This window comes from Candoia aspera, chromosome 14 (assembly GCF_035149785.1).
Source record: "Candoia aspera isolate rCanAsp1 chromosome 14, rCanAsp1.hap2, whole genome shotgun sequence".
NCBI lineage: Eukaryota > Metazoa > Chordata > Lepidosauria > Squamata > Boidae > Candoia > Candoia aspera.
Genome location: NC_086166.1, coordinates 7,756,372 through 8,016,346, shown reverse-complemented (window position 1 = coordinate 8,016,346; position 259,975 = coordinate 7,756,372). Strand labels below are relative to the sequence as shown.

The window sequence follows — 259,975 nt, the reverse complement described above, 5'->3', positions numbered from 1 at the left end:
TGTCAAAAATTCTCAGGGTTAGCTGTCATTAACATAGAATCATAGGAATGGAAGGGACCTTGTAGGCCAACCAATTGTTCCTTCTGGTTTAGTGGTGGTTTAGTAGTAGTATGAGAGCCAGTTTGGTGTAGTGGTGAAGGCATAAGGCTAGAAACCGGGCAACTGTGAGTTCTAGTTCCACCTTAGGCACAAAGCCAGCTGGGTGACCTTGGGCCAGTCCCTCTCTCTCAGCCCTAGGAAGGAGACAATGGCAAACCATTTCTGAAAAACCTCCAAGAAAATTGCAGGTTTTGAGATCCAGTGTGGTGCAGAGATCAAGGCATCAGGCTAGAAACAGGGAGACCGTGAGACCAGGTGTGGTCCTTAGCCTATAAATGATTACATACTTCTGCATTAAAGATTAAGCAAGCAGTAGATCAATACTGAGGTGTAGTGGTTAAGGGACCAGGCTAGGAACTGGGAGACATGAGTTCTAGTCCCGCCTTGGGCACAAAGCCCGCTGGGTGACCTTGGGCCAGTCCCTCTCTCTCAGCCCTAGGAAGAAGGCAATGGCAAACCACTTCCGAAAAACCTTGCCAAGAAAACTGCAGGGACTAGTCCAGGCAGTCTCCAAGAATGGGACAAGATTGAATGGATAAAAAAAAGGAAGTAGTAGCATAGGGCTGGGAGCATTTGGATGCCCCACAGAGACTTCTAAAGCACCATCAAGTTGTAATACTAAAAGTGAACAAAGGTAGAAATGATAAAATGGCATGGGACCGGGTTACCTAAGGGACCGCCTCTTCCCCGTTTCATCAGCCCGTCCCACTCGATCGTGCAGAGAGGGCATGCTATGGACCCCGTCAATAAGAGAATTCCATCTGGCAGGGTCCAGGAAGCGGGCCTTCTCTGCAGTAGCTCCCGCCCTCTGGAACATCTTGCCCCCGGAGGTGAGATTAGCCCCATCACTCCTAGCCTTCCAGAGGAAGTTGAAGACCTGGCTCTGCCACCAGACTTGGGGCAGGGAGAAGAATAGTTATACTTGGGGCTGGCTAGTACCTTGAAGTGCCCCTCCTATACAACTGAATGAGACCATAACCATCTGGATTTTATTATATTTGGTAGCTCTGCGGAATTGTTTTATAATGTGTTTTAAATTGAAATTTTATTGTGTATTTATTGTTTTATATTGTAAACCGCCCAGAGTTCCTCCACTCGGAGGAGATGGGCGGTGACAAATTTGTTTGTTGTTTATTCATTTAGTCGCTTCCGACTCTTCGTGACCTCATGGACCAGCCCACGCCAGAGCTTCCTGTCGGTCGTCAACACCCCCAGTTCCCCCAGGGACGAGTCCATCACCTCTAGAATATCATCCGTCCACCTTGCCCTTGGTCGGCCCCTCTTCCTTTTGCCCTCCACTCTCCCTAGCATCAGCATCTTCTCCAGGGTGTCCTGTCTTCTCATTATGTGGCCAAAGTATTTCAGTTTTGCCTTTAATATCATTCCCTCAAGTGAGCAGTCTGGCTTTATTTCCTGGAGGATGGACTGGTTTGATCTTCTTGCAGTCCAAGGCACTCTCAGAATTTTCCTCCAACACCACAGTTCAAAAGCATCTATCTTCCTTCTCTCAGCCTTCCTTATGGTCCAGCTCTCGCAGCCATATGTTACTACGGGGAACACCATTGCTTTAACTATGCGGACCTTTGTTGTCAGTGTGATGTCTCTGACAAATTTGACAAACAAACAAATAAATAAAATGCTTGGTTGTAGAACGATTGATCCCAACAGTTGGCTGAACCTGGCTGACCTTCTTTGGGTTCAGAATCTAAACAGGATCAGATCTAATTAGCCCTCGGATAGGAATCCACTAGGAAATCATCTTACCTTTAATGTTAATGAAACATAAACCTTAATGAAATCCAACTACAGCTCACCTCTTGAATTTCTGAAGGACAGCCCCCAGCATCTTTCTTAAAAGCAATTTCAGCTGTTTATTTCTCTGTCTGGATACATTTGTACCCACATATCAACCCTGTATGGTTAATCCTGCTTTTCCTTTCCATTATTTGGCATTGTTTGCAGAGCCACTGAAGCAGTAAGCAAGCCTTTGAGGATAGTACAAGTGGCCAAGGGGATCACCAATTGCACCCCTTGGGTCTGGCTTCATTGCAAAGTTTCTTGGGGAAAGTGCAGACCAGAAGGCCACAGGCCTACAAAAGCAATATGTTGGAAATGGAAGGTAGGGCAGGGTGAGGAGAGATATTCAATTGGAGCTAATAAAAAAATGAAAAGGCAATTGTTGTCCCTGGGGGGACTTAGCTATGATATTGCATCCCCCTCCCCAGTTCTTTATGACAGCAAAAGCTATTTTCGTTTATTTTAAACAAGTTCATTTTCTTCTGCTTTTTCAATTTCCCTTTCGTTGGTGGCGGCAAGGAAGGTCTGTTTATTCTCTGCCTAGAAAGGCAGATTTGCCTGTTAAAAAAAGGTAAAAGTTGAGCGAATGGGAACTATTATCCAGTCCCTCCGAATACATTCAGATTTAAGGAATCTTGCCCTTAGGGGATTCTTTTAAAATGAGATGCCTTCTTCATCCAAAGCTCAGCTTGTATTAGCTAAGAATAATCTCAAATTTTCTACACACACACACCCCCCGCCATCCACATAACCCACTTTTATTCCCAAGCTGATCAGAAAATTCTGGAGGCAAGGGACCTTTTGCTGTCTTGAGTATTTTCAAAATTTATTCCTACCAAGTCCTCAACCCCTCTCTTTGTGAGAGATAATGGAGTTCTTCAGAAGCTTAATATAAGCAGTAGGCAACTAGTCGCATCTAAATTTTCCTTTTCAAGTGTAATGTGGGAATGACCTCGGGAGATGGGGGAAAGAGACACTGCCTACAGAACAATCAGATAAGAGAGGGCCTAGCCCACAGCTGGATAGTGGGAAGAGCAAGAGGCCCAGAAGGGACCCTCTCTAGTTTCTCAGGCTGTAAAGGAGATGGCAGGAGATTTGTACTTTCAGACTTGCAAGATTCTGTTTATGTAGCATTACAATAAAGTAGAATTAGCTCATCTGGTCGTGTTTCCTGTCTGGTTTACCTGGGAGGGCTGACAGACCCAGAACTTATCACCTCTGCTAGATCTTGTGGATTTGCATGCTGAACTAGATGTCAGGAGGGAACCTGTCTAAGGAACATCTTTCCCTGATGGATCCCTGTCTCCTCAGAATGCCTTCCCCAACCTACCAATGCTTTCTTGGAAAGTCTTCCACTAATTTATGTTTGATTTTCATTTGAATTTCTACCCCCTTCCATTTTATTAGAAACAGTCGTGTGGGCTAGCACCTGATCTTCTTGTTCTGTCCTTTAAGGTTCCCAAAATACATCAGATCTTTACTATGTCATCACATCGTCAGGCTATGATCTAATCATCCTATTTCCCTATCTTCTGTTCTTTATAGCTTCATCTAGACCAGCATTTCTCAACCTTGGCAACTTGAAAAAGTGTGGACTTCAACTCCCAGAAGGCTGGCTGGGGAATTCTGGGAATTGAAGTCCACACATCTTCAAGCTGCCAAGGTTGAGAAACACTGGTCTAGATACACATGACAAAATAACAGTGATTTGCAAAGATGGGCAAGGGTGCGTCAAAACGGCAGAGAGAGAGAGGCACCATTTGGTGTCCAACATGTTGAAAGCCACATAAGAAATCCTTGCAACAGGGAGGAGGGGGGTGGGAAGGAAGGGGTAGAGCACTCAAAATCGCTATGCACCAGCAAGCTCATTATCGGCTTTGGCCAATTAAGGAGAAAGAAACTGACACATTTCTTTCCTTCTGGGCAAAGGTTTTGCATGAGAAACCTTGGAGACAATAATTTGTTGGATGGGGGTGCTGAAGGGCAGTCACACATGAGTGAAAGAGACAGAAAAAAACAAAGGCGTAAGAACAGAGTCTGTCCATCAAACCCAACAAGCAGGCCTCCGGTAAATCAGATCCTCATTATGGTTTCTTGGGTCCATAATTTGTTAGAGCAGGATCCAGATGCTTCAGAAGGCTGCCCTCCACTTAGAACATTTCTGGAGTTGTTCTTTTTCTCAACTCTTTCCCCCCCTCAAAAAAGGCCGTTTAATGGATTTTTCCCTAAATGTTCCTTCCCTCTTTTTTCCCACTGTCATCTTCCAGTCCTGATCAGTTGAGATGAAGAGGGCATGAAAGATGGAAAGTGGAGATCCAATTTGGAATATCGGACAGGATGCAAAATAGAGAGCAAGCTGCTGTAAAGTATTAACTAAATCCCAAATTTCTTAGAGGAAAGAAAATCCAGGCTATTTTCACTGCTCATTGTGGGCGCCACCTATTTCCCCTGGCAGTTGAGCCCCATTCTTGGAAATCAAAACAATGTTAGAGGCTGCCCCCTGCCCACTTTCCATGTAATTCTAATTAATTAACTAATGTAGCAATTTATAACCCCCACTTGGTCATCGAGGCAACTCTGGGCAACACAGATATATTATAAACATTAGAATGAGGCAAGAGGAAGCAAGCAATTATAACACCAATATTAAAGTACCATATTGGGGAAGGAAAGGGCCATAAATACCAAGAGAATAATGTCCCCAAATCAGTGTGGATCCTAAATCACCCAGCCCCAGGAGTTTCTGAAGAAGTCATGTTTTAAGGCTTTCCTAAATGACAGCGGGGTTGGGGCTGGGTGAACCTGGGCAGGACGGGGGCGGGGATGCTATTTGAAAAGGCAGAGCCAACACAAAAGAGGCGTATCTCTGAGATCTCACAAGTTGGGACTTGGAGCTAGCAAGCCTTACTCAATCTAATGGAATGGACAGACGTACGTGGAGAAGCTGCAGATACGAAGGGGTTTATAGGTGACAACTCAGCCAGATTGCACCCAGAAGCTAATGGGTAGCTAGTGTCAAATCTCTTAAAATTGGATTGGTAAGGAACATGGTAGAGGGACGCGGTGGCGCTGCGGGTTAAACCGCTGAGCTGCCGATCGGAAGGTCGGCGGTTCGAAACCGCGCGGCGGGGTGAGCTCCCGTTGCTAGTCCCAGCTCCTGCCAACCTAGCAGTTCGAAAACATGCAAATGTGAGTAGATCAATAGGTACCGCTTCGGCGGGAAGGTAACGGCGTTCCGAGTCGTCATGCTGGCCACATGACCCGGAAGTGTCTATGACAACGCCGGCTCCAAGGCTTAGAAACGGAGATGAGCACCGCCCCCTAGAGTCGGACACGACTGGACTTTACGTCAAGGGAAACCTTTACCTTTACCTTAAGGAACATGGTAAGCACCAAAACAAGCTTAGATCCATAGCTTAGGGGCGCTATGGTACCAGTCCCTTGAGGTATCAAAAAATTGTACTGGCACTACAAGTGCTGAACATGTTTAGAAGCCAGGTAATGCTACCTGTTGGGAAAGATGAAGCTGAACGGTGCATCTTAGAAGAGGTGATGATGTCAGATGTACTTCAAATGTCGGTTGATCTTCCTGGTTTCTTACTGACAATATTTTCATTTATTTATTTTTTGTATAGAACGATATTATTTTTCAGAGTATAATTAAGATACAAAAAATATAGAATAGATAGAAAGCAGGACTAAAGACAAAAGGAAAAAACTATAAAAGTGTTAATAGAAAGAAAACAGAAACGGAAAGTGACTTCTGACTTTCTCCAATACAGAAATAGATAAATTTACAGATCTCATCTCTTACCATTAATTAACCTATCATAACATTATTTCTCTTAAAGCAAACCACTTAATCACTAAAACCCAAAATCAAAACATCATTTTTTTCTTTTACAAGCAAGTAATCCAAAAGTGCTTGCCAAGTAGACATAAATCCAGAAACAGAGTGTTCTCTTATTAAAATTGTTAATTTAGCCATTTGAGCCAAACCCATTAATTTAACAATCCAATCTTCAACTGTAGGTATTTGTGGATCTTTCCATCATTGTGCATATAAAAAGTCTTTGAGGTGTAATCATGTATAACAGCAAAACTCCATGTTGTTTCTCTCTAACTCCTTTTCCATCAATCCCAGAAGAAACAGTTCTGGGGTTTTTTGGTTTGTTTTTTTTGGTTTGGTATATTTACTCCAAGAATTTTTGAATAGTAATACATATTTGGTCCCAGAACTTTTTAGCCTTCTCACAAGTCCTTACGGACAATATTTTCAGAAGATGCTTCTAAATGATCCTCCCTCCCTCTCTCCATCTAAAAAAAAAATACCCCAAACAAAATTGGGACTAGAACAAGGCACTGGGACATAGGCCTCACTGGAACCTTTGAAGCTTAGAAGCAGATTCAAAGAATTGTGTCCTAAACTCAGGATGATTTTATACAGGATGATTTTGTTATAAGTTCAGTTCTGGCAATCTGCCAGTTTGCTAGGCTCATCAGAGCAGCTGTTGTCACAAGCCAGGGGGTTTTCAAAAGCATTTTGTGATAGGGCACATGGATATCTGGCATTCAGTGCAATAGACTTAAATATCTCTTGGGTACAACCTACATCCTTGAGGATGCCTGGAACCATATTTGGACTCCAGCCTGGGAATACAAAAGCTACATCTCTGAAGCCAACACAATGTGAATTCTTATCTCATTATGCACAAAAGTCTGTTATTTTTCTAGTTCCAGAAAGAATTCGTTGCCTAGAAACTATCAGTCATGTTTTTCCAACTATATCTTGTATCATGGCCAGCTCTGTGTGTGTGTATGTGTGTGTGTGTTGCTGGCATATACATTTAATCCAAATTATTTTTGCCTAGCACGGCTTTCCTCAAGCTAAGCTGCTTTCCAGATGTGAAGACCTCCATTTCCAGTCTTCTCAGCAATGGGCGTGCTGGCTGGGGAATTCTGGGAATTGAAGTCCAAACATCTGGAGGTTACTCCAGTTGAAGAAGGCTGACCTAGCATTTGCTTAGCTTAGAGACCATGTTCAGAGCTAGATCTCACATGGCAGACTTAGGGCCACTTTCTCTTCAAAGTGATTGAGGAGAGAAATCTCTGACTTCTGATTTTGTCACACATAAACTAAAGTTAGATTATAGTGTTGAGCTTTTCCTGGGTGTGCCCTCAACCACTGTCAGCCTTCCCAGGTAGACCAGACAGGAAACACGACCACATGAGCTCATTCTACTTTATTGTAAGGCTACATTAACACAGAAGAAATGGAGGAGTCTTCATAATTAATAGCGAAGAAAAATAGATACTTTTGAATTCTGGTGTTGGAGGAAAATTCTGAGAGTGCCTTGGACTGCAAGGAGATCAAACCAGTCCATCCTCCAGGAAATAAAGCCAGACTGCTCACTGAGGGAATGATATTAAAGGCAAAACTGAAATACTTTGGCCACACAATGAGAAGACAGGACACCCTGGAGAAGATGCTGATGCTGGGGAGAGTGGAGGGCAAAAGGAAGAGGGGCCGACCAAGGGCAAGGTGGATGGATGATATTCTAGAGGTGACGGACTCATCCCTGGGGGAGCTGAGGGTGTTGACGACCGACAGGAAGCTCTGGCGTGGGCTGGTCCATGAAGTCACGAAGAGTCGGAAGCGACTGAACAAATAAACAACAAAAACATTAACAGAACCTTGCAAGTCTGAAAGGACAACTCTCCTGCCATCTCCTTTACAACCCAATAACTTAGGGAGGGTCCCTCCTAAGCCTCTTTCTCTGCCCATTGTGCAGCTGTGGGCTAAGCCCTCTCTTATCTGACCATTCCCTAGGCAGTACCTCTTTGCCCAGTCTCCCAAGGTCTCCCACATACAATTACAGCTTCTATGTTAAACCAGGGGGTAGACAACCCAATGTCCTCCAAATGTTTTGAAGTATAACTTCAAAACAGTACTTTTTCATTTCAGTAACTGGGACCTGAAAAGCGAAACCATCTGCAAGACAACAGATTACCTATCTCTGTTATAAGCAGTGCCCCACGCAATAATTTACTCTTTACTGTATACTGATATCTATAGATTTACTCCCTATTCCAGATCTCCCAACCTGGATACCTGCAAGATGTGTGGATTTCAGTTCCCAGAATTCCCCAGCCAGCATGGCTATCACAAAGAATTCTGGAAGCCCACATAAGTGGGGGTCATCCAGATTGGGGGAAAATGCCATTTTCTTTGTTCATTTGCATTTTTTCCAATGCTCAACAAGATCCTTTAACCAAAGGTGAAGTAGTACTTGAGGATTGCATCAACTGCCATTGATTGTTGTCCTTTAGTTCATTCCTATCTGCCCCTTGGTGACATGCAAAAACCTTGTGTGATTAATGGACAAGTATTTCTTTAAATTGTTTAGGAACTGGGCTGAGTCTGAGATAAATAAAAAATCTGTTTGCATCATGGTGACTGGATGATGGATGATTGCCAGGCATAAGCCACAGCCCTGTTTGTAGCCATGACGTGGTGCATAAGGATGTCTAAGATAAGTGTGTTCAAGCTCACCAGAGTCAGTTGCTTCTAATTGCACAGATTAGATATCCTGCGAGTAGCTTTGCCATTACAAAAGCTGAACACCTCTGCCCCATCTGTAAAAACAATCCATAAGAGAAACTCCTCTATAGGTCTGAATGGAAGATGGAGAATTTGAAAGTTACAGATCCAACCCAGCTGGAATCTGGAGAGAAGTTAAAGGCTGGAGAAGGTTGAACTGGGCAATGCATATGGCCAGAAATCACACGTTTTTCCCATCTGAGGCCCACATTCCAAATAGTCTAGGATGAGGCCAGGACAAAAATGAAGTTTGGTTAAGTGTAGCTATTATTATGCCTCTCCACTTCTGTGTTTAATTACTTCTCCTTTCTGGTACATTAAAAATATACAATTTGGTAAATATTGAAGTTTTCTGGAGACCACCCCCAAGGCTTTCAAGGAAAAAAAAGTTGTGAACATTGGGCATAGGGGGTAATTAACCATTTCAGGAGGAGGAATTCTGTTAGCTATGGAAAAGAATATCAAGTGATAACCCAGCAAATGGCAGTCTGCATCAGAGATTTCCAAACATTTGACCAAAGTCTGTTGGACTTGGAAAATAGGGCCAAATGAACTCGGGCGAGGCCATTCTTAACTTCTGGTTTCAGTTATTAAAAGGAGCATCCCACTGCAATGAAAGAGTGGCACCTCTCTTGGGCAGTGTCAAATTCATCACAAGAAGCTTGTACCTCTGGTGCATAATGGAAACAACGAATGAGGGCAATCAGCCCTTAAGCTCAGTATATAAGGTAGGGAAGGGCATTAAAACTGGAGTCAATTGCTCCATTTCACTTGCAACAGCTCAGACCAGTGTTTCTCGACCTTGACAACTTTAAGATGCATGCACTTCAACTCCCAGTATTCCCTAGTTAGCATGCTGGCTAGGGAATTCTGGGAGTTGAAGTCCACGCATCTTCAAGTTGCCAAAGTTGAGAAACACTGGCTCATAGGCTGGAGGTCTTTGTTGTCTCCACAGCATTGCCTCACACAGGGCAGCAACTAGGGGTGGGGGGGCAACCGGGGCATGTGCCCTGGGCATCGCACTGTTGGGGAGCCAAAATGAGTGTTGGGGGGGGCACCAAAATGGGCGTGGAATCCACGTTTGCCCCGTGTGACAAAGACCCTAGTTGCGGCCCTGGCCTCACATCTCAAACTTGTTCTGATCATCAGGGGAACATTATGATCTGCCTTGATGCAGCACTTCACCTTGTGAAGGCGAGTCACTCCACATCCACATTTCTAACCAAAGCAGCACAGGGAAGTAGACCCCATCTCAGTCAATTGCTTGGATTTAACAGGAGAGCTTCTCAGCGTGTGCAGAAGTTCATGTGATCCATGAGGTCAAAGTGGCCTACTGATTTGAGGTTTAGGGGTGACGCTCTGCTAAAATGAAGCACCCCTTCCATCCTGCACAGTCTTTCCATCTGAACGTAGAGATTCAAAAGACCATTATGTAAATGACCAGCTGCAAGCTTTTCCATTATCAGTGAAGAGACCCACCTCCCTGGCTGGTAGGAAGGCTGTTAGAAGAAAATCAGAAACTCTACCTTAATGTACTTTGGGATAGATTGGTTTTAAATGGGAGGTTGTTCCAATGATGAAATCCCTTTAACACTATTGCTTTCAACTCAATAAATCTTGCTAAAGAAAACTGAGAATCGTGCTCGGACAAGAATTACTTTGGGTTTCAGACAGCTACCAAACAGGCTGAAAGTGAAAATGGAGAGCCGTTGATATTTCACAATTTTCCAAACTTTTTTTTTCGTCTGCCTTGGGGACAAACTTCCCCAAAACGTCCTCATTGGAACATTAAGCAGAAACAGAACCAGGAAGAACAGTCTCTGTGCACAGATGACAGAGCCTTGGTTCATGCATCTGCTAATGTGTTGTTTGCCTAATCATGGGTAGTTGAATAAGCTAGAGTGGGCTGAATTTACACAACATGATAAACCATAAACAATCATTTGTGGGCTTTAGTGCCTGGGTTTACATGGCACACTCAGCCCAAACCAATCAGATGATGCTTTAACAAGAAATGGATAGACCATGTAGGAAGAATAGGAATTCTAACTCAAAATTTCATATAGCATCAAGAGAAGCATTTTAAGAGAATTGCATGCCCAGAGTTAAGGCCGCTTCATAGGTCCCAACGCTTTTATCATAAGGCAAACTCTTATGTATTCTTTAAAAAATTAACTTATTATATAATTACTTGTAATTGCTAGTTTTCAGCTGGCCTTTAATATTTTTTTAAAGAAACACCCAATTAAAATTCAGTAAATAATAGTTAGTTAACTACATATTGCTTGGAATCTGTAATTAAGTATTTTTATTACTCTCTGTAATGTGAATAGTTTTCAAAGACTGGATCAAAGATGCATCTAGACTAAGCTATGCCATCATCCAGAATAGGAACAAGGGTGTCAAAGGATTACACGTGCATCATGATGACGTCAAGCAAAGGTGACGTACCTGCTTGCATCAGGTGTCACGATACCCTTATATAAGTGCATCATTTGTCTGATGGCATCATGACACCTAGGTAGTCATTGTGATTGAAAAAAATACCTATACTTGGGTTTCAGGAAACCCATTAGTTATAGTCTACTATTTATTTGTTTATCAAACTTTATCACCGCCCAGAGTCCCTCCTTGGGGGGGAGACAGGCAGTGATAAAGTTTGATAAATAAATAAATAGTAGATGTAATAACAGTATAAGGAACGTGGTGGCGCTGCAGGTTAAACCGCTGAGCTGCTGAGCTTGCCGATCGGAAGGTCGGCGGTTCAAATCCGCATGACGGGGTGAGCTCCCGTGGCTAGTCCCAGCTCCTGCCAACCTAGCAGTTCGAAAACATGCAAATGTGAGTAGATTAATAGGTACCGCTTCGGCGGGCAGGTAACAGCGTTCCGTGTAGTCATGCCGGCCACATGACCACGGAAGTGTCTACGGACAAATGCCGGCTCTTCGGCTTTGAAACAGAGATGAGCACCACCCCCTAGAGTCGGACACGACTGGACAATGTCAAGGGAAACCTTTACCTTTACCTTAATAACAGCATACCTACTAAAACCTATACCTACAAAGATCCAAATCATGCAAGCTATGGCATTCCCTGTGACACTCTATGAAAGTGAAAGTTGGACTTTAAAGAAGCAGGTGAGGAAGCGTATGACACCTTTGAACTTTGCTATTGGAGAAGACTCCTGAGTACACTGGGGACAACCAAGAAAACAAACCAGTCAATCATCAAACAAATCAACTCAGTGTTTTCACTTAATCCCTGCAGTTTTCTTGGTAAGATTTCAGAAGTGGTTTGCCATTGCCTGCTTCTTAAGGCTGAGTGACAGTGACTGGCCCAAGGTCACCCAGCCAGGCCGGCAACTAGGGTCTGTGTCACCTGGGGCAAACATGGATTCCACGCCCATTTTGGCACACACACCCCCAGTGCTCATTTTGGCATCCCCCCAGCACGGCGCCCATTGCATATGCCCTGCTTGCCCCCCCCCCCAGTTGCAGCCCTGCACCCAGCTTACTTCATGCCTAAGACAGGACTAGAACTCACAATCTCCCGGTTTCTAGCCTGTTGCTTTAACCATGACACCAAACTGGCTCTCATGCCCTTGCATGTTTCAGCGAAAATGGAAGATCAGCAGGTGTGAAATTTATTTCCCATGCTGGACTCACTGAATAGGTTTAACAACCATCCCTGGTTTGTTTTCTGTTGCCAACAGATGTTTGTATACATTTCAGCTCATTCTTCACAATATACTTGCAGCTGTACGGAAGTTCATATGGCCCTGGGAAATGTTGCTTGCAACGCAACTTTCTTTGGAAATGCTTAAGTTTATTTTGACACGGTATTTCCGCTACTATTTTTTTCTGTCCCTGCTTTAATTCATCTTGGCTATTGTCTCCATGCCTTGGGTCACATTGGAGTCTACGGTAATATCCCAATTAAAGCTCAAAGGCATGAGAAGAATTCCTCATTTACAAGAGCTGTCTCAGCCTACACAGACTGGAAAGCAAAGGATGTCCAACCTGAGCACTGTCAAGGTTGAATGCATCACTGGCTGCTTTACTGGGTTTGTTCTATAGCTAAGCCAACTTCAGGATCTCAGATGGAAACTAAAATACCCTAAACAATGAAAAATCGAAGGATGCCTTGGTACAACAAAGCAACAACTGGTCACGTTTTAGAAGCTAAAATCTAACTGGTTCAATAAACTAGTAAAAAAAAAATTGTAACCAGCTAAGATACCAACTAAAGACAACAATCAACATAACACACATAACTCAATTTGAAATGATTCAGCTCTACTGTTGTTATTTATTCATCCAGTCGCTTCCGACTCTTTGTGACCTCATGGACCAGCCCACGCCAGAGCTTCCTCTCAATCGTCAACACCCCCAGCTCCCCCAGGGACGAGTCCGTCACCTCTAGAATATCATCCATCCATCTTGCCCTTGGTCAGCCCCTCTTCCTTTTGCCCTCCACTCTCCCTAGCATCAGCATCTTCTCCAGGGTGTCCTGTCTTCTCATGATGTGGCCAAAGTATTTCAGTTTTGCCTTGAATATCATTCCCTCCAGTGAGCAGTCTGGCTTTATTTCCTGGAGGATGGACTGGTTTGATCTCCTTGCAGTCCAAGGCACTCTCAGAATGTTCCTCCAACACCACAGTTCAAAAGCATCGATCTTCCTTCGCTCGGCCTTCCTTATGGCCAGCTCTACTAGCTTCCACAAAATAAATTTGTCAGGATGTTCCTTCCAGTCCCTTCCCAAATACATTAACCAATTGTAATCTTAATAGACATAGGGAAATATATTGAATACCTTCTATGGGCTGGATAAATTAATTTAACTTGGCCCCACACACTTTTGATTCCTGTTTGAGGAGTTGATTGCATGTAAAAAAAGTCTGTCTGCATCTGAGGGGTATCCTGTTCCAGACAACTTTTTAAAGTCCTCTCTTGATGTGGGACAGATGAAGTGGAACAAAACTATAAATGTTCTCCTAGATCTTTCACTGCTGTAAGGCAGCCATCCTTCAAAGTGAACAATGACCCTCCTTGGGACATGTAGGGAGAATTTTTCAGCAAACTGGAATAGCAACATGTAGGTAGGAGCAATCAAGCCATGACCTTTGAGAGAAGAAAAGGAATCTGACATGAAGACCTCTGTTTCCATGTCCCATGCAGATATTGTTTGGTAGTGTTCATATAAATGTCTCACCAGCTGAGGTAATGATGCAGTGATTGGAATCACAGAGCAAATTAAGCATAGCTAGGCTTGAGGGAGGAGAGGGGCTTATTGCGTTGTCCAATCTCTGGTTGGTTGGTTGGTTGGTTGGTTGGTTGATTTATTGTTCTATGTTGTGTGCAAACCAATGAAAGGAGTTTGGTATCTGCTGCTTATGAAGAAGCCCGCTGGTTCCAGGGAAGTTTCAGCTTTGGCACTGCAATGAATGGCCTGTAGGTTGAGTCTTGGCAACTGGATTTCTTTCTTTTTGGTAGAAATGTTTCACTGCTTGTCAAAGCAGCTTCTTCAGTCTGGGCAAAGTTTGGTGAGGGGACCCCATATATGTCTTCCAGGGTGGCTGCATTGTCCCTGCACCTGAATGGCTTGTTAATTGTGCCACAGAGGTGTGGATTGTCCTTGGGATGACTTACTTGGTTTCAACCAAAAAGAAAGAAATCCAGTTGCCAAGACTCAACCTACAGACAATTCCACCTGGATGACTGAGAATCTTCATCGACATACTGCATTGAATGGCATTCCCCTGAAGGACAGGATGCCACAAACGGGGAGTTCTTTGGGGTTCATAGTTCCTGCTAGATCATCAGGTGGAGGCCATGGACAGGATAGCCTTGGTTCAACTTCAGTTGGTGTATCAACTGCAAACCTTCCTGGATCTGGGGCTTTAGCAATGGCAACTCATGCCCTTATCCCCTCAAGGTTGGACTACCACAATGCACTATACACAGGCCAACCCTTGAAGATGACTTGGAAGCTTCAGCTGATGGAAAAGCAGTTACCTGCATGTTAGCAGGTGTGAGCCACTACAGAACAGTGACACCAAGGTTGTGGGAGGTGCACTGGTACAATTCAAAGTGCAGGTTACATAAGTCTCAGATCCTTGTCACCTGCAGGATCACTTTCCCAGGTAGGATCACCTGCCCAATACATATGGGCTGCAGACCACGAATTCCTCTCCGTGATGTTAAGGCAGTGAAAGATCTTCTGTTATATCCCCCTTGCTCTAGAATAGCTTGTCTTCTGAGATTAGGAAGGCCACAGAGACGATATTCTTCCTTTGGGAGAAATTTTTAGAGCAGGGAGTGTCACCTGGTCAGAAGTGGCCAGGGTTGGTTAAATAGAGCCCGGTGAAGGTTTTGAGATTTTTTTTTAGGTTTTATAGATGCAATCCACCTAAAGTCAATATAAATAGGTGGCATACAAATGATGTCAATCAATCAATCAATCAATCAGCACAGACGGTTGAGTGTAAAAGCCTTCAAACGATGGGGGGAGATAGGGGTCTGAGACAATAAAAGTGCATTAAAGGGGTTTTTTAATCTACTGGACTGAGGAAAGTTGAGTGTTTTAAATAAGGAGATAGCCGGGAAAAATCCAGGCTGGGTCTATAGGAATCCATGAAAGTGAAGGGAGGTCACATGTGTAATGACATCATAATACAAATACATGATGGTGTCGTCGTGTGTGATGTCATCCTGGGTACTGTCAGGCACCTATGCCAGGGTCTGCCCGTTATTGTTTGGGGCGCCTGCCAAAGAAGGGGCCTTTCTCTTTCTTTAGCCATCTTTTTAGAACATCTTACTGCGGCTGCTTTATATAATCAGCCCCGTTAGCTATAAATTATATCAACTGCAGCTTGTCTTCAGTGTGTTCATTGCCTGATCGAATCCAGGAACCTGTCGCGTTAATTCTGGCACTACATCGGTTTGGCCAAAATTGTCATATATATTTAAGACCAGGATATTTGACGGATAGCATTCAGCCATGTAAAGCTGCCTACACATTGAGAGCTTAACTGCATTTTTGATCAATTGTATCTTACTGCCATTAATCTTCACGGAACCAACCCAAAGAAAGTCATATAATTGGTTTTTGGGGGAGGGGGGATATATTACTATGCCAAGCTACAGTCAAAGGTTTCTTGGTATAATAAAAAGTCTTCAAACCGAAGCTCATAGGTGGGGTTATGGATGAAGGGTGTTTAATTCTGTTTATTTGTATTATGGTGAATTCTTGAGGAAGCAGGATTCCTTCAAGTGAATGGCTTCACCCGCCATTCACGAATGAAAACAGTAAGGGACAGGCAATGGAGAAGTGATGGGATGGCAGGCTCCATGCTGGAGTACTGCTATGTTCTTCCAAGAGAATAAAGCTCCAGGGAGGAAGTCAGCCTTCTGAACTATGCAGTGATTCTAGTCTCAGCATCCAACATTGCTCCCAGGGAGATGTCCATATTGTTGAATTGCTGCTTTTGGCACTCAGTTGGTTCTTGGCCTTTGAAAAGTTGTTTTGCCTGTCATTCGCCTTCTCTGGCTACCTTCTCCAGAGGTGGGCATTGGGTGACCCTATAGCCCAAGGACTCCCAATATTATGCAGCCTATGATTTCAAAACTGAGAGCTTCTGAGAACCATCACATAGATGTCGCAGTTGGCAACATGGTGCTTTGGCCACCATGGCATGAGTGCCTCTCTCCAGATGGGACAAGCAACATCAAATTATTATTTTTTTTATGTCCAAGCTTTCACAAGACTGCCAATGATTTGGCTTTCCCAGCCAAATCCTTGAGAAATTGTGGTTGAGAGTACCAACATCTTGTGCAATATTCTTAGCCTAACACAGTTTGGATGAAACATAAGCAAATTGGGCCTTCAGTCTTAGAGCTGCTCAGAGATGTGATTGCTTGGCAAATCGTAAATCAAGTTGTGTCTTCAGTTGTAGAGGGTCAAGCCATCGTCATGTGTTGATTGGAGCTGGCAATGCACAAGCTGCCCAGGTTTTTGGGGTAAGACAGAGAGCCAGCATGGGGTAACAGATTAGCAATAGGGAGCTTCTGATTCAAGTCCTCCCTCATTGGGTGATTTAAGGCCACTTGCTCACTTTCAGCCTAACTTACTTCACAGGGTAGTTGCTGTAAGGAAGATGTGAGGAAGGAGTGAGATACAAATCTCTATAAATACAGATATGAATAGGCAAGAAGGTTAATTATTGTGGAAAGCTGGTGTGATATACAGGTAGTCCTCGCTAAATGACCATTTGTTTAGCAATGGTTCAGACTTACAACAGTGCTGGAAAACGCAGCTTACAACTGGTCCTCACACCTACAACCATTGCAGCATCCCCGCAGACATGCAATCACCATTTTTTACCTTCCCAGCCAGCTTTTGGCAATCAAAATCAATGGGGAACCACATGATTCGCTTAATGACAACTGGTTTGCTTAACGACCTCTGCAAAAATGGTCATAAAATTGGTTCAAATTCACTTAATGACCGTATCATTTAGCAATCGAAATTCTGGTCCCAATTGTGGTCATTAAGCGAGGACTACCTGTAACGTGGAAGATGCTGAACTAGGAATGGGAAGACCCTGGTCCATCCACCCTCAGCCACGGACGCTCGCTGGCAGAGTTTGGGCCAGCCTCTCTCTGCCCAACTATCTCGTAGGGTTGTTGTGGGAAAAGATAGAAGGAAGGACTGTATGTGCTCCCAGATGAAAAGTAGAATACAACTCTAACAAATAAGACAGCAGCGAACGCCAAGTCCAGTCCAAGGGCCAGGAATTCAACCCACAGTTAATGTCCAAAGCATTGCAATAAGCCCTGTTAGATATCTAAATCAGAACAGAGTTTTAGTAATATGGATTGAATTTACTGCAGTGAATAATTTCTTTCAATTTATATTGTGTTGACCATGGTCTTTGTTGCTCAATTTTTGTTTAAGTTTAATAGCGATTTTTAGTCTCTTAACATGACATATATAATTTATCTAAATATTCAGAACTACTTACTAATATTTTAGGGAGCTGTAACTTCCATGGCGTTCTTAAATTCCTAGCTAACTTATCTCTATTACAGTCTTTTACTCTTTTTTTTAATGTTTCATCTTATATTTGTTTAGGCACTTTTCTTTACTTGTTGGGTATTTTAAGGGTATGACCCAGAAAGTCACAATGGCAGCCTCAACAGTGTGATCACAGCTCCACCCATCCTTTATGTGTGTCGATTTATTTATTTTTATTTAGTTATTCAATTTCTATAGCCACCCATCTCAGCAAGTGACTCTGAGCAGCTTACAACAATAAAAACTATAAAACAATTAAAACAACTTCAATTAAAACAATTATCTCTGTTGTAAACCACCCAGAGTCCCCCCTTTGGGGGGAGATGGGCGATGGCTAAATTTAATAAATAAAATAAAATACAAAATAAATATACATGGCCACCAAGTAAGCAATGCATGGATGTTAATATAACCAAGAAATGGGACCATTCACACGCTCAGGGTCCCAGACCCAGGCACATAACCAGGTCTTCAAGGCCTTACGAAAGGCCAACAGGGTTGGGGACATCCTAATCACTGTTATGGCCGCATCTTGACATTTTTGACCACACCCTGCAGACCCCCTTAACTGGCTATCTGTTTCTAGCAAACATGGTCAGTGTGTTCTCCAGGAGTTGGAAAAATAGAATTGTCATATGTCACAGGTTGCCAACGTATGCTATAGATACTGTGGGACAACAGTTCCCATCATTCATCAGCATTGGTCATGTCTATTGCTGGTGGGAGCTGGAGTTAGAATCTGGATGGCTACATATTGCCCATTGTAATTCCAGAATATTTATTACCTCTTGACTCATACAGGCCTATCCTTGCCAGACTGGATTCCACACAGAGGAAGGAGAAGAATTTTGCTAGACAACTTACCCTGAATTTCCAGAAAGATATTCTGCATAACCAGGATTTAGTTAACTTATATGCAGTGGAGCACATTTGTCTCACTGAGTTCCAGACTTCCTTTCTCTTCTTTGCAGTGTTTTATGAAAAACTTATAAAATGCAAGCTTCCTTTTGGATTTCAAAGAATAGAAATAAATGATTACGACAGCAAAGTCATTGTTCACTCCACTCTTAGCATTTGTTCCAAGAATCCTGCCTTGTAAACAGCAGCTTGACAGGATGGCAAAGGATACCTCCCCCCCCCAATGGAAAAATTAATGCCTCTCAAACTCCTTCAGACAGACTCAGAGAATGCAATCAATTCTAAAATCAATGTAAGCCACAAAACACAGGTGGATAACTTTAAGGTTCCACTGATCTTGTGCTATCAGACAGATTTACCTTGTTGATCTTCATTGGAATCAGGGCACCCTCAAGATTCTGATCTTTACTCTTAAGATATATGAGCTTCTGACCATGTGCAAATTATTGGCTACCATATTTAAATAAAATTGAAGAAGACTCCTCCGATGAGGAAGATAGGTCATCTCAACCAATCTTATGCATCAGATGAGCCCTTCCTAATCTAACATTTGGGGTGAAATCAGTCTCCACCAGTCAAGGACCTCTAACCAGTGTCTAGGCTAACTAGCTCATGTGAGTGGTGAGTCACTGGCTTGCCCCAAATAGGTTGTTTACAAGTGAGGGTGTTTTAGGAATAAAAATCTACTCAGCAGTGACTCAAGCAGCCAGGCCCAGCTTGATGATCACCAGCAGATTAAGGGTAGGGGAGCTGAAGCTGCACCAGATCATATCCAAAGACTCCTATTTCTCTGGGATTCCATTTCTGGAATGACAGCATCAGCATTTTAGGGATTTTGAAGACAAACTTAGAAATTTAACTTATGTTAGGGTTACTATCTGGAGGCTGTGAAAATCCAGAAGACTATTAAAAAGCATCAAAGACTTGGATGTTCTGTAACTCTCTGCTGCCCATTTAATTACCATATTGGTTATGTAGTCTATGCATGATAGTTTGAAACCTTGCATTCATATTTTTTAATGAATAATACTGCAGCCCCTTCTGAATCCCCTGAGAGAAGGATAAATCTGATTTTTAAGTGAAGGTTCTGGATATAATAACCAGGCTGAAAAATGTCCTGTGATTTGTCAGTTGACCTTAAAGCAGCCTGGTCACCATGTTCTCCACTAGAGCAAAGTGCCCGCTGGCTATATTTTGTGCTTTTAAGTACTCCGTATGTAAATCCCAGCATTTGACATTCTCCAAATTAAGGGAGTTAATGAGTATGTCAGGAGAATCACCGGTAAGAAAGTATTGCACTGTTTGGATTTGGGGGGAACCCAGGTTGGCAGAAGCTGTTTGGGATAATGCCTGGTCATGGGGCTGATGCCAATGATGCAACAATGCAAGTGGATGACAACATGGGTCACCTTGAGGGAGCAGCAATCCAAAACTCTCAAGTCACAGGAATGGAGTTGGTCTGCTCATGTTTCTAATAAGGCATGATGGAGCAGAACTAGTATTATCTGGACTGCCAGCTTGATTTGTTAAATTAGACCATGGCTAGCTGAACCCTGCAAGGAAGCTACAGTTTGCCACATCCAGATGCTTTGCATCCCTTCAGTGGCTTCCAGCACTTTTGATGGAAGGGGCAGAGAAGGCTACCTGAACATTGCAAATTGAAGTAGCATGGTAGCTTGGCTTTGTTCTTTAGAATTAGCTTCAAAGGGATGTTTGCTCAAAGCTTTCTTGGAGACGAGCATCCCATTCAAAGCTTTGCATGACACTAATGGTAGCAAGCACCTGAGTTTATTTGCAGCCAGATCTGCAATGAATCAAAGTGCCTGGGAGAAGAGAGAGTAAGAAAGATGACTTTAATAGAGGTAGGCCAAATCTGTTATCAAAGCAATGAGAGAAATGTATCTGAAGCCCAAAACAAGCAAAAAGTATGCATAAGGATACTCAGACACTTCCCTAATCCACATGAGTATAAAAAGGGAAGGAGGCACAGTACAACCAGACTTGTAAGATTCTGTGATTATAGCCAGTCTCCATAAAAGTAGTCTTAGCCTTCCTATGATGTTGATTCTTGGTCTGGTCTACCTGGTGGGGCTGACAGATGTGCTAGTACATACTCCCAGGCAGAGGCTTGAAGTCAGCCAGAAGAGGACAAGAAGAAACTTACCTTAACACCTGTGGATCTCTCAACCATTTTCTTCCACCTCAGACTGAGAATAGGCAGTCTGGTGCCTTCCAGATGTTTTGGACATCCTTCAGAATCCTTGACGAATGGCTGATTTGGCCGGAGCTCTTGTGAGCTAGTCTAAAACATCTGGAGATCAGGTTGTCTGCTTGATTTAGAGCATCCTTTCACAATCTGGACTGCGAACCAACTAATGATCCCCTGAATCTGTCTGTTTTCTTAGCCCTGTGTCTGCCACATTTCCCAATCCTTTGTCATCTTTCTCTGCTTTGGAATTCCTCCTCCTCCTCCTCCTCCTCCTCCTCCTCCTCCTCCTCTTCTCTCCCATCCTCAACCTTCTCTGCTGCCTGAAAAATGTCCTGCTCATCCCAACACCTCTTGCTTTCATCCTTAACCAACCTACTTGTCCTTAATTCTAAATGGGTAGGGAACTGAACTGTATCTTACATCCTCTTTCAAACTCATTATCATGAATTAGGCTAGGATGATAGTTCCTTTCATGCCAAGGAGAGTGGCATTCATTCTGGTGTCCCCCTGCCCCTTTTACTATGTGTCTTCAATGTGATGGAAAAGAAGCTGATTCCCCAATGATTTTGAGAGGAGAAGGGGGCTCTTGTGTTTATTTTAGGTATGAGTTCTCCAAGCTTGTTTCTGGATGTTGAATGTGTCACTGGGAGAGTGGACCCTTTTCCCCACTACTTGGCTTGCAAGTGTCAAAAAACCTGTCCCGGCATAGGGTTTTTTTGCTAACACTTTGCTAACAGCAGTTTTCTCCCTGTTGCTCTACTGATCTGCACTCTGAATTAGCTCTCACTACCTTTTGTTAGCTCCTCAGTACTTTCCAATCATCGCTGGATGTTAATAACCTGAACAGGGCAGAATGTGTACCCTGTTCATCTGATAATTTAACTTACAGTGATATTTGCATCACTTATGAGCATTCATCCTTGGGAGAAGAGCAATGACAAATCTCGATAAAATAGTTAAGAGCAGAGACATCACACTGACAACAAAGGCCCGCATAGTTAAAGCAATGGTGTTCCCCGTAGTAAATATGGCTGCGAGAGCTGGACCATAAGGAAGGCTGAGAGAAGGAAGATCGATGCTTTTGAACTGTGGTGTTGGAGGAAAATTCTGAGAGTGCCTTGGACTGCAAGAAGATCAAACCAGTCCATCCTCCAGGAAATAAAGCCAGACTGCTCACTTGAGGGAATGATATTAAAGGCAAAACTGAAATACTTTGGCCACATCATGAGAAGACAGGACACCCTGGAGAAGATGCTGATGCTAGGGAGAGTGGAGGGCAAAAGGAAGAGGGGCCGACCAAGGGCAAGGTGGATGGATGATATTCTAGAGGTGATGGACTCAACCTTGGGGGAGCTGGGGGTGTTGACGACCGACAGGAAGCTCTGGTGTGGGCTGGTCCATGAGGTCACGAAGAGTCAGAAGCGACTAAACAAATAAACAACAAAAATGAGCATTCATAGCAGTCCGTTAATCATAGCAGGACACTTTCCTTGGACCATGACTTGAAAGAACTCTAGGTCCTCATCTGTGTAGGAACTGAGGACCTGTTTCCATCTGACGGGCCTTATAAGAACATCCTTCACTGAGATTGATGCCACCATCCTTAGTTCAATGCAGCCGCCCAGACTCCCTCTTTTGGGGAGATGTGTGGTAACAAATTTTTAATAAAGAAAGAAAGAAAGAAAGAAAGAAAGAAAGAAAGAAAGAAAGAAAGAAAGGCCACATCCACCCAGGACTTCAGCAACAAGCAAGTGAAACAGAGAAGCTTCTATGTTAAGCAAGGTTTTGTGGAAAACACCGTTAAGAGATTTGTCCAGCGAATTCTCACTAGATATAGCAAATCCCAGCCAGCTGCATTTTGGAAGCCCTCTTCGCTTTTCTTCACTGTCCTCCCGAACAGTAATTTTTATGCTTATTTCGTAAAACAAGATTAAGGTTGTAACCGGTGTGGACAGTGTGGGGGGGAAACTAATACTATCTTTGGCCTTGGGGGGTTGAAAAATAACCCCCTGCATGCCTATGGAACTGGAAAGTCAGCTGGGAACAGAACAGATGCTGTCACTGGAACAGTTCCACTGTCTATTCATTCCTCTTCCTTGTTTTCCTGGACAAGTAACAACGAATGGTTTCCCTGAAGAATAAATTAGCAATTCATCCAGGTTCAGATGAAATGACGTACCAGACCATGGATAAGGAAAGCTAGTGTACAAAATGCAACGGTTACACACTGTCATGAAGCACTCTTCCTGAACCACAATCTAAACTATGTTCTGTATACAGACCAACTGGTAAGCCAGATCACGACATGGCTTAGTGTGTCTTTGAGAACATACCACTGACACTCTTGGAGATCTCCATTCCAGGAGCTCTCCTAGTTCAGGCTGAGCCAGCCTTAGCTCCTCCTGTTCCTTGGCCTTTGAAACTATTTCAAAATAAGTGCGGCTGAATTCTTCTGTGAATACTAACACGGTTTTGATCCACAGATGTTCGATCCAACCTATGCCTTGTGATTAATTAGGAAGGAAGATATTTATGGAGAAAGGCATAAAGCATGCTGTTCTTGAATAGTCCACCATGGTTGAAATTTCACACCCAGTAAATCACTAATGAAAATGTCATTCCCCTGCTGAGTTTACCTGAGCCTCTATTAATCTTGCCGTTTCCATTAGAAACGGAATTACTGTCAGATTTACAACAAAAGAAAAAGCTGCGTGTATGTGTACTTAAATAATTATACTGTAAGGCAAAGAAACTTTTCACAGCCTTCAGATTGGCAAAACATGTGCACCCCTGTTGTGGGATTTTGGGAAGGAACAGCAGACCCTGAGCACAGCTAGGTTTTTGAGAAGGGAGAACAAGCATTTTGGGAGGTGGCCCCAGATATATGAGCTATCCAGGATGAAGTGGTGGAGTTGGTTCATGGAGCAGAAGACTTTCAAATGGCTGATGGTGGTAGATCTGGTGGGTGACTATTGTAGGTAGACTGCTACTGGCTTATATGCTTGATACATCCTCTCACTCCAAACTTACCATGGTATCTCCACACTCTCAGGAACAAACACAATGTATGCTCAACAAGAGGCATGCAGCATCTCAGATACATACAGTATGTGAGTCCTTATTTCAACCATATATGTGAGTTCCATGATCCAGAATATGTTTTCTTCTCAGGAGAAAACATATTCTGGATCATGGTTGAAATAAGAACCTAGGGAGAGGTATGGTAGGAACTTCAACTGGTCAACTGATCAGTTGAACTGGTCAACTGATCAGCCCTTGCTGAAACAACATCTTTATTGGCAATGCTCCTCTATTAACTTGGGCATCTCTCTTTGACCTACAGGAGCTAGCCTGAGTGTTATAGCTTTTGATTTAGCTACATGAATGGTAAAAACAAGGCAAGAGGGTGGACAATGTTGAGACTTTTTTGTGTGCCTAGCTGTATTTTCCGATGCTATCATCTGAGGGGTTAAGGGAAGAATGCAACAATAGGTGTAGAAATGTGGTTTGAAATTAAGGGTTGTTAGCAACACAAAAATGGAACAGCTTGTTTTCTGTTTGTACTGACATGGGTCACTTCCTTCAAATGCCAATCGTCTTGTTTTCAGTTCTCACCAAATGTCCCTGAATCAGGTTGGCTAACCCGTTGATGGTGTTGCTATGGAAGCAATTATAGGAAGATAGATTATAGTGTTTAGAAGCATAATAAATTTCCTTTACCTGATTTATAGGCTGCATCCTTCTTTTTTTCTCTCCCCCCTCTCCTTTTTTCCCCATTGTACAATTTATAATGTTGCCATCTAGCTACCTCAAGCATAAAGAATAACAGAAAAACAAGATTTCCCCAGACTCAGTGGTTTCCCTGCCCCACCCCCACAAAGTGTCAAAAATTGTCAGGCCTAGCCCAAGAACTATGAAGAGTCAGTCCATTCAAACTCCAGTTCTTTATTTGCCCACACCATATAGACAGAATCTTGCCGGACTCAGGCTACTCTACCTATCCTAAGGGGAAATAACCTGGGAGACTCTAGGGTGGGGCTATCCTGAACCTCTTTGTTTTCCCACCAATGCCTCCTGGTCTGTGCCTCCACTTATCTCCTCCACCTCCTTGGAATGTGCTCCCTCCTTCCTGAGAACCAGCGGCACTGCCGAAATCCACCCAAAAATACATTCCCACCTTCTCCAGGTAGCCATTGTGGTACTGAATTAGTGACTCTTTGGAAGCAAAGCCCCAGGCCAGGGGGAGGTCAGAGCTTAAAAGGAATTGCACGACATCCTCAGTATTATCTAATTAACTACAGGTTTGAGCATCTTTTTAAGACTTTTGAGATGCAAACGAAAGCCTTTGCTCTATGCAACCAAAATGTTCTATTCTGGAGCCTCCTTTTTTCATACCACTCTTCTGTTTTGCCCTCTTTGAAGTCTATGCTGTTTTGATTTGGCAAATCTTGGATTTGGGAATCCAGAAGCCATCGTTGTCTGTAATGGTAGGTGGGAAAAACCTTGGGAGACAGGGTGAGGAGACACTGCCAAGGGAATGGTCAGATAAGAGAGGGCTGACATCTGGATAGTGGGCGGGGCAAGAGGCTCAGAAGGGACCATCCCTAGTTTCTCGGGCTGTAAATATGATGTGGGGCGGGGGGAGAGATTTGTACTTTCAGATTTGCAAGATTCTGTCAATGTAGTTTAACAATAAAGTAGAATTAGCTTATCTGGTTGTGTTTCCTGCCTGGTCTGTGTTCTAAGGCTGACATTGTCTCCTCCATCTCTTTCCTCTCTGGTTTCTGTGTTTCCAACCTACTCATTCATAGGGACATGCAATGCTTTGGATTCAAAGGCACAGAGGTGCTTTGCAGTGCACAGACCATCAGTGTGGTCCCTCTCTGCACCTCCTTGAATAAAATGCCTCTTTTCTGGGATCACTGGGAAGGCATCTGTGAGGGCATCAGAGAAAGCATTACAGAGGGCATCTGTGTGGCCCCAGGAAAAGATTCAGCTGCTTTAATGAGTTGCAGACAGGGACCATGTGAATGCCCCCATGTGCTCCAAGGTACCTTTGTGCCTTGAAATCCAGTGTGCTGTATAGTCTTATTTAACAATTAAAATTCACTGTTTATTGTACAGGCAGTCCTCACTTAACAACCATTTGTTTAGTGATGGTTTGGACTTACGACAGTGCTGAAAAAACCAACTTATGACCAGTCCTCACACTTATGACCATTGCAGCATCCCATGGTCATGTGATCACCATTTTTTTACCTTCCTGGCTGGCTTGCTGGCCATGGGGCTGGCCAGCTTGCTGGCCATGTTGGCTGGGGAATTCTGGGAGTTGATGTCCACCCATCTTAAAGTTGCCAAGGTGGAGAAACACTGTTCTAGAGAATACTTTGTTTACATCTCTGGACTTTGCTCTTCTGCCATACATGAGCCCTCTCCTACGATTTTTTTTTCTTCCCAGTACTTTTAATGTTAGTAGATCAATTTCTATCTATCAGATGTGGGTGTTCACCTTTGTATCCATGCAATGTCTCTCCTTGTACTCAAATGTTCACCTGTGGTGGTTTTGTATTCCTGACCTTTCCTTCAGGTCTGAATCCCCCCTCCTTTTCTTTTGTTACGTTTCTCAGACATGATGCTCTAAAAGAACTTTACATTACCCTCAAAGGCACAAACTTGATGGGAATGTTAAGAATTGCCTGCTAGATCAAACCCAGCCCCTTCGACTCCCCAATTCTCCGCAGACTACAAAAAAGAGTGTTCGGATACAACGGATATAGAAAGGACTAAAACAGCACTAGCTCTCTCTGTTAAATATGCTCCAACATCTGCTACTCAACAGAAAATTGCTTCCTATTGAAATCTTGACCTTGAGAGATGGAGAGAAGAGATGCTGCCTAGGGAATGGTCAGATAAGAGACGGCTTAGCCCACAGCTGTATAATGGGTGGGACAAGAGGCTCAGAAGGGACCCTCCCTAGTTTCTCAGGCTGTAAAGGGGACGGTGGGAGATTTGTACTTTCAGACTTGCAAGGTTCCGTCAATGTAGCCTTACAATAAAATAGAATTAGCTCATCTGGTCATGTTTCCTGTCTGGTCCACTTGGGAAGAATTGTACATTTTCCTCTTGCTTGCTTGCTGTTTCTTAAATACACTCTCAGCTTATAGTGCAAGTCACATCCCTGATTCTGCCACCAATTTTAAGATGAGATTGGAGAAAGCCGGTTCCTATAAGCAGTGTCTCAAGTTAAACTAAAGAAAGTATTCAGTCCTCAAGCTAATACCTTGCAGATAGACAATGCAAGATGCTCAACCAGACTGAAATAAAAGGAGAGGTATTGTTTTAATTGAAATGGAAATTTTATCTCCATCATAAGGAGTAAAAAGAATGATATAAATGGACAATCAACGTGGAGAAGGAGAGGAATAACCTTGTTCTGGTCAAACTGGTTTAGCTAATCCTACTAAAGGCAATCCAGAATAATATATACTTCTGGTTATTTAGGGGAAAAAAGTGCTCTCAGCATTTTTATTTTGCTTCTTGAAGCCTGGATGTTTTTAACAAGAAGGGGGCTAATATATGTATGTATATATGTATATGTAAGATTTGGGATTTGTGTGTGAGTTTTTAATATTGCTCAATTCCAGTTTTCATCTAAAGGGCAGAGCAATCCTAATGTTTGGGTAGAGGGTTCTGATTTCCAAACATTTCATTATGGGCAGAAGTTGGAAGAGCAACTGAGTGTTTACTGCCATTCCCACTTTTGGTTTCTGATTTATGCATTATATTGATTTTTTACAATCATGCAATAAATGGGATAAATTCAGGGCTGCTTTAAAGCTGATTTAAATTTACTTGGCGTTTGAGGTACTCTAGATCTTGAGCCCAGGAAGGTGTTTCTAATCAGCTAGTAGACTTACTGATTTGGTCTACCTACCATGCTAAGCTGTCATAGGATTGGTGTGTTCCCCTGTGCTAACTCTGGCTTGTAAATTAAGGTTGATTCAAATCTGGACAACTGTGGCTCAACCAGTTTAAGTAAACCATAGCTTAGCATGATAGATGATCCTAGGCATGCAGCAAATGCCACCATTTTATGTCCTTGAATCCCAACATCAGATGCAAAAAAATAAGCCATAACATTGGTGTGATGTCACCATTTTCACCCCTTGTACCACCACCATCCACATGCTCATCAGGATTGTGATGGGCTTATCTGGTTTCAGGTTCTTCTAACCCACACAGACAGCAACCTCCACTTCCTATCTGGGTTCATACAGTATGTGAGAACTGGGTCAACAAGAGATCATTGCTGGGTTGAAATGACATGGTTGCTCAGGCTAGTGAACCGTATTATAATTTCACATGATAACCTGGTTCCACAGCAAACTGATAGAATGGGTGCTTCTTACAACATGCTAAGCCAAAATTAGGTAAAGGTAAAGGTTTCCCTTGACATTAAGTCCAGCCATGTCCAACTCTAGGGAGCGGTGCTCATCTCCATTTCAAAGCTGAAGAGTTTGTCTGTAGACACTTCCGTGGTCACGTGGCTGGCATGACTACATGGAACGCCATTACCTGCCCGCCGAAGCGGTACCTATTAATCTACTCACATTCGCATGTTTTCGAACTGCTAGGTTGGCAGGAGCTGGGACTAGCAACGGGAGCTCACCCCATCACGCGGATTCGAACCACTGACCTTCTGATCAGCAAGCTCAGCAACTCAGCAGTTTAACCCACAAATTACCCAACTGTATTTTTAACCTAGTCTGGCATGATGTTCAGATCACCTTCTGAAGAAAGCAGAGGCCATAAACTTTTTAAAAGGCAAAACAGAAGTTTGTGAAATCTGATTTGCATAACTTGCTTTCAAGGGTCAGTGTGTTTGGTTTGTTTTCATAGAAAAGAAAAATTCAGGTAATGGGTGGTGTGTTTTTCTAAATGAGCAACACTGCAACAAAAGCTGGTAATCTCACCCAGGGTATGAATTTCATTTTAAAAGATTAGGAGTGCGCTCTGTCCTTGATTTCTGGTCATTCTTAGAAGAAGTGATGAAGGCTTATGAAGTCTTCAGTTCTGGCATACATACATGCCACTGCCCTCTGCTGATAATAAAGACACCTACAGTTAATGTATCAAAAGTGGGTGTGCATACACCCACACTTAGGTGTGCACATGTTTCCGTCACTTAGACATCACTTGACATTATGAAATAAACCTGTAAGTGGGGTACCATTCCCTTGGTTACCTTGAAATACACAGAGGACTCACAAGTAACTTTCTCATGCAGTTGGCAGAGACTCTGCTTCTACCCAGGCTTGTCGAAGACATGAAGGCCACAAGAATGGATGGAAGTGAAACCGCTTTGTCTGAGCCTTATGTGTGAGCCCATCACGGTAGACCAGATGAGGAAACCAAATCATGTAGGTGAGTATTACTTCGAATGTCAAGTTATAGTAACAGAATCTTGCAAGTCTGAATATGCCTGCCTTCTCTATTCCTTTATCATCATGAGTAGACCCCTTGGGAGGGTCATGTCTGAGATGCTTTCTCAAATTACATTCCTGCCCTGGACTCAGTCTTCTTTTATCTGACCACTGTCTTGGTAGCAGCAATTCCTTCTTCCTTCCTCAAAACCATTCCCTCTTCCCTCGCCATCAGTGTTTCTTAAACTTTTTTCTTTCAGGACCTCTTCCCACTTTTAAAAATTATGGAGGACCCCCAAAGAGCATTTGTTTTATGGGTTATATTTACGGATATTTATCATATTAAAAATTAAAATTGACACATTCGTTGCACTACCACTTCTCCCAGTTGTTTGATGGGATTTTAATATTGTATTATTTTTAAACATAGGCTGGCAAATAATTTTGATTTTGCAGGCCCCCGAACAGGTCTTCAGGGACCCCCAGGGGTCCTAGGACCACACTTTAAGAAACGTAGCTCTACATCATGATAGAAATTGATGTTGCAGCTTCATCTGGAATCCCACACAGATCCCAACAAGGAGGTTTCAGTGTTGGGAAATGTAGAATTATGCTCCAGATCAATAATGGACACGACCAAGGAGACACGATGCTTTTCCTATCAAGAAAGGCTGCAAGTGAATGAGCTTTTGGAGTTTAAAAAAAAAAGGCAGGCAAAAGGGAAGGCTAAGCTTTAGAATGTTAAAGATTCTGAACAGTGGACAGGAAAATAGAATTTGGGCATCTCTGGGTGAAGTTTCTGAATTGGAGACAGCTTCTCCAGATCTCGGGTTAGTTTGCTTAACTATGTTTATTTTATTTTATTTTATTATTTTATTATTTTTCTAGGGCTTATACGCCACTCTAATCCTTGAAAACAAAGTGGCTTACAAAATCCCTCTCTGTTAAGAGGATTAAAAGCAATGCATCCAAAGAATTTTTAAAAAACCCCTCCCCAGAACAAACAGATGATAATAAATGTTGTGCCAAAGGAGCAGTTAAACATCAAATGTACACCATAGTACTTCCACATGCAAGGTCCATGGGAATAGCCAAGCACATGTTCTAATTGTGTACATATGTCTAGGCCGTCTGATTTGCCAACGGGAGCTTTCCGAAGTCTGAGAAATGGTTGCAGAGTGCAAAGTGAGACAGGGACAGATCAGCCACCGAGGTTTCACATTTATGGTACAGAAAATACAGCAGGGGAGATCCGGATTCAAGAGTGTATGCTCAGCCATGGCAATTCAACTCTTGCAGGTGATGATGATAAAATGAAGGCCGGCTTCTAGTCCTCAAGAAATAAGTCCAAGCCTAGCAAAACGGTTGTTTTTAAAGAACCAAATGCATGATCAGTAGGCTAGAGTGGCAATCTCACTTTGGCAAAAGTTGCTTTTTTGAACATAGCAGCTGAATAGAGGCAAGGGGTGGAGTAGGGCAGCCTCTATTCATGGGTCTCAAAGTGGGGGGAACTGATTGAAACTTCAGTGCAGCAAAGTGCCCCTTTAAACTCTGCACAGCTCTAATACATGAGGATGGTTAGAGGACTTGCTGAATATTTCCTGCTAAATATTTGTATTGTGCGTGTTTATTTAAAAAAATAGACTGGAACCTACTTACATAAGAATAGAGAGTGTAGTGTTTCCTGTCTTAAACATTGGACTTGATGAAAAAAGGGTTTTTTTCCTTTCTTGTGCCAGAATGGATATAATGATCATGTAATTCACAAAATATATGAGCCATTAAAATCCCATGACATCTCTTCTCTGTGCTAAAGACTGTAAGCGGATTAATGGGCCCAATAAATCTATTCCCATAAGGAAGACTGTAACAACAACACACACACACATGTGCATACAAACTGGGAGGAAATATAGCCCACCTGGTAGGTTTACAGCCTTCCAGAACCCAGGAATCATTTTAAAGAGCTGCTGATAAAAGCATCAGCCACTCCATTTGAGCAGGCATCCTCCACAGCACCATTTCAGTAGGAAAATCGCGGGATCAGGAAGATCCTCCTCTGTAGCTTAGATGGAGCTCTTTCTTCCCAGCGTTAAAAGCTGCTTGTGCGCATCCAGAACTGGATTGAAATTTCTTGCTCAAATGAACCACCAGCCAACATTTTAAAACTCCGAGTAAATGATAGGGATGGGGATGTGTGTGTGTGGAATTCATTCCACTCATATCTTGACTAAAGTTCGCCCCAATTGCACTACTAAAATCTACCCTTTCCCCCTCTTTGCAATACAAGTCAAAACTCAGAAAAGTGTGCCCAGATACAGAATGTCTCACAATATGTTGGAGAACTGTATGAATGTTTGTGCTGATTTTCTTTTTATGCCATTTTGGAAAAGGGGGGTGTCTTTGAGTCAGTGTTGACTCCTGGCAACTGCCTGGACCAGTCTCTGCAGTTTTCTTGGCAAGATTTTCAGAAGTGGTTTGCCATTGCCTGCTTCCTAGGGCTGAGAGACAGTGACTGGCCCAAGGTCACCCAGCTGGCTTTGTGCCCAAGGCAGGACTAGAACTCATGGCCTCCTGGTTTCCAGCCTGGTGCTTTAACCACTATACCAAACTGGCTGTTTTACACCACAGTCCAGAGTAAAAACAGAACAGAACTACGCTTAGAATGAGAAAATGTGAATGGACACATTTCTGTATACTCTACAAACAACAAAACCATATAATATTACATACAGAGAAAGTCAATCCGCTCAAGTTTTAAACATACCATTAAATCCTGACTACACAGTACAATATTGATTAACCTTTATATTGCATTGGTAGAGAACCGGTTCATAAACAGAAAGTGAGCACATCATTGATCCAAGATTGGATTTTTTTAAAGATTTTTTTATTTTTTAGGGTTTTTTTCTCTTTTTCCTCCCACCCCCACCTTTTTTTAAAATATTAATGCTATTTAAAAAATAAAAAGGGGAGAGAACATGTTCCATTTTAAATCTATAAAATGGACATTGTTTGGCAATGATTGAAAAAGAAGCTTAATGTGATGCACATGCCCAGCCATGGTGGTTTATTCAGAAATCATGGCTTAGTGTGACAGGTGATACCAAACTAAATACATTGATTGTAGAACATCCATGTTCAGAGAGTGGAATATAAAAACTTGCACTATGCCAAAATATTCATCTAAAAGGCATCATAAGTTTGAGAGAGGTATGTCCATCCAGCAACCCATCCATGTTTCTGGGGGGACAAAATCTTCAGTGGGAAAGATGGTTTAGTCTGTGAAGGAATGCAGAGCTGACTTTGGGGATAGGGAAGGAATGAGTGAGCAGCTCAGGGGAAGAAAAGAGGAAAATGTGAGAAAGAAACTCAAAATAACCCCACCTTGGTTTTATTTAGTATACGATGGGACAGGAAAAACGTGGATGGGCTTTCAAGATTCTATTTTTCTGCCTTTCTACAAGAGAAAGCATTGCTACATCCCTGCTATGCTTCTTTCTTCATATGACCCACCATGAAGGCCTGACCAGTACCACGATGCTGAATAGTTCCCTGAGGCTTTTTTGGGGTGGGAGAGGAAGAAGGCCACCCGTGTTTGCCAGTGGGAATCATGAGTTCAGGGCCAGGGCCTGCAAGACTGCCTCCTCATATAACATCTGTTCCACCAAGCCAGGAAGGTTAGATTGCTGTCATAGCCTTTCAGTTGTCAGAATGGATTCCTTTATTACTGTTAACGTTTCCCTGGTTCCATAGGGATAGTTCTAGCTGTTATCTTTTAACTGACTGCATGATTTTAATCCCACTTATATATATCAGGGACTTGTATGCCTCTTAGAATCAGAAAATTATTGAGGATTAAAGGTGATGATAGATTAGAGATAGAGATAGAGATAGAGATAATAGTAACTGAGAGCCAGTTTGGTCTACTGGTTAAGGCACCAGGCTAGAAACCAGGAGACTGAGAGTTCTAGTCCCGCCTTAGGCATGAAAGCCGGCTGGGTGACCTTGGGCCAGTCCCTCTCTCTCATCCCAAGAGCCAATCAGGCATGGTATGAGAGTTCTAGTCCCGCCTTAGGCATGAAAGCCAGCTGGGTGACCTTGGGCCAGTCCCTCTCTCTCATCCCAAGAGCCAATCAGGCATGGTATGAGAGTTCTAGTCCCGCCTTAGGCATGAAAGCCAGCTGGGTGACCTTGGGCCGGTCCCTCTCTCTCAGCCCAAGAGCCAATCAGGCGTGGTAGGAGAGTTCTAGTCCCGCCTTAGGCATGAAAGCCAGCTGGGTGACCTTGGGCCAGTCCCTCTCTCTCATCCCAAGAGCCAATCAGGCATGGTATGAGAGTTCTAGTCCCGCCTTAGGCATGAAAGCCAGCTTGGTGACCTTGGGCCGGTCCCTCTCTCTCAGCCCAAGAGCCAATCAGGTGTGGTATGAGAGTTCTAGTCCTGCCTTAGGCATGAAAGCTGGCTGGGTGACCTTGGGCCAGTCCATCCCTGTCAGCCCTAGGAAGGAGTTAATGGCAAACCACTTCTGAAATCCTGCCAAGAAAACTGCAGGGACTAGTCCAGGCAGTCACTGAGGATTGGACACAACTGAATGGCAAAAAAAATAAATAAATAATAGTAACTAGCTCCATGCCAATCTGCAAATATTTAAAACATCAGGTGATCCTGCAAGAAGAAATGGTAAAACAGTGAGGGGAGAAACTAGCGTTTGGATGGCTCTGGGATCATGTTTATTGCAGATTTGAAGATCTGCAAGAGTGTAAGTTATCTGACTCAGAAAAATAGTATGCCTGTTTTAAAGGTGAAGGTAAAGGTTTCCCTTGACATTAAGTCCAGTCATGTCCAACTCTAGGGGGCAGTGCTTATCTCCATTTCAAAGCCGAAGATTTGTCCGTAGACACTTCCATGGTCATGTGGCCAGCATGACTAAATGGACGCTGTTACCTGCCCGCCGAAGCGGTACCTATTAATCTACTCACATTTGCATGTTTTTGAACTGCTAGGTTGGCAGTTTTCCTTATGTATTATTTGTTGATTAGAAGTGTTTTACTTATGTATTATTTGTTGATTAGAAGTGTTTTATCCTGAATTTTAGTTGGAAAGATTCCTGCTGCGGCTTCCTGGTCAATCAAAAGAAAGAGTCCCCCACCTTCAGGTTCTCCATCTGAAAAGGGATGTCAGAAAAGGAAAAAAATGAGGAGGAAAAAGGAAAATATTCAGGTACCAACATTTTATGCTATAAGGCTCTTTAATTCTTCCTTTGTCACAGCCATGGTGGAAGCAGACAAAGTTTTTTCAGATGGGGAAGCACGAGCAGCCAAAGAGGCTGCAGATTGATGGATAAAAATGCTGGGCAATTTTGAAATGCTGCTGGGGAGAAAAAAAACCATGCACCCTTGAACCAATATGGGGACAGGTGTTTTTAAAAAAATTCTGCCTTGAAATGGTTATTTATACACTCTATATACACTGTTGAGGGTTGATATGGCTGTCAGTTATTGATCATCCAGAAGGAAATTCTGGTCATTATTGACCTAACGTAGATGATGGTTTTATAGATCCCCTCTGCTACCGTATGTTCATATTTGCCAGTCTATCTCTTTCTTATATGGCTTCTATTACATTATTATAATTTCCCTCCCTCTCTTTCTCCGACGAGGCTCACTTCTCTTTAAGACACTATCATTAATGCGCTGTTCTAATTTCCATTCAGGCAACGTTGCTAAATGCTGTCCTCTCTTGTAACGTTGAAGCATCCCTGCTGACTGATACATTTCAGGGCTCCGTTCTAGCACTTTTATTATGTGTTCAGTCAATAAGGCGGGCCAAGCAACCCCTTCCTCTTTTCAAACGAGAGCTACTGTTTTTTGAGGAAAAGAGAGAAGGCGGCAGATACTTAATGGAGATCAAACACTGCTGTTCCATTCTACTGCAAGCCTTACCGCAAGGGTTCAGGACCCTGGTCAGCTCCCTTTGCAGCTGATGGATAGCCGGGCTGGGCCGACGGCGCTTTCAAGCCAGTTGCAAGGAAATTCAGCGGCGCCCGCGTTGCAAAACTCGGAATACCGCTACAGATATTCAGGCCTCACTTCATTCCAGTCCCCATACTGGATTGGCTCAGAAAATGCAGAAGCATTAGTTATGATGAACTCTGGGAGAGACTGGTTTGATTAGAATTGTATGTATAACTGCTGAGAAGTAGATTGGAAGCCACTTCTTTATATATATACATGGAGAGAGGGAGGGAGGGAGAGAGGGAGGGAGAAAGTACACAAACAGCGATCACGTGACTGCAGGGTGCTGCAATGGTCCTAAAGGTGAGGCTTGGTTGCAAAGCTATTTCTTTTTCCACTGTCATAACTTTGCCCACTAAACCGGCGGTCGGTAAGTGAAGACTACCTGCATGTGAAAACCTGTGCAGTTGTGAGGCTCTGGGTGGTGTACAACAAAGCAAGCAAATAAAATAATAAAATGAAACAGAATGAGCAAAGGCAATGGCAACATAAAAGTGCCAACACAAAGATGGAACATCCAATCCATCTCAATTAGGGCCAAGTGCATGTGGAACAAGGATGTTCTCATTGCCTTGTGGAACGCAAGAAGGTAGGGTGATATATGTATCTTTGGGGAAAGCATGTTCCAAAGCATGAGTGGCACTTTTGGCAGGGCCTGTCATCTTGCCCTGGTCCAATAGATAGTTTCTGAAGGGTTTGCTAAAGGGAACTACAGTAGGTGCCGAGAACTTTCCCCAGAGTCATGGTGGCCACTGTAGCTCAGATGGAATCCTTCCAAAATTCTATGTTTGTTGCAGTACATCCAGTCCAGAAGAACTCATTGCAGACTCATGCAACGTGAGCACCTTCCAAATATAGGGACCTTAACTTCCAGATTCTTAAACCAGCTTGGTCATTGCTGAACTGAACATTCTAGAACTTGAGAAACATCAATTGAGCTGGACCTCAAGGGGAGATGGGGTGTCTTAATGGCTTGCTGAGCAGGGCTGGTAGTCAGCTTGGGAATATTTCACAGCCTGGAAGATATATCCAGATGCATTTTCAATAGCCACTATGAGGCATTTGCACAGAGAATTGATGGTTTTAATTCTGCCAATTTCTGACATCTATCAGGAGTTACGTCTTAAGAAGTTCTATTTTCTGACCTTGGGGGGTGGTTGAATTCCTAGGTTTCAGTCTCATCTTGGGGAAACGAACATCTATCTATCTATCTATCTATCTATCTATCTATCTATCTATCTATCTGTCTGATTTTTCAATTTTTTCCTACCTTGGCAGATTGCAAAAACGAAGTGTGTTTGCACAAGGTAGCATTGATGTTCATTTAAAAAAATAATGTAGTTAAAGCAAATGCAACATTAATTGAATGCAAGCCACCACCACTACCCAAAACATGCAAGTCCCAAACTGAATTTTCTCAATCAAAAAATCTTGACCAGAGATGAACAGAAAAGTGTTTTTCCCCTTCGGTGTACCTTACTTCATTTAGATAAACAATGGCAATTAAGTAGTACCAAAAAAAAGCCCCAGTCCTTTTTCTCCTAATTAAGGTGATTAATCAGCTAATTAAGGAACAGCTTAAAGGGCTAATTCATTAAAAAAAATTACCTTGGCAGCATAAACTGTTTTCACAGATTCCAACTGCCCAAATTTCTATTGATTACATATGTGGTTTAAGAATAAAGAATGATGACCCACCTGTGTGAAGACAAATAGAAGTCTAGAATACAACCAAGCAGCAAAGCAAAATTCTAACACAACAGATTTCCTCCTTGAGGCCAAAGCTGGTGAGATTTCAGGCACACAGGACTAACCTCATAGCTGAATGAGAAAAACTACAAGGGTTTGCAGCAGAAGAGTTTTGAGAACTGAACTGAGCTTGTAGTCCTTCCCCATAAACACTTATATTAGTATCTACCCCTGTATTAGCTGATGGGATGGGTGAATGCAGAGAATGTATTTTGTTGTTTGAAGATGGAGCTTCACATGGATCTGGATGACCTAGTCCAGGCTGGAAACTAAGCAGGTTTGGGTCTCATTAGTTCTTGGATGGGAGACTCTTCCCTCAACTTTATATAGAGAGGATTCATGAAAAAGTGAGGATTGGTACAGGGAATGCTGGAGTTTATGGCCTGGAAGGAAGAGGATGAGAGCCAAAACCTGCTTAGCTTCCTAGCCTGGACTAGGTCATCGAGATCCATGTGAAGCTCCTTCTTCAAACAACTAAATACATTCTCTGCATCCAACCTTCCCATCAGCTAATATAGGAGCAGATAAGTTGGAGACTACCCATGGCTCCAAGGATTGTACCACCATCCACTCATTGGATGAAAGTGATAGGGCCATTTTAAAGGCTTTTTTTTTTAAAAAAAGAGTGGGGATTAAGCTGGTTTGTGTTTGTAGTTTTCAAGGTTTGGTGTGCCATGGTCATTTTGATTTCCACTAGGAGACAATGGAGAAATCATACCATTTTCAGCTCTTTGCTGCCAAATTTTGGTAGTACAATCCTTGAAGCCATGGGTAGTCCGCAATGTATCTACTCCTGTATTAGCTGATGGGATGGGTGAATGCAGAGAATGTGTTTTGTTGTTTGAAGAAGGAGCTTCAGATGGATCTGGATGACCTAGTCCAGGCTGGAAGCTAAGCAGGTTTGGGTCTCATTAGTTCTTGGCTGGGAGACTTTGACATAATTCCAGAAGACAATAGTGAATAATTTAGTACTGTTGCCAAGAAAACTACATAGGTATGTTTATGAATACACCAGCCATTGAGCTCAAGCCAAAGAAAGATTTACATCCTTTACCAAAACCTGAGGCCCAAGCCTCTTCCTTTCCAATTAACAATGATGGTTTATTAGGTTAAATAACCAAATAAAAAAATTATCATTGTTAGATAAGGTGAGGCTAGAATGGACTTGCTCTAAAGCTTTCTCACAAACAACAACAAAAATTGGGAAATAGGGTCGCCTCCTGTTTCCTGAGATGTGGTGCACAACCTGAGGGCCAAAGAAGAACTTCCTAAAACCATCAGTGCATCCCCTCGGAGCCTCTTCAACAGCTATTTTCAGAGCAAAATTGTAAAATCCATGGGGAGCAACCCCATTTGACTGCATTAAATGAAGTTCAGTGAAATGAGATGAAATCAATGTAAAGTTTTGCCTTGCGTCCCTCACCTCCTAGACTTTCATAGTGTGGCCCCAGCATGTGTTACAGCCAAGTGTCAACCTTGGTCCATAAAATATTATGCTCTACTAATTTAGAAGATGTCTGGACAAAGTTTATGCAATGTTCTTCAGCAGATCAGAGCAAGGCCTAGCATCTGTGTTTGCACACCTGGCAAAGTTTGTTCTATGCTAAATTTAGTTAATTCATTCTTTTAAGGGAATGGATGTTCCATAAGCCTAACCTTTTTCAGCAGCTTATGATTCAACCTACTGTGTGAATCCAAATATGCTTTAACTTGATAAATACAGCCAAACACTTAGTGTGAATGCCATATGTCTTTAATCCAGAAAGCTAAGGGTAGTTTATTATAAGGAGTCTGTATAAAGAGTTTGGTCAAGGAACCTAGATGCAATAATAGGAGAAACATCCATGACACAGAAGGGGAGAGACTAAGAGAGTGATACCCTACTGAGATTTGTAAATAAGCAACATAACCTTACTCTGGAAGAATAAAGGAAGCCAATGAGCTAAGGCAGGGTTCCTCAACCTTGGCAACTCTGAAGTCCACACAGCTTTGCTGGCTGGGGAATTCTGGGAGTTGATGTTTGCACAACTTAGAGTTGCCAAGGTTGAGGAACCCTGAGCTAAGGGATATGGAGGAAAAATGGGATTATATTCACTGCATGCCAAGCAAGATAAATCAAATGATCAACGTGTTCAAGACAGAAGCAAGTGGAGCGAGATGAGAAACAGCCCAACAATATTGCAGGAATCAATAAGAGATAAAACGAAAATTCAGACCCAGGTTTTTTGAGGTTCACTAAGTAGGAAAGCATGGATCTGGGCAATTATTGCCAAGTGGAAGATGACAAGACTCAACCAAGGAATTAATACAATCCAAACATGAGAGCTATGAATCAAAAGCAACACCCAAGTGAGTTGCTTGAGGATAGGCTAGAGAAACAACTTCATTAAACTCATGAAAAAAGGAGAGTGGGAATAAACTGGGCCACAATTCCATAGAGCTTTCTGCATCACAGTGAGAATTTCTTCTTGGTTCTGATGGAGATGTGCTTAGAATCTGAAATAGCTGACTCTCTCTAGTCATGCAAAATCTCTGTGATTTCTAAGGGAGTGTGTGGTACAGTAGTTAGACCCTGAGATGGAGGTCCACATTCAAGTCCCACTCAGTCAGAGAGTTTATTGATCACACTGGATGAGTCTCTCTCTCTCTCTTTTTTCCCCAACCTAACACACAGATCTGTTGCTGTGAAGTAAAATGAGGGGAGATCCTCACGAAAGCCACCTTGAGCACTCAGAAAAAAGGCAGAATCTGCATCCGAGAACTAAAAGTATAAATACATTTAGGTTATGAAAATAGATTTAAAACAAGTCGACACCCCTCTAGCATTGACAGTGTGGCAGTAGACTGAGGAAGAATAAAGAATGAAAGAGGTGTTTAGTTGTTCAAAAAGTAAATCCAGGCACAGTGCCCTGTGGAAAAATATTGATAAATAGACAGTAGACAGGATGGTGGAAGGAAGCAAGGAAGCAAGGAAGGAAGGAAGCAAGGAAGGAAGGAAGGGTCTTTCTGTCTTCCCATTAAGTGGAAATATAGGCAAGTTGAGAAGTTCTTATCAACAACAAATCAAGTGAAATGTTCATGCACTGCACCAGCCAAATTGAATAGAGTAAGTTATAACTGCCCACAGTTGGAACCTAGTTTGCAGTTTGCAATTTGACCAATATATCTCTGCAACATTTTCAAAATTCCAAGTGCAGATGAAAATGAAACTGGCAGATTTGTCTGCCCCTATAGGAATACAATTATCTTGCAGATTGTATCCTAAGGGATCTTGGCTTTTTGAAGAAAAAAATCAAAAGGAATGTTTTTTTAGGTAAAAATGCAAATCTTGTAGGAAAAAATGCATTCATAAATAATTTGTTCTCCATCCTTCAGTAGGCCCAGCGGTGCAACTGGGCCTCATCAAATGCCAAAAAGCAGATCCTGTAGAGTAATATCTCCATTCTAAATCAGCATCTCTCCATCTAGGAATCTTCCATTTGTGGATTTCAAATCCCAGAATTCCCCAGCCAGTATGGCCCCTGCACTGATAATGTTGGGAGTTCAAGTTCAGCCATCTAGAAGTTTTCAAGGTTAGGAAACACTATTCTAAATGTTTTCCAAACTTATCTTTCTTGCCGGCTCCAGATTTTGAAAGCCACTTGGCCACGATTCCTACCTGTAATGTGGGAATGACCTTGGGAGACAGGGGGAAGAGCCACAGCCAGGGGAATGGTCAGATAAGAGAGGGCATAGCCCACAGCTGCATAACGGGTGGAGAAAGAGGCTCAGAAGGGATCATCCCTAGTTTCTCAGGCTGTAAAGTGGGGGAATTGTGCTTTCAGACTTGCAAGAGTCTGTTAATGTAACCTTACAATAAATTAGAAGAAGTTCATCTGGGTCTGCTGCTTGTCTGGACGACCTCATAAGGCTGACACTACCACCACTGCTCTTCCTCCTCCTCTTCCTCATCCCTAACAACACTATCCCCTCCTTCTTGCAATGAACAAACAGGGCAGGAAATTGTTCTCAGCACTGTGTTGATCAAAGCAAGGAATGATTGACAAAACTAGTTGGAATGGTGATAAGGAGCAACAGATCTAGGGATCAGTTGACAGCAGATCTCCAACTAGGAATTAAACTGTTAGCAGGTCCCCAGAATTGCCATCCCTTGGGGTCAGTCCAGCCAGATAACAACTACGAGGACATTCAATACTCTCTCCTGGCAATGGGGAACTTTTTGATGGACTTTTCCTTTGTCTGGGAAGACAGGAAGGGAAGTTGTGGTGGGTGGGGAAGGAAGCTGACTCACAGTTTTATACTCAGCTCTATCCACGCTTTCCTCATTCTTAACAATCTGGCAGTTCCACAGCAGGGCTGGTGGGTGGTTGAGAGGACTGAGGGAACACCCAAATAATGGTAATGAAAAATAAAACCCAGACAATATTCCAGAGCACGGCAGCTGTGAAGGAGGAGAGCAATAAGCAAGATGAGAGAAGATGAACGAGGAGGCAACGTTTGCTTATTGATGCCAGTTGGCCGTCTCATGTAAACCCTGAAGAATTGTTGGGCAGTCTTGGGCAGCTGTACAGTTTCCTCTTGGAGGGGAGGGCTCAAAAGACAAAGGGGGAAAAAAAAGACAAAAATGGGTGGTCTGTTTCGGTAGGTCTTGAAACTGGGTCTGACCTGAAAGTGGAACATGTCTGCTCTTGTGAGACAATTCTTAAGATGTTTATTTCTCTCCCCTCCCCACCCTCCATCCCCATTTGAAAATGATCACTGTACAGAATGTTCCCAAACCTATTCTACCCTCTTTGGAGACGGGGTGCTAGACAGTCACATTTTTCCCCCAAAACCGGCCCTAATGTTAGGCAAAGTGAAGAACTGCTTCACGTGGCAGACACTGGAGTGATGCTGGTCACTTCTTAGCACTTCCCCGGAAGGTGGTAGATGAAGCTCTACTGACAACAATATTGTATACAAGTAGTCCTTGCTTAACAACCACAATTGGGACCAGAATTTTGGTTGTTAAGCGAAGCAGCTATTAAGTGAATGGACCTGATTTTATTACCTTTTTTGTGCTGGTCATTAAGCGAATCACCATGGGCATTAAGTGAACCACATGGTCGTTAAGCAAATCACGCAGTATCCCATTAATTTTGCTTGCCAGAAGCCACCGAGAAGGTCGAAAATGGCAATCACGTGACCATGGGATGAAGCAATGGTCATAAATGCAAACTAGCTGCCAAACACCCAAATCGTGATCATGTGACTGTGGGGATGCTGCGACATCATAAGTGTGAGGATTGGCCACAAGTCATTTTTTCCAGCACCGTTGTAAGTACGAACTGTCACTAAATATATGGTTGTTAAGCGAGGACTACCTGTACTGAAAAAATAGCCAAGCACCTGTCTTCTTTGTGTTGAAAAGGTTGGGAAATGATATCTTAGACAGATCTTGATTTTATTGCAGAATAGCTTAAGACCTATCTCATTCTGGATGATGCAATGAGATGGTTAGGATGCTAGAATCAAAGGAGGAAGGAAAGAGTGTGCTGCTTTCACACTTCCTTCAGAAATGTGGCACAGTGGTCCCTCCCTTGAAAGCCTCTTTCCATAAATTGAGGGGAGAATTTGGAGGAAACACTTGCATCCAGGTCTGTCCTGGGATGGGGAATCAGAGACACTACTCACTGATATTTCCCTTATTTTTTCCAAGTCCCTGCCCAGAAGTCTTTAGTGGGATAAATACTGGCTTAACATGCAGTGTTGGTGTTGTGTTGCGTTGTTGTTTTAGCAAACTGCATGCCATGCATTTTTTCATGAAATGATGACATCCATTCTGGCTAAACAAAGCCTCCTTGAGCATGGAAGAACTCTGTGTTTCTACCTACCTCCCATCCTCTCCATCATAAGGGTCATCCCATGAGCTTCTTAGTTTTATTTCTCTACAGTTGGCAGGTAAAAGGTTTGTGAAATTTTGGATTAGCTTGAAATATGTCAGTAGTGGCACTGGTGAGCTATATGGGGCAATGGAGATAAGCCAGATGATGTAACCATGCATTCAAGTTAACCGTAACAGATGATATGATATGACCCCTGGTTATGGTCAAATTGAAAATTTAAAGAAAGGAAGAGTTGGTTGAGGAATGTAAGGTATACCCTCCTTTCCTTCCTTGCAAACATGACATCGAGTTTACTTACTTACTTACTTACTTACTTACTTACTAGATTTCTAGGCCAAGTGACTCCATCATGATTCTGGGCCATGTACAACATAAAACAATGACATGCAACCCCCACCCCCAGAAGAGATGTCCAGAAAAAGCAACAGGATGATTAAACCAATCATCTCACAAATGGTCCACCCCCACCTAGACCAAGACTTGGTAGAAGAGCCAGGTTTTAAGGGCTCCCTTAACTAGTGTCAGGGTGGGGGCCAAATGGATCTATTTTTTGTTGAGTAGGCTCTCTTGAGTCTACTCAAGAAAAGGTAGGCTTTGTACTACTTTTAGATATCAGTACATACCAAATACCAATACTATACTAATACTTATCTTAGTAATGTGGAAAGCCAACCCAATATTGTGTAGGACATCTGCTCTGAGGGGGAATCGAGTAAATCTGGTGAATATTCCATCACTGTCTAAAATCAAGGCCAGGAGTGTTGCTTTGCACCACTTTCTGAAGATGGCCTGAAGATGAATGAACGTTCCAGGCACCTTTGGGAAGCAGAAAGTGCTAACTGTTATTAAGAGAAATCAGACCTGACAAGAAGAACGGCTCACACAAAATTTCTTTGAAAGCTGGCAAAGCAGCAATTGTCAACACATAATACGGCAAACAATGCCACTACATTGAATGTCCATTGTCTGGTGGTAGAGTTCTATTAAAGTTGCTTTTTCTCCCTCGCCTTTGTCTATGCTGCCACTGCTTCTTTTGAGCAAACACTTTACTCTAACCTGTCCATTCAGTTCTTGCTCTCCCTTTTTCCTCTTCTCGAACAGCGTCATAATAAGGCCGTGCAACTTTTAATTGAGCTGGGAGTCGAATGTGTTTACCGGATCATTGTAATGGACTGTGGGAATGACCTTGGGAGACAGGAGGAAGAGAGACAGACTGGACAATTGGCAATGTAAAAGATATCTCAGTCCACAGGAGAAGCGGTGTGGGAAGCACTTCAGAAGGGACCCTCCCTAGTTTTCTGGAGAGTAAAGGGAGAGGAGGGGAGAAATAATTTCAGTCTTGCAAGACTCTGTTAATGTAAGCTTATAATAAAGACAGAGCTAGTGTTCACTGTTGTGCTTCTTGTTTGGACTACCTCGAAGGGCTAACATCACTCTTACAAGGCTGAAAGTCTTTCTCCCCTCCTCTCCTTTTACTCTCTGGAAAACTAGGGAGGGTCCCTTCAATACAATTCTTTTCTGGGAAAGCTCACATTTTCCATGCAGTAAATGCACTTTATTATTTTTCTACCTTCCGGCACTAAGCTTTGGTGAAGAAAACAAATTCTGGGACGGAAGCAAGGACCTAGATAGTCCTGACTTCGAAATCAAACCTTCTTCCTAGGATTAGAAAGCTGTGCTGATGGTGTAATCTGCTAGAGGCTATATATAGTCTATTGGAATAAGTGAAGGGCCTAGCTGGTACATCCAGGAATATCTGTCAGATCTAACTAAATACATTGGCCCAGTGTTGAAGGAGAGCTTGTTCAGAATCTATGGAGGCAATAGGTTTCTTTGACTAACAGAAGTTTTACAAAGTCATTGCAAGTTTTCAAGATTCCAAGCATATTTTGGGCATGTCCACCCTGAAGCCAATTCAGTGGCCTGCTAGAACCACTGAAATGCAGCAGAGCTTATAACACAGCTGAGAAGCTGGCACAGGAAAAGAAAATTATCTTAGATAGCTTCAGTGAGCATGCCAGAGAAATGCAGGTTATTGATCTTAAACATTCAGCCCTCCCAAGCATAAAGAATCACACGCTTAGACAGATTAGATTAAAATAAGTAAAAGAATTCTTACTGACTTTATTGTTGCTTCTGTAACATCCATCTTGGTGGAAAAGATGAAGTTCCTTTGTTCTTCTGTTCTTTCTAAATACTTAGTCTGCCTTAAACTCTCAGCCCTCCAGCTGCCAAGAGCTGCGTGGAAGAAAGGGGCAGAATTCTTCATCAAGGCCCAAGCACATGGCCCTGATGAATGGAGAGCAGAGCAGCATCCTTGCTTCTCCCTGGGTGGAAGAAGAAGGAAGAGAGAAAGAGGAAGTGGGAGTGGCAACAAACAGCTTCCTCAGAGTTGCATTGCGGGACAACTCAATTTACATGCTAATTCACATGCTAATGAGGCATGCTGGATTTGCCAGGACTTCCAACACACCCCAAGTCTTTGTCCTGCTCCAGATGGTTCTAAAGATGTGGAGATCCTGAGTAGGATCCTTCCACTGGAGTTACCAGTGGTCATATTCTGGGTCCTCCTTTCAGATGCTGAACTCTTTTTGGTGCTTGAACCTCCTTTTAGTTCATGACAGCCAATCTGTTATTGGATTCTTTAATTCAAGGTATAGTGAGTTATTGGTACTTGGCACTTGTCAAGTCTCTAGCCATGACTCTGAGCCAAGAAAACTAAATTCTCAGTCTTTTATTTGCCAAATTTACTGAAGGGGGGAGGGAGTTAGGTTGCAGAAATCTTGGCAAGATGATACATCTACATTGGCACCTCATTTATCTCTATGTTACTTGGGGCAAGGATTCCTTGATCTTCTTGCTAACTGCTTGCTGATTCTGCAGGGAGGTGACTATTCATTTTTCCTGATAAAGAAGAAATGTGCAGACCTTTTGAACCTGCAGTCATTTTCAAACAGCCAGCTTATTTTCCAGCCTGTGAGAAGTCCACTGCCCTCGGATGTCAACAGGATCCACCCACGTCCATGATAGCACATCTATAAACACATCACACTTGAATTATACATTTTGGGGTCATCGACTGTTTTTCTCTGTTGGTAATTTCAACTAGCTAGCTTTCATCAACATTTTCCTACAGGGAAAGTACGAAATGGACTTTAACAGGGTTTGGTTTGCCAGGAAAAAAAAAACTCATTTGAATACTGTGTTGTTCTGATACCCATATGTGGAAATGCTGCTCAAACCAGTTGGCCATTTAAAAAGAAAAGTAATAGTTTCATCCAATTTAATTTTCAGGTATGTTCCCAAAACGCACAGGCATTCTAATGGAAAATAGCATAATTAAAGTGAGTTGAAATATAAATGAGAAGATTGTGCATTGTGCTATGACTGGAATATCATCTTGCCACAGAATGGCATATTACACGAAACAGATTATTAATTCATGGTTTTGTCCTCTGGAATACCAAAAAGAAGACAGTTTTGTATTTCCCATGCATAATTATCTGCTAAGCAAGAGTAGCCTAACAGTAGCAAACTCTTCACTCTAGAGCAGTTTCCCAACCTTAGCAACTTTAAGGTACGTGGACTTCAACTCCCAGAATTCCCCAGACAGCATGTTGTTTCCTTTAACCTCAAGCTGACAGAAAAACTATTATGCCATTGGGAAAGGAGGAACTTTCTCAAGCCAAGCCCACTGCTTTTTCAACTTTGTGGAAAGGAAGATGGAGAATGTAGAGGCCCTACGGCCCCCAAGGGGGAGTGGAATAAAATTTAAAGCTTGAATTGGATCCATAGGAGACAAACGCAGGAAGCCTGATAGATGGGTTTGAACCTCTGAAGGTGTGTGAGATTTCTTCACTGTTGGTTAGAGTCAATTACTTAAATTGGTCACTAAGTCTGTGCACAATTAAAACAAAATCTTTAGCCAAGTTGTATGATTCTTTGGGGAGGCTGCAGCACCCAATGAGCCAGAGAAAAATACTAATGGGGGGGGAGATATCTCTTAAGGAGTCCTTACACTCTTCCAGGGGTCTCAGATTTTCCAGACCAGAAGTGGTTTTTGGCCAGATTTCTCACTCAGAAGATGCTGTGAAGTCCTCATTGTTTCATGCTGCAGGAACCGGTGGTTGCATTCCTAAAACATGATTTACCTGGACAAATTACAGTGAGTATACTGTAATGAGGCTACTGATAGCACTTGGGCTGCTATAGATAGTTAAGTTTTGCTCTGATTGATGATTTCGATACCTGTGTTATTGTATTGTTTCAAGCCTTTCAGGATGAGAGCGGTCTATAAAGAAAGAGGACAGAGTGAAATACCTAGGAGCTTCATTTATATCAAATAGTAAGCTTCGTTAATGTTAACCCTGTTTAGGTATTTATGACTTAACGTACTGTGCAAAAGTAGAGGATACTGTAAGTGTAGCTCAGGACTGGTGGGTTGCGTTTTTGCACAAGTTTTTTTAGTTGCAGAGATTTTATTACTGCCTAGGTAACATCATCAATACAGAAAATGTAGGAAAATGGGATTCATTGGTTGCCGAGAGTTAGATAGTTAGTTAGTTAGTTCTCTCTCTCTCTCTCTGTCTCTCATATATATAAGTTGAAGTCTTTGGTTATACCTTTTGATAGGTCTATAGCTCAGATTTACATTTATATGCCTGCTATGCAAACTCAGGCCATTTTAGTTACAGAAAAGGTTTCATAGACTGTACACATCCAGAAACTTAGATATTTCAATAATCAGATTAAGCATGTCCTTACTCATGACAAAGCATGTGTGAACTCAGCCAATATTTCTTTAGGAACACAGACAGCTTCTCAGCCAGGAAGCCCATAGAAGACTACACCAGCCTTCGCAAGGCCTTTGCATCCTGCTGAGACAACAGGTCTCCAGCCTGCCTCTTCCACAGCGCTCTGTCCAGATGCTGGAAAAGTTGCCCAAGATGACTCTGCGGTATCAAAAAGTGCCTTTGCTTTGGTCAGCCTCTCTTGTGATCATCAAACTAGAGAAAGACAGAAGCTGTCCCACGGGCCATTTACTTCCACCAACTTTTAGATGCAGGAAATACATCGCTTGGAGCATCTCTAGCAGACTTGAAAACCTTGAGGGAGAGAAACCAGTCTCAGAAAGAATGGATTCCCTTGTTCAGCACTGTTTTGATCATCCAATTCAACCCTGTTCTGCTATAGCTTAAGCTCATTAAATCTAGTTTATTACATCTCTGGGCAGTAGACAGGAAGTCTTTGTCCCCTTGTATGTCATTTCATGTTGACAATAAGGAAAATATTCTTGCACATTCCCCTCCAGTCATTAGAATTTGCATTGCTATTTAGGGGACTAGAATTCCCAACTATATTTACCAGAATCTTGTATATGCTTGGTATCATCTGCCTCCAAACATCCTTTCGTGCAAGCCCCATTCCCTTTTCCAAGGTACATACAGAATGTGCACAGGTGTTCCATACCATCTGTTCAAAATCTTATAATTAACTTCTTTGAAAGATGCAGTTAAAGAAATTATCGCCATTGTCTTGAGCATCTCAGCCCCTTTCCTTGTAATCTTGCATATGAACAGAACATCTACCCAGGCCATCTGCAGGCGGAGGGGGTCAAAGAACATAAGTTTCAGGACTCTAAGTAAAAAGAATACAAAACCTGTAACAAAGTGGAAAATTAGATACAGATGATAAACTTCTGTAAGAGGAAGAGAAACAAGGGATCTAAGGTGTTATAAAGGCTTCTGTACTCCAGTGCAGTGTTACTTAACCTTGGCAACTTTAAGAGGTGTGGACTTCAACTCCCAGAATTCCCCAGCCAGCCATCCTGGGTTGGGTTGGGTTGGGTTGGGGTTCCTCTTTCCCATGTCCCTGCTGTCTTCTGGGCTTGACTCTTCTTCTCCACACACCCACCCACATGCTTGTTTTCAGTTCCCTTTTGATAAAACTCTCCAAATTAAGGAGAGGCTGGGGCTGTTTTAACCCTCCTTCCCGAAAACTCTGGATCCCAGGAATTAAAATTGCCTGCTCAGTCCAGTTCCCTCTTCGGCATGCTGCAAGGTAGTCCAGACAAAAGCACAGGCAGGAGGACTACCTCTGTGTTTATTGTAAGGTTATATTAATAGAACCTTGCAGGACCAAAAGTATTTCTCCCCTCCTTTCCTTTGACTCTCCAGAAAACTTCTGAAATGTTTCCTAGGCCATCCCCACTTCTGTGGGCTGAGACATCTGTGGCTCTCCCTCCTGTCTCCCAAGGTCATTCCCATATACCATTGCAGGCACCCAACCCTCAATGACTCTGGGCAGCCCACAACAATCCAACAAAGAATTTACAATAAAATCAGTAAAACATGAAAGATAAATATTCAGCAAGCATGATGAAGTGATGGGTCTCCCTCTCCCTTGCAGAAGGCCTTATGGTCCTAACGTGAACCCAGAGAATTATATGGAAAAAGGGAGGAGGAGAGGAAGGGAGGGAGGAGAGGAGAGGAAAGGAAAGGAAAGGAAAAGAAAAAAGAAAGGAAGAGGAAAAGGAGGAAATAGTTGAGAAAGGAGGAAAAAATCAGCGAAGTGGTTTTCTTAAGAAAGAAGAGAATACATTCTGAGAAATTTCAGCTCTAATGCAAGCCTTGCATTCCTCCACAGGACTTCCTCCAGTAACATCTTTGGTTCTCCTGTTGTCCTTCAAAGCTCCAGGAGATTGTGCATTTAGCTCATCTTGCACAGTAAATCAGTAGCCTCAAAAATAAATAAAGAGCCAGTTTGGTCTAGTGGTTAAGGTGCTGGGCTAGAAACCAGGAGACTGTGAGTTCTAGTCCCACCTTAGGCATGAAAGCCAGCTGGATGACCTTGGGCCAGTCCCTCTCTCTCAGCCCAACTCACCTCACAGGGTTGTTGTTGGGGGGAAAACAGGAGAAGGAAGGAGTATTAGGTCTGTTCTGTGCCTTGAGTTATTTATAAAAATAATAAAGGCAGGAAAAAATAAATAAAAATAAATTTAAACAATGCTACGGATGCCCTTCTCCTGGCTAACCAGTTTTATCTCTCACAAGTTCTCAATGTGCAATGTCAAAAAAATCATATTAAAAAGTACTGCAAGTCCTGGAAGAAGAAAGGACCAGCCAGATGACTCATCCCATTTCCTCGTTCCCTGGCAAAAACAGAATGTGCTGAGGCAACTCATTCTGTCAAGCTTTGAAATGTTTCAAGCGCATTACTTGTGGCTTGGAGAGCAGGTAAGGGACCATAATTAGAGATGTCCCCCTGTGTCATTATGTCCAGAAAAGATCCATGAGTCTTTGGATTGCAGCAGACTAAAGAAAGGGGTGTGTAGGGGTATCTGAAATAAGGAACATTACAGCCCCAATTGGCAACTTGAATTCAAACAAATTGGGGATGGCTTGAAAATCTGCATGTTCATTTGTTTTTTAATGGTGGCTTCAACTTTGCATTTGGCTCATCTTGCACAGTAAATCAGTAGCCTCAAAAATAAATTACAGATGAGAGTTTGGAGGAAATTTCTCACAGGCTTGCCAGCTAAAAACTAGACTATTAATCTTCCCAAAGAAGAGAATATTATTAAGTTTAACTTTTGAGTAATCCAGATACTAAGGATGCTATAGTTTTATCCTGCATTGAAGAGGTCGGATTAAATCAGTGTTTTTCAGACTTGGCAACTTTAAGATGTGTGGACTTCAACTCCCAGAGTTCCCCAGCCAGCATGACCTTTTTCATAATGATTCTATGCATTCTCCAGCTCTGAGACTTAGTTTTCTCTTAATTGCTAATCCATATCTTTGTTCAGTTTGCAGCTGTGGGCACACGTTTGTGTGTGAGAGAGGGAAAGAAAGGCCTTACATATTGAGTGATCTTCTGCTCACTAGTAAGCAGTAAAAAACAAAACCCAGCACTGCAAAAGCTAACACATCAGAAATATGGCCAAGATAGGACAACAGCTCCCTCCTTCTAGGCCATCCAAACAAGCCAAAGACTCACAGATTTTTAGTAGAGGTTCATGACATCAATAGTCATTTCCCCATTGGCCATGCAGACAGTAGTAGGCATGGCTTGGCCACTGTCAGCCTATCAGTAACGGGGTATGTCCTCAGCCACCATTGTTGTGTAATTGAGAAGCTTCATTTCTCAGCCATTCTTTCTCTCCAACTCTATTTCTCGAAGGAAGAAGTAGGAAACTGGATTTTGATTGACTGGGTTTAGGTGTTCCCACAACACAGTCAACTACTGGGTGAAATCAGTTTAATCTCTGTGCAAGGTTGGATCTCTTTTGGAAAACTGGGACATAGTTAATGCAATGGTTGACCAATGTTGTGTTCCACAACCCATGAAACCCCTCAATGAGCCACTGAAGCATGTTGTGGCTTTTAGGTTTCCAAGATGTAATTGGGGAGATCTCTCTTGTGGTTCATTAGACATTGCTTTGGCCTTAGATATGATAGGGCAGAATTTTGTAAGACCAACAATTCCTGGCAATAGAAATCCTAAACACTTAATACTCCTAAAATTTGCTTTAAAAAAAAATAGTGGCAAGCTACTTTCCTTCTGTAGCCACACCCTGTATAATTACATTTTGCTCAATTGTGTCATCCCAAATAAGGAGGAGAACACAAAAAAAATTCCAGTTAGTCTAGAAACCACATTTTCCTTCCTGAAAGTTTTGATCTTTAGTTCCTGATCTCAAGAGATAGGTTATGATTTGATTTCTCCATACTGAAAAGAACATACCCCTGAAGACACTCTTTTACGTTAATTCTTCTATTCCAAAAATCCCTAGACAGCCAAAAATTAACCTTTATTTAAAGGTTCTTCTTTAAACCTTTAGGTCAAAGCCAGCCTAATCTAAACAGGCTCCATTTTAGCTAGATCCATTTTTTCTGACCTTGATTCCCAACTTTTGTAAAGATTATGCTCCCTATTTGCAGAGGCAACAGCTTGTCCTTTCTTTTATTTAGTTATTTAACTTAGCCACCAAGTTTGGATGAATGGATTTCAAATCCTAGGTGGGGAAATTGGGGTGGAAGAGGCAAAAATCCCATGTTTTAATTGGAAAAATATCTTTCAGGGCATTAAATTGGTTGAGAACCGTCTACTGCAGGTAGAATTTTAAAAAGAGATGACGTCTTTCTCTATTTGAATATTAGAGGGGATGATGTCAAAGAACAGTCCTCTACTTTTCTTACAAGGAAATATTCTTCACCATCTTGCTATCCTGAAGCAGATATTGCTGTAAGAATAAAAACAAGAAAAGGGGGGGGGGGGTTAATATTGCAGCCATCCTTTCTATAATGAAAAAATATAGTCACCGTAGGGGCATAAGGACCATATTCTTCACCATCTTCATTACTGTAGCAGAAAAGGACTCAATGGCAACCATTTATGTCATTGTCCTTTTCTGCCAGCTCAAGGACTGGTCTGTTCACAGACTGGGACAGATTGAAGACATGGTTTGGAAGACATCAGCCACTTGCAAATTCCTTAGCTGTTTATGAAAAGAGCAGTCAGCTCCTTAGTTCACAGCAAAGTCATTATCAAGAAACTGAAAAGGGTTCCACCCTAACAAACTGCTTCACTTGGGCTCTAAAGTGGAAGTAACCCATGGCAGACAGTTCAGTAATATTATCCCTAAACTTTCCAATAAATCTGGGGAACTTCACTTTCAACTGAGTCAGCTACCAAGGGCCAGGACAGATGGACAGCAGCTGAGCCCAACCATCTGGAGCAGCCCTCAGGGATGAGTTCCTTGATGCCTAAATCGTTTTAGCATGACTTGTGGTGATAGAACTACATCTCACATTGCATGCCCTAGGTTAGAATATCAGGCTGGGACTCAGGAGATGTGGGTTTATCCCTACTCAGTCCCCAGTTGTCAGATTCTTGGACACTTGAAGTAAACAGAAAGTAAATTCTTTTCCCTGACATGAATCACACAGAGTCTTCTTTAGCAAGATGTATGAAGTGCAAGAAGAGAGCCCGTTTGGTGTAGTGGTTAAGGCATCAGGCTAGAAACCAGGAAGCTGTGAGTTCTAGTCTTGCCTTAGGAATGAAGCCAGCTGTGACCTTGGGCACGTCACTTTCTCTCAGCCCTAGGAAGGAGGCAATGGCAAACCTGTAAAGGAGATGGGGGGAGAATTGTACTTTCATACTTGCAAGATTGATGTCAGCCTCACAGGGTAAACCAGATAGGAATCACAACCAGATGAGCTAATTCTACTTTAGTGTAAAGCTACATTGACAGAATCTTGCAAGTCTGAAAGCACAATTCTGCCCCCCATCTCCTTTACAGCCCAAGAAACTAGGGAGGGTCCCTTCTGAGCCTCTAGCCCTACCCACTATCCAGCTGTGGACTATGCTGTCTCTTATCTGATTGTTCCCTAGGCAGCATCTCTTTGCCCAGTCTCCCAAGGTCTTTCTCACATACCATTACACATACAGAGTTGTTGAGGATAGAAGAAGCTTGTAGGCCACCTCAAACTCCTAAAGTAAAGACAAGATATAAATGAAATAAACAAATGAAATATGCCCAAGGCCAAATTCTGATTAATTCCCCACCTGGCACTCTTGTTTTGAAACAAATACCTGCCCTTTGCCCTTTGGCTTTGGCAGTAGCTTGACTTGGATTCAAAACCGCATGAAATGTCTCCAGATATCTTCTTCTGCAGTGTGTTCACCTCTTCCCTATTCAAATAGTTTGTGCTTCTTTACACACACTAAAATATGGGTGCCTTTTTGCTCCAAAAATACTTATGGTGGAGAAGTTCCAAGATGCACCAGTCTCCCTTAAGGGCCCTTAGCTATAGACTTGAAAATAATTCACACTTGGTTATCTCCTCCTCAGAGGTCACCTAGGATCTTAAATCGTATGTGTGTCTTAGATTTACGTGAAGTAATTTGAAAACCCAAGAATGGAAAGTAAGAGAGAAGCTTGAGGGGTATTTTGTTATTGATTTTTATTTTTAAAAAAACACTGATAAAGTATTAGCTTTTAAACTTCTAATCCTCTGTTCCTTGACTCTTAGAATCAAGGTGGAAAATCCTTTGATAACAGGAGCTTCTGTTTACGTGCCTATCAGCTGCCTTGAAACTTGTTACAGGTGCATGAAAGAAGAAAGGAAGCCCCTATTTCAATGTTTCTCAACCTTGGCAACTTTAAAATGTGTGGACTTCAACTCCCAGAATTCCCCATCTTAAAATTGCCAAGGTGGAGAAACATTGCTCTATTTTTATATTAGTCACTGTGGATGAATCCTCATCATTCATATGATGTTCAAGGAATTGGCAGTTAATCATTTCTATACAGGGAATCTCAAAGGGTGTGTTCAACTCATCAGACCATACTTTTTGGATATGGTAGACCTGAGTGATTCTGGTTCAAATCCTCTACTCCAGCACCTTATTTCCTGCATGGCCTGTGTCCTGTTTCTACTGCCAGTTGGTAACTCTGGGTTGATATCGCGCTGAAACCTATACTTCCCCCAAGTTTTCTTCCTCCGCAAAAGGGTCTTCTGACTTCCTACCTCTTTTAGGAGGAACTTTAGAATGCCAGCATGGTATTGTTTCAAGCTGATCTTAATGCTCCAAGGTGGCTTAGCTGACTGGCAGCATTCCTCTTGTACCTCCCTCTGTCTCTCCAGTTTTCTGTTGTCTCCCTGGCTGCCCACACTTTTTGTTTTGAAGCAACCACGTTGGAGGCATCTCCTCCCAAGATACCAAATGGAAGCCAGGAAGAATGCAGGCTACTGAAGGGAGGCTTACAGAATGAAAGACAAGGTTCCACACAAGCACTTTGGGTCCTCTTCGAACCAGGATAAGTATTAGAACTCTGCTCCTGAACGTTTTGCTGAAATGTTATCCTTTGGAGAGAAAGGAACCTGCATTGTTTTGTTTTGACCTTCAGTGGATCAAAATAATGTAGGAGGAACTTTCCAGCATGACTCTAATCCTGCATTCTTTGCAGAGTCATCCTCTAGGTAGCAGCACCAACCCACATGAGCAATCGGTCAGCTGACTTCCCACAAAGGCCAACCCTCATCCACCTGTCTATATAAAGCTCAACTGTCCAAGTTTAATCCTTAGTCCGAACAGCCTGACTAGAGATGGTCTAGGTCCCTTCATACTTGCTGGCTGTTCTACAGCCTAGTTCTTACCTGGTCCATATTGGCTCGAAACACCAGAAACATTGAGGAGCATCTTAGAATTTGACCCCAATTATTTGGGAGCAAAAAGCTATTTCTGGAATACTTAGGGTCACTGCCAGCATCTCTGAGGATCCAGTTTTCCAGAGGTAGATCTTTGCTAAAGCCTGATGCTTTCCACCATCACTAGCCTAGTTGAGGTCTCTCTCTTGATCCCTTGAAAGTGAGATCTCTCACTAGGGAATGATGTTTCCTGTTTCCACAATCACTATTCAGATGTTAATGGGAAGACTTTAGAAGGACATGAACCCAACATCACTTCTTCCTCATACTTTTCACAAGTAGTGTCAGGAAGTAGTATATACAATGATCATGGGAAGTAGCTGATAACTTCATCCTTCATACATTTTCTAGTTCTCTTTTAAAATTATTCGAGTTATTGGCCACCTCTCCAACTTCCATTGACAGGACTCCCATATTTCATTAGGACATGATTTGTATAATATTAATTTACTGAATGAACCATAATTGGTTGGGTTGACCCTACACACTTAGTCACAGAGTCTGGTTTTCAAACTACAGTGGTTGGGTTGACAGCACATCAAATCATCAACTATGGTTTACAACTATAATGGCTAGATTTGCATAGTAAGTCAAACCACAAACAAGTAAATCTCAGTCTGGCTTATCAGGATGTGTGAATCAAGCTATTGTTTTGTTATTAACTTCAAAGTGTGAATAAATGCTTGACCTGATCTTCTACTGGGTTTCTTCATTTGAGGACTCTATATTTTAGCATTCTCTCAAAAAGAGAACATTTGCCAATCACCTTTTCCTATGCCATACAAATTTGTGTGCACAGCTGCCTTGGTCCTGCTTACCCATCTTTTTCTTGTCTTCTGAATAAAGCAGTAGTCCCAAAACATTGTACCTTCTCTCCTAGAGGAATTCTTCAAAACTCTTGATGATTTCTGTGGCTCTTTTTTAGAGGTGTGGAGAATGCAAGCAGACTGCAGCATTTCCATCATCTGTTCCAGCCATATCCACTGAACTTGTTAGTCTGGCATTTGCCTGGAATTATTAACATCTGGTTCTAATTTGGATCACTCTCCGTGTTGGGATTTTCCAGCCCTTGTTAGCAAAAGCACTGCCATAAGGCTGTTCCAAGTTCTCTTTGGCTTCACTAGATAGTTTAAGTGCTATAACTCCAGAAGGGCCATTTTCTCCAAGGAGACCACAGCAGATTTGATGAATAGGGAAGTAGAAATTAGAAACATCATCCTGGGTTACCACTAACCATTTGGACACACACGTGACTTTTTCTGAACAAGTTCAAAAGCAAGGAGATGGGTTATTAACCTTGCAGGGTGATTCAGACAAGAAGCACATCCAGGAGTACTAGCTCTGTCTTTATTGAAGGGTGACATTCACCAAATCTTGAAAGTCTGAAAGTACAGACTCGCTTTTACAATACAGTCCAAGAAACTAGGGAGGGTCCCTTCTGAGATGCTTTCTCCACCCCTCCTCCTTTGGATTCAAATTTCGTTTATCAGTCTGTTGTCTAGGCTGTGTCTGTTCCTCCTGTCTCCCAAGGTCATTCCCATGTACCATTACATGGGTTGTCCATTTGGTGGAGAAAAGAAGGACAGTTCTTACAATTCTCAGCCATTTTGCTCAAAGAGAGGATCATATTTCTTCTTGTCAGAATCTAAACTTCAGTATTTTCAACCCAACGCATTTCATGTCACTTCATTTCAGTGACAGGGTCAAAATAAAATAATTTCATGCATGATGAAGAATTCACATTGCTTTATTCTGCTCCATGAGAAATGATTGTGAAGACATTTTTAAAAAGAGGTGGGTACAGCCTCCCCTACCTTCAGTTAGATTTTTTTCCCTAAAAATTATCTGATGGCAAAAGCCAGATGTGAAAATACCATAAGCAAAACATGATAGTGTTTTTTTTTGTCTTACAAATATGAGACAGAATATAAAATAAGTGTTTCATGAATATAAAATAGCTTTCTGAAATTGCCCAGTACAATGTACCATACCATCCAAATTGTCATCTCCTACTAGCTCAGTTCTTACATTCTGCTAAGCCATAATGTATTTTAACCATATATTGCTGTATAAGCTACGGCAGCTTCATTCATACATAATGCAGTGTCATAGACCATTGTTTGCAAATGACAACAGCTAAATTCACCCAACACACTTTCTGGATTTGTGTGACATGATTACTCCTGCTTAACGTAACCACAGATTAGTTCATTAAGTCTATTTGTTTTGTTACATGATGCACTGAAACACAACCCATAGGTCTTGGTTTGCACAACATGCTAAGCTACAGTAGAGTTGGATAGTTTGTTGGGCCACAGTCATTAAGCCATAACCAAACACCATGGCATAGTATAGTATATAAGTGGAAAGAACTGTGATTTATTCATCAAACCACAATTAGCAAAACCGTGATTAGGAAGTATTTGTGAACCCAATTACTCGTTCAGGCAAACCTTCCAGATCAATTCTCCTGATTCCTGTCTTCCTTCCCCCTCTTCCCTGTCCCATCTTGTAAAGGTGAACATTTCATTCCTTTGGCAAGGAGCTACTGAGTGAAACCTTCTGTTTTGATGGATGGGACTAGGATGATCTTGTGGATGGAGCAACACAGAAAACTAATCCTTACAAAATTGTCCCCTTGTATCTGGTCCTTCAGGAGCTGCTTCTAAGAGACTTGTCACACGAGTAGAAAGTGATTGATTATTTGTTCACTGGTGCTGTCTTACACAGAGAGGAACTTCAGTGGAGATCATTTTCTGGTCAATCCAATACAAGCATCCAGGAATTCAATTTTTCAAAATCCATGGAGGAGATGAAGTCTCGACCAGATGGGAAAGACACAGAGATCCAATAAGAAAGTTGAACTGTGGGTCACAACTTAGTCATTGATGGGTCTGGTACACAGCATTATAACCTAATTAAATTTCATCTGCTGTCATTCATTGCTGTATATGTTAGGAAAGAAATACATAAAAAGTGGGCTGCATGGACATATCTGGATTTTTGCAAACCTGTTGCGAGCATTCCCATCAAATGGCTCTCATGAGGGGCTCATTTGTTTGCAAAATGGCTGCCATGGGTATAGTAAATCTTGCCTTGTGAATAAAAAAACTCATCTCCAACTCAAGCTCGATTGCTGGTGACTTCATAAACACATCTGTGTAGGGTTCTTGGTATCAATACAGAAGTGGTACCATTGTCTTCTTCCAGTATATACTTATATTTTTCTTTTCAGTCTAGCCTGCAGCCTAGGATTCCCTGGAGGTGTGAGAGTTAATTCTGACAGAGTTGGTGAAAAACAATGTGACACCACACCTGGCCATTACAGAAACAAAGGACAGATGGATTCAAACCAACCCTCTCAAAAGAGGGGGCCAATAGTCCATTACCTAGGACAGGAAATAAAATCCAAGAGAATTTGAAGATTATTTTTGTGCAAAGGATTTGTTCTTCAAGCACAGACAGGAATTGCTTCAGTTTGGTTACAGCTTCCTACTTTCTTCAATAAATTTATCTGGCATTCCTAGATTTTTTTGTGAACTGGCCTAAGGAGGTCATCCTTGCATGGGAGGTGAAGCCTGACAGGAGGCCTTTCATCCAAGTACTACCAGCTCTGATCCTGCTTGGCTTCCCAGCCCAGACATGGCCAGATGTTGCCATCTGCTGAGACGCATGGGTAGAATCCATCATGGAACAGCCATATTCTAGAAGGCAACCTATTGTCAGTCCTTCAAGGTAGACCAGACTAGAAACCAAAGTTATGAATGCTAATACTACTTTTATTATGAGGTTACAGTAACAGACACTTGCAAGTCTGAATGTGCTCCCCCCACCTTCTCCCTTCATCTATGTGAGAACTAGGGAGGGTCCTGTCTGAGACGCTTTCTCAAATTACTTTTCTGTCCCGGACTCAGATTTCTTTTATCTGATCATTGTCTTGGACATGGCTCTTCCTCCTGTTCCTCAAGGTTATTCCTTCTGCCCATTACACCTATTATGATTGTTCCCTGCTAGTCCTTCTAGGATGCTCCCTATCACCTCAACTGGTCTTTCTCTTCTATTTTATAAATTTATATCCCACTTTTCCTCCAGGACCTCACGGTGGTATATATAATCATCTCTCTTCCATTTTTCCCCCTTACCACAACTATCCAGTGAGGTAACCCACTGCAGAAATAGAAGTTGTGCACAGCATGCTGGCCCAGTTCGGATAAAGACCTACCAGCTGCTTTCACACAATCTTACTCTGCTTGCAAAGGATCAATCTTGAATAGGTTTGCTGTGAAGGATCATGTTTTTCAGCCCTGCCTTTCTCCTAGAGAAAAGCAGCATTGGCACCCACTTAGCAACCATGTGCAGGAGCAACTGGGGGGGGGGGGGGTTCAAAAGCAGAATCCTCCTCCAGAGTAAAACATTACTCAAGAATCAGGGTTCCCCTTGAGACCAGGACTTTCAAGAACAGTGTGAGCTTTGGGTGAGACCTCAGGTGCTAAAAACCTCCACCTCAGATCTGCAAGTTGCTGGAAGATGTCTCCAACTCTGCCCAGGGGGAAAAAGTTCTTCCATTTATCAGATCCCCTGTAGTGTCTACATTGTGATTGATTGTGGAGAGGCTGGGAAAGTAATGGGAGAAGGTTACAACCAACCAACAGCTAGGACGGAGTTTGTTAATAGCTTGTCTCACAAAGAGCAGCTCCAAAATGTTCAGGAAGAGATTCAAATGTTCTCAAAAGGAACTCTGCCTTCATGCTCTCATGATAAAAGAGGACCACAGGTTCTTAACTTAAGCTTCCAAGATTCTGTACTTTATTCCTAATAACCCTTGCATTAAAACATCTGGTAGAAGTCTCTGTTGTTCTTGCTTCCTTGATCATGCCCTGCTTTGGGGGGAGGGCGGGCTGGACCTACCCCATACTCTCTAGATTGCATCATGCCCACCTGCCCTGAAAGCTTTGTCTACTTCTGCAGTAGACTCAGACATCTTAGGAGAAAGACTATCTCTTCTGTTTGTAGACAAGATGGACTCTGAAGACCAGTAAACAACTTATGTTGTCCATCTAATGCGGGATGGTATCATCTAAGTAGCGTGCAAGTTCACAGGTTGAGATCATCCAAGAAACCCTTTAACTGGGTACCTGAGAACAAACCTGGTCCTTTCAGCACCCACTGCTGGCCTTCTACTGCTGATCTATTATGGTGCTAGGTAGCCATCTGAGCTGAAGCCAGACTTCTGTTCTCTCTGCCCTTGCCATGGCCCTTTCTGGTGGAAGAAGCTATCTTTGCCAGTTCATTGACAGCTGGTGCCCCCAGGAGGACTTTATTGCTAGGCAATCTATAAACGTTATACATATGGTGGGCAGCTTTTGGCCAAAAAGTTGATTTTTGCCATTAGCCATTTAGTAGTTTTTGTCATTGCCAGATCCCTGGGCTCTTCTACACACTTGAGATAGAGCTGGTGTCTTTCTGCCTGGAAAAAGATATGTGGGTGTTCCATCAATGAATGGCATTGCTTGCCATTCATCCCACCAACCCGTGGGCATGTTAATTGGGATGGGGAATCTGTGCAATCAATGCCAATTAATTCCCCATTAACAGAGCCACTCAATTAGCAGAGTGCCTGCATGCAGATGATGTCAGTGGATTTTTGGCATAGCTTCCCTCACTTTGGCAATGCTGGCTTGAAGGGGAGAGGGGCTGTTTGGGGAATGTTTTTCAACCCTAAATTCACTTGAAAGAAATTTTTGCTTAATGTACACTCCGGAGCCATCTCTCCAGAAAATGGGATGAGTTGCTCAGGATTTTATTTTATTTTTTTCATGGTCTCCATATTGCTCAGTACCTAAAAGCACCCCACAAAATTTTTTGAAGAGCGTTATTTTTAAAAAAACCATGCAGGTCTATATTTATATATTTTTAAAAAGCTACTCTCCTTTTAAATAACACCATACTGTACTGAAATCTCCCTTAGAATTTCTCAAGTTTTCTTCCTCTTGGGAAAGGGGCTTCTGGTTGTCTACCTTATTCTCAGAGCACTTGAAAATTTCTTTTGAATTTCTCTTGGTAATCTTTTTGAGCTTATTTTCTTTGTGGCGGTAACCAGGAGAAGGCTGTTGCTAGTGCAGCTGTATTCTTTAAGCATTTTTCTATCAAGCCCTCCAGGCTGTTCACATTTCCCTCCCATAGCAGGAGTCCCCTCCTGAGATCTTCCTTTAGGATTTAATGAATGTGTGAGCAGCCAGATGGAAAAGCTGATTCCTGAACTAATAAAGATCTAGAAGAATGTTAAGGGAACAACTACCTCCAAGCATGTCCATTATTAGTGAAAAGACCCATCTTAGTTAGAAAGCAAATCAGAGTCTCCATTCTAATGTGCTTTGGGGTATATTGGTTCTCATAGAAAAGACTATCTTTAGCTCAGGGCTGGACTGTGGAGCCCTTGGTGCTCTCTGAGCTTGGCGGCAGACATTTCACTGCCTGACGAGATAACATCTTGGACCATAAGGAAGGCTGAGTGCCGAAGAATTGATGCTTTCAAACTGTGGTGCTGGAGAAGACTCTTGAGAGTCCCTTGGACTGCAAGGAGGTCAAATCAGGCAATCCTAAAGGAAAACAACCCTGACCGTTCGTTGGAAGGACAGATCCTGAAGATGAAGCTCAAATACTTTGGCCACCTAACGCAAAGAGAGGACTCACTGGAAAAGACCCTGATGCTGGGAAAGACTGAAGGCAACAGGAGAAGGGGACGGCAAAGGAGGAGATGGTTAGACAGCATCAACGATGCAATGAACATGAATCTGAGTAAACTGTGGGAGACAGTGGAGGACAGGAAGGCCTGGCGTGCTATGGTCCATGAAGGGTCGGACATGACTTAACGACTGAACAACAAGATAACATTATCAGTGTGAGGGAGAGTGGGGTTGGCTCCCTGTTGATATACAGTGGCTTGCCCTGCCAGTGTTGGTGGGAGTGTGGTTTTCTCCTTGGTAGTTCCTTGATTGGGGTATTGTTTTTGCTTGATTGTTTGTCTGGTGTTAATCCCTGCTTATCTGGGTGTTGGCTGCTGGAAAGGATGTGTTCTGGTCCTTTTTGTTTCCTTCACAGCTTTTTTTTATTGTTTCTTTGTCTCTTGACAAACAATTCATTTGAGAAAGTTTAAAGTTGACTCTAGAAAGCTGAGTGCAAATACAGGTAGTCCTCGCTTAGCGACCACTCATGCAGCGACTGTTCAAAGTTACAACAGTGCTGAACGAGGAGACTTACAACCAGTTCTCGAGGTTGCGGCCATCACAGCATCCCACATGGTCGTGATTCAGGCACTTGGCAACCGGCGCGCAGGTACGACATTCACAGCATCCCACAGTCACAATATCGCCATTTATGATCTTCACTGTTGACTTCTGACAAGCAAAGTCAATGGGGAAGCCGGCAGGAAGTCGCAAATCATGGTCACGTGATGTCACGCTTAACAACCACATGTGGTTTGTTTAACAACTGCAACTGGAACTGCCATTGGAAGTTGGCACAGCCATGTGATTTTTCACTTTATGACCACATCGCTTAGCAACAGAGTTCCCAGTCCCAGTTACAGTAATTAGCTGAGAACTACCTGTATTCTAAATCTGATCCAATCACAAAATCATGAAAATAGCAACAAATTCACCAATCTTCATTAAAAGCCACCAAGGAAATGGTCTTTATTTTTTTAAGGACATTTAAATTCTGTAATTGAACCGTGCAATGAGTCCTGATTTCTTGACAAGTCAGTGAATGTACATGTGCTGGAATGAAATGTGTTTTAACAGGCAGGGCAAGAAGTAAACATATTTCAGGTTCAGAAATCCCATTTGAAAGACTTTTGGCAGGCAAAGAAGGTACAAAAATAAAACAGGAATCTATCTAGCAAGCTTTTCAAACGTGCTGGGAGGCCAAGCAGGGCTTTAAAAACAGCTTGTCAAAAGCAGGCTGGCAGAAAGAGGCTAAAGATGGGAAATACTCCCTTTAGAACCACAGATTGGTGCAACCAATTCTGAGGGGCCCAATGAAGATGACTTCAAGGTAGTAGGGTGTGTGTGTGTGGGTGTGTTTTAATTAGATACCAGGAAGTAATGGCCACACCCAGAGTTGGGAAGCCCAGGTTCTAGTCCCAAGGGACTAGAAGGTGCTGGACCAGGAACAGGAAGACCCAGGTTCTAGTCCTCCTTCAGCCACAGAACCTCATTGGCTGAATTGGGCCAGTCCCTCCTACCCTTTCAACCCAAGAGCCAATCAGGGGTAGTGGCGAAGGTGCTGGACCAAGAGCAGGAGACCCAGATTCTAGCCCCCCTTCAGCCACAACAGCTCCCTCGGGGACTTTGGACCAGTCCATCCTCCCATTCAGCTGCAGAGCCAGTGTTGTGTAGTGGTCAAGGTGCTAGACTAGGAGTGAGTAGACCCATCCTCTGGTCCCTCCCCTCCCTCAGCCACAGAAGGTGCCTGGGGGGACCTTGGACCAGTCCTTCCCTTTCAGCCCAAGAGGCAGGGTGGGGTACCAGTGAAGGTGCTGGACCAGGAGCAGGAGACCCAGGTTCTAGTCCCCCCTCAGCCACAGAAGCTCCCGGGTTGGCTCTGGGCCAGTTCTTCTTGTTTGTTTGCTAACTTGAGATTTTGTAGTAATTCTTTGCCTGTAGAGGGCATTCTTTCAATATGCCACTCAGAAGTCAAGGAAGGAAGGAAGGAATTAGCTACATGTATTCAAAAAAGGAAGGAAGGAAGGAAGGAAGGAAGGAAGGAAGGAAGGAAGGAAGGAAGGAAGGAAGGAAGGAAGGAATCTAGCTATATGTGTCATGAATGATGGCGAGCAGGGGGCTCCCATCCAGGCTGTAAAGCGCATGCGTAGTACTGAGGAATTAGGTAGCCATTCAAAGAGACACAGATCGGGCCCGCCTTAGCCTTTGGGGTTTATCTGTCTGGGTTTTTCCCACGCTTCTTCAGTTCGTTAGGATTTTCCTGTTATGTAGCAGCAATAAAACACTAGAGACCTATTCTTGTCTCAGCGTGGTTCCTGGCTGTTAGGACAATATGCATTCAAAGAAGGAAGGAAGGAAGGAAGGAAGGAAGGAAGGAAGGAAGGAAGGAAGGAAGGAAGGAAGGAAGGAAGGAAGGAAGGAAGGAAGGAAGGAAGGAAGGAAGGAAGGAAGGAAGGAAGGAAGGAAGGAAGGAAGGAAGGAAGGAAGGAAGGAAGGAAGATTCAAGGAAGGAAGGAATAAATATGAGTTTTTTTCATTGAGGATGGGTGGACAAGTCTCTTTGGGCTTTCTCTGTGCCTCCTATCTTTATCCTGTGTCAAGCAAAGTATTCAACACTTGTCTTGCATGTCAGGCTGCCAAGATAAGCTGGCAAGACTGATCCCTAGAGAAATATATCCCTTGACAGCATTTCCCTCATTATCTCACCATAGTAAAACTCTTACACCAGCACCTTCTTTGCAATAAATGACAAGCTGAAGCATTCAGCTACATACACACACACAAACACACACACGCGCGGACTAAGATAGTCCTAGCTAGAGGTTTCAAGAGTTATGCCCGGCATGGCCAGAATGGATAAACAATCGGGCTGGTGTCCATTTTGCTTCATTTCTGTTCTCATAAAGAACTTAACAAAGCCTACGCCCTCCTGCACAAACTGGGTGAAAATTATGGGGGGGGGGTAAGTTTTTTTTAATTGAATGTGTGGGAGCAGCTGGTATTCAGGGCTAGGAAGCAAGTCAGACCAGAAGGATAAATATGGAGACAAGACCAACAAGATAAGAGAAGAGAGAAGGCCAGAACTGAAGGGGAAATTGGGAGGGAGGAACCAGGAATCATGAGAGAATGGTGAATCAGGACAGAGGAGCAACTTGGAAACCAGATTCAACAGCAAGGTAGGATGGCTCCTGAGAGGTGAGACAAACTGGAGGAGAACCCAAAGGCAGAATCAAGATGCTAACCATGTGTAGCGGTCTGTGGGAATAACCTCGATAGACACGGGGAAGAGATGCAGCTTAGACAACTGTCATGCCAAAGATATCTCAACCCACAGAAGGAAAGGGGGAACGGGAAGCATCTCAGAAGGGACCCTCCCTGGTTTTCTGGAGAGTAAAACTAAAAGAGGGGAGAGGGGCTTTCAGACTTACAAGATTCTGCTACTGGAGTGTTACAATAAAGGTGGGGTTGGTACTCGTGGTCTGTGCTTCTTGTCTGGACGACCTCAAAGGACTAACACCAAGAAGGCAAGGATGTATCAGGAATGGAGGAGAAACTTGGAACAGATTGGAGAACAGCACTGGATTCAAGGCCGAAGAATGACCAAGAATATACGAAGAGTTTGGGAGAACCTTAACCAGACTTCACACAGCTCACTAAGCCATAATGTGGTTGGCTGGTTTGGGTCTGGCATATTGTGAACATAGCCATTGTGGTTAGTACACCAAGGTTTATAGCTTAGTGCAGTGTTTCTCAACCTTGGCCACTTTAAGATGGGTGGACTTCAACTCCCCAGCATGGCTGGCTGGGGAATTCTGGGAGTTGAAGTTCACCCATCTTAAAGTGGCCAAGGTTGAGAAACACTGGCTTAGTGTTTTGCATGGACCACTCAGACAGGCTTCCATACACTGTGGTTGAACAACCGTTGGGTAGTGTGAAGTGTGACCCCAGGCTCTGTTTGCTGAGTGAAGAACAAGAAGGAGCTGTTCCACAGAAGAGCTTCTCCTCACGAACATGGCTGCACAGAGTCAATCAAAGGCACGCTTCGAGAGAGCATCTGGCTGGATGCTGCGATGGACAGAACGGTCATTGCTGATGACAACATCCATAGATGGAGAAAGCAGGGCAGAACCTCATGGGATCTACTCTCAAATCAAGATGCCAGTTAACCTGCAAGGGAGCGATGAACTTACAAAAATGAGCTCTTTTTAATGCCAGTCACTACCTCACCGACAAATCAAGGAGTTCTGCTGAGCCTCTGGGAAACGAGCTCAGAAGAAGCTCTCCTGCTGCAGTCTCCTTTTCAATCTTCTCCCCTGAGCTATATTTAGGCCTGTCATCATTTGGAAAATCAGTCTATTTTGGGCTCTTGTCACTTTCGTGCATTCATATCCATTCCATCGCTTTACTGCATTAAGCTGCGATTAATGCAGTAGAAAGAAGAGCGCATGGATGCCCACGTTGAAGCACTTGTTTATTTACTTACTTCTTTACTTACAGGTGGTCCTCGCTTAATGACCACCACTGGGATCAGAATTTTGGTTGCTAAGCGAAGCAGTCATTAAGCAAATCTGACCTGATTTTACGGCCTTTTTTTGTGGCAGCTGTTAAGAGAATCACTGTGGGCATTTAAGTGAAGCACATGGTTGTTAAGTGAATCACATGGTTCCCCACTGATTTTGCTTGCCAGAAGCTGGCCAGGAAGGTCAAAAATGGCAATCGCGTGACCACAGGATGCTGCAATGCTCATAAATGCAAACCAGTTGCCAAGCACCCAAACTGTGACTGCGGGGATGCTGCAACAGTCATAGGTGTGAGGACCTGTCGTAAGTCAGCTTTTTTCAGCACTGTCGTAAGTCTGAACCGTCACTAAACAAATGGTTGTTAAGCAAGGATTACCTGTATTGTATTTGTATGCCACTCGTTCAGGAAGGCTCTGAGGGGCTAACAATCCAACATATCATTTTTTAAACATCCATCAAATAAAAATAAACCCACCCATGAAGAATAATAATACAAAAAATCCCAGCTGCAATGTAAAGAAGAAAGGAAAAACATACAGTCAAATGTCCATTGATGAATCCCAACATTCAAAGCATGACTTCTGCCTGGGCCAGGTTTTAACTGTTCTGCCGAAACCCAGAAGAACAGTAGACCAGATCTCTGTAGGGGGGAAATCCCAAAGCATAGGGCAGTGATTGAAAATACCCATTTCCTAGGTCCCACCAGAGGGCATTCTTGAATAGGCGGCATCTGGAGAGAGTTGAGCCTGATCAGTTTGATTGGATGGACAACTGAATATAGGAAGAAGTGATCCTGCAGCTAAGCCAGGGCCAGGGCCAGGTAGGGCTTTAAAGATGACTGCCAACAGCTTGCATTACACTCAGAAGCCAACTGGCAACCAATGCAGCCTCTGAATATAACAGGAAACACCCATCACCCCCTGGACCCCTGCATTTTGTGCTAGCTGTATCTTCTGGATGTTTTTCAAGGGCAGCCCCATGTACAGTGACTTACAGTAATCCAAAGTGGAGGTACAGTAACTAGGACATGAGTGCCTGTGAGAAGGGCTTCCTGATCTAGGAATGGCCACGATTTTTTAATTATTATTATTTATTTATTTATTTTCTGTCCTGCCTTTATTATTTTTATAAATAACTCAAGGCGGCGAGCATACCTCATACTCCTTCCTCCTCCTCTTTTCCCCACAACAGCAACCCTGTGAGGTGGGTTGGGCTGAGAGAGAGGGACTGGCCCAGGGTAACCCAGCCTGCTTTCATGCCTAAGGCGGGACTAGAACTCTTATACCACGCCTGATTGGCTCTTGGGCTGAGAGAGAGGGACTGGCCCAGGGTGACCCAGCCTGCTTTCATGCCTAAGGCGGGACTAGAACTCTTATACCACGCCTGATTGGCTCTTGGGCTGAGAGAGAGGGACTGGCTCAGGGTGACCCAGCCTGCTTTCATGCCTCAGGCGGGACTAGAACTCACCGTCTCCCGGTTTCTACCCCGGTGCCTCCATCACTAGACCAAACTGGCCCTCCTGGTCATTGCACCACCTGCTCCTAAAGGAGGAGCTGTGAGTTTAAATGTATTAAACACCTTTTCTCTTGAAATATGCATTTGTAAAGGATAAGTTCTCTCTAGAGATACATTCCTAAATGTATCCTCTCTTACAACGCAGGCTGGGCTCATATATTGTGCTAAGCCCTCGTTTTCTTAAGCATCATTTAGCGCATCCTCCCTTAGCCTAGACGCTCTCCCGATGTGTGGATTTTAATTCCCAGAGTTCCCCAGTTGACAAGGCCATTGCTAAGAATTCTGGGAGTTGAAATCTGTACATCTGGAGGGTGCCGAGTTTGAAGAAGTTTGATCTATTGAATAAACCATGTTTAGCTGGATTCACACAATACATGAAACTATCCATTATTGCTTATAGATAAAACCAACCACATTATGGCTAATGTGTTGTGTGAATTCAGGCCTCAGTGTTTTTCAAACTACTGTGTTCATTTCCATGGCCAAGAACCCCAAAATTCATTCCCCTGGTTTGGAAAGTACAGATATAAGACAGGAAACTGATCTATTTGTCTTGATCCTCAAGGTCAAGGCAATTATATGCAGGGAGACCGTGCAAAATGAAATGGTGACCATTCCATTGCAGGGCATTCTGAAAAGTTGAATACTTAATGCAGACTCTTCAATGGAAGTGGATGTCAAGGTTGCCATTAGGGATCTTATGATTAGCCACAACAATTTCAAGCCAGGAGTCTCATCTTGCTTGGAATAGGCTTATGATATAGGCTATTAAAGGCATGGTTCATTTCCTCGTGAAAGCATTACTGTAATCCATGGCTGACTCGCTTTCCTTTCTCTGTCTCTTATCCAGGCCATACTGTTAAGCCACCCAAATTATCCTCCCCTCGTTTAAGCAGGACTATAATGAGGATATATTCTCTTCTCATCATGTCTTTGGAAACTGAACACCTTGGCTGGCTGGTCCCAGATACACATTTTCAGAAGCATCATCCAGCACTGGATGTTTTTCCTTCCCTGTGGCCAATCTCAATACAGGTAGTCCTCGACTTATGACTGTTTGTTTAACGATGGTCCAAAGTTACAACGGCCTCAGAATGAGTGTTTTATGGCCTATAAGCACATCCAAGTGCCGCAAAATGTCACCCCCCCCCCCCCCCCAGCCACATGATTGCATTTCAGGCACTTGGCAACCGGCTCACATTTATGACCGGCTGCAGTGTCCCGTGGTCGTATCATCACATTTTGCGATGTTTTTTGCCATTTTCTAGCAAAAAACGCCCACTGGGGAAGCTGGATTCACTTAATGACCACTGTAAAAATGGTCATAAAATCGGCTCCGGTCACGTGGTGATGTGACTTATGACCGCAACGACTTACAATGGAAATTCCAATCCCAGTTGTGGTCATAAGTCGAGGACTACCTGTATGTCCTTGGCCATTCACAGCTAAAAGGCAGGAAGGTTTTGCATTTCATTCTGCACTGAATCTCGTGTCCCATTCTGGGTGATCTCTTTCACGGAACACCGAAACAAACCAAAACAGATTCAGAAAATGGGGCTACTGAAAAACTAGAAACTAAGTCCTACAAGGAGGAGTCTGGCAACTGGGCAGGCTCAGCTTCAAGAAAAGATGACTCAGAGGGATGTGATCATATTCTTCAAATACCTGACTGGGTCTTGCATAGAAGAAGAGCAAAACTGGGGCGCCATCATGTCAAAGGGCAGGAGATGGCATAGTGGTCCCTGGTCCCAGGAAAGCAGGTTTGGGTTGAATGTTAGGAAAAGCTTCCTAAATACAAGACCTATTCAACAGCCAAACCAATGTTCTAGGAAAGTAATGGGTTGCCTTTCAGTGGAGGTCTTCAAGCAGAAGTTGGATAGACATTTGTTAGGGATGCTTGTCATGGATTCCTGCCGCCCTTGCTTGCCAGGGAGTTGGATCTGGTGGCTTAAATAGAGTGTGCAACTACTGTTGGCTTGAGGGCCATGCTTGACTTTACGTGGCATACCCCGAGCTGCGCTCCAAAGTAGGTGTAGAAAGACAACCTTGATGGACAGATGCAAGCTCCGTTGCCAGGGTGACAAAGAATAAAACCTATTTTAAGTCCACGACGGACAGACAATATTCAGAAGCGTCTCAGACAGACACCTCCCTAATTCACTGAACTGTAAGTAGAAGGAAAGGTACAAAATAATCTGACTGATTTGAGATTGCCAGTCTCAAAAGATGGGGTTTTAGCCTTCCTGTGGAGTTGATTTCTTGGAGCTGACAGTAGGTAGGGCTGGGGACCCATTTCAGGAGAGGTTTCAGGGTGCGATGGACATTTGAAGCCTCTGCTAGGATTTAGGCACTCATTTTTCCCTTAGCACCACCCAAACCCAAGAAATGTTGGAAGAGGGAGGAGGAAGAGGAGGAGGAGGAGGGAGGGGGAGGAGGAAGAGGAGGAGGGAGGAGGGAGGAGGGAGGAGGGAGGAGGGAGGAGGAAGAGGAGGAGGAGGGAGGAGGGAGGAGGGAGGAAGAGGGAGGAGAAGGAGGACTTTTTTTGTGTCTCTTACTCCTAGGAGTTGTGGGGGACACAAAAGGGATGCTGGAGGTAGGAGGGTACCCTGCCCCCACCCATCTGGGGAAAGTAACATCTGGATCCGCATCCAGGCTTGACGGTTTGGTGAAACTAACCATGGCGGTTTCTAAACCAGAAATTATGATCCAGGGCGATGTGTGGACCTAGCTAGTAAGTTTGCAAATTTGTTGGCAACTCTTGGAAGTGGCTTGCTTCAGTGGCTTCAATTTAGTTCTAGAATAAGCCTGGCCCAGGTCTAAACCGGAAATGATTATACATTTGGATTACTAATGGAGGAAAAAGCCAAAGGGACGTGATTTCTATCCTGGAGCCTATACAGGCTTTAAAAGAAAGCCTTCTCCTCTTCTGGTTCTTTTTTTAGTATGCAGCCTCAGCACCAGCTGAGAAAAATGTCATGTTTGGGATAACAATTTTTCAAACAAATTTAACGCACTAATTTTCTGGGAACGAAGATCAAGTTGCTTTCCATTCAGGCTGTACCTAGAGGGTAACGTATTCAAGTTAAGCTTTGCGAAACGGAAAAGGACAGAATGTCAATTTGTGTTCTAACAGCATGTCATATCTGGGAATCAAATAAGCAATTACAGGAGGCTAAATTGAATTTATTTCAGTACCAAAGTTGTAGCCCACTTGGGTTTCCCCCCCCCCCCCGTTTTACTTGATTGAGATAAAATACCCCTTCATCCACACAATAAACGTGCACCCAACTGTCATAATTCCTTGGTTAACAGAAACAGAAAACATTTGAAAATGATATAAACTGCACAGGCAATATAAGCTTCTCTTAAAGTGTTTGCCAGAAGAAAATGATCGACTCCTCTATATACCAAGTGTGTTATATTGGGATGGATTTTTTTTTAAGAGTCCGAAAATGCACACACATGGAAGCAAAAATGGCCCAGGTGAATGGAATTTGAGATTTGCTCATTTCCAGCTTTGAGGAAGAAGAGAAAAAGAGGCAGAACCCAGGGTTGTCGGAGTGGATTTTGGAGAGGGAAAAATAGAAATGGAAAAAAAAAACATTTGGAGGACAGGAGGCAGAAGAAGTATGTCAGTTTTCGGAAGATGGTGGCTGCTGAGTCAGATGCATTTCCTGGCAGTGATGGACAGATCTGAAAACTTTTTTTTCTGGTCAAATTAAGTGGTCCTAATGCATCAAAACAGCCAAGAAAATAGATCGATGGATCATCGAACAAATCAACCCAGAGTTCACACTCAAGGCACAAATGACCAGGCTCAAAATATCCTACTTCACATTATGCGAAGACCCACTTTTAAGAATTCCAGCAATTAAACCATTTCCCATTTAGAATAAGATTAGAGGTTCTGATTTTCTGACTGCCTTGTTCTGATTTTCTTTCTAACAGCCTTCCTAGGATCCAAAAGGGAGATACAGGGAGTCTTCGTTTAGTGACCACAATTGGGACCAGCAACTCAGTTGTTCAGTGAAGTGGTCACTAAGTGAAACCATGGTGCTGCTTACAATCTGACTTCAACTTTCCTTTGCTTTACAGACCTGCAAAGGTCTTAAATGCAAGGATGGGTCATAAAGTGACATTTTCATCACCGTTGTAACTGGAAATGGTCACTAAATGAGGCAGTCACTAAACAAGGACTGCCTGTACATCTTTTCATTGATAATAGAAAAGTTTGCAGCTGGCTGTTTATATAACAGTCTCTAGAGCAGTGTTTCTCAACCTTGGCAACTTTAAGTTATGTGGACTTCAACTCCCAGAATTCCCTAGCCAGCAAGGGGAATTCTGGGAGTTGAAGTCCACATATCTTAAAGTTGCCAAGGTTGAGAAACACTGCTCTAGAATCTTGATTCAGTCTGGGAAGCGACCATTACAACAGCATTTATTGTCTTTGAAGTTTTAAGAATGAGATATAGTATAGTAACCAAATACCTGTTTTGTAGGAAATCCCAGGTCGAAATAGGTCTGGGAAAGATTCTGTCTAAAAACTTGGAGGAGCATGTATTGATGGGACTAGTGTTCCCCATATTGAAACAGACATCCTGGGAGATAATGGATCCATAGCTGGAGCTGATAAAACGCCATTTCTTTGTCTGGCTCCTGCAAGTATAAAATCAAAATATTTTTTCCCATTCTTCAACCAGTTCTGTGCTCCCATCCTTGGAAAATGTTTATAGCAAATTTAAAATGTATTGTGAAAAGGGAGCAAACTCTGGAAGGAAACAGGAAGGAGGGGCCGGGGAGAATATTTGGGGTGAGGGGAATAAACAAACATGGCCTGGAGTGATTGCTCTGCTTTCATAAAACAATTCCATTTCCTCAATCCCTGACACTAAACCTCACAGTATAAAACAAACTGTTTGAAGAAAGCCATGGATGTTACAAATCACTCCACCTGAAAGCAAACAAGCTGTTTACTGAACATCATAATGCTTCCCTTTAAAGGCAAACAAAAATTTGCTTAAAACACACACACACACACACAGGTGACATTCACACAATAAATATCAGACATTTCTGTGCCCACTAATCTAAAGGTCTCTTCCTTGCCTTCCTTTCTCCTTCCATTTCTCCCTCTCAGTCTTTCATCTGTTCATGAAAACGCACAGAGACATATCTCTTGCTTGCTCACATTCAAGGGCACAAATCTCATCTCCTTTCACACTCATTTTCTCTCCCCCTGCTTCCCAGCTGGATGCAAGGGATGGGCAGTCCACTCTTAGAAGTAATCCCAACAGATCCCCTGCAAATGCTTCTGAAATCAAGCCAAGAATTGTACAGGTAGTCCTTGCCTAACCACCACAATTAGGACCTGAATTTCCATTGCTAAGCAAAACGGTCATTAAGTGAATCCAACCCAATTTTATGACCTTTTTTGTGGTGGTCGTTAAGTGAATCACCACAGCCATTAAGTCTCTGAGTGAGATGGGTTAGGGTTATGGTTATGGTTATATAGGGTTATGTAATATCCAGGAGGGAGGGGGGATTATAAGATTGTAATTATCTGTTGAAGAGAAGGTCAGAAGTCATTATAGTTCATAACTTTAGTTTCTTTTTTCCTCTTCTTGCACCTTTCTTTCTTTCTTCCTTTTTCAGATTTGTCTTTTGCATTTTGTAAAATTCTCAATAAATATAATAGTAAAAAAAAGATCAACAGGCAAGAAAGAATTGACAGCACACACCCCGGTTCTACAAACCAGATTTAGCAGTGCCTGGGTGACTTTGGCTTGCCTTGAAGCTAAGCAGGGACAGGCATGGCTAGGGCTTGGATGGGAGACCGCCACAATATTGGAAAGCTGGAGATGAGACTGATAAATTGAAAAGAATATGCTGGGAGAAGGAAGCAGCAGTAACCCAGATCTGTGCTGTTGAGAGGTGTTTGTGTGAAGTCACAAGGTGTCAGGTTTGGTTGAAGGGTATCCTTACAGCCTTGAGTCGATTTTGATTAGGCAACCATATGAATTGAATAAATTATTATTTTATCACATTAGCAGACACATCTTCCTCTCTGTTCCTGTTTGGGTAGGCAGAGAAGTTTTCATCATGAGGCCAAGAATAGCAGGTTTCCCTTTTCTCTGCTTCTTACTGCACCCACACATTACACCAAGTCCTTGTTTAATCTTAGCTTTTTAAATAAATCCAAACTGACCAGCTTTGGGTAATACCAGTTCTCCCTAAACTCTGGTTTATAATCCACAATGGCTAGCAGAACCAAAGAAGCCTCTTCTGGTTTGGACCTGGTGCAGACCTACCATGATGGGGGGAAATACATGTTTTTATCAGAGGGGAGTTTTCAGAGACTATCGGGGGGGCAATGCTTTTTATTTTCACCCCCAAAAGGTAAGTGTGACATTTCAGTTGTGCAAGAGAGAGAATGTTACTCATTTACTTCAATTTGCACATTTGGAGCAAGGGATCCAACAGTCATAAATGGGTAGAAGTAGACTTTGTCTCTTACAGGTAGTCCTCGCTTAACAACAATTGGGACCAGAATTTTGGTTGCTAAGTGAAGCAGTCATTAAGCAAATCTGACCCGATTTTACAACCTTTTTTGTGGCAGTCATTAAGCGAATACAGGGTTCCCCATTGATTTTGCTTGCCAGAAGCCAGCCAGGAAGGTTGAAAATGGTGATCACGTGACCATGGGGACACTGCGACGGTCATAAATGCAAACTGGTTGCCAAGCACCCAGATTGTGATCACATGACTGCAGGGATGCTGCAACAGTTGTAAGTGCAAGGACTGGTTGTAAGTTGTTTTTTTCAGCACTGTTGTTAAGTCCGAACCATCACTAAACGAATGGTTAAGCGAAGACTGCCTGTACAGTCCTACTCACCTGAGGACTGCCTGAATAAGTTCTCATTTCTCTTTTGTTTTTAACGCTCTTTCTTTCTTCTTTGCAGGCCTCCCCTTCTCCACGCATGCCCCCCCCCCCCCGCCAGAGCTCACAAAGCCCCACTTATTTTTGTAAATTCTCTCCCTACATTCAAGGGAGTTTTCCGTCTTGATTTTCTTCTCTCAACCAAACACGCGATCTTCCTTTTCTGGTAACTGCAGTGTTTTCATAACCGCCCCCTTCTCACACAGAACACGTTGTTACCTTCATTTGCGGCTGATTTCAGACTAGGAAACGGTTGTTCCTGGCTGGGCAGAAGGCAGTAACAAGCCCGATCCTGCTGCTTCTAGGTCTGAGCGGGGGTGGGTGGGCAGGATAACAAATTTGTCCGGATTTAAACACTTGCCCATTGTGGATATTCCTTTTAAAAACTACGCTTTTCTGTGGCTGGCTATTTCTTTCCTCCGTCACTACCAATGCCATGGTGTGCTTAAGGATGGCTTATTCAATAAATCACCGTAGGCTGGATCTTGCTGCGCCCAAACCAAACCAACCACAGCCTGGCTTGTTATGATGTATAAATCTAGGCTGTTCCTCTTGATATCCACTTCGAAAGCAATGAAAGGCAGTGGCCCTTAGGACAAAGGTGGTACGTTACAGTTGTACCTTGTGTCAATGTCAATTGCCGTATGCCCTGGATTCATCAGAGTCTCAACTGATCTCTTGGGAGGAGCTTAAGCTCCGATTATGAAAGATAGATAGATGAAAGATAGGTAGATATGGATATAGAGAAATAGAAGTAGAACTCTGTATTCACTTAGATCAGTGTTTTTCAACCTTGGCAACTTTAAGATGGGGGGACTTCAACTCCCAGAATTCCCCAGCCAGCACGCTGGCTGGGGAATTCTGGGAGTTGAAGTCCCCCCATCTTAAAGTTGCCAAGGTTGAGAAAGCCTGCCCGAGACATCTTCCTGAGCTTTTAAAAATGGTTAAAAACGCCCTGCCCACTTCTAGGCACTTCCCCACCGGCAGTTGGCACTGCTGGACCAGCGGCGAGGGCCACTTATCTCCGCAGCTGGCCTCCCACCCGCGCGGAGGAGCCCAGGCTAAGCCAGGCGAGGCGGCTGGAAAGCCGGGGGCGGCCGGGCCGGTCCTGTCCGCGTTGACCCGGCCGCGCCGTGGCCCGGGGCGCCCCCGGAGCGCCTGGAAGGGTCCCCCGCAAGCCGCCGCCGCCGCCACGCGGGTGGGGTAAAGGCAGCGGCCCCGTCGTGTGTGAACACGCACTCCCACCCGCGTCAGAAGACACACCCCCTTCCCCAGCCCGGCGGCCAGCCAGGCTCCGGGAGCGGCGGCGGAGGCTGCTCGCTCCGCGCTCCGCTCCGGCTCCTCCTCCTCTCGGCGCGCCAGCCGAGCCCTCTCCGCCCCTCCGCGGCTGGAGCCTGGCGGGCGAGGAGGGGGCTGCCCGGCGCCGGGCCTGCGCTCGCCGCCTCTCTTCTCCGCCTCCTGCTGACGTCTCGCCCGCCGCCTGCAAAACTCCGGGCGGCGGCGGCCAGCAAGCCCCGGCGAAGGAGGGCGACGCGAGAGGCGCACGGTTCCCGCGATGGTGGCGGCGGCGGCCGCGCCGTGCGCCCGCCGGCTGGCTCGGCGCTCGCACTCGGCGCTGCTGCTGGCGCTCACCGTCCTGCTGGTGCAGACGCTGCTGGTCTGGAATTTCAGCAGCCTCGACGCGGCCGACGAGCAGCAGCAGCAGCAGCGGCGGCGGCCGGAGCAGCAGCAGCCGCCGCCGCCGCGGAGAGGCGCCCTCGCCGGCGGCAGCAGGAGCGGCCACAGCAGCAGCAGCAGCCGGCGGCGGGAGAAGCGCGACCTGGAGAGCCGCGACGGCCCCCGCTCGCCGCAGCCCCGCCGAGCAGCCGGCGGCGCGTTCCGCGGCAAGGCGCTGGTGAGTCGCGGCTGCCCCGCGGAGAGGGCGGGCGGGCCACGCGGGGAGGAGGTCGGGGGCCCGCGGGGAGGTCGGCCGGCGGGTCTTCTCGTGCGGCGGGCGGGCGGGGGGTCCCGGACCGGGACGGGGACGCCGCACACTCGGTACCCTCGCCAGTCCCGGGAAGGCGCGGCTTCTGCTGCTGTTGCCGCTGCCCGGCGCAACCTTGCAGGGAGCGGGCTTCTCTCTCGGCTCCCGGCGCCCCCCCCCCCTCATCTGGCAGGGTGGCAGGGGTTGGGGGGCTCCGGCTTGCCGGCCCGGGCCCTCGGCCCCCGGCTTCCCCTTGGGCGCGCCGCGGTCCCCTCCCGGGGCAAGGCGGGTGGCTCGGCCGCTTGGATAGAGGATCCCCCCGCGCGGAGACTTTCAAAAGCTCCCCGGAGCGCGAGCCGGAGATTGCTCAGAGATGCTGAGCTTGTAGAAATGCACTTATTTTTTTTCGGGGGAGGGGGTGCCTGCCTGCCTGCCTGCCGAGGCGTCCTTAAAACGTGAACAGATGAACCTAGCAGCGGGAGGAGAGGCGACAGATTTGCCCTGTTGTAAGGTCTCTGGAGCCGGATGGAATCTTACTAAGAGGAGGAAAGACGTGGAACTGTCTCCCTTCTTTCACTTTCTCCCGTTTCCTCTCAACTGGGCAAGGCACTTTTCACATGGGGCTGTGGTCCCCCAACACATTTCCCCCTGGTTTATTCGGATAAGCCAGTGTTCGTTGGTGTGGTACCCAAAAAACGAGCTAGGCTAGGTTCACACAACACCTTGGAGTTGACTAGCTTGTTGTGGAGCAAGTTGGTGTGGCTTGAATCGTCTCTCCTTAGCTCAAAGGCTGCTTGCTCCCTGCGCCTTGCATTCCCCACCACCCCAGAGAGACGCGGCTGCCTCAGTGAGTCGGGGACTTCGGTGGCACATCACTGACCACATCACTGACCGGCAGGCATGCTCCTTTTTCTAGATTGCATCCGTAGCACTGAAACTTTAGCAAAGGTGTATTATTTTTCCTGGAATAGATCCTGGCTTAAATCTTGAGGCAAACTAGAGGAGTTGCCCGGGGGCTGCCTGCCAGACAAAAGGGAGCATTGAGACTTGGGCTTGATGTTGGTTTACGTCTAGTCTTGGCTTAATGTGCAGGAATGTGGGCGTCAGATATAGAGTGTTCATGACCCTTGCAGATCATTTTCCTTTCAGAGGAATTGATGTCTAAGGATCCTCTTAAAATGGCACTGGATTGTCTGCCTCGGAAGCAGGGGTGGGGAGGTTTGGCGGGGAGGGGGTCTGAACCCCGAATTCCTGCACCAGACCCTAGTCTGAGTGAGGTCATCCCATCGGAACTGCACCCTGTCTAGTTTCTTCATCCTTTGGTGAAGGCCTTTGGCTGTTGGGCACCTAAAAGAGAAAGTGTCTCAGGTTAAGCTGTGGATTGCCTTGTCCAGGCGGTTCAGCCAGTGGCTGGGTGCAGAAGTTGGCAGTGGACTTTCTTGCTCCGGGTTGCTGAATGAAGCCAGTGCTACGAACATTTGTCTTGATGGCAGTGCCCTCAGCAGCCTGTTGGAATTGGGTTTTTTTTTTTAGATTTTTTTATCCCACCTTTCTTATTTCTTATTTTTATAAATAACTCAAGGCAGCGAACATACCATTTCTAATATTCCTTCCTCCTCCTATTTTCTCCACAACAACAACCCTGTGAGGTGGGTTGGGCTGAGAGAGAGGGGCTGGCCCAAGGTCACCCAGCCGGCTTTCATGCCCAAGGCGGGACTAGAACTCTCATACCATGCCTGATTGGCTCTTGGGCTGAGAGAGAGGGACTGGCCCAAGGGCACCCAGCTGGCTTTCATGCCCAAGGCGGGACTAGAACTCACAGCCTCCTGGTTTCTAGCCTGGTGCCTTAATAGTACTATATACATCAGGATTTCTCAACCTTAGCACCTTTAAGCTTGCTGGCTAATTCTGGGAGTTGAAGTCCACACATCTTCAAGTTGCTAAGCTTGAGAAGCCCTGGTACATAGTATATAGTAGATACTACATAGAGTATAGTACTATGATTTTGACATGGTGTTGCTTTAGAAAAGACCCTGACAGCTTCCTCGCCCCCCACCCCCCCAAATCAGTTCTCAGGATCCCATCTGCCTTGCTATCATTATCTTTCCTTTAAAAATAAATAAAGATAACAAGCACTTAATCCTTCCCAGTTCATTTCTATTTTCTGTGACCGAGGAAAGTCTGTTTTAAGTTTTCAGATATAGTGTATAATGGCTGAAAGCTTGGGATGCATCGTCAGGAAAACATTTCCAGTATGTCTGAAAGCAGGGAGTTAAAGATGCCCTAAACAAGACCATAACTGTGATAAATAACAGATGCCCATTTTTACATTGGTACCACGATTTGATCTCATTCTAATATGCAAATAGTTCCGGGAATAATAGCTTTACTCTGTTCTCTAAATGAGAGCTATAGAGCCCCAAACTTGTCTGGAACATTTTTTTTAACTTTCTGTGGTCAGGTAAAAAAAAATGGTCAGAAATGTTTAACCACCCTGTCCTGAATCAGCGTCTGTTACCCTAACTGTTCTTAGCGGCTTTCTTATTTTGGAAGCTTGTCTGCAGCTGAGAGTGCTGAGTAATCTTGCAAGGCAGCTTCTGATCTCTGAAAAGGGAATGGAGCTACCTGTTCTCCACAGCTGGGTTTCCTGGCAGGGGTGGAAATGTTGGTATTGATTATGGTTTCTCACCAGTATTTGTTAGGCCAGCTGAAAGGGCACAAGGAAGACGCTGCAAAGTTGGTGGCAAGCATCAAGTGGCTTCACAAAGGTTTTTCTCTTAGAAGAATTTGGGGGAAACGAGCAGCTGAATGTGACTGCCTTTGGCGTTCTCTTGGGCGATTGCTGAAATGGCGTTCATGTGGGTTGGGGATTATGGGAGCTGCAGTTGGAGTGGCAGATAGAGCAGTGGGAGTTGAAGTCCGCACGTTTTAAAGTTGCCAAGGTTGAGAAATACAGAGATAGAGGAAGGCTGTAAAGAAGCTAAAGGAAGTAATTATTCCCCTTGACTCTGCTTTGATCAGATCTCACCTTGAGGACTGGGGCAGTTTTGGGCAGCAAACTTTAGTTGGGGCCGATTCAGAAAAGGCCAATGGGAATGATCAGGAGATTAGGGGGAAAAAGTTCTGTAAAGAGAGAGGAGTTGGGGATGCTTTAAGAGAAGGCAGCTGCAGAGGGATGGGAGAGCATTCACCAAATATTTGAAAGAACGTCAGGAGGAGATTGAGAAGGTCATGGCGTGCAGCGGGCAGAATAATGAGGGTGATGCAGAAGAAAGCAGATTCCAGCTGGACATTAAGGGGGAAAAGCTGCCTTAATGGCAACAGCTGTTCAAGAATGGTGCCCCTGACCCAAGAGCTGGGGGGGGTTCCCTTCAAGTGGAGGCTAAATGGCCATCTCTGGGAGATGCTTTAATTTGGATTCCAGCACTGAGCAGGGGGTTGGACTTGATGACCTCAAGGGTCCCCTCCAAGTCTGTTGCTAGACCACAGGCCAGCCATTTCTTGGTTTTCTTAAAGGAGACCTTTGTCTTCCACAAACCCATTGTCTTGTCAGTCTCTGACCTACCCCACTGATCCTGCCCTTTGTTGGTTGAATTACTGACCGATTTGTTCCCTTGCCTTTTATTCAGAAGCCCAAGGCAACATGCACAGCGCTTCCTCCTACTTTTTTCCCCACCACAACAACCCTGCAAGGTAGTTTGGGCTGAAAGGGAGGGACTGGCCCGAAGTCTCCCCTCTTCCCAGGGAGCTTCTGGGGCTGAGAGGGGTCTAGAACCTAGGTCTCCCCATTCCTGGTCCAGCCCCTTCCCCACGGCACCTGATTGGCTCTTGGGCTGAGGGGGGGGGCTGGCCCAAAGTCAGCCAATGAGCTTCTGGGGCTGAGCAGCGGACTAGAACCCAGGTCTCCCCAGTGCCAGTCCAAGACTGTAACCGTCATGCCACGCTGGCTCAGTCTGGGATGAGAACAGATTCAATTTCATGCTAGCGTCTTTGTTCTCTGAGTTGACATGAGTCATCTGGGGCTGTCCTGCCTCTGTGATACGGCCCTTGCTCTTTGTGCTAGAAATGCTTGGCGGCCACACACAACTTTCAGAGCCCCGGGGAAATTGAGGGGGGTGGGGGAGAGAGAGAGCTGCGCTCCGCAACGCTGCTTTTCTTCCCTACAGCAGTGTTCCTCAACCTTGGCAGCTTGAAGATGTGTGGACTTCAACTCCCAGAATTCCCCAGCCAGCATGGCTGGCTGGGGAATTCTGGGAGTTGAAGTCCACACATCTTCAAGCTGCCAGGGTTGAGGAATGCTGCCCTAGAGGCCTCTTAGTCAATTGCTCCCATCGGAAACGCTCTTCCCTAGAGCACTGTTGTGGGGAGCCTAGTTAAGAAGCGATGACGGAAGGAACTGCTTTATAATAGGGCCCACTATTATTAGAAGCCCTCCTTGGAGACTTCATTATTTTGGGATGCATTTGTTGCGGAGACATCCCGATTTTCCCAGAAGTCAGTTACAATTTTTGCCCGGTTGTGTATTTGCATAAAGGCTTTTCGTGTGAGCTGGGGGGGTTGGCCTTGACTGCAGAACAGAAGGCAACAGCTGGGGTGGGGGGGCGTTGTGTTTAGGTCTTCACTCAGCTGGATTTGGTAGGGAAGCAGCTTTTGATGCGGGTGAGACTGCATGTTGCATCCTGGCCAAATCTTCCCCTTGAAACCTTGGGATCAAATTATTCCGGGCTTTCTTAGTTAGGACTTGGCCTCTCTGCCTCAAGGAAGTCAAAGCAGCCTCCCAGGTTCTTGTTCTTATCTCTTTGTAGTTTCTTCCCAACAGCCCTGTAGAGTAGGCTGGGTTGAGAGAGGCTGAGCAGCCCAAGATCGCCCATTGAGGTTTGAATCTATACAGAGTTTGGGGCTGAGCCTCCTTGCTTCTCTTCCGTTCTTACCCGGGGAGGTAACCTGCGGGCCCTCCAGATATTGGTGAACAACATCCCTAGGGAGTGGGCCAGCAGTGAGCAATGCTGGGAGTTGGAATTTAGCAATAACCCAAGCACAGTTGGTTCTTACCTTTGCACTGCGCCAGTGCAGGCAGTTCTGTAGAACTTTTAAACAAAGGGAGGCAGGAGGCCGCGTTGTAATAGATGTGGTGAATAAGCCACAGTATTTATTTATTTATTTTCTGCCCCGCCTTTGGGTTGTGCTTTGAGGCATGTTGTTTTATGTGGCTGAAAGATCGGATAACGTTAGAAAACAAAGCAATGGTTGCAACTTGAGGGTCGTGAGTTAAGATTTGGATGGCAGGCCTACTTAGGGTATGATAAAGTGAAGATAAATAGGGAGTTTAAACATCGTTGGATTAGAAAGACTTTGTTAAGGATTTGGGATAAATATAAATCTAGATAGGTACCTTATCTACCCATGTGGCTTTCTCCTCAGGAGGCATTTATAAGACAAGAGAGTGCGGGAGGAGTTACGTGCGCCTAGCACAGCACACGTCACACCTATGCTCCGCGAGCTGCATTGGTGGCCAGTTTGCTTCTGGGTGTAATTCAAGGTGCTGGTTTTGACCTTGAAAGCCCTACATGGCATGGGTCCAGGTTATCTGAGGGGCTGTCTCTTCCCGGTTACATCTACCCATCCAGCAGAAGAGGTATGCTGGGGGTTCCATCTGCTAAGGAGCTCCATGTGGTGGGACCCAGGAGACATGCCTTTTCTGCTGTAGCCCCCACTCTCTGGAACATCCTTCCCCCTTAGGTGGGGGTCACCCCATCTCTGCTAGCCTTCCGGAAAGCCTTGAAAATGCAGTTCTTCCATCAATCCTGGGGTTGATCCATCAACCGTCATCAACCCTGGGGTTGATCCATCAACCATCATCAACCCTGGGGTTGATCCATCAACCATCATCAACCCGGGGTTGATCCATCAACCACAGCTAGCCTGCAGAGTAGTTGTATGAGGCTAAATGATGGGTGTCCTCCCACTATCTTGGGTTTTTTTTAATGTTTTTATTCCTTTTTGGTTTTAGTTTTGTCGTGATTTATGTCTGATGTTTTTCATGTTGGGATATGGTTTTCACTGCTGTTCTGCTTGTAAGCTGTCCAGAGTCACTTTTTGTGAGATGGGCAGCTATGTAAATCTGTTAAATAAATGTACCATGAGTGTACTCAGGAATGGTTGCCCTGGGGGGGTAACATCTACAAGTCAAGAGTGGCCAAGAGTGCCAGAGGTGTTGATGACATCAGTGCAAGACCTGATGTCCATAGAATACAGTCACTTCTGAACTTGCCTGATCATTCTGTTAACAGCCTGCACATTTTTGTGCTCAATTTTAGAATTATGTGGTCAGCGCCTTCTGCATGGTGGCACCATGTATAAAGTGGCTTTATGAAAGCTCCAGGCGTGAAGCATCCATGGTGCTCCAGATGTTGTTAAGCTCCCCTCAGACCCATCATCACATCCAGGAGATACCTGATGGGCCTTGTAACCCAGTGATGATGGGAGGGCTGCCTGTTTCCCATCCCTGGCTCTAATTTCAGTGTATCTTCTGGACATGTGGAAGATCTCCACCAAAAGGAGCCATGTTTTCAGTCTTCCACAGTTGCATGCTACTGCATACAGGTAGTCCTCACTTAACAACCGCAATTGGAACCAGAATTTCAGTTGCTAAGCGAAGCGATCATTAAGTGAATCTGACCCAATTCCATGACCTTTTTGTGGTGGTTGTTAAGTGAATCACCATGGTGTTAAGCAAACCACATGGTCATTAAGCAAGTCACACAGTCCCCCATTGATTTTGCTTGCCAGAAGCCGTCCGGGAAGGTCAAAAGTGGCGATCACGTGACCACAGGACGCCACAACGGTCATAAATGTGAATCGGTTGCCAAGCTCCCAAATTCTGATCACACGACCACGGGAATGCTGCGACAGTCATAAGTGTGAGGACCCATCACAAGTCAGTTTTTTCAGCACCGTTGTAAGTCTGAACCATCACTAAACAAATGATGGTTAAGCAAGGACTACCTGTAGAAATTTGTCACCTTGAAGGGAGGAAATTGCCGCATTATGAGCTAACTGCATCTAACAGCGCAATCTTGTTTGAAAAGCAGACCCCAGTTTTGTGATTCACAGAAGTTAGGGAAATTCATTTTCCCTTCCTGAAAATGTCAGAAGCCTTATGAGTATTTTGTTTATGGGCTGCTTTATTCTTATTTTCCCATCCCCTAGAAGTTGTGCTCTGGAAGTTCTGATTTGCTATGGTTTACCTCTGTGGATTGCAGTCTGCATCTAATCCAGTCTTTCATTCCTACAACCAGGAATTTTGGAAGCGCACAAACAGGAGCTTAATAAAATCCTCCGATTTCTGCAGCTGGCATACTGTTAGTGGAAATTGAGTATCTCCGTGAATTTGTCTGATTCTCTTACAACCCCCCTGCAGCTTGCTGGCCACCATGCTTCCGGTGGCAGACCCAGGCTTGGAGACAAAGTGGAGTGTTTGGGGAAACCTAAATCATTGTGTGTTTGTGAATTCCTCGGAGGAATCTGAGTAAACAAGATTCTTTGTCCCATCCTAATGGGAAAATGTTTGGAAGACAGTCCCTCCATTGCTATGAAACAATCGGGTCAGACTTGTCACATTTTCCTTCCTTTTTTTTTAATTAAAAAAAGCCCCCAAATTTAATTAACTGCACATTTGTTCATCGAGATCCTGCAAGGAAGCCTCTCGCAAAGGGAGTGGGAATCTGCGTAAATGTCATTTCTGTTGGGGGGGGGGCAGCTGGGAGAAAGTCTGGTAGATTACGCCAGCTTTTACTTTTCGTCTTCAAAAGGCTTCATCCTCTGCCATTAAATTTCCCAGGGCCCCTGTAATCATAGTATTTTTACAAATGAAATAAATTCCATGATTGCTGGAGATGGAGGACAGGCAGAATAATGCGATGTTGGAGGGGGAAAGTGTGGTTACGGTTACCTTGATAAGATGTAAGGCGAGCTGCCAAGCTAACTGGAAGGGAGGGGGACTCAGTTTTAATAGAGGTGGGTGCAGTGGTTATATTATATTATATGCTTTGTCTTTTGCTGGTGTGTTCTAATTTCTTGCGGTCGAGGTCCCTGCGAATCCAAGATGCCTTGCGTCTTTCCCCCGCTCTTCAAATGAATCCTGCTAATATTACACAGTCAGTTGCATTGCCTTCAGACAAACACACCCAAATATCACCTGTTGAAATGGCAGGAATCTTCCAGGGCAGGTGGACAACCTGGTGCCTTCCAGCAGTTTTGGACCACCACCACCCCCAAGGTTGTTGCAAAGGGGTCATTGCTTCTGCCATCTGCCTTCTCCTGCAGCAAGCTACGACTAGTGGGAAAATGACTTGCTTATTTTTTTTTTTAATCAAGATGTGAATTGTTGGAAGACAGGGAAGTTTCCAAGGGTATAATAATAAAATATATTCATGCCTTAGGCATGAAAGCCGGCTGGGTGACCTTGGGCCAGTCCCTCTCTCTCAGCCCAACCCACCTCGCAGGGCTGTTGTGGGGAAAATAGGAGGAGGAAGGAGTATTAGGTATGTTCGCCGCCTTGAGGTATTTATAAAAATAATAAAGGAGTGATAGAAAATAAACATATGGAGAGGTAGAGTGAATGGTGTTGGGGCAACAAGATTTGGCTTTTTTTCTTTTTTCTTTCCTGCCTTTAGTTTTTATTATTATTATTAATTAATTTAGTGTTTACTCCTTTCCTGTGGCTTGCCTAATATGTCTTATTCCAAAAGGGAATAGTATACGGGTGGTCCTCGCTTAACAACCACAAGTGGGACCAGAATTTCAGTTGCTCAGCGATGCAGTTGTTAAGCGAACCCGGACCCAATTTTACAACCATTTTTGCGGTGGTCATTAAGTGAATCATGGGTCGTTAAGCAAATCCAATTTCCCCAATGGGCATTTTTTTACTGGAAGACAGCAAGAAGGTTGCAAAGGACGATCGCATGACCGCGGGATGCCGCAACCAGTTGTAAATGTGAGCTGGTTGCCAAGTGCCCGAAATGCAGTCATGTGACCACGGGGGGGTGCAACGTTTTGCGACACTCAGAAGTGCTTTACAGGCCATAAAGCACCTATTCTGAAGCCATCTTCAGACTGTCGTTAAATGGATGGTCATAAGTTGAGGACTACCTGTAGGTCAATGGAATCCCATGTGGTTGTCTTTATTTCATTTATTTATTTTGACTCCCTTATGTTCTCCAGAGATCCCTTGTATACGTTTCCCAGCTGGGCATTTTTATTCAAGAGGGAGAAAACATCTGCCCTACAATTAGGAAATGATGAGCATAGCTTTGGTGGATGCCTGAATTGTGTTTATTTGTTAACTGTCACAGTAGCTACTGCCATGAGCAGTCTCTTGCCTGTTTGGTCTCCCCTCCTTCAGAAAGTCAACCCTTCAACTTTCCTGTTTATAGGCAGGAAAAAATAAATCTCTGCAAAAGTGAGGCTTACTTTGAGTTCAGCAATGCAGAGGGGGCAGATCTGTGGATAGAGGCCACTTGCAAGGCTGCTAATAAAAAAAATAAACTCTGGGCCCAAGATGTGGTTGAGCTGTTGCTTTCAGCTAGTTTGGCCCATGGCCAGCATTTCTGGAGTTCTCTAGCCCTGAATTACTGAATGATACAGGTAGTCCTCACTTAACAACCATTAGTTTAGTGATGGTTTGGACCTACAGTGGTGCTGAAAAAACTGACTTATGACCGGAATTCATACTTACAACCATCGCAGCATCACCGCAGTCATGTGATCACAATCTGGGCACTTGTCAACTGCTTCACATTTATGACCATCGCAGCATCCTGTGGTCACGTGATCGCTATTTTCGACTTTTCTGGCCGGCTTCTGGCAAGCAAAACCAATGGGGAACTGCGTGATTCGCTTAATGACCAAGTGGTTTGCTTAATGCCCGCAATGTTTCGCTTAACAACCACCGCAAAAAGGTCGTAAAATCAAGTGGGATTCATTTAATGACTGCTTTGCTTAGCAACCAAAATTCCAGTCCCAATTGTGGTTGTTAAGCGAGGACTGTCTGCATATTGCTGCTATTATTGTTTTAATATTCATAATCTGCCTTTCTGCAGAGCTCCATTGGTGTGGTTTCTATCTGGCACTGCTAACATCTGGTTTTGAGAAAAAGGAAGCTGTCTGATAGGATTCAGATACTCTTGATGTTATTGTGGTGCTATGTGAACCTCTGGCTAAATCAGAGCATTAGTGGCTACAAAAGTGAACATCTCCATTCTGTCTCTCTCCCCTCCTTCCTTCCTTCCTTCCTTCCTTCCTTCCTTCCTTCCTTCCTTCCTTCCTTCCTTCCTTCCTTCCTTCCTTTCACACCAGCTGAGGATTCAGGCTTTCAAAGCATAATTACTGTTGCTGTAATAACATCCAACAAGTAATGAATGTTTTTCGGTTCATTCTTATTTTGTAGCGGGCACACAATTTCCTTCTCGGATCAGTGCAGACATTGTTAGGCATTGTGTTTTGCATGGGGCCAATAACAGCTTGGAGGTAATAACTGTTGGTATTAATTGGTAATATTCTTTCTCTGTAATCCTGACTTTGGAAATGTTGCCATCTAAATCATGGTGTTAAAGCGGGTGCCGGAAACCAATATGGGGAGAATTTTGGCCTGTTTCCAACGTCCAGGTGCGAATGCCAGGAAAAATTTAAGTAAAGCAGCATTGAACATGCACAGGGAGGGGCTCTGAACAATTATTAGGAGACAGTTCATGTGGGGAAGAAGATGCAGTAAGTACTGGGCATGTTCATGTTCCGAGGAGGTGGAAAGCTAATTGGTCATTGGTGAAAATTAGCAGGAAAAGAAACACAGCAGCGGCTACAATGTTGAACAAGGCATCTCTGCCACACTTTTTTTTTAATGGTACAGGCAGTCCTCGCTTAACAACCACTTGTTTAGTGATGGTTCGGACTTATGACAGTGCTGAAAAACTGGCTTACAACCAGTGCTCGCACTTAGGATGCTTGCTGTGTCCCTGCAGTCAACTTGGCAACTGGTTCACATTAATGGCCATCGCAGCGTCACGTGATCACCATTTTCAACCTTCCTGGCCAGCTTCTGGCAAGCAAAATCAGTGGGGAACCACATGATTCACTTAACGACCATATGGTTCGCTTAATGCATGTGATGATTCACTTAACGGCTCTCTCAAGAAAGGTCATAAAATCAAGCTGGATTTGCTTAATGACCACTTTGCTTAGCAACCAACATTCTGGTCCCAATTGCGGTTGTTAAGCCAGGACTACCTGTAGTTTCTACCTGTTTCTTTGCAGTTGGAAATTCTGGGCGCTTAAAAGATTTTGCTCCATGTCCCTCTCCATCTGGGGCTAAAGTGAAACCCTGACTTCAACAAGGCTCAGAAGTCACCTTTAGATCTGATGGCCGGTTGGTTCCATATTCAGTGTCAATGAATATGGCTTCCACGTGTGTTCACAGCTTCCTGTGATGCATCTCTTCATGCTTGCATTGGCTGGGTTCACAGAACGCGCTCATCCAAACCAGTGAAAAATCTAGTGGCTGCATTCACACAACATGCTCGATGGGTTTAGTTGTAGCCACATTTGGGGGGTTGGCGTGACTTAGAATGTAGCGTGAACCCAGCCTGCTTGGTTATTTAATGGCTGAAGGCCAACTCCCAACACGGTTCATTGATAACCACAAGTGTGTTGTGTGAATGCAATCATTGACTGCAAACTATTTGGGAAATTGTTAAGTATAGTGGAGACTAAAGCAATTGGGGTTTCTTAACGGTAAGGAGAGGCACGGTAAAAGTTCCATAGAAAACCGTGTGTGTTACGGAAATTATGGACAGTTTTTCTCCATCTTTGGCAGTGTGTAACGTGGGAACGAGGGCACTGAGAGGGCTTCTGTTCACAAGGCAATGTGAAATTCACTGCCACTTGATGCAGTGAGGGCCATCTAGACTGCTTTAAAGGGGGAGCAAACACATTCCTGGAAAATCAAGCTATGAATGGCTATTAAACTTGATGGCCTCCAGGATGGCAGGAATCTATATCAGTTGAAGAAAAGAAGCTGATTGTCCTTCAGTTTAGGCTGGTGAGTTTCCTGAATGGTGGCTTGATCCAGGACTCTTAAATGTACTGAATGAACACCCATTTCAGTTATGCTTCCGGTTGGGGCAAAATACAGAAATTGCTTTGGTTGTGTTGCCTCTAACACAGTGTTTCTCAATCTCAGCAAATGCGAGATGGGTGGACTTCAACTCCCAGAATTTGCTGGCTGGGGAATTCTGGGAGTTGAAGTCCACCCATCTTGCAATTGCTGAGGTTGAGAAACACTGCTCTAACAACTGCTCCCAACCAAGAAGGCAAGAATCTCAAAGGATCTCACTAGCCAGATTCATTGCAAGGAAAAAGAGATTGGATTACAGAATTGAGAACTACAGACCTCATTTATTAAATTGGGGGCCTCCTCAATGCCTTTGATCCTCTTTCTAACTGTCCCTTGACTCCAGGGGAGTTTCCTACCTGATTAGGAGCTGCAGAAGGATTGCCCATCTGTTCACGTTCTGCAAAGTTTTGGCATTCCCAGGATCAGAGAACTCCATCACAGAGTGTCATGCTAGGTGACCTATGCCAGAAAGCAGAGGCATTGGGAGCAGCCAGCTTCAGCTGTTTGTATTTGCTAAGATGTGTGTCCAGTTGCAGGCTACATTAACTCTGGGGCCACCAGTTGCCCATCCTGAAGACCCCGGTCATAATTCTTCAATGCTGCCAATGGATTTCACTCCTTCTGTGAAAGAGAGGAACATGTTCCTTGCAGCGGGGAACGGCGGATCCTGAATTGAATTGTTTGAACTTCTAAGCTGGATAGCCATTCTTGGTTTCAGGAGAGAAGACTTAGCAGAGAAGATTTCTAATGCACCCTCTTATTATTAGCCTTGATTAAGAGAATCTGCTGAAGTTTCAATCACTGAAACGTTCAGCTGGCCTCCGAGTATTTTACGTGGGCGGAGTGATGATAGGTTCGCATGTGAAATTATAAGGAGAAATTCAATAAAAAGACTTGGCCAAGAATGAACAGGCTGCACTTAAGGCACAATAATGCCACAGTCACATTACCGCTATATCTATAGCCTATTATGTCCATGTAATATTCTGCTGAATGGGATGTTTGTTCTTAAAGAAAGTCGCTGATAAGGAAGGGGAGGGTTGACATTGCAGAGTCAATTTAATTTAAAGCTAAGCTTGCATTTTAGGATTATAAATAATCATTTAAGTGTCAACTTGCATCATTTCCTTTCTCATAAATGGTGACTTGTTTTAGCTTAGCCTCCCCTCCCCCTTCTAAATAAAGGCTAAGCACTGACCTCTGATTTAACTTCAAGTCGAATCTCTTGGGTGGGTTGGGTTGTGTGACATGGTCTATCCCAATTGGAGAAGCCATTGTCTTCTAGATGTGGTTGAACCTCAGTTCCCAGCATCCATCTCCACTGGTTCTGGTAGCTTCAGAGCTTCTGGAAGTAGTAGCTCAGCATCATCAAGAGCTCTTTGGCTTCTTTATCTGCCAAATCTAACTTAAGATATGGAGCCATCCCTTACCCAACTCTGAATGGTTTGAAGTTCTGTGGCCTTTTCAAATAGATGTTGTCTTAAAAGTACAACATCTGTTTGAAAAGGCCACAGAATTATATAAAAAAGAGGGGAAAAAACCAAATGGATATTGTCTTGGAAGTTGGCTACCTTCTTGGGTTAGAAGGGACCCAATGTAGGGGCATCTTTTCATCTCTCCCCAAAATTCCAGAGATGCTGCTTGGATAGGAAGGCTTTGAAATGGGGATGACCGAGGGAGATAATAGCAGTCTTCAGATATCTGAAGGGTTGTCACACAGAAGAGGAGGTGGACTTATTTCAGAACCAGTGGGTTAAAAATACAAGGAAGTAGATTCAGGGTAGACAATAAGAGGAGCTTCCTGACTATAAGCCAGTGTTTTTCAACCTTGGCAACTTTAAGACGTGTGGACTTAAAGCTGGCTGGGGAATTCTGGGAGCTGAAGTCCATACGTCTTAAAGTTGCCAAGGTTGAGAAACACTGGTATAAGCTGTCAACCAGTGGAACAGGCTGCCACATGAAGTGGCAAACTCTTTGCTGGGGTGGTCTTCAAATGGAGGTTGGATTGTCATTGTCCGAGATGCTCTTTGGATTCTGAATGAAGCCGAAGGGTTGGACCAGAAAGCATCTAAAGTCTCTTCCAACTCTTTGAGTCTGTGATTCTGTGGACCAAGGTCACTAATGGCAGATGTTGCTAATGCTGTCGAATTTGCATCTGTTCCCCTCCATTTATTGGGCTGTGGCGACCTTTCATCACGTCTTCAGGTCATTGAGTGGCCTGCTGGATGGCTTCGTGGGCTGAAGGATTTCCTTGGTTCCCACTGTTCTATCCGGGCCTGTCGACCATCTTGTGTTTTGTTTCTACGGGCTGCCTCCTGATAGCAGTTGGCTTTAAGAAAAAAGAAAAATCCTCGCAATGTTCTTGTGTAAATGAAGTAAACAGAGCTGTTGGCGTGGACACCACGAGAATAATAATACCTTGCAGTGTTTCAATTTGCTCACATCTTGGCGTGTTGCCTTGCAGGAGTTTAGCAGCGTGGCAGCATAAAATGGAAGCATTTTCTGTATCACGGTGACACCAGAATACCTTCTGGCCCCTGCTAGTAGGACAGATATCCAAGCAGGCTCTTTTTTTTAAAATGCAGTCACATATTTGGATTAAAAACATAATGGCTTTAATGATCACAGCTGCCAGCTGGGTGTCTTAAGCTGCTCTGATATAGAGATGAGATCCCTTCCTTCTATCGGCTGAAAGTACTTAGATGCCAGGCAGTTGCCTTTTCTTGTTGTTGCTGATGAGTGTAAGCTGGGATTTTTTGGCGCACGCCTGATGTGATCCTGCCTGAGCAGCTCTCTCTTGTGACATTTCCATACGTGTAATTTCAAAATACCTACCTCTCTTCAATCCAAGGAAGAGTTTTATGCTGAGGATGAAATGAGCAGGAAGGCTTTTCAGGGCTTAAGTACAGGGCCGCAACCGGGGGACGCTAAAATGAGCGCTGGGGGGGTGCCAAAATGGGTGCAGAATCCATGTTTGCCCCGGGTGACACAGACCCTAGTTGCGGGCCTGCTCAAGTATGCTTTTGCAGTAACAGCTTAACCAGGGTTGAGCAACTTGCAGCTGTCAGACTACACGGGCCTAAATTTTGTTTGCTGCTTGTCTTAATTTCAACAGTGTGTAACTGATTCATAGTTCTATCAAAAGTGGTTGGACCCTAAATGTGACTGGGTGCTTCTCAAGAGGGAAGCAGAAAAGGGCTTGCGTGGAGAGAGGATGTACAGGTAGTCCTCACTTAACGGCCGCAATTGGGACCGGAATTTTGGTTGCTAAGTGAAGCAGTCATTGGGCAAATCCAGCCCAATTTTATGACCTTTTTTGTGACAGTCATTAAGCAAATCACTGTGGGCGTTAAGTGAACCACATGGTTGTTAAGCGAATCATGCAGTTCCATATTGATTTTGCTTGCCAGAAGCTGGCTGGGAAGGTCGAAATTGGTGATCATGTGACCACAGGAGCCTGTAACGGTCATAAATGTGAACCAGTTGCCAAGTACCCAAATCGTGATTGTGCGACCACGGGGATGCTGTGTCATTCATAAGTGTGAGGACCGGTCGTAAGTCGGTTTTTTCAGCACCTTTGGAAGTCCAAACCATCACTAAATGAATGGTGGTTAAGCAAGGACTACCTGTAGTCATTCCATCCACTTTGCCTCTGTTGGATTTGGCCCACTCACTGTCCATTAGATTATTAACGTTGTGTCAAACAATAAATGAGGTGCTTTGCAAAACAATTGAATTATCCCTCCAATCCCACAGTGTAAAGCTTCAAGGCAGTCATATCTCTCAAAGACTTGGTGCCCTTCCTTTTTCCCCCCTTTTTATTGTGGAGTTATAAATCTTGATTCATTGTATTATTTCAGTATAGTGATGTTTATTTAATATAATTAAAGACTATTGACATTCTATTTAGATAGCGTAGAGTATTGAAAATGGAGAGGAAAAAATACTGTACCAATATCTGCTGCCATTTAGGATGTCCCTGCTATGAGCATAAAATGATTTAGCTTTTTCATCCAAAGTTGAGTGTGATACTGAAAAAAGAACCACGGCAACGCGCATCAAAGTATTTGTTGTATGATAAAGGTTTCAATCTTAAACTAATTACTTAATATTAAAGCCTCCGTTGTATTGTTATTTGGTTTGTATGTGTGTGTCCTGTTAATGAAAGGGGGAAAATGGATTAACAGAGCACGTTTAGCAAGAATTAAAATACCAAACAGTACAAAGAAAGAAAAAGGAAAATAAAAAAGAGTTATTAGGTTTCTGACTTCCCCCTTTTTATACATCTGCTAATTTGCAATATTTGTAGGCATTTAGTTCCCCTTAAAAGCCAGACTGTGATTATATTTGCCATGCTGCATGATGTGTTGTATATATTGGAATTATTGTTGCTTAAACTTCTATTGTGTATATATACTGTTAGTTTTGCCATTGCTGTGTATTCTCCAAGCTTAAGCTCCCAATCAAATATTGTCGCAGTTGTGTCTTTCCTCCCGTGCTGAGCGACATTTATTCTCACTGCCGTAAACACATATCTTAGCATTTCAGACATGTACAACGACAAGAGAGATCCACCAGGATTGTTGCTGAAGTGATGGCTCATCTTGAGCTCCCAAAATAAATCTAAATAATTATACAAAAATATTACTATAGCTGTCCTTAACTTGGTCCTGGAGCAGAGTCTGGTTTTGTGTGTGAAGCACAGTTAGAGAAGTTTCCGAAAACACAGCTTTGTGGGACAACCAGCAGGGGCTAGAAGGCCCTTATATTTTGGGAAACCATGAGCATAACCATCACACACAAGTCACACTCAAGCTGCAGCCTTAAACATTTCCTGAATGGAAAGCTCTTTCTAGCCTGCAATTCTTTGAGTGAAGCTAAGGTGAAGATGCTCCTGCCTGTCCACCCTCCCTTTGGTGCATCCTAGTTCTTTGTCAGTTTCACACCTCCAGTCTTGTCAGTTTCAGAATACCTTGTCAGTTTCTCCAGGCTGATTTAAAGACTCTCAACTCTGTTTTTCTTGCTTCTATAAGCAGGAGTTTTCCCCTACCAGTAGGTCTGGAGTGAAACTTATAACACCACAATTTTGAAACATGCTGTTTTCAGCAGTGCAAGGAAGTTACAGTAGTCCCAAAGATCAGCCATAACAGTTAAGGGAAAGACATGGGGTGGGGTGGGCGGATAGGACCAGGAGAAGAGGTTGAAACACACATGTTGTGCCCTTGGAACTCAGAGAGTTGGTTTGACATGAACTAGCTTGGTTGGAAGTGAATTGGGTTTTGCTCCAGGGGTCTATAACAGCCAGAGATTTCTATGAAAATTACCTAGATGCCATTGAGTCAAGTTCAACTTCCAATGGCTGTAGGAACAAATCCTTGCCCCCCCCCCCCAGCCTGTTTACAATAATCTGTAATTCATCCAAAGATATTCCAATAATCTTTGGTCCAGTCCTTCTCCATTGTCTTCCCCTTGGCACCCTAACTCATTTCCAATAATAACTTATAGTTCATACAAGGAGCTTCCAAGAATCTTTGATCTGGTCCATCTACCTTCTCCATTGTCTTCTCCTTCTACTTCCCATAATCTTGCTAAGCAGAATTGCATGTTTTCTCCTAATCCCTCACCCACTCACATCCAATGCCCAAAGAGGACGACCTCATATAGGCAGCAATGGTTTTTGAGCACCTATTTGGGCATTTGTTGAAATGCTTTGATTTGATTTGACTATGAACACACCATTGTTTATCAAGATGAGGAGAGACCTTCATCTCTGGTAGGATTGGAGGACCCGTGGCCTTCCTGAAGTTGTTTTCTCACTAGTTGGGAATTGTATTTAGTACTGACAGAGGGCTGTGGGTTCCCCATGCTTGACTTAATGTCATACATGAGATAGGGCATAGATCTTCCTGAGAAACTCCGACAAGTACAAGAGAGGGTGTTCTGCTTTGTAACCCAGTTGGTTGCATTTCTTCAGATGAGGAATCAGAAGGTCAAACAACCCAATATTAGTTAGTATGAGCAATATCCTACGTGGCTGGGTGTGACTTCATCTTGCTTCTCCCTCACTTCCCCATTTCTTTGCAGTTTCTGGTGCAATCTGTCACTTTCTGGTGTAAGGAACCGGAAAGTTTTTTTTTTCATATCCATCTTCTGTTACCACTGTTGGAGATTCCGTGGCTGGTAAACGAAAAGGGAAGGATCTTCTTCATCTAAAAGAAGAACACTTAAAAAAACACCCTCTTACTTAGGCAGTTGCCAAAAATAGCCATGAAGGATTGAGCCCATAGGAGTCAGTGTGATATCTGAGTAGACATGGCCAGGGATGTGGATGTTGGGCAGAAATAATACATCTTATACTAGAAGGCTGACAAAAAGCTTTTTGGGGTATGCATTTACTGAAATACTATCTTTTATGGCGGGTACAATTTTAGTTCTCAATGCGGAGCATTTGTGTACTTTTTAAAACCAGGGTGCATATTTTTGTATATACTTTCCCCTAATGCACTGACACGTTTATGCATTTTTAACATTCTGTTACAGACTTCCTGAAGTGTAGATTAGGATCCAGTGGCTTATTGGTTTTGAAGTACTAGTCATGGTATATTCTAAAAAACCCACCTTTGCCAGGGTTCAAATCTAGGAAATTGGCCATGAAGCTCATGCACTCTTAGTAGTTTATAAGGTTATGGTGAAGAGGAGAAGAGGGGAGAGTCTGTGTATGTTGTTTTAAGGCCCCTGGAGAAAGGGATGCTTGACGCTTGCCACATGGTATAAAAAGATGATAATAAGTGTAAAGAAATACACATTTCTTGAATGAATGAATGAATGAAGTGACAGGGTAGACACTGGTGCTCATTTTTATTCCAGCCTCAGAATATCTAACTTTGCAAGTTCATCTGCAGTCATAGAATCCTAGAATTGAAAGAGACCACTGATGTCGTCTGGTCCAACAGCAGCTCAATGAAGAAATCCAAATTAAAGCAGCCAATTCTCCAACCTTTGCTACTTGTGTAATGGATTCCATTGTCTAGCTGCTCTTATTGTTAAGAAAGTTTTCTAACCTTTGACCAGAATCGGTTTTTGAGTAACTAAAAACCATTATTCCCCATCCTGCCTTCTAAAAGATTTTGGCTGCCTTCTGCTGATATCTTTTCAGATACATGAATGGTGCTATCATAATCCCCCTGTAATCTATCTTCTCAGGTTAAACATTCCTAGTTCTTTCAGGTTCTCCAATTCATAAGTTTCCAGTCCTTGATCAACCTCATTGCTCTTCTTGTTATCTGTCCCTGATTGTCTGTATCCTTAAATGTAGTCCCTGGGAGAGAGACAGTATTTGTGGTGGACTCTGGCCATCATTGAATAAAGCGGAATCTGCTAGCCAAGTGGTTGTCAAGAGACAAGGGTGTCATCTCATTTGTATACCTACATGCCAAGAACTTGGAGCAATCCCTCACCAGTGGACTAGCTCCATCTGCCTTTGAAGCTTTATTACAAACTTCCATAATCGCTTCCTCAGTTCCGATAACTAGCTAGAGATATATAATGTTTGATCTATTTCCAGAGCAAACTGAATTGAGAAGCAAAAGGAGGAAAACATTAGCACTTGATAGCCTCGCCCCTAAATTATTGTAACCCATTAGTGATATATTTCTTGTGTGTGTGCGCACACCTTCAAGTCAGTTTTTGACTCCTGGTGACTTTCTGGAGAAGTCCCTGTAGTTTTCTTGGCAGGATTTTGGAAGTGGTTTGCCATTGCCTGCTTCCTAGGGCTGAGAGAGAGTGACTGGCCCAAGGTCACCCAGCTGGATTTGTGCCTAAGGCAGTACTGGAACTCACAGTTTCCTGGTTTCTAGCCTGGTATCTTGATCTCTGCACCGAAATGGTGCTCAATAATAATAAATCCCTGCAATTTTCTTGGCAAGGTTTTTCAGAAGTGATTTGCCATTGCCACTTTCCTAGGGCTGAGAGAGAAGGACTGGCCCACGGTCACCCAGCTGGCTTCATGCCAAAGGCAGGACTTGAACTTATGGTCTCCCAGCTTCTAGCCTGGTGCCTTAACCACAACACCACACTGGCTCTTCAAAATGTATCTCTTAGGGGTGTTTTTCCCTTTGGCAGCATTCATAGCTCCTTCTGAGAAGCCACTCCCTTAGAAAAGTAACCAGTGCGGTCTACTTCCTCGCAGTATTTCCAGGGGTCCCACGTATTGGAGGCATCTGGATTGTTTCTTCCTAGTCGGATTTCCCTGTTGGTGTCACATCTACAACATCTGGCGTGGCAGCTTTGTAATACTCACGACACCATTTAAACTGACATCTTTTCCCAATCTCATCAGGAGCAACTTTAGGCTGGCCTACAACGATCTGGAAGGAGAAACATACATTGCTTTCTTCTCTAAGTCGTTTTCCCCCAGCCCAATTTGCCTTCCTATTTATGCCTGATTGACAGCCGGTTGGTTGGTTTGTAATCCACCCGAGCCCTGGAGCTTTCTAGATAGATGATCAAGTTGCAGAACAAATCCCTGATCTGTATGAAGTTACGATTCCCCTTTTCTCCAACAGCTCAGGGTTTTCCTCTTTGTCCACTTCACACCCTTGCACAGTAGGCTAGACCAGCCTTTCTCCACCTTTTGACCCTGGAGGAACCCTTGAAATATTTTCCAGGCCTCGGGGAAGGAACCCCTGCCCATTCAGGCTCAAAGCTATGCCAGAAGTTCCAAAATTATTATATTCGTTTCATGGGTAGGCCTGTAAAGATGCACGAACAGTGTTCTTAAACTGGCAATAAAGAATGAAACTTACCTATTTCAAGTGAAGTGGCCCAAATTTGAAATAATTTTTTAAATAAATTGTGATCTCCCCGGGAACCCCTCGTGACCTCTCGCAGTACCCTGGTTGAGAAATATCCGGACTGAGGTCCTCCAGTGAACTTAATGGAGGTGCAAAATCTTCTATAACCCCTGGATTTTGTAGTTCTGTTCCTGATACTTAGTTTTAATTCCTTGATGATGATTAAATTGTTCTCCTGCCTCGGGGAAAGTGGTTTACGCTGAAGTTTTAAATGGGGGATTTGCTTAATTTTAATTGCTTAAAACAGGCCTGTATAATGACACGGCTTTACGCGAAACATAAAGAAAATGGACTTGCCTGTTGCTCACAGCACATAATGATGGGCAACTTACAAAGGAATTAAGTGGCGGGTAACGGTTGAGTGTGGAGGAGTGTGAAAAGGTACAAGGTAATAGTAGAAAGATGGTGTCACGCAGGAGGACCTCTTCTTTATGTACCTTTTCACACACACACTGAATTTATTTCTAATAACTCCATCGCCCTTCCACACCGGGTGCATCAAATGAGCTTTCCGTAGCTTTCGGTGCCAACCCCGGCTCCAGTTCTGGTGTTGGATTTCAGCATTTTCCACCCCTTTTCCATGAAATATTAAGGCAAGGTAGTTCGTTTCCAACAGATCAAATCTGGCATGCATCAGACAGCTAGGACAAAGGGGTCTGTATCAGAGAGAGGATTAATTTTTAAGCTAAAAGCTTCTAGAAGGGAAAGAGGTGTGAGAGGTGGAAGGCCCCCAGCCAGCCTGCATTTCATACCTCTTCTTTTTCCTCCTCCGCATCAGAATTTTTTCTCCCTGAACTTCATCCTCTCAGGAAGATGAAATAATTAAAGCTGAGCTGAACGTGCAGTCTTTCAAAGTTTTCTTCCCTTTGAAAAAGCTTTGCATTCCCCCCCCCCCCTTGAGAACTCCTTGGGAATTGCTGTTAGGGGTAAAATAGTGGTGAAGGTTAGGGACTTGGAGGCAGGAGACCCAAGTTCGGGGGCGGACAGGGGACTAGAGACCGCGAGTTCTAATCCTCCATCATCCAGCTGGGTGACTTTGGGCCAGTCCTTCTCCCTCAACCCAACCCACCTCGCAGGGTTGTTGTTGTGGGGAAAATGGGCGGGAGCAATCCAGGCACAACCTTGAGTTGTCTGAGATAAAGGCCAGGTCTAGACTAATCGTAAAGAATCTTGAGCAAGTTGCAGCCTGAGCTCATTTGACTCCGAACAGCCAAAAGGGACAAGCTTGTGTTAGATTCACGTAACTGATTGAAGTACAATTCCTTATTATACAATAAGATCCTCCGTCAGATTTTGCCCGGTGCATTTAATGACTCTTTTCCCTTGGTGTTCCTCCTTCATTAATGAACAGTCATTAAATGGAATTTTTACTGTGTGATTTGCCTCTCATTTATTAGTGGCATTTTGCTCATGTCAATGAAAAGGGTTGCTAGTTTTTGCTGTCTGAACCAGCTCGGCTTACAAACATGTGAAAATGTCCTTCTATCAGACCCGTTGTTGGTCAGTGTTCGCTTAACCACGATTGATTGAATGAATCCCAGCTGGTCAGGTTTATAAAGTGGCTAGGGCTAAACCAAACCACCATACTTACAGCTTCTCAATCGAGTTCCTGAGCTTCAAGACCAAGACAAACCATGGTTTGTACTAGCCATTGCTCAGAACCCAACTGTTTGAATTTCCAAAATAAGCAAGTTGCCGTTTAGAGTTCTATTCCTAAGGAACAGGGTTAAGAGGGGAGGATTTTTGGAAAGTTACTTTTGAAAAAGACATTATTTATAGGCACCTGAGCATGCTTCATATACAGCAGAGCCTTTTTTTTCCTGCTGACACAGTTAAACGCCTTTCTAAACTGTATTGTTTTTATGGAGTTCAACACATTGCTGTGCTAAAGATGTTCACGTGGAGGGTAATTAGCATTGAATTTTGCAGTGTGATGGATTGTGCTGAGGCTTAATTGCGGTTTGCAGGTGCAGCCAGCTGCCGGCATACCTTATGCACAGTTGTGGTTTCCTTTCTTCTTTGAGAATGCTACAAGCAACGGAGTTGCTTTTCTTTTTTAAGCCCAAGCCCAAGTAAAAAAATACTGTCTTGAGACAAGATTGACTCAAAGGCACCCCCCCCTGCAAAAAAGAAAAATGTTCATGGGGCAATTTATTTCATGGGGTGATTTATTTAGGCGTGCACTCTTAAAAGCAAGGTTGACTTGCTGTTTTAGCACTTGTGAATGATATTTCTCCGTTCTTCTTTGCAAGCAAGGCCCAGCTCAAAATATTATGCTGGGTGTCCACCTCTACTTGTGAGATGCTGTTTAGACCGCAAAGGCAGAAAGCATCTTGGTTCACCCATGACACTCTTCTTTTATAGTCATGTTCTGCTGTATAAGCCCCAGTTGGCTGAGTTCACCAACATTTGGAGCCAACCCTGAGTGCAATATGTTGTTTGAATTGCTTTTTATTATTTCCTGGTGTTTTTTTACAACTGGCTGTTAGCCACCTAGATCACCCATGATGAGTGGGCAGCCACTGAGACTGAATGAATCAACCAACGAACCATGTTTTAAAATCCACAGCAGTTGAGTTTATACTATATGCCAAGCCAAAACCAAATGGGTTATATTTTGGCTGAACATGAGGTGCAGATACAGCTATTCCTCCCTTTTTAGAACTTAATTTAGTCATAGTCCTATATTTAAACAACTCAGTAGTTTGCTATCCATTTATGACATCTCAGAAGAAGTGGCTTGGGGCACTCAGCTCTTCCATTACTTAATGGTAGGTCTGGCCTTGTTCTAATCATAATGTAACAAGCAATCCACAGCTTTAATATTTCTGTGCTTTGACACACATACACATTATATCAGGGTGGGCAGCTTTCTTGGGATCAGAGGACCATCACTTGGTTCTTCAAGCAGCTGGAGGGCAAAATATGCCACAGGAAGCAGCAAGGATGTTTTTTCCTCCCTTAAAAGCCTTCCAATTCCAGATGACCTAAAATCATACGGCAAAGTGGCTAACTTTTTCAGTGTGGTTTTGAGTTCTGGTGATTGAGGGAAGAAATAGGACTGGTTTGCTTCCTCCTTCCATTTCTGCCCTTACTTTTGGAGAAACCAAATTGCTGATAAAGGTTGGCAAAGTGATCTTGGAGTGCTGGGAAGTGTCTTACCATTGGTGGTTCACGAACGGCCCACTCCTTTCAATTATGTTTATTGGGTGCCTAGTTAATTGGAAGCTGAATCATCACTTTGAGGGAGGAATTTTCTGCTTAATGTTGGATCCGTGTCATCTCTTCTGGATGTCCATCTAACCTCTTGCTGATGTCTCCAGTGCAGGAGAATGTGACAGCCACTGTTGCACCTGCTTTATGGATTTTAAGCTTTTCTTAATGTTCAGCTGAAACCTTTTTGACAATTTAGTTCCAGCCTTTCCCTTTGGAATAAGAGAGGAGCTGTCTGGATTGTTTCTCACCTATTATCCTTTGATCTTCTCTTCCTGAACACTCCACATCAAGATGCAGTCAAATAATCAGCAGCTTTGTGGTTTTTTCCCCCCAGTAACACAAGTCTGGACAGAAAAATTCTCCTTTTTCCACCCTGGTTCTCGTTCACCTTGATCAAAAGGCGTTTGCTGTTCCCATTTCACTCAAGAAGAAAATAATTTGGATGAAATTCCCAAGGGTAACATGTGGTGTTTTTGCACTTATTTAATGCAAGATGAAGCCCTCGCTCCCCCCCACACCCCCGGGCTTCCCACGCTTCTGTTAATCCCAAATAGATTAATTCTTTTCATGGGGCTTTTTCAGTGGGCATGTTTGGTTAGCCAGGATGGTGTCCAAGTAATGAGAAAATATTTAGGGGGAAATGACCATGCTAACAAATTGACACCCCCTCCAATGATCAAATAAGCTGAATGCCAACATCCCCCCTCCCCAAATCAAAAGTCAGGTTCCTTGAGAATAAAGTAGAAAAACCAAAGCTTCTTTTGCAGAGGGGGAACATTCCTAAGAATCTGCAAAGCTGCCTTCAGTGCAGCATAAATCCTACTTTAATGTTTATTATTTATTCTAAACACAAGAGACTTCTGCATGGCATGCTGGAGGCTATTCATCACCGTGCAGGTGAGACATGAGCAAATCAATGCCCAACATTAAGAGGTGGGGGTACCAGGCCACCCACCATTCCCCTAAATCAGTGCTTCTCAAACTTGGCAACTTCAACCCCCAGAATCCCCCAGCCAGCATGGGGAAATTTGGGAGCTGGCTGGGGGATTCTGGGATTTGAAGTCCACCCGTCTTCAAGTTGCCTACTTTGGGAAACACTGCCCTAAATGAAGCTCTGCCCAATTAATTTAAATTAAAAGTTATTTGAAAAAGTTGAGTACTCCCAAGATACCCAGGTTTCACAAGGTTTCAGCAGTTTTGTGTGAAATCTTGGGGTGAGATTGCCAAAGTCTCAACAGAGTTCAGATGATAGTCTTGAGGGCATCCTCGGGCCACTGTGTAAAACTGAGATTTATGCATTATCTTTGCATGACATGTCACTTTCAGGCATTAATTATTACTTACTTTCTAGAAGGACCTTTCCTTCAACCTGGTGCCTTCCAAATATATTCTTCTACAACTCCCATCACCCCCAGGCAACTTAGCTTGTCCTTTATTAACTCCCAAGACTGCCAGATTAAGAGACCCGATCCAAAATTTCCAGGATACTCCTACAACAACTCTACTTCATTTTCCAAACAATCTGCTCATTAGGAGATTAATTAATTAATATTGACCACTTTTACCTTCTTCAGCTTCCACTTCTGATGTTGGATGATCTCCATGGTTGTCCTTCTGTCTGTCTTACCACAAGATGTGGTGTTGGCTACCAGCGTGGCTGGCTTCAAAAAAAGGTTGAGCCAATCCATGGAAGTCATGGGGGACTTGAGCCTTGAGGGCAGTGGGACTTCCTCTGAAGGCCATCTGCTGGAAAACTAGTGGGCTTCCTTGTGCAGTTGATTGGCCACTGTGAAAATAGACTGCTGTACTAGGTGGGCCAAGAGTCCAATCTCGCAGGCCATGACTTACATTCTTAAGATACAGCAGATCAGCAAGACATCCCAAATTTCAAAGCTGAGCAAAAACCTGGGGTATTTTTTTTATTGTGTGGTTTCAGCACTTCGATTATCTTTCCTAGTCTACTCAGGATTCTTTCTTTCTTTTTTTCCTCCACACTGCAGTTGCTTTAAATTGTTTTGGAAAATGCTGCTCCTCTGATTGCCTTAAAGAAAATAGTTTTGGGGTTTTTTTTGTTTTTTGTTTAGTTTCCGGGGCACCTGCCTTCCTGACAGCATGGCATTAACTCTACAACTTGCTGTCCATGGATGCACAATTCTGGCATCCCATCAAACCAGCTGGTGGAGGCTTTTCCATGGTTTGATCCAAAGTTGACCCATCTTGATTTAAGCTAAGCTGTGATACGAAGGAAGCGAACAAAACTGTTATTTTCATTTAGCTATGCTCTGGTCTTGCTTACATCTTTAAGGTGTCCACCTTGCGGAGATGAGAACTTAAGAAATGGGTTAGAGACAGCAAGCGTTCAGTTGCCTATCCAGACTGAAGGTGAAGCTTTCCGAGCTGACTGGTTTGGCCATCGTCCACTGCTAAGTCAGAGGTGGCCCCACCGGTAACTTTCCAGATATTGCTGACTATTCCTTACCTTTAGCCATGATGGCTGAGGCGGTTGCAAGTTGTATCTCAGTCCCATCCTGTGGTCACCATCCAGATTTATCATCCTGATCACCCCTTGTCATCCCTACTAGGTAGACCAGACCAGGAAATTAACTCCACAGGAAAGCTAAAACTACTTTTATTGAGACTGGCTATAATAACAGAAGCTTGCAACTCTGATTTTGCTGACATCCTCTTCCTTTTTATACTCCAGTGAATCAGAGACGTGTCTGTCTGAACCTCTTCCAAATATTATCTATCTCTTGTGGACTTAACTTATGTTTCAGCCCTGGACGCTTTGGGAACAGAGCTTGCATATCCCCATCAAGGTCATCTTCCTTGCACCAGTTACATGAATGGATGCAGCACTGAGCCTTTTGTCCGACCCAAGTTAATAACACTAAAGGACTGGGAATGGGGAGGGAAGAGGAAAACGCCGTAAAAGGAAAAGCGTTCTGATTCAGTGTTCATCACCCCATTTGGGTATATGATTATGTGCTCACTGCTTAAAGATAATGCATTTCTGGAAACCTTGGAGGCATGGGGGAAATGAAATTGGGATTTCTTTCCCCAGTTTAACATGTATATTGAGTGGAATAGTAAAAAGTTGCCATACTACTTTTCCAAATCAAGCTGCCTTACCATGTGTGCCTTGTGGAAAGATTGCCATATCCCAAGTTAATTAGTGGCAATGAGGGCTGATGCAGATGGCAGCCTGGGGGTCTTTGCCTTAGTGAACTAAGCAAATGTTAACGATTTCAGGTAAAACTGGGGGATTTAGAGGTTTGGAACCAGATGGCAGGGACTTATCTGCCTCTGGCCTGGATTGTAAAAGATTAAATTGCAGGCTTGGCTTTATGTGCCTGTGGAAGCAGATTGCTGAATAAACGACGTGGCTTTCTAAAAGATCTTATAATGCTTAGGGACAACCAACTCAAGAAGAAGGGAGAGGATTTAATTCAAGCTCAGGGGAAGGATGCAGGAATTGTCTTTTTTCAACCAGAAAGGCAGAACTTGGAGCCAAGGGTCACGCTGGTTGGGCCGCCGCATCAAAAAGTGGGCGGGGCTAGGAGAAAGAAGTGGGCGGGGCCAGGACAAAACCTATGTTTGATTTAATGCACGTTTGATTCATTATACATGATCCTGATTTTTGCAGTTGCGCTGGACATTCCCTTGCGTTTAACAATCTTCTCCTTTGGCCTTATTAATTGCACCTGGTGTTGGAGGACACAACAGGTGCCCCTCAAAAGGCTTGGGGGGACCATATATAGCAGTGTACTGGCACCTTGGTGTTCCCCCGTATGCCTCATTTAACTGCTTGGTCTCCTTTCTTGGAGAAGGGAATGTTCTGGTAGCCAGTTCCTTTGGCCATCTTGAAGCTCCCCAGTTCCACTTAAGGGGAGAACCAGTGCTAAAAGGGGGCAAGCCAGTTTGGGTAGGGAGTCTTGACTTTGGGGAAGGCCCATCTTTAATTTTTGGCTCCTTCTCCCCCCTCCCAACCTGAGGACAGGCCTTTATTGTTGCATATTTCTCTACCGCCTCCCATGGCAACCCAGAGGATGCTTCCAAAAAGACCATGAAACTAAGAAGTAGCAAACTCAAGGTATCAGCAAACCATATTCCAGGCTCCAGCTATTAGAAGGGCTGGAATGGCATGTTAAAAATAAAGCAAAACAGGTAGTGTTCACAGGGAGAGTGTTTTACAAATATATCTTCAGCCAGCCCAGCCTGAGATACAGTATTTTGGTGAAGACCAAGATGGGGGCTGTGCCTTCAAGCAAAACCAGCTGGATTTCTAGATAAATCATGCTTCATTGTGGATGTTGGACTACAGGTAGTCCTCATTTAGTGACCATAGTTGGGACTGACAACTTGGCCGTTAAGCGAAGCAGTCGCCAAGTGATACCATGACTGCTTACAATTTGACTTCAGCTTTCCTTTGCTTTACAGACCTGCAAAGGTTGTAAATGCGAGGAACAGTCATAAAGCTACTTTTTCATCACCGTCGTAACTGTGAATGGCTGCTAAACAAGGCAGTTGCTCAACAAGGCAGTTGCTCAGCGAGGACTAGTGTACAGTGTATGATTGGAAGGGAACACTATAGGTGAAGGGGCTAGATAATCCTCAGCTGTGAAGCTGAAAAGTTTCCACCTCCCCAGAAATTTCCATGGGAGGTAACTGGTGCTTGATCTTCTGCCCTCTCCCGATGCAAAATAACTTTCTGAGAATGAAAAAAAAATGGCAAAACGTCACGAACGGAGAGCAGATCGATGAGTCAGTGCCAGCTTGTCTGGGAAAGGGGCCGTTCGCTCTTAAGTTTCACATGCTGGGAAAAAGAGACTCACAGAGCTGTTTGAATGAACGGATTCATCAGCGAGATTGCGTTTCCAAGGTTCTGTATTCTGGTGAAGTTCCATGTGAATCTTGCTTCCCCCTGCTGTAGGGGTTTTACCCCCAGTCTGCAAGCCACCCAACTTTACAGAGGAAGTTTGTCTGGCTTAAGTGCTGTGTTCCAGTGGTGGCTTAAGTGTTCCCGGAGGACTTTGAATGAGCGGAGCTGACTTTTGTCTTAAGTACTGTTTCCTTGACAAGCCCTCTGTTGTTACATGAAAATTTCTGAATGGCAGATGAAAGAGGACAGGATTGGGGCGTGTGTGTCTGTGTATTCTTTTAAAGAAGCACACAAAAGAAGCAGCTTTTTTTTGAGGTAAGAAGATTCTGCCGAGCCTAAACGGTGCTCTGCTTTATCTTGAATTAGTACCTTGACTCTTCAACCAGCTTAGAAGAAGATAGAGTTTCAAAGGCTGTTCCATGTCAGGAAGAATATCCGGCAGCTTGATAGGCACAAAGATAACTTGCAAAGAAGGACTAAAATATATCTTTCTGACAGGTGGATGGGGATTTTTAGAAGCTTTTGAGCACATGGAGGTAGTTTGTCCTTATGCCCCCCTCCCCCCACGCACATCCACGCTTACTCTTGTGTCAATTCACAGTTTTAAATTGTCAAAGAACTTGGTGATTTTTACATTCACGTTGAGTCTGAAAGGGTTTTACTGAGATCAGCAGTTCTCAAAGCGTGGTCTGGGGAGCCCTATATGAATACATATAGCTAGATTCCTTCCCTCTAAGATTCTTTTAATACATATAGCTTCCTTCCTTCCTTCCTTCCTTCCTTCCTTCCTTCCTTCCTTCCTTCCTTCCTTCCAAGGTTCTTTGAGTACATATAGATTCCTCCCTCCCTCCCGTCCTTCCAAAATTCTTGGAATACATATAGCTAGATTCCTTCCTTCTTTCCTTCCTTCCTCCCTTCCTTCCTTCCTGGTTCTTTGAAACACATAGCTAGATTCCTTCCTTCCTTCCCCTCTTTGTTCTTTCAAAAACCAGACGCCCTCTCTCCCCCAGGACTATCAACGCTTACAAGCCTTGGAGGCTGCATAAACCCATGGAAGAAAGGCTGTTTCATTGTGTCGGCAGTCTCGTTAATATTCCAGCCGCACAAGCTCGCTTTGGGGAAGGCGAAGAAAAGGGGAAATGTTCATAATGTGCCCTGAATGAGCTTGCCTGCCAACCATTGTCGGAGGACGAAAGGCGGCCAAGGCCGGTCCTCATGAATTACGGCCCCAAGCACCGAACACGGCACTCGATCGGGGTCAGGAGGCAGCCTTACCCGCCATCAATCACAGCCTCGGCACAAGAGAGGACCTGCTGAGGCAGGGTGGACTTCCCAGGGAAAGTGCCGGTGGGGGAGACCAGGATTAAAAGGCGCCTGTCAATTGCATTGGCAACAGAGTCTGTCAATTGCATTGGCAACGGAGCTGCAAGGAGGAGGGGCCAGCTGTCAGGAGACAGAAGCTGCCCTTGCGGAAAGCCCCAAGTCTGGCTCAAACCAAGGGCCCCTTGAGTCCAGCTTTCTACATACACACACACACAAACACGCATGGCCAACCCTGGGCATTTGGAGATCTCAGAGGCTTGGACAGGAGGCTGACTGCCTGGCCGTTGCTTCCCAGTTCCCTGGAATTCTGGGGTGAAAAACAGCCGGTGAGATTAGAAATCCCTGGTGGGCTGATCTCCGTGAGTTTTGAGAGCTTTAAAACCACCTGAATAACAATAGTGTCTAAATCATTCGTGCTGGGCGGCAGTCTGTGCATCCAGCAAGCTTGCAAGCATGGGCAAGGAGAGATTCTCTTCCACTTTGACGTCCATCCCCATAGCTACTCTTTAAAGAATGCTGCTTGTGATTCGAGGGCGGAGTGGATTGTAGGAAAATTGGCCTGCTGCTTATATATCATCGTTGTCTTTGTTCTTTGAGCCCAGCCGCCCTTCCATAGGCGAAGCGCTGGCATCCTGCCCTTCTTTAAGCCTTCCTTCCTTGCTTTTTGCTCAGAGCTGTCTTTCAAAAGCCACCTCTTTGGTCAACCCTCTGGCTCAGCCTGCTAGTCCTCATGCAACTTCTCAGCAACAAAGCCAATGTCTTTTCTCAATTGTGCAGCCAAATGAGCCATCCCATGTGGGTTGTGGATGTTGATCCCTATCTTCCCACGATTATCCTGCATTCTTCTGCAATCTAAATTGGGAGCATCATGGAATTGTAGAGTTGAAAGGGGCCACGAAGTCTATCCAGTCCAGTGTTTTTCAAACTCGGCAACTTAAAATGTGTGGACTTCAACTCCCAGAATTCCCCAGCCAGCCTTGCTACCTCCATCCTTTGATGAGGCAGCAATCAATCAGGGCTGTTAAGAGGGAAGATGATTCCCCTTGGCTATCATTGGATGGTTTAAGAATGGCAACCGTGGCAAGTTTAAGATGTGTGGACTTCAATTCCCATGCTGGCTGGGGAATTCTGGGAGTTGAAGTCCACACATCTTAAACTTGCCAAGTTTGAAAAATGCTGATCTAGACCGACCCTCTGCGATGTGCAAGAAAACCAATTAAACCATCAGTGAGAAGTGGCCGTCCAGATTTTTAAAGCCTCCAGATTTGGAGAACCTACAACTTCCATAGTTCCAGCGGATTTCTCTACCAGTGTCCTGCTTTGTCCAATCAGATCAGAAGTAGCAGTGAAACTCCCTTTTCCTAACTGGACAGGAGGCTCTTCAGAATTTGAAGTAAATAACTTAGGAAGGAGACACCGGCTCCATTCATCTCTGGATTAAGTATTGAGGAATACGGTGCTGACTGGACCACACCAGCCCTGAATGTGCAACACAACCCCATGAAAATTCAGTTGGCCTTTGGAGCTAAGGAAACGTTTAAAAACTAGATGGCATTTCTTAGGATTTGCTTTGTTGTTTTTCCACGGCTATCGAGCTTGCTTGAAAGGTGTAAGAAGAGTTGAATGAAGTGGTTCAAAGTATAAGCCTTCTTATAAGTTTGCATTGGCCATGATAAACTGGTCTAGAATGCGGCCTCGCAAGCAGTTATGGGTGCCCCAAAATTGGCACATGTGACACCACTGCTGCGCGAGCTGCATTGGGTACTGGTTTGCTTCTGGGTCCAATTCAAGGTGTTGGTTATCACCTTTAAAGCCCTACATGGCATGGGGCCAGGCTACCTGAGGGACCGCCTCACCCCCCTAACATCGACCTGTCCCACCCAGTCATGCAGAGAGGGCATGCTACGAACCCCGCCGGTAAAGGAATTCCACCTGGCGGGGTCCAGGAGGCAGGCCTTCTCTGCAGTGGCTCCCGCCCTCTGGAATATTCTGCCCCTGGAGCTGAGACAGGTCCATTCACTCTTGGACTTCCGGAAGAACCTAAAAACCTGGTTCTGCCGCCTCGCTTGGGGCGGGAGGGCCACCAGTTCATCTTGGGGGTGGCTATTATAGATCTCTCCCCAACTAACAAGATCTGCGCTGCTGGATTTTATATTTTATAATTATTTTATTTTCATAGAGTTATTTATATTGTAATTTATGTGTTTTAATTCTGACTGTAAACCACCCAGAGTCCCTTTTTTGGGAGAGATGGGTGGTGATAGAAATTTGAAATATAAATAAATATAAATAAATAACACTTCCTTGCAAAATTTCTAATGTGCAGGACAACTTTTCTTGGTGTTTCTCAACCTTGGCAGCTTGAAGATGTGTGGACTTCAACTCCCAGAATTCTGGGAGTTGAAGTCCACACATCTTCAAGCTGCCAAGGTTGAGAAACACCGGTCTGTTGCATTCCAGATGGGTTGGAAATACAGTTCTCAGAATGTCCATGCTGGCTGGGAATTCTCAGATAAATGAGCTAACCCACTGACCTCATCCAAGGATGTTTCCCATAAGCTTCATCCCCAGCTGAAGCTTTGTAAGTGAGTGGCTCTCATTGTATTTCAAGTTCACACACATGAAACATGTTCACATGGTTGTTTGTTTTCGTAGGCAGCTAGAGCAACAGTTTTGAGTATGTTGAGTCTGGACCTGTTGTGGCTGTAGAGGTCATCTCCATGCATTCTATGGTTAGTTTTGGTGGACCCATTTGGAAGCATGTTGTGGTGCCAGTTGAAATATCTACCCTACTGTATTCCAAGCTCGTAGAGGAAAAATAATGGTGGAGATACAACCTGCAGAAATTAGCCCTAATCCTCTGCCTTTATAGTTTATTTCTGGCCAGCTCCATTGGCTGGGTTCACACATTCTGTTAAGTCATACTGTGGTTGGTGGATTTACTTTTGATACTCCATTTGCGGGCTTAATCCCACTATTGTGGCTGGTCAGCCATGCTTATGGCTTAGTAAATTGTGTGAATCCAACCAGCTGTGGCTTTGCCAACAAATTGAGGTTAAAAATCTCACAACTTCGTGCGATGTCTGAATCCAATGGTTGGATTCCCCCAGGTTCTTGACATGCTCTATCAAAACAAATCAACTAGGCAGTGTCTTCATGCTCTTTCCTGGTTCACACATCATGTTTAGACACTAGATGGGATCCCACAACACTTTGAACTACAAACTATCCAACCTCATTTTAGCCTAGTTTAGCAAATGTCTATCAAAATCTAGCCAGGTCTGCACTAAGCCATTGTGTAGCCCTTTTTTTGGAGGGGGGGTAGTGTATAGCATAAATTCAGCCATTATGGGTTAACATGTCATACAAATACAGCTAACTGTGGGTAATTCAATAAACTCTGGTTAAGAAACCCTATCTTCTTGTGTGAATCCCAACCCTTCTGTCTCCATTGTCCCACCCACCCATCCAGTGTTAGTGGCATAGATGCATTTAAAGGCACCCAAGCTGATGTGAGTCATTTATGTGTTAACCATCTTGGAAGTATGCGTTTATCATCCTTTTCTAAACATGCGACACAGGCTTTGCCCTCAAGAGATAGAGTTTAAAAACCAATATAAACATAGCTGTCATCTGCCTGATTCCATTAGTCTGCATCATGCTCAGCGCATATTCATGGCCTTTGAAGGTGACGGCAGGGGAGCTGCAAAAGGAAGTATTCATTATTCCACAGTTACAGTTGGATGTCTGTGAATTTCCCTGATAAAACTGAGCTACGGTCAGTCTGCCTTAGTTGTGGTTTGAGCTTAACTACGAAAGCAGGGTTTCCCAACCTGGGCAAATTGCAAGTGGGTGAACTTCAACTCCCAGAATTCTCCTTTCAGCATAGTCCTTGTGGAGAATTCTGGAAGCTGAAGTCTACAAATCTGGAGGGTGTTTAGGTTGGGAATGTTCTACTGTGAAGAGCAGCTGAGATGCAACACTTTAAACACACTTCTGCCTTCTAATCTTCCATAGGGGTATGAAGTTGACTGGACTTACTGACTGGTTTACATCATGCTGGGCTGGGCTTTATGATGGTTTATTGAAACAACCAGTGTTAACTTACTGAAAAATTCAAAACTGGTTGGATCCGTACCATACAGTAAGCCATACTTAGGCGATGCTAGACTTGGTTGCTGATTTAACCCATTCTGGGTTTGCATAAGACACTGATCCCAAGCTAACCAAAACTATTGGGTACACCCAGCACGGTAGGCCATGAACAAGCAAATCAAGATAACAACTATTGAGAATGCAGCCGCTCGCTCGCTACCTAACTCTTTTAAGTGTGTTATACAAGCACAACCTATGGTTTGCAAATCATGGAACTGATTATGATTATGGAACACACAAAACCAGAATTAAACAGTTTGAGCCATTTTCTCTGCCATCTATCTTATTCTACCATTATCTAAGTGGTGAGCTAAAAGCATGTTGGCCTTTCCTGGTACAAGCTTCCCCATGTTGATTTGGCCAGCTAATTTGTTTTTTTTTCCTCCTGAGTCAGCATCTCGCTCGAGGCATTAGAGTACACGTTGATTTTCAGGTGGAGAAGAATCCAAGTCTGTCTCTTGGAGACCACAGAGGAAAAGTTTACTGAGGCTGGCTGCTGCTTTAATAGATACCTTTCATAAGAAGTTCAAAACTTGAACTGTCAAGTTTCAAAAAGCTCTGCCTGGCTGTGGCTAGAACTGTAGTTCATTGAAAATCTCCAAGGCCAAATCTGGGGTTTCTTTCCTGCTCCAACAAGGAATGGATTGTGCAGGATGGAGCCATCAACCTCACCCTCAAAGAGCAACTCAGATTCACCCAGAAAATCACTCCAGACTGCTTCACATTTCCTCCCAAGCAAATGCTTCATGTTCTGTGCCCGTTGGCTTTCAAAGAAGCAAGTTATCCTAGGTTCTTAATAGGTACCATAGCACAAAAAAAGCTATCTAGGTAGTCCTCGCTTAATGACCACAATTGGGATTAGATGCAGTCGTTTAGCAAATCCGACCTGATTTTACAACCTTTTTTGCGACATGTGATTCCCCATTGATTTTGCTTACCAGAAGAAAAAATGGCAATTGTGTGACCGCGGGGACGCTGTGATGGTCATAAATACGACGACAGGTTGTAAGTCAGTTTTTTCAGCGTTGTTGTAACTCTGGATGGTTGCTAAACCTTGTAACTCTGTTGGTCCAGTCTTGTAAATCAGCCCAAAATTATTTGCTGGAGTTTAGCAGTGGAGAGCTGGACAGCTGTTGGTCCAGAGAATTGAGAAACTGCTTAATCCTTCCACTGACTTGCCTGCCTTTTTTTACGCCCATGTGAGTGTGTCAGCACAGGCTTGATTTGAATGCATCCATATTCACTGTTGTCTTTCTCCTCCTCTCCCACTGCTAAAATCGTAAGAAAAATGAAATGTCGGGAATAATTGCCAGGGAGTGAGTTTGCATTATAGTGCATGCATTTCCCTGTAAGCTGGCTTCTGATTGGAAATACTCTTTTGATCAGTGACTCTCCTACATTTTTACATTGGCTCAGCTTAGAAGGTACCTGTGGAGGGTATGGGGAATGGCCTTGAAGGATAGGAGGAAGGGCCACTACCAAGGCAACAGGCAGATAAGGGGGTCTTGAGCCCAGGCAAAGGAAATAACTTGAGAAAACATCTCAGACAAGACCCCAGTTCACACAGAGTAATGGAAGGGGACGTACTTTCAGAGTTGCAGGATTGACATCAACCCAGCAAGGTAGACCAGACTAAGAAGCCAATGCCAAATAGGTTAGGACTTATTTAATTGTAACAGCTAGCAATGTTCCTCAAACTTGGCAACGTTAAGACATGTGGACTTCAACTCCCAGAATTCTGGGAGTTGAAGTCCACATGTCTTAAAGTTGCCAAGTTTGAGAAACACTGAGCTGGAGTAACAGAATTGGTCAAGCCATTCCCTGTGTCCTCTGTGTCACCTGATCCCTTTTGCTGGACCTTCCAAGAAAGCGCACCTTCTTCATGAATTTCCCTGTAGCAAACTGAGCTTCAGTCCTTTCCTCATTTCTCATTACCGTTTTCCCGACTTACGAAAGAGCTTGCTTAAAATAGTAAGAGAGCGAGAACCATTTTGCCTGGCTCAAGAAAAGAGAAGTGCAAGAAATGAAACTGAAGCAAAAGCATACCAGGGAGGGGAGGGGAAGAACTCTGCATTTTTCCCCCCACACTGCAAAAAACAGCCATTTCAACCCCCAGTGTCAAGATAGAGGGATTTATTCCAGATGGACACAAATATTTTGCTTTCTGGTTTACTGTGCGTTGGTATCTCACTGCAGCAAAGTTTGACCCACTTGGTTGAGTTTTCGTATACTAATCACAAAACTGGCTCAGAGCACATGATGGTAGCTACCCACCACAACTTTTGCAAACGACAAAATCAGAAAAAAAATTTTCTAAGTTCCCCTATTCTTCCCCTTAAACCCATTTCAAATAAAATGTGCCCACTGGTACACAATACTAATTGGGGTTTGTGGATGTTGGAAGGGAACAGGCATAGAAGTTTATATTTATGTTATGTTGTGTTGTGTTGTGTTGTGTTATGTTATGTTATATATTCTAATTGGAAATAAATTCCCTGGAGTTTAAAGGGCTTCTTGTCGAGTAAAGATACTGAAGAATCCGTGATAGGAATCAGACTGAGACTGGAAGACATTTCACATTTTGAATTCCTGGCTAGGCTTCCTCATCAAGCTAAGCCACGTTTGCGCAGTGTGCCAGAACTGGCTGAGCTCACAGTAGCAGGGTAAGCCATGGACTGTAATTTACAAGCCACAATCACTGGGATCATGCACTGCGTTGAGCCAGAGCTGAACAAACTACTTGGTTTAGTTGTTGGGCTCAAATGCACAGTGCCAGTGGTCCAAGAAGCAAGGATGCTGTCTGTAGACCCCAGGAGAGGCCATCTCCTGTAGGGTCTTCAGAGGAGAAGGGGGGGCAGCCAAGGATGTTGCAGGGATGGAGAGATGCAGAAGAACGACGAACATTGTTAGCTGTACTGTCGGCCCTTCAGAGTAGTCCAGACGAGAAACCAAAAGCATGGGTCCTAACACTATCTTCTATCCTAACACTATCCTAACGCTGTTATTCTCACAGTCCTCTGTAGCCCCTACCGGCACCTTTATTGTAAGGTTATAGTAACAGAACCTTGTAAGTCTGGAAGGATTTCTTCCTCCCTTTCCTTTCCTTTTGGGAAAACTAGGGAGCGATGATGTCATGAGTACTGATGGCGAGCAGGAGGGGGCCCCTATCCAGGGGGGAAAACGCATGCGTAGTACTGAGGAATTAAGCAGCCATTCAAAGAGACACAGATCAGACCCGCCTTGACTTTGGGGTTTATTTGTCTGGGTTCTTCCCACGCTTCTTCAGTTTGTTAGGATTGATGTCCTAACAGCCAGGAACCACGCCGAGACAAGGAATAGGTCTCTAGTGTTTTATTACTGCTACATACACAGAAAATCCTAACAAACTGAAGAAGCGTGGGAAAAACCCAGACAGATAAACCCCAAAAGTTAAGGCGGGTCTGATCTGTGTCTCTCTGAATGGCTGCTTAACTCCTCAGTACTACGCATGCGTTTCCCCCCCTGGATAGGGGCCCCCTCCTGCTCACCACCAGTGCTCATGATAGATGGTTTATTTATTTATTTATATTTCACATTTCGTCACCGCGCATCCTACTAAGAGCAACTCTGGGTGGTTCCTTCCGAGATGCTCCCCACACCCCCGTTTCTTCTGTGGGCTGAGAGAGATTTTCTCTGACCATTGTCCTGGTGTAATGGTGTGTGGGAATGACCTTGGGAGACGAGGGGAAGAGGTGCTGCCTAGGGAATGGTCAGATAAGCAAGGGCATAGCCTGCAGCTGCATAACGGGCAGAGAAAGAAACTCAGAAGGGACCCTCCCTATTTTACCAGGCTGTAAAAGAGACGGCAGGAGATTTACACTTTCAGACTTGCAAGATTCTGTTAAGGTAGCCTTACAATAAAATAGAATTAGCTCATCTGGTCATGTTTCCTTCTGGTCTACCTGGGAAGGCTGATACCTGGCCGTGGCTCTTCCTTCTGTCTCCGAAGGTTATTCTCACAGGCCACGCTCACCCCTGCTGGCACCTCCAAATTATAAAATGAATAAATTTCATGTATTCTCAGAATCAGGGAGAGGACAGAAGCTCCTTTCATGGGCAGGGTGGAATGGAGAGTTCTGAGAAATTAAGCCGGATTTGGCTATAATTTTTCTATAAGAAGCACAATGGGTTTTTTCCCTGGCTTAGGTGCGTGGGTGAATAAGCAGCAAAGCCATTAAGACCAGTTTTAAGTCGCGCATCCTCTGAGCCCATTCACCGGACGCATCCCTAAGCATTGGTCCCATCATCACAACTGCGCCATTTAGGAACAGGAGGGTGGTACTGGCGAGTTTGAGAGAATCCCAAGGTTTGAGGAAGTACAACTTAGCAAAAAAAAAAAAAACAGTCTTGCAAGGTAGGCGGATCTTCCAAACTGCGAACCGGTGCTGACCAACAAGGGTTTTGTTTGGACACACGTTTTGAATAAACCTCCCAGTGACATTGGGAGTTTCCGTCGAGGCAGGAAATCTTTCATCTCCCCCTTGATGAGGATTTTCTGTAGCATGAGTAACAGTTTCATTGGCCAAGGAGGAACAGTTTGATTGGACTGCCTATTTTAATATTTATTCTAGCCCAGCGTCATTGAGAGTCTGCTGGCGTACAAGTTTAATACATTATTATTGTTATTAATCCTTCTACCTGCATGGGTTTCCCACCCACCCTATCTTCCTCCTAAAGTTGTGCTGTTTCTTCTTTTTTTCCCCTTTTTTTTAATGTAGGTTGAAAAACCCATTTAAAACATTGAGAGAATATGTCATGCTAATGGGCTTAAAAATAATTCTCCCCTGAGGCAGGATTGGGCAGCATTGATTAAAATGCCTCGCGTTTGCTTGCAAGAGAGATATTTTATATTCTTGAGGAGTTCAGCAGGAAGAAAAGCTGAATTGACACATCTATAAACAAGTTATTACTTTACTGGCAGGATAATTAGCTAAGAAAGGCTAAGCGCTTTCAGATAGCTTGCTGCCGGAATTCAGAGTTTTTGAAAGAGATTTTGCATATGAGAACTTCCTGGTTGGTGAGTTTTATTTTAACGAAGAGTAAAGCCGCTGGTTAAAAAAAAAAAAAAGGCTTTTAATTTCAGTGCAGTGCCAGCCAATGCCTATAAGCAGCACCTTTGATTCCTTCAAGATCCTTAACCCTTCTTATTGCTAAGAGTCCTTCAGTGTTGAAAAGATGCATCCTTTTGCCACAATTGCTGTTACAAACAATTTAGGAATGAGTTGCATACTGTTATGGATTGTGTCTGGACAATTACAATGAAATACGGTCACCGTTTATTCGAACTGTTGTGTGCAGCTTTACATACATGTATGAGAAGCCCTTTGTACAGTTAATCCTTGCTTAATGACCACAGCTGAGACAGGAATTTCAGTTGCTAAGAGAAATGGTCATTAAGCAAATCTGACCTGATTTTACGACCATTTTTGCAGCGGTCATTAAGCAAATCACTGCTGTCATTAAGCGAATCACGCAGTTCCCCATCGATTTCACTTGCCAGAAGCCAGCCAGGAAGGTCGAAAGGCAAGCACATGACCACAGGTTGCTGTGATGGTCATAAGTGCGAACCAGTTGCCAAGTGCCCAAATCATGATCACAAGGATGCTTTAACAGTCATAAGTGTGAGCACCGGTTGTAAGTCATTTTTTTCAGCACCATCATAAGTCTGAACTGTCACTAAACGAATGGTCATTAAGTGAGGACTACCTGTAATGGGTTGTGAGAATGACCTTGGGAGACAGGAGGAAGAGCTGCAGCCTAGACAATGGTCTGATAAGAGAAGACTGAGTCCAAAGCAGGAATGGGGATGGAGAAAGCGTCTTGGAAGGGACCTTCCCAAGTTTTCTGGAGAGTAAAGGCCAGGGAGGGGCGAAATCCTTTCAGACTTGCAAGATTTGGTTACTGTAACTTACAATAAAGGTAGTGTTGGTACTTGTCATTTTGGTTTCCTGTCTGGAGTACCTTGTTCTTATTTTGCCCCCCCCCCCATCTTTCTCTACTGCTTTCTCTTTCTGCTTTTATCATTTTTTCTTTGTTTTGTTTTAATTAAAATACAGACCAAAAAATGGCCAAGATGTTGTTTTCCAGCTGCTAAAATGCTGTTAGATTTCAGGCAGTTGTGCAGCACCAGCCTGGGCCCACAAACATTGCCAAACTTGGCATTTCATCTCCTTTGACTCGCCTACCCCAGGAAGACACTCAACAGTTCTCAATTCTGCTGGGGTGCCAAATTGCATCACCTTCTCTGCGGGTTTGTTCGCGTGGTACGGAGGCTGGGTTGAAAAAGAAAAGGGGGAAAAAAGCAAGCCACAGCCAAGCCTGGTGTGTGAACTAGGCCTGTCCAAAGCTGTTTGGTCCCATCTCAAGGCACATCAGCCCTCTGGGACAGACCAGGTCAGGAAAGACAATTGGAACTCTACTCTATTGTAATAGGGTATGACAACAGAAACGTCAAAGCCTGCCCGAGCTTTCCTCTGCCCACTCTTTCACCAAGCAGATTCAAGACAGGGTGATTTTGAGTTTCTTTCTCATGCTCTTTATTTTCCCTAAACCATTCCTGCGGACCTGCGTCCCGGTCATCTCTGCATTCCTCCACCTCAATATGAACCACTGCAGGGATCCAGCAATAAACTCAGAGAATCAGACATCCCACCTTGATGTCTTGAACCAAAATACAAAAGCGGCCAGTTTGATTCAACCAGCCACTTCAGACTGGCAGGAAAAAGTCCTCTGCGTGTGCACAGAAGTACCCAAATCAAAGTGGGGCAGCACCACGGATTGATCCAGAGGAGGAGAAGGGTCTTCTCCTGGTTTGCTGCTTTGCTTCAAAGCAGCTTTTTCCCTGCAGCCCTTCCTCCTTCAGAGCACCACCCAGCCCAAATAATTTTCAGCGTTGAAACGTTTATCCTGATTTCACAACCTAGGAGAGCCTGGCTGGGAGCTGCGTTTGGGTGCAGGCGAGACTGAAGCCAGAGCAGGATCCAGCGGTGAAGGAGGGGAGGGGGGAAGGTGGAAAGATAAAAATAAAACAGGACTTCTGCCATATCTCCTGGGGAATTAAAACAAAGGGCTGTCCTGTGAGTTGCTGTTGTCTGTACAGGGAAATAAAAAGCGGTGCTTGCAGGAAGGCAGCAAAAAGAGGAAATCCTTCTTTCCCTACAATGACTTCTGTTTGCTTTCTTAGGCTCACTGCTTTCTTGAATAACCCACCATACTGCGTTGACACAACACGCTAAGCCCAAATCAAACAATCCGCATCCTGGCTTAGCGCAGGAATGATGTGAACCCTGTTCTAGGTGGTTTCATCCTGTTTGGACTCCAGAATGTCTTGGATTTCCTTCCATTTATAGTATAGTTGCCTTTTTAACGTGGAAGAGCCCAAGGGAGGTATTTCACAGAGACATTGACGTCCTTGAATGCCCTGTTGGAGACCTCAGGAATACCTTTTCTGCTTACGGTCACACTGAAATAGATAATTCCATCCTTGCTGATTGCCTGGGATGTATCTCCCAACCAATCAGAGGTGCCAGGTGGAGATCCTGGGAATTGTAGTCTCAACTCTTCTGGAGAGCAGCAAGTTGGGGAAGGCCAATCAGGAACCAAGTCCTTTGGAAAGAGAAGGAATGTGCTGGATTTCAACTCCGGAAAGCAAAGACAAGATAGTTAGTTAATAATGTAAACTCCTAGTGACGGTGCTGCCTGTAAGCACTTAGGAAACACGTCCGGTTTTGTGTGACAGGCGAGTTCAGATTGCTCGGAGAACCAGCCAGGGTAAATGCCATCGACGTCAACATCTGGTGCAGTGTTTCCTTAACACGATCTCTGCGGTCCCATCACAGATGTTGATGGATTGGAGTAATCTCTGTCGCGTTACTGTGGAAGGTTTGAAAAAGATGGGCCAGGTGGCCATGTTTGCTTAATCTGGAGATAAATGTGATACAGAGTTTGCATACGTAGAAAAAAACAGAATGGTAGGGAATTTGAAACATCTGGCTGGGCCTCCTGGGAGGGACGGTAGTCCAGCCTTAAGAGCCCATCTAAGTATGGCTGAGTTGCAAAGCCTTATCTACCAGCAAAAGAGACTATCTGTAGCTCAGGGTTGAACTGTGGAGTCCAACGTGCTTTTGAAAGCTACAGCATGGACATAACTGTACCCTTTCTACTAAGGGCTTTTTGTGCCTAAGGCAGGACTAGAACTCTCAGTCTCCCAGTTCCTAGCCTGGCACCTTTAGCCATTACACCAGACTGGCCTATGTTTTCCTTAATGTAATGGCCTCCAAACATGTTTAGCCTTAGCTCTTAGAATCACTCAGTCTCACCAGTCTACCTGGGGCTCGTAGTTGAAGTCCAGCCCATTTGGCGGATCATGCATTTAGGAAAGCTGTCTTAAAAGCATGTGGGTTGAAGCCTCCAGGGGCATATGAGTTTTAGCAACCAGCTCCTTTGTAGCTCTTCATATTTAGATTTTTTTTTCTAAATCAAAACTCCTATGGACTTTAGCATTCATTAGCTTCCTTCCTTCCTTCCTTCCTTCCTTCCTCCCTCTCTCCCTCTTCCTTCCTTCCTTCCTTCCTTCCTCCCTCTCTCCCTCTTCCTTCCTTCCTTCCTTCCTTCCTTCCTCCCTCTCTCCCTCTTCCTTCCTTCCTTCCTTCCTTCCTTCCTTCCTTCCTCCCTCTCTCCCTCTTCCTTCCTTCCTTCCTCCCTCTCTCCCTCTTCCTTCCTTCCTTCCTTCCTTCCTTCCTTCCTCCCTCTCTCCCTCTTCCTTCCTTCCTTCCTTCCTTCCTTCCTCCCTCTCTCCCTCTTCCTTCCTTCCTTCCTTCCTCCCTCTCTCCCTCTTCCTTCCTTCCTTCCTTCCTTCCTTCCTCCCTCTCTCCCTCTTCCTTCCTTCCTTCCTTCCTTCCTTCCTCCTCTCTCCCTCTTCCTTCCTTCCTTCCTTCCTTCCTTCCTTCCTCCCTCTCTCCCTCTTCCTTCCTTCCTTCCTTCCTCCCTCTCTCCCTCTTCCTTCCTTCCTTCCTTCCTTCCTTCCTTCCTTCCTTCCTTCCTTCTTCTCCCTCCCTCCTTGCTTTCTTTCTTTCCTTTCTTTCTCCCTCCCTCCCTCCCTCCTTCTTTCTTTCTTTCTTTCTTTCTTTCTTTCTTTCTTTCTTTCTCTTTTCTTTCTCCTTCCTTCCTTCCTTCCTTTCCCCTCCCTCCCTCTTTCTTTCTTTCTTTCTTTCTTTCTTTCTTTCTTTCTTCCTTTCTCTTTTCTTTCTCCTTCCTTCCTTCCTTCCTTCCTTCCTTCCCTCCTTCCTTCCCTCCTTCACTCTTCCTTTCTCTTTCTCTCTCTCTCTTTGCTCTTTCCTTCCTTCCTTCCTTCCTTCCTTCCTTCCTTCCTTCCTCCCTCTCTCCCTCTTCCTTCCTTCCTTCCTTCCTTCCTCCCTCTCTCCCTCTTCCTTCCTTCCTTCCTTCCTTCCTTCCTTCCTCTCTCCCTCTTCCTTCCTTCCTTCCTTCTTCTCCCTCCCTCTTGCTTTCTTTCTTTCTTTCCTTTCTTTCTCCCTCCCTCCCTCCCTCCCTCCTTCTTTCTTTCTTTCTTTCTCTTTTCTTTCTCCTTCCTTCCTTCCTTCCTTTCCCCTCCCTCCCTCCCTCTTTCTTTCTTTCTTTCTTTCTTCCTTTCTCTTTTCTTTCTCCTTCCTTCCTTCCTTCCTTCCTTCCTTCCTTCCTTCCTTCCTTCCCTCCTTCACTCTTCCTTTCTCTTTCTCTCTTTGCTCTTTCCTTCCTTCCTTCCTTCCTTCCTCCCTCTCTCTCCCTCTTCCTTCCTTCCTTCCTTCCTTCCTTCCTCCCTCTCTCCCTCTTCCTTCCTTCCTTCCTTCCTTCCTTCCTCCCTCTCTCCCTCTTACTTCCTTCCTTCCTTCCTTCCTTCCTTCCTCCCTCTCTCCCTCTTCCTTCCTTCCTTCCTTCCTCCCTCTCTCCCTCTTCCTTCCTTCCTTCCTTCCTTCCTTCCTTCCTTCCTTCCTTCCTTCCTTCCTTCCTTCTTCTCCCTCCCTCTTGCTTTCTTTCTTTCCTTTCTTTCTCCCTCCCTCCCTCCCTCCCTCCCTCCTTCTTTCTTTCTTTCTTTCTTTCTTTCTTTCTCTTTTCTTTCTCCTTCCTTCCTTCCTTCCTTTCCCCTCCCTCCCTCCCTCTTTCTTTCTTTCTTTCTTTCTTTCTTTCTTTCTTTCTTTCTTTCTTCCTTTCTCTTTTCTTTCTCCTTCCTTCCTTCCTTCCTTCCTTCCTTCCTTCCCTCCTTCACTCTTCCTTTCTCTTTCTCTCTCTCTCTTTGCTCTTTCCTTCCTTCCTTCCTTCCTTCCTTCCTTCCTTCCTTCCTTCCTTCCTTCCTCCCTCTCTCCCTCTTCCTTCCTTCCTTCCTTCCTTCCTCCCTCTCTCCCTCTTCCTTCCTTCCTTCCTTCCTTCCTTCCTTCCTTCCTTCCTTCCTCCCTCTCTCCCTCTTCCTTCCTTCCTTCCTTCTTCTCCCTCCCTCTTGCTTTCTTTCTTTCTTTCCTTTCTTTCTCCCTCCCTCCCTCCCTCCCTCCTTCTTTCTTTCTTTCTTTCTCTTTTCTTTCTCCTTCCTTCCTTCCTTCCTTTCCCCTCCCTCCCTCCCTCTTTCTTTCTTTCTTTCTTTCTTCCTTTCTCTTTTCTTTCTCCTTCCTTCCTTCCTTCCTTCCTTCCTTCCTTCCTTCCTTCCTTCCCTCCTTCACTCTTCCTTTCTCTTTCTCTCTTTGCTCTTTCCTTCCTTCCTTCCTTCCTTCCTTCCTTCCTTCCTTCCTTCCTTCCTTCCTTCCTTCCTTCCTTCCTTCCTTCTTCTCTCTCTCCCTCCCTCTTGCTTTCTTGCTTTCCAGTCTCCTGATCACTGCCCAAGGTGAATAATTTACATTGGCTGAACAATGAAACATTTGTCTTTTTTAAAGATATGATTGTTATTTGAGATCTAGATTGCTAATTCAGTGTTTTTCAGATACTGAGATGGGCTGATAGGATTGTTACAGGTTTCTAAGGAGGTTTCCTCTGTCTGTGTGTTGAAGAATGTAAAGAGGGTCTTCATAGGCCAAATGGTACAGTAACCAAATTTCAAAGGTTTAAAGAGAATATTTTTCACGTCTGATGTTGAAATTAGTGCAATCTCTTTATTAGGCTAGGTCAGGTTTACAACACATTCATGCAACTGTTTGCTTTTCCAAGAACTTTTGGTCAGACTAGATAAGTAAAAATAAAATTTTAAAAGTGCAGGAAAAATACAGCTCAGGGGAACAGATTGCTGGATTTTTTACCATCTTGCCTGATGAAAAGTACTCGAAAGCTTGAACATTTATACATTGTTTTGTTAACCTGATTAAGAGGCTGTGTTAAGACCATTTCAGATTTTTCTGATTGCTTTTTTTATTTTAAAAAAACTCAGCAAATCTTGGGACTGATTTGGATTTGCAAAATAGGGTCAGAACAAATTTGATGGCTGGGGAAACGAGAACCAATATGAAATCCAACTATCTGGATTTGGTCAAATAGATCTCCTGCCCTTTTCATCCTTGCTAGTTCTCATTCAGTTTGAAGAAAGAGAATTGGCTTTAGATATTTCTTGGAAAGGAAAAGAGAATGTTGAGCATGATGTTTTGGAGTTTACTTTGTGACAAGGAGGCCAAGGGAGGTTGTGTGAATGTCCTGCATTTCATGGTACAGTCCTCTGCCCAGTTAAATCCCAAGAGAAAGCTTCGTGTGAAAACTTCACTTTGGGATTTGCAGCTGGGGAAGGGCAAGCAACCAGGAAAGCTTCAGAGCAATGAAAAGATGTGGGGCAAGGAAAAAAACCCAGCAATGGCCTAGTCTATGCCTCTTCCAGCAGCAAAGTGAGCTGAAATCACGACCGAGAGGAATCTGAAAGAAATTCTCAAGCTGCCCGAGAATAAAGCAGAAAAACGGAAACCCATTTGGTAGGGGAGGAAAGCCATCGAGCCACTACAAAGCAGATTTTAGTACAGCCTTTGCTTTCAGCAGCTGGACTTCGTTAACTCATGGCCGGCTTCTGCATTTCGATTTCCTGATGCCAAATGATTGCCTTTTGGAAATTGTGGGTTGCAATCAATGTAGAGGAGAGGAATTTTAAAACCTCAAAGGCCCTCACCTCCAAGCCTTGATGCCAATTCCTGAAAGGCCCCCGTTGTGTCGGTCAAGCCTTTGTCCTTCCCCTCCAATCGTGTTGAAAAATACACTGTATTCCAGAACCTCCTTTTTTTTCCTTCCTGCTTTCATTTCAGCCTTTCTACTCCTGGCAGGAATAAAACCTCCTTTTATTTCCAAGCCACACTGAACAGTATCCCAAGCCACAGAGACGGTGCTGAATCCATGCCCTGGTTTACTGACCCCCGGCAGACCTGAGAGCCCAGGAGCCTAACAAAAGACCAAGCTTTCAGCCCAGAAGCATTTAGCACATTAAGTCAGGAAGTTGCATGGCGCTGGCTGGCAAGGCCACATTTTGTGAGTGTTTCTCCACCACACAACGACAGGAGGGCGTCCAAGGAAGTAGGAAAAAGCTATTCTGGGTGTTTGTGGGAGGCTTTTGGAGGGAGGGGGGGAGAGAGAGAGACCTGATTTGCTTTTTTAGAAGTGGTAGAATTATATTCTTGCTCTGTCTTTGTCAATGTGGCAAACAGGAGGCTTTAATGTGCGGTTGGAGCTGCGATGGGCATGCCGGCGATTTTAAATAGAGCAGGTTTTGTATGTAAGGGGCCAACACTCTTGCCAACCCTAACCCTTTCATTGCTGGGAAGGGCTTTGGAGGTGGCGGAGAAGAAGAGGAGGAGGAAGAGAGATCTTTTGGGGTGTGTAGGGAGACATCTTCAGCATGAATTTGTTTCCCCTTATTTATTTATTATTTTGATTTGGTCGCCCGTCTCAAAAACATGACTCTGAGCGGCTGAGCGCAGTTAAAACACCACCAAAGAACAAAGGGCAATCTTAAAACATAGGAAAAGCATGTCAAACCTTATAAAAAAGTAAATAACAAAATCCAGCATCGGGGTCTAAAAAGTCATCTACCCTCAACCCAGCCACTGGATAGGCTCTTCTACACAATCAGCCCGGTGGCACCTTAGACAACTTATTTAATTCTTTTTCTTCCTGGTGGGAGAAAACGGAGGGTGGAAACAGAATTAAATCACCCTTCCTTAGGAGACTGGGGAAGATGTGGAGAGCTATGCTAGCAACGTATCCATGGGACAGTCCTTCCCACTGCCCTGCCCCAGAGCTGCTTACAGAATAAATATGTCTTTATGGACTTTAACAAAAAAGTAAAGACTCTCCAAGAGAAAGGACAATGGAGAGAAAGGGAGGGAGGGGATGAATTCAGACACTGGGTCTTTATGCTTCTAGGGTAGCCAGCTGTGATGGTTGGTGTGTTGGCACCGGTGGGCAGCTGGTAACCACTAGGTTCTGGGATTCAAAGACGGATGGACCCCTTGAAGCCAGCTGGCTGCTGATAGCACCTTCCCACATCTTCTGGTCGATACCAAGGTTCAAAAGTTTGGGTTCTCTTGCCATTTCTTATGCTCAGAGTATGGGAAGTGTAAGTAGCACATGATCTGGAGATGGTTTGGTGGGACTTCTTATCAGGGACTTGGTCACACTTCAGAGAGTTGACCGAGAGTTGACTGTTTGCCAAAAGTATCCTAAGCATGTCATCTTTAGCATGTCATTGCTGATCTCTCCTCTGCAGGTGTTGGACTAGGAAGTATGTGTCATTCTCTTTATCTTAAGTGTTACAAGTTGTAATACAAATAGGAGGCTGAAAAGTGAAAGCGATTATACAGTAATAAGATACAATCTGAAGCTTTCCAAGTAACTCTTTCTAAGCATGAGTATGGAGGAATTTCTCTCATACGTGTAAAGGGAGAAAAAGTGAACCCCAATGCTACATCTCCTCCCTATTTTCCCTTTGGTGACACCACAGATGGTCCTTTCTGTGGGAAGATAGGCCCCATTATGAATGATCGTTCAAGTAATCCCAACTTCCTGGTGCTGCTTGGAGTAAAAGTAAAGATTTCCTTGAGTAAGCATGACTCCTGTTGACATCAACACATTTAAGTAGTGTTCATGACAGTAGCAGAGAAGTGGGTGCACAGTGACTTCTCCCTGGAATGTTTTAGTCCCTATCTAGCCTCCAGACCTGGCATTTCTTCATGGTCTCCCATCTAGGTCCTAACCCAGCCCAACCTTGTTTCGTTTGAAGGGGAGAATCCACCAAATTCATCTAGGTGCTTCCCCCTAACTTCTTAGGGTGGCAAGCTGGCTTTCAATACTAAGGGTCCAAGGCAAGTGTTGGGAAGCTTTGTGGTGGAGTGGCCTAAATATAGTTACTACTAGAACTGATCCTGATCAATGCAACCTCCAAATAATTTGGACACAGTGGAGTTTTGGCCCCTAAATGAAGATACGAAGGGGGTTGTTAGGAAATTTGCTGTGGTCACACTGGGTATTAGGAATCGTTCAATTTTGCAAGTGCTCTTTTCATCAGCTTGCGAAGCTTCTGCAGGGAACATAGGAGCAGATTGTACAAATCATTTTCTTGGCTCCAAGTTCAGCCTCAAATTAAGAGCGAATAGTTCCTGACAAGTTTATCTTACTAATGTAGCGGTGATACCTGGTCTAGCAAACGATTTAATTATTTCTCCTCTAGCAGGGCAAGTTTGCTGCCAGAAGCCATGCACAATTTTCAATGGCAGCTCTTTTCAATGGCCTTTCAAGATCTCAACACAGAATTAAAATAAATGCACTTTTTTTTCAAATCCCAGCTCAGGCATAAAAGAAGTGAAACAATGATCCAGGCTGTACAAGGCAGCTTCTTATAGATACATACTGGTAGTCCTCACTTAGCAACCATTTGTTTAGTGATGGTTTGGACTTACAATGGTGCTGAAAAACAACTTGCGACTGCTTCTCACACTTACAACCGTCGCAGCATCCCCATCATCACGTGATCACGATTTGGGCGTTGGCAGCCGGTTCACATTTATGACAGTTGCAGCACCCTGTGGTCACATGATTGCCATTTCCAACCTTCCCGGCCAGCTTCTGGCAAGCAAAATCAGGGGGAACCATGTGATTTGCTTAACAACCATGTGGTTCGCTTAACACCTGCAGTGATTCGCTTAAACTGGGGAAAGCATGCCATTTTTAGAGGGACAGGTACTGACATTTTGCAAATGACGATGAATGCAGGACTCAGAGTGGTCAGTGGAGCCAGGAGAAGTGGGTGGGGCCAGAGCAAAAAATGGCCAAGCTAGGTTGAACAAACTTGCTTTGAATTCAAATGGAAAGTTTTCTTTTGCTCCCATTAAATTAGGATGCTGTATGGCCAAGAGGTTGGACTCTGGGAACGCCCTCCATAGTTTGGCTGAATTTGGGGGTGACTGCTGAGATGGAATTAGGGATCACAAGATCATTAGGGTGCAGACCCAGGCAACCCATCATTGGCTGTGTCCTGTAGCTTTTGCTCTAAATGCACTTCAGATAAAAGACAGCAGATGCTTTTGACATTGATGACCTTTTCATTGATTGAACAACATTCAGTCAATTCAATTCATTGAATGGCATTGATTGATTGACTGACATTGATTGATTGACATTGATTGATGAAAAGACATTGATGCTTCCGACATTGATAAAATCAGAGTTGGAAGTACAGTTGAGTCCAACTTTGCTTCTTCTCGAAGTCACTAATCCAAACTAACCCATCCCTTCTCAAGCCCTTGTTTGAACCTGTCTCAAGAAAGGAAAGGATGGACTCCCCTATCAAAGTGCTTTTCCTGTAGGAAGTGTCAAGCTGAATCTGCCTCCCGTTATTCCATGTCTTGTGTTCTTGAATAATTGAGATAATTTTTCAACTTTCGGTGTGCCGCTCTTTCAGGAATTTAGAAAGCTGTCCAACTCCCCAATCAGTGTTGTCCTCCATCCCGGTTTCTCTGAATCTTTCTTAAAATGTAACACCCAGAATTGGACCAAATACTCAAGGTGGGACCTGACATGGGCAGTATACAATGGACCAATTGCTACCCAAGATTTGGAAGCGATCCTTCCCTTCCCCCAGCTCAAAACTGCATTTTTCTTTTTAGCAGTCCTGCCACACTGTTGACTCATATTCAGCCTGCTGTCATCTACAATTTCAAGACTGTTGGAATTCTTAATTTTAATTAAAATTCAAAGTGGGGAATAGATTCCTCATTGAAGAGGTATGCAGGAGAGAGGGCGGGGTGAGGACTGTAGCTGTTGTGCTGGTGGTAGTTTGAGAGCAGGCATGCAATTGCCGAAACAGTTGGGATTATTTAATAATCTTCCACTTGGGGAGCCAAATACATTGGCAGATAAGAATTGTACCGTATCCCAAGGATTATACGGTACTATAATAGGCAAATGCAGGAGCATTGCTGACCTGGAGTTTCAACTAAGTCCCGGATTACAGAACGTGGAACAAGTGTCATGGTATTTGTAATTGTCAAGAGAAATTGTTTCTAGTATATAAAAACATGCCTCATTATTAGTTTGGAAAATGTACATATGCCCACTCTGTTACTGATGGTAAAAGTCCCTGTGTCAAATCTTTCCAGATTTTGTTTTCTGAATCATTTGGTTTTGCTTCTAAGGATCCGTGGATTGCTAAGAGTTACATCCATGTTTGGAGGATAATATTCAATGTTCTGTTTACCAATTTTAAAAAACCAGCACATCTTGAAAGATGCTTTCATGCCTACATTTGCTTTCCTTTTTCAACCTGTACATTTCCTTGATGCCTATTTTTGAAATGCTCATTTCCCGCAGTGTAAGCTCTTTTTCGAAAATGTAACTGCCACTGTCTGTACACAACTTTCAGGAGTGTACCTTTACCGACTCTTTTTGGCAGTGTTTGGGTATAGGAAAGACCGATACTAGTGGCTGCTGATTAGTGCCATTATGAACCCCAGGGGAAGCAGAATGCCCCAATTCACTTCCTGCAGAATGGGCAATGGAAATCTTTTTCAGTGCTTGCTACTTTTAAGGAGAAACTTATTTCTTAAGAATCTTCCGGTGTTGTGTTTTGTTCTGCGTTAGGAGTCAGACTGGGTTCAGGAATCCTCTGACTTGGCCTGGCAGAGAAAACTGTCCCTTTTTCACAAATTGTTTTGAAACAATTATTCCCCCTCTGTTAACTGCCAGTTTGAATGATTGCAGTGCATTACATGTGGGGTGGGCTTTGAAAATGGCCTGAAAGTTTCAATTAATTGAAAAGCGAGTCACTGGATTGTGAACTGGGAATGGCTGAGATGAAGTACGTTTGTTTCACAACCAAATCAACAGTGCTAGTTTTTATCTATAATGCAGGAATTGCGCAGCCGTGGGTCCAATCAGAGGTGGTAGGAGGAAGGGGTGTTGCAGTTTTTTAAAAGCCTAATTTGGCTTGCACAGTCAGAGTGGGAACACTATCAAATCCCATTCAGTTGGGGCAGTTATGGTACTGCAGAGTTTGAGGTCTCCTGGTTACTAAGTTGTATATTCATTTCTTGCCCATCCCTAACCCCAGTTGAATGGTGTAAAGATTGCCTATTCTAAAACACCATCAGACTCATGAGCAGGATCACAAAGATATCTGATTTATTAAAGAATAGTATGCAGGATCACAAAGAAAGCTGAGAATGGAAAAAGCGCGCCAAATACAAACTAAAAACCCTCGGTGCAAATGAGATCCCTCCCCCCGTAGAATCTTCCCAAGCTCACAATCCCAGGTGCTCCTAACGGTGTCTGACGGTCTGCGGGAAAAGTCCTTGAACAGAGCACATAACCCAGACACATTCCATTGAAATGAACACAGATACAGAGCTTGGCACAAGGTCTCCCAGCAGCTCCCTCCCAAACAGAAACGCGCATCAGCACCATGGCATGTGAAACATTACGATGTACAGTGCACATTGAAACAGTGAACATGACAAATGGTTGGTTTGATTCACAAGGGCCACACAAATTCATTTAGCATGTCATGGGGTCTTGCAAAATTTAAAAAGAAAAAAAATCTCTGCTAAGAGGCCTAATGTCATGTCCCCCGTTGCAATGCATACATGCATCACAACAGGGAACATGCCTTTCCGGAGAAGGGAAGGAAAGAGGAAGGAATTAGTGATAATCCTTTAAGCACTAAAAGACAAATACCAATAAAGGACAAAGGAGCCATACCTTTGCCCTGACCCGAGAAGCCATCATCCTATCTCCCTGACATCTCTGCATTACCCCGGGGGACACACCTGCGCCGGACACAGGAAGAGGACAGAGGTAATCAGCACTAATCCCCCTGATCGCCCATTGAGACTCCGGAATCGCACCCTGATCGCCCATCAAGACTCCGGATCAGGACTTTGGGACAATGGGGGGTGGAGAAGGACCAGGTCCGCACCGCGGGTATTTACCAGCTACCTCGCACGCCATGTGCTCATTCCCATCTTTTTCTGTGTATGCATTCTATTCCTAGTAAACCAGAAATCCTTAGCCCTGACTAAGTGAGTCTGTGTCTCTTTGGGAATAAGGCAACCATCACACCTAAACTCTCTACTCAAATTGATCTAGGAATATCCCAAAAGCTTCACTTGAGGTCCTCCTTTAGATCCTCCATCCGATAGAGGTGGCTATCATATGAAAGAAAGGGCCATCTTGGTAGGAACATCTCAGCCACAGACCGTGTTTCCCAAAGAGCCTCGCCTGGTTCTTACACTTATCGGGGGTATGGATTCCCAGTAAACTCTTCTATTTTCTCAGGAACTGTACAAGACGTTTTGCTTGACCTTTTGTCACTGCTTTATCCCTGTGATTTTTCAGTCTATTTGTTGCCATTCATGCTGTAGCTCTTGATTTTTATTTTATCCAGATGGCTAATTCTAATGTTGGTTTTATATTGTTTCTCCTTGTTCAGTTTCATGCACTGATTTTATATATAGGCTGGAGAACAGCTGGCTGAACACTCTTCATTGACTGTAGAGATGCCTAAATAACTGACAGTTCAGTCTCGGTTTACCAGTCAGCCTTTTGAAACTAATCAGCTTTTTCTGTTCTTTTTACAGGATCAGCCTCTGAACCCTTACAAAGGCTTTGAAGCTCAGGTGAGTGTTTGATTTTCATATCATGAAAAAAGAAAAAATGTTGTTCAAACGGCAGGCTGTTTCACCAAAAGGTGAAACCTTTTGCGTTCCCAAAGCCTTTTGTCTTTGTCAAAACTGAAGATCCCGTCTCCACTGTGGATGGAAAGCAGCCTATTTCTATTCTGCTGCTTCTCCTCTCCTTGGCAGGTAGTGCATCGGAAAGACCATGCTTGTCTGCCTTTCGCAGGCTTTCTCTGAAAACCTGTTTAGTTTTTTAAGAGCGTGGGGTATTGTGACGGATGCTGACAGGATTGCAATGTTGGTGAAAGTTTGAAAAGTCACCAAGACCTGGCTTTAATCTGTATCTCCATGACATTCGTTTTCCTTCCCGTTGTTATGGTCCCAAGGTGCTACAAAGGTAATCATTTTCACTAGCATCCCTGATATCAAAGAAAGTAAATTTTTCCAGCAGTTAGATTTCTCAAAATATTGCTTATTCTTCAACTTTAGCTGGGCTGATTAATCATAAAGCGCTCCTTTGTCTATCTAACTCACAGGATTTGTTAGTTTGGGCCAAAACCTGGCTCCTAATTTCTCCATAAGTAATCTTCCTTTACAAAAGAGGTACAGGTAGTCCTTGCTTAATGACCACAATTGGACCTGGAATTTCAGTTGCTAAGCAAAGTGGTCATTAAGTGAATCCAACCCAATTTTATGACCTTTTTGCCGTGGTTGTTAAGCGAGTCATGCAGTTCCCCATTGATTTTGCTTGCCAGAAGCTGGCCAAGAAGATCGAAAATGGCGATCATGCGACCACAGGACGCTGTGATGGTCATAAATGCAAACTGGTTGCCGAGTGCCCAAATTGTGATCATGTGACCGCAAGGATGTAGCAGCGGTCATAAGCGTGAGGACCGGTCCTAAGTCGTTTTTTTCCAGCACTGTCGTAAGTCTGAACCATCACTAAACGAATGGTTGTTAAGTGAGGACTACCTGTATCTGCTTTTCTACTTTATTCTGTTTAGAATATCTCCAAGTTACGCTTTTGATCTTTCGGTGTTACAAATCTCCATCACCTTGAAGCCTCCATGATGACCCTAAGAATATCCCACGGGAGAAATCTCTCCTGATGCCTTTCCTTTGGATGGAATAGAATGGGTTTCAGTGGAGGCATGGGAAGCTGCAGAGCTAGGAAGTTTATTTTTACAGCAGAAGACGTGTGTGCATTCATACACACAAACACACACACACACAGAGGGTAAAGAATGTGACATTCTTCAGCTTTCTCTGTTATGCATCTCGCCACCTTTGTGCAATTGCTTTGTTGCCCACGCATCTGGGCCTGAAAAAAATTCTACGAGGGAAGGTTACAGCTTCTCTTGAGATTTAATTAAGGTGTGGGAGAGCTCTGCAGATTGCTGGGGGAAAAAAATGATAATTCCACATCGAAACGTGTGACGCTTAGACTTGTTTCTCCCTGTGCCTTAGAAGTAGAGAATTGCAAGAATTTCACACCTAACCCCTGAACGTTGCACCAGATGTTTCTTTCCAGGGTAGGTTTTAAAATTCAGAAGCAATTTCCTGGCCATCACAGTGAAATAGAATGGTCTGTCTCTTTCTTTCTTTCTTTATTTCCTATCCCACCTTTATTATTTTTATAAATAACTTGAGGTGGCAAACATACCTAATACTCCTTCCTCCTCCTCTTTTCTATTTCCTACTTTAAAAAACAACGTGGAAGTGCTTAGCAGTCGTGGAAATTAATGGGTTCCTTCACAATTGTGGTCTTTGCATTTTGGAAGCAGACCGCTTGCTTCGTGAAGTGTCTCTTGTTCATATGGTTATGTGATCACCAATGATGGCTGCTAGCTGGGATCGTGGATGGAAACTAAGGGCTTCTGTTCCCCATCAGAAGTATCCAGGTAGAAGATGTGTGTGTAAAACCAACGACAGTCCAACATTTAAAAGACCCAAACTGTCAAGCCTGCAGTTTTCCAGTTATCCATCAAGGGTGTATAAAAATCACCTCTCTCTCCCACTAATCTGTCCCCTTTGATCCAGAAGGTGTCCACCCCGTACATAAAACATTTGGAGGACTCCGGCAGCCCCTTCTCAGATGAACAAATGTTATTAAAAGGCATCAGCGTTCTCTTGAAAGCTAAAATGCCACCTGGTTTTTCGTTAGCATAGACCAGTGTTTCTCAACCTTAGCAACTTTAAGATGTCTGGACTTCAACTCCCAGAATTCTCCAGCCAACATGGCTGGCTGGGGAATTCTGGGAGTTGAAGTCCACCCAATTTCAAGTTGTCAGGATTGAGAAACACCGCTATAGACTAACATGGCTTTCCTATACTTCCTTGTTAAGCGCATTCCTCATAAAGTCCATCAGCCATTAAATTCATTCACACTTTGGGGAGGAGATCTGTATTTTCCACATGCCAAATAAGTAGCTCGCAAACTCCCTGATTCCTAATGAAGACAAGAGTTAGGTTCTGATGAGAGTGAGTGGTGAGGCTGAAAGGGGATGCCCTCATTTAGCTGTTTGGTTTCAAGGGGAGGGGGTCGCAATACAGCAGGGAACCAGAAATGGCATTTTCTATACCCATTTTTATAGCTTGCAGCTTGGAGGCTAAATCCAAGCAACCTTGGCACCGAGGTAGGACGTATGTCCCTTTTTATAGACCTCCTTTCCCTTTTTTTGTGGTTGGGCTGAAGTCGATTCACACCCGTTTGAGCAAATGCAACAGGACCGTCAAATTCAGTGGCAAAAAAACTAAGAATTCACTGCTAAAAGCTCAATACGTAGAACAAAGCATGCAGGTGTCCTTAATAATCAACAACTTTCGGGAAGCTGAGTCATGAAGAACTATTAAAATGGTTCATTGAAAGGTAATTCACGACAGCAAGGTTGCAAGGCGGAATTATTCCAAGAATGAGGGAGTTCTCGTGATGCTGGAAGCCAGGTTTTTCCAAGGATGTTGGCCTCCGATGAACAAGCCAATGCATTGCTGCAGATTTCTCAATTTTCTCCATTGGTTCTGCCACCACCTAAATCCTGTGGAATTCTTTAGCTTCTTCCATTGAAATTAGTCAGAAAATTGTTGTGACAAGAAAACCCCATGTCTTCCAACTCCAGCTTGCTGGAATGAAGTAATGTTGAGGGTTCCTGGTTTCAGCATCACGATACATCCCCAAAGGAGCATCTGCAGTTTGTTTGGTTTTTTCCCATGAATTCAGCTTGACTGTGGAAAGTTGGAGGTCTGGAGTTGCCATCCAGGAAAGTTAGATAGATGCCTGGGTAGAAATGGAAACTAAGGCAGTGCCAAAATCTTGCACTGTAGTTGCATAGAAGTCTTCATCCCCTGTTTTTATTTCTAATGCTCTGGGCATTTGGAGATTTCTTTCTAATTTTCTTTACTGGTATTTCTGAGTTTATTCTACTGCTGGGAGCAATGATTGGTTGGCTACTGCTGATTCTGGTACTTTCCATTCCTGATTGGAGCACTTTCATATCAGAAAAAGGGAGGAGTTCCCTCTTGACATCTTCCCTTGGGACTACCTGGAAGTGTGGAAGTCACAACGGTTGAAGCTGGAGGGAAGACCTTTGACATATCCTGCACTCAGCATTCCTCTGCAGACACATTGTACTCTGAAACTACACTGCTCCAACCTACAGGTAGTTCTCATTTAACAGCCATTCGTTTAATGATGTTTAGAACTTACGAAAGTGCTGAAAAAACCTACTTACGACTGTCTAAGCGTCCCCGTGGTCCCATGATCACGATTTGGGCACTTGGCAACTGGTTCGCATTTATGACCTTTGCAGCGTCCTGTGTTCATGTGATTGCCATTTTTGTCAATGAATCTGCAAAAATACAGTTAGCCAGTATTAGAGGTTATCTTTTTCGGAAGGGGAAATGGAGGAACAGAGAGCTAGGTTGTTCTTCCAGCAGCTCATTGATTTGTATGCTGGATACTAAGACTTTTGTTGACAACTGTTTTCTAACTTCTTAAAAATGTCCTTTCCTTGCTAATAATAATAATAATAACAACAACAACAACTATTAATGAATGGAAATGCTGTAAGGCATTAGAAGAAGGATGTAAATACTTAGGATTAATGGAAGCTTCTGACTCCACATGAGCAAGTTGGAAAGCATATTTGATATCATATAAGATGAATCTGAAAAATTTTGAAAACCAAATTAAATGCAGGGAACATAATTAAAGCCATAAATACTTGGGCTGTTCCAATTATTCAATATACTGCAGGTATAATTGATCGGACACAAGCTGAATTAGACATTTCCTGATTGGAAAACAAGAAAATTAATGACTATGAATCATGTTTTCTTCCCGAGAAGCAATGGTGGCTGGGTCTATTTTGCCAGAAGTAAAGGTGGAAGGGGATTACTCTAAGTAAAGCGAACAGTAGAAGAAGGGAAACGCAACTTGGGTTATTACGTCAGGCACAGCAAGGAATCACTACGGGTGGGTGTTTGTGAAGAAAAACAACTGAAGATTACAAAATCAAAAGAACAATTGCAAAAAGGAAGCAACTGAAAGTCAAATTAATGCCTGCAGATCTAACACTCTTCCTGGCCTATATATGCACAATACTGAAGGAAAATCAGATCAAAATTTGACCTGGCAATGACTGTAAATCAGAATTCTTGAAAAGGAGAGTGAAGGAACAATCATGTCAGTGTAAGAACAGAGTACGCAAACTAACACCATCAAAGCCAAAATTGAAGATGTTTCAAATAATAGCAGATGGCGATTATGTAAGATCAAAGGTGAAACCGTAGACCAGCTCATTAGTGGCTGTAGCAAAGTAGCCCAAAACATGTATAAGTAGCACCATGATAGACTTGCAAAAATCAGGCACTGGGATTTGTGTGAAAAGTTTGGGTTTGCTGTTAACAAAAACTACGGGGACCACACATCCAAAACAGCCTTAGGAAATGAGGAGGACAGACACCTGAAACACAACACACCAGACATTACTATTACTCAAAAGAAAAAGGTGTGGTTCTTAGACGTCACAGTGCCAGGAGAGAGCCAACTTGACCGAAAACAAATGGAAAAGGGAACAAAATACCAGGATTTACACATTAAAGTTGAAAGACTTCGGAAGAAAAAGCTAAATATAATACCAATAATAATTGGAACTCTTGGTGCCATACCAAAGAGATTCACCCAATATTTGAAAGTTTTAAATTTACTGGACTTGACACTACTGCTTCCTACGTCTTACAACTGTACTTCCATGATTCCTAAGTGGTTGGTTGAAACCAAATCATTGGCAAATATCCAGTCTAAAAGCTGTGATGGATGAGATGGTGATGATTCTCTTATACCTTCTTCTTTCTTGGGACTGTGTCATCTTTTCTGTAAGTCCCCCCTTAACTCACACCATTATCTCATTCCTTCCCTATCCCCCAAGTCACATTCTTTAACACTCAATTACTTTACTGCCTCCCTGGCTGCTCCCTCTTCCGAATCTGGGGGGGAAAAAACCAGAAGGAGTTTCCATGCGAAGCCTTCCCTTGGGGTTTCTGGGACATGCAGGAAGCTCTGGAGACTGCAGTTTGAAGGAGAGATGGATGGACACTTCCTTGCAGCCTTCCTCCATGTAGCCTCTTAAGACTGGAACCCCACACCCAGTTTGAACATTTCTCTGAAACATCTTCTCCTTTGAAAATAAAATTCAAGCACTGTTGCTCTTCCTTTCAACCAAAATTATAGAGGGGGAAAAAATCAGGAGGACATGTTGGCATGATTAAGGCTACAGAGGGAATTCTTTCTTTCCTTTCCATGCTGGACATGTAGTGCCCTGTACCTTTTCCATCCATTCATCTAGTCCAGCCTTTCTCAACTTTTTGACTCTGGAGGAACCTTTGAAATATTTTCCACGCCTCGGGGAACCCCTGCACATTCAGGCTCAAAGATAGGCCAGAAGTTACAAAATTATTATATTGGTTTCATGGGTAGGCCTGTCTATATGCACTAACGGTGTTCTTAAACTGAAAATAAAGAATGAAACTTACCTCTTGAATGTGAAGTTGCCCGAATTTGAAATAATTTTTAAAATAAATCGTGATCTCCCAGGGAACCCCTCGTGACCCCTCACGGAACCCGTGGGTGCCACGGAACCCCTGTTGAGAAACCCTGATTGAGTCTTTTGCCTGGATCACAATTCCTTATTGCGAAGTATGCCCAGATAAGTGCATAAATCCAACCCTTCAACAGGGTATCTTCCTCAATGTTCAGAATTCTGTAGTGTTTGAAAACATTTTTTTTTTTAAATAAAGCTTACATCCTAGATCCCAGCAATAAATGGCAAGTGATCAGTTAAATTTGATCAGGAAGTTCCAGATGAGCTTCACATCACAGCCCCCTTTCGAAGCTGCATTTTGTGACTGTTGAAAACCCAGAAAGGTGTGATTTGACAGCTGGAGGGAATGAAAGTTGTCACTTTTTTCTTATTATTTTTGGCATCAAAGACAAGACCAGAATAGAGTTTGTTTTTCCCTTTTCTGAATTCATTTATCCCAATCAAAGGGAGCATTCTTCACAGTTTGACCTTTGAAAATTGTCAGAATGAGATTAAAGCTCCGAATGTTATCCTCTCTTGACTTGCAAGTCAGAAGGCTGTTGAAATCCAGACTTGGGCAGCGACCTTGGGGGAGTCAGGAGAGCTACTCCCGGCCAAGATGGGTGACTCAGAATTGGCCTCTCGGTGCCAAAGTAGAGAGTCTCTATGCGAACAACCCAGCTTGAGCTCTTCCAGACTGCAAAAGATGCCAGAAACATCTGCATTTCCTTTTTGCCCATTCTCTTTTCAGCTGGATCAACAAGAATTGCGTTTGAAACATCTTCAAAAGAGGAAAGAGATTTGGTGGCATTTTCCTGGATGGAGAATGAGATGCTTGGGCTTGTTTTGTGATGAAGAGGGCAAGGTGTGTGTGTGTGTGTGTGTGAGTGAATACCCTGTCTTTCATTCTGCAGTCCTCTTTAAAGCAGCTGGCATCATTCTTGGCTTCTTGTTCAATCCCAAGAAAATTCCATAATTCTCCCCTGGGGGTGGTTCCAGTTTGGAAAGTGTGGACAGCCAAGGAGGCTTTGGAGAGAGAGAAACAGACCCCTGCCAGCAACATTCACATCCTCTGCCACCACCAACCATAAAATGCCAGCTGAAAAATGCGAGCAGAAGACATCCCAAGCCCTCTGAGCATAAAGTTGAAAGAGCAGAGGCCCGCTTCCCTGGGGAACAAAACTTCTAAGAAATCTTAAGGGGAATTGCTGCCCAAAGTTAGAGTTTCACAGTACAACGTGTCTGCAGAGGAATGTTGGGTGTGGGAGCTGACGATGTTCTTCACTCCATTTACAGCTTCCCTGATTTCCCACACTTCCATGAAATCCCAAGGGAATTTGCCAAGGGGAACTTTTCCCCAGAAAAGTTGTCACCTTTAAAGCCCTCCATGGCTTGGGACTGGATCACCTGAGGAACATCCTCCCTCCTGAGATTGGGATGGCCCCAACCCTTTTGGCTTTTCAGAAGGCCTTGAAGACCTGGTTATGTGCCCAGGCCTGGGGCCCCATGTGTGTTAAGGGCCCTGTTTCCTGGTTATATTGACATCTATGGTTATAATTTTTCTCGGCTGCTATACATATTTATTTTTGTATTGTGTTTGTACTTGTTTTTCATTGATTTTATGACTGTTCACCACCCAGAGTCATTTGTTTGAGGTGGGCAGCCATAGAAATCGAATAAATAAATGCCCATATTCTCAGTACCAGCCTTCCCATTATACAAAGCCAGCCAGATGTTCCCTGGGTGTTTGCATGAATTTAGGGCTTTGGAAATAAATTCCAGTGGCCGTTCTCTGAATTTGGGGGTGGGGGGAGTAGGAGGGGAGACAGCAAAGGGAATAAGAATCAAGTCTTTATTTCTACCCAAATGCAATTAATTCTGTAGACCTTAGAGAGGAGAAAGCCTATATCCGGGGAAGCAATCTATAGACTATGATGGTGTTTTTTTTAAGCTTTTCACATTTATTTCTTTCATGTTGCACAATTATTTATTCATCTTAAGTACCAGCAGCAGCCCTGAGTTTTCAAGGATGAGTCAGGCTGTAAATCTAATAGTCAGTTTTACAAATCAGTGTGTGCTCAAGTAGATACTCCAAGCGATGCTAAAAATAACAGAGAAGTGGGGGGGGGGTATGTCCAGTGTCGTCTTAGAAAAGCAAACTATTTGCTCATTTGGCTCTTGTGATACTAGCAATAGCTGCTTTAAATTTAGACACCACCTCTGGGAAAGCAATGTTCAGTCTGAGTGTATTTTTTTTTAATGTAAGAATTTTATTAAGTTTCAAGCAAAGATAAAAGCTACAGAAAAACAAAAAATTAGAAAGAAAAGAGAAACTGAAGTGTGGAAACACAAGAAGAAAATTATTTTTGAAATTACAAAAAGAGGTGGCTTCCGACTTTTAACAGCAAGCATATACAACAATTTTCCATAATCAGTCCCTTACTCTATATTAAACCAAAATCACATTATTTCTATAAATCATTCCACTGGCACATTATAAAGATCACTAAATACATTTTCTCCCTCCCCTTATATATATATCTATACTGCCTAATCAACTCCCCCCACAAAGATAATTTATTTAATTATTTCCTTCCTGCTACTGTTCTATACATTCCTGTCTACTATAATAAAGATCAAACTAAAAAACATACAAATTGTCTACCATTATACTTGATAATACAACAGTTTTAATAATCTTAATCATATTAAACCCAAAACCAGACATTTATTATTTTTTTATTATACCTTAATAAAAGTGTGTTATCTGCTTTGCTCATAATTTAAGTATTGTTTGAGTGTGTTATCTGCTTTGCTCATAATCTGTTGAAAGCCGTTGTAGGTTTACTGGAAAACAGGTTTCAAAAGACGTCCCATGATGGGTTCCTTTTACAGGGGGTGAGTATAAAAGTATAGATATGGAGGACCAACTCACTATATGGCTGGTGTGAGAGCCTAGCCTATCTTTTTTTAAATGTATTTATCAGATTTAAAATGGTAAAAACCCTCCTGACCACTCCAGCTCACCTTTCAACAGGTGGAGATTTTTTCAGGAAAGGGCCCACCGTTATTATTTTCTAAGAATATCTAGGAAGCTCATGAATTGTCAGCCCTTTGAGGTAGGCCAGGTCAGGAAAGGAACACCACGAGAAACACTAGAACTCTATTGATATAAGCCATAATAACAGACTCTTCAAAGCCTGACAGAGTTTCTCTTTCCCTTCCTCACATAGCAAAGAGTCAAGAAAGAGCCATCTTGAGTTTCTTTCTCACATGTTCTTATATTTCTGGGCTAAGCTCACGTTTTGTTAATGGTTGCTGCATATTGTCTTCAAGACCATCTCTGCACTCCTCTACATAAATGACCAAGGGCATTCTTGGGGATAAAACTGATGCCCAAGGCTGGCCCTTGGATTTGCTATCAGCCAGCTTCCCATGGAATTTTATTTGAAATTGAAAGATGACTTTAAAAAAATCCTGTGGGAGAAGGAACTTGACAAATGCTGACGAAGTCGTCTGCTGGCCCCCTGGTGTCCACGGACACAGCTTGCCTGTCCCAGAAACTCAACAAAGCAATGTATCTGCCCTTTGCCACTCCAGTTTCCCCTTGACTGCTGGTGTTCCCCCACATGTTGCAGCTGTTGGTATCTTCCATACAAGTAGTATGTAGTATAGAAGATACCAGTGGCTGTAATGCCTGAAGGAACAATGATTTGTGGAGCCCTTGGTGCTCCCTGAGCTTGGTGGCTGGCTTGCAGACGTTTCAATACCTGACTAGGTAACCTCATCAGTGCTGGTGAGTGTGGGGTTGGCTCCCTGTTTATATACAGTAGTTTGCCCTGCCAGTGTTGGTGGGGGTGGGGTTTATTAACTTGGTAGTTCCTTGATTAATCAAGGAGCTACCAAGGAAAAAACCACACCCACCCCCAACACTGGCAGGGCAAGCTACTAAACAGGGAGCCAACCCCACCCTCCCTCGCACTGATGATGTTCCCTAGTTGGGTAACGAAATGTCTGCAAGCCAGCCACCAAGCTCAGGGAGCACCAAGGGCTCCACAGTTCAGCCCTGAGCTTATCTATATTCTCTTCTATTGGACCAATGATTTATTCGAGCTAACCTGATTTGGGCAATGATTTATTCCACCTAACCTGATCCAAAGGAAAAGAAACAAGAAACCAATTACCGTTTCCTTTTATTGGATTCACATCGGGAACAATCACATTCTACCCACTAAAAGCGCAAGATTCAAATGCCACTGCAATGCTCCATCTTAGCAAAAGCTCCATGCGGCTGTAAGCCAGGGAATGCCTTTCGGTCTGCCAATACGCCTCCAAGCAGCGCTGTTGTGACTCCTGATATTGTCCCTGCAAATGCAATGGACGGTGCGTGCCTGTGCGCTCACGCCGGCACACAGATACAGACATGCATGCTGTCGGCTGTGGTCTTATCTTTGGAAAGTACGTGCCAGCAGATATTCTAAAGGTCAGGCCCAGATCCATGGAGAAGCTTCCCTGAAATTCTAACTAGCTGGACTTTCTAGCAGGGGTTGCTGTGAAATCCAGATTTACAGGATCGCTTTGTGCTGGGAAGACTCCTAAAATTGTCACAGGGTGGGCTCAGAGGCCAATGAAGCGTGGCAGGGAGATAAGAAAGGCTCTGTGGGGTCAGATGGAAAAGATTCATGAGTTGTAGCAACGAGTGGCTCAAGCAACATCCCTTTCAGAGCAGGGAGAGGATAAGTCTCAATTATTTTTTTAACATGCCCAAATTTCTCGCTTCCGTATTCATTAGTAACCCAGAGGACGATGCAGCCAAAATCACGGACAAGCCCAGCTAAAAACCTTGCCACCAAAAACTGTGTGTTTTGTTGCCAACTGTTGGGGGCATCATCTTGAGACACTGCAGGTTGTGAGTCGTCTACCCCTACTTTGGTCTAGTTATTTGAAATTCTTCTGATGGTTCTAGATAGTAGTTTTACTTTGCTTTTCTCCTTTTAAATTTTGCTGGTCATCGACCAAATAAATACAATTTGATTTGATCGTAGTACCTCGGCCAACCTTGAAAAAGCTGGGCAGGGTCAGACCTGGTTAGTTAAAAGAACATCCCATAAGAAGGCTGTGGCAAACTTCTTCCATACTATTGCCAAGAAAACAGTACAGGTAGTCCTCACTTAACAATCATTTGTTTAGTGACAGTTCGGACTTACAGCGTTGTTGAAAAAAACGACTTACAACCAGTTCTCACACTTATGACTGTCGCAGCTTCCCCGTGGTCACATGATCATGATTTGGGCGCTTGGCAACTGGTTTGCATTTATGACCATCGTAGCATCCCGTGGTCATGTGATGGCCATTTTCGACCTTCCTGGCTGGCTTCTGGGCAAGCAAAATCAATGGGGAAGTGCATGATTCACTTAACAACCACATGGTTCACTTAACACAGTGGTGATTCGCTTAATGACTGCTGCAAAAAAAGTAAAATCAGATCGGATTTGCTTAATGATCACTTTGCTTAGCAACCAAAATTCTGGCCCCAATTGTGGTCGTTAAGTAAGGACTACCTGTATGGTTGCACTGTGGAGTCACAAGCAGTTCAGCATTTTCCTTCAATAATGGCCAGCAGTAAAATATGCAAACTAAACTAAACATTCATGCATTACTTCTGGAAATGTAATGTCAAAAATAGAGCAAGACGGGTGCAAAAAAAGGACCAAGGATTTGAATGACCTTCTTCTCTCCCCCCCTCCCCCCCTCCCCCCACACCTTTGTGTATGTGTGTCCTATTTCTGAATCAGAAAAAGCCTCTTTAAGCACATTTGGGTAGACCCCAAAGTATTTGTTTCGTGCACACTTTTGTTTGTTTGTTTGTTTGCAGTTTAATCAGCACGATCCAGCTGCCCGTGTGTAGTGGGGGGAAAAAAACGGAGCTTGCTTTTTAATTATCCTTGCTTTGCTTGAGTTAGGAATTCCCAGTTGGGCTGTTTGCAAAAAGATGCCAAAAACTGGCATTGTTCTTTAATTAGCTGCTGTAATTGTTTCAGTCTAATCTCCATGATTAGCAGCAGCCTTAAATATAGTCCCAAGAAGAAAATGGCCCCCTTTGCACCGCCCTCGTAAAGACATGATTCCTCCCTCCTGGCGAGGGGCATCGTATACAATCAATTAGATGCCAGCCAGTTTGGATTGGGGGGGAGGAATGAGAAAGGACCCCCACCATACAGGGCAGATGACTTCCCAAATGGACCCGCCTGTAGATGGGACTGGAACAGCAAAATCTCGGCAGTAATTCCATTTTTTTCCAAAACGATGACAAATGGTAGCAAACTGTTGAGGCAGAATGGGGGATAATCTGAAAGAGAGCATTGGGGTGCAGGTGTTGGGTCCAAACATCACAAACGTTGATGGATCACCTTTTGGAATTAGAAAGGTCACTTTATCATAACTGAAGTCATTAGCACCCACCATGCCAAACGTGTGCCACTGCGAAGTCTTCACCATCACCAAGGGAGGAGAAAACGTCTGAGCCTTCATTTAAAGTGACAACTTCTGGTTGGCTTGTCTGTTTGGTTGATGTTCTGTGAGGAGTGCCTAAAATAAGTCAGAAGGTGAAAACTCTGCTTTCAGTTGATTCTGATGTGGGCTTTCTTTGACTTGGGTTGGAAGTCATTTTAAAAATTGTGAAAGTCTTCTTAAAAAATAAACAGGACGAGGAGTCGGGTGGACCGCAACAGAGGTGTCACCCTTTGCCTACCCTGGTACTCAAGGGCCACTTTGGTCATTTGCATCTGTCTTTTTGGCTGGGCTACATGAGGCCACGTTTGGGTTTCTGCCCCGGAGAAGCTCCGTGGAAAGGAGTAATCTAGGACTGTTCTAAGGGGGGAACCTCAGGAGAAGTTCCTTGTCTCAGCTTCAGAAACTTTCTGCTAGAGCAGTGTTTCTCAGTCGTGGCCATTTTAAGATGTGTGACCTTCAACTTTTTTTTTCAACTCCCAGAATTCCCTAGCCAGCATGTAGCTGGGGAATTATGGGAGTTGGAAAAAAAAACGTTGAAGGCCACACATCTTAAAATGGCCACAATTGAGAAACACCGTCCTAGAGGTTCAGCGTCTTTGCAGGGATTATAACCGCTCTGTCTGCCTGTGGGTTTTCCATTTTAAAGGACGAGCCGGTGGGCAGAGAGAGAAATTTCACATCTCAAAGGTTCAGGGAACCCAATCCCGTTGTGTCTCTTGCGCTGGCTGCAGAGGAACTTGAGAAGTTATATTTCCCTTCCCCAGTCGATGATTGCAGTGGAGCCGTTTATTGTTCCAAAATTGTCCCACTACCTTTCAGCATAAAAGTGGCTTGCAAAGATCTGGAGTACGGTTAATGCAGGCTGAATGGAATAATGCCGGGAGAGGTGGAAGGAAAGAGAAGAGGGGTTACCAGATGGACTCAGCTATAGTGGCAATGGATGCATCATTGGGAGACTTGAAAGAAGAGGTTAGGGATAGATTGTCATGGAAAAGATCTGTCAATCTGGTCGCTAGGCATCGAAAAGGACTCGATGGCACATCAATCACCAGTCAACTAACAGGGTTCTCCCCCTACACTGGGATTTCTCAACCTTGGCAACTTGAAGATGTGTGGGCTTCAACTCCCAGAATTCCCCAGCCAGTACAATTAACTGGACTGAACTCTAATCTCACCCACTCCAGTTTAAAATATATCACGTTGACTTTTCTCCTAGCCTTGTCTACTTAACATGGACCACTCCATAGTGGGGAGGGGGGGTGTCGCTGTTTCTTGCCCAGAAGAGATTTGCGCAGTCCTGCCCAAACAACCCCCTTTTGCAAAAACTCCCAAATGGATTCTGGTATTCAGCATTCTCTCCTGTGCAGCAAAGGAGCTTCAGCCTCCCGGGTGTTGAATGGTTTGTCAAAGAAAATCATTTGTCTGTCGTTTTCACCAAAGGCCGTTTGAGATAACTTCTTCAGCATGGGGAAGGTTTCTCCAAAAAGAGAGAGAGAAAAAAAGCAAGCGTTTCCCTTTTTTTTTATTTTTCAACAATGCTGGGTTTGTGCATCAAAGGTTGGCAGTTAGCTCATTTTTGAGGGAGTTTCAAAGCCAGGAGGGGGGAGAAGAGAAGTAACAACATCCTGTTGATCACAAAGCTGCGCTGTGTCTTCCTCCAAGGGAAACCACATGCATGGGGCTGAAAGCCGCACTGTAATATTTCACAAATCCGTTTTTTGTCCACATTGTGTTCTGGACTGGCAGCTATTGCAGCCCTTTTGCGAGGGTCTATTGAGCGATGGAATCTTACACACAAGTCACATTGCCTTGCAGTTGTGAAACACGAGCTTCTTTGACCTGGTCAGTAAATGTTGCATTGGCCTAAATTTCAGGGGCACAAAACATTTCTTCTTAAGGAGTGCACAGGCCACCTCTCGTTAAGGTGACCCACCTGCTTTTGGACTGGACCTCTTCAGCTGAAATAGCATAAATGAAGCAGCAATGATAATCAGCTAGCACCCAGAAGATAGACGTGTCCATTACTGGGCAGAAGACTGACTGTAAGCCACTCTTATGTCTATTACTAGGCAGAAGAGGCTAGTTGTAATGTCCACTGCTAGGCAGAAGAGACTAGCCGTAAGAGAGTCAACCACTCGCGCTTTCTCTTCTCCTGAATTAACCAGTCCGTTTTAAATTCTGGGTACAGCCAGCTGTGGACCAATATGGCTACTCTTTTGGACCTACTAAAAGATTATGTATTATGTCTGTGCAATTCAAAGGAGAGAATTCTAGTACTCTTGGATGACCTACATAATGGAAATGTGAACCCCTTGACTTCACGTGTCAATATTTTTACAGTAGAGCCAGCCCATTCATTGCATCAATTGTCTTCCAGAATTTGCAGCTCGTTTTTTTAAAAACTCCATTGGCTGCAATGGAACCTTCTTAATTTTTCTTTAAACTTTCTGTGGGGATTCATTTAGGCCCCACCCTGTTTTTTGATCTGGTTATAGCTGAACATGTCTTTCCTCTAACAGGTGTTAGCAGCCATGAGATTGGGGTGTGTGTGTTTGTGTGTGTTTCAATGTTTGTTCCGCTTGTATGAGTGTTCCGTTATTTACTTATTATTGCCAACTACTTCTAAAATGTCCTGCATCCCAATAAAATCCAGGTCAGCCAGAGGAAAAAAATCCAAGTTATAAATGGTGTGTTATAAAACCATGGTTTTAAAAATGCCTTACAAAGAAATCTGGAAGGCATGAAAGGAGCAGGCAGTATCTAAGCAGATCAGTCAAAATACCCTTGCAAATAAATGAATAAAATGGCTTTCCCTGGGCATCCAAATGCTCCTAACGGTGGCAACAGTCAAAATTAGTTGAAGATGGGCTCTAAAATTGCAGGGCCAGCACAAGGACCCTCCTCTCCTTTGTAGACCCCCGATAGGTAGGTATGGTGGCACAAACAGCACTCTGTGCCCTGAAATGTTGGCTGTTTCCTTTTCATTTGGGAAAAAAAAAACAATGGGATCATCTTTATTTTCAAGAGCATCCTAGGGACCCTAACAGCATTTGTTAAAAAAGAAGTGGGAGATTGCTGCAGGCTTGTATTTAGGTAGCAAGTGTGCCCATCTGCCTGGAAAAAAAAAGATGATTTATTGATTACGTGCCATCAAGACAGTGTGAACTCTTAGCAACCACAGAGATCTATTTTCTATAGGACACTCTGTCCCCAGCCTGGTTTCTCAGAATTTGGCAGCCATGAAGCCAGTGAAAAGGAGTTAATGGATTTAACTTGCATCCTCCAAATGTTCGGGCCATGAAATGTGCTGTCAGACCATTCTTCCTGCGTTGGTTGGAGCCAAGTGTCCTGTGCTTCAACCCTACTAAATATCACACCTTGATGCCATGCAATCTTAGTCACAATGGGAGTCTTTCATTCTGTAACTGTTACTCTGGTTCTTTGTTTCCTGGGCAGGGAAGAATTTTCTCACTTAAACACGACATGCTACTTGGTTGCAGCCTGAAGCCAAAGCATCACTCAATCAGTGGTCACCTCTCCAGTGCGAGCTGCATTTGGAAGGTGAAACTCGGTCATTAACTTCAAGGTTAGGGTGGTTTCTGGATGGTTTTATATTACCCTAGGGCAGTGTTTCTCAACCTTGGCAACCTTAAGACGTGTGGACTTCAACTCCCAGAATTCCCCAGCCAGCCAGGAGTTGAAGTCCACACGTCTTAAAGTTGCCAAGGTTGAGAAACACTGCCCTAGGTCGTTTATTTACCTAGCTAGTGGTCTTTCTGGCAGGGGGCCTTTTGTGGTGGTTTGCTGTAAAAACAGAAAATCAGAGTTATTAGGATTAACATTTAAATCATGAACCATTAAAACCCTTTTTTAAATAGTCAAACTCTGGTCAATTCCCTCAATTCAAAAGGGAAGACATTCCAGAAGACCCCGGACAGATAAAAAGTAAGATGATCCCCAGTGTCAAAGTAGGCAAAGTTCCTTAGGTGATCATGGAGTTAGAAAGGGCTTTGGAGGTCCACCTCCATGCTCAGGGGTGGATGTCCAGCCTCTGATTGAGCACATGCACTGAAAGGGAACTTACAACTTTCTCCCATAATTGGTGCCATCATCAAACTGCTCTTACCCATAAGTCATTTTTCTTAACATTCAGATGGAATCTGATTTCCTGAACCTTAAAACTGTTATTCCATGACCTGCAGTTGGGGATGATAGAAAACTGCTCTCAGCCTTCTCTGTGTGAAGCCCTTCCACATGATACTAGTTCTGTTGTATTCTTCTCAGCCTTCTCTGCTCAAGGCTCAATGAACCTCATTCTCTCAATTCCTCCCCAAAGACTCTAATTTCCAGTTCCCTGATCATCCTTGTTGCTCTTCTCCACATCCGTTCCAGTTGCTCCAACTCTTTCTTAAAACGGGATGCCTAGAACCAACATACTTGAGACTGGATCAGACCAATGCACATTGCAGTAGCACTGTGATTGGGAAGCTAGACCTCTGTTCATGCAGCCTAAAATACATTGGCTCCTGCTGCTGAGTCACATTCAATTACCGTGTCTGAGATCCTTATCCAATGTACGATGGCAAAGACAGGTATCCCCCACTTGGTTCGGTGCAGAAACAATATGTTGGTATTTTCAATTGTATCGTCTTCTTGAGGCCTTCTAGAGACTAGCTTGGCTGCTAAATTCTATTTTAATTAAAGTTTCGGGAGCAGATGCAAAACCACCTCCATGCAAAGCATATTTAATAATGAAGGCTGGAGGCTAGCTGCATGTGGACCCTTTTTAAGGTCATTTTCTGTCAAGAAGGGGTGCAGGCAACCTGTCAGCCAAAGCTGATGAAAGATGCTGCTGGGTCAGACCTGGAAACAGAATGAGAGCTGGATCCAAAAGCACACCCATACTGTGGTCTGCTTCTGAGAGAGTGTAACCCCACTTTTCTCTCTCCTTGGGGGAGAAAAATTGCTCAGGGTTCTACCAGCAGTGCCAAACAGTGGGTTTGCACCATGTGATGTGATTTGTTTGATGGAGTACACCTTATTCTGTCAGGCAGGAAGTTGTGTTTTGTGGTTGCATTTGACGGAAGATAACATGGGGCCTTTTGCAATGTGTTTGGAAACTGCAATTTGGGTTTGGGGTCTAATGGTTGTGATTCCAGTAATTACTCTATCACATCAGAGGTAATCATGGACAGCAGGGTTGAGTAGGGAATCAGAAGTCACACTATGGAGCCAGAAATCTAGAACAGGAGTAGAACCAGAATCCTGACCTGAGTAAACAAGGACATAAGAAGATATCGGAGCTCCAGAAGGTTTTGCTGTTCAAGCCAGACTCAACTGGAACAAGAAGTAATTTATATTGCTTCCTGTCCAGGAGGATCCACTGGCCAGCCCAAGCACATGACGGTACTTCAATGGTGCTTGAGGTAGCTATCCTCAAATCCAGTAGTGTTTGTAATTAACCACATATATTTTTAAAAAATAGACTCCCTCTGTGTTATGGGCAGGCAACCCAGCTCTGAGGGGTATTTGGATTAACACTGTCACAATCCCTTATTATTGGGCATGTCCGTCGGGACTGATGCAAATGAAAGCTTGAAACAGTTGGAGAGTGCAGGTCGCCTGCTGTTATTCAGTCTCAACATTTTCACAGTAAACCAGAGTTTCTTTTCTTGTAACTTATTGAATGAGCTGCAGTTAACTGGGTTTAGGCACCCCACGAAGCCACAAAGCGGTTGAATTCACACCCCATCCAAGGCCATAACATGTTTGGACTGTTTGCTTTAGGCTTAGGATGTTGTGTGAATGCAGACTTTGTATTCGGTCCCTTGGAAAATTAAGGCTTGGGTGGGTTTAGGGACTATCACCTGTCTCTGTAATGCCTGGAGGTTCATCTGATTGAAAGGTGCAGTATGTATCTTTTTTTTTTTTTTTTTAAACCACTTGAATGCTTTAAATTAAGAGTCTTAGTCTTATTTGTTTCAGAAACAGGAGCCCTTTGCCAATCTTTCTGAATTTTGGCCTGTCAGATACTTTAAAAGACTGGCTGGATGCCTAAAAAAATCCATGTCTCTTGGAAGGCTACAGATGACAAAGGATTGATGGCGCTGCCTTTGAGAGCAGTGAAAAAAGAATGGGGAACTTGGAAATAAATGGTTTGATTCTAAATCATTTATTAAAATGAATGAAAAATAAATGAGAAAAATAAACAAATGAACAGAGAAGAACCAATAGTGGAAATTGATGGAGTAGCTTTGTGTGTGTGTGTGTGCGTGCGTGCGTGCAGCACAATCATAGGAAATGGGCTATAGAGTAGGTTATATCGTGAGAATGTAGCAGAGCATAGAAGCTTCATCCATCCATGTGTGTTATCCCTATTTTGATAACAAGGACTGTGATTTAAGAAGTCCAGCTGAACGTGTTAGGTAATTAATTTGGATTTGGTGACATCTACATGAAGGTGAATAGGGACCAGGGTAAACACAGAAGAAGTAGAATTCATCTCAGAGAGACAGGATTTATTTGCATCTCCAAACTTCATGAACATCTTTTGGGCTCTTGAATTGTATGTCTGGAGCAGTGTTTCTCAAAACTTGGCAGGTTTCAGATGGGTGGACTCCAACTCTCAGAATTCCCCAGCCCACCAGGCTGGGAATTCTGGGAGTTGGAGTCCACCCTTCTGAAACCTGCCAAGGTTGAGAAACATTGGTCTGGAGTAAGGCCCTTAAATTTGCTGTAGAATAAGTTCTTTGACATCAGGGTAAATGGAATGGCAGTTCCATCATGCTCAGAAGTAAAAGTTGGAGAGTATCAAAAAGATCGCTTTCATTTTCCTTACCAGAACAGCAGAATAATTTGGTATAACCTCTGGTCCAGAGAAAACTTTTACTGTGTTTCTGCAGGGCAAGTATTGTGTAACTTTTTGTAAGATAGTTGGCTGCAGCCAAGATCTGAATGAAATCACACTCCACCCTGCCTGATTGTGGGACAATTTCCCAGTGTTTCCATTTTGACTCTGTTTCTCTTGGTCCTCCCCACCATTTTGCTGTTAGAAGAAGCAATCAAAATGGAATGAAAAGAAACAAAATCAGCAAAGCCAGTCAATCTGAAGACCAGATTTGGGGGGGGGGGGTAAGAAAAAAAGTAGGAATTGAGGGGAATTTCAGAAACCACCTAAAACATGGCTATCCTGGGAGGATGTTAGGTGTCTCCAGGACCATCTTCAATAGCACCGTCACCCAAAAAGGCCTGGTTCGTGGTATCTCTTCTCCAGAACAGAGAGTGGGCCTTTGAAACCAAGTTTGGATAAGTTTGCTAGTGGGTTTGTTGATTTATTTCATGTTGTAGTTTATTTACCATGTCAGTCAAGTTGGTCTGTAGGTGGTATAGATCTTAATGAATTTTTTTTCCCTGCCTTTGAGACAGTGTTGAGTCTGGTGATTGCTGGGAGCATTCCCTGTAGTTTTCTTAGCAAACTTTTTAGAAGAATTTGCCATTGCCACCTTCTTCCTAGGGTTGAGAGAGAAGGACTGGGCCAAACTCACCCAGTTGGTTTTTGTGCCTGTGGCAGGGCTAGAATTCAGGTTTATTTGCTCCTAGTCCAACACCTTAACCTCTAGACCAAACTGGCCCTGAGTAGTAGTAGTAGTAGTAGTAATAATAATAATAATTCCCTCTAGTTTTCTTTGTAACATTTTTGGAAGTGGTGTGCCCTTGCCACCTTCTTCCCAGGGCTGAGAGAGAGGGGGACTGGCCCAAGGTCACCCAGCTGGCTTCATGCCTAAGGCAGGACTAGAAAATAATACAATATAATAGAGTGTACAGTATGAATACAATAGATGTACTGTACATTATACAGTATACAATATTGTATTATATTGTATACAGTATAATACAGTAAAACTAATACAGTATTGGCACCAATAGCTCCCTAGTCCGTTTCCAGAAGCCATCCAAAGAACTTTTACCAACTTCCAGAAGGCCGTGAGCACAAGGGCCATTCTTGCCTCTGGAGGCATTTTGCTTCGTAAGAGGGGAGTCCCTTCCATTAATGTCCTGTTCATGAAGACAGTGTCTCTCTATGAGATAACCTGGTATTGAGCCAGGAGTTGGAAATATGAAACCCCGATTGATTATGTGCCATCAAGAAGTTAGAGACTCTTAGCAACTACGTAGATCCAACTACTTTTGTTTTTCAAAATGGTAGAATCTCAGGGAGGTTGCACAAAATGTCAAAATCTCGTGAGATTTTGAATGATTTGGGAAGGGCTGAGCTGGATCAGAAAATCTCGACCATGCCTTGATGGCATGTATATCAGTCAAAAAATACTACGCGATGAGGTTCAACTAAGAAAGGTTGACCAAATGAAGATTTAAAATGATGGGCAAAAAGCCTGTTAGTGCAGGATTGGTGTTGTAAAGCCTGACGACTATCATGCAGAAAATTGTCTCTCCAACCATCTGCACCAGTGTTTCTCAACCTCAGCTACTTTAAGATGTGTGGACCAACTCCCAGAATTCCCCAGCCAGCCATGCTGGCTGGGGAATTCTTGGAGTTGAAGTCCACACATCTTAAAGTAGCTGAGGTTGAGAAACACTGATCTTCATTCTCCCTTGTTGCCTACCCTTCACTTCCTCCCCAAGGAAAGACATCCAGGAGGGGAATTCTGTGATGGACCTTTTTCAGGATGGGAAATGGGATTGGTCAACCAAGGGTGCTCCAGAGCAGTGGGAAAACATAGCATTGAAAGCAGCAGCATCAGAAGCTGCATAGCCCATATCACCTGCAATAATAAAGCTTTAAAAGGCCACCAAAAGGAATTCAAAAGAACTTCCCAAACTCCCCAGAGAATCAGGTAGAAAAACTAAGGGAGGAAAAGGTCAGTAGATTTTGGTGCACCATTAGTGACCATCTTTAATGTTGGCTGGATTGGAACTATCTCTAGCCTGCAGATGCTGAGTTCCTTTAAAAGCAGTTCTATCTATCGTTTCTCCTACCTAACTAAAAGTAAGGTTGTGACAATAGAATTCAGTCCATTAATATATGTTAATTTAGCCTGGTTTTACTGTCCTGGTGGGTCCTATATTTTGTCTGTCTTTGTCATGAAAAAGGACAGCTCTTTCACAGAGCAGGAAATCCTAGTATAATTGGTCCCAGTTCGATATCTTGAGGAGGAAAATTGAGGCTATGTTACCCACGCATTTCTCCTGAAGTTCCCCGGTTTTTTTTCAAGTCCATAATTCTTCTCTCAAAGGCAGAAGTGATGGAGCAGAAAATGTCCAAATAGAAGCTTTTGACATTAAAACATTGAATGATTTGATTACTTCATACATAGCAGTAATCATCAGTAGTCTATAATTACCCAGTATAATTATTAAAAACAGGCTGTGGGCAATTGATTACTGTCCTGTTTAGCTTAGTGTGAAATTTGCATCTTGGGAATATCAAATCCAATTACCAGAGGGTCAAGACAAGGAGTGGTGTAGCTCAGTGGAAGAACATCTGCTTTGCTCATAGAAGGCTGTTGACTCAATTCCTCCCTGCTTGGAGCAGAAGCTGGAAACACCGGAGGATTATTAGTAGTGGTCCCCCTTCATGCTAAGCTGTAGATGGGTTCACACAGCCTGTTAAAACCTGGAGAATGGTTGCTATTGAATCTGCTTTAGCTCCTGGACAGTGATTGCTAGTCAAAAGTAGGTGAGTTGGGGTTCTCTTTAAGACAGATGACTTCTCTGAAACTGCTTGCATCAACATTGGGATGCCAAGATGGCATTTTGTATGGGGATATTTTCCTTTTTGGGCTACAGATACTTTTGGGTTTGGAGGCAATAAGCCTATCAGTTTGGGAAACCAAGAGAGCCCATTTGGTGTAGAGGTTAAGGCACCAGACTAGAAACCGGGAGACTGTGAGTTCTAGTCCCACTTTGGGCACGCAGCCAGCTGGGTGACCTTGGGCCAGTCTCTCTCTCTCAGCCCTAGGAAGGAGGCAATGGCAAACCACCTCCGAAATCTTGCACTAGACGAATGTTACTAGGCTCAGAGGAAGAAAGGAAAAGGAAAAGAAAAAGGAAGGAATGTATTCAAAGAACCAGGGAGGGAAGTAGGGAGGAAACTAGCTACATGTATTCAAAGAACAAGGAAGGAAGGAAGGAAGGAAGGAAGGAAGGAAGGAAGGAAGGAAGGAAGTACTTGAGAGCCAGTTTGGTGTAGAGGTTAAGGCGCCAGATTAGAAATTGGGACCAATCAAAGCAAATATTTGTAGCTCAGGGTTGAACTGTGGAGTCCTGGGTGCTCTCTGAGCCTTGTTGTTTTCTTGCAGACGTTTCATTGCCAGACTAGGCAACATCTTCAGTGCTGCCTAGTCTGGCAATGAAACGTCTGCAAGAAAACAACATGGCTCAGAGAGCACCGAGGACTCCATAGAAATTGGGAGACTGTGAGTTCTAGTCCCACTTTGGGCACACAGCCAGCCAGGACTTGGGGCCAGCCTCTCTCTCTCAGCCCTAGGAAGAAGGCAGTGAGAAACCACTTCTGAACATGATATAAGTGGCCTCTTAATATTCTCTACATTATTTTGTGGTTTGGCCGAGGCACTCATAACATGGCTTCCATGAAACCATTCACAGAGCCTTCCAAGCCTATTTATTACCTGTTGCCCATTAAAACAAGCAATTGCTTAGAGTCCCAATCTGGGTCTAAACACGGGATGGTTCTTAACATCATTTCTATCAAGAAGCTGCCTCCCCAAAAGGCCAAGGGATGACGCTTTATTTTTATGTTTTACAAGAGGGGATTTAGCCTTCTCCTTGTGGTAGCTTTGCCCCCCTCACCACCCCTGATATGCGTGCAGTCATGCACATGCCCTCTGACTCAGGCATGTTCCTACAGCCACATTTGATTCCAACCTGAGCAACATAGTAAATGGATGCTAATATGGAATCATAAAGGTCATCCTTTTGAGACTTGCTGACAATAATAAGTAAGGCAGATTCCTTTTTTTTTTAATAACTATGAGTCACCTACAGCTTGCTTTCCATGAGAGATGGGGCTTTATTGCAGAGATTACTGTACATGACATTGCAGTGCGGTAACGGCTGGGGGGTTCTGGCTTTTTTGTTTCCCTTGTGGCAGAATTGTTCCTCCTCTCCCCCATATTATACACCTCTCCCCCCACCACAGCTGCTCGGCGCACATTGCTAAACATTGATAGTAGATACCATTAACTAACCTGCTTTGGAGTGACCCAAACATTGCCTTCATTTTGGACTGCATGGGGACACACAGTGCACAAATTGGTTTGGTTGGTTTCCAGTGCATGGGAACATAAGGCATTAGTTCCTGTTCTGGAAGCTTTGCCACCTGGAACAGGAACAAACAGATCGGGGTGTTCTGGAATTTAACTGGAAAGTCCCAGAACGCTGAGTTTGGTGCAACCCTAAAAGTAACCACCTTTTTCAAGGGGAAAGAAAATTTCTGAGACACTATATGGCAGATTTCAGCACATTTTTCCAAATGGCTGAAAGGCTGCTCCGAACCAAACCAGGATAAACATCTCCCCATTTACCCCCCATTTCCTGCAGCCCAACTGGCCCAGATTCTCTTTCCCTCTCTGTATACAGGACACAAATAGGCTGCGTTGATGTTGCAAGGTTTGGAAGACAGTAAAACAGAACGCATGCATCTTGCCAAGCTTCAGTTTAATAAATTTGCAAGCCGGCATCTCCAATCAGAATGCTCATTCTGCAGCAAATTTAGCTTTCACATTAAGCTCTCCTTGAGGCCTGTCACACACTTATTTTTAGCCCAGCTGCTTCTAAAACTAGAGCCAACATGGCACGTACTGGGAAGCATCTTAATGAAAAGAGACACGGGGGGCAGAGAGAAGATACCAGTATAAATAATGTTATAAGAGAGGTAATTTTGGCAATCCAACACAGGAAGAACCCTGATCTCAGTTAAGATAAAAGATAAATTGTGGCCTGACAGGTGTGCTGGGAAGAGGAGAGAGCGGTACAAAAAGACTACAGGCATAGTCATAGAGTTAAAGAAAAATTGGGTATTTGGAGAAGGCATCTGAAAGCAGCTTATGGATGTTTAATAGGGCCTGCACTAAACTTCCCTCTCTCCCCTGTCTTGAAAAAATGTGGTTTAAAAGGAAGGGCATGGGGGTGGGGCTATTTATTTATTTATTTATTTATTTATATTTCAAAGTTAGTCACCGCCCATCTCACTCAAAGAGCAGCTCGGGGTGGCTTACAATAAAACAAGAATAAAGACTAGTTAAAATAAAATAAAACAATATTCTTGAATAAATAATATATTCCAAGGTATAGATGGTAAAAAAAAAAGGTTCTTGATCTATGGGAGCATCTTCAGGGTGCTAACCACCCCCAGGGTTGGTTACCCCTCCTTATGCCCCATGCGAGATGGCAGAGCCAGGTCTTCATCCCTTTTTGGAAGGCTGAGAGAGTGGGGGCCCGCCTCGCCTCTGGGGGAAAAGTGTTCCTTAGGGTGGGGACAACAGCAGGATCATCAGGAATAGGCGGTGTTTCTATGAAAATGGTTTTCAGAAGGGGTCACCAACCTTTCTCGTTTGGTGACTGTCCATAGGGTTAGCGCCAACATCTGGCATGATCCAGACAGGGGCCGCTGTCTTCTGGAAGTCCCCCCAGAGCTGATCCTGGAGGTTGGCATCTTTATTGTTTATATACTTTTCAATCCTAGAGGAGCTGGGGACACTGGTGTCTTCTGTTCATCTCTCCATTGATCTGCTCATTTACAGGACGGTTCTACAAAAACTGAATAGGACTAAATTTGGCATGTGGGCAGAAACCAGCAAAAGAACAATGGTGTTCAAAAAGAGCCAGATCCAGCCAGGGCCTATAGAGTTTTTAAAAAATGCACCCGACTCCACTGTATTTTCAGGAAGAAAATAAATACTTCAGTCCACGTGTTAGGTTATTATCAACCCCCCCAAAAATCTAAGGGTGCCGGAATGCATAGAGTCACACTAACTGAAACATTTTGGATGGCAAAGTTGGAAAAAGTTTAGAGGCTGAACTTTGGAGAGGTAAAAATGGAAGATAAGATTTATTAGGAGGCACTAACAAACTGAACTAATTTAAAACTTGGAATGAAATGTACCGAATGGAGTTCAATCGATCCATGTTGAATTAGATATAACGAACTGACTGGATTTAATGAACTAGATTTACTGAATGTATTGGAATTCACATTGGTTGTACAGCAGGATGTTGAAACATGTTGGGAAGTCTTATAGAAGCTATTAGCAAACTGAATTAAAATTGAACTTGGAATGAAATTAATTAAAGGAAGCTATATGGATTTGTATTGAAACTGAGTTAATGAACAGATCGGGCAATAAACAAGCTACAGCAAGTTTATTAGAATGAGGATAGTGAAAGTACAATTAATCTGCAACCCTATAACTTGTTTCTTTAGAGTAAACTAACCTCCACTGAATTCCATGGGGCTTTCTTTTGGATAGATGGGTATAGCCTTTTAAATATATTTATTAAAACTAAAGAAACAGATTGACTAGATATGGACTGGACATGGATGTGGATCCATTAATTTGGGCTCAGCAATTTGGCACTTGGAAGTTCTAAGCCTGTGGTGTTATAGTCCCAGATGACATCCACAGAACCCTAAAATTAAGTATGGGGTGTTGTTTTTTTTAATCAATGGCCAACATCTTGTGATTTGGGGCAAGATTTTAGCCATTTTGAAAATGCCTATATTTATTAGCACTTTTACAATTGTGGGTGATTGTATGATGGTACATAGGGTCGGAAAATATAACAAGTTCTGCATTGATTGCTATTACCTATCTTGTGAATATTGAGGGAAATAATCAAGGTGATGGATTGATGGGCATGAAAAAGATAATGTTAAAAATGAGATTTTGTAAAGGATTGCAAACTACAGGAAGCAGGGGGAGGAGAATGAAAACGCTGTAACTGTTAGAAAGAAATGCTTTGGAGAAATCTTGGACCCTTTGAAAGCAAAAATAGTGAAATAATGGTTGGTAGAAAGGGTTAAGAAAATAGAGAAGGGATGAGAAAGAAGAAAATGCAAAGACATTTCCAAGAAAGAGATCAGAAAATAGGCAACAAAAATTGAGAATCTAATCTCACAAGTTGCCAAGTCAATAAACAGATACAGATGCATCATTGAATTTCCTGAATCCATTTAAAAGGAGAGCTCCTTTTCCTCCCCAAATTAGTAAGATGCTTTTTAATGAAATTTGAAAAACAACACAAATCTTTGCAGATTGTGATGGTGAAACTACAGTCGCAAACAGAGCAATTAAGGCGTTGCATTTGAAATAAAGAGGAATTCCAGAAAGTCTAGGGAGGATTATAATTCATTGATTACATGTTTTCAAGCAGGTTAATTTTTAGCATTTAATTTTTATTTCCCCCTTGAAAACAAGGCAAGGTGGGAGGAACCGAGGCACCATATTTGGTGCTTTCCAATTGCCGATGAATACTCAGAACATATGACACCCTTAATTTAAAAAAAGGTGGTTTAAGAAGCAAATAAGAGAAGCAGTTGCAGAAAGATGCTTCATAGATCTATTACTGAATTAGTTCAGTTTATTCTTACCTTCGAAAGATTCTGTTACTGAATTTACACCTGGAGAACTTATAAAAGAGGGTGCAGGTATGTTGAACATTATGTGAATAACTGCCAAATTTGAATATGCATCAGCCACTCTTACTGAAATATTGAAAGGTTTTGCTTCTAGTTTCACTTAATGGAATTTTATTCTTACATTTAAACCGTAGGTTTGGTTAAGCTATAGTTGAAGTCAACTTGTTTCAGGAACTTTGGTTTGCTAAATAGGAGGAAATGGCATATTTCTCCAGTTCTCCAGTACTCTAAAATATGGATGGCCTACGTGCCAGATATGTTGCAGATGCTGGGAAAGCCTTTAGCCCAGGAGAGGTCAAAAAAGTCACACACCAAGCATTTCTATAAAAATAATTTATTTACAGAAAACAAAAACAAAAGCAAAACATTTAAAGGACCTAGCTCCCTTTTTGGAGCAAGCCTTGCTGAGCTACATTTCCAGCAGAGAGAAAAAAGAAGAAGTGAAGAACAAGTCCGGGCAGGATTCCTCCCCCCAGGCTATTTTGCATGAAGCACGTGAGAGGAGACAATCAAATGCAACCCCTTCACCTGGCCAAATGATTAGGTATAAAAGTAGCTTAATCTGTTAGTAGGGAAACCTCAACACTCCCCTTTTTACACTACAGATTAAGATGCAAACCAATCTTCTCTGACTATATGTCTTTCCATTCACATTACCATTATCTCCCCTTTGGTTTAACAGAAAGTTACCATTTTTCTTCCTGTGTTTTTCCAAACCTAGGTTGTTATAATTCCAAGGCTTTTTAATGTGAAATGGCTTTTCATGCAGGCTTCAAAATCAAGCCTTTGTTTTTCTGTTGATGTGAATAGCAGCAAATCATCAACATAAATGCACAGATACATACAGCCTTGTTTGTCCTTCTTCATATATACACAGGGATCTGCTTTTCCTTTTTCAAAACCAAAATTCTGCAGTTTTTCATCTTACTTTTTGGTTCCAGGATCTAGCAGCTTGTTTTAACCCATAGATTGACTTCTGCAGTTCACAGACTAGATTCTCCTTTTTCATAGCCAGGGGGTTGCTGCATGTATAATCTGTGGTCTAAATCACCATAGAGAAATGCAGTTTGAATGTCATAGTGGTTAACTGACATTCCCTTGAGTGCAGCAACTTTTAACAGTAATCTAATTGATTCACCTTTAGTAACTGGTGCAAAAGTCTTGTCAAAGTCTAAACCTTTCCTTTGAGTGAACCCTTTTGCAACCAACCTTGCTTTATATTTTTGGATTTTGCCATCAGCATCCCTTTTCAGTTTGAAAACCCACCTACAACCCAGACAGCGTTCATTGGGAGGTAGATTTACCAGTTTCCATGTTTTATTTTCTTTCAAGGATGCTAATTCCTGTTGCATGGCAGAATGCCAATTTTGTGCAATCTCAGGTGGTAAAGCATTCACTTGTTCTAAAGACTCAGGTTCTGTGAATATGTGAAAAGCCTTTACTGTTTCAGCCTGAAAACGTGATGGAGGAACGCCTTTATTACTCCTCTGAGATCTGCGAGGTAATACAGGGCTTAAATTTTGACTCCTATCACTTTCCTGAGAAGCATCTATCTCATCAGACAGATCTTCAATTTGCTTTTCTGGTTTAATGTCCTCATCAGGCAAAAGATCACCATCAGCAAGTCCTTGCTGTTCTCTTGTGGTGGTCAGTTCAACTGGAGAGCTAGAATTTAATCTCCCCCAGTTTTGTTCAGCAAAAGAAGCGCTTTTGCTAATTATTAATTTCTCTCCCATTATGAACCTGTAGCTCCTCTGGCTTTGTTCATAGCCAACAAAGATGGCTTTCTTTGTTGTGGGGCCTCCTTTCCTTCTCTGCTGTTTTGGAATGTGAACCCATGCAGTGCTACCAAACACTCTAAGATGGCTTACCTTTGGTTTCACACCATAAAACAAATGGAATGGAGTGTCCTGAATCATAGAGTTATACAACCTGTTCTGAACATAACAAGCAGTCGATAAAGCTTCTCCCCAGAACTTAAAACATAATCGTGAATCTTTTAACATGCATTCCATCGCATTTTGCAAGGTTCTGCCCTTTCTTTCAGCAACACCATTTTGCTGAGGGGTGTACGGGTTAGAAAGAATTTGTTCTATCCCTTTTTCCACTAGGAACCTTCTGAATTTGTGAGAAAGGTATTCTCCTCCTCTATCACATTGGAGTGCAGATACAGGCCTAGGGAATTTTCCATTTGCCCATGTCACAAAACTTTTAAATTTCTCAAATGCCTCATCTTTGTGTTTTAAGATGTAGATAAATGTGTATCTTGAGAAATCATCAATGATGGTCATTGCATACCTTGCTTGTCCAAGACTTGGAGCAAAAGGACCAATAATGTCAGAGTGTACAATTTCCAAAGGTCTAGTTGTAACTCTGTCACTGTGCTTACTCACAGGAGCTTTTAGTGTTTTGCATTCTTTGCAAACTACACAATCTAAGTATTTATCACAGGGTTTTATCTTTAGGTCAGCACACAGCTGTGGCATTTGTGCTATATACTTGTAATTAGCATGACCAAGTCTCCTGTGCATCAGGTGTACACATTGGTCATGATATGGTGTGTTGCCAACTGCAGCCTTGCAGCTTGGCTTCCTTGCATTTTGCACAATGTACAAGGAGTCTTTTAACATACCAGTAGCACACAATTTCCCATTTTTACGTATCTCACAACCATTTTTCTTAAATGTTATGATATACCCTGTTGCAGCCAATTGTGCCACAGATAAAAGGTTTGATTGTAAATTTGGCACATACAACACACCTTTTACAGTTTCTCCTAAGCAGGATAAATACAAGTCACCTTGTCCCATAATTTTGGTGACAGACCCATCAGCCAAAGATACACTTTGTCTTTCAGTTTTAGACAGTGACACAAAAGAGCTTTTACAATTACATAAATGACAACTGGCCCCAGAATCTAACACCCATACATCAGAATTACCCTTCTCAGCAACCTGTGCAATTTGGGTTGTCTGAAGAGCCTTCTTCTGTGTTGCCCTTGTGTTCTTCTTCTCTGTCTTTCTACTCTTGGGTCTCATGGCACAGTCTCTTTGCAAATGTCCAGCTGAACCACAAGTGAAGCATCGCTGGCTTGCTAGCGCTGTGGCCTCAGGTTCCTTTCCCTTCTTTTCCCTCATTTTCTGGTCTTGCAGCTTTCCAGAAGAGATGGGGGGGGATCTTTCCTCTCTCTTTTCCCATTCAGCGAGTAAGCGCTGTGTAACATACGATGGGGTGAGGTCTGCTTCAGGCATAGCCTCCAGGGTACAAATCAGCGTGTCCCATGTTGCATTTAGTGAGGACAGGAGAATATAGGATTTTGTGAGAGGTGTAAATTCCATTCCTCTCTCCTGCAACTCAACAAACAGCTGCTGAATATAATGCAGGTGCTCAGGAAGGCTTTCTCCTTCTGCAAGATAGGCTCTGTACAGCTTTTTCGTCAGAGTAACTTTACTCCCTGCTGTTGCCTTTACATATAAGTCTCTCAAAGCGTCCCAAAGTTGCTTTGCAGACTGCATGCCTCGCACATGGACTAGCTGATTGTCCTCAACTCCCAAGATAATGGTGGCTCTAGCCCGCTCATCCTGTCTCAGCCATTCAGCACTGGGATTTTGGGGGTTTTGCTCACCAATTGGCAGCCAAAGATCCTCTCTGCGAAGATACATTTCCATCTTCAGGGCCCAATTCAAATAGTTGGTCTCTGATAGGCGCTCCAGAGGCATCGCTGAGGGCTGGGAGGTAGCCATGGCTTCTTCCTTCTTTTGCAAGTCACCTCAGCTAGCTTCTAAGTCCTGCAGACCGGCAGTTGCTGGAAAATCTCCAGGTGGCTCCAAAGAAAATCTTCACAGGTCTTTGCTACCTGCCTTTAAATTGTGCACGAGGTGTGGAGCTGACCTCTCTTTTCTCTCTGGGTTTTATTGCGTTGTTTACTGGGCACATAACCTGTTGCAGATGCTGGGAAAGCCTTTAGCCCAGGAGAGGTCAAAAAAGTCACACACCAAGCATTTCTATAAAAATAATTTATTTACAGAAAACAAAAACAAAAGCAAAACATTTAAAGGACCTAGCTCCCTTTTTGGAGCAAGCCTTGCTGAGCTACATTTCCAGCAGAGAGAAAAAAGAAGAAGTGAAGAACAAGTCCGGGCAGGATTCCTCCCCCCAGGCTATTTTGCATGAAGCACGTGAGAGGAGACAATCAAATGCAACCCCTTCACCTGGCCAAATGATTAGGTATAAAAGTAGCTTAATCTGTTAGTAGGGAAACCTCAACAAGATACCCCCCTAGCCACAATTTTAATGCTCCAGATCAGGTATGTGCAAAACCCACCATTCTAGGAATGGATTGTTCCATAGATTCAGATGACAAGAAGCACCTGCTCACAAACAAGAAAGCTAGGTTCTCATGGAATCTTATGAACAAGATTTATTGAAGAAAAGGGGTTAAGTTACAGAATCTTAGAACCTGGATGTGTGTCCTTCAGCACCACATTTATCAGTTAGGTCATTAGAGTGGGACCAAACTAATGACAACAGGTAGAACAACCAGCCTCAGAACTGACGATGATATTGAAGTGGTGGATAGCTTCTGCCTTTTAGGAACAACCATCAGGAGTTAAGGAACAGACGGACAAGAAATACACCACAGATTAGCACTTGGTAGAGCAGCCATGAAGGCCTTGGAAAATTCAGACCCCATGTCTATACCTTCAGGGTTCAGAGTCATTCAGTATTCCCTATGACATTGTATGGAGGCAAAAGCTGGACTTTGAAGAAGCAGGATAGCAAGAGTATTGGCACCTTTGAACTTTGGTGTTGGAGAAGAATACCGTGGACAGCCAAGAAAACAAACCAGTACTGTAGATCATTGAACAAATCAACCCAGAGTTCTCACTTGAGGCACAAATGACCAGGCTCGAATTATCCAACTTCAGACACACTATGCAAAGACCCTGCTCTCTGGAGAAGGCGCTAATGCTGGGAAAGGTGGAAGGAAAGAGAAGAAGAGGACAACCAGCAGCAAGGTGAATGGACTCAGTTACAGTGGGGATGAGTGCGCCATTAGAAGACCTGAAAGATCAGTTTAGGGACAGATCGTCATGGAGAAAATCTATCTATGTGGTCACTAGGAGTCAACAATGGCTTGATGGCACATAATCGGTCCTCAATCAGTAGAGTGGGGATTCTTTGATCCCCCTGCTAACTGTCTTTTGAAGCAAAAGGGATGAATATGCAGATATTCTGGCCCTGTAATATTTTGCAAAATCGCATCCTCTTTGAGAAGTCCATTATATCAGGAATATTTCCTTTCTCATCCATAGTATATTAATCCAGCCATTCCATTCCTGTCCAGTGGAGCAGGGGCTGGGGCAGGGGGCGGGGAGAGTTAATCTTCCAAACCAGAAGTAGTTCATGAAAAACTATTTTAAGATGGGAAATAAAACAAGAGCATGTTAGGCAAATGAGAATTAATACTTGAAATACAAAGTTCTGGAATGGCAAGCTAAGGTTCTTCACTTGGTTCCTTACAAAAGCCCTGTGCTATCTGGCAAGGGAGTGTGAGTAAATGGAGCATAGGGTTCACACAGATCACATCAAAGTTTCAATCCCAGGGGTAAGGCTGAGTGAGAACCTTATCTGAAGTCCTGAAGACCTTCTACCTATCATTGTTGGCAGGACTGAATGGATAGATCAGTGGATCTGATTGAAGTGAGCTAATTGGATTGGTCATCAGTTTTGGTATAAGGGAATGTATTGTCAGGCCCAGCCCAAGAACTTCAGAGAATCAGTTCAGCCAAACTTCAGTTCTTTATTTGCTCACACCGTATGGACAGAATCTTGCCAGACTAAAGCTACCCTACCTAACCTAAGGGAAAATAGCCTGGGAAGGCTGTAGGGTGGGGCTATTCTGAACCGCTTAGTTTTCCCACATTCCAATCCTGGGCTGTGTCTCCTTGTATCTTGCCCTCCTCCATGGAATGTGTTCCGTCCTCCTTGAGAACCAGCAGCATTACTGAAATCCACCACATGTATGCCTCAAATGTTAGTTGTCTGTCTAATATTTTCAGTAAGACCTAATGGCAAGAAACTAGAATGCTGCTGGTGCTGAGTTTAGGATTCGTCCTCCTGGCAAAGCATGTTCTCTGTCCCTGACCTATGGTCCTTCCCTTCTGTTGTGGTGCCAGAAGTCATATTTGCATGCCTTACCTAGATAGCCCTTCACTGATGACTAATCATCTAAAATGTTGGCTGGGAGTTAAAAGAGCTTTGGTTAACCATCTTGCTCTGTAGAGTTCTGTTCACCATATATGTGGTCAAGACAGAGATCTGATCTTCAGATGGAGGATTTTGTGACCCACTGGGTTTCATAACATTGAGAGTTCAATCAGCCTTTGCACGTTAGGTCAAGCATGCTGCTTCTCAACGTAGAAGGAAAGATCAAAATTCAAATTCTTTTGAAGTTCCACAATGAGTGTCTCAGGCTTTTGAATTTTCAGATAATTATGAAAATGCCATTGACTCTCTCTCTAAAATAATAATAATAATAAAGAGCTAAATGAGGTGAAGCATATGGAAAAAGCAAATTTCATAAGCATCTGTTTTTTCTCCCATCTGCTCTCCTTGGCTTTGCTCCTGTCCTCATCTGCCAAAATGGTGAGCTTTTCCAAAGAGGTTCATGATGATCAGAGTTCGGCTGGCCACGGTTGAACTGAAGAAAGTGAGCCTCCGCCTTTCTCTGGTGCAGAACAGCTTCTTGTGGATTTGGAAACTATTAGCTCCAACAATCAAGGGTTTGCTGAAATCAGTTCTGTTTTGCTTATCTCAAAATCTGTTGCAAATAAACATTTTAACGTATCAGGCCCTGCCTTTCTAGAAATTCAAGTCATTTGTCCTGTTATACAGAGAGAAAGAAGAAAATGGAAAAGTAAAGACAAAAACTAGTGAAGTCAAAGAAAAAAAAACTGAAAACAATTATGCACCTTTCTCCCCTTGCTAGCAGGAATGATTAAACTAACCACAAATTCCTTTCTGTGGTTTGCTAAATGTTACATGCAAACTGGGAATTGTGGCTTGATTCCCTCCTAGCCTGCCATAGCTAAAGAATGAACCATACTTTGCAACCTGGCTTATGCGCAAACCATTCAGAAGCATCGCTTTAATGCAGCAATTAGAAAAGACTTTCTGCTTCGGTTCAGCTGATCTAAATTGCCTTGAAATCAAATCTCCCAAGTGAATATTTGCACAGCCTTAAAAACTGAGTTGCAAAGGTTAATTTCACCTTGGCTTTCTTTGAGGGGTTTGCAAGCCATGGTAGACCAGCTTTTAGCTTCAGCCAACCGTGTCTGAAGCTGAAGACCTTGTAGCAAAGGAAGGGAACACAAAGTAGGGAGAGAAGCATGTAATCAGAATTTTAAGAAGAGAATCTTCTGGAGAAATCTAGTACAGGTAGTCCTTGCTTAATGACCACAATTGGGATCAGAATTTTGGTTGCTAAGCAAAGTGGTCATTAAGTGAATCTGATCTGATTTTATGACCTTTTTGCAGTGGTTGTTAAGTGAATCACCACAGGTGTTAAGTGAACCACGTAGTTGTTAAGTGAATCATGCAGTTCCCCATTGATTTTGCTTGCCAGAAGCTGGCTGGGAAGGTAAAAAATGGTGACTATGGGATGCTGTGACAGTCATAAATGAGAACTGGTTGCCAAACCCCCAAATCATGATCATGTGAGTGGAGGGACACTGCAATGGCTGTAAGTGTGAGGACCAGTCGTAAGTTGTTTTTTTTCCAGCACTGTTGTAAGTCCAAACCATCACTAAATGAATGGTTGTTAAGCAAGGACTACCTGTAAAAGCAGTGGCTTATATAAGCAACTCATTGTAGACTGAGTGTATAAATGGTTCATATTTATGAACCCTTGGGGACTTGCTTCTCAAGAATTGTTATGCTTGGCTTTTAAAACCTGTTGCAGACTTTCCATTATTTTGCTCATATATACATAGCAGAAGTACAGATTCTTTGATTAACCAACAAGCCTGCATGTAGAAGAGGAGGATGTATGATTCAAGTGACTCAAGGCAAGGGAGGGGAAGAGGAAGACCAAGGATTGGCTGCAGGTTTGGGCTTAGCTAGCAAATATGGAACTCAGATTGTGTTCATTCCTGGTTATGGACATTGGTGGGCGTTAGTGTTTGCATGTTCACTCGCTTTCAAAGAACTAAATCAGACTCGCACTGTTTATTTTAAATTATTTTAAACTCTCTGATTCTCCTGTTTTGCACCTTGAAAGATGACTTGGGCACTAACTGGTCAATGAGTCAATGGCCGCAACCCAGTGAAACAGCAGAGTGTTGCGAAATGTCAACAAATCCATCTCCAAATTCTCTCTCTCATGAGACTTGGCTGTTGCCACCCTAAACGTCAGCTGATTTGGGATTCTCATCTTAGAAGCATATGGGCCTTTTAATGCTTGTAGATGCTGGATTGCAAACTCTTCCTCTCTAAAGCACAAGCCATGTTATTGATAGGCAATAAACTTCTGGATTTATTTTGATCACATCTCTACCTCGGTTTCCTTTGAAGCAAGTTTGAGGCTGTTGTACATACAGTAGGGATATGTTTTTGGTGGAGGATTGTCCTTCAAGATGGTCTTTCAAGATCAATGTGAGTGATGGAGACCTATCACAGGTCAGCTAGTAATCTTGGCTAAACGTAAGGAATGGAACCTCAATCCTGAAGGCCTTGGAACACACCTGACCACCAGTCCACCCTGACTTAAGGTGGCTTTGTCTCCTACAAATGTCAGAAGAAACTGACTCACACAAAGCAAACAGCTACTTTGGAGGAACAATGCTAGTTTGCAGTGGGTTTGGATTTTATAAAAGTCCACCTTGTCTCCCATTTTTGGTTGTTCTTTCTGTTTTGTTTTGGTTTTTTAGGGTGGTTTTTTTAAAACAGAGTGGTTCTAGTTAGTCCAGTGAACTGTATCAGCAGCATCTGCTTTTGAAGTCACCGTCGTAGTTTAGGGAAAGCAAACGATAGCAGGGTGATAAGCAGATGCTGCACAGAAGAACTGTAGCTAAAAGGGGAATTAATGCAGGTTTTAAACAAGCTTTAGTTCTATAGAATGTTCTCATTCTGCTTTCTCCATGGTCTGGGAGATAAGCCAATTGGGAAGTAATGTAGCGTAGCTGTGGCAAGCAGTGAGGCTCAGACATGGGGATCGCCAGATTATAGATCACATGTAGATCCCAGCGTCTTCTAATTCTAATTCTCCTTCTCCTTTTGCGTTCCTTAGGCATCCTCTTCTCCATTTCTGAACTTAGAATTTCAAAGGACAGTTTTCAGAGGTTGAACAAGAAGCCAAACGGATGTATATAAACTTTCCCTAGTCTTAGCATCCCGGCTAAGGTCCATCTCCCTAAAAGGATTCCAATAAGCCTATGTTGGAAGGCTCTGCAAATATTTGATTTAGAGGTTTGATTCAGGGATGGTTTAACTGAATCTGCATTGGCTTCAGGTATCCCATGGTGTCAGATGCCTCTGAATTGAAAGATGGTAGTCCGCTCAGCAACTCAATGTTTTCCTAATCTCTTCAGTGCATTGAATCAATGCGGAATATGACCATGCAGACTGGATCCGCAGACTTTCCATTTATCAAAGCACAAATGCAAATTACTTCGATTTGACTTTTCTGTTTGGATAACTGAGTGGAATCAGATCAGAGCTGATGCACACACCCTTGCTATGTTGGGTTCATAGCTCTGCTGAGCAAAATTATGATTTACATGCCGGAATGCCCTAGACTCATGTCAGATATCTCTAGGCAGACCTTGAATTGAGCTGCTGCCAGTGAATATTTGCATTATATTGAGAGAGAGAGAGAGACCTTGAGCCCGATAACATGTATCTCTGTGTATGTTGTCCTAGAACTAGTTGATTCCAGCATGCCTCTGTAGAACAGCTGAGCAATTTCCTCAGCCATGGAGAAGTTCTCCTTTCTTATATCATTTGGTCCAAATATTCAGCCATGCATTTGATCTGGGTTAATGCCTGTAACTGTGGAGAACCACGACGTGAGTAGAGAGCTGACCTATCCCAATCACCATGAGATAAATCAGTTGCCCCCATTGATGGAAATTGGCAAAGGATAAAGGTGTGAGATAATGGGGATACAATTGCAACATTTGTCACACAAATAGTCCAAAGTTCAATATCAGCAGGGCACATTCGGTAAGCTTTGAAGAGTGTGTGTGTGTTGAATCACGTTTTGTTGTCATGCTGGGAATGACTCAGAGCTACCATAAGCAAGAATCTGCAAGTAGGACTGGACATATGAGATGCTTTTTGTGAACTCTTTTGTGAATTGTCCTACGTCCTGAGGCATATCACATATCACATCTTTACTTTTATTGTATTTACTGCATTTATAACTGTTTTGGTTTTTAATTCTTTTTTATTGTAAACCACCCAGAGTCCCTCCTTGGGAAGGAGATGGGTGGTGATAAAATTTGATGGATGGATGGATGGATGGATGGATGGATGGATGGATGGATGGATGGATGGATGGATGGATGGATAGATAGATAGATAGATAGATAGATAGATAGATAGATAGATAGATAGATAGATAGATAGATAGATAAAAATCCTACCTAGTTCAATTAACCAGGCTTGGCTAAGGAGTCCAGCAAAGCATCTTGCAAAACTAAATTTGAGGGAAAAGTAATAAAACATCATTAACACATCAAAAGCAAGAATGCTGAAAAGTTCAAAGTCATGTTGTGACCCAGAGAGTCAAAGAAGGCAATAAGACCTCAGCACCCAAGCAGCTACTTTGGTCCCTGTTGAGTAAATGTCTTGTTCAACAAGTGAAAAATCTACAGTTTGTGAGCCAGAAAAATGTCCTTGGGGTGACTAGACATATCTATGGGTACAGCCTTATGTCATCTCCTTGCCAAAGAAGCTTGGCATTAGTCATTGGCTAGTTTGCCTTGGGTGACTAGAAATTCTGTGCAAGCGAGTAAGTGGTTTGCTGCAAATTTCTCTATTCTTCCTTGCCCAGCCTGCTTGTTTTTTCTTCAAATTGCAAAGGAAGAAATGTCCTTTCTTCACCATCCTAGAAGGACATTTCTTTGGTCTCCTTTCCTCTTGTTTTTTTGGTAACCATAATGTGCCCAAGTCTGCCTAAGCCTGCAGCCTGATTCCTCTTGGTCATATCTTCCCTCCTTCAATATTTATAATTAGAGAAAGGCCAGGATTTAGGGATAGAGACCTTCCTCTGGGTTTGGAAGGCCCTTCCTGCCTCTCAAAGGGCATCTTTCCCCAATTTGGTTGCCTTCCAAAAGTTTGGAGTTCAGGTGCCTGAATTCCTCAGCCAGCATGGCCATTGCTAACAGTGGTGGGAATTGAAGACCATGCATCTGGAAGTCTAAGGGTGGAAGCTGGTGAGGTGAGAGCCCTTGATTCTCAGGCCAAAGGAAGACATTTAAATACAATTTTCTAACCATGACTGGTACAAAGCCTTAATAAGCTGGTGTCCAGGTTGAAGAAAGCTGCCGTAGATTTTCTACTAGGTTTTGTAGATGAGGCTGAACTTCATTATTCATCTGATCTGGTAGGAAAAAGATCGATGGGTCAGTGGTAGAGGATCCACTTTACATGCAAAAGATTCCAAGTGCAATTCTCCAGGTAAGGGTTGGAAACACCTCCTGTGCAGCTGGAAATAAACTGTTGTAGCAACATGTAATAATCTTTCTTTTCCCTCCCATTTTTGTAGGATGGCTACTTTTCCCACCGGCCAAAGGAGAAGACGCGGACAGATAGCAACAATGAGAACTCTGTCCCCAAGGACTTTGAAAATATCGACAACAGCAATTTTGCTCCCCGGACACAGAAGCAGAAGCACCATCCAGAACTGGTGAAAAAGCCCGTCAGCGCACAGAAGGAGCGCTTACGGAGAAAACTAGAACAGGAGGAGAAAGCTAAGGAGAACACCCTCCTTGGGAAGAACCCCAACGAACGGCTGCCATTGGACAATTCTGCCCCCAAGCCCAGCAACAATGGCAACCATCTGAAAGACATCCAGAAGTCCCCCCGACAGCCTCCTACGAAACGGGGTGGGAACAGCTCTCCTGAGCTCGGATACGATCAGCTGCCCAAATGTGACATCTCGGGCAAAGAGGCCCTCTCGGCCTTATCCAGGGCCAAGTCAAAGCAGTGTCGGCACAACATTGCCGAGACCTACTGTCAGCACAAGCAAGGGAAGCTGATGCCCGAGCAGGTGACTCGTTTCTGCCCGCTGGAAGGTAAGCTGGAGGAGAAAAGGAGAGGGGTCTCCAACATGTCTATTCCTCCTTTATCTTGGGTTTGTCGCTTGAACAAAGGCAACCGCAGACATGGATGCAGACAGGATTTGCTACAACCTGGCATGGCAGTGCTTGCTGGAGGAGGAAGAGGGGTGCAGGTCAAGTCAACAGACAGACATGGCCCTAGCACTAGAGGTGAGGCAGGATTTTGCCCCATTGGTCCCAATCTTGCCCCGTTGCAGCCACAGCCCATGATTTACCCCATTCCGGAGACTCAGCCGTCCCATCAGCAAGGGCATCATCGCCCCTGTGTCAAAAGGGAATGGAGAAGCTGCAAGATGAAGGTGCTTTGGGAGGGACAACCTATATAGGAATAGACTGGGGTACTCAAGTCACCCAACTCCTGCCATCAGAGATGATCAGTGCCTGCTTTTGCTCATGTAGAGGCTGGAGGCTTCCAGCATAAACAGCTCTGCTCAAAAGCAGTCAGAAATTAGAAGAATTCGGTTCTGCTTTGGCTTTGAATTTTAAGTGCTGGTAAAGAACTTTGGGAGAGCCAGTTTGGTGTCATGGTTAAGGGATCAGGCTAGAGACCGGGAGTTCTAGTCCTACCTTAGTCAGGAAGCCAGCTGGGTGACTTGGGCCAGTCCCTCTCTCTGAATATAGATTAGGCTACTATCACAATGAAGAAAGTGAGTTTAGTGTCTTGGTTAAGGCATCAGGCTAGAAACCAGGAGACCAGGAGTTCTAGTCCTGCCTTAGGCACAAAGCCAGCTGGGGGACCTTGGGCTAGTCCCTCTCTCTCAGCCCTGGGAAGAAGAAGGTAAGGGCCAACCACTTCCAAAAATGTTGCCAAGAAAACTGCAGGGACTTGTCCAGGCAGTCACCCAGAATCAAGACTGACTTGAAGGCACCAAAAAACAAAAAGAACTAGGGGAAGTTTGAACTCTGGATTGAACAGGGACTAAAACTGTCCCACTGTGACAGCCTCTGCTAACATTGACCTTGGACTGTCAACTAGAGCAAAGCTAGGCCAGAATCTGTCTTCCCCTTTGCCAAAGGTTTCCTGCAAAAATAAAGTTAAATCTCACCCAACGTTCACTCACCCAGAATTTCTCATCATTTACAAATGGGAGAAGAAGGAAGCACCCAAAGTCTGGTGCCTTCATCTTTTCATCGTTGAGTTCTGCCTTGCTCACGGTAACTGCTGCTTCCCTTTCCTTTGGCATATTTAAATGGCTGGGGCAATTTCCATTTAGTCCTGTCTCTAGGGATAATGGATAGTACAGCGAAACCAACTGGGGTGTAATATTTAGTATTTATTCCTGCTCTCATGCTGGTAGCAAATTAGTTTGCCAGACTTCATCATATGTCCTCAGCAGGCACATATGTAATTAAGAGCAATGTGAGTTGGGTTCACAGTAGCACAGAGCTTTTCCAGCTGTAAAAAGTCCATATGGCCCTTTGGGAATGCAGACCAGAGCAATGTAATTATGCTCAGGCTAAATACGTGTAGGGATTTTTTTTTTTTAAGTGATTTTCTAATCTGGAGCAGAGTTAACCCTTCTTCTACTGGCATTTGGTGTTGGATGCAGTTTTTGTTCCTGCATGTGTGTTATCATGCTGGTGAAAAAAATCACCCTGCTGACATTTCATAATTATTTGGGGGGGGGACATTCATTCATTCATTCATTCATTCATTCATTCATTGAACAGATTTATAAGGCCGCCCAACTCTCACACAGTGACTCTGGGCGGCTTACAGAAATTTAAAATATACAGGGAGGAGGATTTTGAATTTCAGAGAGGTTCAGTTGGCTGTGAAAGTTGCTCTTAGCCCTGGTAGAGGGGGAGGGCATGGTTGAAAATTACCCTGCCAATTCTTTTCCCATACGTCTTTTGTTGAAGCTTAAAGATACAATCAGAATGATTTGCAAAGCCAATTCGCAAAACTCATTGCTAAAATTGTGGCGACCTGCTTCAAACCAAGAGAGGGAATTTGGTGTCTTCTAGGTGTCTGAGACTTCAGCTTTTATTGTGGTCAAGCACCGTGCCCAATGGCCTGTAATTGTAGGAGTTGTAGACCCAAAAGGTCTGAAGGACCCTGAATTGTCTACCTTTACATAATGGGCTGTGAGAATGACCTTGGGAGATAGGAGGAAGAGCCACAGCCTACACAATGGTTAGATAAGAGATATCTTAGCCCACAAACGGAATGAGGGTGGAGAAAGCATCTCAGAAGGGACCCTCCTTAGTTCTCTGGAACGTAAGGGCAGGGGAGGAGAGAAGTACTTTCAGACTTGCAGGATTCTGTTGCTGTAACCTTACAATAAAGGTAGTGATAGTACTCATAGGTTTGGTTTCCTCTCTGGACAGCCTCAGAGGGCTGACACTTTATATAAGCCAGATGGTTACACAGCCTTAAAAGCAGCCATTGGTCCTGATGGATCAAGAGGCCTTGTAAATCAGCGTGAGAACTTCCTTGAAATGCTTCCTTAAAAGGATTGCCATCTGGTTAAAGAAATCCCAAGAAATTTCTGTGTGAGCGTGTTAATGAAATTGGAATACATTTGCATACGAATATCAGCAGCTTTGACAGAGGTGAGAAGGAGGTGAGAAAACCATATTGTTTTTCAGGCACTGCCTGCCTTATGGCGTAGCAAGATCTAACATCGTTATATACGGGTTAGAGCAGGCCTCCTTCAATGAGATGTTCTCCCCATATGTCAGGACTACAGTCCTGAGAATTTCCAAGCCTGAAAGGCCAGTGAAATCCCATGATTCTGAAGCATTGTGGGAAATTCATATGGCAGCTAAATCCTCCGATCATGGCTTGAAGCCTCATTATTATTGGCGGGTAAGTCCACCAAGACTAATCCTGGTTGACAGAGTAGGGCCAGAGAGATCTAGGTAGGCCTGCAGTTCCTCACACGGGGTGGAAAATATTCCTTCCAGAAGCAGATTCAAAGAGGAAAGCTTTATTTGAAGTTCCAAGACTTTCTTCTAGCTGCCTGTCCATTAGTCCCAAAAGACAGTCCCTGGTTTCAATTGTACCTTAGCCTTTAAAATCTTCTGAATTAATATATGTATTTGTATCCATTTTTTTTCCGGCTTTTTTAGACGTCCAGCAAAGATGATGCAATGTCCCTTCAAGTTGTTCCCATTTCCAGCAAAGATTTGAAATACTTTTATACATTCTAGACAATTTCTCTGGTGACAAATACCAACGATACATCATTTTATTAGAAATTCTCTTTAAGGCTAGAACATAATATAAATTTCAGTCCTTTCAACCACATATTTTCCCATTGGTCCATTTGTATATTATAGCCAAAATTTTTAGCCCGTTTTATCATACATGCTTTCGCTTGCTCTTCCTCTGTCTTGTATTTCAGGAGAAGTGTATACATTCTAGCAATAACGTGCTCATCATTACTACATAATTCTATTTCAGACTCAGCCCTTTGTTCAGGACCATGAAATCTTTTATTGACTGTAAACCTGTCTAATAATTATAATTATTTTTAATTATTTTCTTAATTATAATTATAATATATAACTGTATTAGTTATATATTATAATTAAGAAAACCGTTGACATGTATATCCTTCTGTTGTCAAATCTTCTCTTGATTTCATTTTACAATCCCCTTGAAAGAATTCTAGTATATCGTGATAAGTTAACCTAATGTTTACTTACCATTTCTCACCTATAACATGCTTCTTGCGCTGAAAGCCACAAAAGTGTCTTCGGGCAGAACCTAAATTTATATTTATTCCTAAAGATGGCTTGCCTAACATAATGATTTTTGAAATCTACATTAACCTTAGCTTTGTCATACCATAGATATCCATGCCACCCAAATCTCAAATCATATCCTTCTAACTTCAGTAGCCTTCTATTTCTTAACAGCACCTGCTCTTTCATCCAAACATCCAACAGGCAGCGAACTATAACTTCGAATCTGGTAGACCCAATCCTCCTCTTTCCTTTGCATCTTGTAGTACCTTATATTTAACTTGTGGTTTTTTCCCTTGCTGTACAAATTTAGATACATCCTTCTGCCGTTGTTTAAATGGTACATCAGTTGTCAAAAAGGTATTGTCTGAAACAAAAATAACATTCTAGGTAAAGCATTCATCTTAATCACAGAGATTCTACCCAACAGTGACAATTGTAGTTCGTCCCATCTTAACATACCGTTTTTAAACTTCATTCCATGTCTTAACTGTTATTTTGAAATAACATACAATTCATATTTGTCCTAGTTCTACCCAAGTATTTTACCTTCTTCTCAATCTTAAGCCTATTTTATTCATGAATTCTGTCTGATCTTGTATCTTCATGTTTTTTGTTAACATCTTTGTCTTCTGTTTATTAATCTTGAAACCTGCTAAGGCCCCAAATTCTTTTAATTTACTCGTTAAAAATTCAATTCCCTTTAAGGGGTCAGCCAAAATCCAAACCAAGTCATCTGCAAAGGCCCTTAACTTATATGGCTTTTTTCATCTTTACACCCACGCTCCTCTCATCTTGTCTTATATCTCAATTCAAAATTTCAAGAACTAAAATAAACAAAAGAGGAGAGAGAGGGCAATCTTGTCTTGTTCCTCTTTGTATCTCACATGGTTTAGTTAAATCTCCATTAACGATTATTCATGCTGTCTGTGAAGTGTAAATCGATTTCACCCGTTTTGTAAAATTCTCTCCAAAATTTGTATCTTCCAAAATTTTCCATACATGTTGGGTCTACAGCTATTAGAATTCCCAGCCTGGCCAGAAATTATGGACGTTCTGGACCTCAAAACCACCAGAAAGACACAGGTTGGAGAATACGATGTGGCTTGTACAAAACAGGTTGGGGTCTCCATGCCTCTGCTTCTCCACCTGACCTCTAGAATTTGACTCAGAGGTGTGAGGAGCAACCATTGCTTAGTGGTAGAGCTCTGACTAGGAATGAAGAAGATCCTGAGTTCAGCCCCAGCATCTTCAGACTAGAAAGATCGAGTAGGAGAGGATAATAAGGAACTCCCTCTGCCCCCATCTGCAGCTTTGCCTGCTGCTTAGCCAGAGTTTAAAGTTTATCTCTGGTTTAAAGGGACAAGTAATGGCTTCACATTAAGTAGCTTCTTGTGTTGCTTTAGGGAAAAACATCTCTCTCCAAATTTTCAGGAAGGAGGGCAGCTTGGTGGGGGCTAGGGCAGATCCTTTGATTGCGACCACTACCCCAGCAACAGGCCATCATTATTCAGCCAGACAAGACTAATTTCTTCTTATCCCTTTTCTAGCTGTTAGAACTACAACGCTGTGTTCAGTGCTAGAAAAATCGGTGTATTTCCATCCCGCTCTTAGGCTCGGCATGGAATATTGTTGTCTTCCCAAGGCTTGTCCTCAACCCAGTCTCTTGTTATTCTCTTGGTTCTCTTCCCTGTGCTATTTATGAACATGGACAAAGGCAATGGGTCAATTTACTGGTGTGCCTTTTGTAGTCAAAGTTTTTGACTCAAAGAATTTTATACAATGCAGAAATAAATGCAATTCCTTGGAGTTCTCATTTGTGAGAAGTAAACTGGGGTGTGTGTGTGGTGTAAACAATTGGGTGTAGTTTAATTCCACCATAATCTGCTGGAAATGCTGTCAAAATATCCCAACGTTTAGCAAATGATGCTTCGCCCTTTGGTCTTTCTACCTGAATGGGTTGTCGTTTGGCTAACAGATAGAAAAAGTAAAACAGGCCAGCTCACTCCCAAAAGTTGGGTGTACTTTAGCACCTATATTAAATTGGCCCAATTAATCGTCTGCTCACCTAGCAGTTCGAAAACATGCAAATGTGAGTAGATCAATAGGTACCGCTTCGGCGGGAAGGTAACGGCGTTCCGAGTCGTCATGCCGACCACATGACCCGGAAGTGTCTATGACAACGCCGGCTCCAAGGCTTAGAAACGGAGATGAGCACCGCCCCCTAGAGTCGGACTCGACTGGACTTTACGTCAAGGGAAACCTTTACCTTTACCTTGCACATTAAAAAGTCAGCCGAGAGACATCTAAGTCGTTCTCTCACCCGTCAAATATTTTTGCCATCATAAACCTTGAGCCTGGGGGCGGGAAACAAAGTGCAAATCGAACGAGGCAGAAAAGTGTCCTTTAAAAAAAAAAATCATGTGTTATTGTAACTTGGGACACATACTCACACCCTGTGAGTAATCTTCTAAAGCTTGCCAAAGGAACCAGCGTTAATTGCTTATGCTTGAATGTATTTGCTGTTGGAAATGTCACAGTGTAAATTATATTTCATTTCTCCTCCTGACAGGTAATATAGCAAAAGTAAATTGATACTATTTCCACTCTCCCCACCCCACCCCCTGTTCTGACGTTAAATGTATTCCTACCCTGAGGAGTTAGGGAGGGCTTCTTGCCTGGGTTTATTATATTTTTGGGATTTCCATTTCAAAATCTAATCAACATTCAAAGAGCTAATGCACTGTTAAGAACAAAACAAAGAGAAGACCTTAACTGTAATTGGCACAGACCATCCCAGCAGGATGGTGCAGCTAAATAGAATTTATTTGCAAGGAAGAAGAGAAAAGACCAACTATCACTTCTAAGAAATGGAAGCTGAGTTCTCGTTGATGGAGTATGTTCTGGGGGAGATGCAAGTGACCTAAACAAATATGGAAGGACTGAGATTTTCAATTAAGCTGACATATTTAAAATAAGGCAGCTGTTTCTTAGTTGGGTGGTGCTTAGTAGATTTGGGTCAGCGGGGTGGAGGTGTAATTGCTATCACCTTCCAGTAGAAGAGAAGATCTGGAGCTCAGGGTTGAACTCTGGAGTCCTTGGTGCTTTCTGAGCTTGGTGGTTGGCTTGCAGGTGTTTCATGACCCAACTAGGTAACATCAGTGCTGATGATGATCAGTAAGCACTGATGATGTTACTGATGATGATGAGTAGGTAACATCAGATAATGCTATCACCTTTCATGAATATTTTAGAAGAAACAGAAGTCCAAGAAATACAAGGGCAGCATCACAGCTCTGGTTGTGCTACCTGATGCTCAGAAAGGTGTCCCCATGCCACCATCACCCCACATCTGTCGTCTCTCCACTGCTTGTATTGGAGTAATTTTCTGCCAGTGGACCCCAATGTTGGTTTGCATTTTATTTTTTATGGTTTATTTCGGGGGTATTGTGCTCTTTTGAAACCTGGAGTCCCATGCTCCCAAACTCTTTAAGTGGACATTTTTAATGGGGTGAAAAGTGGAGATCAACGGCATCCATGGTGGGGTGGGGGAGAGAATCAAGAAGTTGGCTAGTACTGCAGTTGTGGACACTGTCTTGACTTTTCTAACACACACACCCAAGGACACCCCTGGCAAAGATTATTCAATACTTCATTGCCTTGGGGAGATAACCATGCTCCTCCTCCTCCTCCTCCTCCTCCTCCTCCTCCTCTTCTTCTTCTTCTTCTTCTTCTTCTTCTTCTTCTTCTTCTTCTTCTTCTTCCTCCTCCTCCTCCTCCTCCTCCTCCTCCTCCTCCTCCTCTTCCCCCAGACTGTTCACATTTTTTCCCACAGTGAGGTCCCTGGCATGCAATGCTATAACCAAAGGTGTCCCTTGATCCAGGAAAACTTATCTACTCCTCATTTAATCTATAGCAAGGAAGGTGACATAAGGTCCTATGGATATTTCGGACTAGAGCCCTCAAAATTCCTCACCATTAGTCACTGCTGGGCTAAGGTATGTTGGAGCAGGGAATTCCGAACATCTGGAGGTGTCCAGTTGCCTCTTTCCCTGAGTTGACATTACCAACTTCAGAGGAGGATCTGAGACTTTATTGTGGAAGCTGTCCATGATTTTGAATCCAGTAAAGAGTAAAGGAAAGTTATATTTCTTCTGGCATTTGGATCCCATTGAGTGAAGTCCCCTTTTGGTTGCACAGCAATCATGCTTGGTCCCCATTTTATAGATTCAAGGTGCAAAGTTTATTTCGGTCAAAGATCAGTAGAGAACAAAACAATTAACAAACTGTTTAAAAGTGAAAGAGGAAAGCCAGCTATAAAACACAAGTTAAAAGAATAGTACAGAATATTATCATCACTATGATGACCAGTGTAAACTGTGTGTCTAAAACTAAGAAACAGAATGTTATTTATCTAAAACTAAGACACAGAGCTAAAATTCTAAGACAGAGGTAGGTTAAAATCAAATCTATCTATCTGGCTTTATTCAGTGTTGTTCAAAGGTTAGCCACAATTATACCATTTTGAGGGATGGGGATTAGTCAGCTTGGATCGTACCATTTTGTATTTTATATATTGGGTATGATTTTTAATGTGATGGGGCAGTTGGGGGGGGGGGTTAGCTGTATGGTGCCCAGAGTCACACTGTTTGAGTTGGGCGGCCCCATAAATCCCAAAAACCAATCAATCAATTGATCGATCGATCTTTGCTTGTTACTGAATTGCTCCATGGATTCCACAGTGGGCCATCATCAAGGGACAAGATTCAAGGAGAAACTCTGGATGAAGGCTAAAAGAGCTTGCATACAGAAGGTCCAACGTTTAGACCCAGATCTCTCGGCAAAGCCTCTTAGCTGAATCAGAGGAGTAAATGCAGAGAGAGGCTGATGTAGAGCTACTCAGAAACAAACCAGCTTTCTCTTTTACCATCCTTCCTTTTGATGAAAGACTTTCTCGCAAAGGAAAAGAGAGTTGAGGTGAAATTCTAATGGGTAGAACATGGCTTCTTGCACTCGTATGATGGCTGAACCTCCTGCCTTTCATTGGACAAGTTTTTCCCTGGTTGTGTTTCTTCCATTTCTGTGAAATCCTACAGGAGAGGCATCAGGATGGAATATCTCCCATCTTTTTAATGGGGAAGTGGAGGCAGCCAGGGGGATATCCGCCTGATAGAATGGGTAACACCCCCTTCAGTAGCTTCCTCTACCACCTTCCACAACAGAATAAACTCCAAAACAAAGAGTAACTTGAGAAATAGGTTGGAAAACAAAAGCTTCTTTCATGGGCGAAAGTCTTTGAAAAACTCCAAAGCAGAGCCTACTAATTTGAACATGGCTGATGAGCCAGCAGACAGCTCACCTAAAGAGAGCAAGCTGGCTTGAACCTGAAGGGGTCCTTCGTCGTATGTCCAGTTCCTCCCCCCAATTTCTCACTGTTACTGTACACACCTTTCCCCAGAAAGAGCCACATCACTTGTCCTAACAGCCAGGAACCACGCTGAGACAAGGAATAGGTCTCTAGTGCTTTATTACTGCTACATTAGACAGAAACTCCTAACAAGCTGAAGAAGCGTGGGAAGAACCCAGACAGATAAACCCCAAAGTCAAGGCGGGTCTGATCTGTGTCTCTCTGAATGGCTGCTTAACTCCTCAGTACTACGCATGCGTTTTCCCCCCTGGATAGAGGCCCCCTCCTGCTCACCATCAGTACTCATGACATCACTCATTCTAATAGTGCTTTCGATCCTAATTGTTACCATCTCCACATAGGCCTGAAAAACACTCTCTTAGAGCCTAGAAAAGCTGCAGCCAGATGGTACTGGTAATAGTTAACTAGATGGACCGATAATCTACAGAGAGTCCTCACTTAACGGCCACAATTGGGACCGGAATTTTGATTGCTAAGCGAAGCAGTCATTAAGCGAATCTGACCTGATTTTATGACCTTTGTTGTGGTCGTTAAGCGAATCGCCACGGTCATTTAGCAAACTACGTGGTCGTTAAGCAAATCACATAATTCCCCATTGATTTTGCTTGCCAGAAGCTGGCTGGGAAGGTTGCAAACAGCGATCACGTGACCGCAGGACGCTGCAACAGTCGTAAATGCGAACCAGTTTCCAAGCACCCAAATCATGTTCACGTGACCATGGGGGCGCTGTGGCGGTCATAAGTGCGCGGACCAGTCATAAGTCGGTTTTTTCCAGCCCCATTGTAAGTCCAAACCATCACTAAGCAAATGGGGGTTAAGGGAGAACTACCTGTAACTGACATACAATACTCTCGATTTTCAAGGGCTGTGTTTACACCATTCCCTGTAAGCCACCCTAGATATTGTTCCATTAGCATTTCAAAGCCTTAAAGGAACTTTCCCTAAGATAGGGACCTTCCAGATATGTGGACTTCATCTTCCAAAACCTTTAACAAAACCCCTGCAGGCTGGGGTTTCTGAGAACTGAAGTCCACCCATCTGAAGGGCATCAGGTTAGGGAAAGGTAAAATGAAGAAAAAACCTTATTATTGATTGTCTGGGCTATTACTGCTCTTGAAATAGAGCCAGAACAAGAGACGGAATCAATATTGATTATTCTCAGACTCTTAAGTTGTAGCATTTGCCTTAATAAATCCTTTTTCTATTGTCTACCATGGTTGGTTACACTACATCAATACTGTTGCTTTCTCTGTTAATTTATTTTAGTCTGGGTGCTTTATAGGCTATGATTAGCACCTTGTGGTTACTCTCGCTTTGAAGGATAAGGACCCAAAATAGATTAGAGGAGATCAAAAGAACCAGTAGGAAATGGAGTTGAGGTGGGCTACCTAGCCTTCCACTCTGACGTTGTCACACGTTCCTCTTTTTCCGTGGAAGGAACAAGGCCTGATTGTGGTGCTGGAGAAAGATCAGCCCATCAAACTGGGACTCTTTGACCCAGATGGTAGCTCACTGGTAGAGCTACCAGCTTTCTGTGTAAAAAGTTCTCGTTATCGTTCTTTTGCCTCTTCAGATGGTCGTGTCCTATGGGAAGGATCTCTGCTCCAGAAAATAGAGGGAAAATTGTGGAGAATTGCTGTTCCTCAGAGTAGGAATATTGGGGTGCGGTAGATGGGTGGTCTTGATGGTCTATTCAGCAACACCAGACTTAGCCCAACGGGCCAGGAATGAATCTCAAGTTCCCCAGTGCCCCTTTCTGTGGTTCCCAGAGGTCAGTTGGTTTGTCCCTCTAAATTTCAGTGGCACTATTGCAAGGAAATTAGTTTGCTCTTGTTTTTAAGTGCAAAATGCAATAAAATTGGTTTGCCATCCTTAGAATAACTGAACATACTTTAAGTATTCCACAATGCTCTCTTACCTCACAACAAAAATTGTAAATCTCATTGTGGGTCTTCCTCAGATTGAAATCTGATTACTCTTCAGCTTAGTGGGACACAGTCCAGAGTAGACTTTTAAAAGGCTATAAAAGTAGTCTTATAAGTGACAGTGGACAATCTTGCCATTGTTTTTTTCAGGTTTAGCCTCTGATGCAGTTCCCAACCTGCCTCAGACTGTGATTGTTGTTGTTGGTTTGTTTCTTTTAGTACCACATTTGTTGTATCCCTTTGACATCACTTGGTGCTACTTTTAAACCATTACAGTAGCCCTTGCTTAATGACCACAATTGGGACTGTAATTTCAGTTGCTAAGCAAAGTGGTCATTAAGCGAATCCAACCTGATTTTACAACCTTTTTTGTGGCAGTCGTTAAGTGAATCACTGCAGGCATTAAGCAGACCACATGGTCGTTAAGCAAATCATGTGGTTCCCCATTGGTTTTGCTTGCCAGAAGCCAGCCAGGAAAGTTGAAAAAATGCATCCTGACCACATTGATTATACTGAACTACCTGTAATTAACTGCTAAGTGGTAGAGACAGGAATCCTTTAATGGGGAATTCGTTCTCATTCTGCATTAAGGAACATACTGCACTTCTGAATGGTTTTGGTTTGTGCGTAAGAGCCAATGGGGAGAACCACACCAGGCTTGTGTGGACCAACAAAGCACAGAAATAATTGTGATTTTTTTTCTCTTTTGTCTCTGAGGAATGATAGCATTTTCCTAATTAGAAATGTCAAAACACAAGTTTGCAATAAGATTATTGGTCTGGCAAAACAGTTATCGTAGTCAATGAGATGCAGCATCTTTGTTTCTGGCTGGTACCAATCTCCTGGTTATTAGGCATTGATTTGTAAAACATGAAAATGATTCCTGTAATTGTGAATAACTATAGAATTTCAAATGGAGAACACTGCAGTTACAATTAAGAGAAAGGGCAAAAATTGCAAAGTTGCTGCAGTTTGAGGTTGATGACATACACGGTGTGGCTTGTGTTCATCCAGATGTGGTTGGACAACATTTCTGTAATTAACACACAGGACTGGTGTTTGGGTCAAACGGTATATTTGTTCATTGTAAGAGGATCCTACAGGTCGGGGCAACACAAATGCGGGTTAGCCATCCTCCTGCTTGCCATGTTCATTGATATGGTTCTCTTCTTTTTTCTTGCAAAAATTGGCACAGTTTGAAGGCAGGAGCTGGCCTATTTGGAGCCTTGAAAAGTTGCAGTAGGTGCCTTCACAAAACAGTTACTGCTGGAGATTGCCTAGTAACAAAACACCAAAGGAGGTAAATTGGGGAGGGGGAGAGCCATGGGGGAAAGCACCCATATTCCAAGGGCAAACTGCATGATGCATTATGGAACTTTTTAATTTTCACTAGGGGGGGCGGGATGGTTCACAAGACACTATTGAATTAAAACATAGAAGCACCACTTGATCTCTGGCTGAAGAGACCACATTTTGGCTTTGAATGGCACGCCATGGGCTCATCACCAGAAAGTAGTGAAAAGTGCCAAGGGAAAACAAGCATTTATTTCCCTGACAGATAAATGGAATTAAAATGAAATGTAGGGAATCTGATTATCCTCCAGGCACTTCGATAATAGTTTTCTCCTTTGGCTACATTAAAACGGAGCACTTGGAAACATCTGGAGGTCTCCAAGGGCCCCAACCAAGATCGGAATTCAAGCATCTTGGAATGCAAGCGTTGCCATTGATTTTGCAGCTGTGATGAGGTGTGTGTGCCTGACGCAAGAGAAAGCTTGAATTCTGTTAGGGAGTGGAAAAATAATTAGCCTCATAAGTGGAGTGGGGAGAGGAAGAATACATAATGAATGCATCCAGTAGTAAATTGCAAAAAGCATTCTTTCCAAATCCAGCAAAAGAAAAGTATTGGTTTGTTTGAAAAGATTCTGCCCGAAAGATTGACAGCTATGATTGAATGTGAGTGGGTGGGTGGATCAATGGCAGACTGGTTTCTCAGTAATTCTTTGTTGCTGCACCGTACCGTTGAAATCAATTATGCTAATCGCAGGAATAAGTGTCATTAAAAATCACAACAACAACAACCACCGCCCGTCCCCAAAATGAAAAGGTTTTAAAAAAACAGCCCTGATCCACAGTTTTGTTTGATGAAACTCTAATGATTTGTGATGTTTCTCTCTGCGTTTTTAATTTCACTTATGGGCACAATCAAAATAAGTGGTTTGCGGAGCTGCAGAGGAATGGCATTCTCCTCTGTCCACCGACCCAATTTGTTTACGATAACTCATGTGTGGGGTGTAGCCGTGCAGCTTGCAAAGAAAGCAGAAATCGACTCCAGAATAGTTATAAAGGCCGGCTCAGCTCCGTGGTGAATAAGAGACCGGTACGAAGACCGGGGAATGGCAGACTTGACTTGGGGAGCCATGTCTGTGGGGTCAGCATTTGCTGCTTGCACATCGTATGAAAATGCAATTTTCCCAAATTCAGCATGCTTAAAGGGGAGGAAAAGAAAGAACAAAGGCACAGCACAAGTCATTGGGATGATGCTATCCATTCAATCATGTCTGATTCTTGGCGATTCTATGGACCAGCTCTCTCCATTTTCCGATCTCGTACGGCTTCTTTCAGTTGTTTTATGCTCTGGCTGGTGTTGGCTTTGATGGTGTCTAGCCACCTTGTTTTTTGCCAGCCTCGTTTCCTTTTACCACTGACCATTCTGAGCATAACTACCTTTTCCAGCAGGTTTGATTGCACGACATGGCCAAAATAAGTAAGGTGAAATTTTGTGATTTTCCCCACCAGTGTTATGTCTGGTTTTTATACTCCCCAATACTAGCTTGTTTGTCACCTTGGCTGACCAAGGAATGCTCAGGAGCCTTCCCTACCACCACCGCTCGAAAGAGTCAATTTTCCTCCTGTCTAGTTTTTTCATGGTCCAACTTTCACAACCATAGGTAGCTATGGGAAACACGATAGTGCATTTACTTGCCAGACTGATGTCCTGTACTCGATTCATGCTCATCATTGCTGATGAGGTAAGAAGGTTGAAGTAGGATGCAAACTATCCCCATAGAGTCTTACCCTTCTTGAGTAATGTGGAACCTAGACAATCATAATGAACTCCTTGTTCTGCAGATTCTCTCTCCAACTCCTGAAGGAGGCACAGGGGATGAGCTCTCATGCTCATCCCTATACCCTTCACTCTGTTTTAACTGTATGGCTCATTAGGAGGCTCAGAGCATCGTCACTGTCCTTTCGGTATGGGAGATCTCAAGGGCATTCAGTAGGCTGGCTCGGTTGGACATGGATGAAAAAGAATGGACTTGAAATATTCATTTCAGAAGGTGAGAGAACCTTGGAGACTTTCTCGTGGATGCTGTGTGGTGTTCTGGCAGTTAATTACTTGCTTGCAAGACAGTTGCATGTGAATGCCCTGCCAATTATCAAATGGTCCTTTAGCACTCTGAGGATCACGCAGAAGAACAGAAACCTCTTGCATCAGGGAAGAAAACTTTCAAGAAATTGCAGTGCAGAGTTTGGCACAGGCTTAATCATGGCACATCTGTAGAGATGCAGGCTGGGGCAAGTTCTTCTATGACATTTTAGCTGCCTTCCCAGGCTTCTACTTATTAATAAATTAAGCCCTATTAAAAGCTATTGTCTCCCTGCTGATTTTGACCAACATTGTTTAATTGTATTGTTAGCTCTCCATCCTCTGACCAGTTTGGAAAGAAAAATACAGATGTCACATCAATGGCCCTTGTTCCATTAAAGCACACTGATTTATTTCAGTCAATTGCATCAAGCTTAAATTGACCCAACAAGCATATTGAGGAGATCTGCCCCTGCCCCTTGCTTGCAAATGCATTTTGTCTTGTGCAAGTGGAACCCATGCCAATAATGTCAGTTGCTATCTGAAATCTTGTGATGTTGGTGGGGAAAAGGCAGAACTGATCTGGGCATTGATGAGGATCAGGAAGGCAAAAAGTTGAAGTTTTGAGTAGGGCATTGGTGAGAAGTCATCACTGGTAGTGGATGTCAACTAATTGCAGCACGTTGATACAGTAGAATATTTTAAAGCCAATTCAATCTCCTCCCACTATTGAGGTCCTTTTCCTGGTTTGTCTCAGTGACAATTCAGTCATTTTCTGTAGCTGTCCCTGTTCTTTGTTTGAGGTTCTCTGCTGAATTAAGAGGCTTTATATCTTAAATTATCTTTTTTGGGGTGGACTTTTTAAAGTGTTGGACAGTTCAGTTGAGTTCATCTTCATGATTTGAGCTGGATGGTAAGAGCTGATCATTTTGCCATAGACTGCCAAGACATTTTGGTAATCAGCAGACTGTCAAGTCATCTTCTAGTTGATCTCAACCCCTGGGGACTACATAGACACATCACAGCAGTGATTTGCTATTACCAACTTACAGATTGTTCAGTTTCACAGCCCAGCCTACAGCTCTGTGGACTGTTAGTGGCTTCCCATCCAATTCCAACCAGATCTGATGTTGCTTAGCTTTTAAAGATCAGCCAAGGTCAGCTAGGTGCTAGCTTGAACCCTTAACAAATAAATGTTCAAATAAACCCATAAAGAAAAATTCATTCCTCCAGAGTCTTCTACCAGTTATGTCTAGGATCTGCCTCCTCTTCTAAATTCCAGTGCTACTGGCCATTTCTCCTTGTTGGTTGATGTGAGAGAAGAATTTCTAGAAGAATTGTGTGACCATTTCACAATTAAATGTGGGTTTCATTGGGAGGTGAGGTTGAGATAGGCTTCCACCCCAAACTAATGTTTAATTCTACAGCTGTTCCCCAACACAAACCCTTAATAGGCCTTTGTAGAGTTTATGTGTCCATCCTTTGTGGAAGGAAGGATTTCCCAGACTAATCTGAAAATTCACTGCACTGGAAAAATAGTAGCTTCGAAAAGAAGCCGTTAAAGAATGCCAAACATTTCAGCCATATAATGCTGATATTGCTAGCAGACATAAGAAAGTGTCCTTTCTCTTTCCTTGGTCCAGTGTTCTTAAAAAGCTTTTATTTTGATCATCAAATCTATTGGTGAGATGTTACACCCAGAAAAAGCCTCACTGTGTATAATGTAGTATGCTTGTGTGTTTTTACACACTAATTAGCATATAGAGCATTGCCGCAAAAGTCCTTTGTGCTGCTGCATTTCAGAATCAGTCTTTCTCAAATGTGTTGATTTTCTGCTCATGTGGTGTTTTCGAAGATGAAATATATCTGCTGGGGTTGAAACTCTCAAGCTCGGCAACGATGTTGACGGAGCATGAAGGTTGCTATGTCGGATACACAAATCTGTATCTCGTAGACTGTGATTCTCCTTTCTCCTCTCGTATGAGTTCTTCAGAGTTATTTCATAGGGCAGAATAATACAAAGCTATTTTTTTTCCTTCTATTTTAATTTGAAAATATTATATTCTGTCATTTTCCTAGTGTTTCCCTTGGAACAGGTTGCTAAGGATCTCAAATTAATATTGGAACTGTAAACAGAGATGGATATATTGTACTTTCTTTTGAAAAAATGAGTCATTAGCAAAACAAGAATTGCCCAATAATCCCTGTGCTTTCTGTTGTGTCCACAGCTACTTGAATGACTTCCCATCCTTTTGCAAGAGTCTGCTTGTAATAAAAAACAGGACTTTCATTTGTCCATGGAAAGCACATTTCTAAAACTTGGTTGGTAGCCAAAATGTTGGAGTTTGTTTGGTTTGAGGATCATGTTTAAAAATCTAAGGTTAACCAAGACAATACAAGATAGAAATGTGTGTGGTTGAAAATAGATCACCTCTCTACATGGCTTCTGTGTCAGAAGAACACAAAATGGCGATTATTTTGCCCATCACCTCAAACCACAGGTCCCCTGGCATTGATAGCAGAACATGTTATACAAGAGGAAGAGAAAAAAAAATAGCCTTAAATTTTATTCTCTCTATACAGGTAAAACTCTAGGGAGTTCTATATAAAAGCAGTCAGGAAAAAAATTGTAAGCCAACAGAATAATTTATGAGAGAAGTGGCAATTTCTTTGATTTTGTTACTCCTATTTTTAACTTCTTCCCACCATGAGCACAGTTTATTGGCTCCTGAGTCAACATTCAGCATAAAGCTTTACATCCTGATACGTTAGGGGGTGGGTAAAAAATACTGTAGATTTGAAACTATGAGGAGATCTCTGGTTTATTTGCAGGAGATCAGCAAAGAATTGCTTAATAGTAGGAACAAAATAAGCCATTCAGTTATGTCATTATATTGTTGAATATTTTTTAAGAAAAAGAGCATTGGGATAACCAGGAATATTAATTTTTATGGAAGGACTGAAATTTCTATCCATTATAGAGCTTAATCAATATTCATTGATCGATGCATTTCTTTCAGAAGTTAGAATGTTCATGAACATTCTGTGGCATTTCCATTACACATCCTCCCCGCCCCATCATATGTCATTGCTGAACTCCAATGATTACTTGAAGGAAAGGAATTTTCCATGTGTAATCTTAAATTATAAAGTTATAGATCCATAAATTATATTTTACATAAGGCTGAGGGCAGTGCTTAAAAAAAATAACTCCACAATATCAACAGGACTAAATTGCAAGGACATATATTAGGTTGTAGACATTAATATAAAATACAGTATATTATAATTTCTCTTTTGAGAAACCTAGCATTTGGAAAAAGCTCTGTCTCCTCCCTATCAGAACTATCCTTTGCCTCTACAGTGTTTCACAGAACTTTGCTTTTCTGTGTTCATTCTGTTCCATTCCTTCTCTTCCGTGACATTTAGATTTTTAAGCACCCAAGGTCAACAAACCATGGGTGTTGCCTGTGCAGATGAATCCCACACAGGCTCTCTAAATTTTTTTTTTAAGAAGGTCAACCTAACTTGATCTTCTCCACTCTGATGTCCTACAGTTACCTTTCCGAATTCTCAGTCAGCATGGCCGTTGGGAGTTGAGACCCCATATATCTGGAAGGAAGTGAGATTGGGGTTGGCTTCCCTAGCATCTTCCATCAATTCCCAGCTCACATTCTTAGCCATGCTAGTTGAAAAATCTGGGAATTGCGGTCCTCAAAAGTTCTGGAAGGGCTTTAGGTTGACCTAACTTCTTCTACCGATGGCCATGAAATGTAACCTGAGCTCCTCCCTAAAGCACTCCTGAGTGTCCTGATGATGTTTTCTTTCCAAACAGGAAAAGCCAATAACAATCTCCAGTGGGACGAGGACTCCATAGAATATATGCCAGCTGACCCAGTCAGGATTGCTTTTGTCCTGGTTGTCCATGGCAGAGCTTCTCGACAGCTGATGCGCATGTTTAAGGCTATATACCATCAGGATCATTTTTATTACATCCATGTTGACAAGGTAATAAATATATCATCAGTTCTAGAGTCCCCATCTCATGATCTGCTTGTCTTGTGCTCCGTCTGTTTTGCAGTCTTAGATATATATATATCATAGCTGCATCACCATATTTCTTGGGTGAGTGTGTGTGTGTGTGTGTGTTCATTCTATACATTGCATGCTCGTCAGTGTCTGGTGTTCCTCTCTGATTCCTTCCTCTTCTTTTTTCTGTATGTTGGTGTTGTTTCCATTTATAGCCATCATACATTGTGTTCTGAAAATGGATATGCAGCTACAAACTTAGTTATGAATGTTGTATAACTCTACCTTTTGTTGAGCAAGACGGAAGAGCTATGCCTACCAGGAATTGTGGGAGTTGTACTCTCAGCACACCCATGGGGGCACCAGGTTGGGGGTGGGAACTGTTTTAGAGTGAGTTGACTATCCATGGAACTGCACCCAAGGGCAGCAGTTGCAGGCATCAATCCCAGCCACATTGACTTATCAAATTATCAAAGTAAGTCCCTTTAATTCAACCAGATTTACTCCAGTCCTTGCTTGCTTTGGAATAGTTCCTGTTGAATGGGCCATCTGGAAATAGGTCTTCAAGATATCTCTTGTACACATTTTCTGGGGACACAGAGGATTAAGCTCTAATTCTCTTCCATGAATCAGCCTTCCCATTCTGGCTGTCTTGCTGTCCCATCTCAAGTTCAGAAAGCTGTGGACCACCGTCGTCTGGAAACAGCCCCTTATGGCTATATGGACATAGATGTCACTGCCTGTCACTGAACATTTTCCACCTTTTCTCTGCCCCATTAAGCGCTCTGATTATTTACATCGGCAAGTGCTCCAATTTGCAAGCCAGTATCCAAATGTGAGGGTCACCTCTTGGCGCATGGCAACCATCTGGGGAGGAGCTAGTCTTCTGTCCACCTACCTGCAGAGCATGCAAGACCTCTTGGAGATGAAGGACTGGCAGTGGGACTTCTTCATTAACCTCAGTGCTGCGGACTACCCTATCAGGTACAGGACCAATGATCTGCTAAGCAAATGCAAAGGATAACGGGCAGGGAAGGGGGCACTGGATCCATCATCAAGCTCAGTGGTCTAACAGGGAGCAGCTAGATCCTTTGGGGAACATCAAAAATAAACAGATCAGCAGTCTGGTGGAACACCAAGAGGTTCCAGGTTCAGTCTCTGGCATCTCTTGCTAAAAGGGTTGAGCTTCTAATCATAAGGAAGAAGCCTGCCTAAAAATTGAGAGGACATCACTGCCAATAAGAGTAAGCAGAATGGGGCCAGGCAATATTTTTCAGCTTGTGTCCTGCACTTATTGTTTCTACTGTGTTCATAAGGAACATGGACAGTGCATTTGTAAGAACATTGAGGTGGATGGGGCCAAGATCTTTAGACCCTTCTTTCACTGGAGAGAAGGTCTGGCCTGACTTTGCTGCTAGAAGTCAATTAAGGCCTGGCTTTTCTGGAGTACCTTGGAAAGAGAGCCAGTTTGGTCTAGTGGTTGAGGCAATAGGCTAGAAACCAGGAGACTGAGAGTTCTAGTCCCACCTTGGGCATGAAAGCTGGCTGGGTGACCTTGGGCCAGTCCCTCCCTCTCAGCCCAAGAGCCAATCAGGCGTGGTATGAGAGTTCTAGTCCCGCCTGAGGCATGAAAGCCAGCTGGGTGACCTTGGGCCAGTCTCTCTCTCTCAGCCCAAGAGCCAATCAGGCATGGTATGAGAGTTCTAGTCCAGCCTTAGGCGTGAAAGCCGGCTGGGTGACCTTGGGCCAGTCCCTCCCTCTCAGCCCAAGAGCCAATCAGGCGTGGTATGAGAGTTCTAGTTCCGCCTGAGGCATGAAAGCCAGCTGGGTGACCTTGGGCCAGTCCCTCCCTCTCAGCCCAACTCACCTCACAGGGTTGTTGTTGTGGGCAAAATAGGAGGAGGAGGGAGCATTAGGTATGTTTGCCGCCTTGAGTTACTTATAAAAATAATAAAGGCAGGATATTAAATAAATAAATAAACAGGTGAACATTGCATGGTCTGGGCAGAAGTAGCATCAGTTGATGGTGAATTATTGAATGATACAATGTATGAGGAGTTATCGTTTCATCATTGGCTGAGAATGTGAATTTAAATGCAATTTAACCTAATTACTTGAATGAAGAACGTAGGCCACTCAGGATTGTTTTCAATTAGAATGGCATAGATGCTTTAGTCAATAATTACATTAAAAATTAGGGAGGCTCTCAGGTTTATGGAATGTACGAGGTATCTTCAACTTGGCAAGGACGTAAGTCACCAATTTTGCTTCTTAAATTTTGTGGTGGGGTGGGCCAGCTCTGGAGTTGCATGCCCTCAGGTCGTCCCCACCACTTGGGCTAGGTGAACAGATCATCCAATCTGACAGCGCATAGAGAACACTGTTTAACAATCAGAGTATATTAACTATCAGAGACATAAAGCAGTTCATAAACCACTGAGGGACTGTTCAGGAAGCCCTTTAATTTCCTCCATTTGGGCTTAGTAGAATCTGATTGCCAGCCAGCTGATGGTATATCTTTAAGGAAAGGTCATACCCCCTAATAAGCAAGTCATGGGTGCTGCTTAGGACCATCACAAGATGCATCTACGTATTAGTTGTGCTCCAGAGTACAGCTTGTTTTCTGTTTGGCACAGTAAATCTGCTGGCAAGGAAAACCGTTCCTGTTGTTTGTTCTAGATGAGTTTACAGAGCGCCAACGGTGTCCTTAAGGTCTGGGTCAGAGGGGTTACTTTCTTCCTCTCTGTTCCTCCTTGCCCTCACAACAGGGAGGAGGGGAGAAGAGAAGAACAGGGAAAGGTGTTGAGCCTGATGGCTCCAAGCAGCACTTTTTTTAAGTAGGAAAAAGGGGATATCCACAAGTCAGTGGGATACCACCTGGAGGAAGTCTCTGGCTGAACCAGCATCTCCACCTGAAGAGGATACAGGCAGCCTTGGAAAGATGCTTCCCATTAGGACGTGGGGCAGTTCTCTGACTTCCATAATAGGCAATCTCCAGTCCTTTGGATATTGCTGAATTGCAACTCCACATACCTGTAGAAAGCATGGCTAATGGGGAGGACTGCTGGGAAATACAATTCAAGAATATCTGGAGGTCCACTGGTTCAAGATCTGAGGGTCATCACTCACCAATAGCCCTTCTAACCTTCAGTGGACCCAGACACATACCTTCCCTGTCATCCCTATATTGAGAAAGTCTTCTTCTTGAACCCCCAAGGAGAGCTGCTGTACTTCATGCAGGAAGTCTATGTCTGAATTATACCCACCTCTAAATGCAATCATCTTGAGTTCAACTGAGGATGTTGACTGTTGCAATTCAGCCACACTGGTATGTTAGGGACTACATGGTGAGGGATTCACAAACTTTTGGTATAAATTGGGCAACATTTGGATGGCCAGATGGGTTTCATTCAAGAGTTTGGGAGTGGCAAGAGCTCCAGTGCATGGGGCAATGACACAAAGGGTGCAATGCTAGGGGAAATCCATGGCTGGGATCAAGATGTTTCTCCAAAGGTTTTGAGGGAGTTTGGGGCACTGGCTTGAGTTACGTTGTAGCTATCACATGTTCATCAGCCTCAAAAAGTTGGAGCAGTCGCGTGCCACTGACTTGCTCCAGTGGAAATCGGGGGGCATTCCAGGAGTTGCAAAAACTGGAATTTAAAGTGCCACAAGCCACCCTGGAGTTTCAGGATGCCCAACTGTTGATACTCCCAGCAACGGTTCCCTAGCAGCCGCTCTGGTCTCCTAGCAACATGTTTGCTGAGACATACAGACTCTTATCCTGGATCGTCTATGGTTCTGTCATTAGTGATTGAATGGATTGCGCAGATGACTCGGCTGATGCCATCAATATTGATGTTCAGCCATTTTTATCTTTTTAATTCTAAATAATTGTATCTCTTTGGTGTACAGGAAAAGACAAGGAAAACAAAAGGCAAGAAAAACAAAGCAATCAAACCCAAAATAGGGGGAAAACAAGAAGTATAATAAAGCCTATTTGTTTATTTATTTCATTTATTTGCCACAAAAAAACATACGGCTTGTGGCAATTTATCTTCATTAAAAGCCCATTGAAAACAGCACACCATTAAAACCAGCATCATCCAAAAGCATGAATCTGGGTTCTTCTGTAGGACCCTTGGAAGTAAGTTGGGTTGGCCCTATCAGCTTTGGTTTAGCAAGAAGTGTTAAACCAAAGCTGATAGGGCCAACCCAACTTTGAGCCACTTCTACTTCCAAGGGTCCTACAGAAGAACCCAGTTTCAGGAGCTTTCTGCAAAGATGCCAGAATTGGCACCAACTTAACTTGTGATGGGAGATTATTCTACTAGATGGGAGACATCCCAGAAAAACACTGCCCTCAGTTTTCTTGTATACAGCTCAATTTGTAAACATGGCATTAAATCTTGATCATATGGAATAAAATTGGTCAGTCTTTCCATTCCAGTCGATGCCCAGAGAGTGACACACAGTGTCCCCATCTCCCCAGAAGGCAAGATACTAAATTTGGGGCAGGGGGCAGAGAATAAGCTGTCTTTCCTCCATTTCCTGGTTCTCATCCCCTAGGGTGTACCATCTGGGCAACTGTCTTACTTGGCCAAGTAGAAGAATCCTTGGGAATCTGAACAGATTTATATTTAGGTCCAAACCAAAATTCACGTCCTCCTCCAGTTGGAGAGCCCATTGGAAGACCAGTAAAGGGGGAACAATTTATCTTTTGGGGAGGAGGTGCAGCACTCTTCCATATTCCCTGTGACTGAAGACTTCCATTTTGGCTTTGTGAAGGAATCCTGCAATCTTAATATCAATCCCTGTACCATTATTGGAAAAGTAAAATGGCCGTCAAAGAGGAGATACAGGAAGAAAAGGAAATGTTGGTCTCCCATCCAGCAGCATCTGCCAGGAGGGAGGGTTATCCAAAAAGTCAAGATGGCAGTTGTGCCAGCACAGTTGAAACTCTTTCCCTTTGGATGCATATCTACATTGCCTGCATATATGAAGGGGCAGAGCTTTGTTCATTCTGCCATGACCTCCATCTTGACTTTTTGGGGGCCCCCTCCAGGATGCTGCTGCTTCCCTCAGTAATATCCCTACTCCAAAGATCAGTGGCAAAAACTGTTTTGTCTCTTCTTTCACAACGAACCCCTCCCCCAAATCCAAATGTTCTCAAAATATTCTTAGACCCACGTTTTGCGATGGCACCGAATCCTCATGCTGATGTTAAGAACGAGAAATTAAGTTCAGTGATAGCTCCTCATCTCTTGAAACTACCATGGAGAGATTGCCCAACCACTCCGTTTTGGTTGATCAGTGGAAAGTGACAGGTGCAGCTATAATTTACAGCAAAGGACTGCCATTTCTTGCAAAACATTTTTTTAAAATGAGGAGAGGTAGAAGACAGGCATTATTTTACAAAATGCTCTGAGATAAGTGGGCAGTCTGGGGGGAAAAAGTGATGTCAGCCTAACCTGTTGCAGATAAGAAGATGGAGCGGAGATAGTAGGGAATGGATCAAGTTGATCAGAGTTGCATATCCCAGACGTCGTCGTCTCCTATCAGTGGCAAACTGCATTATTTTCTCAATTAGAAAGCAAGAATACAATTGCTATAGAAAGGAGAGATGATAATGATGATAATTTTATTTATTTATTTGTGTCAGAAGAATCACAATTAAAATAAGGCATACTGTAAACATAGAATTTAAAATATAAAAGTTAAAATATATAAAAGTTAAACAGATTTTGCCCAGAAACTGGCAACATTAATTGTGTTCTGTTGTGCTGTCATGAGGTCCTCAAATGTGCATTGATCAGGGCACAAAGGACAAGTGTACATATGTATTGTTGTCTGCATGTCTCCACAGTCACAAAGGGCAGAGGCCACTGGATAGCCCCATTTGTTCAGAGTATCTCTGGATCTTGTTATGCCCATGTGCAGTCTGTTCAACAATTTCCATACTTCCCAACTTTCACCAGACCCAGGCTGGGCATGGGTCAGCTCCTCTGCTGGTCCCATCCAGTGTTGGTTCTTTGTAGCTTTCCATAGGTCCACTCTACTTTTAAATTCATCAAAATCTTCCATTGACCTAAGGAGACTTTTCCTGGATTTTAATCTCTGAGGATCTGGTTGTAGGCCATACAGAGGGTGTTGAATCCTTGAAGAACGTGCTGTTAACACATTCGGGTGTCCCCTGGGCCACAGCTTATAGCTGGCCAATCCTTTCATTCCAGAAGCATCCGAAATGTAGTGAGGTGCTTAATCTCACCTCTGTGTGACATGATGGTGATGATGATGGTGGTGGTGATTAAACTTGTATGCTGCCTGACTTTCAATGACTCTGAGCAGAGATGAAGCCAGCTTTCATGACTCAAGCAAGGGAAGCCATCAAAACCATCAGCTTTTGATGATTTAACACCTGCTAAGGGACAATTGATGATTGTTCTTGATCTGTGCCTCCAGATGTTATGGTGGGCATTTTTGGTTAGTAGACCTTCATTGTTGGACAGAGTATTTGTTTTATAAATCCCCCATCTCTTATGGGGAGCATATATTAATATATTGGTGATGATATATCGGTAGAAGCAACATGATTCTCATGGGAGGAGAGCCATGGTAATCCACAGTAGGCCAGAATCAGAAAGAATCCAGTTGCATCTTTTCAGATTAACACATTTTATTATAAGGCATGAGCTTTTGTGAGCTCCATCTCACCTCATCAGATGCATGGAACACCTTAAAAGGTGCTCTTTGACTCTTTCTGACATCTCCTCAGAAATCTCCACTAGATTTCTTGTTTCATCCAATGTCTATTAAAATATCTTTTTAATTAAAAATAAAGCAGGAAGCTGACATGCTATGAAATCAGTGCTCCAGCATTTTCTTTCCAAGAATGCTCTAGGTCCCAAATCCATTCCTGAAGCTCTCTAACGGGGAAAAAATTGATGGTAGAGAGCGCCACCATTCCAGGGAACTTTGTTTGGAAGTCTGCCCATTTCTCCAAGTAAAGACAAAGAAAAGCTGGGGTGGTAGGAATCATCTTGTGGGTGGAGACAAGGTGGTAAACACATTTATCTACTGGCTTTTTAATAGAAGAGGGTTTCAAGACTGGCTGTGTACAGCACAGTAACCATGTTGTGATTGGGCCATCCTCTCCACACCAATTGTTTTGGTGGCACCTTCATTGTCCACATTCCAAATGTATCTTCCAGTCCCCAAATGCTGGCTGCTGTTGGTGTACACAGTCTCATTCGTTTAATCTCACACAATTCTGTGAAAGAAGGTTGTCCGACAAACGGGGGGCATATTGAGCTGAAGCAAATCACAGAATTGTAGAGTTGGAGGGGCCCACAAGGTTCCTGCTGGAGTGGGGTCTACTCACAAATGTCCTTCTTTGTATCAGGAAATGCTGTGGTGTCTATTGTCCACACCCAAATCTTCATAGTATCTCAGCAAGTCTTACTGTGGAAACATGCATTTGTTGATATAACAGATAGCATTGGCCAAAGAAATGCCGGTTGGTTGCTGTTAAAACTCAGATAAGTTTTGTATAAGCACTGGAACCTCCGCTGTTTTTCCAAAATACACGCCATATGTTTTTCTTCCTGTCATGACAAGCCACATCACCATCCCAGCCGTGCCCTCCTAACATTTATTTTTTTCCCCTTTTTGCCTCCTGTAGTAGTGTGGTAAGTTTTGCAATCAGCTTTCGGAGTCTTGAGGAGATCTACATCACCCCATTCAGAAGCCACAGCGATTGTACGTGTTGTGACATATTTTTTGCCCTGTGAATCTCTGCTTCTCGCCTATTGTTCCCCCCAGAATGACATGGACCAGGAGCTGAGCTCAAATTGAACGAAAATTTATCTTTATATCTGGAGAGCATCAGGGGAAAGCAACTCTAAAGCAGCTAAGCAAACAAGAATGGCTTCCTGATTTTTTAAGTATTATTATTAGGAATATTATGATTATAAAAGGGGATGTGTGGGTGCACAAAGGTCAAGACATTTCAGGGTTGTAAGTGGAATGAGATTCTGCTTTCTAAACCAACACTTAAAAGAAATTCCCATTTTGGCTAAAACCAATTTTTCTAATTAGGGGAAGAAATCTTCAAAATAGGATTTGCATTCTGCTGTGTAGCGTATTGTGCATCCTTTTAAAAAAAGAAAAGTGTCTGATTATCAAGCATCGCTAGCAGCTTTTTGGCTCCCGTCCAGACTGAAGATAGTTTTAATCACATTTTGTTCCCTCTGCTTTCCTAGAAACCTCTCAGCTCCGCTGTGGATTTTACGCTTGGAATTTCTCTTGTTTTAGTTCTTTCCACGTTGTTTGATGTCATTCTCAAATGTTTCCATTTTTTTAGCCACTTCCATTGGCTCAATCTGAGAAATGAAAAGTTTAGAAAAATACAGCCCAGATTTCATCTGATTTGTTCCTCCGGGATGTCTTGTTTAGCAAGCTTTTGGTAGGAACATGCAAACTTCTCAAAGGGGTTCAGAATTTAGGAATGGCTTAACGTCTCTTTCCCACTTATTTTCTGCATTCTGCTCTGCTGATGAAGTCCAGAATTCTTGGATTCATTTCACAGAATAGGGTGTCTAAATATGACTATAATAAAAGACTGACTGACTATAGTAGGTCAGATTCATTCTGGAGAAAGGGAGTGCATCATTGGGTTTCATTTCCTTCCATTGATAGATGAAAGGGGCTTTGAAGACCATCTAACCCATCCTTCTGCACAGGGTAGGAAATGGAGGAACAGTGGGTGGGGCTGATCAGAAATTAGTGGGAATATCCCATTTTCCACTGTTGTGTTTTGTTTCCTTGTGATACCTCTTTCTCTCCCAACCTTTGTGCAGCTGGGAAGGAACAGATCCTTGTTACCAGAGGTCTGAATTTTAATGACTCAAAAGGTCTGTTTTAGTTTCCATCTTATAACACGCGGGTTGTAAGTTGTAAAGAATCAGAGTCTAAGGATCAAAACCCCAGGCATACCAACAAAGAAACAGGGATCCTTTGCATCAAGTTTGGGCGTGGTGCCAGTTTTGGTTGTTCCTGTTTTTGGGTTGTTCTTTGTTTTATTTTTCTTTATTAATTTATTGGTACGTTGTTCTTTTTTATATTGTGATTGTGAGCCAGCCAGGGTTCTGATTTTGAGACGGGCGGGGGCCGTACAAGAATTTTGAATGAATGAATGAATGAATGAAAATAAATAAATGGGGTTGCACAAGACCAACAAATAAAGGACTGGTAAATAGATATTGTTCTGGGAACCTGGAACTGAAGACTTCTAGGCTTGAGTTCTCAGAGCCCTGCCCTTTATATGGGGGCCCTTTAAAATATCCTGCTGATGAGTGGGATCTTACCAATAGGCTTTACTCAAGGTGAGATCTGCTCCATCCCTTTTTAAATGGACACTTCCAAGCTGGTGACCACTGAGCCTTCCCCCTCCAGCGCCAGGCCATCTTGAGAGTGTGCTCGGCGTCCTTGAAATCAAAGGAAGGACTTTTCACATTCGGAAGAAGAGTAGGATTCTTCTGGCTGATTTACCAGGAATGTTTTGCTTCTTAGAGAGCATCAAATCATCCTATGGAAAGGAACCAAGAGGACCCACTGGTAATATCAGTAACAGCTGGGAGATTTGCCTAGTCATTGTGTTTTTGAATTGGGTCATTGAAAGAGAGGAGTAGAGAAACCATCCCAAAGAAACAAGATGCATCCATCCATCTACAGTATCTATCTGCAGTATCTATCTATTTTTCTGTCTGATTTTTCCCCTCTTGTAAACTTGTTAAATATTGCATGGATTCTCCCAGCAAACTAAAGCAGAAAACAATCAAGATCAGCCCTGAAAAAAAGAGTCTCTTAGCATGCCAATGTTTGCCTTGAAATGCACCGTAGGATGTCGAGCATCGAGACCTTTTCATGTGGAAAGATTGCTAAGTAAATTCCCTAAACGTCTCTTCGCCCTCCGTGAGACGATGAGCCAGCCAAGCGGGAAACACGAACATTGCCAGGGCTTGATAATGGAAAGGGCTTTGCAAGCGGGTGTGTACAGGCCTCTGTGTGTGTGTGTGTGTATTGAAGATGCCAAATTGACATGCAAATGCTGACCTCTGGGGACTCTTAAAGTCACAATGCTGCACATCCAAAAAAGGGGCTCGGCTGCGGCATTCAAGCTGCTTGGGTTGATTGATGGACAGATGAGCCAACTGGTCTGGACTTAGCCAATGGTTAACTTGTTTGTTATTCAGCCAGGCAATAATGGACTCTTACTTTGGGGAGTTTGTAAATGCAAGCTACTTAGCAGACTCTGGTTTTGATGGAGTTCCAGAATTGGTTTATGTGTTTTGTTCTTGGGTTTTTCGGGGGGAGGACGTTTGACTGCCTGCATACCTTCAAGCCTGGCTTCTTTTGTTCTTGGCCAGCATTTCTCAGCCTTGGCAACTTTAAGAGGCGTGGACTTCAACTCCCAGAATTCCCCAGCCAGCCTGGGGATTTCTGGGAGTTGAAGTCCACGCCTCTTAAAGTTGCCAAGGCTGAGAAATGCTGTTCTAGACACTGCTGATTTAAAAGGGAAGGGAGCCGTAGCTTTGAAAAAGAGGACCCCGACCCATGATGGAGTTCCCTACTTAATTCCATGCAGCAGCCCCCTCCCAGCCACAGGTGTCCAGCACAAGCCACAGAGATGTCAGGTGAGCCCCAGCGTCATCAGACAGAGGGTACAAATTGTCTAATATGCAAAAGATGCCATTTGCAAAACTGGTGTCATTTGCATGATGCTGTCCTGACACCCTTGCTCCCCCCACACAGTTGTCCCCATGCCTGCATCCGTGGAAATCCAGGGCACCAACGTGGCCTACTGTGACTCATGACAAGGGAAGCATGAACCCTACGTTAGGCCTAGCACCGTTTTCAAAGCAAATAATGGGGAAGTGACAGTCTCCCCCACAGCCTGGGAAAATACCCCCAATTTCAGCCTCTGTCGTATAGGCAGCCTTCTTCTTCCCATTTTGTCCCAGTTGTTAATTCTCTTCCCTGACTCCAAAGCAAATACTAAATGCACTTTCTGGCCGCCAAAAATTGTCTGTCCCTGATTGACCGGGTTGCCTGACTTTTGCTTAGAGCTGGTGATCCTTCGTGCATCACTGCAGACCAGCTCATCTCCATCCTTTTAACTCCAGGCTGAGCTTGCATACAAGGGAGATTGTCCTAACAGCCAGGAAACACGCTGAGACAAGGAACAGGTCTCTAATGTTTATTGCTAGTACTTAACAGGAATCCTAACAAACTGAAGAAGCGTGGGAAAACCCAGACATATAACCCCCAAGGGTTAAGGCGGTCCCGATCTGTGTCTCTTGGAATGGCTGACCAATTCCTCAGTGCTACGCATGCGCTTGACAGCCTGGAGGGGAGCCCCCTGCTGGCCATCCTTACTCATGACAGAGATCTGCAAGAAAATATTTTAGCCTACCCCTATTTGCTAGCGAAGTGCTTCTGTTCAGAGTTCCACTCTCCCATCCCCACGAGGATATTGTAAGCATCCTTCCTCAACCTCATACTCTACCAAGAGTTTTGGATTCCAGCTCCCTTCAGCCCTACCCCGCTTGAGCAGCAACCATGGATAATGGGAGTTGTGATTAAAAATAACTGGTTTGCTATAATTTGATTCCAACTGTTATACAGGTAGTCTTCGCTTAACAACCATTCATTTAGCGATGGTTCAGAGTTATGACAGTGCTAAAAATGACTTGCGACCAGTCCTCACACTTATGACTGTTGCAGCATCCCGCAGTCACATGATCACCATTTTTCACCTTCCCAGCTGGCTTCTGGCAAGCAAAATCAGTGGGGAACCACGTGATTCACTTAATAGCCATACAATTCGCTTAACAACCAGAGCAAAAATGGTCATAAGATCGGGTTGGATTCGCCTAATGACCACATCACTTAGCAACCAAAATTCCAGTCCCAATTGTTGTTAAGTGAGGACTAACTTTATTTATTTATTTATTCATTCATTCATTCATTTTTCAGATTTCTATCACCGCCCATCTCTCCCAAAAAGGGGACTCTGGGTGGTTTACAATCAAATCACAATTAAAACATATAAATTACAATATAAATAGATCTATAAAAATAAAATAGATATAAAATATAAAATCCAAGCAGCACAGATCTTGTTTGTTGGGGAGAGATCTATGATAGCCACCCCCAAGATGAACTGGTGGCCCTCCCACCCCAAGCGAGGTGGCAGAACCAGGTTTTTAGGTTCTTCCGGAAGTCCGGGAGCGAATGGGCCTGTCTCACCTCCGGGGGCAGAATATTCCAGAGGGCAGGTGCCACTGCAGAGAAGGCCCACCTCCTGCACCCCACCAGGTGGAATTCCTTTACCGGCGGGGTTCGTAGCATGTCCTCTCTGCATGACCAGGTGGGGCGGGTCGATGTTAGGGGGATGAGGCGGTCCCTCAGGTAACCCGGTCCCACGCCATGTAGGGCTTTAAAGGTGATAACCAACACCTTGAATTGGACCCGGAAGCAAACTGGTACCCAATGCAGCTTGCGCAGCAGTGGTGTCATGTGCCGATCTTGGAGCACCAATAACTGCTTGCGAGGCCGCATTCTGGACCAGTTAAAGCTTCCGGATACTCTTCAAGGGTAGCCCCATGTAGAGCACATTGCAATAGTCTATGTGGGAGGTGATCAGGGCATGAGTGACTGTTCGGAGGGCGTCTCAATCCAGGAAAGGGTGTAACTGGCGCACAACACGAAGTTGCACAAAGACCCTTCTGGCCATGACTGCCGCCTGCTCTTCAAGCAGGAGTCATGAGTCCAGGAGGACCCCCAAGTTACGCACTGGGTCTGAATGGGGTAGTGCAACCCCATCCAGAACCAAAGATGATAACTTCCCGGACACAGAGGAGCCATCAACCCACAGCCACTCCGTCTTACTAGGGTTCAGTTGAAGCCTGTTGTTCCCCCTCCAGACCCCCACAGCCCCCAGGGACTCAGAGAGGGCAGCTACCACAGCCAGGATGGAGATGTATAGCTGAGTATCATCGGCATACTGATGATACCTCACCCTGTGGTGACAGATGATCTCACCCAGCGGTTTCATGTAGATGTTGAATAAGAGAGGAGAGAACCGAACCCTGCGGCACCCCACAGTGGAGGGGTCAAGGCACAGATCTCTCCTATCACCACCGACTGGGACCGGTGCTGGAGGAAGGAGGTGAGCCAGCATAAGACTACATCACCCACCCCCAACTCCCTGAGCCGACCCAAAAGGATACCATGGTCGACGGTATCGAAAGCTGCTGAGAGGTCAAGAAGAGCCAGGATGGATGCACTCCCTCCATCCCGCTCCCGCCAGAGATCATCCATAAGTGCAACCAATGCAGTCTCCGTCCCATATCCTGGACTGAAAGGGGTCCAGATAATCCGTTTCCTCCAGAATCCTCTGGAGCTGCAATGCAACCACTTTCTCAACCACCTTTCCCAAAAAGGGAAGGTGGGAGACAGGGTGAAAATTGCCCAGTATAGTAGGGTCCAGGGATGGCTTCTTGAGGAGGGGGTGTACCAGCACATCCTTGAAGGCAACCGGAAACTCCCCCTCCCTCAAGGATGTATTAACCATCGCCTGGACCCAACCACAAGTCACCTCCCGGGCTGATTTTACCAGCCAGGAGGGGCAAGGGTATTTGACCACTGAATGAGCTTAGACTTCAGTGGTCTTGCAGGGAGGGGGGAATTTAGAATTTTTTAAAAAGTAACTTAGATCTAGAAGGAATTTTTAAAAAGCAGGTTACTTTTCCACCCAAAATGTTCTGTTATCTCCTTCTTGGCAACTAATCCCTCTGCACATATACAGTATATATGAGTTCACTTTTAGCAGGAAGGATATTATTCCTTTCCGTTGTTGTTTTCTCTTTACAGTGTTGATGAAGACAGGAAGAATGCAAAGTTGATTTTAAATTCTAAGAAGGTAGCACAAACAGTGGGTGGAAGCGAGACGAGAGGGGGAGAGAGGGGGAGGCTTCTGACATCTTAAAGGGTAACAGATTTATTGTGGCATAAAGTTTCATGGATGTGACAGTAAATCGGCTACTCGTAATGGGCTGCAAGAATTTCCTTTGTGTGTGGAGTTTAAAGCATTCTTAAGTCGGCTTTTTCCTCCCCCAATTGTGTCTTCCAAGTGCTCTGAAGAGACATGATAAGTTTCACACATAGGTTTCTTTCACACTCAATATGTGTTTCGCACTTGTGTCTCAGCTTTGCAAAAGGCAACAGGTTGATCAGACGGAGGCCATTTCATTTCTGAAATGATAAAGCACTCCCACTGTATTTCAGATACAAAATTAATGTTGATATTAAAGTGAAACACTAGAAAGGTGAAATGTAAATCTGTTTAACTAAATCCTGAATGAGTTTCCCCAATTCATTCGTGGGGATCTGTCACTGACATAAAGATTCCCGGTCAAGGGGGAAGATGTGATTTTTAAGATCTGATTGAATATTAAAACCAACATGGTTTTAGTATTTCCATGGAAGTATGAGGATCCCCTAGGGCAATCTTTATTTGAAGCTGGTGATTAGGCAAATGGATGTATGTGATCCCAAACTATCATTTCTTCTGTCAGTATTACTGATGATTAGGGCTAATGTTCGTCTTTTTTCATATTCTTTCCCCAAATGTTTCACAGGACAAATGACCAGCTTGTCGCATTCCTGTCAAGATACCGCAACATGAACTTCTTGAAGTCACATGGAAGAGACAACGCAAGGTAACGGCGCCTCTCTTCCATATCTTGATGAGATAATGAAAAAAATGTGTTGTTATTTGGGGGTGTTCTGGGAACTGCAAAAAAGAAGCTGGGTTGGATTAACCAATCCCATAAGAAGGAAATGGAAAATGTTTTTATTTGGGATATGACCCATTTGATCATTGGTCCTCAAACTCTATAACTGACCAAATAAATACAAGGGGAAGGTGTACATATCACAATTGCAGATGACGTTCAGCCTGAGAAGCTAACCCTGTTTGTGACCACAGCGATGTAGATGAATTAAATCTGCTTATTAATTTAGCGATAAGGAGCACTGATGAGGCCACTCTTCTGCAGAATAATTGTTTGTGGCTTTAATAGATGGTCTCCCTCCAGAATACATAAACTGTTAATTACATCTCAGGACGTTGCTGGGATAGATGAATGTCCTTACTTTCCATAGCAATTTATGTATTTTTCAGAACCACTTCTCTTTATTTATTTGTTTATTCCATTTCTATAGCCACCCATCTCAGAGTTTAAAGAAAAGACTCTGCAAGTGACTCTTTTCTTTAAACGTTTTATAAAAAGGGGTTTTCGTGTTTGGTTTTTTTAAGATTCGTTGCAAGCACAGCAGAAACAGCACACTTAAAACAAAAAAGGGCCCACCAGCAGTTGTGAAACTCCAGAAATGCACCCCATTTTACAAATCAGGAGGCACATTCTGCTATTTTGGAAAGGGAAATGGCTAAATGAAAGACTAATATGCCTTGGTATAAAAAAACCAACCAACCAACCATCTTCTTTGGCCAAAACTTTAAGTCTGCTCCACTTGGAAAATGAATACGTCCATGTAAGCAGAAATTATTTCCATCTTCTGGTTGTTGAATATACAACCCAGTAGGAGAAATGACAGCTTCTAACAGACCCAAATGTATTGTGGCAACTCATAGAGTCAAAGAGTCAGAAGGGACTTTGAAGGTCATCAGCCTAATCTCTAGTTTGGGTGGGCAATTTTTATCAGCATCATTCTTTGTTCTTGCCCAGTAGGGCAGGTAAACTCCTATCCCCCCCCCCCCCCCCCCCGTGGCCAAACCTTACAAGAGTTTGTGGGTTCTCATGATTTTTTCCATGAGGGGGGTTGGGTTGTTGTTGTTTTTTAAGTCAACCTCTCCCACCCACTGTATCATCTGGCTTTTTAGCAGATCTGAAACAGGACATCTCAGAAGAGGCTTCTGGGTGACAAATACTTTATGGAGACTGAAAAACACAGCATTGCTTCTGACTGCCAGAAAGGGTCATGCTGTGAAACAGCCTCCATCACCATCAGTGGGGTTAATTGCATTTTTTAAAGCCAGATTCAATATTCTCCCATCTGAACTACTCCAAGGCAGGTACAACAAAGTCCCCATAGCTGAGCAAATCTGCCCATGAGGCGAAGAGGAAGCAGAAAGCATTTTACATGTACTGCTACACTATAAATTTTATAGGGATATCAGGTCAATTTACATTTTGCCCCTAATAGAAAAACTCCCTGGGTATCCAGATAATTTTTACGTGAACTATCTACTTCAGGATTTAAAACCTTACATTACGTGTGCAGTTGCCAAATTCTGTGTTGCTGCAATGAAAATAAGACAAATCCAGACAAAGAAATAACTCCCTATTTTAAAACGTACTTTTAAATTTGAAATATTTTAATTGATAAATTGTCAGGGGATATATATTTTTACTTCTATTTTATAATTTCTTACTGTATAATTTCTAATGTTTTAGGCTCACCCCATAAGGTAACAAAGGCATCAATACAGTAATGGCAGAGTGAATGCTGTAGTTTATTACTGTATTTCTTGATTGTACTTTGTTTTTTCTTTTAAATTTTGCTGGTCATTGACCGAAACTAACAAAATACTAAAAAAAAAAAAAAATACCATCAGTGGGGAGATGACCCAACTGATATAGTTTGCAAACCCTGAAGAGAAGTGTATGCTCGGAGCCCCAGATCAGGCACAGATTTCGTAACAGCTTCAGAAAGCATTGATGCTTATAGTTTTTATGTTACTTCCCTTCCATGGGTGACCAGAGGGGCAAGTGACATCACAAGCATCATGGCACCATCATGGCTTCTATTGGACCCCTCTGCTCCACATCTTCCATAATTTTCCTTCTCTCCATCTTCCCTGTGATGATTGAAAAGTCAAAACTATTTTCAGCTCAGATGAGGGCAGAGGTTCATTCCCACAGCTTGGACTCAGCTTCTGTGTTCCTTCAAAGTTAGACCCAAAGCTGGACTCTCTACTTGGACACAAAAATACGTCCCTGTATGAAATGTTCGTACTACGTAAAAAAAAAAAGGTTCTTATTATATGCCCTTTTAACTCTGCTTTTCTGTGCTCCTTGTATCCAAGGAGATGTCTGCAGAGTGCTCAGTACAATTAGGATGTTAACATGAAAATTCAGACATTTCCATTTATGTTGCGAATATTTTGAACTGATTGTTGTACAGAATGGGCTTCTGTAAAAACTGGGGCTGTACAAAGCTTTGCAGGGGAGCCCCACTTGTTATCAAGCACCCCTTGGAAGCTGCCTCATGAAAAAACAGAACACCCTCCCCACTTCTGCAACATGGGTCAGATGAGGGGAGCCAAGAACTGAAGTACCACATTTGGGCAATGCAGCCTCCCACAGAAAATGTAGTTCCACTTTGCCAAGTCGCATGGAGAGTGTGCAGATGTCACCCTGGGTGACTGTGAAATCGTTCGTGTCAAAATTCCCAGCAAGTTCATTTAACCCCACTCCCTTCTAGCACTGAAGATGTTACCTAGCTGGGTAACGAAATGTCTGCAGGAAAATCACCAAGCTCAGAGAACACCAAGCACTCCATATGTAGGAATATAGAAATCTCCCTTATCCCGTATCAGTCTCCTGATTTATCTGAAGTTAATGAAAATGGAACTCACCATAAGTGACATTTGTAGCATGCACGCTTCAGTAACGATTTGGGAGCTGTGCTATGGCCATTTCCCTGTGGGTCCACCCTGACTGGCATTCCCTCTTCCCAGTTTCAACCAGGAGGTTATCCCAACCTTACGTGGAAAGACTGAGGACCAAACCCGCCCTCTTCAGCATGGAAAACAGATGCTGGGCTCGAGTTCCGGTAGTTAATCATCCTGCTAGCCTGAATTGGCCTAGCCACTAAATGCTTGTGTATTACTGTAACAATGAATTACTCACTCAGTGCCCAGTACTACTGCATATTTACCTAAAGCACAGTTTATTATCCCTGTAGCCAAGTACTTTAGCCTTTTGGTGCTACAAGCATTCATGTTCTCTGCAGGGTTTGGTGGCGTTACATGAAGTTGACATCCCTGCCTCCCCCACCCTCTCTCTTATTGGGAATTTCACCCTGCTGCTCATGTCAGTTAACTGAGTACAGTGGTTCCTTGAAATGCATTTAGCTGCAGACATCCGTGCTTATTTCATTTGGGAAGCAGAATGTGACAATTGCAGGAGTGGTGTAGCCCTTGAAATATTAGCACGTTTTAGGGAAAAAGGAGGTGAAGATGAAGACGAATGCAAGGGCCTTTAGAAACGTACCTACTTTACAGAGAGTGTTCCATTACTCTGTGTTCCCTGATATAAAAGCAGCTGGTTTGCTGTACTAAAACAATAACGCCTTTATTGCTTGTGCTTTGCACCATGCCTTCCTTGGCTCTTCTGAATTCTGCTCCATTTAATGAACGCATTTCTGAAGTTGCTGCTAGAAGGAGAAATGGGTCTGCTGAGAAAATGGAGTAAGAAGGATTGGCTGTCCTGTTGGAAAATAAATTAAGTTTGGATTGTTTAAAATCTAAATTTTCCTTCCTGGAACGCTGGGCAAGATCCTTCGCTAAGAACAGAAGCTCATTTCTGGATCTGTCACATCAGCCGTTCTCGACTTGGGTGTCCTCCAGCTGTTTGGAGAATTCTGGAAGCTGAAGTCCCTACATCTGGAGGGCACTCAGATTGGGGAAGATTCACGTAGGTGCCGTTTGAGCAAACATCCTCCAACTTTGAGGTGTATTAGAATTTACTAATCATTTGACTCCTTAGAATGAATTCAGTGTTAGGATCGCAACGTTCTCTCTTCTGCACCAGGGTAATATTAAGTCCCACTGCTTTATTCCACTGTAGCTTCTACCTTAGACCACATCCTTGAATATCTAATTATGACCTGTTTCGGCTAGAGTTGTCTGCCCACTGCAGTTGGCAGCATATTGGTCATGAAAACCAGCATGCCTACTTCTGCTGTTGATAAAAACACTCTTAGATCTGCCCTTTGGGATGAATTGCATTCTCTGCAACCTGGTTCAAATACTGTGCTAAACCATGGTGCATTAAATAAGCCTTCACTGGCTGAGCTAACACAACAACATGCTAAACCACAATTCAAACTTTATAAACCATAGTATGTGTAAACTATAAAGTCATAGTATGGTTTAATGAGATGTAAGGACCCAACCTGGTTAGCTGGTTTGAACCCCCTGCAACTGGCAAGGGAGATGCTCCCATTCTTGGTAGAAGAAACTCTGAAATTCAGATTGCCATTTGCCAGTAATATCCCTACTGGAGTTATGCAGCTCCAGATTTGGCATCCATTTAGGATAAAACAACTTTAGAAGTTCAAGGCCCTGATTTTGACCGAACTCAGAAGTTATAAATATTCTGAATAAACGCATGACACGTCAGTTGTGAAATGGAGTGTGCAACACTCTGAACCTATTTTAAAATTAATTGCTCTGTGAAAAGAAGGGCTGCTGTGTTTACATCTGGAAAATTACAGATGAATCTCTGCTGGAAACGTGTTGGTAGGTGGAAAGTTAAAGCTAAATAAGAGATCTCCTCAAACTGTTCCGGAATTTCATTTATTTATTTTCATAGCCAACATGGTTCTTTGGAGGCTGTATGGAAAGAGGACTGACTGCCTCGCTAAAGAAGTGACTACTGTTTTTTCAAGAAGCCCATCATCCCCATCCTGAAACAGATGTTTCCATTAATTCATGCTAGGCTGGCAGGAGGAAACTGGGTCTGGAAGTCCAACCTTTTGGAAGGGAACCAGATTCTAGAAGGGTTAAACAGTCCATTTTGTAGCATCGGCACAAAACATACGTCAGCAGGAACAGTGACAACCCATTTGTTTAGAAAAGGCTCCCAACAAATCTGTTTGTTGTTAAGGAGAATGAAGCAAGGCATATGAGTCTGTCTTTCGGCCTTTGCAATGTCACTTAGACGTCATTGCAACAAATCATATTGATTAATGTCAGAAGATGAATATTTAATAGCTGGTGGTCAGAGTTGAAACAGTAATTTCTTTGTCCTGTTCCTTTTGCTGGAAGGACTTAGCAGAGATCAAATTTCAGCTTCTCCTTCTCCTCCTGGATTTTTTTTTTAATTCTTTTTCAGATTTTTTCAAATTGTAATCAGCAGTTACTAGTTTTGTAAGTGATTTTTATTCACCTTGATTGGAAACCAAGCAAACCCTCTGAGATGGCTCTACTTTCTTGTAACTGTCTAAAGTGGGCATGAAAATATAGAACCCTTCCCTTCACATCAGTGGGCAGTTTCTCTAAATCATCTGAGCCCCCAATATCATCATGTATTTTTAAAACACTTCTTAACCTAAAACTTAAGTTTTTAACTTAGATTTTTTAAAAACACTTTAAGAATGAGAACATTAGGTGAATCTATGGACCTATAATGCATTCAAAGTAAAGTACACCCACATTGGTTACCTTTCTTCCTCTCCTCCCACCCCCCAAAATAAAAATCAATGATATAAATCTCCATGGCCATAAATATTTGATTCTGCATAGAATTGACTCAATATTGTTCTTGGAGATCCTAGAACCTCTGCATTAAAATTGCAAAGCTTTTCCATTATCCTTTGTAATTGAATGTGAAATTAGAATCTTGTTGATGGATGTTTTAAAAACAAATAACTCTTTTTTTTAACTCACTTTTGTCTCCTCAATATCCTTAATGTGCCAACAGGTTTTGAGTGTCTAGATTGGGTTGGGTTTAATTAGATCCATGACGTGGTTCTGTTTCTTACTTGCCTTCCTTGGTTTTAAAAGGAAGTCTGTTTAAAAATCAGGCTGTTAATTGTCCGGACGGCAAAATTTCAGACGTTTGTTCTTCTCTCCCTCTCTTTCATAGCCCAGCCATTCTTTCTCTCATGTTCTTCTTTTTTGTTTCTGGTAAACCATTTTTCCTATGTTGTGCCTATTTTTTTGCCACTGGAAACATGTCATAAAATGTATTGACAGTGCAGGTTGGAAGACTTTCCGTTCGTTTTTTTAATTTCTTTTAATTTATTTTTTTAAACAATTTACGTGGCCGCCCATCTCACAGAAGTGACTCGGGGCAGTGCGCAAGCATTAAAAAAACACGATTCAACAGCAGCCATTAACATCTGAGGTCACAAGCAAAACCCAACATTAGCCAGCACAAAATTAATTCACCATAAATCTCCAGTGGGCCCATAATTCTCTAGACAAGAGCAATATTCTACTGCTCAGGGACTGGTACTATTTGGGGATAAGAAATATTTTTAAAATAAAGAAATGGGAAGGGGTACCATCTTGTTCTTCAGGGAAGCAAAATGTCCTTGGTTGACCCTGGCGTGATGACTTTCTCCCTATTTATCTTGTTTAACAAGTTTCCTTTCCTTCTCTTCCTTTCCTGGTAAGATACACCCCCAAAGGCACTTCCTAACCATTCCTTTTTTCTTCATTGTCCAGGTTTATTAGGAAACAAGGCCTCGACAGGCTGTTTCTGGAATGTGATACGCACATGTGGCGACTTGGGGACCGGAAAATTCCAGAAGGAATCACTGTAGATGGTGGCTCAGACTGGTTTCTGCTGAACAGGAAGTTTGTGGAATACATCACGTTTTCAACTGATGACCTGGTGACCAAGATGAAAAGGTTCTATTCCTTTACTCTCCTTCCTGCTGAGGTGAGTAAACTTACAGCCTTCTCCACAAGAATACCATCAAATAGCCAAACAAGATTCCATATCCTACAGCACATTTCCCAAGTGTCCAACACCATGGCTTATTCTTCTTTGAAGCTGTCCAATCTTAAAGTTTTGTTGGCATCTTAATGTATTAAAAATACTTTGACCTACTCCTCTGCTCTAAAATACTGAAATGGTACTAAAACAAGAACCAACTGATAACCACATTCTTCTTTGCTGTTTTGGCTTCTCAGCAGTAGAAAAATGGCAATATTTTGGCAAAGTCAAGGAAGTCCTTGATAACATTCCATCTCTGGGGTTTCTGTGAGCTTACCTAACCCAGAGGTCAGACCTTGTGAATTCCTGGTTTTGTGAGCTCCACAATCCTTGTTTGGTCACGTTGCATCCTGTAGTGACCGTACAATCTTCCCTTGGAGTGACCAGGATAATTCCTCATCCTGGGCATTGAATGTTTAAGAGCAGAACACAAGAGTTAGGAAATTATGTATTTCTCTCTCCCCACTTACGGAGAACATATTCTGTTTGAAAATGTTGTCTCTCCAAACAATTGTCCGGTCTGTGGTTGAAGATTATAATCGTTCTTATTGTTATGAACAATTCTAACTCTGCACGTGTGGTGTGGAAGTGGGAGCTCCCCAGCCGCTGCTGAACTAGAACAGCTGTCATCCCCATCCAGCTTGGCAAAGGATATTGGAATTTGCAGTTGAGCAACATCTGGAAAGCCACAGGACCTGCACCCTGATAGTGCAAATTAGCACACGTAAATGTTTTGACGAGCCATTCACCCTTTTGTCTTTGGAAATTGGATGCTGATGGTGATCCTCCTCCTCCTCCTCCTCTTCTTCTGCTTCTTCTTCTTCTTCTCCCCTCCTCCTCCTCCTCCTCCTCCTCCTCTTCTTCTGCTTCTTCTTCTTCTTCTCCCCTCCTCCTCCTCCTCCTCCTCAATGTATAAATGCCACTGTAGCCTACGGGGCCACACCAATGCCTGGGATTTCTAAACACTGAAATCTAATTTAAAAAAGGAAAAGAAAAAACCCAGCTTCCCTTCCAGATCAGAGTTCCTGTCTGCCTTCAAACAGCAAATAATGGCGTAAGCGTTGTGGAAATAATTGCAGGAGACGGCTTGCCCTTGGGAGGGGGCGGGGGGTGAGTGGCATAATTCAGCATGAGATCATTATAACCATATTAGAGCTTCCAAGGAAAACAACGATGGTGCTGGTCGAGGTTTTGGTTTTGTTTTGTTTTGGAGTTTGGGGTGTTTTTATTGGGGGTTTGTTTTTTTATAATATTTCTTGAAAATTATTTTGTTAGTGGACTGGTACGGCCTGCAGCACGGCTTTGGGAGATTTATCAGCAGAAACAAACCTTGGCTGTAGCTGAGCGGAGAGAAAGGGGCAAACCATTCAAAGCTGGAATAAAATGCGCATCCTCTGTTTCCTGTTCCTATTTAGTATTAATATCACAGAGCATTTTTCAAAATGCAGAGCTGAGAACTGCCGTAGATCTCCTGAGCCAGCATGGAATTGTTTTTATTTAGTATATTGGTTCAACACTTTTGTTCAATACCCTTTTTTTTTAAAAAAAAAAGAAATTTTATTATATTTTCAGAATAAAGATAAATATGAAAAGATTGAAAGAAAACTAAAAAATGAGAGAAGCTAAAAAGGGCAGAAACCAATAGAAAAAGATACAAAAAGAATGACTTCCAACTCTTGCCTGCAAAGATATACATGGGAAATAATCTTACTCCAATTGTTACTATAATAAACTATAATAAACCATTTCAACTTAATAATCAAAATTCAAAACTATAACTTCATCTTTTTTTCAACGGCAGACAAAAAAAACCCAAAGCAATTCTCTACCAGAATTATATCACACATATCTATAGTCGGTTTCACCTTCTCTGCCAAATCTATTAAATTTATTTTATTGTTCCCCTAATACTACCTTCCACCACTGTACATAAATATCTTACTCTTAATATATAAAAAAATACAAATCAAACTGTTATTTCAAACTAAATGTTCAAGAAACCTACAGTTTTGTTCAATACTGTTGTTTTAACATTTTAGTCTCTAGTTTTCCCCCAAGGGGGGGAAAAATCCAAAAGAATCAGTTCTTTTTCAAATGCACTGTATCGATAAAAGCCTTAAACTGGGAGTCCTCAAACTTTTAAGTCAGGGACCCCCAGGCAGGGGCCAGGGGGCACTAAGACCTTGGAGAGGGGTCAGATGTTTTTAAGACCCAATCAAGTTTGTAAAACTCACCCTAGGCTTTGCAGTTCACTTTCCCTGCACCACCAGTTGCAGGATTACAACATTTGGGACCTCCTGGGACACAGAGATTAAAATGTAAGGGTTAAAAGTAAGAGGGATACTTATTTCTTGCCCACCCCAATCCCTAATGAAATTGGTAGTTTATTCATCCAACAACTAAGTGATTTTACCGGCCACAGAAGATCAAAACATACTAAGGGTTAGAGAAAGAGAGAGGGAGCGAAAACATGGCTGGCTGGGGAATTCTGGGAGTTGAAGTCCACACATCTTGAAAGTTCGCAAGGTTGGGAAACACTGCTCTAGAGACTTGTCAGCGAGATATCCGTGTATCTCCACCACTCTCTGAAGATGGTAAAAGGTGAGACTGTAACTAAGGGATAGCATAGGAATGGATGCCCAAGATATCCACATAGGTCTGAAAGTCTGTGAAGAGCTGGTATCAACAATACTTAGATAGACCGTTGAGTAATTTCATTGACATACTCAACTGTATCAATGGCAACCGGATTTTTAGCATTCCTTCATTCTGTCAAGATGTACAGAACAATACTCAATTTCCCAATTTTCCTCCTCAAATCAGCCATGGGAGTAAGTTAGGAGTAAGTTAGAAAGAGAGAAGTAAGCAACCAGTGTAAAGTCACCCAGTAAAGTTTCGTCAGAATTTGAACTGATGACATAAGAACATGTGATAATACGCTGTAATTATTATTTATGGATACTAGAACAGACCTATTGCCCATCCACTGTTTTCTACTTTGAGAAGTAGGGATTCTGCAGAGCTTCCTAGAAGTTTCTAAAATCTTTGTTGAGGTCCTGGAGATGCTTGGGACTAGAGCTCACTGTATTAATTATATGTATTTATTTAATATAGTTTCCTTTAGCAAATGTAGGCACCTCAAAGTAGACCATACTTTCCATCCAAGCTACGGAACCCAGTCTAAGGCTAACACTGAGGCTGATGTAGTAGACTCAGCCATTCAGGCCAACAGGTTCTGTTTGTTCCTATCTCAAGAAACCTTGATTTTCCACGCCAGCTCACTCTATCAAAACTCTTGATTTTTTTTCCCCACAGTCTTTCTTCCACACCGTCTTGGAAAACAGTCCTCATTGTGACTCCATGGTGGACAATAACCTGCGTATCACAAACTGGAACCGAAAGCTGGGGTGCAAATGTCAGTACAAGAATATTGTGGATTGGTGTGGTTGTTCTCCCAATGACTTCAAGCCATCTGATTTTCACCGGTTCCAGGTGAGTTGTAGCCTGAATGGGTCCAGCTTCATAGACTTGCAAGACCAGTTCCTTTGGTTTAGGTTTAGGTTTAGGTTTAGGTTTAGGTTTAGGTTTAGGTTTAGGTTTAGATTTAGATTTAGATTTAGATTTAGATTTAGATTTAGATTTAGATTTAGATTTAGATTTAGATTTAGATATATTGGAGGAGGTTTTCAACAAAATAAAAAACAGTACAAAATTTAAGTTGAAAGTAAGAAGAATAAAGAAAAGTAGTAAGTCAGTGAAAAAGAAATAAAAAGAGAGAAGTGGAAAAAAAGAAGAGAAGAGAAAAGGTTGCAAAGAAGTGGCTCCTGATCTTCTTAACAGCAGTTATAAACACGTTTATATTTTACCCTCTCTCTCTAAGATTACATCATAATTTCCTTCTTCCCATAATTACCCTTTCTAATCATCAAATCCAAAAATCACAAGTTCATTTTTTCCTTTTTTTCAGAAAAGGTCCACAAGGATTTTCCAGTCACTAATAAATGTAGTCCTTGATCTTTCTCTAAGCAAACAAATTAATTTTGCCATCTCCGCTAGTTCCATTGTATTTACCAACCATTCCTCCATTGTGGGCATTTCAAAGGCTTTCCATTAAGTTCAAGGCCAGATCTTGAAAGAAAGTTGCTATGAATTGAGCTCAACAGATCTAGTAAAGGATTCGTAGGAATATTCCATTTTTCTCCCAGAATGCATCAGTCTGGCAGTTCTGGGGACAATAGGCCATTGTCCTGAAGTGATTCTTTTGGAACAAGGGAAGTGATTTACCAGGTTTCATTTGGGGTCTGGTCCTGAAAACAATGAGTTGAATAACCTGTTTTCTGTGTTCAAACAATACATTAAGAACATAAGTAATGCCCTGCTGGATCAGACATTGGGCCCATCTAGTCCAGCAGTCTGTTTTCACAGTGGCCCACCAACTTCACAAGGAAGCCCACTCCCAGCAGATGGCCTTCAGAGGCAGTCCCACCGTCCTCAAGGCTAAGTGCTGTTGATCCCCATGACTTTCATGAATTGGTCCAACCCTTTTTTGAAGACAGCCAAGTCAGTAGCCAGCCAAGTTAGAAGCCAGCATCACACCTCAGAGTAGCAAATTCCAAATTGATAAAATAATTTGGCTGGGTTTAGACAAGATGCTAAACTGCAAAGCCCCCTCCCACCCAAGATGAACATTAATCAAGCTAGCAAGTTGTACAAATGCAGCCACTCAAATTTTCACTGATCTGCCAAACACGTTGTGTGAACACAGCCAAAAAAGGTTCCATCAGGTCCTTGCCTGCCCAAATGAATTTTTCAAGGCCGTGAAAAGGTTTCTTCAATGTCTTTCTGTTTCTGGTAGTTTCATGGTCATATTTCAACCGTATTGTATGATAGACTGAGTCAGGGAGACCAAAATTCAAGTCCACCCTCAGCTGTAGAAACTCACAGACTAGCTTAGGGCATTGCAATCACTCTTGCTTACCCCAAACACCCTCACAGGGTTATTATGTTGGAAGGACCTTATATACATTACCATGAGTTCTCAAGAGAGAAAACAACAAATATAAATAACTAAAACTTATCTTATTTGTTGAAGGACAGTCTAACAATCCTTAAAACTAAAATATAGGAGAAAGTTGTTGTTGTTTATTCGTTTAGTAGCTTCTGACTCTTCGTGACTTCATGGACCAGCCCATGCCAGAGCTTCCTGTCAGTCGTCAACACCCCCAGTTCCCCCAGGGACGGGTCCATCACTTCTAGAATATCAATAGGAGAAAGACATTCTGGAATTAAAATAATATAATGCAAATCAATTTTCAAACAGTCCAGAAAACAGTATCTGATTAAACTACAGTCGTTTTTTCAAGATCTACTTGAAATCCAGTGTGGGGGAGGGTCAATAAACTTCTTTGGGAAGAGAGGAAACTTTCCATATAAGAGCCCATCACTGAAGCATTTTCAGAGCTTCCTTGATGTGCTAGCATGGAGGAAACTGCTCAGGACTAAGCAACTTGATGTCCTCCAGGTGTTTGGGATTTTAATCCCCAACAGCCCTCAGCAAGCATGGCCAACAGTAAAGGATTTCTTTTCTGAAAGTAAAGCCTTGTATTCAAGAACTCAGGTCTAATTTTTCCTTCTGAAACTTGTCCTTCGCCACAGCAAACAGCAAGACCAACCTTCTTTGCACGCAAGTTTGAGGCGGTTGTGAACCAGGAAGTCATTGCTCAGTTGGATTATTACCTCTATGGTAACTATCCATCTGGTACCCCGGGCCTTCGATCATACTGGGAGAATGTGTACGATGAACCAGACGGGATCCACAGCATTAGTGATGTGGCACTAACCCTCTACCACTCATTTTCCCGTTTGGGCTTGAAGAGAGCAGAAACGTCCTTCCATACGGACAGTGACAACAGTTGCCGGTAAGATCAAACGGATCTTCCTTTTCACCATGCAGTTCCAAACCACCACACCAACTAAGGGTTGTTCTCTGTGTGCCTCTGTTTAGACCAGGGTTTCTCAACCAGGGTTCTATGGAACCCTAGGGTTCCACGAGAGGTCACCAGGGGTTCCCTGGGAGATCATGATTTATTTAAAAAGTTATTTGAAATTCAAGCAACTTCACATTAAAGAGGTAAGTTTGATTCTTCATTTTTAGTTGAAGAATATCATTAATGCATATATACAGGCCTACCCATGAAACAAATATAATAATTTTGTAACTTCTGGCCTACCTTTGAGCCTGAATGTGCAGAGGTTCCCCCAGGCCTGAAAAATATTTCAAGGATTCCTCCAGGGCCAAAAGGTTGAGAAAGGCTGGTTTAGACAGTGTTGAGAAGGTGTGATCTCTAGATGTTGCTGAACTACAATTGCTAGCATCCTTCCCACAGGTGTTGCCCATCAGTGCCATCACAAGCATGGCCCCCTCTAAAACTCTTGAAAGCCAGGTTGCTGCATCCTAGGAGGGATGCTCTAGAAGATGGTCCAAGGTGCTGGGGACAGAATTTGAGCTGCCTTCTTTATTTTCTTCTCACAACATTTTATGTCAGTGTAGTGTTTTTTGTTTATTTGGTTTTTTGTTGTTGTTTGTTTGTTTTACATCACCTTCTCCATCCATTGAAGTCTGGGGCCCAATCAGCAGGAGCATGTGAGATACCAATTTCCATAATAACTTCCTGGGAGTATTTTTGTTGTTGTTGTTGTTGTTAGAACTGTGTAGAAAAAGTCACCTGGAGTGTGTGTGTGTTTTTGCCTCCCAAGTCTCAGGCAGTTAGATGAAAGAGCATGGCCTTGGAGATTTCTTTCAAAAGGAGAAGAGAAATTTGCTGAAATTTAATGATAGACTGTGATGTTCTTGGCCTTGTTTGCTCCCAAGATGTCCAGTCTTTCACTGTGCCTTCATCTCTCTAGCAAGCTGCTGTATCCCCTGCTTCTCTGTGCTTTCATTAAACCCAGAGAAAGTCAGCCCACAAACAAAATTCTCAAGCATCCTGCAAGTAAGAAAGAAAAGACAGCACAGAGGAAGAACACTTGGGAACTGCAAAACTGATTTCAACCCAGGGTTGATCGCAATGGGTCCGTTTTCTCGCTTTGCGCTCTACATGGGGCTGCCCTTGAAGAGCATTCGGAAGCTTCAACTGGTGCAGAATGCAGCTGCACGGATAGTAAATAGTGTTGGCTCCTCGGCACATGTAACATCACTGCTACGTGAGCTGCATTGGTTGCCAGTGTGCTTCCGGGTGCAATTCAAGGTGCTGGTTGTCACCTTTAAAGCCCTTCATGGCTTGGGCCGGGTTACCTAAGGGACCGCCTTCTCCCAGTTGTTTCTGCCTGTCCAATTCGATCTAGTAGGTTGGGTATGCTGCAGGTCCCGTCAGCCAGGGAGTGTCGGCTGGCGGGAGCTAGAAGGCATGCCTTCTCCTCCGTAGCTCCTGCCCTCTGGAACATCCTCCCTCCAGAAATTAGGATGTCCCCAACCCTGTTGGCCTTTCGTAAGGCCGTAAAGACCTGGCTTTGTGCCTGGACCTGGGGCCTCGAGCATGTGGATGGTCCCATCTCTTGGCTGTATTAATATCTATGCATTGCTCACTTGGCAGCCATATATATTTATTTTGTATTTATTTTATATTTTAACTGTTTTAATTATAATTGTTTTAATTGTTTTATGGTTGTATTGTTGTATTGTTGTAAGCCGCCCAGAGTCACTTGTTGAGATGGGCGGCTATAGAAATCAATCAATCAAATAAATAAATAAATATCGGTCCAGTTTTCAGGAAGTGAGCCACCCCTTCCTGCAGGCATTCAGGACAGAGCACACTCTAAACCAGGGTTTCTCAACCAGGGTCCCGTGGCACCCTCAGGTTCCGTGAGGGGTCACTGGGGGTTCCCGGGGAGATCACGATTTATTTAAAAAAATATTTCAAATTCGGGCAACTTCACAAGAAAGAGGCAAGTTTCATTCTTTATTTCCAGTTTAAGAACACTGTTCGTGCACATCTACAGGCCTACCCATGAAACAAATAGAATAATTTTGTAACTTCTGGCCTCTATTTGAGCCTGAATGGGCAGGGGTTCCTTCCCCGAGGCCCGAAAAATATTTCAAGGGTTCCTCCAGGGTCAAAAAAGGTTGAGAAAGGCTCGTCTTTTTTTTTTTCTTTTTTTTTGCAGCATGCATCATTGCTTCCCCCTTAACCTGCAGCAATTGGCTTGGGAGCATGACTTCGCATATTTCAAAGCTTTTCGCTTATCTCCTTTGATAATACTTGTTCCTTGCCCCCTCTCACTCTATCCGTTTACACGTCTCTTGTCAATTGGACACCTTGCACGTTATTTTCCTAGGAAGAAGGGGAACAGCGCTGCAAAAATCAGCAGACTGGGCAGTCTGCGCCCTGCCTCATTCCTTAGGTCTGGGGCCCAGGGGAGGAGGGAGATGCTGAAAGCCCTACAGTTGAATGTTGCATTTCGGAGTCAGTGTTCTCTGCCTCCTACAAGTAGGAGTGACTTCAGGTCAGCCTACGAGGCTGACAAAGGACTGCAGTTAGAGAGGACTAGCTTGCGATCAAAAGGCCGAGGCGCCTCCTGCAGGTTGTTCTTGCCTGCACTTGAGGGCTGCTTTCCCAATTTGTGAGATGTTGATTTGGTCGGTGCAAAGGTTCGTTTTTATTTGTTTGTTTGTTGGTTGGTTTGTTTTTTATTTATCTGATTTGTCACTGCCCATCTCCTCCCGTCGGGGGATGCTGGGCGGTTTACAACAATCGATTAAAAACAATAACCATAAAACACACAGAATAAAATACAGTAATAAATAATATCAATAAAGGTAAACATAAAGAATCCAGGTGGTGAAGAATCTAAAAGAGTCCAAGTGTGGGAGGAGTGGTCTTTAGCAGCCATCCCCATGTAGATCTATTCCCCTCTCCACCCCAAGCGAGGCGGCAGAACCAGGTCTTCAGACTCCGCCGAAAGGCCAGGAGCGATGGGGCCAATCTCACCTCCGGGGGCAGCATGTTCCACAGGGCAGGCGCCACTGTGGAGAAGACCTGCTTCCTGGACCCTGCCAGATGAAATTCTCTTACAGACGGGGTCCGCAGCATGCCCTCTCTGCACGATCGGGTGGGACGGGTTGATGTAATGGGGGAGAGGCGGTCCCTCAGGTAACCTGGCCCCATGCCAGGTTTGATACCAAGATGCTGTTCAAAGGTGACGGGAACAAATCCTCCACATGATATTGAACTGGATGCTGAAGAATTAATGGGTCCTGCACAAATGTATCCTTTGTCCAAATCCCACTGATAGAATTCCACATCCCATTGATGGAATTTCCTTCCCAGAGAGGCTCAACTGGCACCCACATTAGCATCATTTCAATGCCAGGGGAAGATCTATTTTCCCAGGCTTTTAAACTGGTTTTTAATGGTACAGGTAGTCCTCCCTTAACCACCACAATAGGGATTGGAAAATTGGTTGTTAAGCGCTGCAGGCGTTAAGTGAGTCACCACGTGACCAGACCTGATTTTACGACCATTTTTATGGTGGTCATTAAGCAAATCATGGGTTGTTAAGCCAATCACTGCGGTCATTAAACAGATCCAGCTTCCCCATGGACATGTTTTGCCAAAAACTGGCCAAAAAAGTCATAAACCACAATCACCTGACCACAGGACACTGCAACTGCTTGTAAATTGCCAAGTACTCAAATTGCAATCACATGACCACAGGTGATGCGATGGTTTGCCACGGCCATAAGTGCGAGTACAGGGTCTGAAAGCACATTTTCCGACACTGTCGTAACTTCAGACCATCGTTAAATGAATGGTCATTAAGCGAGGACTACCTGTATGTTAATTCATATGGTTTTGTTTTTGAGTGCCCACCTTGCAACTGCCTAGTTTGTATAGTGTTTTTATTTTGCCTTTTGTTTGATTTTACCGTAGCTTTTATTCCATTTTTTTAGTGTAATTTATTGTCAACCATCTAGAGAGCTTCAGCCATCGAACAGTTTTAAAATTTTAATAAAATCAGATTGTCAATTTGAATGAAATTTGGGGTCACTGTCATCCCTAATATTTCTTGCTTTTTGTGACCATAAAAATTCCTTCTGCAGCTGGTCCACCATTTCCCAATTATTGTTTTAATTAACATTATTCTTTCTTCTCCAATCCTTTGTTTTTTCCAGCTACTACCCAATGGGCCATCCAGTTTCTGTCCACCTCTATTTTCTCGCAGATCATTTCCAGGGCTTCCTCATCAGGCACCACACTACCAATTTGGCCGCCAGTAAGCTGGAGACGTTAGAAACATGGGTTATGCCTAAGAAGGTGTTCAAGATTGCAAGCCCCCCGAGTGATTTTGGAAGGCTTCAGTTCTTGGAGGTACGCATTGCTCATCTGCATTCTTGGAAGTGAAATTAGTTCACTTGAATCCCTATAAGCACCTAGTTAGGGGGCATGGCCTAGTTTTGAAATGGATGGTTGGGTTCTTCCACTTCTTATAACAAAATGGGTTACTCGTTGTTGGTTACTGAATTAGCCCATTTTTCTGAAGGCATACTAGCCATTGAAACCTTAACTAACCAACTGACTGGTTCGCACAACAAGCTACGGTTAGCATGCTATTTGAACATGTTTCCAAGTCTTTATCCTGCCTGGTTCAGCAGCTCATTGCCTAAACAAAGCCAGATGTCTTCGTTCCTCGCTTGTTGAGATGGCTCGGAGGCCAAGGAAGAGACAAGATGGCTTTCATTTAACTTGCAGAGTTCCAAGAATCTCTCGCACTAAACCGAATCAGGAAAACAGGGAGGGGGTGAAAAGGTTGGTTCCTGGCCTTGTTAGCAGTTGCAATTCATCACAGAGAAGAAAATTAACTAAGCAGCAGGCAATTAGTGTTCCCTGTGTGAACGGAACCATCCCTGTTTATGATGAACAATACAAACTAGTAGTCAAAACATCATTTGTCTTGGCCAAATGGTGTGCCAGTCTAGGAGGGGGCCAAAGAGAGGGGCTTTTCAAGCTGCAAAAACTGAATCAGGAGCCAAAGGACCTGGTGATGGGACTGAGGAGAAGAGAGGACCAGACTTCTCAGTGAGGAAAAATATATTAGGCTGAATATCTTGGAAGATATTTATGAAAATTTGTTTCCGTGTCTTGACAAGATTTCCTGAAGCTCCTCCATTAATAAGAGAGCAAATACAGACAACCTGAACCAGCTTTCTCCAATTAAACACCCTCCAGATAAACTGAGGAGTTACAGCTCCCAGAATTCCCCTCCCAGCATGGCAGCTATTCGTTATGGCTACAGCCCAACCACATCTGCAGCACCAGGTTGAGGAAAGCTGGTCTGAACAGTGGCTTTCTGGCCAAGGTTCTCCTCTCAAAGAAAGCGAGGACTTGTGTAGTTAAATGAAGTTGAGAGCCGGTGGTGTGTATTTCCATAAGTGATGTGCTCCTGGAAAGCAGCCATCCCAATATTTCTTGTACCTTAACTGGAGAGATTAATAGCTTGTAGAAGAGGAACAAGCCCCATAACAATTAGAGGTATTGATCTCAACCCAAACCAAAAGCCAAGAGATGTCTAGGACACATCCACTTACAAAGTAAAGAAATTTCTCAGTTGCGTAGTTGTAACATGTGTGACATGCAGAACTTCAGCAGAAACATTATTGAAGCCAGTGTTGTATAGTGGTGAAGGTGTTAGCCTAGCAGGGAGGGACCCAGGGTCTAGCCCACCTTTAGCAGGGAGGGACCCAGGGTCTAGCCCACCTTCAGCCACAGATGTTCCATGGGCCAGTCCTTCTCTCTCAGCCCAAAAGCCAGTGTGGTGAAGGGGATGGACAAAGAGCAGGAAGATCCTCAAGTTCTAGTACCTCCTCAGCTACAGAGGCTCCCTGGGGGACTTTGGGCCCCTGCCTCTCTCTCATCCCAAGGACCAGTATGGTGGACTGCTGAAGGTGCTGGATTAGGAATGTGGAGATCCAGGTTCTAGTACCTCCTCAGGTACAGAAGTTCCCTGGGTGACCTTGGGCCAGTCACACTCTCTCTCAGCCCAAACTACCTCACAGGTTTGTCATTGTGGGGAAAAATAGGAGGAGGGAGCAGGTGATCACTCTGTTGAAGTTCTGGAGGAAAGGTGGGATATAAATCTAATAAAAACGGAAGTGAGGTTCTAAGCCGGTTTGTGACACCCCAACTGAAAGCAATGCCACTCGCTTTTTTCAGGATCCAATCTGACTGTGTACCTCTGTTATTACTGGGCTTGGTCGAATGGAGATCCAAATGTGGAGTTAAACATACTGTATACTTCCAGAAGTCCACCTGAAACCCTGCTTTGCATTCCTATTGATTCTAAACAGGGAAACTCACACACTACTCCCCACCAGCAAGTAGTTATGTGTATGAGAGAGAGATTCTATATCCCTGTTGAGTTTTGCAGGGTTGTGATGGACAAAATCCTTCCTTCCTTCCTTCCTTTTTAAAGCTAGACAGTTTGGTGACCACAAACCCCACTGGGCAGAGCAGTGATGATGGCACCTAAAATAGAATTCTTGATGGTGTGTACATTTGTGTTTATATATATATATATGTGCTTTGCAGAACAGCTTCATTCCTTGTACTCCAAATCCCAGTTTTCCAGTTACTTGTAATTTATTGAAAGGTCACATGTGTTCCTTATGTGTTCCTCAGGCTATTCTATCTCATCTTGTTCCTTCATTTATCCACTTTTTTTTTAAATGTATATTGCTAATCATAGTCTATGCCAAAATACACATTTCAAAGTATATGGGGTTTTTTTTCCTCAAAAATAACAGTTGCTAAGTTTAGCCATTTTGATGCTTTTTTGGAACTGCATTGGAAAGAGCAGTCCATCAGTCCTTTAAACTATTGTCTCCAGATGAGGAGAGGATGTCTGGATTGGGTGAAATCATGTTGGCTGTTTCAAAAGTCCAGTTCCTTGAGCATTCTTAGATTCACATCTTATGTGTTAAGAAGTTCACTCTTTCTTTCCACCTGGGGCAAAGAACATAGAAGGCCCTACTAGATCCAACCAAGGACTCGCCTGGACCCTCTGGATCACTCACCAGCACACAGAAAACTCATAAGATGGATCTGTAGCTGAAAGCTTCCACTTTTATTCCCAACAGCTGGTATTTAAGAGTTCATTTAGGACATCATAGACAGCCATTAAGACTAAGAGCCACTGATAGCCTGACCCACCATGACTTTTAGTCCCTTTTAATCGTCTTCTTGCAGTCAAGCTCAGGTCTTGATGAATTCCTGCCTACACCGCTGCTGTTTTCTTGGCAATAGTATGGAAATAGTTAGCCATTGCCTTCTTCCAAGCTACGTTTTCAACTTCTCAGTGTAGGCTACAGCCCTTGGGTGTCTCCCATCCAAGTACTAACCAGTCCTGTCTCTGCTTAGCTTTTCTGAGATCAGCCAAGGTCAGGCAGCTGCCGCCTGCAGTTGAGATAGATCCTTCTAAACCATGTATTTAATGCTAAAACATAATAATGATACTAGAGAACCACTGTAATAGAATCAGAGCATTCTTTTTGTAGTTCTAAATCATCATCATGTCCAAAGCATAAATTGTGTCCCAGAATGGCCAGCTAGGGGAACTTCCCAAGTATGAACAGGTACTTAAAATATGTTGCCTGTGGATTAAGAGGTAGAAAATAGTCTCAAGATTAGTAGCCACTGAGTTCCTGATCCTCTGAATAGGTCCCATCCCTTTTTTTAAACCCTCTAAATTGGTAGTCATCTCTCCTTGGCGATGATGGCCGATGTCATGAAATGCACTGAGGTTTTGAGGTCGGCGAGGTAGAGCGGACACCACAGTTCTTCTAACCTGTCATTCTTTGAACGTCTGTTGAACGGCAATTTACGTTGGCCGTGCAGATGGGGAAGTGGCGAACTTGTAGCTCAGCGACGTCTGAAGGCTTCCCACCAACCGTTTCTGCCCTGCTTGCAGGTGGCACTTTCCCTCTTCTCCAACAGCTGGTTGCATTTTGGCCCCCTCCCTCCTTGAAATAAGAGAATGGGAGTTTATGAAAGGGAAAGGGAAAAAAACCTCCCAAAGATTATAGGGACCATCGTCTTCCAAAATGTTCAGTATAAAATTGGCGTTCATAACCAGAAATAACTCACTGCAATTAGAAAGCAGTGGGTAGGAGAAAGTTTTCCCACTCTAGAAAGAAGCAATCTTTTGCTTTCAAGCCACCACTGAGTGAAGTTTCAGGATTATGGGGCACAGATGGGCTGGTGGATTTGAGAATATATATCCCTGGGTTTGGAGAATCTTGAAGTTTTGGCTTTAATCAGATATTCATCATTCTCTGCTTACAAGAGCTGAAAATCTTTTCCTACAGTTGACCCCCTTAAATTCATATTAGGATAATCTAGCACAGTGTTTCTCAACCTTAGCAAGACTTGTGGACTTCAACTCCCAGAATTCCCCAGCCAGTGGCTGGGGAAGTCTGGGAGTTGAAGTCCACACGTCTTAAAGTTGCTGATCTAGGATTCAGGGTATCCACAGCATCTAGGATCTAATCCTAGGATCTAGGGTTAACACTGATTAGGATTCAGGGATAGCCACAGGAATTGGATCAAAGCTAATCAAATTATCCATTCAGTCATATCCGACCTTTGGCTATTCCATAAGCTAGCTCTCTCCATGATTTCTGATCTTATCCACAGGAACGATCCAGAAAGTCAAGGCGGTGTCCATAACATACAATGGCATGTTTTAAAGGGTGGGACTTTAATTATGTGGTCCTGACTGCCACCTTGACTTTTTTGACCCCACCCCCACCCCATCCAGACCCTCCGAAAGGATTTCTATTCTGCATTATTTCTGGATTGCAAGTTAATCTCATTTCACGACCCCCTCCTTAAAAAGGTGCCCTGTTCACAACCCTTCTGCCTAATTAATGTTTGCTAGCTGAAACATGAACGTGTTCAAGTCTCTGTTTCATTAGCAGAAGCATCCGTTGATGCTAATTAATTAAAATGGCATTGTTGGGGTGTCTGTCAGCATGGAAATTATTCCTGTATTGCAATTGAGAGAATACAAGCATTAGAATGGTCAAAAAGCTGATCTTTTAAGAACTCAAGGAACAGCGGCCGGAATTATTAATGAAACATTTCACATATCTTGAGATCCTCTGCGTCAGTTCTTGCATTAGTAAATTTGTCCTTTCCCTCTGGAACTGTTTTTTAAAGGATTGGTATTGTGTATTGAAGCCATTAAAAAAATGTTTGGCTTCTTCCTGGAATAACTGCAAAAGGCCAGAAGAAACAGAATTATTAATCTTGAGTTGGTATTACAAATATCGATATTTAAATATCACTAGCTTTTGTATTCAGGAGGGGTGAAGTCATCTGATACATGTTGATTAAATCAGATCAATAGTTAGCCCTAGTCAACTTTTAATGAATTTGGGTAGAATTTGCTACTTTTTATATAGTTTGTCACCTACTTATCATAAATAAACCATTTATTTACTTGTTATTTAAACCACTACTGTGTCGTGATGAAGATGCTGGACTAGGAATGGGGAGACCCTGGTTCTGTTTCTCCCTCAGCTATGGACTCTACTTGGGGGGACTTTAGGCCACCCCCTCTCTCTCAACCCAGCCTACTTCCCAGGGCTGTTGTGGTAGGGAAAAGAGGACATTCTAAAGAGGATTTCTAATTTACCAATAACAGGGATAATTGGTCTCCACAGCGAACATTTGGTGCGTGGTAAGTCTCTTTTGTGGCCATTTTGTGTGAGTGTCCATGACATCATCACCACCACCACCACCCATCGTCATTGTAGCAGTATTTTCGAATCAACCCAATTACCACATTAAGAGTTTCGAAACAAAACTGGAAAAAAGGAAAGGCGAGAACCTATTTTTACAATTCTGGAGGCATCAATAAGTGCTGAAAGTTTCTGATAGGGCATGTGAGATCTACAGCCTAAACAATGGAGGTAAAATCATGGATTTCCTGTGACTTAGGAGTTATTTCTGACAGCACCATCTCCTCTTCTTTTTCCCTTCCTTCTTTTAGGTTGGAACAGACTGGGATGCTAAAGAGAGGATATTCCGGAATTTTGGAGGCCTTATTGCCCCGGCGGACGAGCCTGTGGGGATGCAGAAGTGGGCAAAGGGTCCCAATGTCACCGTGACAGTCATCTGGATAGACCCCGTCAACATCATTGCCGCCACCTACGATATCCTTATCGAATCCAGCGCCGAGTTCACGCATTACAAGCCGCCTCTGAATTTACCCCTCCGGCCAGGAGTTTGGACGGTTAAAATCCTGCATCGTTGGGTCCCTGTGGCTGAAACCAAATTCCTGGTCTCCCCTCTGACGTTTTTGAACAAGCAAGCCATCAGACAAGGTAAGCCTTTTTTTTTTTCAAAATTAGGAAGTTTGAAGCAAAACCAGAATATTCAGGCCACTGCTAATATTCAGCCTTTGTCTCAACTGAAAAAGCAGCTCTTCCCCAGTTCTTTTCCACTGATATCAGGACTCGGAGAATAATCACAATGGGGAAGCAAAGCTTTATTAATTGGGGGGCAGTGTTGAGAGAGATGAGGAAAGCCACCACAGTTGCCTAAGTACAAAACATTGTGGGTACTTTTAGTTCACAATGGCACAAAGGAGCCAAATTATCACTTCCTTTGCTTGCAGAATTGTGGGCAAGGATATTTCACCCAGCTTGTCTTCGGTTTGCCCCTCTCCAACACTGAATGTAGAAACAGCTCTTTAAAGACAACTGCCCTACCATTTCAGCTTTCTCTTGTTCACTTACTGGGCACACCACCACTGAGATAACTTTGGCCCGAGTTAATTGCTAAGCCTGCCAATCAGGGTTTACAAAAGCACACTGGCTGGATGCCCACATTGCTCTTAACTAAACCCAAACCAACCACATGATAGCTGAGCGGGGTGGATAAAACCAGCCACTGAACGGTTTTTGAGCTGGCTGGCTGACAGTTCGGGCTGTTGTTCAAGATTAGAGCAGATGGATGGTCCTTAAGTTCAGTCTGAGGCATCTCCAGTTTGAGAAAAAGAGAAGGATCAGGTACAAAGGAGAAAAACAACTTCTATCTTGAGACGCTGGAGGACAGCTGCTGGGCAGAGCAGACATAAGTGACTCATCATTTCTCTATCCTTGCTGGCAGCTATTCCCAGACCAGTATTTCCCAACCTTGGCCACTTTAAGATGGGTGGACTTCAACTCCCAGAATTCCCCAGCCAGCAGAGCTTCCCCAGAGCTGGCTGGAGAACTCTGGGAGTTGAAGTCCGCCCAACTTAAAGTGGCCAAGGTTGTGAAACACTGCCCTAGATAATATGGAGCTTTCTAGGTATCCTGGACTTCAGCTCCCATAATGCCCCACTTTTGCTGGAGCACCAAATTCATGGAAATCTCAACATAATTATAGGAGAAGGGCTGTGTATGGTAAGCGATGTGTAGCCCAGAAGGAGACCTTAGCACCTTTTCAGATACTAGCAGATATTATTAAAAGGCATCAGCTTTTATGAACTGCAGCGGATATCATGAAATGCGTGTCATGGCTTAGACTGATGAAGGATATAAATTGGGATGAGGAGGAGGGAAGAGGGAGGGGGAGATAGGCTGGTCGTGCAGAGGAAGGTTCCATGTTAACCCCCCCCCCTCCCCAGTGGGTTTTTCCCACATTGCAATTGTTACCTGTCATCTGTCTCGCATAAAACCTGCATCTGCACAACCACAACTTGGTCATCGCTTGGAGCATAGAATATGCTGCCCCGGAAACAGCCTTGAAAATTAAACATTGGCTCCATTTCTCACCAACAATGCCACGTTGTCATTAGTCAGATTTGGAATGAGCCCGATCCAGCATTTAAAGGGAACTTCCAAATAGATTGGCCTAAGAAGACCGAAGAGCTTTGAAAATGAGCATACCCAGTATATTCACCCGAAAGGAAGTTTTTTTTTCTTTTTTTAATAAGAATTTTACTGGGTTTAAAGCAAAGATAAAAACTACAAAAAGAAAACCAAACCAAACCAAAAAGAGTGAAAAATGCAAGAACTGTAAAACTTGTGTTTCTTGTTTGTTTTTTTTCTCCTTCATTTAATCTTTAAATTCCTTAACGACAGGATCATTTTAGGTTGGCTGAGAATATAGTAACCCAAATGTACTCCTTTTTTTTTAAACCGCTCTTCCAGCTGTGTCTGCAGGGTGTGATCAGAAGGTCAAGGTGGCAGCCATGATGGTGTGGTTGAAGCTCTGCCCATTTTTGATGTGTGTCACACATCTTGACTCTTGACCACACCCTGCAGACACCCTTGTGATTCCCCTTGGCAGGATCCTCCTTGGAATTAATGCAGTGAACTTCGTTTCTCAGAAAAGCTCAGCGGACAGAAATTATTTGCCTCCATTTCTGCAGCCCAGCATGTGGCTCGGAACATTCATTCAAGCATGGATACAAGTCACATACCAAAGTTAAAATTTACAGGAAATTGCACGCAAGAACAAGTGCACTTCTTTTGTCAAACAGCAGCACACTGGTGAGGATTACCCTCAGGCCAGGCATGGCAGAATTTGACAAATTATACACCAGAAGCAGTCATTAGCAGTGGGGGAGGGAACCCCCACCACATCTTTAATATATGATGGCCTTGAAATAATTGGGGTGTCCTGTGTTTAAAACTCTAATTGAGCTTTAGTTAGATGGCTCAACAGAAAGAACACACCGGCTGGAGAAGACGAGACTTATTGGTGACTGGAAACCCTTTATGGATTTTTTGTGTAAAAAAGGGAAAAAATAAATGTATGATTTATGGTTTTGATGATTCGATAGGACAGATTATAGAAAGAAGAGAGTCACAATGTAACTTTAGATTAGTGTTTCTCAACCTTGGCCACTTGAAGATGGGTGGACTTCAACTCCCAGAATTGAAAAAATGTCAGCCTTCCTGAAAATTGAAGCTTGTTCTTAGAGCAAGCTCCAGAGGGTCAAGGCAACGTGGCATGAATTGTAGACAAAATGATGATGTAATTCCTGGCCTGCAACCCACCCTGGACGACAGCCTGGTTTTCAAAGTAGAGGAGGGACCTTCTTTGAATAAGCACATGTTCTCCTAGAGATGGGCTGTATGTCTTGAATCACAGCTTCTCTCAGCTTCAGCCCAGTTTTGCAAGAGCTGAACCAAAGAATTAAGCTGAGAGAAATGCAGACACCATCCCTGTTTTCGCTAACTCCTGGTAGAAATCTTGGCCTGGAAATTCCTACACCTCTAGGCTAGGATGGTGAGTTTGAAGCCACCACAGGCCCCCCGGTGATGTTTTTGATACTGGCAGGAATGAAATTGTGGTGCTTCCACAACTTGACACTGCTTCTCCGTCATGGCACATTGTTTTTATATATGAAAACAGCAGCGAGGTTATTGTACGCAGAAAGAGGGAAAGCTTTGGCAATACTTAACAACCAGGAATGGTTGGTGAAGATGACAGAACTCGCTGAGATGGCCAAGCTGGCTTGTTTGATTAGAGAAAAGACAATATCTGTGTTTATTGGTGACTGGAAACCCCTTATGGACTTTTTGTGTAAAAAAGGGGAAAAATGAATGTATGATTTATGTTTTTGATGATTTGATAGGATCGATTATGGAAAGAAGAGAGTCACGATGTAACTTTAGAGCAGTGTTTCTCAACCTTAGCCACTTGAAGATGGGTGGACTTCAACTCCCAGAATTCCCCAGCCAGCAAAGCATAGCTGGCTGAGGAATTCTGGGAGTTGAAGTCCATCCATCTTCAAGTGGCCAAGGTTGAGAAACACTAGGTTAAAGAGAAGAACCTTATGGGTTTCCTTTCATCAGGGGTAAGCAATCTGGCACCAGGATTATTATTTCTTATTAAAATAATAAATGAGAGGCCAGCGAAGAGGTATGCCCAAAAGGTGAAAATGGGGCTGCCCAAGTCAGACTCATGATCAAGGAATGGTAGGAAGGAGTACCTACAGTCTGTAAATTGCCCTTCCATGGCTTATAATATTGTATGTGTCGATGTACTTCTTGCATATGAGTTCATATTTGTTCTCCCTTGATCCTATTTCCTCCTGTTTTACTGTAGACCCTTTGTAAGTACCCCAATGATATCAACGGAATGGATCAAGAACGAGTAGCTTAATCCAGAAACCAGGCTGTGAAGCCTGTTGTAGGAACCTGGGAAGAGATAAAAATCAACACAATGTAGATCAACTCAATAGCATTGTTATTCAATTCTGGAGATTTTTTTTAACAAAAATAGTTCTCTCTTGCCTTTAGAAGATGCCTCGAAGCTGCATGGTGGACCTCCGAAGAACGCCTACATGGAGCAGAGCTTCCAAGGGCTGAACCCAGTGCTTAACCTCCCAATCAGCACCGGGCAAGTGGAGCAGGTGAAGAAGAATGCCGCATTGACAGGCACCAAGCTGGAGAGCTGGGTAGACAGTTTGGTGGGAAGCGTGTGGTCGGCAGTCGATGTCTGTAGTATAGGCCCATCCTCCTGTCCAGTCATGCAGACCTGCAGCCAAACATCTTGGAGTTCTCTCAGTCCTGACCCAAAGTCCGAGTTGGGCCCCGTGAAACCAGATGGACGTTTGAGGTAGCACCTGGTACACCTTTCACTGGCTTTAAAAGGGAACCTGAGCTTTCTGCTCTCGCGATATTTTTTGACAAGGTTGGCACAGCTAGCAAGTGAGTTGCGGGGGGTCTTTAAGAAAGCCTACAAATCGATGTTCAAGAAGGGGCTGAAAATCCCAGCCTCTTTCACTGAACAGTTTTCCCTTTTCAAGGGTTTGGATGTTGGGAACAGACAGGAAAGGAGGAAACCAATTGTATGAAACATCTGAAGTTTCTAAATGGGGGCAGCATATTTTCAACTCTTGGCTAATTTATTTCTCACTCTTACACACCAAATATGTTATATCCCGGCTGTTCTTTTTTCACAGTTTCCTGAAAGTCCTAGCAAAGCAGCTCAGGCACAAATGCTAAACTTGCCCTTTTTTTCCAGTTGTCCTCATTTTTCCAAACATCCCCTTTGACATCTCACAAAAGCATTGATATTGTCACTCCACCTAGCCAAGCCTTCAAGGTTATAATACTGAATCAACAGATGGTATAATATGGAGTATTAATTTAACTCTCTCATGCAAATAAAGATTCCATGTTTGATCTTCCAGATGAGCTAACAATGGCGCAAGACTTCTCTCTAGACTACCATTCAAAATGGCTGCTTTCCCAAACAGGCATAGCTAGGGAGTCAGCTCAAAGGAGAAAGTCATGTAAAAATCCCTACACTGAATCTTCCACATCCCCAGATCAGACTGGAAAATAGTTTGCCAGAAATCCAGAGAAATTCCTTCTAAAGCATGTCAATAATGCAACACTAGACTGTTACTACCTAAATCTCACTATTGCCTCCTTTTTTTGGTGGGGTGGTGGCTCAGAAAGTAACAATTATCCCCCTGGTTCTGATGGCTATTAGCGATGGGTGATGCTCAAGAGCCTTGTTCAGACAAGATCCTTGACCAGGTCAGATCAAGTGACTCAGTTCATAACATGCTAAGCTTGTTAGTTTTTAGCTTGGCTAATTTGTTTCTGGCTGGGATGTGGTGGGCCCCCAACCTGTTTGGTTAGCGGGTGGTTCCATCTTTTGCGAACAGCTGGAAATGGGTTATTTCAACAGCCAGATTAATTGTGTTGGATGAACACAGCCAAACTGAAACTAGATGGGATGGCACCAGCCAGCTCAAGCTGTTTCTTATTTCTGCAATGCACAGCCAGCAGGAAGAATATGTCACATGCTCAGTAGAGTGGCAGGTTGGAAAGAAATCTTCCTTTGACACCCCCCCCCCAAATGTTTGATTTTGAGCTCTTGTTCAGTGCCCCATAAAGGGAGGAGAAAGTGCATTTTAAAACGTTCCGTCAGGGGAAGTGATAGCAGGAAAAAAAATTAGCTATCTGCTGCTCTACCACAGCATTCCATTTCTGGAAAAAGGTGGAAAAGGCTGGCTTTGTTTTCAAGAAGACTTCTCCTAGACAAGACCAAGAAGCATCCACATTAAATCCAGTTTTGTGTTGATTCTTTAACTTTTTGCAGGCTCCAAGTCCTGTTTTAGGTTTGGGAGCTTAGTCTGAGAGTGCATAAAGCAAAATTCTATTCATGATTAAATGACATTGTCCTCGCTGATTTCTAGTTAATTACTTTGGTCCAGGTTGCACCCAGACAACAGAGAGACAGATGTTGCTGTGCACAGACTCACACTTTCATTTGGGTCTTCAGTTCACACCCACTGGATTCTGATGATGGTCCAGCTCTGGGATAAAGTCTGTTATTTTAACAAAAGCTGGTTTTCTCCTTTTTTGCCCCTTCCCTCAATTTTGGACCCAGCTCATATTTAAAGACCATGAAAAGAGCAGAAGGTCTGCGAAGATAACCAAGGGACAAGGGGGGCGGGGTGGGGGGAATCTGGCTTCCCTTAAAATGAGCACTGCGATGTCAAACCCGAAATCCAGATGGCTTGCTTGTGAATTTCCCACCGTCCTCTTTGGTTTAAAGCTACTCCAGTTTGCTTTGGACTTTTGAAATTGCAGTGTCAGCTCTGCTGTCGTAAAGGCGGAGCATTAAATATTTAGCTGGCACAAAAGAAAGGCTGCCTTGGAGAAGATGATGTTAGGTATTTATTTGTGTTTTAGTCAATGACTAATTGTAGGGTGCTGCTTGCGCAGCTTGGAGATGATCTTATCTTGCTAACTAAAGCTGCCTTTATTGAGGAAAGGCCTTTAAAACAAAAGAAAATGGTCTCGTTTTCCTTCCTTTCCTTTCCGCTTCCTCGATTTTGGCTTTTGTTAAGTCTTCTGCCCCCGATACTTACAATAGTAACTAAAGCTGAGGCTGCCAAATGTAGGAACTGCATCATCTCCAGTCTGTACAGTCAGAAATGTTAGGACGTCTGTTCCAGCCTCCAGGAGAGTCCCAAGATCAGGGAATATTTTACTCAAGGTTGAAGTTGCTCAAAGTGAGAAGAAAACTCTTCCATCAGAAACCATCCAACCAAATGTATCCACTGCTGGGCTTCATAAGGGTATCTCCATTCAGCCATCCGCATCTGTTACAAGACAACACATGTCCTAGAAGACATCTCCCATAAGTCTTCCATAGATAGCGTTTCTCTGCCCCAGATGGAGAAACATCTAGATTTCTGCTGAAGATCAGATGATGGCAGTAGATGACCTTTATTCTGGCCCAGTAGGCCCAGCATTCTCATTCTAAAGGACAAATAAGTTTCATCCCAACATTCCATTATGCTGTTTGTGTTTTATATGCACATTTTGGTCTATTGCAAGGAATGTTTGTTGAAGGAAGCAAAACATGGTTCGGTATAAAAGCAAGCTTTTGACCGCTTTGTGATACAGAAATGGACAGTTGGGTATGTCAGGACAGTAGGTTGAATGCAGCGAGAATGGGATATTTAAGACGGGTGTGTGGTAAAACAAGAATGACCGGGTGGTGAATGAATGTAAATTGAATATAAGTGAATGAGTGACCAATGTGATCAGCTTTGGTCATCTAGAGAGAATGAATAACTACTGAGTTGCTAGAACAAATACATAAGGAAGACTGGATGGATCAAGAAGACAGGGAAGACTGCAAAAGTCACAGTTGGATGGAGCAGTTGAGATCCTGTAAAAAAAGAGGCATGAGAAGGTTAAAGAACAAAAAGCAATATATGAAGCAGTGTATGGATGTAATAGACGCAAGGGTGATTTTCAAAGGTAGAAGGTATGAGGTATACTGGATGGTGTTGGTATAAACTACTTTTAGTGATTTGAGTGCTGATGAAGGCAAGCATCACTTCCTTGCTGTCCCTCCATCACCACGTGGGGCTGGGATATCATAATTAAGTCAAGGTCCTTGAGTTGGAAAGAGACTGTAGGACTCATCTGGTCTTAGTCCAGACTTCCACAATCTTGGATGTCGTCCAGATGGATGGATTTCCATTCCCAGGGCAACGCCGGCTGGCTGAAGAATTCTGAGAGTTGAAGTCCACCTCTCTGGAGGGCACAGAGGTTGGGGGAGGCTATTGTAACTGTTTTCAGCAGAATGATCTGCTTCAGATGGCAGCGAAGAAGAGGTTCACTGCATGTCACCACCACCTAGAATTTGCTGCCTACACAAGGTTCCTCATGAGATTATGAGCCAGAAAGTTTGCGTGGATCTTACATTCCTTTCCAGATCTGAAATCTAAGAAATTCTATTGTACAATATGGGTCTACTCTACTCCAGTCAGTGCCTTCCAGATATGCCTTCCCAGCCAGGCTGGGGTCACAGACCTACACATCCAGAGGACACACCAAGTGGTCAAGACTGAGCATGTCTTACCCATGCTTTTAAAAGAGGGATCTGGCCCCAGACAGAGTTGGCCTGTAGTTCCCATGAGCTCCAGCATAGCCAGTAACCAGGGATGGTGGGAGTGGTCATCTATCCACACCTAATGGCCCCAAGTTTGTCCCCACTGGCTTTTAGGAAGCCTGCTTACCCATCTTCCAGGCTCTTGGAATTGATTGTGCAAACAAGGTAAAACTAGATGGTTTGTGAAGGCCCTGTCAAGCAGCCAGAGTCTCACTGGCAGGTGCTAGTTGTCCCTTAAGGCCGCCTTGGTCAAACATGAGCTTTACCCATCTAAACATGAGTCAGAAACTCTTCTGTTCTCACTTCCTGCCATTCCCTGCCTAAAAGGGAGCCAGTGGCTTGAGATTTAGCCAAGTGGAATATATCAGACGATAGCAGGATACACTGAAGTAGGAAAGAATTTTGTCGTCCTTTGCTCTTCCTGGATTCGGAAGCATTTTTATTTTGCAAAATTCAGCCATTGGAAGCAATTGGGAGGCCAAAGTTCTTGACCAAAGTAGGTGCTGTAACTGGGTTTGGGTACTAATTTCCATTATGGTCCTGCAAGGCATCCTGGCAATTTCCCATGCCGACAAACTCCCGTTTCAGTCTGTCCTGTCTGTTTTTACTGCTTCTGCCTTTGTTTTCTTCTTTTGCTCACGGGTGCTACCAAAGGTACTACCTCACTGATAATTAAAGATTATGTTCATTTGAGGAACAGAAAACCGGAAAGGTGGGGGGGAATCTCTTTTGAGTTGAATGTACAATCTATGCAAATCCTCTCTCTATCTCTCTCTCTCTCTCCCCCTCTCCCTCTCCCTCTCTCTTTTTCTCTATTTTGGTAATAAATAAATAGAAGACGGAGAAAGAAAAACTTTGGAGTATTAGATTTGTAAACCTTGCCAAATAAACAGCAAGTTACTGTACAGGCGTCTCTGATAGCAGAGCTCTTTCATATCCGGCGCAGTTCGTTGTGCTGCATTTGTATATTATAAATGGCTTGTTCTTTGATTCCGTTTGTGATTAAGGAAAAAAATATGTATCTTCTTTGATGGATTTAAAAAAAAAATTAGAGATCCTGTCACTTGTAAAGACTAGCACCTTCAATTTTGCTGGGAATATGCTGGATGAGAAAATCACGTGCTCCATTGATCCGTAAGCTGCCATTAAGAACAGCGGAAGAATATCGGCTTTTTCAAAAGTTTGAGACTTACGCTGTTGGTTGAAAGATTTCCCTATGGGTAAATCATCTTATCTGGACTATTTCCAACTCAGTGTTCATGCCATGGCATCCAATGAGTTGCTCCTTTTAAAGAAGCCTTAAGGTCCTTCATCGTTGTTTTTTTTAAATGTGGCCTTAAAAAACAACAACCGTGTTTGGAAGTTTTAGCTGTTGTATGTTCTTTCTCTCTGGACAATTGTCAATGTATTAAAAAAAAAAACACTTTCAAATTGCTGTGGCCTTTTTTTTCCCTTCTGTTCCTGCATAATTACTGTGTCCAACACTTCACATAATATTAAGATTATTAGTTTGCTTTAAAAAAATTCTGCAAGAGCTGGGGAGCATGCATGGTGTTCTTTCTTTCTTTGGCAAAAGGAACTTTGAAGATTTGGGCAAGTGAGTTCCTATTTATCACTGTGTCAGCAGTTAGACTACTATCATAAAATTAGGACTCTTTTTGCATTTCAAAAGAAAGAAAAGTACAGAGGAGAGTTGGGCAATGTGGCTTTCCTGGTATTCTTGGACAATTTTCAGCATCTCTTGAGCCTAACCATATGATCTGCTGACCCCATTCAACCTGCAAAATATAACTCTGATCTGGACACTCAGGACATTTTGATTTATATAGGCTGATCTTTATTTCTAGATTGGCAAACTTAAAAAACACACACACACACATAAGTTGCTCTCCCAGAGGCTTCCACTGAGGGGGCAAAAAAGTCAAGATGGCAGCTGCAGTCCCATTTTGATGTGGCTGTGGTCCTATGAGCCTTTCTTGACCCTCACCCTCCCATGGAGACCCCATGCTACCCACTGCTGTTTGAGGCACATTTCTACTTTTTAAGAAAATAGATAATGTGATTTATTGATAGGGTTACACCCCATTATATGTGTAAAACTGCCCAGTGAATATTTGTAAGCTATTAAGTATTCCTTGATAGAAATGTCAAGACATATTATTAAAAGAGTATAATACTTTGATAATTGAGGGGAGGAATTGCTCAGGTTTTAGAGTATTGTAATATATACACCCAAAATACTTTTCAAGTCTGTTCATTTTTATTCTTTTTGTTCAGGAAAATCAAGATAGGGTGTTTGTTCCCTCCCCTCATTCATTTTATGAATAAAACCTGAGGGTGAAGCAGAGTGATTGGGTCACCATTATCCAACACATTTCCCAGCTAAGTGGGGACCTGTTTTAAATGTTCTTCCCCTCTCCAATGCTCTTAACTGCTAACAACACCATTTGCATGTATTAGTGCACTCATCTTTCTGTAATTCATTTAGCTGATACCTTATGTGCTTTACTAAAAAGACTCCAGGGACTGGGTTGTGGGGTGGGGGGGGAAGGGTAGAGAGAATTATCTGACAAAGCAAACATTTGCAGAAAGATCTTAAAATATTGCATCTTGCCCAAAATAATAGCATCGCACAACAAATTGTGCTTTCCAAATGCAGTCGTCTGTAATAAGGTTACCAAACCCATCCGTCAATGCACTATTTATTTACAATTTGCTGATGCAGCACAGTAACCATCACTGCATGTCTACAGTTGCACTATATAATGTCCTAAAACAAAGGGTCAGGGCAAGATTTCTCTGTACATCTCTGGCTTGTTTGTTTTACTGCTGTTAGAGGCTGTTGGCTTTCTATCGATTTAAGGAGGTAGCAATAAAAGAGGTTGGTTTCCACCACCACCACCACCCAAAAATCCATCTGCTGGATGTCAAAAGGAGGAAAACCAGGAGTGAATCTTTATACCAAAAAGTTCATAGAAGAAGGAATCTTCACAGAATGTTGTTCGTCCATTCCAACCTCCAAGATCTCCAGCAGCCAGATGTGTAGACTAGCTGTGACAAGTCACGTTCCCCCGGGTGCACCACGAGGAGGCTAGTCTACATTGCACCGAGTTGGGTTGAGAGAGGGGGACTGGCCCAAGGTCACCCAGCCAGCTTTCATGCCTACAGTGGGACTAGAACTCTCAGACTCCTGGGTTCTAGCTCAGCACCTTAACCACTGGACCAAACTGGTTCTGAGTCTAGTGGTTAAGGTTCTGGGCTAGAAACCAGGAGGCTGTGAGTTCTAGTCCCTCCTTAGGCATGAAAGCCGGCTGGGTGACCTTGGGCCAGTCCCCGTCTCTCAGCCCAACTCAGTGCAATGTAGACTAGCCTCCTGATGGTGCACCCTGGACAATGTGACTTGTCATGGCTAAATAGTCTACACATCTGGCTGCTGGACCTCACAAGGATTTCCCAGCAAGAAAAAGCAGCATGAACACCCAACTGGTATGCCATACGATTTAAAAAAAAAAACTTCCAAGAGCTTTGGAAACAGAGCTGGAAGCCCACATGTACCTTCCCTGATAGAAGGTAAGACTCCCCAATGGGTACAATTTGGAATTCTTTGAAAATAGAGATCCTGGGAGCTACTTGCAGGAAGTAATTATTGCTTAGTTTTTTCCTGACCAAAGTTTATTGTTGCTTGGAGATGTATGGGATGGGTGCCTGCTAACGTGCATCATGATCCATACGTACATAATGCCAATTCCAGCCCAAAAAACTGAAACCCAGCGGGCTTTGTTGCCTCCTCTGATGTGGACCAGAAATTATTAAAAATCATTATTGGGGGCAGGCAGTAATTCTCTAGCTTTCTTGGGGAATCAAGAACGCTGGGAAAGGAGGAAGGAACAAGAAAAAGCAGCAAAGGGGATGGGCTCAGCTACAGCAGTGATGGGTGCACCTTTGGAAGATCTGAAGGACCAGGTTGGGGACAGGCCATCCATTTATTATGGTCCACATAATAAATTAGCCATATGTAATAACTTATCCATATTCATGGAAGATTCATGGGTCCCTAATGCTGGGTTGACACACTGTGGAAAGCTGTGGGTTCTTTAAAGCTTCTTTAAAAAACAAAGTTTTAGGTTTAGGATAATGGAGAACCAGGACAGAATTTCTTACCTGTTGCATCCTGAATTGTAGATCCTACATTAAGCAGAGGATGGACTAGATGATCTCCAGGAGTTCCTCCCAACTCTCAAGACAATTTTGAGCTCTTTTTCTCCAGTATGAACCCCTGACTCTCCACCTCTATCTTCTATCCTCTATCCTTCCTGTATCCTTCACCCTTGCCTTCATTCATGCTAGCCTTGCCAGTTATCCTTCACTCTTATCATGTGACCTAAACTTAGATAAATGCAGCTGCTTCCAATTTTAGCAGGCAATCCCTAAGAACCACTGATATAGAACTTATCCACCGTGGCTTGAACTAATCCGTTCTTAAAACTGCCTGAGCTAGTGGTCCTCGCCAAGGAATGCTGTAAATTAATTAGGCTTCACATGAAGAAACACTTCCTTTATCCAAACTTGTTCACAGGGATTATCAGATTGTTAAGAGCTTTAGCAGTTTAGCAGTAGGCAGGAAGCTGGAATAGAGTTCAGGACACACCATGATTAAAAAAAAAAAAAAAAGGATTGCACCAATGATCTCCCAGACTGGAGGTCTTCTGCATGACAGAAGCCTGAACCCCAGCATGGAGCCACCAACAGAGCAGAGACCAGAAATCTGGTAGCCCCTTCTCCAACTAACAAATGTTATTATAAAGCATGGGTTTTTGTGAGCTGCAGCACATTTCATCAGATGCAGGGGGGGGGGGGCTCCACTGATGTAGTTTAAAGTGATGGTCAGTGGAGCCACCCCCAAGCATCTGATGAAGTAAGCTGCCACTCATGAAAATGTGTTGTTCAGAAAAGGTGGCACCAGACCTGCCTGTTTTTTTGCCACCATACATAGCTGTCCTCCTACAGTGTCACCCACAAAGCATAGGGGAAGCTTGGACATCAATCTTGGACATCAGCTGGAGATGCTAAGACCTTTTGCTTCCAAAGACATCTGCCCAGGGGGAATTTTGCTTTGCCCTAGAGCTGGGCAAAAGTAGCCTTTGGAAATTCTCCACCAAATTTGCAAGCCAAGAAATTTTATGGATTTCTTCAGGGGAAGGAGACCTTCCCCAACCTTTCTCAAAGGTAGGATTCCTTTTCAGGGGTGCTGTGAGTTAGAAAAACAAACAGACCTGGGCTGGAAGGAGCTGCCCCAAGCTGTCTTCCCTTAGGACTGAACTAGCCAAGGAAGCCATAATACAGCAGAGAATGTTGGGCTGTGAAAGATGGGATCCTCACACCCACTTTTTAGCCACCTTGTGCCTGAGTATGTACAGTCATGTGAAAAAGAAAATACACCTGCTTTGAGTTCTATGGTTTTACGTATCAGGACATAACAAAAATCATCTGGTCCTTAGCAGGTCTGAAAATTAGGTAAATACAACCTCAGATGAACAGCAGCACATGACATAATACACCATGTCATTATTCATTTTACAAAAATAAAGCCAAAATGACTTTATAAAATAAAGCCTGTGGTCATGTGATCATAATTTGGGCACTTGGCAACCAGCTTGCATTGATGACTGGTTGCAGCAACTTGCAGTCACGTGATTGCGATTTGCAACCTTCCCAGCCAGCTTCCACAAACCAAATCAATAGGGAACTATTGATCTGCTTAAGGGCCACAGCGATTCACTTACTGGCCACAGTAAAAATGGTCGTAAAATCGGGTCCAGTCAGGTGCCTCGCTTAACGACTGCATCACTTAGCGACTGAAATTCCAGTCCCAATTGCAGTCATTAAGCAAGGACTATCTGTATTTTCATCTGATCCAGCAAGCAAAGTGTGAGTCATGGTCATTAAGATAAGCTTCACATGTGCTGGGGGTCATAGTGATGAGAAACCGGACTGGCTGAGGGCTACCATATCTGTCCTGCAGTGATCTGGACTACCACTAATGGCAGTAAAATGTTAGATTTTATTTTTTTTAATGGCTTTACTGCCATCTAGGGGTTTTCTTGTTCAGGCTCAAGTTATCATACAGTATTTTGGACGCATTATGGAAAGACTCACCTCCTTTGAGAAGTCCATAAAGCTAGAAAAAGTGGAAGGAAAGAGACGAAGAAGACAACCAGCAGTAAGGAGGGATGGATTCAATTACAACAGCCATGGGCGCTCTGTTGGAAGCACTGAAGGACCAGGTTAGGGATAGCTCACCCGGAGAAGGTCTATCTATGTGGTTGCTAAGGGCTGACACTGATTTGATGGCAATCAGTCAATCAATCAATCTCAGAGGTTGTCTACATGTTTGCAACCCAGATCTAGTAAGCCCATGATAATATTCACCCAGGAAGTGGAAGTGTTCTGGCATGATTTGGCCAATGGGAAATAATCAAAATCTCATTCTTGAGTTTAACCATTTCTGCACCAACATCTGGTGCAATGTGTCTGTGTGTGTGTATGCATGCTTGTTTGCTCATTTGGGTTTTTAAGAATTATCAAGAAATCCTGAATGTGCCACACATGTGTTTTAAGAGAAAAAGAAAGAAACTTCATGAGTTGTTGCCTAGCTTCATTCATGAAATCTGGTTCATTGATGTTTCTTGCTTAACCACACCTGGAACAAATATTAAACACAACCATTTTCACTTGGGATAGAATGTCTTTTGAGATGGGTAGAAGCGTGCCACTTGTTCCATTGTTGTAATAGGCAATAAAAATAGGTATTTTCAGTGCTTAAATACACTTCAAACCAGCTGTTTCCAATGCCGTTGGAGCCAAGGAAGCATTCATGGGGAGAACCGAGGGGGAAAAAAGAGAAAGTTTGCAACGAAGCAGATGACATTAACACAAATGTCTGGAACGCTTACTGCAGTGGTAATTATATAGCCCTTGGAAATTTGCAGGATGATGCTTGCTTGATTTAGCGATGGCTGGAAGGTGCTCATAAATGTAAATTATTAGGGGCCATCTATCACAGCTAATGAAAACAGTGCATAGGGAGTGTTTCATCCATCACAGGCCCAGAGATAAAACCAGTATCTGAATGCTGATAGCCGCGAAATAAGGGTGCAGTCTGATGCCACCTGAGATGCTTCCTTTTTTCATATGGATATAATTTTATTGAAAAATTTAAACACAAGAATAAGACTACTATGAACTATAATAGAGCAAAAAAGGGAAGGGAAGGGAAGGGAAGGGAAAGGAAAGGAAAGGAAAGGAAAGGAAAGGAAAGGAAAGGAAAGGAAAGGAAAGGAAAGGAAAGGAAAGGAAAGGAAAGGAAAAACTAAAAGGGAAGAAAGGAAAAGAGTAGCAGAAAAATAGAAAAGAAAGAAAAAAGATTCAGGTAGTCCTCACTTAACAACCATTCGTTTAGTGATGGTTCAGACTTACAACAGTGCTGGAAAACCTGTATTCACACTTACGACCATTGCAATGTCCCCATAGTCATGTTATCATGATTTGGGCAGTTGGCAACCAGTTTGGATTTATGACCGTCACAGCGTCCTGCGGTCACATGGTTGCCATTTTCGACCTTCATGGCCAGCTTCTGGCAAGCAAAATCAATGGGAAATCACATGGTTCACTTAACACCCGCAGTGATTTACTTAACTGCCATCTCAAACAAGGTCATAAAATCAAGCCAGATTCATTTAATGACCACTTTGCTTAGCAACCAAAATTCCAGTCCCAGTTATGGACATTAAGCAAAGAGTGGCTTCCGATCTTTATAGCAGTTATGAGTACAGTTAAAAACTATATAATTGTATAAACTGATCTCTCTCTCTCTAAAGTTACACCGTGACTCTCTTCTTTCAATAATCTATCCTATCTAATCATCCAAACCATAAATCACATGTTCATTTTTTTCTTTTTTTCACAAAAAATCCATCAGGGGTTTCTAGTCACCAATAAATGTAGACCATGTCTTTCCTCTAATCAAAGAAGCCAGTTTGGCCATTTCAGCAAGTTCTGTCATCTTCACCAACCATTCTTCTATCGTAGATATTGCCAAAGCTTTCCCTCTTCGTGCGTACAATAATCTTGCTGCAGTGATCATATATGAAAACAGTGCTCCGTGACTTTTTTCCAATTGCTTATCCACCAGTCCCAAGAGGAAAAATTCTGGTCTCAGCTGAAGGTTTTTTGCACATCCACAAGCATGATAAAAGGACCCTTCTGGTTGTTCACACTTCCAACATAAATTGAAGTACCTTTATACACTCTAGATTATTTTTCTGGTGTCATATACCAATGATCCATCATTCTCTTTAAGGTGCTACCTGAGATACTTCCGGAGGCCATTTTTCCATTTTTCTGCCTTCAAAGTTGGAGACAGGACTCCATGCTCGGAGGGGGAGAATCCAACTTTAAATCTTCTTTCAGTCTCCCCACAAGCCTGCCAGGCTCACATTTTCCAAAGTCTAGAAATTCCAGCTTTGGAAAACTGAAAAAGGGGGTGGAATCCAGATAAGATGAAAAGCATGGAGGATATGAAGACCCCCTGAGCTTTGGAGCCTCGAAGCCAAGGGGCAATTGAAACATTCATTCCAACCGAAGTGATTTCATTCTAAGTCTTGCTGCTTCTTAAACGCTAATAAATTAATTGCCCTGACACTAGAACTGTATCTTGGTTGCATTTGTTGCAAACAAACAAACCAAAAAGCAACAGTCTTGAACATGGCTGTTATAGTCATTTTATTAATTTGACTTAGAGGCTGCCTGTCATGTTCACTGATTCAATGTAGTGTATACATCGTAACGTTTCCCATGCCATGGGGCTGACGCGCGTTTCTGTTTGGGAGGGAGCTGCTGTGAAACCTTGTGCCAAGCTCTGTATGTGAAATCAGGACAATGGAATGTGTTTGGGTTATGTTCTCTGTTCAAGGCCTTTTCCCACAGACCATCAGAAACTGTTAGGAGCACCTGGGATTGTGAACTTGAGAAGGTTCTATGGGAGGGGGGATTTCATTTGCACCAAGGGTTTTTAGTTTGAATTTGGCGCGCTTTCATCATTCTCAGCTTTCTCTGTGATCCTGCATACTATTCTTTAATAAATCAGATATTTTTGAATTCCTGCTCATGATTCTGATTGTGTTTTAGAACAGGCAACCGTTACATAAAGCTGAGAATCCCAAAGTTGTACCGTTAGCTCCTACCAAGATCAGTCTCTTGTGAGGGAAAATAGTTAATGATGGCTGAGTCAAAATCCATGACCAGGGGACTCGAGGAGACAGCAAGCTTGATGCCCAAGTTGACTGTCAAGAGCGGAGAACTGGATCTCACCACAGAACCTTCAGAATCCCAAGACCTCTCAAGGGAGGAATCAAGTTCCAATTCTGATGCAAAGGAATCTGACAATGGGAAAGAGCCAAAGCAACCGGCACCCAGCGAATTGCTCGCAGAGTTGATCACCTTGGATGAAGTGGGGGAACCCCAACCAGGGACGTCGGAGATGTCCTGGAAGTATCAGTTCCTGCTAACCCCAGACAAAGAATCTACTGCAGTGTCAACTGAGAGGAACCCAGGCACGCAAAGGAGAGGGGACTCTCAAACCCCTGAGAGACTAAGAGTGATGGAACCCAAAATAGAATCAATGGAGTACATGTTGAGAAACCTGTCTTTGTCACTGGAGGGGCAGGGGAGGCACGGAGGAGATCCCAGCTTCCCGCAACCATCCCCCATCCTCCCATCCAGACCACCGGCGGAGCAGGGCCGGAGACGGCTCTGCGATGAATCTCCACCCCGCAGAGCCCGGCCATCAGTATCCCCACCCCGAAAAGGGAAAGCTACTGTAACCTGGGGCCCAACCACTCAAGTGACTGCTGGTTCCACTCCAACCAGAGGCGGAGTGAGAGACTTTTCTGTCAAGTTTGATGGGGATCCAACAAAGTTATCTTTCTTTTTATCTAATGCTAAAAGTTATATGAGGCAGTTTGGGGCATGCTCCCCTTCCAAAGAGGCTAAAATAACTGCCATTGCCACCAAACTGAAGGGTCGAGCGGCTGACTGGTATGTTCAATTAAGTGATGCTGAATCCGAAGAAAACTGTCATTTGGGTTGGGAAAATTTTTTTTCTCAAAACAAGCTCATTTCATTCCATGTGCATCCATCCCGTCAGCCCCACAATTGGCGCACCTATTTCTCCACCACATCTACCGCCTCCATGGTAGCCCCTCCTGTTTGATCTCTGATTGCGGCACACAATTTACTTCCCAATTTTGGAAATCATTTCTAAAATTGATTGGCACCAAACAAGCACTATCTACATCATCCCATCCTCAGACTGACAGTTCTACTGAGATTTTAAACTCCACTCTTGAACAGTTTCTAAGAGCGTACATTAACTACCATCAGGACGATTGGGTGGACTTATTACCTTTCGCTGAAGTGGCTTACAACAATGCTGTGCATCAAAGTACCGGACAAACCCCTTTTCGCATGGTTTCTGGTCACAACTTTGTTCCCATCCCTGAACTGCCACAGCCCCCTTCCCAAACATGTTCTGTGTCTGACTGGGCTGTTAAACTGTCTGATTCCTGTCCAGTAATTCAACAGGCTTTAGCTGGCACCCAGGCTGCTTACAAATCTCAAGCTGATAAGCATCGCTCTTTACAGTATGACTTCAAAGTTGGGGATCAGGTGTATTTATCTACTAAATTTATCAAATCACCGCAACCCTCTAAAAAACTTGCTCCCAAATTCATTGGTCCTTTCCCTATTGTTGGTCTTGTCAATCCAGTTACTGTTAAATTGGAACTGCCTCACAATTTGAAACGCTTGCACCCTGTTTTAGAATAGGCAACCATTACACTGCCTGACTCCTCAGTGGCTCTTCTGTAAAAAAAAATTTTAATTATAAAAGCTTAGGAAATCTCTAGTCACTGATTAATAATCTCCTTGCTCATTAGCTATCACTACTGAAAATGCATTCAGAATTCTCCATACCTTTTCAGAACACAGCATCTGCCTGGAGCTCATGACAGCAGCCTCATCTTTTCCTGGTTGCAAAGGGCAGCCGCACAATCCATTTAAAGATGCAGCTGCTTTAAATGGTTTGCAAACAGGGGCTGCATTTGCATGTCCCCTAACTCAAGCACCTTTTCCGAATCATTGCCAAAGTGATGCACATCCCTTTTGATTTATCGTAATAAAAGCACTCTTGAGCAGGTACAGACAACATGCTTCCTTCAAGTGAAATACAGATGCTTAGCAATTGGGGAGCAGAGATCCAAGAACCTTTCAGAAGTGGCTTTTGAACCCACCCACAGTTCAGTCTATAAATGTTAATTCTCATACAGTCAGTGAAAAACAGCATGATTCTAAAACTGACCACTGCAAAAACAAGGAACGGATGGAAACAGACTATTCAAGGCCAGATAGCCACATAGGTCAGGAATAAGGCAGGTGCAAAAGGGGCTGAACATGTATTATTTTTGACTCATCCCTGAAATGCAGCAGTGAACTGGCTTCCTCAATTTCTCAATAAAGATTACTTGTCAGAGTTCTTGGATTTATGGGAGCTGGCTGACGGTTGGGTGAAATCTGACACAGTAGCATCTATATCTTACTCCATATTTCCCAACCATTTGCTCCTGTTGGGGAACATCAGCTAATGTTTTGAGATTCTTAACTGTACTGTTAACCAGGTTAACTTCACTGTTAACCAAGTTCTGGAGCCATTAAGGAACACCTTTGGGGTGCCGCTGTTCCAAAAGAACAGAGGAGCTCAGAAACGTGACCAGGGTTCCCGCTTGGAAGAAAACCCTTTTGGAAGCCATTCTCTCCTGTGTCTTCCTTTGGGGTTTAAGGGAACCAGGAGAAGGAAGGAAGGCAGGCTGCAGACTTCAGGCAAGAGAATCGGACAATGGTAGAATGAACATTTGCACATCAAATGACCACTTCATCCCTAAACAAATGCAATTGTTAAGGCTGTGCAATCATCCAGGTGTGATAAGGAAATGGGGCTTTGTTGCACATGGGAATGTTCACACATCCCCTGTTGGCAGCTTTTTAAGGAAGATGCATCTTTTTCCAAGATCAGTGTCCTCCATAGATACAGCACAAGCTTGGGAAAAAGAAACATTTGACCTAAGGAGAGACAGATAGGGGCCAAATGCATGCCCCTGAGTGCCAGAAATCCCCTTTGAATCTGGATCGCCACACAGCCTCAACAAGCACATGGTTATATAAGACCCATGCTCCACCCTGAGGGATTTCACCCAAAGGTATATAACCCGACCAAGATCCAATTTCCAACTGTGATTTGAAGGGTGAGGGTGATTCTACGTGAACCTGTAGTCTGAGTCATGAGATCAATCTGGTTCACTTGGACTGAAGAATGTCCCTCCATGTGCAAAAGTCCATCAAGCTGATTGATCCAAGGGGCCTGGCTTGATGGAATTATCTTCATACTGAAAATTCGAATCAAAGCATCACACAGCGCTGCCTGAGTTCACTTCTCCTTTGAAAGAAATTGAAGAAAGAAGTCCCTTTCATCAAACTGAATGAGAAAACAAGAGAAAGAAGGGCAGGAGAATTTTTCTGGTCATCACAAATTCAGATTACTACAGAATGAACCACTTAATGCCATTAAAATTCAAGCCATTAAAATTCATATCTGACATTACAAAACCGCACCAGTAAAATTAAAGAATGAGAGCAGCTGTTTGTTGATCTGCGTTGTTCCAATTATGGCAGAAACAAATCCTGTTATGAGAACTGGTATCTAAAAACATCTTTTGGCCTTCATTTCAGTATTGCTATATCTCAGCCGTCTCTGATATTCTGTCTGGAGTATGCCAAGAACATTGGGAGTGTCTTTTATGCAAAATAATTTCCAGACAGTTATCTGAAGATAATCCTGGTTTCTTTGACCTTTCACTTGGGCTGGACATCATAGACTATCCTTTTAATGGTTGGTTGAAGCCCAGAAACTTCAGAGCTCAGAGGCTGAGATGAAACTGAAATACAGGAAAGATTTAATCTTGTTTTAATTGTATTAAGCCCTCCAGGGAAGATTCTGATTTAAACGTATACCTTTTCTATTTATAGGATGAAATTAATGAAAAAGAAAAATGGGAGGAAATGGGAATTTTGACACAAAGACGCTGATGAAGGAACTCGGCATGGACTTGTCAGCACTGCCAGTACAAAACAAACCATCTTAAATGAATTCCTTCAAAAAGGGCCACAGATGATCTCAGAAATGTATTCTGAAGTTAAGTACAGCTCTCAGAGAAAAGTTAGAATATAGCCAAGTCATAAATAAGTAAAAATAACTGAATTATTCAACTATGAATGCACATTACTAACATGTTTTCCTAAAAGGTGACTCTCCATTTTGCATCATCATCATCATCATCATTTCCTCAGGCTTCTCTGCCAACTGTTGGTCTTTTCTTGGCATTTGCTTAGAGATTAAAAAGAAGTGTTTATAATTCTTTGGTGGTGGTGTTTTTTTATAGCACCAGACTGAGAACAGGAATACCGAAGAATAGGATGGCGAGAACCAGAAGGGACAGGTTTAAGGAGATGAAGCAACATAACACTTTCTGTCCAGAAATGGACTGAAAAGCAATCAACAGAAGAAAGAGCCCCTAATGAGGTCAGAAAGTAGCAGACTGAACTGGAACCCTAATTTCAGGGTTCAGTTCAGTAGCAGACTGAACTGAACTGAAATGAAATGGCATAAAAGTACATTCACTAGCTGAATCAAAATAAGGGCCCTCATTAAGAACAGTAAGGCCAAAGTGACTGATCATCTGAACTAGGCAAATCCTGGGAAAATTAAGTGGAGGATCTGTATAGGATCTAACGTGATTGATGGGATCCTATACAGGATCTAACATGATTGATGGGAGCTTCGAGTTTGTGGATCAGAAGACAACAGAGCATTGAACTCAAGGTCTATGGCGCATTGAAATCACCCATTACAGTTGAATGGACCCCAGAAATCTGGGATTCCTACTCAACTATATATTGTTCTACAGTATTTCCAGCTCTTCTTGTCACATTTTTAGGGTCAAAGGGACATTAACCAGCAAAAGGCCACCCCACCTAAAGAATATAAGAGTTAGCCTTGCAGGAGCCAAGGCCCCTTAATTTAGCATCTTGCTTCCTGCAGCAGCCAACTAGATGATCTTGGGGTGCTCATCAGCTGAAGGTATAGACATACCCATTTCTCCCTCTTACTTCCCTGAAACTGATGTTGGAAGCCACATGGTCCCAACCCAGAGGGAACACTGAGTCTCAGACTAATAGCCTTGGATAGATGTGCTCTCCAAGAACATATCCAATGCCCTTTTAAAGCCCTCCAGGTTAGTGGCCATCAGCATGCTTTGTGCTAATAAATTCCATAGGTTAATTATCATCAACAATTAAGCCCGCCATCATTGCTAATAGGTCACAACGAGAGAGCCACTTAAGAGCAGCTGAAGGGCAGTAGAAATTAGCAAAGCCATCCCATTTCTTCTGCCTCGTCCTTTTATAGGTGCAGAGTATCCATGAAGATGGAACGTTCTGGAACACCAAACCACAGAAGGGACTACTGTATATCAAATCCATCTTTCAGACCCTCCTCCCTTGGCCTTTGAAATCCATACGGTGCCATTCCATACAAGACATTTCAGGAGAGAAAGCTCGAGATCTGTAAAAACCAAAGAGTTTGGGAGAAAGAAAATTGGGTCAACGGTTGCCAGTCTGATTTAGCTTTCTATTTTTATGAGAAATAACTGCTGGAGTGCCCTTAAAGGAGAACCTCTTTGCATTCTAACTTTATAGCTGAAGATTAGGAAGAACAGAATTTGCCAGTCTGCACCATCCCTCCGAAGATTTATATTTTGAGTGATTTCAGCACACCAAATTAATTTTTTATAGGTGTTTGTGAATGGACTTAAAATTCCCATTTCTTGATTCCCTCCCCCCTCCCCCCTCCCACCCTTTTTTTTCCCAGGGTTTTCTTTATGTATGAGTGCTTATTAACCACAAACTGCATGTGTATCTATTCATACCAAATTTTAGATAATGAAGCAATTAAAAATACACAGCTTGAAGATCCTTATCTCGTTCCTTCCTGTGGCCCATTTCTACTTCATTATTCATGAAGGGATGTGTTTAATTCAGAGTTAGTAATTGCAGATATATCTAGTACAAATTGTGTCTTATATTCTTTGCCTGCTTCAATTTATTTTAGCAAATAGATCTATAGGGGAATGCAAAGAGGAAGAGAGAGAGAGAGAAAGAGGACAGGGGGGAAAAATTAGACATTGGCACAGACAAACAAATCCTAATGCATTCCTGGAGCACAAAAGAGAAATCTCTCTTCACCAGGCTAAAATGAATGAAATGAAGCCGCACAACTAAAACGTTGCCCTTACGATAGTATCGGATGGTAGAATTTAGCAGTTTACGCCTTCAATATGATTAGGAAACTTTTTGATTAATCCTCCAACTTTTTCTCTTCCCCAGTTAAATAAAAAAGGGAACTATGATCCTGAGTCTCTGAACATCCATTTAATAGTGCAAAAATAGGACCAGTGGGGATAAATCTACCTTGGATTTAAATCAGAGCAGATTTGGGAGGTCTACCAAAATAAATTCTGCTACAGCAAACAGCAGTATTGGACAGGGACTGATGGTGTCTATCTTCAATCAGAAATGGTTTGGGAGACAAGATTATTATACTGCATGCAGAGAAATGGAAAGACTCTGAAATACCCACAACAGAGGAATGGCTGGTGAAGATGAGAGAATTAGCAGAGATGGCAAAATTGACTTGTCTGATTAGAGAAAGGGCGATAGCTACATTTATTAGTGACTGGAAACCCCTCATAGACTTTTTGCTGAAAAAAGAAAAAAAAATTGAACTTGTGATTTATGGGTTTGATGATTAGAAGGGATACACTATGGAAAGAAGGAATCTTAGACAGAGAGGGTAAAATATAAATGTATTTGCAACTGCTGTTAAGAAGATCAGAAGCTGCTTCTTTATAACATTTTTATTTCCTTCGTTGCTTTTTCACTTACTACTTTATTTTCTTCTTTCAAAATTTGTATTGTTCTTATTCTTTTAAAATTTCTTTAATAAAAATTAAGGAAGGAAGGAAGGGGAAGGGGGGAGGGAGGAAGGGAGGGAGGGAGGAGAGAGAGAGAAATCGTTTGGGAGAGAGGTGTTTGAAAATCAAAGTCTCTTTCTAAAAGTTCCCCTGGAAACAGTAGCTGTTGTGTTAAAAAAAAAAAAAAAGAGCTTTCGTTATTAGTCAGCCCCAGGCTATTTGTATTGCCCTTGAGTGCTGTTCATAAAGAAGCTAAGCTATAAATACATAAATCTCCTTGTTTGAATTTGCAGTTTCCATTTCCGGAAAGTCTTATTTTGTCCCAGTGCAGCCTCTTTCTGCATTGTTCACTTTTTTCACACTGGACTCATTGATCAAACTTCCATCCCAGTGGCATATATACGGCAGGAATTATAATCATCTCAATTATTAAATACCTTGTCATTTGTTCTGACAATGGATTATAAAAGAATAACAGGCTGTATAAAAATTAAACATGAGCTATAAAAATTAGATACGGAAATCCATTCTGGCAGAAAACGGAATTTCCTGGAGAATCCAGATGACAATTTTATTACTCTCATCATTAACCACGATGGCAGGGGATTATGAGACCTACAGTCTGCCACATCTGGAAAATGGTATGTGTATCTTCTTCACGTTGGTCTGTGTGTGTGTGTTAATTGTGTACCATGGGAATCACCAGTAGTTGGTTGGCATGCTCCAAAGTTGAGGAAGGAGATTGCTTTCTTCAGGAGTATCCCTGGGACATGATCAAAAAGTCAAGATGGGGGGCTGTGATGGTGCAATTAAACCTCCGCCCATTTTTTATGTGTGTCGTGCATATGATGTGCTTAAAAAAACCAGCCATCTTGACCTTTTTGACCACACCCAGCAGACCCCCCTGCTGGTTATGAACCCCAAACGATGTTCTTTTGATAGCAATTCTGCATGAACTTCATGAGCTTTAAAAGGGGGAAAAAAAACAGAAAATCAGCAGAAAAATAAAACACAGCTCTTTTTTAAATAGAAGGAGGGATTGTTTCCCACCCCCTAAACATGGAGAGACCATGGAAGAGGAAGGAGAAATCTGCAAGGGAAAAGAAGGGAAGGGAAGGGAAGAGAAGGGAAGTTGGTGAAGGGAAGGGAAGTTGGTAAATGGAGAAGAAGGAAGGGAAGAGAAGTTGGTGAAGGGAAGGGAAGGGTAGGGAAGGGAAGGGAAGGGAAGGGAGGGAAGGAAGGGAAGGGAAGTTGGTAAATGGAGAAGAAGGAAGGGAAGGGAAGTTGGTGAAGGGAAGGGAAGGGTAGGGAAGGGAAGGGAAGGGAAGGGAGGGAAGGAAGGGAAGGGAAGTTGGTAAATGGAGAAGAAGGAAGGGAAGGGAAGTTGGTGAAGGGAAGGGATACCTGAGGACAGTGCAGACAAGGCAAAGATTTAGAATAAAGACAAGTCTATTAATTCTATCAGAAGCTTTTGTCTGCAATAACAATAGGAATCGAAAAGCCTTATGAGTTTTGTTTTCACTCCTGTCTTAATATTGCGCTGAAAATTGCTCTGATGTTGCAGGGTAAGGGGATTGTCTTCATCAAGTAAAGCGGCAGCTCGCCTTTGTTGAACCGCTGTTGCGATCAATAGCAAATCCGGCAAACAAGAGGCATTCGAGTTTTAATCAGTGTTGAACAAGACAGGGTTACAATATCCTTTTCAAGCAAACATGATAGTAAGTCTTCAAAAGAGAAACTGAGCTTGCTGCAAAATGAAGAGAGAATGGAGCATATCATACAGCGAATGTGCAGCTTTTTGCCAGGTGTGGCAGCTGTGATATACCAATGAAGAAACTATGAAAAGTAGGTGGCATATTTATTTCTCACCCAACCTCAACCTTAAAGGAATTTTAGTGTTATTCATGTGGGGTGGGGGTGTCATTTATCATTTTAGTGGGCTGTGATGAGGCAGACTTGGCTTAATGTTATCCAAGCACCCAACCAAAGTTGGGAGATCATCTAGATTAGTGGTGTTCAGTGCAGGCAAGACCTCTCACCAATGGGCACTTCTGGATTTTTGGTGGGTGCCACAAATATGAAGAAGTTAATGGGCATTAACAGTTAATAAAAAGTAACACTTTAGATATGTGGGTGGGAAATTCATTGCAAATGTAAACATCTTAATTCACTGGGCACTGAACTAACAGATGGTTGAAGACTGGAGGAACTTGGCTCAGGTAGCAGAGAATGAAACTGCAGGAAATGGTTGTCCTGGCTTCCCTTTTCTTAAAATATTGGATTTACTCTAAAAAGGTAGATAATGCTTCTGGGTGAAGATGCTGCATTGACAAATTAACAGGGCTTCTTTTCTAAAAATAAGTATTCAGACTGGCAAAGGGTAGATCTCCGTAATCTGTTATTTGCTTCTATACATTCACATGTTCATTTGGGGCAGCCAAGGGCTGTGTGATTTCGTTTAATTATATGTATTTCATCAGTTGCTTTCCATGCAACCCATCCCACAAATTGCCCACTAAATGAAAGAGGCCATCTCCTCGAAATTAATTTAATTTGAGGATGGCGCATGTATGCATGGATTACGTTTCATCACCCAGAGACTAATTCGGAGCACTTGGGGACGTGAGAAATAAGTCTTCCCAGTTCAAAGCACAGATTCAGTTAAGCAATAAAATTAAAAATTGGAGATTGGCTGATGTGTGCAACTGTGAATTCATCTTCTCTAATGCCAGAATGCTCCCTTTGGCAGAGCATTAGAGCCAGATTTATTGCGCACCAGGTACCGCTAAAAATATTGAAGTGGTCAGACAATGGTGCATTAGAGGCTTGTAAAATAAAAATTAAAGGAGGAGGGGGACAAGAATGGGGTAAAATAACAGGTTTATCGACTTTGCTTCTGAACCTCTGTGAGCCAAGGCAGAGATCCAAATTCCTAGAAAAGGGATTGTTCCCCAAAACATTTTGCTGTGAGGACAGAGTAATGAATATCTCCACCCTTCCCAATTTGCAAGATCTAGATGCTCAGTTTTCCACCAGGCTGCACACCAACTCTGTAAATATGCCAAACCTCCAAAAATTGTGACTGAAGAGTCATTGTGAGTGGAGTAGAACCCAAAAGTATAAAGCACATCATTGGACAGTAATTGTACCCACTATAGATTGAAATGCAGTGAAACGTTTTTCTTCTGGCCCCACCTTCCCTTTTGGGGAGAGTGGCTTACAGCCCCCCACTTAAAGCCCTGAGCTTCAGAAAAGTTGCACACCCCATTTTTATGCTCAGCTAAGCATGGCAACTTGTACAAGTTGTACCACTCTGTACTGGGTGCTTCATATTGATCTAGCATTTCCATTCCCTCTGTTTCCCCTCCATGTACATTTCTTAGTCAGGAATTACTACTTCTGCAAAATCTGCTTATATCAACATCGCCTAGGTGCATTTCACACACATATTTTGTATGCCTGTGTTGGAAGTAATTCAGCCTTTCAGACCCTAGACTGCCTCCCAAGGTGACCTACTCTGCTTCTCTCATTCATTGTAGTAAACAAAGTAAATTAGATTCAGTGACATTCTGCTAATTGAGTTGTCCTCTTCCCTGCCCCCTACCATTCTACTTGATTGGGCTGAGTCTTTAATTACCAGCTAATCTTGTCAATGTTGCAGCTGATGGGCAGAGGGCAGATTTCGGTATTCTAACCACAGTAAACTAGAAAGAGATGTGTTGCTGGATGCCAGCACCCTCACTGCCTACAATTGAGGAAATGGGTTAAAGATGGTCATCAACTTGGAATTAGGAAAATGGTAGACTGTTCATTTTGGTAAAGAAAGCTGAGTGACGTTGGAAGAAGGCCAGTCAAGCTTAAGGATCTTATGGGGAATTAGCAGAGGAAAGGACAAGATGTTGTTTCCTTATCATCACACTCTCTGGAGCCAATCTCAAATACTCAACAGATACCACAGTTTGCCCTGTGCTAGTGAGGCCACACCATAGGGTCTTTAAAGCTGGATCACCACGAGCAGGTATAGGACCATGGGACCATGGTGTAGACAGCAGGTTCTCCAGAGAACAGAGGACCTGCTTTGAAGCCTACAGAATGAAGCATTTACCAAACTGGCAGACAAGAATGTGGTGGGACTTCACTACAGTTCAACCCCTCCCCTCTCGACCACCTGGCTCATGGGACTCCATGGGCATTGTGGAAAATTATGGTAGCTGGACATAGCTATTGACCAGACTGTCAGGCTCAGCCCAAGAATGAGGAAGAATCAGTCCATCCAAACTTCAGTTCTTTATTTGCTCACACCATATAGAGATTCTTGCCAGACTAATTCTACTCTATTCCAACCTAAACTGGGAGGCTCTAGGGCAAGGCGACCCTGAACCTCTTAGTCTTCCCATGTTCCATCCCTGGAGTGTGTTTCCTCTTATCTTGCCCTCCTCCTTGGAATGCACTCCCTCCTTCCTGAGAACCAGCTCTGTTACTGAAGTCCACATCACCTCCCCCTTCAGAGACCCATTCCATAACACTAAAAAACAGACACTGCATAGACCTAAGCTACTTTTATTAGAACAGCTTCAATAACAGAACCTTGCAAGTCTGAATGTGCTTCCCTTCCTCCCTCTTTTATGTGAATTGCGGGGAGGGTGGCTGAGTCATTTTCGCAAACCACTTTCTTGGTCTGGGCTCAAGCCTCATTTCTGTGATTGTTGCCTTGGAACATTCCTCTGTCCTTCAAGGCCATCCTCTATACTTACCACAGCCATTAAAAGCAGCCGCAGTGATAGAAGGGTTAATGTGTTGGACTAATTCAGATTCAGCTTCCCCCTCAGTATGGTTTTACTGGATAACTTTGAACCAGGGGGTGGTGTGTTCACACAGTATGCTTCACCAAGTTATTTAGTTGATGTTCAGCTGTGATATGGAACCAGGAGTCCAAAACTGACTCAAAGGCACTCACATACACACACAAGAGTTAAACTACAACTCCCATTGGCTACACTTTCTGGGGAGGGAGGGATTTGTAATCCAACACATATGGAAGAAGCAGAGATTAGAAAAGGCTGCTTGGTGTGGTGCTAATTAAAAAAACACAAAAAACTAAGAAAAATGTCTCTCTTCCAAAGCAGTTGTCGTTTAAAGTCATCTGATTTTGCTTAACTCTTCCTCCTGAATTTAATTATTTGTTGTTACATAAAACCTTCCTGTTGGATTATAGTTGGTAAGAAACCAGGACTAATGTTGATGAAAAGTATGCTGAGGAGGAGGAGGAGGAGGAGGAGTAGAAGGAAGAAGAGGAGAAGGAAGAAGAAAAAAAAGAAAGAAGAGAAGAAGAAAGAAAAAAAGAAGAAAGAAGAGAAGAAGTAAGTAGAAAAGGGAAGAGCAGCAGCAGCAGCAGCTCTCTCAGCCCAACTTACCTCACAGGGTGGCTGTTGTGGGGAAAATAGGTGGACAAAGGAGTATGAGGTATGTTTGCCGCCTTGAGTTATTTATAAAAATAGTAAAGGCGGGATAAAAAAAAAATTAAAAAACCAATGCAGGCTTTTTGCACTAATAAAAAAGCTAAAACCTCACAAGGTTATTGAAAATTGGGTCTTCATTAGAAGGACTCAAAGCTAGCAAATGGCAGAAGAGGTACTTTAAAGCAAAGCCAGAATTTTGATTAAAATGGCACTAAATCAAGCTCTCTCTTTATAGCTTCCTGGGAAATAAATGGGCACTTCATTTCTCACGTCTCTGCCGAGAGGTATGTCACCCAGATTAAGACCTACCTTATTGCATGGTGGAAATTATCCATGATCAAAAAGAATTTCCTGGGTCCTTGATAAAATAACAAGTCTGTTTCAAGACTATTAGTTCAATTAACCTTGACTTGGTATGCTATACAAATAGTTTTTTTTAACACATTGTATCTGCCCCCATTAGGAACAAAATATTGTAGCTGCAGGAGATTGAATTAGCCTTCTCCACCAGTTGGGTGGACGTCTAATTCCCAGAATTCCCCAAGCAGCATGGCCATGGCTAAGGACTTGGACACAAAAGCCATCCATCTGAATGGGCCCCAAACTAGGGAAGGCTGTGCCAGATGCACATCTGTAGAAAAATCCCTTCCCACGCAGTCTTAAAAATGAATGGTCTAAGGTCTAAGGTCTAAGGTCCTAAACCAAGAAGTCCATCAGGGCTAGTGGTGGAGAACCTGTTGGCCTCAGAGAGACGGGTTCTAGTTCCTCTACAACCATGGAAGAGCCCTGGGGGATTTGGGCCAGTCTCTCCCGCACACTGCAAGGACCAGTGTTGGCTCTTGCAGTGGACTGGGAGTTGGAAGACCTGGGTTCTAGTGCCCCTCAACCATGGATGCTGTCTGGGAGACTTTGGGTCAGTCCCTCTCAACCCAACTTTTCAAGGTTGTTATTGTAGGGAAAAAGGAGTCCTATGTGCATTGCTTTCAACTCCTGAATGAAAGGCAGGATATAAACATAAGGGGTAACTTTTGTTTTTGTTCCATCTTCCTTAGCATGGAATCAATTCCTCTGTTCTCCCTGCAGCTCACAAACTGGTTTTAGGCTATTCCACGATCTTTAATAGAATGCAGTCAACATGGACTATGAAACCTGTAGGGCAGTATTTCTCAACCGTGGCAACTTTAAGATGTGTGGATTTCAACTCCCAGAATTCCCCAGCCAGCATGGCTGGCTGGGGAATTCTGGGAGTTGAAGTCCACACATCTTAAAGTTGCTAAGACCGATCAACACTGCTGTAGGGATGCTGCCATGTTTTTAAAGCAGAAGCAAAGGGTTTCTGTCCTCTCCTGTCCCAGAGAATACAGCTGGTTCGCCACCTTTGTGGAACATCGTTGGATTTACCAGCAAGTTTTCCATCTGTTCCCACAAAAAAACAGACCATGTTGAGGTTTGCATTGAACTTTCATGCAATACACAAAGTATTCCAAGTAAAGTACATACAGTTAGTAGGTCTTGTTTTTCCCAACATCTCAACAGAATGTCACCTGAATTTGTGGATCATACGCTTTTGATCTAGCTTATTCTTCCTGGCTTATTTGCCCCAAATTAGAAATTGGACCTTCCAAATAGAACAGGACTACAGTCCCCATCACTTCCTCATGTAGCCATGCTGGTTGAGGTTCTGGGGGTTTGGCTCAACTATAGGTCAGCTACAGGATAAAGATTCCCCATTATTGGAAGACAGAGTGACAAACAGCATTAAAACAGATGAGCAATATAACGTCCAAAGCAATTATTCTCCATTTCTGATGTACAGAATTTAATGTGCCATTATTTTGATTGATTGTATATCATTAAGTCTGTGTCTACGCTTAGCAACCGTCTGGGTAGGCTTTCCTCAGGAAGATCTGTCCCCATCCTGGTCCTGCAGGTCTTCCAAAGATCCCTCCACCTTTTCTGCTGGTCCTCCTCTTCTTCTCTTTCCTTCCACCTTTCCCAGCATCAGAGCCTTTTCCAGAAAGCTGGGTCTTTGCATGTGCCTGAAGTAAGATGAACCTGGTCATTTGTGCCTCAAGTGAGAACTCTGGGTGGGTTGGTTTGATGATCTATTTGTTTGTTTTCTTGGCTACTGATGGTCTTCTCAGGAGTCTTCTCCAACACCTAAGTTCAAAAGCACCAATACCATGTGCCATTGTTAGTACAGGGGAAAGTGCAAACTTACCCACTCAGAATAAAGAAATCTTCCAGATAGGTTGGGAGTGCAAATCCCAGAATTTCTAATCAGCATGGAATTCAGATGGCTGGGTAATCTGAGAACTACTGTCCCTATCCATCTGGAGAACACCTGGGGAAGGTGGAGACAAGAGGTCCTGGAAGCTTGGAGGAACTCTGGAAATTGCACAATCAAAACCGCATTGACTCATTTTGCAGTGTTCAACCTCACAAAAGCCAAAACCACTAAACTCTGACCCTTTTGTTGAGTTTTGGGGTTAGACACACTACCAGATCTGGGAAAGTAGTGAAAAAGTTTCTGCAGATCAAGGATACCATTTCTGCATCACTTGGAGCTGTTCTAAAACCAACAGCGCCCTCTGCTGAGATGGGAAATGTTCTCACTTGCACCCTTCAGAAGTTTTCTTCTCGGTAAACGTAGATGCTGGGGGGGGGGGGGAAATTCTTCCATTTTGAGGTTGAGAATCCACCTCTCAAAGATTCTGGGGGTTGAAGTTTGCATGTCTGGTTAAGGAAGGAAATCTAATCCCACCTGCCAAACAGCACCATGTTTGATCTTTGACCAATGCTGGTGTTTTTTTAGTTGACCTTTAACATTCATGGGTTTTTAACGTAATTTCAAGTATGCTTCACCTCCAAGATTTCCTTCAATAAAGTGAGTCCTGCAACTTGAGCTACAGTGTAGTAAAGAAGGGTGTGGACATTGATGAATGATGCCTGGGATGTGGGAGGCCAGTTCTCAGGGCAAGATTCAACTCAAATTATATGGGAAGCGAGGATATTTAGTGCATGTAGAAACTTTGCTGTGGCACAGAGCAAATCGCTCTCACTTTTATTACAAATACAAGCAAATGTTACGGAAAAGTCAGTCCATCCAAGGACACTCCATATACTGTTAAAACATGTAAATGAACTTAGAAATAAATCCCCCCTCACAAGTTTCAGAGTTTAACATGAAAAAACTACCAAGATAATAGAAAATGAAGAAATACAATCAATTATCTCCCATGGGGCTCAACTGGGGAAAAATATTGCTATAACCACTAAGCAGAAAACATGTAAACCAGAAAAATGTGCATGCACAAGAAATTTTTGCTTTAGGGCAGGGTTTCTCAACTCTAGGGTTCCACAAGAGGTCACTAGGGATTCCCTGGGAGATCACGATTTATTTAAAAAAATATTTCTAATTCTGGCAACTTCATCTTAAAGAGGTAAGTTTCATTCTTCATTTTTAGTTGAAGAACACGGTTAATGCATCTATACAGGCCTAGACGTGAAATGAATGTAGTAATTCTGTAACTTCTGGCCTAACTTTGAGCCTGAATGTGCAGGGGTTCCCCCGGGCCTGAAAAGTATTTCAAGGGTTCCCCCAGGGTCAAGGGTTGAGAAAGGCTGCTTTAGGGCCAGACCACTATGCAAAGTAAGGAGAGGGGCAGCAGGTTTTGAATTCAGAGT

General features: G+C 43.3%; 1 protein-coding gene across 1 annotated transcript; it reads left to right on the top strand.

The window, feature by feature from the left end:
• Positions 1-76,235: 76,235 nt before the first annotated feature.
• On the top strand, positions 76,236-235,508 carry XYLT1 (xylosyltransferase 1). Its single transcript, XM_063314624.1, has 12 exons — positions 76,236-76,574; positions 130,356-130,394; positions 169,432-169,960; positions 188,257-188,429; positions 189,232-189,434; positions 203,150-203,230; positions 209,992-210,208; positions 213,581-213,757; positions 215,921-216,183; positions 220,437-220,632; positions 226,313-226,646; positions 230,562-235,508. The coding sequence occupies exons 1-12, from the start codon at positions 76,236-76,238 to the stop codon at positions 230,882-230,884; spliced, it is 2,874 nt and encodes a 957-aa protein (XP_063170694.1). The 3' UTR covers positions 230,885-235,508.
• The last annotated feature ends 24,467 nt before the right edge of the window (positions 235,509-259,975 follow it).

What these genes read in the sequence shown, in the direction of transcription:
- XYLT1 (XM_063314624.1), top strand. Translation starts at nt 76,236, where the DNA reads ATGGTGGCGGCGGCGGCCGCGCCGTGCGCCCGCCGGCTGGCTCGGCGC. An exon ending in TCGTTTCTGCCCGCTGGAAG is followed by an intron (nt 169,961 to 188,256) that starts GTAAGCTGGAGG and finishes CTTTCCAAACAG; the next exon opens with GAAAAGCCAATAACAATCTC. An exon ending in TTACTCTCCTTCCTGCTGAG is followed by an intron (nt 210,209 to 213,580) that starts GTGAGTAAACTT and finishes TTTTCCCCACAG; the next exon opens with TCTTTCTTCCACACCGTCTT.